The sequence below is a fragment of the Marmota flaviventris genome, chromosome 7 (genome assembly GCF_047511675.1).
Source record: "Marmota flaviventris isolate mMarFla1 chromosome 7, mMarFla1.hap1, whole genome shotgun sequence".
NCBI classification, from domain to species: Eukaryota; Metazoa; Chordata; class Mammalia; order Rodentia; family Sciuridae; genus Marmota; species Marmota flaviventris.
Genome location: NC_092504.1, coordinates 31,691,390 through 31,904,926, shown reverse-complemented (window position 1 = coordinate 31,904,926; position 213,537 = coordinate 31,691,390). Strand labels below are relative to the sequence as shown.

Below are 213,537 nucleotides of genomic sequence, written 5' to 3'. Positions count from 1 at the left end.
TTGCCTGGTTGGGGATGTAGCTCAGTGATAAGAGCAATTGCCTAGCATTTGCAAGGTCCTGGGTTTGAACTTAGCACTGCAAAAAATAAGTAAATAAATCATATTTTCCTAAAATCAATCAGAAATTTTATATGATAAAACTTTCAAAGCAGGAAACCATCTTTCATGGCTGCCACAGTCTGGCTGGGCACAAATGCCGCAGTCTGGCTGGGCACAAAATCACGAGCCACCACACAGCTTGTAGATTCAAACAGCAACTCTTTATTCCCGAACTCACACCAGCCGTCTACAATCACGTTCTGGGGAAATCCACGTTCTCTGCCCAAATCCACATCCACTGGGCTTCTGTCTCCCAAAATATACTGTCTGAATCCCGTGAGAACTCAAGGGGAACTCAGGCAGCAGGATACGCCCTATTCCCAGCAGGAATAATCTTAAACCTTAAACCTGGAACCTAAACCGGGAACGCCCTAATCCGCCTTGGTCCTTGAACAAGGTCACCTACATTCAATGTCACTGCAACATGGGGTACACTGGCAAGGAAATTGTCATACCTACTTGGCTAATGGCTCCCAGCACATGGCAATGAACTTCTTGCATCCAAACTGCATCTTCTATTTTCTTTAAATCAAAAATAATTCAGCATGTTTGTATGCCATCTAGGTTATATATTCATTTTGGTTCAAGAAGTTAGAAATTTATATATTTAGCTGGGGGAGGGGGTGGCAAATGTTCATAAACCCAGCTACTCAGGAGGCTGAGTCATAAGGATCACAAAGTTCAAGGCCAGCCTAGAAACTTAGTGAGACTCTAACTCAGAATAAAAAATAAATTAAAAGGGCTGGTAATTAGTACAGTGGTAGAGCACCCCTGGGTTCAATTTCCTGTACACCCCTCCTGCCCACACACAGAAATTTATATACTTGAGTACTTGTCTAGCATGTGTGGGACCTTAGATTCAACCAATAGTACTGCCAAAATCAATAAGAAAATCGTATCTTCAGTGCTTTTTAAATTACAGTTGCATTGTGTCTCTAACTTGTCCAAGCCAAAGATACATAGGCTTCATCCATGATAGCTCTTTCTTTAATACAAACCTTGTATTCCTTATCAGTAGGCAATCAATTTTCAAGTCCCAAAATTCTAGCTCCTACTCAACCCTGTTTCTCTCTGTAACAGTGCTACTGCTTTATTCTAGGCCATCATTATCTTTTTTGGATCACCACAACTGCCTACTAACTGGTTTCTCTTCTTCAGTCTTACTAACCCACACATAATTATCTATAGTATAAACAAAATATTCTCTCTAAAATGTTAATCTTCCTAGTTCATTTTCCATTAAACTCTTCCTTTGATGCCTCAAAGGACACTAACAAAAAAGCAAAAAGACAATCCACAGCATAGGAGAAAATTTTGCAAATCATATAACTAAAAGGGACTTACTTCTATAAGAGTTATTGCAACTCGGTAATAAAAATGCAAATAGCTGGTCATGGTGGTGCATGACTGTAATTCCAGCTATTCAGGAGATTAAGGCTGGAGGATCACTAGTTTGAGGCCAGCTTGGGTAACCTAGCAAAACCTCTCAAAATAAAAAATGAAAGGGCTGGGGATGTAGTTCTACAAACACTTTAGCATGCAAGACTCTGGGTTCAATCTCCAGTAAAACAAAAACAAAAATCAATCAAACAAACAAAAAAGAATCCCACAAATAACCCAATTTAAAAATGGGCAAAGGATCTAAAAAGGCACTGCTAAAAAGAAAATATATAAACAAACCATAAGCACATGAAAAGGTGTTCAACATCATTAATCACCAGGGTAACTAATATTAGCTATGTGCTTCTGATGCTTTAATATTTGGGGGACTTGCTTATTCTGGAGTGACTGCCCTTCCCAAGATTAGCCAATTCCCAAAGATAGCAAAGGATTTGCCTCTGAGCATAACTTTTATATGCAAATCAACCCATTGATAAACTACACAAGTCCATTAGAGTGCTCTTACACTTCAGGCCACATTTCCCTTCCCTAATCACCCTCAGGGAAGGGTACCAAAAAATAGGGGAAGTCCCTAAACCTCAGATTCCACTGAAATTCCTCAAACTAGCCTATTCTATGCCAGATGAGGTGGCGCTCACCTATAATCCTAGCAACTCAGGAGGCTTAGGCAGTAGGATCACAAGTTCAAAGCAAGCCTGGGCAAAATAAAAAGAGCTGGGATATAGCTCAGTGGTAGAGTTCCCATTGGTTCAATCCCACACACACACACACACACAAAAAAAAAAAAATAATAATAATAATAATAATAATCTGCAACATGAATGAGCCTTGAAAAATATTATGCTAAGTGAAAGAAGCCATTGGAATACTTGAATCTATAAAAACAAAGTAGAATGATAATTGGTAAGAGATGGGAGTTGGGTGACAAGGGGTAACAAATAAGGGGTACAGGTTTTGAGGGGGATGAGGAAAATATTCTAAAATTGATTGTGGTCATAAATGCATGATTCTACAAATAGACTAAAAGCCATTGAATTGAACGCGCTTTTTTGTGGCACTGGGAATATTATTCAGCTTCTCAAATGCTAGTTAAGTCCTCTACCACCGAGCTATACTTCCAGCCCAAATTGAATACTTCAAATGGCTGATTTGTATGGTTTAATATATTTCTCTTACTCCTTTTTTTTTTTTTTTTTTTTGGTACCAGGATTGAACCTAGGGGTGCTCTATGACTGAGCTATATATCCCCAGCCCTTTTTATTCTTAATTTTGAGACAGGGTCTCAAAATGTTGTTGAGGCTGGCCTCAAACTTGCGAGCCTCCTGAGTTACTGGGATTACAGACATGCGCCACCATGCCCAAATGAAGAACGTTTTTTAAAAGACTTTTATTGAGTTATAATTCACAACCCAGCTGGGTATGGTGGTGCATACCTCTAATCCAAGCAACTTGGGAGTCTAAGAAGGGAGGATGGCAAGTTTTAGGACAGCCTGGGCAATTTAGCAAGGTCCTAACCAATTTAGCAAGAATCTGTCTCAAAATAAAAATTAAGGCCGGTTGCAGAGGCACACGGCTGAGGCAGGAGGATTGCCAGTTCAAAGCCAGCCTCAGCAACTTAGCAAAGCCCTAAGCAACTCAGCAAGACCCTGTCTCTAAACATATAACGTATACATGGGCTGGGAATGTGGCTCAGTGGTTAAGCACCCCTGGGTTCAATCCCCAGTATGTATGTATAAATTAATTAATTCTTTAATGGCTCCCCCTTGCCCTTAAATAGAAACTAAAGAATAAGATGAGTAGGGCAATAAGTAATCTGGCCCCTGCTAATTTTCCCAGCACTATCACTTACCAGTCTTCTCTTCAGTCATCAGCCTCTTTCCTCCACTCGAATTCTAGCCACGCTGATCTTTTCTGCCATTTCCCTGTACGTGTGTGTTGGCTTTAAAATAAGTTTACAAACTTGAATTGAAAAAATTGAAAATTGAAGCCTAATTGAAAAAATTGAAGCCTAATTCTCCTCCACTTCAGTATGGAGTAGCTTTAATGAATAACCACTAAGAAATAGAATGTGGTAGAAAGCATAAGGTGTGACTTGTAAGACTGGGTCATAAAAGACATTGTGGCCTCTTTGCTCTCTCGGATCACTTGCTCTTGAGGAAGCTTCTTTGGAGAGACCTTTGAGGTGAAGAGCTGAGATCTCCTGCCATCAGCCATGTGAATGAGCCGCCCTGGAAGCAAATCCCCCATGTGAAGCTTTTTCAAGTTTCTAGGTGACTTCAGCCCTAGCCAATAACTTAATGGCAATCACACAAGAGACCCTGAAGAATAATCACCTAATTAGGCCACTTCCACATCCCTGGGCCACAGAAACTGTGATATATTGAATGTTTGTTCTTAAGCCACTAAATTTGAGGGCTTAAAGATATATAACTAATATAATATGCCAAGCTATCCATCATCACATGTCAAAACATCACAGGCTGTTTAGCTCACCTCACTAATCCATAATTATACTTATCTATTTCAAAATCATATTTCAGGCTCTCTTAGCCACTGATTATTTCCAGGTGCTAATGGTTACCACAGCGTATATCCATTTAATTGAACTCTGTACACACACCTTGCCAGAATACAAGCTCAGTGAAGTCCCAGATGTGACTATGTCCTTTTGACGCTGTATTCCTAGCACTAGCCAAGGTGCCTAATACATGATAATCTATTTTTTTTTAATGGAGGAATGAATAGTTTGATGAATTAATGAATGACTGAACAGTTGGCAGGGATAAAGAAACCTTGAGATAAAGAACCCATATGTGCAGAGGCTGCTATAAAAGCACAGACGAATGACATTTAATTCAATCTGTGACATTCCCTGTGTTAGTCAGATTTTTGTCACTGACAAAATACCTGAGAAAAACTTAAAGGAGGAAAGACTTCTTTTGTCTCATAGTTTCTTTTTCTGGACCTGTGGTGAGACAGTACATCATGGTGGAAGAGCTTGGGTGGTCACTTCATAGTGGCCAGGAAGCAGAGAGAGGAGAGTGGCTGGGGATAAAAGCATGCCCCCAAGGACCTGCTCCCTTCAACTAGGTCCCACCTCTTTCAGTTTCCACCACCTTCCAATATTTTTTTCAGCTATGAATTCATTAGTGGATTAATCCATTGATGAGGTGAGAGCCTTTGTGATCTAATCACTTCCCCAAAGTCCCACCTCTGAACACTGCTGCATTGGGGACCAAGCCTTCTACACATGACCCTTTGGAGGACACTCCAGATCCAAACTGTAACAGCACTTATTATTTGACTTTTGGCAAGCTACATATTTTATGGTCCCATTTGTATGAAAAACCAAGAATAGGCAATTATATAGAGAAGAAACTAGATTAGTGTTGTTTAACACTGGGGAAGGTGGAATAGGGAGTGACTGCCAAAGAATAATGGGTTTCCTTTTTGGAGGAATGAAAATATTCTAAACTCAGATTGTCATGATGGTTGTAAAATTTTGTGACTATATTAAAACCATTTAAATGAGTGAATTTTATAATATATGAATCATATCTTTAAAAAGATGTTTTGTGGGGATTGAGAGTGGTAGAGAACTTGATTAGCATGGGCAAGACCCTGGATTCAATACCAGCCACACACAAAAACAAAAACAAAAAAAAAAAAAAAGAAAGAAAAAGAAAAAACTAAGATGTTTGGTTCTGTGTAAGCCAATATTCTTTCTAATACACTACTGTGTAGCATTATTATTATTATTATTTATTGTTATTATTATTATTTCTATTAATATGTTTGTCTTAAAATATATGATTTAGTGGAACATGATTATGCATGCCTGTAATTCCCACTTAGGAGGATGAGGCAAGAGGATCATAAGTTCAAGGCTAGCTAGGGCAACTTAGTAAAACACTGTCATAAAGTAAAAATAATAAAAAGTAATAGAAACATTGTTCAATGGTAGCCTACCCTGAGTTCAATCTCTAGTCTCTGCCAAAAAAAATTAATTGAGCATGTGTACCATAAAAGATATAAAAGATTTATGCTTTTGTTTGTCTCAGTGCTAGGAATTGACCCAGGGCCTTGTACATGTTAGGCAAGCACACTACCACTGAGCTACATCCTCAATCCCAGGCCAGATTACACAATTTTATTTACAGTATTGCTTTGTGTAGCATTAATTTTCATTTATTTATTAGTCAGTTTTCTGTTACTTAACAAAATGCCTAAAGTTTGGTAATTTGTATAGAAAAGAGATTTATTTAACTCACAGTATTGGAGGCTGAAAGTCCAAACAGCATGGTACCAGTATTTGCAAAGTTCCCCCGATTACATCACATATAGCAGGTGGCATCATGAAGAGAGCACATGTGAAAGGCAGCAGTTACATAATGACACAAGAAGCCAGAGTGGGGAAAGCAGCTGTTTTTAACAACTCACACTGGCAAGAATTAACTCAGGGTCCCACAAAAACTATCTTAATCTCTCCTATAAGGACAGCACCTCCAATGGACTAAGGATCTCTTACTAGGCCCTACCCCTTCTATTATTTTTTAAAATGTTTTCTAGGCCCCACCTCTTAAAGGTCCTCCTACCACTTGACATTGTCACACTGAGGACCAAGCTTCCAACACATGAACTTTTAAGGAACAAGCCACATCCAAACCATAAGAACTTCTTTATCTACTGTGAAGTTTCCAAAATGGAAAATGGTTTTAAAAGTTCGTCCTCTATGTAGGGTGCAGTGGTATTTGCTTGTAATCTCAGCCACTTAGGAATCTGAGACAAAAGGATCACTTGAGCCCATGAGTTCTAGGTCAGCATGAGCAATATAATAAGACCCTATCTAAAAAAAAAAAAAAAAAAAAAAAAAAGCTGAAGCACATTTGTAATCCTAGTGACTCAGGAGGCCAAGACAGGAGGATGACAAGTTCAAGGCTGGCATGGGCAACTTAGTGGACTCTGTCTCAAAAAAAAAAAAAAAAGGACTGGGGATGTAGTTCAATGGTAAAGCACCCCTGGGTTCAATCCACAGTACCCCCTCTCCCCCCAAAAAAGTTCCCAATCTATTCAGATCATTCATTTTAGAATTATTTCCATCATATTGAAATAATATTTCCCAGGGCACATTGCAACGATAATATATGAAATACTGGAGATGGATTTCTCTCATATATTTGGTACTTTATTTTTTATTTTTTATTTTTTGTTCATTTTGGGGTTTTCAGTGATGGGAATCCAACCCAGGACATTGCACATGCTAACGCCTGGACTCTACCACTAAGCTACCCTCCCAGCCCATATATCACATTTTCTTTATTCATCTAATCATGAAGGGACCTTTGGGGTGCTTTCACTTTTGCTAATACAGCTGCTGTGAACATGGTTGTTCAGGAATCTCTTTGAATGTCTGTTCTCAGTTTTTTAGAATGTATACCCCAGAAGTAGGAAAGCTAAATCATAGGGGCTGGGGATGTGGCTCAAGCGGTAGCGCGCTCTCCTGGCATGCGTGCGGCCTGGGTTCGGTCCTCAGCACCACATACAAACAAAGATGTGTGTCTGCCCAAAACTAAAAAGTAAATATTAAGAATTCTCTCTTTCTCTCTCTTTAAAAAAAAAGAAAGAAAAGAAAGCTAAACCATAGTATAGGGTTTTTTCTTTGTTTTGTGATGCTGGAGATGGAACCCAGGGTTTTTTCTTGTTTGTTTTTTTGTTGGTTGGTTGGTTGGTTAACATCAGGGATTAAACCCAAGGGTACTAAGTCACATTCCCAGCCCCCCCACCCCCCACTTTTTAAAAAATTTTTTTAAATTTTGAGTTAGGGTCTCACTAAGTCCTTAGGGCCTCTCTAAGTTGCTAAGGTTGGCTTTGAACTTGTGATTCCCGTGCCTCAGCCTCCAGAGCTGCTAGGATGACAGGCATGCACCACTGTGCCTGGCAATTTTTATTTATTTTTTAATGGGGTTTTACTATGTTGCCCAGGCTGGTCTCAAATTCCTGGTCTCATAGGATACTCCTGTCTCAGCCTCCCAAGTAGCTAGAACTATAGGCATATTCCACCATACTCAGCTGATATTTTTTATTATTATTTTAGAATTATAGAAGTATAGGAGGGTTTTGTTGTTGTTGTTGTTGTTTTTGTTGTTGTTTTGGGTACAAGATATAATCCAGGGGTGCTTAACCACTGAGCAACATTCCTCAGCACTTTTCATTCTTTTTTTTTTTTTTTTAGACCATCTGTGGTCTTTTCTTTTTTGGTATCAGGGATTGAACCCAGGGGTGCTTAACCACTCAGCCACATTCCCAGTGCTTTTAAAATATTTAATTTAGAGATAGAGTCTCACTGAGTTGTTTAGGACCTCACTAAATTCCTGAAGCTGACTCAAACCTGCAATCCTCCTGCCTCAGCCTCCGGAGTTGCTGGACTTATGGGTTTGCACCACCAGGCCCAGGTCCCAATTCTCTATTTCTTTCTTTTTCCTTTTTAATATTTTTAGTTGTAAATAGACACAATATACATTTATTTTATTTAGTTAGTTTTTTTACATGGTGCTGGGGATCGAACCCAGTGCCTCATGCATGCTAGGCAAGCCCTTTACCACTAAGCCACAACCCCACCCCTATTTCTTTCTTTTTTTAAAAAAAAATTTTAGTTATTGATTGACCTTTATTTTATTTATTTATATGTAGTGCTGAAAATCAAACCCAATGCCTCACACATGCTAGGCAAGCGCTCTGCCACTGAGCCATAATCCCAACCCCCAATCCTTTATTTCTTATGAGAGATCAACTATGTCTACCATGAACAGAGAAGATTCAGGTATAGTTATGTAGGAGGTCTTAGGAAGATAAACTGAGCTGGGTACAATAGCTCATGCTTGTAATCTCAGCAATTTGGAAGGCTGAAGAAGGAAGACCACAAATTCAAGGCCAGCCTCAGCAACTTAATGAGACCCTATCTCAAAGTAAAAAGGGCTGGGGATGTAACACAGTGATAAAGTATCCCTTTGTTCAATAACCAGTACCAAAAATAAAAAATAAAAAGGAAGACAAACTGATCAGAAGGTTGATAATGGGATTTGTCTTGAAACTGAAAGTTTGCATAGCAGGCAAGCTGCTTACTTGGATGGCATGTTTATGTGTAGCAGCTTGTGAGATGGGCAAGCTTAACTGATGAAGAAAATGATACCTTCCAGGGCCAGGATTAGGTGAAGTCACTCAACTGGGTTAAAGTATAAGGTGTGCCAAAAGACTCAGTAATGAAGATAAATTAGAGTTTAATACAATAATTTTAAAAAATCATAATTGGTATATAAAATTGGTATAAAAATCATATATGGGGTAATAAAAATATTACCATAATAAAATATCAAAAATTTTAAAATCTGATCAGTATTACTAATTTTTTCTTTGGCCTCAGACTGCAGTATGCCTGGGCACTGCACTGCTTGGCACCACCACCTAGTAGAGGGTAGGCTGACAGAACTGCTTTCTGGACACACTTGTGTTTTTGTGTTTTTTTAAGAAATTTGGATGGTGATGATCAAGACAAATGCTAGGATGTCACCCTCAGAATTTTCAGGAGTGAATGGATGAGCTTGACCTTCCAGGCTTTTCTTTTAAAAATCTCCCCAAAATACATCAAAACAAGAAATGGAAACACACACCTATCTTCCATAAAACTAGGAAACATAGATACCCCAAAACTTATAACAGATGAAGCAATAGTATCTAAATTAGCAGAGCAAAGCCTACCTCTGTTGGAGAATACCCACAAGAAGGAAGACTGTGAATCCCCCAAAGTCTCAGCAATCGAAGCCTGATACCCAGGAAGACAGTGATAAGAAATGGGCACTGAAAATAGTGGGAGGTGTCTGAACTGAAGAAGTCATTAGCTCTACAACACCCTCCCCAGGCAGGCAACCACTCCTACCCATCCCCATAGCCATTATCTGGGGAGCTTCAGGAGCACCAGGCAGGAAGAGGGCAGGGTATGGATTCAGCCCAAGTCTACATACTGCACTGTGAGTTTCCTTCATCCTTCCCTTGCTCTAGGCTACAAGGTCAGAACCAGGTTTATACTCCCCAAGCAAGAGATTAGAGAGTTTCTCCTGAAAAAAAAAAAAAATTGCCACATAGAAAATACCTACACATACTGACATTTGGGGACCACACACTCACCCACACACAAAAGCTGCCTAAGGACCTCATCGATCTAAATATAAACCCACAAACTGACAAGACCTGCCCACTCACACAGAGCTTTGAATCAGATTTGCAGCGATTCAGTTAAAAATCTGAACAAACACCCAAGGATCATCAGGCCTTTGAGGAAAGCTTCCAACAGTGAAGACAGAGACCAAAACAAATAAACTGGAGGAAGGAAAAGAATTCAGGGAAGACAGAGGTAATAGAGGCAGTAGAAGAAAAATTCAAAAAGTAAATTAATAAACTCAGGGAGATATGATTTCACATCATAAAATAAGACTTTAGTCCTCTAAGAAACAAATGGAGGGAGGTTAAAAAAAGAAGAAAGAAGGAGAACAGGAAGGAGAAAAGAAAGAATGGAGGGAGGTGGGGCAGAGGAAGTTAGAAGTTTAGACAGCAAGAAGTGCTTTTGGAAATTAAAAATGGGGATGAAGTAAGAAGGACAGGAAAATTAAAGCACCATTCTAGCAGATTGAATATCTAACAAAAGATTCCCAAACTAGGTGTGGTGGTGCACATTTATAGTTCTAGTACCTGGGGAGACTGAGGCAGGAGGATTGTTTGAGGCCAGCCTCAACAATTTAGCAAAAACCTATCTCAAAATAGAAAGTAAAATGGACTAGGGATGTAGCTCAGTGTAAATTGTCTCTGAGTTCAATTCCCAGTACCTGTCCCCTGTGTTGCCAAATGCTCAGTCCTTGTCCCCGATGCCAATCCAATAATAAGAACACAGTTTTGAGAAAAAGGAAAAAGATTTATTGCTTTGCTAGCAAAAGAGAAACACAGGGGACTCATGTCCCAAAGATGGTGATTCTGCTCATCAGCAGAAATAGGATTTTTTAAAGAGGTGATTCACAGAAAATGAGATTAGAGAGGAGGGTTCAGGAAGGAGAAGATCAGAGAAAAGATTTGCAAGGAGAAGTTTAGGGATAAGAAGATCAGGGAGGAGAAGACCAGGAAGGAGAAGGTTAGAGAAAAATAAAAAAAAAAAAAAAAAACATATAAATTGCAAAGCCACAAGGGATAAGGTCAAGTATCAAATGAACCCGTTACACCCACTGAAAAAAGTGGGGGTGATGCTGAGGATATAGCTCAGAGGTAAAGAGCCCTGGGTTCAATCCTTAGTACCACAAGAAAAAAAAAAATTGCCAAAAAAGAGAACAATAGGAGGGCTGGGGTTGTGGCTCAGCAGTAGAGCGCTCCCCTAGCACTTTCGAGGACCTGGGTTCAATCTCAGCACCACATAAAAACAAATAAACAAAATAAAGGTATTGTGTACAACTAAAAAAATAAATAAAGAGAACAATATTATCAAAAATTAACACAAGCCAGGCTTGGTGGCATACACCTATAATCCCAGTGGCAGAGGCAGGAGGATCATGAATTCAAAGCAGCCTCAGCAACTTAACAAGATTTATTGTCTCTAAATAAAAATATAAAAATGAGCTGTGGGTGTGGCTCAGTGGTTGTGTGCCCCTGGGTTTAATTCCTGGTACAACTGCTGCACCCCCCACCCTCCCCCCAAAAAAAGAAAGAAAAGGAATTAGCAAGACACTATTTTCAGGAAATGAAGACCAAGTCTCCAGTTTTGTTTTTGTTTGTTTGTTTTTGCAGTACTGAAGTTGAACTCAGGACCTCAAATATGCTAGGCAAACACTCTACCACTGAGCTACACCTCAAGACTCCCAAGTCTTTTTTCTTTTAGATATTTTTAATTGTAGATGGACACAATACGTTTGTCTTATTTATTTATTTTGATGTGCTGAGGATCAAACCCAGTGCCTCACATGTACTAAGCAAGCACTCCTGCTGAGCTACCACCCCCAGCCCCCAAATTCCAAGTCTTTTCTTTAAAAGAACATATTTCGTACCCAATATAATACATGAGAAAAACATCAACACCAAGACATTATCTTGAAGTTTCTGAACCACTAGAAAAAAGTACAATTCAAAAAGTGCTTAAAGAAAGGGGGGGAAAGATCATGTACAGAGGATTGGGAATTAGAATAGGATTGACTTTCTCAACAAAATTGGATGCTTGAAGACAAAGATCATTGTGCATAAAACTCAGAATTAAAAAACGATTTTTTTTAACTTAGACACATTTAGACATGACATGCATAGTATCAGAAAGTTTAACTTCTTTGCACCCTTTCTCAGAATAATGCTAAAGGATGCACTCCAGCAAAACAAGTGGGCACACGAAGAAAGGGTAAGTCATGAGGTACAGGAAGTAGTATAGTCCAGGAATAACAGTTGTACAGCCAGTCTAGAAAGAAATCAGTACTGATGTGAGTAGAAGGAGAGGAGACCTCCAGGAGGGAGGACTACAGGAGAGAAAAATAGAAGTGATAATGTGAAAATGGAATTCACAGAGCCAGGCATGTTGAAATACACCTGTAAGTCCAGTGACTTCAGAGTCTAAGGCAGGAGGATCATTCAAGACCATGCAAAAGGATGGGGATGTAGCTCAGTAGTAGAGAGGCCCTGGGTTCAATACCTAGCACCACACACAATAATAACAATAATTAAAAATAAATAAATGATATATATTAAACAATTATTTAAGACTTTGTGCAAGAAAATAAAAGAAAAATTATGATGAAACATAATTTTGAAATGAGAAAACTCTGAAAGAGTTTTTCAAAATAGAGTTTCAAGGCCATTAGGCAGGGTTTATAGGCATTTCATGCTGCTGCCTGAAATGTAAACTCTGATCACTTAGCCCTCAACTGCAGGCTGTCTCAAAATAAAAAATAAAGGGCTGGGGACATAGTTTAGTGGTAAAGTGCCCCTGGGTGTAGGCATCCCAGTGATGTATATCAAGAGGTTATCAGACATTTTCATTCTGTTTATACATTCTTTTCTTTATCTTTTGTCACCAGCTCGGCTCTCTCTCAACATTTCAACAGAAGTTTCCTACAAAGGAATGTTTACTGCTTTGTAATAAATAGCAATGCTTGCCTGCATAAGCTCCCACTCAGCTTCATTGGAACACTGATTCAGAGTTATCTGAAACTGTCTCCTGAATCGCCATTGCTGGAACCCCAAATAAAGTTCTCTTACTTTTGCAGTTTCTGAGTTTGAATTGACCATGTGCTGGGGAATGTTGTGGTGAACTGGAAAGAAGTAGTTTCTATGAACTCTCCACTCAGAAGACAAATTAAATAAAAAATTACAAATTTAATTTATGTTAGTTAAAGGGCAGTGTAGGGTACTGTGGCAATATATAGAAAGGAAATTCAACCTTTTCTAGGAAGCCAGATAAGATCACTTTGAAGAAGGTAAAATGTAATGTTGATATTTAAGGGAGACATAAGAAGAGTTCAAGAAGAAAGATTTAAGTTCTATGCTGTTTCTACCAAAATCCTATCACAGATTTTCATGAAACTTGACAATCAGAATCTAAAATAGATACGGGGGGGGGGGGGAAATTAAGGTTAAGAGGAGCCAGATCAATTTAAAGAAAAACAAGATGGGATAACTTTTCTGAACAAGATCTGTTATAAAAATATAGTAACTAACTAGAACACAGTATTTTGGGTGGGAGTTGTTTTATTTTGTTTCTTTTCTTTTTTTTTTTTTAGTACCTTGGATTGAACCCAGGGCCTCAGGCATGCTAAGCACCTACTCTACCTTTGAGCCCTAGACAGTATGCTTTTTTTCCGCTCTGTTTTGTTTTTAGAAAGAGGATTTATTGCTTTGCTAGCAAAGAAGAAACACAGGGGACTCCTGTTGCAGAAGCTGTGATTCAGCAGGAAGAGAGGGCTTTTAAAGAAGTGATTCAAAGGCTATATTCCACGTATTCTGTTGGGGTTGTTAATTTGGGAGACAGTCATTTCTGAGCTCTTCTGGTATCATCCCCAAAGTCTGGATTACTTTTTTTCTATGGTGGATGTGTACTCAAGAACATAAATTTTCTTCTTGGGCTTTTTTTTTTTTTTTTTTTTTTTTTTGTAGCATTGACGTAGGCAATTCCTTTTTGATTGTGACAACTTTCACAGGAAGAAAAGTAATCCTATTGCCCCTGAGAAGGTATACTCTTACACATGCATTCCCTTCCCTTCTCCCTTTTTTTCTTTAGCAGTACTGAGGATTGAACCCAAGCCCTTGTGCATGCTAGACAAGTGCTACATTCCCAGATTATTATTTTTTTGGTGGGGGGGCAGTACCAGAGATTGAACTCAGGGGCACTCAACCACTGAGCCACATCCCCAACCCTGTTTTGTATTTTATTTAGAGAAAGGGTCTCACTGAGTTACTTAGCACCTGGCTTTTGCTGAGGCTGGATTTGAACTCACAATCCTCCTGCCTCAGACTTCCTAGTCCCTGTGCCCATCTCATCCTTAGCTTTTTTTTTTTTTTTTTTTTTTGAGACAAGGTCTCGCTTAATCGCCCAGCCTAACCTAAAACTTTTGATCCTCCTGCCTCAGCCTGCAGAGTAGCTGGACCATAGGTATTCTTCACTGCAGCCACTCTTTCCCTGGCTGTTGTCATATTATACCCTGCACTGCCTCAGGATTCTGCCAGCAAGAAGGTCATCATCTGATGTAGGCCCTGGACATTGCACTCCAGAACCAGGAGCCAAAATAAATCTTTTCTTTATAACTAAACAAATAAAAAAACAAAAGTCAATATGGTCTCCTTACATAAATAAAATTAGAACAATGGAACACTCTCTTTGCTCACACATTCTTACTTATCCCTCAGGGCACAACATGAATATCACTGCCTCCAGGAAATCTCTGCCTGCCTCCTCCCTCAAATTCTTGATTAAGTTCCTTCCTGTGGTGCTTTCATAGCACTCTTTCTTTCCCTATAGAGAACTGTCAACCAAAATGTAAAAAATGAGAGATTCTCCCAAGAATAATGGTATTTACTTGGGAAATGCATGGCATTGGAATAGCAGAGCATCACAGTGGGAAATGCATGCCATCTAGACTATTGGTGCATGCAAGGATATTGAGGCAAGGGGAAGTTTTTAAAGGCAAAAGCCAGGAAACTTACAGCAGGTATTTTGAAACAATAATCCTTGGTCTCGGTGATTCATAACAAGAGTGGCGTCAGACCAAGCTTGAACAGACAGTTGCTGGGCACATGTCCTTGGAGAAACACTTTTTGTGTAAGGTTGCAGTAGTCTCTAAGCAAACGTGTGTTTCTGGCAGTCTTTTGTGTTAGGCAATCTGTGTTAAGAACCCTTCCTTTATAATAACCTTCTGGCTTTTTTTTTTTTTTCTTGGGCTTTTTTTTTTTTGTAGCATTGACGTAGGCAATTCCTTTTTGATTGTGACAACTTTCACAGAATGCTACACATTTGTTCTTACATCTGCCTCCCCCGTAACAATTAGGACAGAGACCATTACTCTTTATCACTCTCCATCCTCAGCCTGTGGTGTTCCTTTTTACTTATTTATTTATTTTTTGCAATACTGGGTATGGAACCCAGGGTACTCTACCACTGAGTTACACCTCAATCCTCTTTTTTTTTTAATATTAAGACAAGGTCTTGTTAAATTTGCTGAGACTAGCCTCTAACTTGTAATTCTCCTGCCTCAGGTTCCTGAGCCACTGTGATTCCAGGCTCATGCCACTACACCAGGTTTATGGTATTCATTTATGGGAAGACATTTCATTTTCCCCTGCAGCACTAGGGATTGAACATGGGGGCAGGGCATTCTACCTCTGAGTTACATCCTGGCCCTTTTTATTTTTTATTTTGAGGCAGGGTCTCACTAAATTGTCAGTGATCTTCCTGCTTCAGCCTCCTGAGTCACTGGGATTACAGGCTCATGCCACTGTGCCTGGCTTTATGTGCCCAGATTTATGGGAAGACTTAAAGTAGTATCTTAGAAGAATAGAAGAAAGTCAGTACTAACCTTCCCCTACCACTGCCATTCATTGCTGCTATTCCTGCCCCTTTTCCTCATTTGTTAAAGAATTTAGCCCTTTTGTTCAGTTGTCTTCCATAAATCCAGCCAAATTTCTGGATTTCCACATATGTAAAGACAGTCCATCCAAAACTTGTCCTCTGGGGTTCTTTTTTTTTTTTTTTTTTTTTTAAGTGCAGGAACTTTTTTTTTTTTTTTTTAGAGAGAGAGAGAATTTTAATATTTATTTTTTAGTTATCGGCGGACACAACATCTTTGTTTGTATGTGGTGCTGAGGATCGAACCCGGGCCACACGCATGCCAGGCGAGCGCGCTACCGCTTGAGCCACATCCCCAGCCCATGTCCTCTGGGGTTCTTGACTTTTTCATTTTCAAACAGATTTCATCACTTCACCTCAGCATCTTCTCAGAAAGTCATGCCTAGGTGATATGGTTTGGATCTGAAATGTCCCCCAAAGGCTCCTGTATTGAAGGCTTGGTCCCCAGTGCAGCAATGTTCAGAAGTGGGGCTTTGGGGCACTGATTGGATCATGAGGGCTTTGACCACACCAGTGGATTAATAATTTGATAGCATACTGGGAGATGATAAATACCATAGGAGGTGAGACCAAGTTGAAGGAAGCCGGCCCTTGTGGGGGGAGTTCCCTGGGGAACTACATCCTGCTCTGGATCTCTCTCTCTCTCTCTCTCTCTCTCTCTCTCTCTCTCTCTCTCTCCCCCTTAAATGCCACAGGGTCAATAGCTTTCCTCTGCCACACTCTTTTGCCATGATATTTTGCCTCACCTCAGTACCAAAGCAGTGGATCTACTCACCATGGACTAAAACCTCTTAGACTATGAGCCAAAATAAACCTTCGCTCCTCTAAGTTGTTTTTCTCAGTAATGGAAAGCTCACATACTTTATCTTCAAAAGCATGAATCTAGCCGTCTACTCTGGAAATAAATGAAGCTATTTACTTGGAACGACACAGGCTATTACACAGAGCTTGTTCTAGCAAGGGAGTCAGTCACCATCACTTGCCATTGGCAGAAACTCAAAGGCAAGCAGAAAGCAGTGTAGAGGAAAAGATTAAAAAAAAAAAAAAAAACCCAGCCAGGTGTGGTGGCGCACACCTGTAATCCCAGCTGCTCAGGAGACTAAGACAAGAGGATCACAAGTTTGAGGCCAGCCTGGACAATTTAGCCATACTGTGTCTCAAAATAAAAAGGGCTAGGAATGTGGCTCAGTGGTAGAGTGCTTACCTAACATATGAGAGCCTGTGAGTTCAATCCTAGTACTTGCCAAAAGAAAAAGAAAAGAAAGATAAAACAACAACCAAACAAAACAAAAACAAAAAACCTTTGAAGGAATTTTTTCAGGTAGGGTCTGATTGGAATTCAGATTTGGGGTATGAAAAAGCTGGACACAGGCTAGCTAGAAGTGGGACATCTCATCATATTGACTTAGAGAACATATTTGGCTTTCTCTTGTCCTAAATTGGAATGAAGGGACAAAACAAAAGGTGGAGGGACTGGTAGTTATTGACCAAGCCCTGTTTGTTCTGGGCCCATTGCTTCAAATTGTGTGTCAGAGTTCCATTGTCATGCATGGTTTGGCCAATGTCCATTTGTATATTCAGTCTTTCACTATTCATTAACCATAATCACCAATCTTTTCAGTTTGCCTATTCCTGCTCTATGATTGGTTACCTTACATTTGGACTAGTTCCCATGTTTCATGGATTTTCAATTTCTCTTTAATGGATCTTTTCCTCATTTTTCAAATAGGATATAGTCTTTCCCAACATTAAAAGCAAATGCAGCTGGGTGTGGCAGTGCATGCCTATAATCCCAGCTGCTTGGGAGACTGAGGTAAGAGGACTGCATTTAATGCCAGCTTTAGAAACTTAGAGAGACCCTTTCACAAAATAAAAATAATTTAAAGAGTTGGGAGTTGGGGGATGTAGCTCAGTGGTACGGTACCACTGGTTTTCAATCCCCGGTAAGGAAATAAAAAAGCGAAAATCCCAACTCCATTTCCTATCTGCCAACTTTGATCTCTACTATCCTGTGCAAACAAACTTCTCAATTTTTCTATATATGTTTTCTGTGATGGGTCTACCAGAAGTCTAATTACCATCTTTTCTCCCTTTCCTGAGATAGTTCACTCTCCTAAAATTGATGTATATCATTATGAGCCTTGCTGTTTTTGAACCTTATCATTAGACTACACAAAGTCTTAATGATTTGATTATTTTAAACTATATGAAAATTTCATTTGGTTCACTCTAAAGTAAATTTTGTAACCCTAACAATATATACTATGGTTTTTTAAAAAAACTTTTTTTAGTTGTAGATGGATACAATGCCTTCATTTTATTTATTCATAACTTTATTTTATTTATTTATTTTTAGGTGGTGCTGATGATCAAACCCAGTGCCTCACACATGCTAGGCGAGCAGTGTACCACTGAGCCACAAACCCAACCCCTACTATGGGTTTTTGTTTTAAAATTTTACATAGGGCTGGAGTTAGGTTCAGTGGTATAGCACTTCCCTGGCATGCATCTGGCCCTGGGTTTGAACCCCAGCACCACAATTAATGAATAAATAAGTAAATAAATTTAAAAAGTCATTATATAAATATATGCTTATATGTATGTGTGTGTGTCTGTGTGTGTATGCAACTTGCTTCTTATGAGTCAGTATAAACTTTTTTTTTTTTTTTTTTTTGAGTTGGGGTCTTGCTATGTTGTCCAGGTTGGCCTTGAACCCCTGGACTCAAGTGATGATCCTCTCACCTTAGCCTCCTGAGTAACTGGGGTCATAGGCATATGCCATCATACCCACCTGCTAGTTTTTAAAACTTTTTTATTTTTATTTTTAAATAATTATGGTGACACCATAATTGCAAAGATAGTACAGAGATCCTGTTGCACTCTTCTTCTAATTTCTTGCAACAATTACATTTTTCTGTAACCATAATATCAAAATCAGAAAACTGGCTTTTGTATAATATATGTTTAAAGTTCTAGAACTATGCCATTTTATCACATATATAAATTTGTTCAACCACCACTGCAATCAAGACAGAAAAATATTCCATTACACAAAGATCTCTTGTGCTACCCCCTTTATAATGACATGTATATTCCCTACAATCTCTGGCAAACACTAAGCTATTTTGTGTCTCTGTAATTTTGTCAAAATCATAAAAATGAAATCATGCAGCATGTACTCTTTTGAGGTTGGCTTTCTCGCTCAGCATAATACCCTTGAGATCCATTCAAGTTATTGCATGTAACAATCAATAGTTTCTTTTTAATACTGAGTAGTCCATGGTTTAGATATACTAGTTTATTTAATCATTCACCTATTAAGGGATGTTTTTGATTGTTTCAAGGTTAAGGCTACTTCAGATAAATCCACCATAAGCATTCATATACAGTTTATATGTGAACATCAATTTTTATTTCTCTGGGATAAATGTCTGGAAGTGCAAATGTTGGGTTGTATGTTGTATGACTAATGTATGTTTAGGTTCTTAAGAAACTGTCAGACTTTTTCTCGGAATGATTGTACCATTGTACATTCCCACAAGCAATGTATGAGCAACCCAGTTTCTCCATATTCTCACCAGCGTTACTGTTGGTTTTAGCTGTTCTAAGAGTGTAAAAAGTGAAATTTCTTCATGGGCTTCATTTGCATTTTGCTAATGGCTAGTGAAATTGAACATCTTTTCATATACTTATTAGCATATCTTTTGTGTATTCTCCTTGGTGAAAAATCTTTTTACCTTTTCTCCTCCTCCTCTTCCTTTGCCTTCTTCCTTCTTCTGTGGAAAATCCAGGGCATACAGACAATGCTGTACCACTGAGCTACATCCCCAGCATCTACTCATTTTCCTTTTTTTTTTTTTTTTGGTGCTGGGGATTGAACCCAGGGCTTTGTGTATGCAAGGCAAGCACTCTACCGTCTGAGCTATATCCCCAGCCCCCTCATTTTCCATTTTTTAAAATTTTTTTTAGTTTTGATGGACGTTTACTTTATTTATTTATATGCAGTGCTGAGAATCAAACCCAGTGCCTCACACATGCTAGGCAAGCACTCTACCATTTTTAAATTGGATTTGTTTTTAACTCTTGATTCCCTAATTACTCTTTTGAGACTTGTCTTATATTAAAAAAAAAAACACTAAATACAGGCAATATAAACTTACATTGAAGTCATATTTATAACAACAAAATGTAAAGATCATCCAAATATATCATAAAAAGGAAACATAAGGATATTAAAATGAGGTAATATTGTACTTTATTTTTTTGTTAAATGGATACAATACCTTTATTTTATTTATTTATTTTTATGTGGTGCTGAGGATCAAACCCTCACACGTGCCAGGCAAGTATTCTACCACTAAGCCCCAGCCCCTAATATTGTACTTTCTTTACCAAATATAGCCAATCATCAGAATCTCTTGAGAAACTTTAATAAAAATAGAGATTTCTGAGTCCTTGTTTTGCTGTTGTTGTGTGAGATCCTGAGTGTGTCTCATTCTTGACCTACTAAATTATGTTTTCTGTGGTGAGACAGAGAAAAAGGGATTCTTCTATAGCCAGGTTTTAGAATCATTGGGTTTGGTGGGAAGAACAGATTCTGAAGACATCTGATCTTTCTGCTTATCAGCTCTGTAACCTCAGGCAAGTAAGTTTTCAGACTTCCCTGAGGTCAATTTCCTCATCTGTAAAATACCAGTTCCTGGGAGTGCTAAGAAATGAATTAAATGGTGCTTATAAAGAACTGACCTGTGCTCTAAGTAATTGTCATTATTGTTACAGTAAATTGACACTATAGAATACTATACAGCAAACAAATATTTATGAAAAAAAATTCTTGTTCTCCTATTTATCAAAGTCCTAGAAGAAAGAACATCATGTAATTTTCAAAAAAGGGGGCCAGGCTGGGCATGATGGCACATGTCTGTAATCCCAGCTACTTGGGAGGTTGAGGTAGGACGATCAAAAATTCAAGGGGCCAGACTGGGCAACTTAAACATGACCCTGTCTCAAAATAAAAAAATAAAGGGTGGTAAGGTTGCTTTGTGGCAGAGTGCACCTGGGTTCAAACCCTGGTACCACAAAAACAAAATCAACAAAAAATTTATGCCAGCAACATGCACCTACCTGCAGCTCCAGGGTTAAGGCAGGAAGATTACTTGAACCCAGGAATTCAAGACCAGCTTAAGCAACATAGTGAGACCCTGTCTCAAAAACAAACAAAAATAAAATAACATTTCTGATTTTCATCTGGACACGAGGCCACCCAGAATAAAGATGACATTTTTCAGCTACCCTTCCAGTTGTAATTAAATGTGGTATGTTTAAATTCTGGACAGTGAGTTATAAGGAGAAGTAATGTGTACAATATTCAGAAAGCATCTTTTTGACAGAAGGACACTTTGTCCTTTCTGTAGGCTAGAATGGGAACATGATGTCTGGAGGTCAAGCAGCCATATTGGATTCATCAGATTAGAAAAAAAAACACATCATTTTTGGGGGGCATGGGGTGTCAGTATTAGATTAGGGATTGAACCCAGGGGTTTGTTACCACAACTCCTGTTTTTTTATTTTATATTTTTAGATGGCTCTCGCTAAATTGCTAAGGATCTTGTTAAATTGCTGAGACTGCCTAAACATGCAATTCTCCTGCCTCAGCCTCCCAACTCACTAGGATTACAGGTATGCAACACTGTGCCCTGCCAGGTTTCTTTTATGTAAGAGAAAAATAAATGTTGTTCTATAACCCGTTGTTTTGTTTGTTATTTCTGTTAGTCAAGCCAAAAGTAATCCAAACTAATGCCTCTTGCTTTTACTTTTCTTCCTTTAATCTTCTTTCTGCATATTTGTTTCCCTTCTTATGTCATTTCCCTTGTTATGTGCAGGGAACAATTACTTTCCTATTCTCTCCTTGTCACTTTATTTGCTTTTTTTGTGTTTGAGTAGTGCTGAGGTTCAAACCCAGGGCTTCCCACATGCTAATCAAGTGCTCTGCCACTGAGCTACACCCACAGCCTCTCTTTGCTTTCTTGTTCTCCCTCCAATAACATTTATTGGGCAATACCATATGCCAAATGTGGGCAATACAAACTGCCAATAATGCTACCTCTATCCTGAAGCATTCATATTCTAATTAGGCAATTTATAAACTGGTGCAATACAATATGATATGATAGAAAATATACTACATCACGTACAAAGGACATGAAGAGTTCTTTAAGACTCAGTTCATGTGTAGGTTTCCATGACATCAAATGACTTTTCTGTACTCTGTAGCAGTTACCACACTAAATGATCTGCAAGGATTTTTCTGGAACTTACAAGAATCTTCTTTTCCTTTCTTCTTTATACCAACTTTATTCTTAAACATTATTAGTGGTGACATAACAAGACTGGCGTGAAATGGGTATTCCATTAGAACTTTAGAGATGCTCTTTTCTCTTGGACCCAAAAACCTTAAAAAAGAGGTAAACTGATGTTTAAAGATATTAAGAGGCCTTAAAATATGGCAGGATGATGGAGAACCAGTGAAAACATGGATCAATTTATAAGTTTATGATTTTCACTTAAAAAAAAAAAAGTTTTATATCTGTTGTGTGCCATCATGTAACTTCAGGTGCTCAGAGGACAAAAAGATTAAATAAAACACTATCCATGTTCCTATTCAGTATATAAACTTAAATGTACTTAATGAATTACAACAGACCATAAGGTAAAGGCAAAATAGGGTCTAAAAGTGCTTTTTTGACAGGGGGAGTACCAGGGATTGAATGCAGGGGCACTAAACCACTGAGCCACATTCCCAGCCCTATTTTGTATTTTATTTACAAACAGGGTCTCACTGAGTTGCTTAATACCTCATTTTTGCGAAGGCTGGCTTTGAACTCCTCCTGTCTCAGCCTCCTGAGCTGCTGGGATTACAGGCGTGCACCACTGCACCTGGCAAAAGTGCTTGTTGGCCAGAAGATGGAGAAATTAATTTTGGTTTTTAAAATATGTTTAATATATACTTATTTAAAATTTTAATATCTTGGGCCAGGATTATGGCTCAGTGGTAGAGCACCTGCTTAATATGTGTGAGGTACTGGGTTTGATCCTTAGCACCACATAAAAATAAATAAATAAAATAAAGGTATTGTGTGCATCTACAACTAAAAAAAAAATGTTTAAAATTTTTTTTTTAGTATCTCTTGGGTGTCTATACATTATAAATTCAAGCACATAGAAATTACCTTGAATTTTTTCTTTTTTCAATATATTTAAGCACAAAAAAATGTGTACACAGCCTTATGTTGGAATTGGTGACTCTGAGGCCCACTGGGCTGCTCCTTCCATGCTGGCTTTGTGGTTCTTGGAGGAAAGATTGTGAGCAATCTCAGCACAGTTAGATTTGCACATTAGCACTTCCAGCTCCTTGATATTGTGGACCAGTAAATTCCAGAAGTCACTGGGGAGCATGTGCTTTGTTTTCTGGTTGCTCCCATATTCCATAACCAATGCTTGGCATCAAGATCTGTCCCTTGGATCTTCTCCACACCTCTGTGTTTCTGTCTGTTATGCTTTATTTTGATATATTGGTCTGACTGGTGCTTCATGAACTTCTCGGTCCTCTTTTTAATAGTTTTGGGCTTCACTAGAGGTCTGAGGGCAACCATATGTTTATTCATGCAGCTTTCTCTATTTTAAATACCATTTACTCCCTTGTCCGTCTGGCAAAGTCTATTTAAGATCTAGTTCAAGTATTTCTTCTTTGGGAATGTCTTCTCAGTTTTACCTCTTCCTTTTCCTCTCCTGACAAATAAGCATCATGTCTCAGCTTTAAGGGAGGACATTGAAGCTTTAGCCTCCAAGGCTGTTTGGTCAGGAACCCTCCAGGGGAAACCCAACAATCCATAAAGAACAAATGGAACAGGCTACCTGGTTTCTTAAAGGCAATGGTTCTCAGGCCTAAGTCAACCCCTGGATTTATTGAATCATCATGAGTAGAGAAAGTCTTGGGACAAAAAAAACATCCCTTAATAACAAATAGAATTTCCAGGGGGCTAGGGATGTGGCTCAAGTGGTAGCACGCTTGCCTAGCATGCATGAGGCACTGGGTTTGTTTCTCAGCACCACATAAAAATAAAATAAAGATGTTGTGTCCACCTAAAACTAAAAAATAAATATTTTTTTAAAAAGAATTTCCAGTTATATGATTTGAATACTTAAAAAAAAAAGTGACCTGTGTAATTGCACATTTTATTTCAGGTAGAGGGAACAGCATGCACAAAGTCAAGAGTTCACAAAAGAACACTAATTTAAAACTGATTACATTTACAAACTGCTACTTCCACTACCACATCTCTTCTTGTATTATTTATCTTTATTAATGAGTGAAGTATTAAGTCTGGGGAGTGGTGACAAAAAAATTTTTTTCTTTTTGAGTTTAAAAAGTGTGATCATTTTGAGAGAGCATGCAAATTTGCTTCACTTTACAGTGTTTATCAGAGTACTTAATAAAATGTAAGGGTGGTGTTTATTTGAAGTTGTACAGTATGACTTACTTCACATCTGTTGGAATAGAAAATATATTCTGTTGAGTATTTAGGAGGCTTACATGTTTTCTTTTGTGTTTGGATTCTTTGTATTTTTTCATGTTCAGTACATCAAATAAACAAAGTTGAAGAGGGATTAAAAAAAAAAAAAAAAGAAGGATCATTTAAGGTCTTATAAGCCATGTAAAAATATCTTTGTTCACTGTCATCCATTGATTCTAGAAAATTCTTAGCCATTGTTTCTTTGAATATTCAACTTTACTGCATTCTTTACTTTTGAACCACTGTTAGAACTTTATTAGGACTGGGGTTGTGGGTCAGTGGCAGAGCATTTGCCTAGCATGTGTGAGGCACTGAGTTCAATTCTCAGAACCACATAAAAATAAATAAATAAAATAAACATCCTTGACAACTAAAAAATATATATATATATATTTTTAATGTGGGCTGAGGATAGAACCCAGTGCCTCACTCATGCTAGGCAAGCACTCTGCCACTAAGCTACAGCCCCAACCCTGAAAGAATATATTTTTTAAAAAAATTAGATTTTTCCTTATTCTAAAAATTTCTCCATGTCTTTTTACATTTTTCTTATCTTTAGTTTTGTATGTTCTATGTATTTTCCCTAAATTATTTATGCAATTCCTTAATACTCTCTTCAGCTATTTTCATCAACTGTTAAATCTGTTCATAGTTCTTAAAATTTCAATGACTACATTTTTCTTTTCTAGAAATTCTATTTGTGATTTTTTTTTTTTTTTTTCTTTTTGGGACTGGGGTTGAACTCAGGAGCACTCTATCACTGAGTACATCCCCACCTGTTTTATTTTGAGACAGAATATTACTAAGTTGCTAAGGCTAAACTTGAACTTGATATCTTCCTGCCTCAGCCTCCCAAATCACTGGGATTACAGGTGTGTGCCACCATGCCAGTTTGTAATTTTTTTTCTTTGCATGCATGCATGTATATATGTATTTAGGTGTTGTTTTCTAAGCTCTCTGTTTGTGTGTGTATGCATGTGTGCATGCTCACGTGTGTGTTTTGTCCATTTTTCTTCCCCAGCACTGGGGATTGAACCAAGGGCCTTGTGCATGCTGGGTAAGCATACTACCACGGGGTTGTACCCCCCAGCTCCTGGGTTTTTTAAATATATATATATATATATATATATATATATATATATATATTTTTTTTTTTTTTTTTTTTTTTTTAATTTATTGTAGTACTGTTGATTGAACACAAATGCACTCTTGAACTACATTCCCAGCTCTTTTTATTTAAGACAGGGTTACTGATGCTAACCTTGAATTTCTGATCTTTCTGCCTCAACCTCCTGAACAGCAGGGATTACATGTGTGCACTGCTGGGCCAGAATTAATTTCTCTCTGTTTAAAAAATTTTCTATGGAGATCTTATGTTCATCTGGGCTTTGTCTTTGGGAATTTTGTGAAGGCTGAGTTAAAGGTATATACCTCTAGAGAAGTTTTTGTGTTTGACAGGAGCATACTTAAAACAGGCCACTTTTCTTTTCACCAGTTTTACTGAGGTATAATTTACATACAAGAAGATTCACTAATTTAGGCAGGAGCTGTGGTGCATACCTGTAACTCCAGCTGCTCAAGAGGCTGAGGCAGGAGGTTCCTGAGTTCAAAACCAGCCTCAGCAACTTAGTGAGGCCCTAAGCAACTAGTGAGTCTCTAAATAAAATACAAAAAAGGCCGGGATCTGGCTCAGATTGGACCCCTGGGTCCAATTCCTGGTACAAAAAAAAAAAAAGATTCACTAATTTGAAGTGTACAATTCTATGAGTTTTCATCAACACAAGTAGTAATGTAACCATCATAATAATTAAGATATAGAGTATTTCCATCACAGGCCTGAGCCACTTTCCTTGGATTGTTGTTGTACTGTTAATTTACTTTTTTTCTAATAACTAATAATAGTAGCATCTTTCAAAGTCTTTTTTGGCTATTCATATAGCTTCTTTTATGACCTGTCTGTTCAAGTCTTCTGTCTTTATTATAGTGTTGTCTTCCTTTTATTGTCATGAGTTATTTAAATATAAAAAAATATAAGTTCTTGGGCTGGAGATGTGGCTCAAGTGGTAGCACGCTCGCCTGGCATGCAGGGTGCTGGGTTCAATCCTCAAAACCACATAAAAATAAAGATGTGTCCACCGAAAACTAAAAAATAAATATTAAAATATTCTCTCTCTCTCTCTCTTAACAAAAAGATATAAGGTTTTTATCAGATATATGCTCTGCTAATGTTCTCTTTTTTTTCTTTTTCTTTTTTCAGTGCTGGGGTGGAATCCAGTAACTTAGGGAATTGAGGCAGAAAATCACAAGTTCTAGGCCAGCCTGGGCAACTTAGCAAGACTCTGTCTCCAAATAAAAAATAAAAAGGGCTGAGGATGTAGCTCAGTAAAAGAGTGCCCCTAAGTTCTATTCCCAGTACTGAAGAAATAAAAAATAAAGAGTATATGGAGAAGGGAGAGAAAACACAGAAGCTTTGGTTTTAGAACCCTTTTAGACCTCACGCTTTGAGTCTCTTCATTTAGCTGGTCCTGATAAGTGTACTTTATAACAAAACTGCTATTGTAAGTATAGCACTTTCCTGAGTTCTGTGAGACATGTTGATGAATTCCTAGACCTGAGAAGTATAATAGAACACCCACCCTCCCCAAATTTGTAGCGAGTTGATCAGAAGTGTAGATGTCTTGGGTACTCCACTTCTGGTTGGCATCTAAAGTGGAGTCAGTGTCATAGGAGACTGTGGTCTTTCACCTGTGGATTCTAACACTAACTAGAGATAATTAGCATCAGAATTAAACATACTACACCATAGCATGTCAGAAAGCAAGGGCAAGGTCTAGAAGGGTTCTAAAAAAAAGCAGGTTAAAGACAGAAAGGTGGGGGCTAGGGATGGGCTCAGTGGTAGAGTGCTTGCCTGGCATGCATAAGATCTTGGGTTCAATTCCCAGCATCAAAAGTAAATAAAGGATGAGGGGATAGTTTCCTTATCTTGAAAGTGCTAGATAGCATACAGACAGGAGCAGTAGGATCAGGAGGTTAAGGGGATAATTCTATAGACTGGTCCTACTATGCTGGCTCCCACTTGCTTTAAAAAGTAATTTACCTGAGGCCATTCTGGCCTGTTCTGTTTTAAATCAATAGGATATGCTACATTCCTTAGCAGATAGCCTGTTATCTGCAGGAAAAATACTGGTCCAAAAACTTCTCCCTGGCAATTACCCTGAAGCGGGGATTTTGTGACCTTTATACACACCAGATTCTAGGACTCAGGGAGACAGAATAATTAGAACACAAAGCCCCCAACCTCAAAATCTGTAAGAATAAGTTCCAAATAAAATCAGTTAGTCTGGGCCAAGGTGACCCAGAGTTGCCTTTAGTTCTTTTTTTTTTTTCTTTTCTTTTTAATTGTTTTCTAGTTGTATATGGATAGGATACAATGCCTTTATTTCATTTTTATGTGGTGCTGAGGATTGAATCCAGTGCCTTCCACATGCAAAGTGAGTACTCTGCCACTGATCTACAAGCTCAGCCCCTTGCCTTTAGTTCTTTAGCAAGTCATTATAATGATAAAATTTCCCCTCCATGGGATAAGACCATATGCAGTGGGGACTTAAATGTCTGATGAAAATCAGCTATCTGTCAAAAATCAAAAGGAGGACCTGGGAGAGATTCTCTGGACAATTTCCAGGGACCCCCGAATAAAACTGGAGGACAGGAGGGGCACACTGTTCCTATCTGGGAGGACCCACTCTCTCTTTCTCCCTTAAAAGTGTCCCCATTTCCCTTTTCAATCCCTTCTAAGGAACTACTGCCTGCTACTGTATGCAACTCACTTGAACTTCTTCAGGTAAGATTCCAGGTCTTGTTCTGAAATAAAATGATCAGTAGCAAAATTGCATTGCAAAGGGGTGTATATATTGTGTCAGGAGATATTTGTGATCATTAGGCAGTCTATTATGGGCTGGATTTGTGGCTCAGCAGTAGAGTGCTCACCTAGCATGTGAGAGGCCCTGGGTTCATTCTTAGCACCACATAAAAATAAATAAATAAATAAAATAAAGGTATTGTGTCCAACTAATATATATATATATATATATATATATATATATATATATATATATATATATATATATTAAAAACAGTCTATTATACCTCCTTTCTTGCTATTTTGGCTCTGCACTTATTTATTTATTTATTGTGGTGCTGGGGATGTACCCCTGGCCTTGTGCATGCTAGGCAAGCCCTCTACCCCTGAGCTACACTTCCACTCTGTAGGTGTTCTGTAGGGAGGCTTTTGTTTTGTTCTGTTTTGCTTTTTTCCAGTTATCGGTTCATTACATCACCAAAAAAAGGAGCCCTCACTACTTACTATAGTATGTAAGTGTGATATTTAGAGACCAAGAAGGAAAGGCTGAAAGGAAAAACCATGTCAGTAGCTTAGAAGGATCCATTTAAGAGAAATCTGGAGAACAGTTAGGGAAGAGGATGGGACAGGAAGCACTAGTTTGGTGTGTGAAGAGAATGAATTCTTTAGAGGGCTGGAAGGGGGAGTTGACTTTGAGCTAAAGGGGAAAAATGAAAAAATAAAGAAGAAATAGAGAAGAAACAAAAATAAAGTAAAATACGAAAAGGCCTCCCTGGAAAGAAAATTCCTATTACAAATTCCTCTTTTCAAAGGGGGTAAGAAAGGAAGTAAGATGGAAGGAAGGAAGGAAGGAAGGAAGGAAGGAAGGAAGGAAGGAAGGAAGGAAGGAAGGAGGCTTCAAAATAACTGTCTTTGCTAATATAGAGAAATATGAAAAATTCACTGAAGCCTAAAAAGAATGTAGTACTTCAAGTTAAAGTGACTCAAACTGGAGTCATCAGACAGAGATGCATCTGGGAGTTGCTGTTGACACTCCATAACAAGCTCCGCATAGGAGTTATAATGCTGGGACCTACTCAGCTTCTGTTGAATACACACATACACTAAAAGTGCCAAGGCTTATGTATTCAAGCTAGAGTTACAGATCTCTGCTTTCAGGTTAGTCCTTTTAGGGAAGTAGGAAAGAGAAAGTGGATCCTCCCAAGTAGAAGGGATAGAGAGTTCCTTTTGTAGTTACAGATTCCTGATTATACATGAGGTTAGATACAAGATTGGTTCCTCACCCTCAAGTATCAGCAAGGGCCCTCTCCTCCCTTGATATCCTCCACCTCAAAGTATGGTTCATATATCAGATGGAACTCAGGCCAACCAGGCTGCTGCTGTGTCTGTGTTGAATTACCTGGCCCAGCTCTTATCTGTAGTTACTAGAGCCCAAGTGCCTTCATGAGGTCAGCAAAAGGATCAGGAAGGTATCAAACTGTTTTTAGCACCTTTATTAAAGCTGCAGTGTGACAAAGAGCATATTCTTGGTTTTACACTTTGTGAGGTGGGAGAAACAGAGGACTAAAAATCTCACATCTTAAGCCAAGCATTGATGCTCACCTATAGTCCCAGCTACTTGGAAGCTATGGCAAGAGTATTGCTTGAGCCCAGGATTTTGTGCCCAGCCTTGGCAACACACCAATACCCACATCTCAAAAACAAACAAACAAAAAACTACCTTTAGGGCTCAGTGGTAGCACTCACTTAGCATGCTGGAGATGCTTGGTTCTATCCACAGAACCATACAAAAGAAAGAAAGAGGGAGAGAGAGAGAAAGGACAGATGGACAAAAGAAGGAAGGAAGGAAGGGTGAAAATCTCTCACATCTCTTGTACAAGAATACTCACAGCAGTGCTATTCACTATTCACAGTGATCAAAACCTGGAAATAAGCCAAATCAGTGGGTGACTGTTGACATGTGAATGAATACATAAATTGTGGTATATCCTTACAATGGAATAACATTCAGCAACAAACTGGCACCCATAAGTGCAGGAAATGGCAATGGATGAAATTTTAAAATGTTATACTGAATTAAAGAAGCCTACAAAAGTATGTGTTGTATACTCTAAATTTCATTGACATGAAGTTTCAGAACAGGCAAAACTACTCTGTTGGACCCCTTCACCACCTTTATGATATGCTAGCTACATCAGCTTTTTTTTGGGGGGGGAGGTTCTTTGAAGTTAACAAGTATCTTCCCACCTCAGAGCTTTGGCTCTACTTTTCCCCCTACTAGGTTATTCTTGTTTCCCTTTCAAGTTGAATTACTCCTCCAATGCAGACATTCTCCCCCTGTCCCACTCAATGGAAACCTAAAACTCAGACTTTGGCTAACTTTCAGAGAATCTTGCTCCTCACTTTTGTTACAATTATCTTAATTATAAATAAAAATAATTATTAGGGGGAAGTGTTGGGGAGTGATATTGGCCAAATATGATTTATAGTGTATGTATATATTATATGTAACAAATCCCATCATTATGTACAACTATAATGCTAAAATTAAAAATGTGGAAAATAAATAAATTATTATATTACTTGAAAGAGTCTGTCCTTATGTTATGAATACCTAGGTGTTAGGAACTACTTGTGTCCACTCACTATTCTATTCCTAGTCTTTTTTTTAATATTTAATTTTTAGTTTTTTAGGTGGACACAATGTCTTTATTCTATTTTTATGTGGTGCTGAGTATCGAACCCAGTGCCTCACACATGCCAGGCGAGTGCGCTACCACTTGAGCCACATTCCCAACCCCTCTATTCCTAGTCTTTAGCATCATTCTTAAAAATATAGGTCAGGCATGATGGCACATGCCTATAATCCTAGCTACTCAGGAGACTGAGGCAAGAGGATCACGAGTTTAAGGCCAGTCTGTGTAATTTAGCCAGACCCTGTCTCAAAATAAAATTTAGAAAGGGCTGGAAATGTAACTCAGTGGTACAGCACTTGCCTAGCATGTATGAAGCCCTGAGTACAAATCCCCTGTACCACAAAAAAAAAAAAAAAAGAAAGAAAGAAAAGAAAATATGGTATGCAATTAATAAATAAATACTTGTGGAATAAAGAAAGAGCCAAATGAACAAATCTCTCCATATTTCCATCATGTTTTCAAAAAAAAAAATTGAATTTTTTTTCTGTGATTCTCCACTAAACCTAAGATTGGTCTACCATTGAGCTATACCACATCTCTTTTTCTAGAGACAGGTTTCTTTATGTTCCCCAGGCTGCCCTCAAATTTGCAATCCTTCTACCTTCCAAGTCACTGGGATTACAGTGGTATGTTACTGCATCTAGCAATACTTGTTGATTACCTTTTCATTTGGTGATAGTCTTGTAATTCTTTTTCCAGTACTTGGAATCAAACCCAAGATCTTACACATGTTAGACAAGCACTCTACTACTGAGCTATATCCCTTGACATTTTAAAATTATTTTTTCTTTTATTTTCTTTCTTTTTTTTTTTTTTTTTTTTTTTTTTTTTTGAGGCAGGGGTCTTGGTAAGTTGCTTAGGGCCTCACTAAGTTGCTGAGGCTGGCCTTCAACTTGTGATTCTGCTGCTTCAGTCTCTGGAGTCACTGGGACTACAGATGTGCACCATGCTGCCTCCCAAAGGAATCTTTATGACTTGCTGCACATAGGAAAAGACAAGCCAAATGGCCATTTCTGAAATTCCAGTTCCTCACATGACTTCAGCTTGAAATAGTCAATACACCAATTTGGCATAATTTGAGATGGCACATCTTTAACTCCTTCTATGACATTGAAGTTTGACTCTGAAGGTCTAAGAACCAGGGGAGTCCAGAACTCGAAAGTTTTAATAACCAGGAGCTCAGATACCCAAGGACAAGAGGAGATGAGTGTCCCAGCTCAAGAAAAGAGAGGGAGAATTTGTCCTTCTTCCATCCACCCTTTTGTTTTCCTGGAGTCCTGGACGGATTAAATGATGCCTTCCTGCCTTGGTGCTGATTCATATGTTAATCTTTTCCAATTAACACCCTCACAGACACACCAAGAAATTACGAGTTACCATCTCTCTGAATATCTCTTAGCCCAGTCAAGTTGATACATAAAATTAACCATTATGAAGAAAAATCATTTTTAAGTAATATTGAACATAGTTAATTCTACTCCATTGTTAACTCTAATTCCGCCTATATCTCAAGTGGAGTCAGGGATAAAAGCATTAAGTCTAACATGACTGACTGTGGTCATCTCTTCTCCTGGGTACACCACTTGACTTATGTTCTAGTTCATTCTAACGGACACCTGATATATGCCTTGAATAAGACAGACAGGGTAGTACAGTCCTGTGTTAAATCCTATTGTTAGCCAATGGGTATGCACACATCTTCCAGAATTTTTTTTTTATTCAATTAAACAAGTATTTATTTTTGTGGCACTGGGAATTGAACCCAGAGGATATCTGCCATTGAGCTACATCCCTAGCCTCCCCCCCATCCCTGTTTTTGTTTTGTTTTGTTTTAAATCTTGAGACAGGGTCTTGCTAAGTTGTCCAGGCTGGTCTCAAACTAGGATCATCATGCCTCAACCTCCTGAGTCACTGAGATTACAGGAATGCATCATTGTGTCCAGCTGAACAAATATTCATTGAATGCCTATTGGTTGTCAGGCACTGTTCCAGACATTCAGGATATATCAGTGAACAAAATAAAGATCCTTGTCTTCACAGAGCTTGTGTTCTAGAAGAATATATACAATAGTCCACTGCTTCAAGTTAGTGTCGGATCTAATTCAGAGTCACCAGGAGTAAGGGTTTGGAAAGGATTCTTTTATTTTTTCTTATCGGTTTTCTCAATCCCTTAATGATGTAAGGGAGTTTCAGCTTGGCCCCTTGAGCTGCCCTACATGGCCACAAATAAAAACACTTTGCCTTCAGTCTGTCCCTGTCTTTCTTCCTCCATGAAAGACACCTGAACACTATCCTTGGAATCTTATCTCTACTTTTCCACCTCTGGCACAAGCTGTGAGCCATTCAGCTATCCTCCACTTTAGACAAGAGCAGGGTGTGTCAAATCCAGTGGAATACATACAATCAGACTTTTCATGTTCAAGAGGCCCTCCCTCGTGCATTATTCTAAAAGGGTCTCTGTTTCTTTCTCTGCATTTGCTCAGATTGCCAAATGCCCTTTCTGTTCCCCAAGGTACAGGTACATTCGTAGTAAGGGAACTTCAAACAGGGAGAGAAAAAGTCTATCCTGCAAATCTAAGAGTGAGAAGATCAGGAATGTAGATCATGGTCCAGAAATGGAGTTTCTTGTAAGTAATAGTTTTCTGCTTCATTTTATGAAAAAACGGTATTGATAAATTTTGATTTATTAATATATATTAAAGATTACTTACTAAAATGTGAATAATGAATTAGGATTTTAAGATTATAGAGGTGAAAACTCTGACAATTAAATTTAAATAATTAGGGCTGGGGATGTGGCTCAAGCGGTAGCGCGCTCGCCTGGCATGCGTGCAGCCCGGTTCGATCCTCAGCACCACATACAAAAAAACAAAGATGTTGTGTCCGCGGAAAACTAAAAAAATAAATATTAAAATTCTCTCTCTCTCTCTTTAAAAAAAAATAAATAAATATTAAATTTCTCTCTCCCTCTCACTCTCTCTTTAAAAAAAAAAAAGAAATTAAAAAAAAAACAACTTAAAAAAGTAAATTTAAATAATTAAATGTGATACTAAAGGAGAGGTGTTTTTTTTTTTTCCCCAAAAAAAGTTGGTGAATACATTAGAAACTTGGTGTGAATATATGTATATGGACTTTGTGTGTGTGTGTGTGTGTGTGTTTGTGGTGATGGGGACTGAATCTAAGACTTTGCAAGTGCTAGGCAAGGGTTCTACCTTAGAGCTACAAACCCAGCCCTTTTTATTTTTTTATTTTGAGACAGAGTCTAAGTTGCTGAGGCTGGCCTGGAGGCCTAGGATCCTCCTGCCTCAGCCTCCCAAGTTTTTGGAATTATAGGCATAAGCCACCTCACCCAGATCCAGTCCCTTCTTGTTGTTGTTAACCTGTGGCACCATGGGGATCAAACCCAGAGCCTTGTGCATGCTAAGCACATACCCTACTGCTGAGCTATATCCTAGCCCTTGTGTGTGTAAATATAAAGGATACTGCTTTGGTACCACTTTATTTTTTTTATTTTTAAAAAATATTTTATTATTATTTAATATTTATTTTTTAGTTTTCGGCAGACACAGCATCTTTGTTTGTATGTGGTGCCGAGGATCGAAACCGGGCCGCACGCATGCCAGGCGAGTGCGCTACCGCTTGAGCCACATCCCCAGCCCCTGGTACCACTTTAACAGAGATAAAACTTTGGGTCCATGGCCCAATGATGCTTCCCTTTCTCAGGAAATTGTATTAGTCTTCGATTCATTAATGATAGATCACCTAATGATTTAAGACATGATTCTGCCTACCTGTCCTTAGTTGATTAGACCAGGCAAAGACACCCGGGGAGCAAATCATATGTAATCACCATAGTGAAAAAGAAAAGCATTTAGAATTCTAGATGGTAAGGGATATGGGGAAAAGAAAAAAGAATTATATTTGCTGTCTTTGGAATTTGGACTGAGAGATCCTCATTTAGTCTGGACTGATCTAAGATGGAGATGTAAGCTCAGAAGATTCATTCTTTTCTGCATACCACTATGAACTGAAAAGCAAAGAAGGGGGTCTCTTTAAAGAGCACAGAATGTCTAGGTGAGGCAGCACATGCCTGAAATCCCAGAGACTTGTCTTAGTTTTTAAATTTAGTTATTTATTTATTTTTGGTGGTGCTGGATATTGAACCCAGGGCCTTATGCATACTAGGCAAATACTCTACCAACTGAGCTATATCCCCAAATCCCAGAGACTTTGGAAGGTGAAACAAGAGGATCTCAAGTTCAAGTCTAGACTCCACAACTTAGCAAGATCCTGTCTCCAAATAAAAAATAAAATGGACTGGAGATCTATCTCAGTGGTAGAGTGGCCCTGGGTTCAATATCAGAATCATAAAAAAGTTCTAAAAATTAAAAAAAAAAAAAAAAAAAGCAGATCTTCAGAGAAGCAGAAGTAGTATTTCTGATACATTTTTTTCAGTTCTTACTTGATTTCCTTCTTAAGGCCTGGCTGTAATTTTACTCCTGAGTTTTATGAGGCACCCCTGTTATCATGTCTATCTCTAGCTAACTATCTTGCTTGCTTAAGATAGTTTGAATTAGTTTCTTTTGTTTCTTGCAACCAAAGAGAAATAACAGCAAAGATGGTAATAGCATTAACAATAGTAGCCAACATTTATTAAGCGCATTCTATGTGCTGGTACTATGCCAAGATGTAGGTTTTGCCAAGTTTGTTTGCTTTTGTGGTACTAGGAATCAGACTCAAGGCCTCACACATGCTAGATAAGTGCTTTACCATTTATGAGCTATATTCTCCAGCCCATTGTCACATTTTTAAAATAAACTTACTTTCCAATTTTAAACCTTTTTTGAACCATTGCCTGAACAAACTTTTTAAGAATGTTTGAAAGGTGCATAAAGTCTGAAGAAAATAAAGAACTTTTCATAATTCTACTACCAAGAGACAACAGTTAATGTTATTACTTGTTGACACCTAAAAATTTCTTCACTCTGCTCTACCACCCCAATTCCATTCTGTCTTCATGTAGGCTCTGTTTCCCAAATTAATAAGCTTAGCTAGCACAAATGCATGACAATATAGTAATAACACAAGAAATGTCAAATTGCTTGTTGAACTCTGAACAAATAACTTGTCTACTTCTGTATCCTCAACATTTAGTAAAGAACCTATTAGATAGTAAGTGCTAAGTGGCTGACTTATCACTTAAGTAAAGTATCAAAACCCTATTTAATAAAGGTTCTTCACTTGCCTCTCTTTTTTATATTAAAAAATAAACTGGGGCAAAAGATAGAACTCAGCGGTAGAGTGCTTGCCTGACAGACAGATGCAAGGCCCTTGGTTCCATCCCCAGCACCAAAACAAACAAACCAAAACATAAAGATGAAACTAACTTCTATGGAAAGTTCTATCCTCTGCCCACATTTGTCTCAGTTTCTGATCCTATGCCTACAATTTTGAAAATTTAAAGTGGCTTTCAGATTGACAAACCTAAGGCACTGGGGTATATTCAAACACCAAATTCCCCTTCATGTTCACTATACCAGGCTTTCTAAAGATAGGAAAGACTAAAAAAGAACTTAATGTACTCTAGAAATATTTGCAACAGAGTGGAAAGAAAAGGAGTTTCCTGGTTAACTTGCAGTTTATTAAAAAAAAAAAAAAAAATTCAAGCCAGGCATAGTGACACATACTTATAATCCCAGTGAGTCAGGAGGCTGAGGTAGGAGAATCATAAGTTGGAAGCCAGCTTTAGCAACATAGAGATATCATCTCAAAATAACAATTAAAAAGGACTTGGAATGTAGCTCAGTGGAAAAGCATTCTGGATTCAATACTCAGTACCAAAAAATTTAAAATAAAAATTAAAAAATTCAAAGGGTTAGGGGTATAGCTCAGTGGTAGAGCATCCCTGGTTTCAATTCCTAGTAGTTGCCCCTGCAAAATTCAATTAATAAGAAACTTTCTATATCCTAAAAAATCATGATAAATCTCAGTTATGATTAGAAGGGGAAATAGACTTTCTTAAGTTTCCTACAGATTCTCTGCTTAATTTTTTCCAGTCTCTGGACAGGTCTGCATAATTGCACTCTGATGAGATTTTCCAAAACAGTATTTATTTAGGAAGCCCACATTCCAAGAACCAATTTCTGGAATTACTTGGAGAATTTAGAGAGAAAGTTGTGCAAAATTCTTGGTACATTCCTTGGACAGTCAGATAGGTTAGCTACCAGTTCTAAAACTGGTTACATTTCCAGTTAAATTTGAAGTTCAGGTATTTATTCTTACAATCTGCCTGCTGCTGCTGTTGTTGTTGTTATTATTATTATATTTATGTTTTAGTTGTAGTTGGACACAATACCTTCATTTTATTTCTTTATTTTTTTATGTGGTGCTGAGGATGGAACCCAAGGCCCCGCACGTGCTAGGCAAGTGCTCTACCGCTGAGCCACAACCCCAGCTCCCTGCCAGTTATTATTTCAGTGACATTTAACTAATTATAAGTGATAGAAAAATATTGCTTTTATAAAAATTCATAGTGAATGAAATGAATACAATCATTTAATTATTAAACAATCATTTGTAATACTTTAATGATTATAAATTATTAATTACCTGATTATTAAAATATTCCGTAACCTTATTCCTTTCAATTTTGCACAAGCTCAGTTAGTACACTATATATTTCCTATAAAAATTCTACTTTGGATTTTTGCACAACAGCTGACAAATAAATACTTTGAACCAAGGTTTGGGAAGCTGTCTGCTAACCAACAGTTCTATTTTTGTAGTTTCTTCATATTAGTTGTGTACCTATTTAAATATTTGCTTTCATATTGTCCTCATTTCATAAGAATGTATGAAAATAAACAAAAATGCAGATTGTAGAGATAAATTAATGCTCACAAACTTATATAATTGAAAAAATGTGGGGCTGGGGATGTGGCTCAAGCGGTAGCACGCTCGCCTGGCATGCGTGCGGCCCGGGTTCGATCCTCAGCACCACATACAAACAAAGATGTTGTGTCTGCCGAGAACTAAAATAAATAAATAAATAAATATTAAAAAAAGAAAAAATGTGGAAATCAGGTAAACTACTGTTCAGAGCTTTATAAATATTTTATGGGTCTTCAAAAGCTAAAGTTTAGGTCCCAAAACATGAGTGTAATGACATTTGTCTTGCAGAGGGTAAAATGCCTTTGCTTCTTTTTACCCACTTTGAGAGAATTTTTGCATATGGCTTGTGTATTCACTTAACAGGGCTATTGGAATAAAACAACACAAACATGGTGGCTTAAAACAACAGAAATTTATTCTCTTATGGTTATGGACACCAGAAACCTGAAATCAAGATGTCAGCAGGGTCATGTTCCCTCTGAAGACTCTAAGAATCCTTCCCTGTTTTTTCCCTAACTTCTGGTTCTTGTTGGTAATCCTTGATATTACCTGGCTTGCAATATTTCTTTGGAATCATTGCCTCCATTGTCACATGGCCTTCTTCTCTAACATGTTTTGTCTTTTTTATTTAAATTAATTAATTCATTAATTTATTCAGATTTGCTATACAAGATGGCATAATACAGTTGTTTCACATTACACATACAGAGCACAATTTTCAAGACACTGGTTGTACACAAAGTATTTTCACACCATTTATGTCTTATGCATGTTCTTAGGGTAATGATGTCTAACTCCTTCCACCATCATTCCTACCTCCTTGCCCCCTCCCATTCCCTCCTTCCCCTTTGCCCTATCTAAAGTTCCTCCATTCCTCCCATGCGTCTGCAGCCTCATATCATTTAGCCTTTGGTTTTCTGGGACTGGCTTGCTTCACTTAGCATCATGTTCTTTAACTTCATTCATTTACCTGCAAATGCCATGATTTTATTCTCTTTTAATGCTGAGAAATGTTCCATTGTGTATATATATATATATATATATATATATATATATACCAAAGTTTCCCTATCCATTCATCTACTGAAGGGCATCTAGATTGGTTCCATAATTTAGCTATTGTGAATCGTGCTGCTGTCTTCTTCTTTTTCTTCTTCTTTTTTTAAATTCATACTGGGGATTGAACCCAGGGCCTCAGACACACTGGGCAAATGTTCTACCACCAAGCTATACCCCCAGCCTTTCTACATGTCTTTTTATAAAAACACCAGTCATTGGATTCAGGGCCTATCCTAATCCAAAATAACTTCACTTTTTAATTTTTTAAAAATTAAATGTATATTGAACCTAGGGCCTTGCACACATGCTAATCCTTAACTAATTATATAATCAAAGATTCTACTTCCCTATAAGGTCATATTTTGAGGTTCCGATGAACATAAATTTAGGAAAAACACTATTCCACCAGTACAGTAGGATCATGATTAAGATTTCATCAACTCCAGGGTCTGGAGTGTAGCCCAATGGTAGTATATGTGCTTAGCATGCACGAGGCCCCAGGTTCAATCTCTAGCACCACCCCCCAGCATAAAGTCCAATGGTTCATTATAAAATTGGTCATATTTAGTGGTTAAAGATCAGAAATTTATTTAAATTAACTCAAGCCAGGATTCCTATATTCTGAATTCTTGGGAGATTGAGGCGGGAGGAGCACATGAGACCAGGAATTTGAGGCTAGCCTAGGCAATATAATGAGAACCTGTCTTTAGTAAATAAATTAATAAACACAAAAGGAGCTTTCACTAAGGGAACAATTCTTATGGATTCAAGAAAAACTGAAAAAAAAAAAATAGGACAAAAATGGAGGCACTCCATATTGCCTTAGCATAGATGTATGAAGAAAGCTAAGGAGACACTATTTTAGCATTGCATAATTCAGCTAAAAGTTTATTGTCCTAGTTTATAGCTTGTCTTGTTGATATTTTGTTTGCTCAGGTCAGTGTAGGTACTTATACTTAGTCCTCTTTCATATTTGAAAATAGTTTTAGCTTGATGTTCATTCTCATTAAATAATACTTAATTTTGATATAATGACATTAAGAAAGCATTTTCTTGAGTCAGTTGTCACTGAAGGTTCAATCATTGTGGGGTGCAAGCCACACAGCTGGGCTGTAGGGGGAAAGAAACAGAATTTGTAGGATTAAGATATGGGCAAGAGGTAATGGGTGGACAAGAGGTAATCATTATTCTCTCAGTACATTGGATAAATGAATGTATTCCACCCTGCTTGTAATTAAGAAGTATATGTCAATACACCTACTTTCTTAATTACTTTAAATCATATAAAACAATAGGAGACTGACATCCCAAACTTCATTACAAAAATACATTTGTAATGCGATTGTTGAAAGTTTAATTACCCAGAAAATGCTTTCAATCCTATAATAATTTATAGTCCTAATACTAGCAACTTGAGGAAGAACTACAAAGTGGCATTTGTGCAAAATATAACTCCAAATAATTCCTCATGGTACTACCATTATTAGAAAAAAAATTATCATAATGGTAGAATTTCTTTGACTTGTGGGATATAATTTCAAAAATTAAATTATATTAAAAGTTCTTCAGGACTGGGGCTATAATTGAATGGTTGAGCACTCACCTAACTTATGTGAGGCTCTGGGTTCAATCCCCAGTACCCTAAAAAAATAATTTTTTTGGAATTTGTTTTTGTTTTTATTTTTTCTCTTCTGTCTTTAGGACTTTGATTAGTTATAATCCTTGGGTTATGAACACATCCTTCATTCATTCACCCATTTATTTATTTAACATACAATGAACATATGATAAGCTACTACCCTGCCCAAGAATAAAGTTGTAGCAAGAATATATCCACCCATGTATTCATGTTCCTATCTTGTCTCACTGTGTTCCCTGTTTTCTCTGGGACCCCCAAGGTAAACATTGAAACTTGCTTCAGAACTTTCTAACAAGGTTATGATATGATGACACTGAGAGTTATCCACATTGCTTATACTTAGTCCTCTTTCATATTTGAAAATAGTTTTAGTTTGATGTTCATCCTCATTAAATAATACTTAATTTTGATATAATGACATTAATAAAGCTAATATAACTAATTTTATTAACTGCCATAAAAAATGCCAAAATGTTTTTAAAAATGGGGCTAGGGTTTCCACATATAAATTTTGGAAGAACATAATTCATATCATAGCACCAATGATATGGATGAATATATTACTTTTGTTACTTTTTTTTTTTTCATTTTGGCCATCCTGGGGATTGAACCTCGTGGTGCTTTACCACAGAGCTACCTAACCCTTTTAATTTTTTAATTTTGAGACAGGGTCTGGTACATTATCTGGGTTGGGCTTAACTTGAAATCCTCCTGCCTCAGCCTCCAGAGTAGTTGGATTACAGGAGTGCATCACCACACATAGCCCCAGAATGTCTCTTATAACAACTCCCTCTTAGAACAGCTAACTTGGGATTCTAGAAGAACTACCTTAGTTCCTTCCAAGGCAGCACCTACAATGATCTAATAACCTCCCACTAGGACCCAGGTCTTTATTGTCCTATTAATACATTGAGGACTAAGCCTATAACATGGGAGCACTGGGGAACAAGCCATATCCAGACCACAGCAGTCAGATTTTGCACTTCAAATTGAAAGGGGATGAATACAAAAACAAAGACATTAGAGTGAATTTGTGTTAGCTTTGCATTGTTGTGACTGAAACACATGATAATAAAAACTTAGAGGAAGGAGTTTATTTTGACTAACAGGTTCAGAGGTTTAGTCTATGGTAATCCAAGCCCATTGCTCTGGGCCCAAGATTAGGCAAAACATCATAGAGGAAAGAAATGGTAGAGAAAGAGGCTCCATTCATGGCAGCCAGAAAGCAGAGAAAGGGAAGGAAGAAGGGGCCCATAAGGAGAATGCACCCTTCCAGGACATACCCCTAAGGACCCACCTCCTTCAGCCACACCCCACCTGCCTAGAGTTACCATCCAGTCAGTCTATTCAAACTAGGATGGACTGATTAGGTCACAGCTCTCCTAATCTAATCATTTCACTTCTGAATATTCCTGCATTAACCTAGGAGCCTTGTGGGGACTCCTCATCTTCAAACCATAAGAAAATCTAAATACAATCCTCAAATTACTATGACAAATAAGTTAACTATTAAAACCTTGCTCATGTGAAGCCAAAAGAATTCAGACTTCCTATGTGTTGTATTTATCAGTCATCAGTGAAATGCCAAACTCATTTTGCTCACTCCACATATATATGCTACTATCCTATGCCTTCTGTGTCCCCAGGTTCTACATCCTCAATTCAACCAAATGTGGATTGAAAAATACTTAGGGAAAAAATTTTGTATGCACTAAATGTATACAGGCTTTTTTTTTTTTTTTGTCAATGTCTCCTAATACATAACAATAACTATTCACATAGCGGCTATATTATTTAGATATTATAAGCAATCTAGAGAGGATTTTAAGTATACAGGAAGGTATGTATAGGTTGTATGTGATTTCTATGTCATTTTATATAAGGACTTGAGCATCTGCAGGGTTGGGAATCTGCAGAGATCCTGGAAACAATCTCCTGTGAATACCAAGGAATGACTACTTTCAAGCTTTAGCAAATCTACGCCAACATTTTAGTGACACCTAAAAAGACACTATATAGCCTCCTTTTTATTTCATTTCATAGTGATTATGACATATTGTTAAAATTTCTTTATGACCAGAGATATGTGAGTGATTTATAATTCGTGAAATTATTTAGGATAATTTTAGTTACATTTCTAATTGAAAACAAATAACTAATTTTAGACAAACAGTAAACATATTTTTAAGACTGCTTTTTTTTTTTAGAGTGGAAAGTAGAAGCTTTATTAAGGACAGCAGAAAAGACTTCTCCCTGGAGGAAGAAAGGGACCCAAGAGGTGGAATCCCTTAAGACTGCTTTTGATAGCTTAAATATTTTTGTATTTTTATCCATTGGGTTACATTTTACTACTGTTCGTTTTCACTTGAACAGATGTAGTCTTCTATTATCCTGATCCATTCTTTTAAACTACCACCCTGTTTAAAATCTGTGGCGGGCTGGGGATGTGGCTCAAGTGCTAGCGGGCTCGCCTGGCATGCGTGCGGCCCAGGTTCGATCCTCAGCACCACATACAAAGATGCCGTGTCCACCGAGAACTAAAAAAAAGATATATATATAAAAATTCTCTCTCTCACTCTTTCTTTAAAAAAATAAAATAAAATCTGTGGCATTCAGTAGGAACACAGTTCTTTGTTAAAAGAAAAATTACAACAAATTTTGTTATAGATCTAACTGGCTTTTATTTGTGGCTTCTGAATTGCAGTGGCCTCCATTGTATGAAATCAAAAGAGAACTTCCACTGGGCAAGAGCACAACAATAGGGTTGTTTGGGGTTTTATTTTGCCTTTTGTTTTCAGAGTTAGGATCTCACTGTGTTGCCCAAACTGGCTTTGAACTCTTGGAATCAAGTGATCCTCCTGCCTCAGCCTCTCAGGCACTACCACAATGTTCAACAGAACAAAGTTTTTTTTTGTTTTGTTTTGTTTTGTTTTTTAAGTGGAAAACAAGGAAACAGAACAATAGGGCCTGTCTAAAACTTAATGTCTTAGCACTATTCTCAATTACTGTCATTCCAGGATTCTAGTCTCATCATTGATGGGTTATAGTACCTTCATTATCACACATTCCTTTGAGGTTTTTTGTTTTGTTGTTTTTATTTCAGCCTAAAAGAGACTATTTGACATTTGATAGATGGCTGCATGCAAATATTTAAAACTTTTAAGAGAATACAGCACCACAGAGAAACTACTACTATGACCATAAGGAAGATAATACCTAGAATTTGAAGTTTTTTCCTTAGCCAGGACCCTCATGAAGTTAATCAACTAAAACTGAATAGATCAAAGAATAAACCAAATGAGGAGACTACCTATTTGCTATGGTTTGAATTCCCCCACCAAAATTCATGTCAAAATTTAATCCCCATACTAAGAAGTGCTAATTTCTCTATGGTACTTAGAGGTGGGACTTTTGAAAGGTCATTAAGATTAAATGAGGCTATAAGGAAAGGGGGCTCATCCAATGAGACTGTGGCTTTAAAAGAAGAATAGAAGCTAAAATGCTCTGTCTCATCATATGATGCCCTGTATTGACTCTGCAGTTTCCACCAGCAAAAAGGACTTACTTAACCAGTAGCAGCCATCCAATCTAGAACTTCCTATCCTTAGAATCATGGGCCAAATAAACCCTTATCTTTATAATCCTATCTGTAGTATTAAATTATAGCAATAGAAAATGGATTAAAGGACTGTTTTAATCAAGGATAAACTTGTGTCAGGGATGTTGCAAAAGTTACCCCCTGGATGGACTAAAAGAGGATCCAACATTTCATCAAATTAACTGAAGAAGCTACTGGTTATAAAATTCTAACTACATACAGTATCATTCTGCCAAGCAAAATAGGTAGAGATGAACAAGGAAAAATTCAGAGGGTAAGAGTCTCATTCTGATAGGGAGTTTTACTCTATTTTCTTGGGGAAAACTGTCTGCCACTTGAAGTCACCAATTTCTTGTTCTGGTTTGCAATTTGAATATTTCTAGTTATGGCATTGGATATTCTGGTGAAATTCAGGAATAGAGAAGTTCTTGTTCTTAGTGGTTATAATGGGGAAAAAAATGGATTGGAGGAACTGGAAGAATTTATAACCCAGTCTAGACTACAGATAGATAATAAAAACTCAAAAACAGCAATCCCAGCTACTTGGGAGGCTGAGGCTAGAGGATCACAAGTTCTACAAGACCAGCCTTGGCAATATAGTGAGAAATTTAAAAACAAAAAAGGCACCAGGCATGGTGGTGCATGCCTGTAATCCCAGCAGCTCTGGAGGCTGAGACCGGAAGATCATGAGTTCAAAGCCAGTCTCAGCAATGGAGAGGCACTAATGCTAAGCAACTCACTGAGACCCTGTCTCTAAATAAAATAGAATTGGGGATTTGGCTCAGTGGGTGAGTGCCCCTGAGTTTAATCCCCAGTACAAAAAATAACAAAAAACAAAAAGGGCTGGGGATACAGCTGAGCATTAGCCAGTAAAACAAATCAAACCAAAATTTAAAATCCTCAGAAACAATGAATAGGATTATAATCTAATAATAAATATACTATAACTTTTCTTCAAAAACATCATGTTTACCTCTATAATCACCCCCATTTCTGCCAAAGATAATCAATGTAAGACTAATTTGTTTGAAAAATAAATTTAGCCTCATCAAATTTGGACTAATTATTTACAGAAGTACAGCAAGGCTCTTTTAAGAGTTTGCTTTGCTGAAGCTTTTGATAAGGAATCTCAGATTGAATCTTTAAAAGCTTCTCAAAGCCCAAACAATATGTCCAATTCTATCCTGTTATAAAGAGAGTGAACTCTTGGGGCTGGGGTTGTGGCTCAGTGGTAGAGCACTTGCATGCATGAGGCACTGAGTTCAATCCCCGGCACCACATAAAAATAAACAAATAAAACAAAAGTATTGTGTCCATCTACAACTAATAATAATAATAATAATAATAATAATAATGGATTCTTTTTTAAAATATACAAGTAACTATTATCATAAAAATAAGAATATTCATGAATAGTTTCAGAATTCTGGAAATATCAGATAGGAAGAAAAAGCAAATGTTTCAATTTTTATCAATGAAATATACATTACTAAATTATGTAAAGAGAAAAGAGTTTCCTTATTTCTGGAAAACAAAATATTTTTTTAAATTATCAATGTTACAAGTAAAAAAAAGTCATCAAAACCCCAAATTATTCTTTATAATTTCAGTCAGGTATGATGGATTTAATTCTTGCTCTGCTTGATCTTAGCAGTTTCATGAACCTATCAAGTTTTTCATTCAAGGTCTGGAAATTCTTACTGAGGCCAATGGCATCAACTTAATGTCATCAGAAACCTGTATTTGTCAGAATCCTTTCCATAAAATCTCATTGAAGACATAAAAATTTTATTTGCTTGCAAAAAGTTTTCAGAAAGCGTTAATCTCACTTTTATGTATATCCACAAGGCATTAAAAAAAACTATGAATAAATAGCAAAAAGATTAGTAGAGTAGAGGGAAGGGAATGGGGGAGGGAGGAGGAGAGGGAAAAAGCAAGTACTGAGGACTGAATTAGAGCAAATTGTATTCCATGTTTTTATAATAATGTCAAAATGAATCTTAATATTATGTATGAGAAAAAACTAATAAAAAGAAGAGCATAGAAATATTGTATATATGTATGAATATGTAACAAAGAGCTCCACCGTTATGTGTAATTACAATGCACGAATTAAAAAAAAATGGAAAAAAGAAAATCATAGGAACAGAGCAATTACCTGTGGACAAGACTTGAAATGGCTATGGTTAAAGAACTGGATGAAAGTTAATGATGCAACTCACCAATAACTAAATAATTTGATTATTTCTGTGGCATACAACATTTTAACATAATAGCCAGAATTGTGAATGATAATATATATGGTTTAGGAATCTAATTCAATTTTTGGAGGACTTGTATCAATAACATATCCATACATATAACGTGAAGAAGGTTTAGCATCATGTACTATTTGACAATATTTCCCATATATTTTAACATATCAAATAATATTAAATCACTTTATCCTTTTACAAGGTAAGAGACACATACTTTGAGGTTTTCCAGGGGCCCAATTGGAAAATCCCAAAGTTAAGTCAAGGTCAGAAAGATTTAATATAGAATTTGATTTTGGAAATTTTGTCAAAAAGTTTAAAAATATTTGATCAAAATAGGATCACAGGTTACTGTAAATAGTCACTCATTTAACCACAGCAATAAAGACATCAAAGGCAAATACAGATAGTGAAATAGTTATAAGGAAAATTTACTATTTAATAGAAAGGACTAGTTTTTAATTTTTTCTTTCTTTTTAAAATATTTTGTTTTTAGTTTTAAGTGGACACAATATCTTTATTTTGTTTTTACGTGGTGCTGAGAATCGAACCCAGTGCTCACACATGCTAGGCGAGCGCACTACCACGTCCCCAGCCCTTTATTTGTTTTTTTTTTTTTTTAGATACACAAGACAGTAGAGTGCATTTTGACATACATACATGGAATATAAATTATTATAACTAGGATTCCATTCTTGCAGTTGCTCATGATGTGGAGTTTCAGTGGTTGTATATTCATATATGAACATAGGAAAATTCATGCTACTCTTTCCTATTCCCAGCCACACTCCCTTCCATTCATTCCCCTTTGTCTAATCCAATGAACTTCTATTATTCCCCCCCACACACACCCTTATTATGTGTTAGCATCCACACATCAGAAAGAACATTCCCTCTGAAAAATCTCCCTTTTTTGGGGGGTGGGGAATTGACTTATTACACTTAGCATGATAGTCTCCAGTTCCATCCATTTACCTGCAAATGTCATTATTCACTCTTCTTTATGGCGATGTCATATTCCATTGTGTATAAATACCACATTTTCTTTATTCATTCATTTGTTGAAGGACACCTAGATTAGTTCCATAGCTTAGCTATTGTGAATTGAGCTGTGTCACTGTAGTATGCTGATTTTAAGTCCTTTGGAAATAAACCAAGGAGTGGGATAACTGGGTCAAATGGTTGTTCCATTCTAAGTTTTCTAAGGAATCTCCATACTGCTTTCCAGAATGGCTGTACCAATTTATAGTCCCACCAGCAATGTATGAGTAAACCTTTTCCCCCACATCCTTGCCAACATTTATTGTATTGTTACTTGTATTCTCCTCCTCCTCTTCTTCCTCCTCCTCCTACTTCTTCTTCTTCTCCTTCTCCTTCCCCTTCCCCTTCCCCTTCCCCTTCCCCCCCCCCCCCTCCTCCTCCTCCTCCTCCTCCTCCTCCTCCTCCTCTCTCTCTCTCTCTCTCTCTCTCTCTCTCTAGTGCTGGGGATTGAACCCAGGGCCTTGTGCATGGGAGGCAAGCTCTACCAACTGAGCTATATCCCCAGCCCTTATTACTTGTATTCTTGATAGTTGCAATTCTGACTGGAGTGAGATAGACTCTCAGTGTAGTTTTTTTAAAATATATATATTTTAGTTGCTGATGGATCTTTATTTTATTTATTTGTATGTGGTGCTGAGAATCGAACCCAGTGCGTCACTCATGCTAGGCAAGCGCACTACCACTCAGCCACAACCCCAGCCCCTCTCAGTGTAGTTTTTTTTTTAAATTTTTTAATATTTATTTTTTAGTTTTCGGCGGACACAACATCTTTGTTGGTATGTGGTGCTGAGGATCGAACCCGGGCCGCACGCATGCCAGACCGCTTGAGCCACATCCCCAGCCCCTCAGTGTAGTTTTAATTGGCATTTCTCTAATTGCTACAGATGTTGAACAGTTTTTCATCTATTTGTTGACCATTCGTATTTCTTCTTCTGTGAAGTGCCTATTGAGGTCCTTTGCCCATTTGTTAATTGGGTTATTTGTATTTTGGGTGTTAAGTTTTTTGAATTCTTTGTATATCCTGGAGATTAATGCTCTATCTGAGGTGTAGGTGGCAAGGATTTTCTCACATTCTGTAGGCTCTCTCCTCATGGTCTTGACTATTTCCTTTGCTGTGAAAAAGCTTTTTAGTTTGATACAATCCCATTGATTCATTACTGATTCTTTTTTTAAAATATTTTTTAAGCTGTAGATGGCCACAATACCTTTATTTCACTTATTTATTTTTATGTGGTGCTGAGGATGGAACCCAGTGCCTGCCTTGCATGTGCCAGGCAAGCACTCTACCACTGAACCACAATCCCAGCCCCACTTTTTTCATCCTTGATTGTACTTCTTGTGCTTTAGAATCCTGTTAAGGAAGTAGGTTCCTAAACTGACTCAATGAAGAGTTGGCCCTACTTATTCTTCTAGTAGGTGCAGGGTCTCTGGTCTAATACCTAGGTCCTTTATCCACTCTGAGTTGAGATTTTGCAGTGTGAGAAATAGAGATTCAATTTCATTGTACTACATATGGATTTCCCATAAAAAAGACTGTTTTCTTAAGCAATCAAAGACCTAAGAAGGACAATAGGAAGCACAGGAAATCATCCTGACAAACCACAAAAACTAATATAAGGCATGCACAGGCGTGGGAGCGCCTGTTTTCCTTTGTGGTGCCACAGAGATCCTGGTATGGCCATGGGCCACCGCCACACCCAGTGTTACTAGTACTATAAAAACAAGCTGTCCCCAAAGTCTCCTTTCTGCTGGCATGTCCCTGATGCCAAAATCTGCATCTTTGATCTTGGGCAGAAAAAAGGCAAAAAAAAAAAAAAGGCAAAAGTGGATGAGTTCCCATTCTGTGGCCACGTGGTGTCTGATGAATATGAGAAAATATCCTCTGAAGCCTTGGAGGCTGCTCGTATTTGTGTCAACAAGTACATGATAAAAAGTTGCGGCAAAGATGGCTTTCATAGCCGAGTGTGGCTCCACCCTTTCCATGTCATCCAAATGACATGTTGTCCTGTGCTGGGGCTGACAGGCTCCAAACAGGTATGTGGGGTACCTTTGAGAAACCCCAGGGCACAGTGGCCAGGGTTCACATTGGCCAAATCATCATGTCCATTCGCACCAAGCTGCAGAACAAGGAATATGTGACTGAGGCCCTACACAGGGCCAAGTTCAAGTTCCCTAGCCCCAGAAGATCCACATCTCAAAGAAGTGGGGCTTTAACAAATGTAATGCTGATGAGTTCGAAGACTTGGTGGCTGAGAAGCAGCTCATTCCTGATGGTGTGGGGTCAAATATATTCCCAATCATGGTCCCCTGGACAAGTGGCGGGCCCTGCATTCATGAGGGCTTCCACTGTGCTGTCCCCTTCTTAATCTCACACACACACCAATAAATCCTGTATTGTATTAAAAAAAAAAAATCTGTTTCCTAGGCCAATTACTTAAGAGGCTAAGGAACAAAAATACCTCTCAGTTTCCTATTAAGAACAGATCAGGCTGGAAGTGTAGGTCAGCGATACAGTACCTGCTTAGCATGTGCAAAGCTGTAAGTAGTCTCCACCAACATTATATATATTTGTTATGGTTTGAGTGGAGGTGTCCCCCAAAAGCTCATGAGTGAGAATAAATGCAAGGAGGTTTAGAGGAGAAATGATTGGGATATGAGAGCCTTAACTCAATCAATGAATTAATCCTCTGATGGGATTAATTGAGTGGTGACCAAAGGAAGGTAGGGTGTGGCTGGAGGAGTTGGGTCATTGGGCGTGTGCCTTTGGGGTACATATTTTGTGTCTGGCAAGTGGAGTCTCCTCTCTGCTCTCTGATCATCATGTGAGCTGCTTCCTTCCACCACAGTCTTCCACCATGATGTTCTGCCTCACCTCTAGCTCTGAGGAATGGAGCCAGCTGTTTATAGGTTGAGAGCTCTAAACAGTGAGCCCCCAAATAAACTTTTCCTCCTTAAAATTGTTGTCAGTCTTTTTAGTCACAGCAGTGAAAGAGCTGACTAAAACAATATTTATAAAGACAGATCATTAGCCACTGTGCTGACCCCTTCTTAATCTCACACACACACACCAATAAATCCTGAATTGTATTAAAAAAAAAAAAAAAGAACCCAACTGCTGAGAGCCACAGCTGAGTCGGAATGGCCCCTGGCATTTTGCCAATAGTATTGATTGACAGGCGAGGCCTTACTATCTCTCTTGGCCGCTACTTTGCAGTTCTCACGCTACTTTGAAGTTCTAGTGGGGATTCCCGGAGAGTTCCCATTGGTTGAGGAAGTGCAGGAGGAGGGATTTCCGGCCTGCTGGTTCCCCTACGAGCTTAGTAGCCTGCGGGAGGAGTTCCCGGGAGCGTGTGTGGAGTTCAGAAATAAAGTTTGTTCCTGCTTCAGTGGCTCGTGATTTGTGCCCAGCCAGACTGCGGCACCCAACCAAAATCTTTGTTTCCTAGGCCAATTATTTAAGAGGCTAAGAAAAAAAAACACAGATCATTAGCCAAAAGAACCTTGTTATTTTAGTATAGGGGACCAAATTCTAGGTTTGCATCAGTATACTTTTGATATTAATGCTCAATTTTTAGAATAACTTATAAATACTTGCCCTCTAATTGTAGCCAACTTTATCATATATAAAATTTCTTGGACTGGGGTTGTAGCTCAGCAGTAGAGCATTTGTGAGGAGCTGGGTTTGATCCTCAGCACTACATAAAAATAAATAAATAAAATAAAGGTACTGTGTCCAACTACAACTAAAAATATATTTTTTTAAAAAAATCTTTTATACAATTTATCTTGCACAAACCTACATCTCTCTAATCCATTTAATTTTATCTGATACTTTTCCTCTTTTTAATTTTGGTTCAATCATTCTACTTTTAACAAAAAAACCCCACATCTTTCATATCTCATAGCTTCATTTACCAAAGTCATATATTACATTCCTTATATACCAAGTTGTTTCCTGTTTTCTGTATTATTTCTATTTTTAATTATCTCATATGAATTAGATTTTTTTAAAAGAAGTATTAGGGACTGAACTCAGGGCCTCACACCTTTTTGGCAAGAGTTTTGCTGCTTAGCTACCCCCCCCCCCCACCCACTGGAAACACACACACTTTTGTTTTATTTTGAGATAAAGTCTCTAAATTTCCCCAGGCTGACTTGAATTTGTGATCCTCCTACCTCATCTCCTGAGTCCCTGGGATTACAGGCCTGTGACACCATACCAAGAATGAATTAAAAATTTTAACTCCTAGAAACCTTAACTTTTAGTGAAGACCTAGGCAGTAAGATATTTTGAATAGTTACATATCAATATTTTGTGAATATACATTTCATAATTTCTAGAAATGTGCTTTCTCATAGAACAAGTTTTCATGTTCACTAGCAGACTCAAATACATATAGCTTATCTATACCATATAAAAACAAGATACTGTGGTAAAGATATTGCCTAGCATGCTTAAGGTTCTGGGTTGGATTCTCATTGTTGAAAATAAAAAACAAGACACTGAGTTGGGCACTATTTCACTTACTTGGGAGGCTAAGGCAAGGGGAACACAAGTTTGAAATGAGCCTGGACAACTTAGAGAGATCTTTTCTCAAATTAAAAAATAGAAAGGACTGGGGATATAGCACAGTGATAGAGCACCCCTAGGTACAATCCCCCGTGCTGAATAAATATAGATAGTAATAATTCATATTATATACATATATTTTATATATCCCAGAAGCAAAGAAAGTTAAAATTTAATCATGGTTTTTTCATTTTCTTTTTTTTTTTATTAAACAAATGAAACACATCAAGCAATTCAGCAATTCCTTTTTACTGTGCTCTGCTCTAAGGTTGGATTTGTAATTTTATGATACTAAAACATCTAGCAGAGAAAACAAATCTGTCTAAACAGGAAATCCAGACCAAATGTTATTTTATTTCATGTTGACAATTATTAAGACATTATTTATTTTACCAATAATTTTTAAAAACTACAGTTATGTGCTGCATAACAACATTTCAATCAATGGCAGACTGCATATACAACTGCAGTGTCATAAGATTATGATGGAGCTGAAAATTTTCTATCACCTAGTAACATCATGACGATTCTACCATCATAACACAATGATTTACTCACATTTGTGGTGATGCTTGTAAACAAGCCTACTGCACTGCCTCTCATGTAAATGTACTAACCATATAATTATGTACAGACATAATACTTGGAAATGATAACAAAGAACTGTTACTGATTTATGCACTTACTATATAGTAAATTCTTTATCATTATTTTTTAGTGTACTCCTATTTATTAAAAATAGTTTACTGAAAAACAGCATGCACGCATATTACACTGGTAAGAGTGTCATACAGCTCACCTCTATCAAGGTTTGTTTGTTCATTTGTTTGTCTGCAGTGCTGGGGATTGAATCAAGGGCTTTATGCACACTAGGCAAATACTCTAAAACTGAGTGACATCCCCAGCCCTACCAAGTCTCTCCTTTTTTTTTTTTCCCTGCAGTGCTGGGGATGGAACCCAGTGCCCTGCACATGCCAGACAGGAACTCTACTACTGAGCTGCATCCCTAGACCACAAGTTTCTTGATGGCAGCAAGAGGTCATGTCAAGTGATTGAGGTGTACCATCTAGGTTTGCATAAGTATACTACATTTGAACAAATGCCTCACAATATATTTCTCAAAAGTATCCACATCATTAAGCAATATGTGACTATAGTTTATTTTTCAAAGGTTGACCCAAGTCACATGAATAGGTAATTTGTCAATTTTTATTTTTCTGAGCTAATGACATTATTGCTTTTTTTTTTTTAAATAAAAAATTAAGGCTGGGGTTGTGGCTCAGTGGTAGAGCACTCGCCTAGCATGTGCGAGGCCCTGGGTTCAATCCTCAGCACTATATAAGAATAAATGAATAAAATAAAGGTATCGTGTTGTCCAACTACAACTAAAAAAATAAATATTTAAAAAAATTTAAATGGAACAACTAAAGAGAGAGAGAGAGAGAGAGAGAGAGAGAGTGTGTGTGTGTGTGTGTAGTGTAGTACTAGGGCCTTCTACCACTGAGCTATGTCCCCAGCCCCCTTGTGAGACAGAGTCTCATGAAATTGTCTAGATTGGCTTTGAATTTGTAATCCTCCTGCCTCACCCTCCCAGTTGCTGGGATTTTACGCATGCACCACCACCCTTAGTAAGCTTTTTATAAATTTTGATGACATCATCTAAGGTAGAAATATATTAATATATACAAAACACATACAATACATCTATATAGGTACAAAAAATACAGACAGAAGCAAATCTTACAGCATTCGTTAAGATTTTTTATTTTCCAATTTTCAAATAGTTTCTCTCTCCAGACTATTTTCAGACTACCAGACTTTCAATTGTTCATTGCCCTGAGCAATTGTTAGCTAGGCAACTATAAATTTAATTCTCTAAAGGAATGACTCCTAAGTGGAAAATCTATATCTCAAAGGTACAGAGAATGAATGCAAGAGTTTTCTCCAAGGAATAATCTAGTACATATTGCCTATCATTAGAGGTCAATTTTATAGGGGCTGTATACTAAAATTTTAGATTTTAATGTCTCCAAGGCTCATGTGGATGGACAAAATATCTGTTTCTGTTCAAACAGGATTTGGTGAACATTCCTCTAATTTGCTTTTCTTTTTCTTTTCTGGAGAGTGAATATATGAACTCCAGTCTTGCCTTGAAGTTAATCCAAGGAAGCTAGTAGTAAGTTTACAGTGTGCCTTTCATGGGATACTTCTTTATCCTGGTGACCAACATGATAACTAAATGCCCAACCCACAACCAGTGTTTTCTCTCCCAGGAAACTTGTTTATCCTGGTCAATGCATTGTGGCTCTATGTCTAACTTATGTCCAATTAATTCCTAATAGGATAGCCATGAAAAACCTGCTTGATGGCAGGTATGTGCCACTGCACCTGGCTGACTGATTTTTCAAAACTGATTCTGCTAACCCTTTCACTCAGTTACTATCACATCCCAAAGGTGAAAAGAACACTACATAAATTACATAAAATCAGGCCAAGCAGGATTTTTAAAAAATATTTATTTTGTTGTAGATGGACACAATATCTTTATTTATTCATTTTTACATGGCACTGAGGATCAAACCCAGGGCCTCACATGTACAAGGTAGGTGCTCTACCACTGAGCTTCAGCCCCAGCCCTCAAGCAGGTTTTTCATAGCTTTCCAGGCATATAAAATGCTTTGTCTACCATATTTGTTAATGGGTTCTTCCATGAACTCAGTAATATAGTTAAGAAATAGAAGCCAAGTTGAAAAGCCACCTAACTAACTAAATTGGTCTCAAAATATGTCCTTCTGACATTCAGCTGGTTATTTTGAACAGGCTCCTGAGTTTTCTTCAAAGCTCATCTGTATACTTACTTGTAAAATCCTGTGTGACTTCCTATGATTTTCTGTTGCCTCAACATCCATTTTTGAAACCTCCTCTATACCTTGCCTGACTGACACCCAAACCAAACTCTCATCCAGCCAAGGCTCTCGTAGAGCATGGCTATCCTGATAGGCACATACCTGAAATCCCAGCAGCTTGGGAGCCTGATGCAGGAGGATTGCGAGTTCAAAGCCAGACTCAGCAGAAGCGAGGCACTAAGCAACTCAGTGAGACCCTGTCTCTTAATAAAATACAAAATAGGGCTGGGGATGTGGCTCAGTGGTTGAGTACCCCGGGTTCAATCCCTGGTACCAATCATTGGTCACATTTAATTCGCCTTTGCAAAGAGTTTTTGAAGGACACAATGATATAATTTTGTTGAGATCTTTTTAGAAGTTGAGTTTAATTGAGGAACCCTCATTTAAACATTTTTAAGGCATGATATTACTCATTTGGAAAATTCCACATAAAGGCCATACTTTGTTCTTTATATATTAAGGATCCCATTTTTACATCAAATCTTGGATCTACCAGAGCCAAGATAAAGCCTGGGAGAGCAATGCCACCAAGTTGTGTTGTATAATGCATTCATAATGTATCTCATTGAATAGACATTTTCTAGTGTCCAGCTTATCCTCTCACAGTAGCCTTACTTTTTGGTGGCAGCTCCCTCTCATAACTCTAAAATGTTTGAACTATGCCCACTAGTCAAGTTGTGGTTTTGGCCCTGAGATTCCCTTGACCAACCTGTCTAATGATTTCTCCCTAACTAAACATGCAAGGGAAAACACACAGAGAGGAATTTCTGAAAGCCTCAGTTCATATCCCCTGCAGTAATGGCCATTTATTGCCGGTTTCTGTTTGATTCTATTAATAGACACCTGATTCTTCTTATAGGACCTGGTTCTGTTTCTATCATGATTTCAACTCTTGCCAGTGATTCATCAGCCATTTTACAATCCCCCAAAAGCCACATGTTTTCTCACAGCATAAACCCTTGATACCTATTACAAAGAATAGCATAAACTCCTTGTAGTGGTACGCACTACAAGGGCATGCACTTTATCATAGCACAAACTCACCCTGAATTTGAAACTCAAAAAGATTGAGGGCTCAATGTGAAAAAGAGCAGATTCTGACCAAGAGAAGTTTACTTACAATCATTGGGCTCCATGAGGAATACAAAGGATTCAATACCTCAAAAAGGGTCAGTGGTACCTCTCAGGAGTCACCAGCAACATAATTCATATCCCTACATGATCACCAGAACTATCAAAAGACAAAATTACAACCATTCAGATCTCTGCATGATCACCAGAACTATTTTGTTTAGATTTTTTTTTTTTTTTTTTTTTTAATATGGTGCTAGGGATTGAACCTAGTGCCTCATGCGTGCTGGGCAAGCACTCTACCACTGAGCAACAATCCCAGCCCAATCCCCAGATCTATTAAAAGACAAAATGACAACAAATTTTGTTGTAGATCTAACTTGTTTTTTATGATTCATGAGTTGGGGCTGTGTTTTATTCTACAAAACAGAATGAATTGGGTATAATGGCTGCAGGCTTGTAATCACAGCCACTAGGAAAGCTGAAGCAGGATTGTAAGTTTGAGGTCTCCCTGGGTAACTTAGTCTAGAACCGAAAAAAAAGAAAGAAAAAGAAAAACAACAACAATATGATAGGGCTCCCATTGGGCAATAATAGAGACAGTTTGGTAAAATGGGACCAAGGACATAGAACAATAAGGGAAAAAACTCATTGGCTAACATCCAGTAAATTCAGGTTACTTTTTTTTTTTTTAAATAAGAATTAAAGCAGAGAAGATTTCCTTATCATGCTAACTCAGGTGAACTAAAGTCTTGTGTTTATAGGAAAAACTGGTCTGTTTGGAGATCTGTCTGCTTCCTTAAAGTTTCAGTTTGATTATGTGACCTTTATCATGAGTGACCCCATTTTGATTTGGTCTGTTGTGTCTAGTGCAGAGTACAGTTCAAACCCATGGCCTACTATAAATTATATCTAACATCTTCTACCCTCATCCTCAGTCAATTACTACTAAACACTATACTAGAATAGTAGTATTCAATACAGTGGGCACTAGCTACATATTGCTGTTTAAATTTAAAATCAGCTGGACATGGTAGCTCAATTGTAGAATATTCCTGAGTTCAATTCCCAATGCTGCAAAATAAAGGAAGAAATAAAAAGAAAAATTAAATAAAATTCTGTTGTCCCAGCTACTTGGGAGGCTAAACAGGAGGATGGCTTCTATCCAGAATTCAGGGCCAATATAGTGAGACCAATATAGTGAGACTTTACCTCTTTTTTTTTAATATTTATTTTTTAGTTTTCGGCGGACACAACAACTTTGTTTTGTATGTGGTGCTGAGGATCAAACCCGGGCCGCAAGCATGCCAGGCGAGCGCGCTACCACTTGAGCCACATCCCCAGCCGGAGACTCTACCTCTTAAGGAAAAATTTGGTTTTGCCTGGTAGTGCTGTATACCAGCGATTTGAGAGGCTGAGGCAGGAAGAATGCAAGTTTGGGGAGCAATTTAGCAAGATCCTGTATCAAAACAATAAAAGATAAAAACAGCTGGGGATGTAGCTCAGTGATAAAGTGCCCCCGGGCTAAATCCCCAGTACCATACACACACACACACACAAAAAAAAAAAAAAAAAAAAGAAAGAAAGAAGGAAGAAACTCCCCCCGCCATGCCAAGTACTGGGGATTGAACCCAGGGTGCTTTACCAGTGAGCTATATCCCCCAAGTTCTCTTTTTCTTATAGTACATGTTATCACTTCTACTACTATTGCTTGGTTCATGTTACCATCACTCCTTGAGAAGTAAGTTAACCAGTCATAAGACAACTGTTTTGCAGTTGTCTTATGACTGGTTAACTTACTTCTACACTTGTATCCCTATCATTATGTCCAACCTAAGCAGCTAAAACGATTTTTTAAATTAATTAATTATTATTGTTATTTAGTGTGTGTTTACTGAGAATTGAATCCAGGATGCTCTACCACTGAGCCAACTCCTCCATTCTTTTTATTTTTTATTTTAAGAAAGGGTCTCATTAAGTTGCCCAGGTTGCTCTCAAACTTTGGGGCCTCTGGGGCCTCCTGCCTGAACTTCCTGAGTAGCCAAGATAACAAGCATGTACCATGGTGCCCTGCAATGCTATTTTATGTAAAAATAACCATGTAAGGCTTAGTATGTGACAATTTTCTAGGAATTTTATAAATGTTGACTTAATTATTCTTTATAATGATTCTCTAAACACATACTATTGTTATCCCTGTTTACAGATGAGGATAATGAGGAACAGAAAGATTAATTTAACCAAGGTTGCCTAGATCATAGGACATAAATCATATTATGTTACTTCTTTGCTTATAACAGTCCAATGGTTACTCATCTTAGAGTACAAACCAAAGTGCCCCAGAGGCTTAATATGTCTATATAATAGTAATCTGCCCTTATTCTAAGATTCATTTCCATAGTCTCAGTTACCTGTGGTCAACCTTGATCTAAAACTGTTAAATGGAAAATTCCAGACATAAACAATTCATAAATTTCAAATTGTGCAGCATTAAGTAGCATGATGAACTATCATGCCTTCCCACTCCATGCTGAGACATAAATCATTCCTTTGTCCAGCATATCCATGCTGTATGTGCTACATGCCATTTTAGTTACTTAGTAGATATCTTGGTCATTAGATACACAGTAATGGTATGGCAGTACTTGTGTCCATATAACACTTATTTTATGTAATAATGATCCCAAAGTGCAAGAGTAGTGATGGAAATGAAACACCAGGGCATAAAACATAGAAGGACAGATCAACTCTGGTGCTATATAGCAAAACTGCAGTGTGCATAGAGGAAAACATAGTATATATAAGGTTTGGCACTATCTATGGCTTCAAACCTCCATTGTGAGGCCCTTGCAGATTGTGGCAGTCTACTAGATTTGTATCCCCCTCTTCCCAACTTTATTTGCATATGTATTTATTATTATTATTTTGGTCTATTTCTTCCCAAACAAATGGAAGTGCCATCCCCCTAGACTCTCCATCCCAGCTTTTTTTTTTTTTTTTTTTGGTACCAGGGATTGAACTCAGGGGCACTCAACCACTGAGCCACATCCCCAGCCCTATTTTGTATTTTATTTAGAGACAGGATCTCACTGATTTGCTAGTGCCTTGCTTTTGCTGAGGCTGGCGTTGAACTTGCAGATCCTCTTGACTTAGCATCCTGAGCACTGGGATTACAGGCGTGCACCACCACACCTGGCTCCATCTCAGGTTTTAATGTGCCCTCCATTTAATGGCTGAATGTGACAGGCAGAACCACTAGGGCCCTGTCCACCTTCTACCATGCTTTTTTTCCCTCAGTGCCAAAACAATGCCTCCCATTGGCAGAAAGACCTTTTTTAAAAATAATTGTTGCACAAATTTTGTATTTTTGTATCTTTTTGTATGTATCTTTTCTTATTTATTGTATGTGGAAACATGTTTAAGAAGAGAAATAGCTGGGCAGAGTGGCACATGCCTGTAGTCCCAGCTACTCAGGAGGCTGAGATGAAAGGATCACTTGAGCCTATGAGTTCAATGCCAGCCTGTGCAACATAGCTAGACCTTTGATTGATTAGTTGATAGAAAGGAAGGACAGGAATTCTGAAGAGTATTGTACAAACTTAATTTGTTTATGTGTTGCAGTTTTCAGGGCTTACCATCTTTTGAGGGTCTACACAAGGTTATACAAAGTAATACGTTGTATAAAGTTGAAATTTATGGGAGATACAAAACTCCCTTCAATAATGGAAAAGTTACTGCAGGTAAAAATTTAAAAAAAAAAATCATTGCTCTTTAATTATATAAATATAATAGGAAATCGTGCTGTATATGTGTAATAAGAATTGTAATGCATTCCATTGCCATTTATTTAAAAAAATCAATAAAAAATAAATATAACAGGAAAACAACAACAACAACAACAAAAAACCACACACTAGAAATGAGAAGGAAAAGCCTAAAAAGAGTAGCTTTTGGTGGACTTAGGTTTTTTGTTGTTGTTTTTGGTGGACTTAGTTTGGATGAGGCCAATCTTAGATTCTGCCTTCTACTCAGAATTCCAGCGAAGAGCAATTGTGGAATGTTAGATTCCAAGAAGATTGCTCCTTTGTGGAATACCTGAAAAGTAATTCAGTAAATTGAAGTGTCTTTACTATTTTTAAGATCAAGGTAAAAGATGTTGAAAAGAAAATACACCAGCCAGGCCTGGTGGCACATCTGTACCCAGTGACTCTGGAGGCTGAGGCAGGAGAATACCAAGTTCAAAGCCACTCTCAGCAACTTAGCGGAGCCCCACGCAATTCAACAAGACCCTGTCTCTAAAAAAAAAAAAAAAAGGCTGGGGATATAGCTTAGTGGTTAAGCACCCTTGGGTTTAAGTTAATCCCTGGTACTAACAAACAAACAAAAAGTCAAAGAATATTCATCAATAATAAATAATCAAATATTTTAAATGATGCTAGTAGTCAGTTTCAGGAGCTAAATGTTATTATTGTATTCTTTTTTCAACTTCGCTTTCTGAAATTATTTATGCACTCTCAGGTTTATTTGTTCAATATTTGCCTTAAATTGCTCAAATACTGTTTTTTGAACTTTCCTCGACAGTTGTTTTCCTTTGGATGAAAAGAAAAGTTAATCCTTGTCACATTTAAAACATAAAACAAAATAAACAAGCGAGGTTTTCCATATCTACAAGAACCATCTCGCTAAATTGTAAAAAAAATGTTGTAAAAATTTGTAAAAAGAAAAAAATAATTCTGGGTTCCACTCGGAGATTCTGATTAGTAGCCGAAGTCATAGGGAGGCCAGTAGTCCAAAGATCATACCTCAAGAACTTATCTCAGTGCTATTTTCATATTTTGCAGCTTTCAATATATTAATTTTAGAAGTTTCCGGTGGAGGAGGGTACGAACTCGGGTGACAGTCAGAAGATAAGAGACTAAGCAGCAGCCCATGTCGTTCCATGTTGCAAAACTTTCCTTCAGTTTGTAGATGTGTCCCTGGGGAGGAAATCAGTTCGTTTCACCGGCTAACTAACCGTTTTTCAACTACTTCTGTCCACGTCCCTCAGGGTGACACTCCAAAAGTCATGAACTCAAGTGGGCGGCGGAAGGTTAAAGAAAGCTCTGTTCGCCTTGCTTGTCCGCGCGGCCTTGCGAGGACGGGGTTCGCTTCCCGCCACTCGGGCTCCTCCTCCTCTGGGGTCCGGTCCTCCCGGAGGCGCCCCGCGCGGCAGGTCTTGGCGCCAACCGGGTGGCGGCGCTGTTGGCCCCGCGCGCGGCGGTCTCGGGCCCGAGGGAGGCGGAGGCACGGCCGGCGGAGGAAGGGGAGGGAGCGAGGCGCGCGCGCTGCTCTCGCGTGCTCTCGCGCCGCTCGCGTGACCGGCCGGTGTGTGTACGACGCGCCGGCTCCCGGGGGCTCGGACGGCCGGGCGCGCGCCGCGTCTAGGGGTGTCCAGGTCCCGGTCGGCACTAGGTGCGGGCGGGCGGGCCGCGGGGGTCCGGGGCGGACACACGCGCACACGCTCCCGGAGGAGCCTTCTCCGAGGCTGCTCTTCCTCGGCCAGACGGAGAGCGGCACTGTCTCCCCGCCCAGCGCATACTCGCCCCGCGTCTCCCCCCGCGGCGGCGGCTGCTCCTCCTCGGCACCGCCAGCCCCAGCGCCGCTCCGGGGCGGGCGGGCGGGCGGCGGCGGGACCCGCGGAGCCGCTTTGTGTGCAGCCCGACGAGGGGCGGCGGCGCAACCACCTGACAGAGGCCCGGGCGCTTGATGCACCTTCCGCCCGCATGAGTAGGAGGTAAAGGCGGCGGCGGCGGCTCGGCTCCCGCCCTCGGCTGGTGGAGGGAGGGGACGGAAGGGGAGAGCGGAGGGGGGGGGGGCGCGGGTCCGAGGCCCGGCGGGGTTGCCCGGAGGTGCCGCTGAGGCCTCGGAGGTGCCGGGTGGCGCCCAGTGGCCGGGGCCAAGAGAAGCCGCTGGGATCCCTCAGCCGAAGTTGAAGGAACAAAATGTGAAGTGCGGAGCCGCGTCAGCCGCTTCCTGGCGTGGGGTTGGGGGTGAGGGCGGCTTGTTTTCCCCTCCCGCGGGGGTGAGGAGCGGGACAGGGGAGGGGCGGGAGCGCAGCAGGGACTGCCCGGGCCCGGAATCTCAGCCGGGCTAGGGCGTTTTGTTCCCGGGAGCCGCCGCGGCGTGTGGGTCCGGTCGGGTCCCTAGTTTTGCGGCCTAAGCCGAGCCCTATAGGCCTCGCGTCTCCTTTCCCGGAGGGGAACGGCCGGGTGGGGACTCCGTGCTGCTCTCTGGCCGAGACCGGGCCTTGGGATCCTCTCCGGCCTCCCCCGGCTGACAAACTTAAGACCTTGGTGCTCGGGGGTACATTTCATTGTGAAAGGCGGAATGGGAAACTCTGGCCGCTGCTCGGCGCCTCCTGCGGCCGTGGTGGCTGGTGCCCGGGAGCCCCGCGGGCCCCGGGCTGGCGCGGGTGTGGGCGACGGGCCGTCGGTGGGGTCCGGGCCCCGGGACCGGGCAGATGAACAGTCTGCCTCCGGGTTCCCGGCCCCGGGGGAGAAAGAACCCGTTCCAGATTAGAGATTTTTGAAATGAAAAAAGAGGTTACAAAGTCGCCCCTTTCCCGCTGAACTTTGGTTTTCTGACCGATAGAGGCCGGTAGAGGACTGTGAAAGAAAAGTTGTCCCCCAGGATGGACTTCACCGCGCAGCCCAAGCCTGCCACTGCCCTGTGTGGCGTCGTGAGTGCGGACGGGAAGATCGCTTACCCTCCGGGAGTAAAGGAAATCACAGACAAGATCACCACCGACGAGATGATCAAACGACTGAAGGTAAGGTCTGAACAGACTATTCGCACTCAGAGATGTTTTTCAGACTCTGTCTCCTGTGGTATTACTGCACTACTCGGCCTGGCCTTACAGTTCAGCTACCAAGGTCCCCCCTGCACCCCTTCTTCTCATTTTATCTCTTCTAAAAGGTATTTGTTCTGTCTTGAATACATCTTTGAATAAGTTATGTAGGAAAATGACTTACGGGAAATTAAAAAGGAGTGTGATTTTAAAGAAAATATTACTGTTTTTCAAGCATAAGAATTCAGGTGTTTGTAAAGTACTCCCACCACACACACCCCGTGAATATTTCGTTTTATGAGACTACTGTTTAAGTAGCTGTCATTCTTAAGTGTAGGCAGTAATTTGCCTAGGAACATTTCTGTTTTCATCAGCAGCTGAGAAGTTTATAATCAGATGTGTGCTTAAACATTGACAGAAAGTACTGGTTTTTCAAAATTCAGACTTAAGGTGATGACTTAAGTTCCTGTGTTTATTTGAGCTTAAGAAAGAGTGTTGCTCTTTTTATGAGACCTCAACTTATTTAGTATAAGTATGGTGGTCATGTGAATTTCAACTTTAAGTTGATCAGTTCTTTGCTTTCCATTCCATGGACATAGATTGTGGTCACAGCCATTCTTGTGTGATCATCTTGAAGCAGTGGTTCTCAATTTGGGCAGCTTTGACCCCCAGGGAATATTAAAGGCAATGCCAGAGAATTTTGGTTGTCACAGTTTGGGTTAGATTAGGGAAAGACCTGAGGCAGATCAGCTAGGAAAATGTTCAACACAGTAGTCTAGGTAAAAGATGTTAAAATCTTGCAAATAGTGCTATGACAGTGGGGATAGAGATAAGGAATGTTCAAGGGAAGTTTCAAAGTTAAAATCAGACATAGTGGGAGGTGACGGAAGAAACAATCGTGGTGATTTTTCTTACTTGAACAACTTGGTGAATTTGTGGGAACTGATCTTGCCTCTTTTTTCTTAAGAGTTTAGTATAGTACCTGGTAAATGTATACAATGTTGTTCTAAAGTATTCCTATAGTTTCTAAAATCTAATTAGACTCTTCAGTTTGTTGCTTTTTTGGAAGGGATAAGACACAGTTTCACTAAAACAGCTTTTTTTTTTTTCCCCTCTCCAAATTTTTAGTGGTACTGGGGGTTGAACCCAGAGCCTCACATGCTAAAGCATGCATTCTACCATTGACTTATACTCTGCAGCCTAAAACAAATTTTGATACCAAAGATTAGACATGAATTGAGGTACTTAATTTTAGGAGCAGGGTACTAGGGATTGAACCCAAGGTATTCTATTACTCAGTTAGACTCCCCCCACCAACACACACACCTTTTTTTGTTATGGGAGTATTGAACCTAGGGATGTTTAACCTCTGAGTTACATCCCTAGCCCTTTTTATTTTTTGAGACAGGGTCTAGCTAAGTTACTGATGGTGGCCTTAAACTTTCAATCCTCTTGCCTCAGCCTCCCGAGTCACTGGGATTACAGTCATGCCACCACACCCAGCTCCCAGTTTTTTGTTTTGAAATAGGGATCTCACTAGGTTTCTGAGGCTGACCTCCAACTTGTCCTCCTGCCTCAGCCTCCCAACCTGCTGGAATGAGGTATTTAATTGATGCTTCTTAAAGTTATTCTAGGTGTTTTGAGTGAGAACCTGAAAAATTGTGAAATATAAAGCTAAATAAGAAGTTTATAGATGTTAAATTTTATTTTCCAATTAAGAATATTAACACCCTTAATTCTAGTGGTGAATAATTGATTGAAAGTGGAAAATTAGGGGCTGGGGATGTGGCTCAAGCGGTAACGTGCTCGCTTGGCATGCGTGGGGCGCTGGGTTCGATTCTTAGCACCACATAAAAATAAAGATGTTGTATCCACCGAAAACTGAAAGATAAATATTAAGAAATTCTCTCTTCTCTCTCTCTCTCTGTCTCTCTCTCTCTTTAAAAAAAAAAGTGGAAAATTATATCTTTATATTTTCCACTTGTAATAGGTTCAGTATCAGAAATACTGTTAACTATAAGTGGACATATAACCAAATCTAGGATGAGCATTGGGTTAGGCTATTTGTTATGAGTTCTTTTGGGAGTTATAATTGACATAACATTTTAGCCAATTTGAATGTCCAACTGCCAAAATTTTGTTATTCTTTTTATTGTGTATTCCTCCTGCTTTTCTTTTTGTATGTTTTTACAGAGTGCTTTTTAGGGATTCCTGTTGATATAAAGTATTATTGTCTCATTGGAACTGTAGGGCTTCATTGTTGTTGTTTTATGGTGTTGGTGATGAAACCCAGGTCTTTGTGCATGTTAAATACTCACTTTTTCTCTGAGCCACATTGCTCAGTCCAGAATTTTTTTTAATGTAGATTTTAAAAAAATATTTTTTAGTTGTTGATGGATCTTTATTGTATTTATTTGTATGTGGTGCTGAGAATCGAATCCAGTGCCTCACACATGTTAGGCAAGGATCATAATCCCAGCCCTTAATGTAGATTTTTAGCCATATTAACTATTTTAACATTTTGACAGCTTTTTTTTATTAGAACATTAGTTATGGGTAAATTTTATAAATCAGTAGTTTATTATTATAACATAGCAACAGTTTCTAATGCTGTATAAATATAGAGGGCTTAAAGGCAAGTAAAATCTTGGTCAAAGGAATCCAGAAATGTTTGATTTATTCTCTTCAGTTGTTAAGAAGGAACAAGCATATTTTCAGCAGAATCATAATTTTAAAGTTAGAGGATTTTAAAAGAAATTCTGGAACCATCCTTACTTTACAGATGACAAAAGTTAAGCCCAGAGTGGCTAAGGAACATTTATCACTAATCACTATCAATCATAGGGCAGGTTACTGGCAGACTCAGGGCAATAGCATTTTTATTTTGGTTCTTAAATAACTTGCTGCTTGCTTTTTTTTTAAATTAAATCCCAGGATTGAAACCCTGGATGCTTTACCACTAAGTTGCATCCACAGTCCTTTAGTTTTTGTTTTGAGACAGAATGTCTGCCTTGTTGCCCAGACTGGCCTCAAACTTGCAATCACAATCCTTCTGCCTCAGCCTCCCAAATTGTTGGGAATTATAGGCATGTGCCACTGTACCTCATACTTGTGATCTTCTGCCTCAGCCTCCTGAGTAACTGGGATTAAGATTTGTGCCATTGTCCCTGTCATTTTAATTATTTTTAAGTTTATATTTATGTGATGTTAAGGACGTTCATATTGTTATACAACCATTACTACCAAACCATCTCCAGAGAACTTTTTCATCTTTGCCAACTGATACTGTACCCTTAAGCACTAACTCCCATTATTCCCTCCCCCCAGTCCTTGGCAATCACTGTTTTACTTTTTGTCTCTATGAATTTAACTACTCTAAAATACATGAAATCTCATGTATGTAAAACCATGCAATATTTATCCTTTTGTGATGTCTTCAAGGTTTATCCATCTTGTAGCATGTGTCAGAATTTCTTTCCTTTTTAAGAATTCCTTTTCAACCAACAATAAAAAATTAAAAAAAAAAAAAAAAAGAATTCCTTTTTAAGTATTCCATTGAGTGTATGGATCACATTTTGTTTCTGCATCATTCCTCAATTGTCACTTTTGGCTCTTGTAAGCAGTTTTGATTACATCACAGTTTTGTGGAACATAAATTCAGACAGGGTTTGGCATGCATATACTTTTTTTGGATGCTAGGCACACTTGTTGATAATCTATTGGTAATTAGGCTGATCTATAGAATCCACAGTGGTTTCATTTAAACACTTTTTTTTTTTTCTTTGGTACTGGGGGTTAAACTCTGGGGCACTTTACCACTGAACAACATTCCTAACCTTTTTATTTTTTATTTTTATTTATTATTATTTGGTACTAGAGATTGAATTCAGGGGTGCTTAATCACTGCACCACATCCCTAGACCTTTTTATATTTTATTTATAGACAGGGTCTCACTAAGTTGCTTAGAGCTTCGCTAAGTTGCCAAGGCTGGCTTTGAACTCAACAATCCTTCTGCCTCAGTCTCCTGAGTCACTGGGATTACACGCACATGCCACTACACCCAGTTTTTATTTTTTATTTTGAGGCAGGATCTCCCTAAGTTGCTAAGGCTGGACTTGAACTTGTGATCCTTCTACCTCACCCTCGGAGTCACTGGGATTACAGGCATGAGCCACCATATATGACATTTCGCTTAAACGTTTGATGGTCTTAGTGACAATAGTTGAAAGTTTGTACTCAGCTGCTCCTTTTTCTATTTATGATGTAGTCTTAGGGTTTCTCCACCAGAGTAGCTGGACTTGTCTCCAAGACACCATAGTTGCCAGTACTTGATCTAGGATTGGTAGTATCACTTCTACCTTATTGTATTGATTAATCAGTCCAACTTACATTCAAGGGGAGAAAAAGTTGACTCTACCTTATTTTTTGTGGTGCTGGGGATTGAACACATAGATAAATGTACTACCTTTGAGCTAGGCGTCCATCTCTATTCACCTTTCAATGGAAGAAGTAGGAAAGAATTTGTAGCCATCTTTAATATGCCATAGGAGTTCTCATGACAAGTCAAAGTGTACTGATTGTTTACTTTGTAGTTACAAATTTGAAAAGCATTTTATTTCAAAAACAATAGTATATATTCATAGGCACCTAGCTTGATTTATAAAGTTAAAAAGCTGTAAGAAAAAGTTGTAGGATTTTTTTTTTTTTTAAGAAGGGGGAGGGTCTCATTTATGTTGCCTAGGCTGGCCTTGAACTTGAACTCCTGGGCTCGAACACCCAGGGCCTTGTGCATGATAGATAGGTGCTCCACCACTGAGCTATATCCCCAATCTGTTAGACTAGGTAGTCCTTCCACTTATTGGGAGAGGGAAGGCTTCCTTAACAAGACACTTTTGAAGCATTCATGTTATATATCTTATAGTAATTCCATAATTGGATTTATCTCATTTCCTCATGCCTAGACTTAGGTTAAACTTTTTTGGGGGGGCAAATACACTAAAGTAGTATTGTATATTTCCCTTTGTATCATATTGGGTCACATGTCATAGATTATTTTTTTAAATGAATTATATTAATGTCTTTATTTCTTTTCAGACTCAAATTGTCCCAAATATGTGTGCTGGCTCTGGTGTCCTTTTGAAACATCTAGTATCCTTTTGACATGTCTATGAGTCTTAAAGCACATTATTTTCTAGTATAAGGTATTCTTCATTTTGTTTTCCTTGCTCCAGATTTGTTTATTTTGCTACTAGGGATTGAACCCAGCTGAGCATTTTTTTTTTTTTTTAATTTTAAGCCCTTTTTTAAAATTTTAAGACAGGGTCTCACTAAGTTGCCCGGGCTGAAATTTGTAATCCTTCTGCTTTAGCCTCCTAAGTAGCTGAATTACAGGCATGCAATAACATACCTGGCTATTTTATGTTTGTTTGTTTTAACCATAATAAAAATGTTTGTCAGTGGAAATGAAAAAGGCCACCACCAATAAATAAACATAGATACGTACATGAAATACAACCATAAAGAAATTAACTGTATATTAAAATAATTCAAATTTGGGCTGGGGTTGTGGCTTAGCAGTAGAGCATGCACCTCGCACGTGTGAGACCCTGGGTTCGATCCTCAGCACAACATAAAAATAAATAAGCAGAATAAAGATATTGTGTCCATGTATAACTAAAAAAATATTTTAAAAAGTAAATTCAAGTAATTCACAAACATGGTACTTTATGTACCCTTTATGCGACAAAAAGAACAGTAAAGAAATCTTGGGGGCTGGATTGTGGCTCAGAGGTAGAGCGCTCGCCTAGCATGTGTGAGGCACTGGGTTTGATCCTCAGCACCACATAAATATAAAGATGAAAGGTATTGTGTCCACCTATAAGTAAAAAATAAATACTTTAAGAGAAAAAAAGAAAGAAATCTTGGGAGCTGGGTGCAGTGGCACACGCGTGTAATCCCGGTGACTTGGGAGGCTGAAGCAGGAAGATCACAAGTTTGAGCTCAGTTTCAGCAATATAGCGAGGCCCTAAGCAACTTAGTAAGACCCTATCTCAAAATAAAAAAATGAAAAGGGATGGGTTGTGGCTAAGTGCCCCTGGTTTTAATCCCTGGTAGATAGATAGGATTCAGGGTTTTAATCCCATTGATAGATAGAATTCAGGATATAGCTCAGTGGTAAAGTGCCCTTGGGTACAAACCCCAGTATCAAAAAAGAAATCTTGTGGGCTGGGGACATAGCTCAGTAGGAGAAAGTGTGTGCTTAGCATGCATGATATTCTGGGTTCTATTCTCAGCACTATTAAAAAAAAAAAAAAAAAGATGGGGCTGGGGTTGTGGCTCAGTGGTAGAGCGCTCGCCGTGCATATACGGGACCCTGGGTTCGATCCTCAGCACCACATAAAAATAAATAAGTGAAATAAAGGTATCGTGTCCAACTACAACTAAAAAATAAATATTAAAAAAATAAAAATAAAAAAGAAATGAAGTCTTCTAAAGGATACTGGTAAAAGAAGATCTGAATTTAGTGTATTCTCACAGTAAGATAGTACTGATAATAAGTTCATCCATGTTATGGGAAACCAGGGTTTTTGCTGTAGAAAAAAAGGAGATACAAATATGGAATGGAGAAAGGATTAGAACTCTGGTGCTGAATTGCAATTGGAAGTATCAGACTGAACACTTGATTGATTGATATATTGATTAAATAAACTATTTTCTAGTTCTGTATTAATCTAAAAAACCTGAAGAAATTATATCTTAATAGCAATGCAAACACAATGTCAAATCTTGATTTATAAACACCATTCTCTAGTAAAATTAGATATAGGGCTCCTTGGAAAAAAATGACCTATTTAAATCTGGGGAAGGACCATGTGTGATGGCACACTCCTGTAATCCTAGCAGCTTGGGAGGATTAGGCAGTAGGATTGCAAGTTCAAGGCCAGCCTGGGTAATTTAATAAAACCCTTTCTGAAAATAAATATAAAAAGAGCTGGGGATATAGATCAGTGGAAGGGTGCCCCCGAGTTCAGTCCCTAGTACTGGGGGAACAAAATGTATGTTTGTATATATGTGTGAGTACATATATTAATATATATTTGTACATGTGTATGTAATATTTTATATATGAATAAATACATATGTTAACCATTTTAGGTGTACAGTAGTGTTAATTATATGTATATTGTGTGCAACAGATATCTGGAACTTTTTTCCTTGCAAACTGAAACTTTACCTATTAAGTAACTTCTTTTCCCCTTATCCCAGCTCCTGGTATCCACTATTGTGCCTTCTCTTCTGTTTCCAAGTTTGACTATTTTAGATACTTAATAGGTAGACTTAAGCAGCATTTTTCCCCGCCTTTGGTAACTGGCTTATTTCACTTAGTATAATCCATGTTGTAACGTTACAATATATCCTTCTTTTATGGTTGAATAATCCATTTTCTTCACCTATCTTAAGTGTTTATACACACATACATACACACACACACACACACACACACATATTATGGAATACTGTTCAACCATGAAAAAGGTGAAAACCTTTTATTTGCAATAACAAGGATGAACCTAGAATACATTAAGTGAAATAAGTTAGGCACAGAAAGAAAGAAAAACACTGCATCATCTCATTCACATGTAGAATCTTTAAAAGTTGCTATCATAAAAGTTGAGAGTAATATATAATGGCTACCAGGGTGGAGCCGAGGGGAGGGATTGGTCAGCAGGTACAGTGCTAACAATATTAGGAAGAATAAGTTCTGATGTTTTATTGACTACAGTTAAAACAATAAAGTATTATGTATGTTGAAGTAGCTAGAAGAGGATTTGAGGCATCCTTGGCACAAAGAAGTGATAAATATTTAAAGTGATACATATGTTAACTACTCTGGTTTGATATACTAAATATCATATGGTAAAATGTGAACAATTATTATATGTTGATCAAAGGTGGGGCTGGGCTGTAGCTCAATAGCAGAGCACTTGCCTAGCAGTTGTGAGTCCCTGGGTTTGATCCTCAGCACATATAAAAATAAATAAAGGCATGCTGTCCATCTACAACTACAAAAAAAAAAAATTTTTTTTTTTTAAAGGGGCTGGAATTCAAACTATTTAGTTTGAAGAAATGAGGATAGGGATGGAATTTTAGTAATAGAGATAATGTTGAAACTTCAAGCCTTACTCAGATCTTAATTCATAACCTTGAATTAAATAGAAATTAGGTGTAGGTTTACTAAAAGTCATATGTAAAATAAGTAATATTGGTGTGTTTAAGGCCAATCCCATGATTTATATATCTATATCAGAAATCTCTATGGTGCTCACATTAGGGTAGGTTTAAGGACTTTAATGAATACTATTTCTGTTAGTTTCAGTTTTTGGAGTTAAAATGTTTAATTTAAACAGTTTGGCTAAGGTTGCTGGCACATGAAAATATGTCCCATTGAATGTCTTCATGAAAAAAGGATAAAAGAATGAGTGGTTTTTAAGCCATATGTAAAAGTCTAACAAGTTTGTTCAAGGCAATTCAAGAAACTTCTAAGCCAGGCACTGTGGTGTGCACCTGTAATACCACCTACTCAGAAGGCAGAGGCTGGAGTATCACTTGAACCCATGAATGTGGGGCCAGCCTGTCAACAACATAGTGAGACCCTGTCTCTTAAAAAAAAAACAAAAGTTTGAAAAACAACTCAGGCATTTGACCTGAGTTGTGCTAAATTGTGGTTTTATATGAATAATAAAGCAAAAGACTAGTCAGTTACAGTGAGCATCACCCTTTAATTGTGACCATTTTGTGGAGTCATTATTCTATGTCCTGACCAGATGACATCTTTTCTTTGAACTCTGTTAGTTGCTGAGATTAGTTGTCTAATACTAGATGTGAAGGCTGTAGGTGAATAAAATTTAAAAAGTGATTAGTAGAATTTTATGTACCTAGATTATTTAATGATAATATGAATTGGATTTTATAATTTATATATTCAATGTGTGCTTCCCCCACCCCCCCAAAAAAATCCTAACATTTCTGTAGTGAAAGTTCTCAGTAAACATTAGTAGTACATTGATGCAATTATTTCATTTTGTTAATATTTGAAAATTTTTAAGTTCAGTGGCTATGTATAAATGACCTATAATTTCAAGTGCTTGTTGAATTGAATATCCTTTGTCTAACTGTAATGAAATAGGTAGAAGTGAATTTCTTCAAAAAGAAAACCACTGAATAAAAGTATTTTTCTTAAGCTTTATGAAGATTGAGTTAATGTATATAAAGAGGCTATTTTGTTTCTGGTTGAAGTTATTTATAAAATATGTCTTCTTGAAGCGCATACCTAAATATCTTTGAAGAAGATTGTAAAAATTAGGCAGTAATAAAAGTGTGTGTGTGTGTGTGTGCGCGCGCGCGCACACACACATTGGCAATTAAACCCAGGTCATTGTGCATGCTAAGCAAGCCCTCTACCAATGGAGCTATATCCTCAGCCCCTGAAATTTTTTTTTTTATATCTCTTTGGAATAATGTTATGTAATTTTGTCTATTCACTTCTTTAACTGCTATTTTATCAGATTGGTGGCGGGGATGTAACTCACTGCCATTGTCTCACTTGTTCTATACATGTTTTTGTTGTTCATTTTTTAAAATAGACTTTTTTTTTTTTTTTTTTTTTACTGCAGTTTTAGGTTCACAGCAAAATTAAGTGGAAAGTACAGAGAGTCCCCAACCCTGTCCCCAATCTTGTACACTGGAGTGGTACATTTGTGAAGCAACCTTAACACATCATTATCACTTTTTTTCCTCCTGTATTTTTTAACATGGTAAATCCCAAATGCTTTATTTTATTTTTTAAATTTTAGATTTGTCATTGTCCATTAGGCCAAGGTGAGCTTGTCATTCACTCATCTTAAATGGATGCAGAGGATTCTAAATCTTGAAGATATCCAGCATGCTTTAATCTATATTGATGGCTTTCAGAGTAAAAATCTGAGAAAAAAATTCCTAAATATCACGTATAGTGTTTTTTTTTTTTTAATTTTATTTATTTTTTTTTTATTAGCTACACATGACATTACAATGATCTTGGCAATTCATACATTTGAATCATTGGGGTATAATTTCTCATTTTTCTAATTGTACAGATTGCAGAATCACACTGGTCATAGAGTTTTTTATATATATATATATATATATATATATATATATATATATATATATATATATCTCATAATGTCTATTCTGCTGCCCTTCCTATCCCCCCTACTCCTCCCCTCCCCTCCCATCATTTCTCTCTATCCAATCTAATATGACAAACTTTTTTTTTTCTTTTTCTCATCACAACATCATACATGTATTCTGTATAACAATGAGTTTCTCCTTCCATCTTCCATGCAACTCCCCTTCTCCCTCTTTTTCCCTCCCACCTCTCTTCCCTATTTAGTGGTAGTCTTCTTCTCATGTTCTTCCTCCCTATCCCATTTTGAGTCACCCCCTTTATATCAGAGAAGACATTCGGCATTTGTTTTTTAGGGATTGGCTAACTTCACTTAGCATAATCTGCTCTAATGCCATCCATTTCCCTGCAAATGCCATGATCTTGTTATTTTTTAGTGTTGAGTGATATTCCATAGTGTATAAATGCCACATTTTTTAAATCCATTCATCTATTGAAGGGCATCTAGGTTGGTTCCACTTTCTAGCTATTGTGAATTGTGCTGCTATAAACATTGATGTGGCTGTGTCCCTGTAGTATGCTCATATAGTGTTTTTATAAAGAATCAGATACCCAGTAACAGGTCCCACCTGATTGCCTCATGTAAATTTAAGTATAGGAGTAGCTTAGTTATCTGATTTTTTTTTTAACCTCTTGCTATATTTTAAATAAGCCCCTTACTTAAGACAGAAAAAAATACACCGAGAATCCCAGAAATACATTTGAGTTTCCTTATTGTTAAATGTCATTAGCTTTTCTCAAAAGTTTTGTCTACAAAGGATTTTTAAAATTAGATACAGATGTTTTACATTAAGTTCTGCGAGCACTGGGGAATGTGCTTCAGTGGTAGAGTAGTTGTCTAGCATGCACAAAGTCCTGGGTTCAATTCTCACCATTGCCAAAATTAAATAGATAAATTCTGCCCAGAAACAAACTTTGTTTCCCAATTATTTTAAAGTGAAATCTATCCGAAAAATAATTGAATTTATTTAAAAGGCAGGTAGCTATGTATACCAGAACGTCTTTTACCTCGTCTGGTGACAAATTATTTAGAATTCTGTATTAATCTACATTGATCCCTATGGAACTTCTGAATGAAAATGAACTCTTCATATGGCTTTATTACTTTTCACTTCACTTTAATTATTTGCAAAATGGGAGTGCTTGAAATATATGATGGTAGTTTAACAGAACATTTCAAATAAATAAATTGCTCTAGTAAGAGATTGCCTTATTTTCTGATTGTCTTAAAGATTTTCTTTCGTTTTTTTCATACTGGGGATTGAACCCAGGAACACTTAACCACTGAAACATATCCTCAGTCCCCCACCCCACTTTTTTTTGAGACAGAGTTTTGCTAAACTGCTTAGGTCCTTGCTAAGTTGCTGAGGCTGGTCTCACATGAACGTGGGATCCTCCTCAAACTGCCTCAGCCTCCAAGATCCTGGCATGTGCCACTGCACCTGGCAATATTTTATTGACCGAGTGGAAAAAAAAATTTTAGTTGTCGATGGACCTTTATTTATTTATTTATTTATATGTGGTGCTGAGAATCGAACCCAGTGCTTCAGACATGCTAGGCAAGTGCTCTACCTAGCCCCAGGATTTTATTTATTTTTTTTTACTACGTCTTCTTTGGGATTCTTAGAATTTATTGGATCCATAGTTTATCTTTTGTTATTTTTGAAAGACATTCAACTGTTATCTCTTTTTTTCTCCTAATTTTAAAATTTATTCTTTTTAGTTATACATGATAGTAGAGTGTATTTTGACATTTATACAGGCATGGAATACATTTTATTCTAATTAGGATTCCAGTCTTGTGGTTGTACACGATGTGGAGATTCACTATGGTGTATTCATATATGTACATGGGAAAGTTAAGTCGGATTCATTCCACTGTCTTTCCTATTCCTGTTACCCCACCCTTCCCTTCTTTCCCCTTTGTCTAATCTACTGAACTTCTGTTCTCCCCTGCCCACTTGTTGTATGTTAACATCCACATATCAGAGAGTACATTTGACCTTTGGTTTTTTGGGGATTGGCTTATTTTGTGTAGCATTATAGTCTCCAGATCCATTAATTTACCAGCAAAAGTAATAAAGTTGTTCTTTTTTGTGGCCAAGTAATATTCCATTGTGTATATATACCACATTTCCTTTATGCATTCATCTACTGAAGGGCACCTAGGTTGGTTCCATAGCTTAGCTATTGTGAATTGAGCTGCTATTAACTTGATGTGGTGTGACACTGTATTATCCTGATTTTAAGTCCTTTGGTTATATACCAAGAAGTGGGATAAATGGTGGTTTCGTTCCAAGTTTTCTGAGGAATTTCCATACTGCTTTCCATAGTGGTTGCACCAATTTGCTGCCCCACTAGCAATGTATGAGTGTACCTTTTCCCCCACATATTGCCAAGGTTTATCAAACATTATTTCTTAAAGGATTCATTCCTAATCTTTTCTTTCTTTCATTTTGACATTGTTTGTTAGTTTAGATGAGTATCCATTTCTCTGCCCAAATTCCCCTTGTTTATGAATGTTGTCCACCTTTTCCAGTATACCTTTTCCCCCCACTATACCTTTAAACATACTAATAATCATAAGTGTTTTTTTTTCTTTTTTGGTGCTGGGAATTGAATCCATTGCCTCATGCATATACACACTACCACTGGACTACACCTCCAGTTGTTATTTTAAAGCCCCTTCCTGATAGCTTTAACATTTGGGCCACCTCTGGCTCTAGTTTTATTGACTGACTTATCTCTTGACAGTAGGGTAACCATTACCCCTTGTTTTAGACTGAGTGCTGGACGTTATGTATAAAAGAATAGTAGACTCTGAGGAGGTGAATTATAATTTATGACAAGAAATAAACCTCTCTTTTGTTAGGCTTTTAGTTTGGGGAACTAATCAATTTTAGTCTGATTGAGCTGTGTTCTCTATATTTTGCCTTATCAATTTGTATGTGTCATTCATTAATCTCTCTTTTGTGTATATCTGGTGCTGAGGATTGAACGCAGATTGTGCATCCTAAGCAAACACTGTACAACTGAGTCGTATCCCCAGTCTCATCAATCAGTTTTTAAAATGTATTTCACTGTAAGTTGCAGTTATTAGTACATTTCACTCCTAAGCACTTCAGTATGATTATGATTAAGAGTTCACCTGGCTGGGTGTAGTGGTACACACCTGTAATCCCTCCCAGTGGCTCTGGGGGCTGAGGCAGAAGGATCATAAGTTGAAGGCCAGCCTCAGCAAAAGCAAGGTGCTAAGCAACTCAGACCCTGTCTCTAAATAAAATAAAAAATAGGGCTGGGGTTGTGGTTTAGTGGTGAAGTGCCCTTGGGTTCAATCCCCTTTGCCAAAAAAAAAAAAAAAGTTCACCTGGGCTTAGTGGTACAAACCTGTAATACCAGAACTATTTGGAAGGGTGAGGCAGGAAGAATGAAACAAGGTCAGCTTGAGCAATGTAGTGAGACTATCTTTAAAAAAAATTTTTTTTTTTTTTTTTAAAGAGCTGGGGGGATGCAGCTCAGTGGTAGAGTACTTGCCTGCACATGTGAGACACTGGGTTTGGTTCTCAGCACTGCACATAAATAAATAAATAATAAGGGCTCATTCACACACACACACACACACACAAAAAGAACTGAGGATGTAGCTCAGCATACAAGAGGCCCTGAATTGAGTCCCCAGTTCAGCAAAAAGAATTCAGTATCAGTTTACAGTTTTGGGGGGAAGAAGGGTAAAACAGTGCAAAGCAGATACATTAATTGTTACATCTGATGAGTTTATTTTTTTTAAGTACATTTATTTTATTTTTATGTGGTGCTGAGGATCAAACCCAGTGCCTCACATGTGCTAGGCAAGCGCTCTACCACTGAATCACAATCCACCCCCCTGATGAGTTTTTTTAACAGATGCATACTCTTGTGTACTCAAACTCTTAACAAGATCATGGAACTTCCCGGCATGGTGGTGCACACTTATGATCTCAGTGGCTTAGGAAGCTAAGGCAGGAGGATTGCAAGTTCAAAACCAACCTCAGCAAAAAGCAAGATGCTAAGCAACTTGGTGAGACCCTGTCTCTAAATAAAATACAAAATAGGGCTGGGGATGTGGCTCAGTGGCTGAGTGTCCTTGGGTTCAATCCCCAGTATAGGGGGTGAGGGGATAATAGAACATTACCATCACCACAAAAGTTCCCTCATGCCTCAGTCATTCCCTGCCCTTATATCACCCCTATGTAGACAACCATTTTTCTGATTTTTTTTTTTTTTTTTTTTAAGCTTAGTTTCTTTTGTAATGATATTGGGATACAACCCAGGGCCTCAACTACTGTGTTAAATCCCCAACCCTTTTATTTTTTTACCTCCCAAAATTGGAGATTGAACCTAAAAGTGCTCTCCCCCTGAAGTACATCCCCAGTCCTTTTTTAGATTTTGATGCAGTCTCGCTGGCTTCAGTCTTGCAGTCCTCCTACACTTGCAAGTCACTGAGATTAAAGGCCTGTGCCACCATGACCAGCTTTCAACCTTTTAAAAAAATTTTTGAGACCAGAATCTTGATGAGTTGCCCAGTTTGGCTAAAACTCCTTCCTCAACCTCACAAGTAGGTAGGATTTCTGGTGTGTAACACTTTACCCAGCTAGTATGTACTCTTGTGCAGGCCCTCTTTCACATCTTTCTGAAATTCAACAATGTTGTATATATTGTTAGTTTGTAACTTTTTATAGCTAATTATTATTCTATTGTATGACTATGCCAATTTGTTTTGCCATTCTCTTATTGATGTTTAGGATTGCTTGCAGTTTACACTTATGGATAAAGGTGTTGTGAACATTCCTGTACAAGTTTTCTGTTGAATATAGGCTTTATCTTGGGTAAATACTTAGGAGTGTAATCATAGGGTTATAAAATAGATTGTTTTTTTAAGCAGCTTCCACTCTTTCCTAAATTGGTTGTACTGTTTTACTTTCCTCCCAACAATGTATGTGATATATTTTCAAGGGGGGGGAGAGAGAGAGAGAGAGTGTGTGTGTGTGTGTGTATGTGTACTGGGAATTGAACCCAGGGGAACTTTGCCACTGAGCTACATTGTCAATTTTATTCATTCGTTCATTCATTCATTCATTCATTTATGGTGCTAGGGATTGAACCTTGCATGCGAGGCAAGTACTCTATGAACTGAGCTATATCCCCAGCCCTTATTTTTATTTTTTATTTTGAGACAGTGTCTTGCTAAGTTGCTGAGAGTCTCACCAAATTGCTGAGGCTGACCTCCAATTTGAAATCCTCCTGCCTCAGCCTCCTGAGTTGCTAGGATTACAGGTGTGTACTACCATGCCCAGCCTTTTTTTTTTTTTTTTTAATATTTATTTTTTTAATTGTAGTTGGACACAATACCTTTATTTATTTTATGTGATGCTGAGGATCGAATCCAGGGCCTCATACATGCTAGGCTCTTCCACTGAGCCACAACCCTAGCCCTATTATCTTTTTTTAATTTTTAATTTTTTAATTTGTTCTAATTAGTTATACATGACAATTGAATGCATTTTGACACATTGTACACAAATGGAGCACAGCTTTTCATTCCTCTGGCTGTACATGGTGTAGAGTCATACCAGTAGTGTAATCATACATGTATTAATAATGTTTGTCTCATTCTCCCCGTCCTCACAGCCCCACCTCTCCCCTCATTCTCCTCTGCACAGTACAAAGTTCTTTCATTTTTCCCTATACCCCCCACCATGGATCAGCCCCCTGCTTATCAGAGAAAACATTCGGCTTTTGGATTTGGGGGATTGGCTTATTTTATTTAGCATAATATTCTCTATAGTTCCATCCATTTACCTGCAGATGCCATAATTTAATTCTTCTTTAAGGCTGAGTTATATTTCATTGTTTATATGTACCATGTTTTCTTTATCCATTCATCTGTTGAAGGACATCTAGGTTGATTCCATGGTTTAGCTCTTGTGAACTGAGCTGCTATAATTCTTTGTTTACATTGCTTATATTGGGCTACCTTTTTTAAATCTGTTTAGAAGGGGCTTATCAACTCTTGTTCTTTCTAAAGACCTAACTTTTGGTTTTGTTAGTTTTCTATTTCATTAAGTTCTGTTCTTTATCATTTCTTTCCTTCTACTTAGTTTGGGTTTTCTAACTCAGGGTTTTTCAGTTTCAGTTTCAGTTGCTATTTTAGACTAGATAATTCTTTGGAGAGATGTCTCATGCCTATTAGATGAGAATACCAATCCTTTGCCGCAGGTCGCAGGTTCGTTCCCCGTACAGGCCACCATCTGCTGCAGTCTGGCTGCAGCAAAATAACTGGGGGGTGACGAGCAACTTGTGTAGATTGATACAGCAGGAGTGGGAGCCGTTTATTGTAGGACCAGAGGGGTATATATACATTCCACACAGCTTATCTTAATTAACATAAACTAGATACAGCAGTCAACCAATAAAGAATCTCCACACTCAATGGCTTGCTGGTGTTACTTCACAAACCACTCCCTCTGCAAAATGCCAGGCGCCATCTTGACTTGTTTACAGACTCTAACAATCCTTCAACTTCTAAATATTTGGAATATTTGTAATTATCTGATTGTTAATCACTTCTAATTGAATTCTGTGGATAAAAAATTTATTCTGTATTTTTAAAATCTATTAATAGTTTTTTTTTTAATATTTATTTTTTAGTTTTAGGTGGACACAATATCTTTATTTTACATTTATGTGGTACTGAGAATCGAACCCACTGCCTTGTGCATGCTAGGCAAGCACTCTACAATGAGCCACAACCCCAGCCCTATTAATAGGTTTTGAAATCTATTAAGATGTGTTTTTCTATATACCTCTGTATTGCAGCACTGTTCACAATAGCCAATCTGTGGAATCAGCCTGGGTGCCTGTCAGCTGATGAATGGATTAAGAAAGCATGCTATATAGGCACGATAGAATATTATTCAGAAATAAAGAAGAATGAAATCATGTTATTTTCAGGAAAATGGATTGAACTGTAGATCATTATGTTAAGTGATATAAGCCAGACACAGAAAGACAAGTATCACGTTTTCTCTCATATATAGACATGGAAAAATAAAGATGACCTGAAAGTAGAAGAGGAACTATTAGGGAAGAGAAAGGGGGCCAAAGGGGAAAGCAAGAGTAGGGAGGGTAGATATAATTGAAACATGAAATGTCTTTGTGAAACCCATTAATTTGTACAGTTAACAGGAGTTAATGTTTATAGTAAAAACAAATAAATACATTTAAAAGATTTGGGGTTTTTGCTCAGTGTATGACCTATCTTGTCAAACATATGGTAATTTATGTTTGTTACATCTTCCCAATAAATTGGCCCTTTTATTTAGCCTTCTGAAATGTTCCTGATATCTAAACTGCAGACATAAAACTTTTTATACTGTCTACCTGCTTTACAAATTTTTCTTTACATGGTATTTTCAAAATATATCAAGCATATGGTTGGGTCATGCTTTTCTTTCTGTTTGTAATTTTTCATCCACTTTGTCCATCTTTGCCTTAAAACTGGAGTGATAGTTCATTTACATTTAATATAATTTGGTTGGATTTATGCCTATCATTTTGAACTTTTTTAGAATTCTATTTTAATTTTCCATTGGCTTTGAAGGTATACTCCCTCTGCTGTGTATATGTGTGTGCACGTGTCTGTCTTTGTTTGCATTAAACATTGCAATACATATCTTTAACCTTTTTTTTTTTTTTTTGGTATTGGGGATACCAAAAACTCAGGGGAACTTGACCACTGAACCATATCCAGCCCTATTTTATTTAGAGACGGGGTCTCACTGAGTACCTCAGCATTGCTGAGGATGGCTTTGAACTACTATCCTCCTGCTTCAGACTCTGGAGCTTTGGGGATTACAGGTGTGTGCCACTGTGCCCGGCTCATATCTTTAACCTTTTATAGTCATAGATATTTTTTTACTACTTGTGTAAAATTTAAGATCCTTTCATTAATATGAGTTCATTTACCCCACCACTGACCGTTATGCTATAGTTTTCATATGAATAATAGCTACATAAATGACAAACCCCACATTATAAACATCAAAGTGACTTTTCATTAAAAAGTTTTGTATTTTTTATCCTTTTCCAAACATCAGATATTTCACCTGATGATAATATTCAGTTGAAGAACTCTTAGCATTTTTTAAAATAGTATATAAGATTCTTAATTGACAATTTCAGAGCTGTGATGACATTAGTCCACTGACTTTCCAGCAGTTTTTGATAAGAAGTCATCCATTGGTTATATGTAATTTTGTTCCCTTGTATGTAATGTGTCGTTTTTCTCTAGTTGCTTTCAATGTATTTCTTTTTCTTTTTCTTTTTTTCAGCAGTTTTACTCTGATGTGCCTAGGTATGGGTTTCTCCCATGTTTGTGGTGTTTGGCTTTATTGAGCTCCATGGATTTGGAAATTTGTCTTTTACCATTTTGGGGAACTTTTTTGGTGATTATATCCTCACCCCTACCACAACTTTCTCTTTTTTCTTTTTAGGATCTATTAACACATATCGTAGTTCTTTTAATTTTCTTTTCATTATCCCTCAGTTCACTGGACTCTTTTTGTCTTTCTGCAGTCTTTTCTTTCTCCATTCTTCATATTTGATATTTTCTTTTGATTTACTTTCAAGTTTTAAGACTTTTTCTTCTGTTATCTTCAGTGAGAGATAACAGCCTCATTTTCCATTGTAAAGTTGTATTTTTTCCCCAGGGACTTGAGAGAAATGTGGTGCTGAGTGTATTTTTTTTCCTGTTTTTATAAAAAAGACATAACTTACATATAGTAAAGAGCATACACTTTAAGTGCAATACTTTTTATACTCATAGCCCTATCCAGATTAAGATGTAGAATATTTCCGCACCTGGACAATTGCCTTGTGTCTCTTTCCTGGAGATAACAGGTATTCATCTGATCTTTATCAGTGTGTTTTGCCTTCGAACTTCATATAAATGGAGTGATGCAATATGTACTCTTTTATGTTAGACCTGTTTGCTGAATGTTGTCTGAGATTCATCCATATCAGTACAGATTGCAATAATTCTTTTTCATTGTGAGCATATTGAGATTTATCCACAATTCTGTTACTATGTGAGTTGTTAGTTTTTTTGCTTTATAAATAACACTGCCGTGAACAATGTATGCGTTTTTGAGTAGAGGTAAGGACTCATTTATCTTGGCTACATACCAGGGGTTGGCAGACATTTGTAAAAGGTCAAATAGTAAATATTATATGTTTTTTGGGTCAAGAGTGTACTATAACAAGACTGGAATTTTTCTAGTAATGAGAATGGAATTCTCTTGGGTTAGAAATAACATTTTGCTCAGTTGGGGTTCAAAGTTAGTGTTTTTTGCTGCTCCATAATGGGATTTTGTGTATTTCGTTTGAAAAAAATTTTTTTCACACAGATATTCCCAAATACTTTAATCCATCCATAAGTATATGGTTGTAATTGAGCATATTCATTGCTTGGAAGACATTTATAGAATTAGATTTTTTACCTGATTGCCTTTTAGCATGCCATTACAGAGCAGATTAATAGCTTCCTCTTGAAGGGTAAAATGGAAGCTCCTCAGTTGCACAGTGCACAGTGAACTTTGAAATATGGAAATTTCATGTGCTTTTGCATTGAGGTCCTAAAAAATATATCTGGGAATTGTAGTTTAAGACAGTGAATGAAAATCTCACTTCTTATACTTATTGACAGCATAGGAATGAGCTTGACAGTGTTTGTGATTGAAACAAGGTTAGTTATTGAAATTACTTGATAGTAGTATTTTAATTTTCTTGTGGCAGTGAGAATCCAACCGACAACTTTGAGCATGCTAGATAAGTACTCTATCCCTGAGCTACATTCTCAAGCCCAGGACTTGAATATTGTATAGGCTTCACATTTAAAGTGGTTTTATACCTTAAAGTTACACCTTGAGAAACATTAACAAGTCTGTAAAAAAAAATTACTTTCCAAAACCATATGTTTTTTTTTTTAAATACTAACATATAGTAGTAATTAGAGGGTATTGAATGCTGATGAAGCTGGACACCTAGAGTGATGTGGGCAGGAATAGCAAGAAAACAAGATGGAAGTCTCTCTTCCCTTTTTCTGCCTTCTAATTTCTCTGCTTCCTATTGAAAAATGTGATATGAGCTGGCTCTCAACGAAGTCTTGGAGGAGCTGGGGATATGGCTCAAGTGGTAGTGCACTTGTCTTAGCATGCGTGAGACACTGGGTTCTATTCTCAGCACCACATAAAAAAGAAAAAACAAAGATATTTAAAAAAAAAAAACAAGTCTGGGAAATGCCTTAATCCTAATCAGAATTGCTTTATATTTAACTTAGCTAGGTAGTCCTGAAACTTTATTCCCAAAGAATCCTGACTTTATTTGGACCCTGTAGTTTCCTGTGAGCTTTTAATATTGCATACTTTCCTTTAGCTATTGACGAGTGTTGTGTCAGTTCACAATAGGATAAATGAAGAAATTGAGAGCAAACAAAAATGTTTATAAGCATTTTATCATTGCTACAGCGTTCTTAAGTGCATTTTTGGTATTTTACAAATGTGTTGAAATTTTTTTTTAAACCTCAGCTGGTTCTTGACAACTGATGGTTTGAGAAAAACAGTGCCTAGACCACTTGCTGAGTTCTACACATATTCTTTCTGCCCTTATTTCATAAAACCCTCCTTCAACTCTTGCATTAGTGGCAATGATCAGGTGCAATCTCAATTTAAGTTTGTGGAACCATTGTTATGACCAGTGGAAGAAGCATTCCTCTTATGAAAACCAAAACCTGAATAACAGCTGACCTACGTTTTAGGGATGGAAGCAACATTTACTTTGAGTAGGATATTAGGTATATTAGTGAAAAGGTAGACACTCTATTTTCTACTCTTCAATTTCAGACCCATGTTCAATGGGAGAAATATCACAATTTATTGGGGCATTCATTGAAAGTTTATGTTATACCTTATATAAAATAAAGCCTCTCCCTTTAGGGAATTATCTCTTAAGTGATACCATAATAGTAAGCCATTCCACTGTACTTTCAAGCTAGTTGTTAGTGATAGGATTGATAGATCAAAGAATTCCAAGGACATGGCCTTATCATCAAATAAGGTCATCAGTTAAATTCTGGGTGAGTTTAACACTTAGAAAATATTTATATTTGTTAATTTTTTTTATATTTGTGGAAAGAGCTCCTGTTGATAACCTATTTAAACAAAAACAATTTTATATTATTTAACATGTAAAGAAAAATAAAAATTATATAGATGGTTTGTTATTCCTTAAAATCAAGTTTGTGTAAGTGCAGCCAAAAACAGTTTCTTAGAGTTGCTTCTGTTTCATATGGTAAGACCACTAATTTTGAGATACATCCCAATTTCAGAGATGTGTGCTTTAGAATTTTGATAAAAGTGTGGGGGATAGCTCAGTGGTAAATTGGCCTAGCATGTGTGAGTCCCTAGGTTCACTTACCAGTAACATACAAAACTGACAAAGTATGATAATTTTTATTTATCAAAACCCAATTTGAGTCAGATAGTAAATCAGGCACAAACATGTTTGTAAATATCACAATCTTAAAATATTGTATTTCTGTCTTTTTTTTTTTTTTTTTTTTAACAGCCACAGTAACTTATTTAGGTCACCTATCCTGTAAGAAGCAGAATAGAATTCATACCCATGGTCTGAATAAATCCAGAATTTAGTTTGTGTGCTACTGTGTTGTGAGTATTATCACTACACAGTCCCTCACATTGTTGGCATGTTGGATTCAGCCAATAGAAACCACTCAAGTTTAGAGATTGAAAATCAATAATTATAGAGTTCTGGATGGTAGTATATATGGTATTGTTAGAGTATGAATAAAATGACTACATTTTAGCTATAGGTCAATAGATAAGTAAGGCAGGAGAGAACAATACAATATGATTGAAGATTTAGAATCTATTTTGAAGGCAAAATGTAGATTCAGTAGGGACAAAGAAATAGAAGAAAGTTGAAAGGCATTTTGTTACAAGAAGATGATTTTATGAATAAGAATGCTGGAAATAAAATAGTTTATAAGTCAGGCCTGGTAGTCTACCCCTTTAATCCTAGCTACTCCAGAGGCCAAGACAGGGCTTTGCTAGTTGCCCAAATGCAACAATGTAGTGAGACTCTATCTCAAAATAAAAAGGGCTGAGTATATAGCTCTGTGGTAGAGTCCCCCCTAGGTTTAATCCCCAGTAGTTGGGAGAGTAGAGGAAGAAAAAATTTTCTAAATGAGGAAGTTCCAGGTGTGACTCAAGTAGATTAACAACAACAACCAAGAAATTTGATGAAATATGCTTTTAATAATGATGTTGAGATTTGAAAACATAGGTATGAACTTAAGTCTATCTATAGCACATTTGAATATATGGTCATTCTATGAATGAGGAACTATAAAGCCAGGATGTTAATTGGATCTTTGATCTAGAGTGGATTGTAAATTTTAATGCTTAGTTTGAGAACTCTGAATTTAGAATCTGAAAATTTGTGTCTAAATCCTGGATCCTTTAGTTACTGAATATATGACCTGTAGATAATCTCTTTCTGACGTTCATATTTTTTTCTTTTCTCTTTCTCATTCCCCACCCTCTTTTTCTTTCTTCTTCCTCCTCCTCCATACTTACAATTAAGGACTATGTTCTACATATACTACAAGCTAATGTTTATTATTAATTCCTAGGCATTGATTTTGTGACTTATGATACTGATAATTCCCTGGGTCTTTATCATTTTATCAAATAAATGCACGCTGCTTTGCCAGAGGATTATCCTGTCTTTAAGCTTTTATAGTCTCCCTCAGTTTCTCTAGGTGATTATGTTTTTGCATCCCTGTTTTACCTACAATTTGTTAGAATGGGCTATATAGTTCAATGGTAGAGTAATTACCTACTATTCTCCGTCTTCCATCCCTAGCACTGAAAAGGGAGGGATTGTTGGGGTGAGTGATATATGCCGTAGATGTCAATCTGTAATGGTTACATAGAAAAAAACCATGGTTAGCGTGGTTATCTTATGTTTTACATATTAGAGACAGAGTCTTGGTAAGTTGCTTAAGGTCTCTCTAAGTTGCCAAGACTGGCTTTAACTCAGGATACTCCTGCCTCAGCCTCCCAAGCAGCTGGGATTACATGTATACATCATTGCACTTGGCAACAGAACTGTTTTCTTGATTTTCTTTTCAGATTATTCGTTCCGAGTATGTAAAAATACAAATGACATTTGTATTATATAATGATCTGGCATATTATAATTGCAAAAATAATTTATTCTAATAGTTTTTTATATTTTTTTAAAGAGAGAGAATTTTTAATTTTTATTTTTTTTTTAGTTTTCGGCGGACACAACATCTTTATTTGTATGTGGTGCTGAGGATCGAACCCGGGCTGCACACATGCCAGGCGAGCGTGCTACCGCTTGAGCCACATCCCCAGCCCTATTCTAATAGTTTTTAGTAGGTTCCTCAGGAGTTTGTGCAAGATCATGCTCTGTACCAATAAAGATAATTTTACTTTCTCCTTTCCAATCTATATTCCTTTTATTTATTTATCTTGCCTGTCCTTCAATACAGTACTAAATAAAATTTATTTGTATTGAGGATTGAACCTGCCTAGAGGTAGTACTTCACCAACCTACATCTCCAGTCTTTTTTATTTTTTGTTTTTATTTTGAGACAAGTTCTTGCTAAATTGCCAAGTCTGGTCTCAAACTTGTAATCTTCTGCCTCAGCCTCCTGAGTTGCTGGGATTATAGGTGTGTACCAGCACACCTGGTTATTTGTACTTTTTTAGCATTTTTTTCTTTTTCATTAAAGTGCATTGGATTTTGTGAAACACTTTTCCTGCATCTTTGCATGAGTTTTGATTTATATTTTATTACATTAATTGATTTTCAAATATTTAACAAACCTTGCATTCCTGGCATAATATGTTCCTAATTTAGTTTGCCAGTATTTTCTTGAAGATTTTTGCATCTATATTCATAAGAGATATTTATCTGTAGCTTTCTTGTGATTTTTGCCAAAACCAGGCAAAATGATTTGAATACGCCATAAAATGATTTTGAAGAGTTTGTTCTTTCTTTCTTTCTTTTCAAGAGTGAATTGGTATTAAATGTTCACAAAGTCAAGCAGTAAAGCCATCTGGGCCTGAGCTTCTCTTTGTGTATAGGTTTTCGATTGCTAAATGAATTTATTCCTCTGGTTTTAGGTAGATCTGTGCATATTTTCTATTAGTCTTGAGTCAGTTTTAGTAGTTTGTGTCTTTCTAGAAATTAATGTATTTCATCTAAATTATCTAATTTGATGAAATACAATTATTCATAGTATTCCTTTTAAGATTTTTTTGTTTCCTCCATGCAGTCAGTAATATCTCCTCTTTCATTTCTGAATCTGGTAATTTAGCTTTTTTTCTTTCTTGGTTAATGTAGCTAAAAGCTGTCAATTTTGTCAATCTTTTCAAAGAACCAGCGTTTAGTTTCCCTTCCCTAGCTGCCATCAAGATAGTATTTTTGGTAACTGATATAGGCAGCCTTTTGTCAATTCCACTTCTCTGCCACTGTATCTTGCTCTTAGGGAAATTCCCTGTATTTATTAGTGATTTTCCTCTGGCACTCACTGCTCATACCATAATTATGAGCAGTCTGTCTTTTTCCACATATTCAGACATTATTTGAACCTCACTTTTCCCTCTTCTATCCAACTTTTAATCCTCTTAACTTAAAAAAAAATCTTGTATTTAATTTCATTTTTGAGGAAAAAGACATTGAAGATCGATCCTTTCAATAAGTAGGGCAAATGAGCCATCATTATCTAGTAAAAGGTAAGCTAGAAGTTAAATTCATATATTAAGAAATCTAGGTCCCAGAATTTAGCTCAGTCGTAGAGCACTTGCCTAGCATGCGTAAGGCCCTGGGTTTATCCCCAGCACCACAGTAAATGAATGAATGAGTGCAAGAAAGAAAGAAAACATTAAACTGCAAGGTGCTTCCCTCTAAATTCTCTAGCTAGTCTTCACCTAACTAAATTGTAAGAAAAATTGGCTTTTTGAGTTGAATTGGGAACATAACCACTTAGTTATAAGCACTGTAACATAGTACAGTTTATATAGTATAAAATATTATATGTACTTTATTTTCCTTTAGTTATTTTTGGTACCTCCTTCATTATACTATATATAATATATAGATAAATGTGATAAAATATACATTCGATTCAAGTGGGTTATGAACTCCCATTTTTACCCCGTATACAGATTGCAGAATCACATCGGTTACACATCCACGTTTTTACATATTGCCATACTAGTGACTATTGTATTCTGCTATCTTTCCTATCCTCTACTATCCCCTCTACCCTCCCCTCCCCTCCCATCTTCTCTCTCTACCCCATCTACTGTAATTCATTTCTCTCCCTTGATGTTTTTTCCCTTTCCCCTCACATCCTCTTATATGTAATTTTGTATAACAATGAGGGTCTCCTTCCATTTCCATGCAATTTCACCTCTTTTGTCAGGTTGATTCCCAAGTATTTTATTTTATTTTTTTTTGAGGATATTGTGAATGGGGTGGTTTTCCTCATTTCCAGTTCAGAAGATTTGTCGCTGATATACAGGAATGCCTTTGATTTATGCGTGTTGATTTTATATCCTGCCACTTTGCTGAATTCATTTATTAGCTCTAGTAGTTTCTTTGTAGACCCTTTTGTGTCTTCTAGGTATAGGATCATATCATCCGCAAATAGCGATAATTTAAGTTCTTCTTTTCCTATCTTAATGCCTTTAATTTCTTTTGTCTGTCTAACTGCTCTGGCCAGTATTTCGAGAACTATATTAAATAGAAGTGGTGAGAGAGGGCATCCCTGTCTTGTTCCAGATTTTAGAGGGAATGCCTTCAGTTTTCTCCATTTAGAATGATGCTAGCCTGAGGCTTAACATATATAGCTTTTAGAATGTTGAGGTAAGTTCCTGTTATCCCTAGTTTTTCTAGTGTTTTGAACATAAAGGGATGCTGTACTTTGTCGAATGCTTTTTCTGCGTCTATCGAGATGATCATATGGTTCTTATCTTTAAGTCTATTGATGTGGTGAATAATGTTTATTGATTTTCGTATATTGACCCTGCTATTGCCCTTCTCGGACTATTCCCTGAAGACCTTAAAAGAGCGTACTATAGGGATACTGCTACATCGATGTTCATAGCAGCACAATTCACAATAGCTAGACTGTGGAACCAACCCAGATGCCCTTCAATAGATGAATGGATTTAAAAAATGTGGCATTCATACACAATGGAGTATTACTCAGCACTAAAAAATGACAAAATCATGGAATTTGCAGGGAAATGGATGGCGTTAGAGCCGATTATGCTAAGTGAAGCTAGCCAATCCCTAAAAAAACAAATGCCTAATGTCTTCTTTGATATAAGGAAAGCAACTAAAAACAGAGCAGGGAGGAAGAGCATGAGAAAAAGATTAACATTAAACAGGGACAAGAGGTGGGAGGGAAAGGGAGAGAGAATGGAAATTGCATGGAAATGGAAGGAGACCCTCATTGTTATACAAAATTACATATAAGAGGATGTGAGGGGAAAGGGAAAAAACATCAAGGGAGAGAAATGAATTACAGTAGATGGGGTAGAGAGAGAAGATGGGAGGGGAGGGGAGGGTAGGGGGGATAGTAGAGGATAGGAAAGATAGCAGAATACAATAGTCACTAGTATGGCAATATGTAAAAACGTGGATGTGTAACCGATGTGATTCTGCAATCTGTATACGGGGTAAAAATGGGAGTTCATAACCCACTTGAATCGAATGTATATTTTATCACATTTATCTATATATTATATATAGTATAATGAAGGAGGTACCAAAAATAACTAAAGGAAAATAAAGTACATATAATATTTTATACTATATAAACTGTACTATGTTACAGTGCTTATAACTAAGTGGTTATGTTCCCAATGAAAACTACAGAACCCTAAAGAGAGAAATAGAAGAAGATCTTAGAAGATGGAAAAATATACCCTGTTCATGGATAGGCAGAACTAACATCATCAAAATGGCGATATTACCAAAAGTTCTCTATAGGTTCAATGCAATGCCAACCAAAATCCCAACGGCATTTCTTGTAGAAATAGATAAAGCAATCATGAAATTCATATGGAAAAATAAAAGACCCAGAATAGCAAAAGCAGTTCTAAGCAGGAAGTGTGAATCAGGAGGTATAGCGATACCAGATTTCAAACTGTACTACAGAGCAATAGTAACAAAAACAGCATGGTACTGGTACCAAAACAGGCGTGTGGACCAATGGTACAGAATAGAGGACACAGAAACCAATCCACAAAATTACAACTATCTTATATTCGATAAAGGGGCTAAAAGCATGCAATGGAGGAAGGATAGCATCTTCAATAAATGGTGCTGGGAAAACTGGAAATCCATATGCAACAAAATGAAACTGAATCCCTTTCTCTCACCATGCACAAAAGTTAACTCAAAATTGATCAAGGAGCTTGATATCAAATCAGAGACTCTGAGTCTGATAGAAGAAAAAGTTGGCTCCGATCTACATATTGTGGGGTCGGGCTCCAAATTCCTTAATAGGACACCGATAGCACAAGAGTTAAAAATAAGAATCAACAAATGGGACTTACTCAAACTAAAAAGTTTTTTCTCAGCAAGAGAAACAATAAGAGAAGTAAATAGGGAGCCTATATCCCGGGAACAAATCTTTACTCCTCACACTTCAGATAGAGCCCTAATATCCAGAGTATACAAATAACTCAAAAAATTAAACAATAAGAAAACAAATAACCCAATCAACAAATGGGCCAAGGACCTGAACAGACACTTCTCAGAGGAGGATATACAATCAATCAACAAGTATATGAAAAAATGCTCACCATCTCTAGCAGTCAGAGAAATGCAAATCAAAACCACCCTAAGATACCATCTCACTCCAGTAAGATTGGCAGCCATTATGAAGTCAAACAACAACAAGTGCTGGCGAGGATGTGGGGAAAAGGGTACATTTGTACATTGCTGGTGGGACTGCAATTTCCAAATTGGTGCGGCCAATTTGGAAAGCAGTATGGAGATTCCTCGGAAAGCTGGGAATGGAACCACCATTTGACCCAGCTATTGCCCTTCTCGGGGCCAAGGCTTTTAATACACAAACTTTTGCAGGGATGGCTATTCAATATCCAAACTATAGTATTATGCACCAGGCCCACAAATGAAGTTTTCTTAAAAAGAATTTTACAGTCTAAATACAATGAAAAGACATGATAAAATGTGATAAATTTGATCAGTGAGTCACTTTGAGCTTTAGACCCCCCAAATTGCTCTAATATGCTGAATTCCAAAATTAAGATGTCAGAGGTATATAAGATAATTATTGGTTGTTTTAATAGCTTTATGCATTTATTTGTGCTCCTGACTTACTTGTCTTAGTTTTCACCCAAATTGTATTAGATGAAAGGATTTTTGTTACAAATTGCTGTGGTTAGAATATCACCCCCAAGGGCTCATATATTGAAATTTAATCCCCATTGTTAGGTATTAAGGAGAGGACACAATCCAGCTATGGTGTTTGGAGGTACAGCCTTTGAAAAGTGTATAGGATTGCATGGGATCATCCAGGTGGAGCCTCCATGATTGAAAGAGATGGCTTAATAAGAGATATAAAGAATAAAGACATACATGCAAGCTCCCTGCATCTTACTGTTTGATAACTAGTACAACCTCAGCTCTCTGTCAGCAAGAAGGCTATCAGATATTGCCTCTTGACCTTGAACTTCTAGAACCAAGAGTCAACATAAACCTCTTTTTGTTAAAACAAATCCAGTCTAAGGTATTGTGATATTGCCAATGAACAACAGACTAATATACAAAATAATGATACGGAATGGGAATGGAAACTGGAAGAGTATGTACTGGCAAATAACTGTTTTCATTCATATTGGCTGTCTACTTATATATTTAGAGTGAACTAACATGTTAATATATAGAAGACTTAACTTCAGAACTCATGTTTTTATATCTGAAAGATAGGTGAAGATATCCCCCCCACTGTTGAAAGATTAATATATATGTAAAATTCTCTGAGCTAGTAGCTTCATTAATAATTCAACAAACACTTTGCACTTACTTTGTATCAGGCACTGTTTCATATACTCTGGAATTACACAAATGAATACTTTTTTTTTTTTTGACGGTGCCAGGATTGAAACCCAAGGCCTCACATACTCTAGGCCAAGCACTGTTCTACCAAGCTACATCACTCCTAGCCCATAAATATATTTTGAAGATTACTGCCTTCATAGAACTTAACAGCTATAGTACAGGAAAGAAAGAATAAGCACGTGAAACATGAGGAAAAATGAAGAAAAGTATAGCCAACAAGAAAAATAGGAGTGTTCTCCCAGCCTGTTTGAAGTTAAGGCAGTGTATTAGATAAGTAATCTAGTACACTGGTTTTTAGTTTTTTGTGTTAGACCTATCATTAGCTCATTATATTTCTTCAGTTAATATCTCTGGTCTGAGTTTCTCCCTCTCTCCCTGTATTTGTCCCCCTTGTTTTAATATCAAAGACTTGACATTTGTACAGTCTTTATCTAAAAGGTGATTAGATTTGCTGCTTTAAAGGGAATCTAAGATTCTTCTCTTACATAAAATATTTTATTTAAAAAATTTTCCCACTTTGTGTCATGTGACAAAAGTGGAAAAAATAATGAGCTAAAACAGATCCTTGTTTTCATTATTTCAGAATATATTTCTAAAGCAGGATATTTTTATTTTTTAAAAAAATCACGCCATGAGCTGGATATAGAGCTTCATAACTTTAGTCCCAGCTATTCCGAAGGTTTAAATAGGAGTATCACTTGAGCTCACAAATTTGAGACCAAGGGCTGGGGTTATAGCTCAGTGGTAGAGCACTTGCCTAGTATGTAAGGCATTGGGTTTGATCCTCAGCACCTCATAAAAATAAATAAATAAAATAAACCTGCCCATCTACAGCTAAAAATATTTACAGAATAAAAACAAAGAAACAAATTTGAGACCAGCTAGGGCAACATAGCAAGACCCCCATCATACGTTTAAAAATTAAGCATCGTAATTAAAGATAGTGAACTATTTTACTATATATATATTTATATTTATAATTATATTATGGGCCCCTTTTTTATTTGTATGTGGAATGAAATAAAAAGTACATAAGGGGCTGGGGTTGTAGTTTAGTGGCACTTGACTAGCACATGTAAGGTACTGGGTTCAGTCCTTAGCACTGCGTAAAATAAATAAAGGTAAAGTGAACATATGAATAAAGAAATGGAATATGATAAATAGCCCCAGAAGTCCCGTGTGTCCCTTTGTCCCTTAATCATAAGCTTCTTCCTCCTCCATAACTACTGTATGAATGTAATCTGCCTGGCTTCCTTATATAGTCATGCATACCTTAACTATTGGACATATTCTAAAAAAGTCCATCATTAGGCAGTTTCATTGTCATGGGAACATTATAGTATATTAAACAAACCTAGATGCAGTGACCTGGATGCAGTGGTTTCATGCCTGTGATCCCAAGTAGACTTGGGATCTGAGGCAGAAGCATCAGATTTCAAGGTCAGTCTGGGCAACTTTGAGACCCTATCTCAAAATAATAAAAATGGCTGGGATGTAACTTACTGGCAAAGAGCCTATGGGTTCAGTCCCCAGAGTCACTCTAAAACAAAAGCCATGCATTGGTGGCAAATGCTTGTAATCTAAGTAATTTGGGTGACTGAAGCAGGAGGATCACAGGTTTGAGTCCAGCCCCAGCAACTTAGTGGACCCTATTTCAAAATAAAAAGCACAGAGGGCTGGGATATAGCTTAGAGGTAAAGAGGCCCTCGGTTCAATCCTCAGTACCAAATAAAACGAAATAAAACCTAGATGGTTTAGCCTACTATATGCCTAGGTTATGACAACATGATCTATTATTCTTATGCTATAATCCTATATAGCATTTTATTCTTCTGAACACTGTAGTTAATTGAAATACAATGGTATTTGTGTATTTAAACACGTCTGAACACAGAAAAAGCACTGTAAAAATACAATGCGTTAGGAATTTTCAGCTCCATTGTAATCTGATGGGACCACTGTCAAATATGTGACCCATCATTAATTAAAATGTCTTTCAGAGTTCATGATTATAGTTGCACCATCTTAGATATGCATCTCTAAAAATAATAGGTTTAATTTTTCTAATTTTGAATTTTCTAATAGAATTATACTGTTTCGTATATTACATGTCTCTTTCAATACTTAAGCTTTAACTATGAGCTCTTATATTTGTTTTTTTTAAGCTTTTTATTTTTTTATTTTTTTCTCTTTTTTCTTTTTTTATTGGTTGTTCAAAACATTACAAAGCTCTTGACATATCATATTTATATTTGTTTTTAAATTCTTTTTATTGACTTATTACTCCATTGTAAAGTTTATTCAATTTTTTCTTCACTTTTTATTTTTATATTTTTATAATATGAAAGTGGGGTTTTATTGACTTCAAATTTCTTGATATCTTTCACTTTTAGATTCTGGCTTTTACAACCAACACTTCTGTGATCATCATTGTATACATATTTTGTTATATATGTAGAAGCCGTTTTAGGGCACAGGCAGGTAGAATTGTTGGGTTATTGGGTATGTGTATCTTATACTTGACTGAAAGCACCAACTTAAGTGTACCAAGTTACATTCCAATTAATAGCAAATGAGAGTTCTCATTTTCTATGTTGGACCTATAAAGAAATTACCAGTGAAGGAGATTCATAAAATTCTTTTACTTTGATTTTTTTTTTGTATGCTACAACACAGTGACTATAAAAATAAAAGTTTTATTAAGGTATAATGAAATACAACAAATGGAACATATTTAAAGAAAACAGTGTATAATAATTGTATGGTCTTGGTCCTGACTTCTGATACAGAGCTTCAGAAACCCTTGGAATTTCCCAAGTAATAGTGTCTTTGCAATGCCCATGAGGCACTTCTTGTCAGGCACCCTAGATAGCTTCATGGGAACTGGTCACCATAAAGGCCAAGGACACAATTAAAGGGGTGAAAGTTTTGACCTTCTGACCTCCCAGGAGAGGGAGGAGGGCTAGAGGTCAAGCTCAATCATGTCTGTGGAATAAAACCCCAGTATAATCTGTGGATCCCAAGATTAAGAGAAGCTACCTAAACCAGGTGTGATAACACTCCTCTAATCCCAGCAACTCTGGGCCAAGGCAGGCAGGAAGATTGCAAGTTAAAGACAATTTCAGCAACTTAGTGAGATCCTGTCTCAAAATAAAAAAATAAAAAGTGCTGGTGATGTAAAGTGCTCCTGGGTTCAGTCCCCAGTGGGGGAGGAGGAGTAACTTCCTAATTGGTGAAAACACTGATCTACTAGGAGGGCAGGGTGCTAAGATTCTCCAAGAAGAGGATATGTAAGCTCTGTTTTCCCATCTCTCACTCCTCACCAAGAACTTTACTTAGAATGTCTCTTAAGTTTGACTGTTTCTGAGTTGCATTCTTTGTAATAAAACCATATTCATAAGGATAGTTCTTTCAATGACTTCTGTGAGTTATTCTAGCAAGTTTTGAATCTGAAGGAGTTGTAGGAAGCATTATATTTACAGCTGGTCTGTAAGAAGTACAGGGGGGTCTTCAAGACCTGTGGCTAGCATGTAGCACACTCCAATTGTCAGAATTGCTGTTAGGACATGACAACAAGTTTTGATATTTGTGTACAGTCTTTTGACATGATCACCACTATCAAGATGGTGAACATATTTTTTACCCCTGTAACTTCCCTTCTTTCCCTTTTAGTTCTCTGTTTCCTATTTGTATCTGAATTCTTTTTTTTTATTTTTTTAGAGAGAGAGAAGGGAGAGAGAGAGAATTTTTTAATATTTATTTTTCAGTTTTTGGTGGACACAACATCGTTATTTTTATGTGGTGCTGAGGATCGAACCCAGCGCCCCGCGCATGCCAGGCGAGCGCGTTACTGCTTGAGCCACGTCCTCAGCCCCTGTATCTGAATTCTTTATCTCAGTATATTTTGTATGTAGTTGCCTCTATCATTCTTTTAATTGCTAATTATTTAATTGCTAATTAGTATTGTGATATGAGCATATCACAATGGATGGGTTTATCCATTTACTTTTTGATGGACAGTGGTTATTTCCAATTTGGGGATATTCTGAATATAAGTGATATGAAAATTTGTGAGTTTTTATGTGACATAAGTTTTCAATAAATATTTGAGAGTAGGCTGGGTATGGTGGTATGTGAGTGTAGTCCCAGATATTCAGGAAGCTTAGGCATTATCTTTTTTTTTTTTATTGGTTGTTCAAAACATTACAAAGCTCTTGACATATCATATTTCATACATTTGATTCAGGTGGGTTTTGAACTCCCAATTTTACCCCAAATACAGATTGCAGAATCACGTCGGTTACACATCTACATTTTTACATAATGCCCTATTAGTAACTGTTGTATTCTGCTACCTTTCCTATCCTCTACTATCTCCCCTCCCCTCCCCTCCCATCTTCTCTCTCTACCCCATCTACTGTAATTCATTTCTCTCCTTGTTTATTTTCCCATTCCCCTCACAACCTCTTATATGTAATTTTGTATAACAATGAGGATCTCCCTCCATTACCATGCAATTTCCCTTTTCTCTCCCTTTCCCTCCCACCTCATGTATCTGTTTAATGTTAATCTTTTCTTCCTGCTCTTCCTCCCTGCTTTGTTCTTAGTTGCTCTCATTATATCAAAGAAGACATTTGGTATTTGTTTTTTAGGGATTGGCTAGCTTCACTAAGCATAATCTGCTCTAGTGCCATCCATTTCCCTGCAAATTCCATGATTTTGTCATTTTTTAGTGCTGTATAATACTCCATTGTGTATAAATGCCACATTTTTTTTATCCATTCATCTATTGAAGGGCATCTGGGTTGGTTCCACAGTCTAGCAATTGTGAATTGTGCTGCTATGAACATCGATGTAGCAGTATCCCTGTAGTACGCTCTTTTAAGGTCTTCAGGGAATAGTCCGAGAAGGGCAATAGCTGGGTCAAATGGTGGTTCCATTCCCAGCTTTCCCAGGAATCTCCATACTGCTTTCCAAATTGGCCGCACCAGTTTGCAGTCCCACCAGCAATGTACAAATGTACCCTTTTCCCCACATCCTCTCCAGCACTTGTTGTTTGACTTCATAATGGCTGCCAATCTTACTGGAGTGAGATGGTATCTTAGGGTGGTTTTGATTTGCATTTCTCTGACTGCTAGTGATGGTGAGCATTTTTTCATATACTTGTTGATTGATTGTATGTCCTCCTCTGAGAAGTGTCTGTTCAGGTCCTTGGCCCATTTGTTGATTGGGTTATTTGTTTTCTTATTGTTTAATTTTTTGAGTTATTTGTATACTCTGGATATTAGGGCTCTATCTGAAGTGTGAGGAGTAAAAATTTGTTCCCATGATGTAGGCTCCCTGTTTACCTCTCTTATTGTTTCTCTTGCTGAGAAAAAACTTTTCAGTTTAAGTAGGTCCCATTTGTTGATTCTTGTTATTAACTTTTGTGCTATGGGTGTCCTATTAAGGAATTTGGAGCCCGACCCCACAATATGTAGATCGGAGCCAACTTTTTCTTCTATCAGACGTAGAGTCTCTGATTTGATATCTAGCTCCTTGATCCACTTTGAGTTAACTTTTGTGCATGGCGAGAGGAGGGGATTCAGTTTCATTTTGTTGCATATGGATTTCCAGTTTTCCCAACACCATTTGTTGAAGATGCTATCCTTCCTCCATTGCATGCTTTTAGCTCCTTTATCAAATATAAGATAGCTGTAGCTTTGTGGATTAGTCTCTGTGTCCTCTATTCTGTACCATTGGTCCACCCGCCTGTTTTGGTACCAGTACCATGCTGTTTTTGTTACTATTGCTCCCAGAAGTACAGGGACTGCCTCTGCAACTATGAAGACTACCTGTCTTTAAAAATTGGGGGGAGGGGAGAGTAGACTTTTTGGCTTAAATGTTAAATATATCTTTAACTTTATGAATGTTTCCAAAATAGTTGTAATATTTTATATTGTTACTACCAGAGCATGTTCTTTTTGCAAAGTGCTCAAATCTTTTCCCCGTTTTTGTACTGGGGAATTCATACCTGATTTGAAAACTTAACTGTAAAACAACAGTAATCAAAGCTATGTGGTAGCTTTGATTAGAATATGAGTCTAACTAAAAAGAACCAATTAAAAAAAAATAATCCCACATATTAACAGTTTTTTCCCAACAAAAAAATGTCAAGACATATCAATGGAAAAGTCTTTTCTAGAAATGGTGCTGGAACACTTGTACACAAAGTTTGAAATTATCTCTATGAATTGCAGACATAAACATAGAACTATAGAACTTTGAGAAAACGTAGGAGAAAGTCTTTGAGACCTTTGATTAGGCAAAGATTTCTTAGGATGCAAAGCATAAACCATTAAAAAAAAATGACTCATTGGACTTCATTACTTCATTAACTAAATCCTTCATCAATTAAATTGTACTATTAGATTTAAAAGATACACTACAGACTGGGAGAAAATATTTGTTAAAATATATCTCTGATAAAGGATTGGTATCTAGAACATGTGAAAGCTGATCATTTTCTTTTGTATAAGATACTCACACACCATTAGATATAAAACATATATATATATTTTTTTAAGAGAGAGAATTTTAAAAAATATTTATTTATTTATTTATTTATTTTTTTAGTTCTTGGCGGACACAACATCTTTGTTTGTATGTGGTTCTGAGGATCGAACCTGGGCTGCACGCATGCCAGGCGAGCGCGCTACTGCTTGAGCCACATCCCCAGCCCAAACATATATTTTTCAATGTGTTGATTTTTTTAATGAAAAGTCCTTACAATTTTGAAAAGAAAGAAATGCCTAACAAGAAGGAGTAAATATTTCCATGCTGAAAAATGTTGGAATCAATGAATGCTTAATGCTGAATTCAGAAAGGAAAGAGAACAGAAGAGTTACTTTGGTTCACATCACTTGACAAAATGCTATAGCTGACCATAGTTTAAACCTCAAAGACTGTGTTGTTTGAGGACCTCATTTATTGCCTCATTTCCACAGTGAAGGAGCTCATCTCTTGCTTGACTATTAATTGAAAAATCTTAATTCTATGTAAATATTATAATGACAAAAGTTATAGTGCATTTGTTATTCTTTGTTCTAAGTGCTTTATGAATATGAATCCATGTAATATCCAAAAAAATTAATGGGTTTGGTAAAATTAGCTTCTTTTACAAATAAGAATACTGGGTTCAAAAAGATTAAGAGGCTTATTAACTAAAGAGTGGCATAACCCATATATAAATGTATATTTTTAAATATTTACTTAAGTACTGTGGATCTTTCAAAACAAATACACTATTAATGTCTGTTGTGGTGAAATGTCTCCTTTAAAAGATATTCTTGAAGTCCTCACTTAAGGGTCTTTGCAGATATAATTAAGTTGAGAATTTATACTCAATTAGGGTGTGCTGTAATCTAAGAAGCTTTGAAAACAGTCATACAGAGGGAAGAAGTTATGTGAAGATCAAGGCAGAGATTAGAGTGATGCATCTGTAAACCAAGGAAAGTAAGAATTATAAGAAGCTAGGAAGAGCAAGGAAAAGTTCTTCCCTAGAAACTTCAGAGGAATCAAAGGCCTTTTTTTTTTTTTTAGAGAGAGAATTTTTTTAATATTTATTTTTTAGTTTTCGGTGAACACAACATCTTTGTTTATATGTGGTGCTGAGGATGGAACCCGGGTCGCACATATGCCAGGCGAGCGCGCTACCGCTTGAGTCACATCCCCAGCCCTCAAAGGCCTTTTAAATTCAATTTCTTGCCTTGAAAACTGAGGGAATAAATTTCCATTGTTTCAAAACAAAAACAAAAGTAACCCAAAAAGTCTCAAAATTCTTTGAAAACAGGCAAAGGACGTACTTCACCAAGAAAATGTATAGATGGTAAGTAAAAACATGAAAAGAAGCTCAATAATGTGTTATTTCATTAGCAATTGGGAAATGAAAAGTAGTTAAGAACAAACAAGTGACAAAACAAAAGTAACACACACTAAGCATATATCTTACCAATTATCATATTAGTTTTTTTACATAGAGATATAAAAACATGTTCATTAGAGCTGGGGTTGTAGCCCAGTGGTACATCGATTGCCTAACCTGTGTGAGAGGCCCTGGGTTCGATCCTCAGCACTACATAAAAATAAACAAATAAAGGTATTGTGTTTATCTATAATTTTTTAAAATGTTTAAAAAAAATGTTCATTAAAAAGATGATGCACTGGAATGGAGTTGTGGCTCAGTGGTAGAGCACTTGCCTAGCACACATGAGGCACGGAGTTCAATCCTCAGCACCAAATAAAAATAAATAAATAAAATAAAGGCATTGTGTCCATTTACAACTAAAGAAATATTTAAAAAAAGATAGTGCACAAATATTTATGGTGGCTTCATTCATAATTGTCAGAAATAGAAACAGTTCAACTTCCAGGTTAGCAAATTTTAAAATATTTAAAATGATTAAAATCATACAAAGTACATTCTTTTTTGTTATTGTTGTTCTAATTAGCTATACATGACAGTAGATTGCATTTTGACACATCATACATAAATGGAGTATAACCTCTCATTCTTATGATTGTATATGATGTAGAATCACACCGGTCATGTAGTCATATATGCACATAGGGTAATAATGTCCAATTCATTCTACTGTCCTTCCTAACCCTCATACCCTCTCCCCTCTCTTTATTCCCCTCTGCCTAATCCAAAGTAACTATTCTTCTGTAGCTCCCCTTATTGTGAATTAGCATCTGCATATCAGAGAAAACATTCAGCCTTTTGAGTTTTGGGGATTGGCTCATTTCGCTTAGCGTGATATTCTCCAGCTCCATCCATTTACCAGAAAATGCCATCATTTCATTCTTCTTTAAGACTGAGTAATATTCCATTGTGTGTATATACCACTTTTTCTTTATCCAGTCAAATGTTGAAGGACACCTAGGTTGGTTCCATAGTTTAGCTATTGTGAGTTGATCTGCTATGTAAACATTGATGTGGCTGTGTCACTGTAGTGTGCTGATTTTAAGTCTTTTGGGTATAAACCAAGGAGTGGGATAGCTGGGTCAAATGGTGGTTCCATTCCAAGTTTTCTGAGGAATTTCCATACTGTTTTCCACAGTGGTTGTACTATTTTGCAGTCCCACCAACAATGTATAAGTGAACCTTTCCCTCATGTCGTCACCAACATATATTGTTGCTTGTATTCTTGATAATTACCATTCTGACTAGAGTGAGATGAAATCTTAGAATAGTTTTTTTTAAACTTTTATTTTTTTTATATGTTTATTTTATTTATTTATTTTTATGTGGTGTTGAGGATCGAACCCAGGGCCTCACACATGCTAGGCAAGTGCTCTACCGCAGAGCCACAACCCCAGCCCTCTTAGAGTAGTTTTAATTTTCATTTCTCTAAATCCTAGAGATGTTGAACATTTTTTTCACATATTTGTTGATTAATTGTATTTCTTCTGTGAAGTGTCTTATCAGTTCCTTTGCTCATTATTGATTGGGTTATTTGTATTTCTGGTATTAAGTTTTTTGAGTTCTTTATATATCCTGGAGATTAATGCGATATCTGAGGAAAAGATTTTCTCCCATTCTGTAGGCTTTCTCTTCACATTATTGATCGTTTCCTTTGCTGAGAAGCTTTTTAGTTTGAATCTATCCCATTTATTGATTCTTGATTTTACCTGTTGTACTTTAGGAGTCTTGTTGAGGAAATCAGATCCTAAGCCTAAGTGTTGAAGATTTGGGCCTACTGTTTCTTCTATTAGGCACAGGGTGTGTCTGTTCTAGTGCCTAATGCTTTGATCCATGTCTCACTGAGTTGCTGATTTTTGTGCAGAGTGAGAGATAGAGGTTTCATTTCATTTTGCTACATATGGATTTCCAATTTTCCCAGCACCATTTTTTGAATAGGCTATCTTTTCTCCAGTGAATGTTTTTGGTGTCTTTAAGAGATAACTTTACTTATGTGGGTTTGTCTCTGTATCTTCTATTCTGTACCGTTGGTCTATGTGTCTGTTTCAGTGCCAATACCATGCTGTTTTTGTTACTATGGCTCTGTAGTATAATTTAAAGTCTGGTATTGTGATGCCTCCTGCTTCACTCTTTTTGCTACGGATTGCTTTGGCTATTCTGGGTCTCTTATTTTTCCAAATTAATTTAATGATTGCTTTTTCTATTTCTATGAACAATGTCATTGGGATTTTAATAGGAGTTGCTTTTGGTAGTATGGCCATTTTTTTTTTTTTTTTTAAGAGAGAGAGAATTTTTTAATATTTATTATTTTAGTTTTCGGCAGACACAACATCTTTGTTTGTATGTGGTGCTGAGGATTGAACCCGGGCTGCACGCATGCCAGGCGAGCACGCTACCACTTGAGCCACATCCCCAGCCCAAGTATGGCCATTTTAACAATAATAATTTTGCCTATCAAGGAGCATCTTCGAAGGTCTTCAGTTTCTTTCTTTAGTGTTCTGTAGTTTTCATTGTAGAGGTCTTTCACCTCTTTTGTTAAATTGATTCACAGGTTTTTTTTTTTTTTTTTTTTCACTATTGGGAATGGGGTAATTTTCCTAATTTCTTTTTCAGTAGATTCATCACTGATGTATAGGAATTCATTTGATTTATGGGTGTTAATTTTATATTCTGCTATTTTACTGAATTAATTTATTCTAGAAGTTTTCTGGTGGATTTTTTAAAATTTTCTAAATATAGAATCATGTCATCAGCAAATAGTGATAGTTTTTTCCTATTCGTACTCTTCAGGGTTTTTCTCCTAATTGCTCTGATGAGGGTTTCAGGGATGATGTCAAAAGTGGTAAAAGGAGGGCATCCTTGTCTTGTTCCAGTTTTTAGAGAGAATGCTTTCAATTTTTCTCCATTTAGAATGATGTTGGCCTTCGGTTTAGCATAGATAGCTTTTACAATATTGAGGTATGCTCCTACTATCCCTAGTTTTTTTTTAGTGTTGTAAACATGAAGGAGTGCTGTATTTTGTCAAATGATTTTTCTGCATCTACTGAGATGATCATATGATTCTTGTTTTTAAGTCTGTTGATGTGTTATGTTTATGGATTTCCAAATGTTGAACCAACCTTGCATCCCTGAGATGAACCCCAGTTGATGCAAAGTTCATTCTTTTAATATAACAATTAAACTATTTCCAGTGTGCCACTGCTCTGCAATTCAAAGAAAAAATTACTGATACATGAAACAAAAAGAATGGACCTCGGGAGCATTACTCTAAGTTAATAGAGATAGAGAGCATAGATCAATCAAGGGTTGCCATGTTAAGGAAGAAATTGAGAATTGACTTCAAAGTGGGGTACAAAGGAACTTTTAGAGCAGATGACAGAATTTTTCTTTTGGGGTTAGTACCCAGGATTGAATTCAAGGGCACTCGACCACTGAGCCACATCCTATTTTGGATTTTATTTAGAGACCATGTCTCACTGAGTTGCTTAGCACTTCTCCATTGCTGAGGCTGGCTTTGAACTTAGGATCCTTCTGTCTCACCTTCCTGAACTACTGGGTTTACAGGCATGTGCCACCATGCCCGGCTGAGTTTTCTTTTTCTTACTGAATTCTAGGAACATGTTACCTATATATTAGACTGGTTCTTTGTTGTTTGTATTTGTCATAAACATGTCCATTCTGTGGCATGCCTTTCCAAAAATTTTCTAGAGATCTTTTTTTTCCCTTCCATTGGTCAAAATTTTATTTTGCAGACGTTAATTCCTTGCATTTTTGCATTCCACTTCGCAAGCACAGAGGGAAGTTCTACAGTGGCAGCTACAGAAAAATCCCAAGGTAGGAGGGCAGTGTACATGTAGCTATCTGAGGCAAGAAACTATCAAGTGATGCCTTTGTGAAATTGGTCAGAGCCTACTGCTATAGTTTTTTTTTTTTTTAATATGTTTATTTTATTTATTTATATGTGGTGCTAAGGATCGAACCCAGGGCCTCACATGTGCTAGGGGAGTGCTCTGCCACTGAGCCAGAACCCCAGCCCTAGTTTTTTTTTTTTAATTTCTTTTTAGTTGTACATGACAGTAGAATGTATTTTGACACATCGTACATACATGGAGTATAATTTCCCATTGTTTGTTGTACATGATGTGGAGTTATACTGGTCATATTTATTTGTTTGTTTGTTTGTTTTTAATATTTATTTATTTATTTATTTTAGTTTGTTTTTTTTTAAGGTGGACACAATATCTTTATTTTATTTTTATGTGCCGGACGAGTGCGCTACCACTGAGCCACAACCTCAGCCCCTATTTAATGATATCTTCTGTGGTATGATTGAAGGAGGAGTATTATAAAATCTTCATTACCGTTTTGAACTCTCTAGAATTTAATGATTAATGCAACAAGGTATTTTCATTATTATTATTACCATTACTATTATTCTATTTTTTCTTTATTAAAATATTTTTTAATAGTAGATGAACACAATACTTTTTTTTTTTTAAGTTGTTGATGGACCTTTATTTTATTTATTTGTATGTGGTGCTGAGAATAGAACCCAGTGCCTCCCGCATGCTAAGCAAGCACATTACCACTGAGCCACAACTCCAGTCCCCCTTTATTTTATTTTTATTGGTGCTGATTCGAACCCAGTGCCTCACATGTGCTAGGCAAGTACTCTACCAACTGAGCTACAACCCCAGCCCTACTTAAAATTTCTATTTATAATAAAAGAAGTAGGAAAATAGGAATAATGTGTTTTGTTATGATGAGTTTTTTGCTTAAAATATTTCCAACAATTTACTAATTATTGATTTGAGTTACATCCTTATAATATTGCAAGATACATCCATGTTTCATATATGTATATATATATATACACACACATATATTTTTACTTTTTGTTGCTGAGTAGTGGTGTATTGGAAATAGTTGAGTATGTAGATATTGTCCTTGTCCCTAATAATCAAGGGACAAGGAGTTGAGTGAAATTCTAAAATCAAATGATTTCACACAAAATTTTGTGATGCCCCAAACAACTGGATAATTTTACTAATTAGACCTACATTGCCACCTGAAACCAGGTAGTTGATGCCTGCTGTATCCTCTTTGGATAGGTAATGTACTCTTCATTTCTCCCCAATCTTGATGCCCATGTCCCTTCCCTTTGAGCTGCAACCCCTGCTATACACCCTTACTCACTAGGAATATATATATATATTTTAAATTTTTAAACAATTTTCTAGTGGTATATAGATACTAATTGATTAACTAGACCTGAGTAAGTTTTATTCCAGAATTGTAGGATAGTTATTGAACATGATATTAATTTTTTTAATACACAATTACCAGACTAGATGTTAAAAGGGTATTTCTTTAATCTTTAAGACAGATTAATCTTCTTTAATCTTTAAGACAGAGGAAAGATTGTGTAGTCACCATTTTAACCACTGGGGATGCAGCTATTAATAAAACAAAAGTTCTTTTCCTGACAAAACTTAAGTAAAAGTTAAGTGTATGCATTTCTGACTTAATTATAAAAGTAGTTTAAAATTATAATTAATGGACTGGGATGTGGCTCAGTGGTAGAGTGCTCACCTAGCATGCATGAGGCACTGGGTTTGATCCTCAGCACCACATAAATGTAAAATAAAGATATTATGTTCACCTAAAACTTAAGGATAAATATTTAAAAATAATAATAAAATTATAATTAACATACTTCAGCCAGGAATGGTAATGCATCTTAGTAATCCAAAAGAATAATAATGATACTTTCTCCCATTCCTTTATTGCTTAACATTCAACCAACTTTTGAAAAATAGACAAGTTTTATTTTGTGAAATTTTCATTTCAATTTCTAATATATATGTGCTTTTTCTTGAATCGTGGTAAATGTGTTCTGTTCAAATTTAAACCTTTTATTTTTATATTATTATATACTTTGCATACTGGGAATTGAACCCCAGGTAGCTCAAACATTGAGCCACATCCCCAGCCCTTTTTAATGTTTTATTTTGAGACTGGGTCTCGCTAAGTTGCTGAGACTAGCTTTTTAACTTGTGATCCTCCTAAATGAGCCTCCTGAGTCACTGGGATTACAGGCATGCACCACCATGCCCAGAGTACAGGCTTCAAGAAGCATTACAAGAATAGTACAAAGAGGTCTTGCTTTCTCCGGATTTTAACTTTTCCTCCATTTACTTTTTTTCTCCCTTCCTCTCCCATGCTCTGTATGAGCACAAAGCCATTTATAATAAAAACACCATATCCTGTTTTCTGAGTTGCCAATTCTGGTGTTTATATTTAGGTTCATGGGTGACAATATTTAGTCATCCTCACCTGTATCATTTCTTTCATACTTGTCTATCTTTTGTGGCTATTTACATACATATTCCTTTTTTGAAAGTTTTGAAAACTTCTTTTAGTGAATTCTCTTAGAACAAGTGGTTTTTTGCTTGCTTGTTTTTTGGGTTGTTTTTTTTTTTGTATTATTTTTCTTTTTTATGCTATTTCACAATCTCCTGCCGCCCTAATTTAGGATCAAGCCTAGAGGCACTTTACTAAGGCTATTCCTCTAACCCTCTTTACTTTAAGACAGGTTGTCACTAAATTGCAGTGATGGATCTTCAAGTTGCAGATCCTCCTGAGTAATTGGAGAGGTGTGCTGCCACTCCCAGTTATAATCTTTATTTCTTTCAACACAGGTTTTACTGTATTTGTTTCACTTGGTTGTACCATTAACAGTAACTAAGACAAATGTTTCCCTAGTGTTTTAGTCAGCTTTTTCATTGCTGTGACCAAAAGACCTGACAAGAACAATTGTAGAGGAGAAAAAGTTTATTTGGACCTCACAGTTCCAGAGATTTCAGTCCATAGACTGAATTCAGGTATCCCCCAAAGGCCAATTCCATTGCTCTGGGACTGGGGTGTTGTAGAACATCATGGTGGAAGAGTGTGGTGGAGGAAAGCAGGTCAGGACATCATACCAGGAAGCAGAGAGGATAGAGAGAGACCTCCCCAACCATGGACAAAATATGAACCCAAAAGGCATCTCCCCAATGTGTACCTCCTCCAGCAGCACCCTTCATGCCTACAGTCACCACCCACTAAATCCCTATTATGTCAAGACTCATAACCCAAATATTTTACCTCTAAACTTTCCTGTGCTTTGGGGGGACACCTAATATTGAAACCATACACTATAGAAGTCGTTAGTACTAATTCTTTAAATTGTGGTAAAATATACATAACAAAATTTATCGTGTAAAGGCTAGGATGTGATTCAGTGAATAGCACTTGTCTATTAAGCATGAGGCACAGGATTCATTCTTCAGTATCACAAAAATACAATCAAATGAACAACAAAAAAACCCCCACTGTTTTTACTAGTGTTAAGTGTATTGGTCTGTGGCATTATGTACATTCGTATTGTTATACAGCCATTCTTACCATCTGTCTCCAGAATTTTTTCATCTGCCCAAACAGAAATTCTGTAACCATTAAAGTTTTTACATTTCTCTCTCCCTATTAGTCTTTGGAAATTACTTCTATTCTTTTTCTAATGATAAAATATATATTTAAACGAAAATAACAATATAAAATAGCATTCATAGTACAATTCTCCCTTGTCCATAGAGGACATATTTTAAAACCTATAGTTTTGATGTAGATCCTGAAACTGCAGATAGTACTAAACCTGATGTATCCTATGCTTTTACTATAGATACATATGTATAATAAAGTTTAATATATAAATTAAGCACAGTAAGAGATTAGCAATAAAAACTAAAAATAAAATAAAGCAATTATTAAAATGTGCCCTTTCTTTCTTTATTAAATTGCAAACTTTCAGGTTTTCACTTAAAAGAAGTACTTCATGGCCTCTTTGGGGGATACCTGAATTGCCAGTATCACTGGTCTTACACTTTTAGTCCATTATTAAGAAAATAAGGCTTACTCGAACATACGCACTGATAGCTCAGTCAACCTGATAATTAGCCAACTACTGAGCAACTCCTGGGCAGGTAACATATAGTGCATGCATATGCTGGACAAAGGATGATTCATGTCCCAGGCAGGATAGAGTAGAACAGCATGAGATATCATCATACTACTCAGAACAGTGCATAATTTAAAACTTAGGAATCGTTTATTTCTGGAATTTTCCATCTAATATTTTCAGACCACCATTGACCAGTGGTACTGAACCCTTGAAATGCAAAACCATGAATAAGAAAGGACTACTGTATAATATGTTGGGTCAAATTAGATTTAGGATATGACAATCTTTTTTGTTTGTGTTTGTGGTAGGATTTTTTTAAATTTTTAAATTCTAATTTGTTATATATGACAGCAGAATGCATTACAATTCATATTATACATAGAGCACATTTTTCATATTTCTGGTTGTATACAAAGTATATTCACACCATTCAAAGTCACTTCTATTTTCTGTCTGTATGCATTTGACTACTCTTTGGTATGAGGTAACTTATTGGTGAAATCATCGCATTCTAAAAAAGGTATAGATATCATCTGGGAGGAACTAATATGTAGTTACAGCCTTTAAAAGTTTTTTTTGTTGTTGTTGTTTGTTTTATTTTGCCACAGCTGTGTTAAGAAATACACTTAGAGTCAGGCACATGCCTATAGTTCCAACTATTCAGGAGACAGAGGCAGGCAGGTGGGCCAGCCTGGGCAACAGAGTGAGACTGTGTCTCTTAACAAAGAATAAGAAAGAAAAAAGTTTAATAAATGAGTATAGAAATATACAAACAAAACTTAGAAAAGAAAGAAATACACTTTGTGTGACTCAAGTCAAACATCCATGTATTGATATTTACCTGAATTAAAATTTCAACTAAATATCTGTACCCTATGTGATATCATTGTGATATTTTATTTTCATCTCTCCCTTCTGTGTTGATATTGATCCTGTTGTGTTCTGTGATCAAATTATCTACAAGATAGGCTGGAGTTGTGGCTCAGTGGTAGAGCACTTGCCTAGCATATGTGAGGGCACTGGGTTCAATTCTCAGCACCGCATATAAATAAATGAACAAAATAAAGGTCTGTGAACATCTAAAAAACATTTTTTAAAAATTATCTACAAGTATACAGCTTTATTTATCTATAAACTTAGATGATAATAATACCTCCTGGAAATATTGTCATGAGTAAATGAATTAATGCATATACAGTGCTAGAATGTGATAAATACTCAACAAATATTAATCTTTATTAATAGTATTATTGTTAGTGTTTCTCTTCTTTATCAATGTCACATGCATCCAGCTATGAACAACAAAAAATAATTTTGCTTTCTCCCTTACCCATTTTTCCAAAGAAAAAGAAGGGGTGGGGGGGAAAGCTAAGGCAAATAGATAAATGCCCCCAAAGCATTAAAGAACAATTCACAAGAAGAAACATAACAAGAAATTTTTCTGCTGTCTTAAGTTTGTGATATATTAGATTAGGTAAGAAGAGATGCATCTACAAAGAGGCAATAGAATTTTTAAATGCCTTAATGATTAGAATAGGGACTCGGATGTGTTTAAAAGTCTTAAGACCAGACCAGAGTGGTAGGGCATGTTTGTAACACCAGTCCAGATTCAGTTGAAAGCAATGATACTATGTTATTTTATGTTAACCAGGGATTTAATACTGGAAATGTGTGATTGCAGAGTAATTTGGAAGGGCTGAAAGAGCAGCCTTAATCCAGGTTTATAGGACTAGATCCTTCCCCAGAATGGCCCACTAACAGAGCTCTGTGCTCTAATCAGAAAGGTGGAGAACTTGGAAATCCACTGTGGAGCCCTTCTTAACTAGGGACATTCTGTGTAAGCTGTAATCCAGTAATTAGGAATGACACTTGCCTCAATTTGCCTCAGAGCCTCATACATTTAATAGTACCAGTTCAAGATGGATGCCTTCCTCCTTTTCTGTCTTAACAAAACTAGTAACTAGTTGATGGAAAGCTACTGTGTGTAGGTATACGTGGGCTCATGCCCTTGCACGAAGCCTCCATTCCATACTTGCCCACTGAAAACAGAAGCAGCTGCGAGACAATGTTGTCTGCACTTCCACCCTCCAAGTCTCAAATAAATGTTTCTGATTGGCTAAACCTTAATTACAACTTCCACCTCATAGTAAGGGAACCTCAGAAAGTTGGTTCTTAGCTTTCCTGTATTAGTTGTGTGAAAAATAGAAAGTCTGGTGGTTCATTTTTCAGAATCTAGTATTCAGTCTTAATTGGATCCAATTGTAGCCCTTCCCTTTTACCTGCCCTAATTTGAAAATTAGCCAATCACATAGCTTGTAACTCTGAACTCCTCTAATCAGAGTGAAGGGCCGGGCTGCTTTAGATTAAAGCAGGCAAACTACTTGCCCACGCACAGTTGCTAGGCAGATTATTATAGCCTGCCCTCCTGTGTTTGATTTCTTGCGGCACCTTGTTATTTCTTTTTCTTTTTTAAAAAATTTGTGTAGACGTTGAGGGGCCTTTATTTTCTTCATTTATTTATATGTGTGCGGAGAATCGAACCCAGTGCCTCACGCATGCTAGGCAAGCACTCTACCACTGGGCCACAACCCTAGCTCCCACCTTGTTATTTCTAACAGTAGCACAAAAAGGAGTATAAAAAAGAATGAACATGGTTTCAGTTAGACATTGGTGTGTAATAAAGCAAAACGTAGTGGCTTAAAAACATTATTTCTCTTAATTTTCTGAAATGACTGTGTGATCTTGTTCCAGAGTCACTCTTGGAGCTAAATTTAGTTGAAATCTCATGAGGGTCCGCCATTGTCCTGTACCTGGATTAAGTGATGTCTCATTTTCAAGGGTTCTACACATGGCATTTTTTTTCCTGGATAGTCTAAGCTTCCTAACAGTATAGTAGTCAAATTCCCAAATAAGAGCTGTAGCTTCAATATGTTAATATTTATCAGGTCTCTCCTTACATCAAGCTTGCTGATGTCTTTGGTCAAAATATATCATATAGCTAAACCCAGAGTCATTGCTGGGAAGATTACAAAAAGTATAAATATTAGGAAGGATTGTATAGTCGTTAGCCTCCAAGGTGGCCCTGAATGATCCTCATTTCTTTATATCCACTCCTTTGTGTCGTCGTCTTCACTTTTTTTTTAATATTTATTTTTCAATTGCAGTTGGACACAATACCTTTATTTTACTTATTTATTTTTATGTGATGCTGAGGATCAAACTCAGGGCCTCACACATGCTAGGCGAGCGCTCTACTGCTGAGCCACAACCTCAGCCCTTCTTCAACACTTAATACGGTTGACCTGAGTAATTTAGTAGACTTGGAAATGATAGTGTATATTTCTTGAGGTTAGGCCATAAAAGTTTTTTCAGTAACTCCCATTTCTATAACAGAAGCTAAACCTCCTTAATTATGGAACTTAGGTGTACAGCTTGCCCTTTTTACTTTATCTCTCAACCCCCACTAACCTAACTGCCTCAGAATTCTTGGTAAGATTAATGTCTCTAATGACTTGAATGTCCTACTGATTTAGGTTTGATGGATCTGACTATGTATTAATCAAAGAGGTATTTTCATGAAATTCAAATCTGATTATATTATGTTATTACTTAAAACAGTTCAGTGGCTTTTCTTGCCTTGGAGATAGGATTTCCATGTTCTCTCCTTGAAATTTATGGTAACTTATGAGGATTTAAACTCTGATCCTTAGTTTACTCATCTATAAATGAGTTTTATTTTGTTGGTTGAAGTTAAATAAATGCTGTCTATAGAAAGGATTTTTATAAGACAATTTCAGGTGACTATTAGTATGCTTGTTAGGATAATATTTGATCTCTAGGATTATTTTTGATCTCCACACATCTCCTTTTTAAAATTTATTCTACATTATTCTTTCTTCTAATCAGATAATGATCTGTACTGAAATATTAGTGGATAAGTAAGATGTAAGACTCTTCGTATACTTTAAAAGTGGATTCTTATTAACTAGTAACTGCATTTCTAAACCCAAATAAGAAGCTGTAACAGAAAAATGGCAGAGAGGGGCTTGATAATGATAAACAGAGTAGTTTATATACTTATCTGTACATGGTTGTCTAGCTTTAGACTTTTACCAGTAAAGCCATCTGGCATTGGAGATTTCACTGTGGAAAGATTTGTTGTTGTTTTTGTTTTTAATTTCAGATTCCCTTTCTTTTCATAGAACAGGAATATTCAGCTGTATTTCATGTGAAAGGGTTTTCTTTTGATTTATTCTTGCTAGAGGTCTGTCAGTTTTCTTAGTTTTGGGCAACAGTTTTGGGCATTCTTGGTTTTTTTTCCTTTTGTACAGTAGTTTTCTAATTCATCTGATGTTGGCTTTTCCCTTGATTTCCTCTCCCCTTCCTCCTTTTTTTCTTTTAATTTAATATGCTATTTTTTATCACTTCTTGATATGAAACTATAGGTTATTAACTTTATTCTTTCTTTTATAGTAATATATTTAAGCTTATCAGTTTCCCTTAAGTCTAGCTTTACTGCATCCCATGAGTTTTGACAATTTATATTTTCTTTATCATTCAGTTAAAAATATTTTCTAATTTCCAATATGATCCCTCTTTTGATCAATTGAACTTCCCTAAATATTTAAGGAACCAGTCTTACTACTAAAATTTTTATATCATAGGAAAAATTTGTTTCAACCCAGTAGAAACTTAATACTAAAACCTGGCAAGGTTGTCTTAAGAAGCTATAAACCAAAAATTTAAAAAATTTGTGCTTCTCCACACACACACACACAAAAAAAAAAAAAAAAAAAAGCAGCAGCAGCAGCACCTACAACCAGCTTGAGTCATAGAGCTCTTACCTAGCACATGTGAAACACTGAGTTTGGTCCTCAGCACCACATAAAAATAAATAAATAAAACTTTTTTTTTTTTAAAGCTACAAATCAATTTCACATACCACTTGAAAAAAATTGAAACAGTGTAATAGCAAATCAAAAAACAATATATAAAACTGTAATGACCACATTGACTTTATTTTAGGAATTCAAACTTGGGCTGGACTTAGACTTTACAAATATAAGCTAGGATTAAAATTAGAAAATCAGCAGGATTTAGTATATTAACAGAATTTGAGGAGAAAATATCATTTCAATAGATGCTCCATATTTGTGACAAAATTCAACACGTATTCATGATTAAAAGTCTTGACAATATAGAAATATTGCAGCATTAATATTTGACAGTGATAACAGTTTAGGTAAAATATGGCTAATAGTGCTTCTTTTCTAAGGTTGAGAAATTAGGGATTTTTCTTTATTTCTTTTCAATTATATTTGCATTTTATAGTGATTCTCAAATGTGCATTTGTGGGGCTGGGAATATAGCTCAGTGGCATAGTGCTTGCTTAGTATACACAAGGCCCTAGGTTTGATCTCCACCTAGTACCTCAAAAAATTCTAAATACAAAAATTAAATAAAATGTGCATTTGTTAATTTTATAGGCACGAATAGCAACAGTGGTTATTTATAATTAAAACTACTAATCAGAAGTACAACTATATGAGAACATTTAAACATGGATTTTTGTTAAGTACAAAACCTATTAAAGCGTCAAATGAAAGAGCAGTTGTAAGGAACCTATATACAAGGCAGCTTTGATTCTAAAACACAGAAGAGCTATGGGGTGGTGCACACCTGTAATCCCAGCATCTGAGGAGGCTGCGGCAAGAGGATCCTGAGTTCAAAGCCAGCCTCAGCAAAAAGCAAGACGCTAAGCAACTCAGTGAGACCCTGTCTTTAAATAAAATATAAAATAGGGCTGGGGATGTGGCTCAGTGGTTTAGTGCCCATGAGTTCAATCCCCAGTACACCAAAAATAAAATAAATAAAATACAAAAGAAATATATCTGTTGCCAAATATGAAACCAGTTTACTTGTGAATATAGGGCCAAGAACCTTTCACCTGTTTTTGATATAAAATGAATAAGGAACTGGGCACAGTGTACATACCTTTAATCCCAACAACTCAGGAGGCTGAAGCAGGAGGATCTCAAGTTCAAGATCAGCCTCTGCAATCCAATGAGACCCTGTCTCAGTTAAAAAAAGGACTGCGGACGTAGATCAGTGATAAAGCACCCTGGTTTCAATCCCTAGTACTGATCAAATAAACAAAAAAAGAATAAGGAAAACTATATACTTGGGAGGCTGAGAGAGGGAGGATCCCTTCAGCTCAGGAGTTCAGGGCCAACTTGGACAACATAAAGAGACCCTGTCTCAGCACCACATAAAAATAAATAAATAAATAGATAGATAGATAGATAGATCTTTTTTTTTTTTTTTTAAACTACAAATCGGGTGGGGTTGTGGCTCAGTGGTAGAGTGCTCATCTGGCACGTGTGAGGTCCTGGGCTCAATCCTCAGCACCACATAAAAATAAAGGTATCGTGTCCAACTACAACTAAAAAAAAAAATTACAAATCAATTTCTTTCACTTATACCACTTTAAAAAAATTGAAACAATGTAATAGCAAATCAAAAAACAATATATAACCAGGTTGAAAATTGACTTTATTTTATGAATCCAAACTTGGGCTGAACTTAGACTTTATGAATGTGAAAACAAATAATCAGTTTTAAGTTTTTCAATCTGGTGCTGATATCAATACTACCTATGAGTAATCCAAATGTTGAAACTTTTTAGTCTCTTTGCAACTAGCCATTTTTTATTTATCATCTTTCCCAAAAATTCTTTAGGTTTAAAAATTTATTTTGAACCTTCTTGTGATAATTGACAGCTAGTTTGTCTTGTGTTATAATGACTTTTTAAAAATAAGCATCTCCAATATAATGCTAAGTGATGTTAGCCAATCCCAATAAACCAAATGCCGAATGTTTTCTCTGATATAAGGAGGCTAATTAATAGTGGGGTTGTAGGGAGGGGGGGCATGAGAAGATTACAAGAACTCTAGATAGGGTAAAGGGTTGGGCACGGGGGTAGAAATGAGGGTGGAATGAGATGGACATCATTAACCTAAGAACATGTATGAAGACATGAATAGTGTGAATATACTTTGTATATAGCCAGAGATATGAAAAATAGTAATTTATATGTGTAATATGAATTGTAATGCATTCTGTTGTCATAAATAACAAATTAGAATAAAAATTAAAAAAAAATGCATCTCCTACTGGTTATTACATACCATCAATTGATTACTTTTCTTTTGTGTATTTTTATAGATGGTAGTCAAGACCTTTATGGATATGGATCAGGACTCAGAAGATGAAAAACAGCAGTATCTCCCACTAGCCTTGCATCTTGCATCTGAATTCTTCCTCAGGAACCCTAATAAAGATGTGCGTCTCCTTGTAGCATGTTGTTTGGCAGACATATTTCGAATCTATGCCCCAGAAGCTCCATATACTTCCCACGATAAACTTAAGGTAAATACAATTTTTGCAAAATAATTTCACTTTTATTTTTATTTTTATTGTAGTTTACTCTTATCAACAAGTTTCACATTATTTTTGTCATTGAAAAATTATATCATAAGTTATAAAACCAATTAGTTGTTCAATTAATATACATTGAGTATCTACAAAAATGACTGTTATTTTTATGAAGCATTGAAACATAAAACCTGTACTTGTGAATTCATATTTAGCCTTCAGGCTAATCTGCCACAAATCCCAGAGGGCTATGTTTATGGAATAAATAGCAGATCAATGATAGTTTTAAAAACAATAGTATACCAGAACTTACACATTCAAATAACTTCTTGCTTACAGTTATTCAGCATGCACAACTGTATGCTTGTTGTCAGGTGTGGTTGTACACTCTTATAATCTCAGTGGCTCAGGAGTTTGAGGCAGGAGGACTACTAGTTTGAGGCCAGTCTGGGCAACTTAATAAGAGCCTGTTTCAAAGTTAAAAATATAAAGGTATGGGGATGTAGGTCAGTGGTAAAGCACCCCTTTGTTCAAGTACTGGAGGGGGACTATATGATCATCTTGATGGTTCTACCTTCATTGAAAATGTTTTAGAAAGTCTTCTTAAATTGATTTCCTGTGCTGATTTATATCATTCAGATAATTTTATTCTTGGCAAATTTTAATTCTCTGGACTGCTTTGTTCTAAATGCCTCCCTCCCCATCCATGGTTTCTCTTTCCACAGTTTTTAAGCTATGGTCAACCATGATCCAAAAATATTAAATGGAATGTGGCTCAGTGAGAACATTTGCCTAGTATGCATGAAGCTGTGGGCTCAATCTCTGGTACATAAAATAAAATAAATGGAAAATTCCAGAAATAAACAATTCACAAGTTTCATAGTTCACACCATTTTGAGTGGCATAATGAAATATTGCACTATCCTGATTCATCCCTCCTGAGACATGAATCGTGCCTTTCCCAGAGTATTCACACTATATATGTTCAGATCAACTGTGGCAGGTATCTTAGTGCTTGTATTCAAGTAACCCTTATTTTACTTAATAATGGCTTCAAAGTACAAACTTTTATGTTGTTTTGACTGTTTCATTATTAGTTTTTGTTATTCTCTTACTGTGCCTAATTTATAAATTAAACTTTATCATTGGTATGTATATGTAGGAAAAAAAATAGTTCCATATTATCTGTAGTGTCAGGCATCCACTGGTGATCTTGGAATATATCCCCTCTGGATAAGGGGTGATTACAACAGTACAAAAATCATTTTGTGCCATATTGATACTAAAATTTTAAGTTAAACTGTATAAAGAAAGTTTATTAAGAAATGGAACACTATCACTGGGTGTGGTGGCACACATCTGTATTTCCAGCACCTTGAGAGACTGACACAGGAAGATCACAGGTTCAGAGCCAGCACTAGCAACTTAGCAAGGCTCTAAGCAGCTTATCAAGACCCTGCCTAAAAACAAAAAAGAAAACAGGCTGGGGATGTGACTTAGTAGATAAGCTCCCTTGGATTTGATTCCTGGTACAAAAAAGGAACATTATCATCAACCTTTAGACCAATAATCTATGGCCTCTATTTCTTAAAACTTTGTAGTTGAACATCATATTCAGAACTGATGAAAATTCCTGTTTACATCTAGGAAAGAATAATGGAAAAACTAATTCAGTTCCTTAAAAATGATGATAGTTTTCCATGTTGCAAGGTGAGGATAGTTAATGGAGCAGAAGTGCTATAGTAGAAGGCAATAAAATATAGAATGTATGTTCTCAGAATAAGAAAAGTATTATTTTGTTTGACTTCCTCTTTTCCAATCATTTTAAATAATGGACTAGGTCAATCCCAAGATATTTGGCCAGAGAATTCTTTTATTGTAGTTTGTAACAGTTAATATATATACAGACTTTGTATGTTGTCAAAGAATGATAAGAATTTGTGTCTAATATATTTTATTATTTTTTTAACAGGACATATTTTTGTTTATTACCAGACAATTAAAAGGTTTGGAGGATACAAAGAGTCCGCAGTTTAATAGATACTTTTATTTATTGGAGGTAAAATATAACACTTTATTTAATATATATGAAATTATTTCATGTAGTTGAAAATTCTTTCTGGTAACTTTATAATGTAAATCAAGAATTTTTTGTTTTATACAAAGCCCAGTTAATAAAATGCCTTCTACATTTCATAAGGAAAATCTAATCTTTTTATTATTCCTTATAACCTGAAAAGATAATATACTGGAAAAAGGTATTAGATGCTTTGAAACACTACCTCTTGTTTTCACTTTTTTGGTTTTATTCTTTTCTAATCTAAAAATGGATTTTCACTGCTCCTTAAATTTTATTTGTTTATATGTGTCTGCCAACCCCTAAATATTCACTGTTTTTCAATTTGAGAAAGTTGATGCCATTAGGTATATGTCTTTTTAAAGATCAGAGTGAATGACTAATAACTTACAAGTTTATGTTGAATCTTATAGGCTTTAATATAGATTAATATTTCAAAAAAATTAAATTTTACTAATGAGTTTTTGTGTAATCATTCTGTATATATGTAATAAATTTATTTATTTATTTATTTATTTAAGAATTTAGCTTGGGTTAAATCATATAACATCTGCTTTGAATTGGAAGATTGCAATGAAATTTTTATCCAGCTTTTTAGGACTCTCTTCTCTGTGATAAAGTAAGTTTTTTGAAAAACATATCTACTTATCTTTTCCTTGCTGTTTATTGAAGTGTCATGTACTCTATCTATGTGGATAAGAATTTTTTAGAATTATAAGGAATTGTTTTCTTTAGAAAATTTAATATGAATCATAAAATAAACAAATTGGTTGCCTGAAAACTGTCTTTGCCATTATAGTGCATTTTAAATTTATGGTGTGAATTTATTGGTTGACTCTTCTGTGCCTCATTCACTCTGTGCTGGGACAGTAGAGAAATATAAAGCAGAGTGTTTGATTTAAAGAATCTTATTTTCAATGGAGGCAACAGCCTATAGTTGTAAAGCAAATGGTATGAGACCTTAAACAATACAGTACTATATTATAAGATTGTATAAATATATGTACCATTAGTGCCGGGAGGCATAATAATTCAGTTCTTAAGCACACCAACTTTGGTGTCTTATTTTGGGTCTGGGGATATAGCTCTGTTGGTAGAGTGCTTGCCTCATGTGCAGAAGGCCCTGGATTCAATCCCCAGCACTGCTACACACACACACACACACACACACACACACACACACACACACACACACATACACACACACACACACACACAAGTGTGTCTTATTTTAGAGCTAGGAAAAAAAAAATCTTAAACATTGCCTAAATCAGCTCTTTTTTTATAGAAATAGGGGAACAACTAATTTAGAGGTAATGTGATAACTTGCCCTTGTACAGATTTTTGGACACAAGAGCCCAAACTCTGATTGCAATCCAGTTTTTATTGTTCGTTTGTTTTTTAAATAGTAAACCAAGCATCATTATAAGATGTGTTCTAAAGCATTACATTGCATGTAAACATAACATATCTCACATAAGTTATAAATTTTCTAGAGTCCACATTAAGAAAGGTAGAAAGAAGCAGGTGAGATTCATTTTAATAACACATTTTATTTATCACATTGTATCCAAAAGGATTATCCTTTCAATATGTGGTTCTATTCATACTTCAGATATCCAATAGCTACATGTGGCTAATGGCTTGCATACTGGTAACATTTTATTCTGGAGTTTTCTGTAAACTTCTATGACTAGTAAATCACTTTTTCCCTTTACTTTGATAGAATATATAATTAGATAACATCTATAATAAACAGGAGAGGACCAAATCAGCTTGGTCTAGAGATAGAAACTTACTTGGTCTGGAAATGGAAAATTAAGAAAGATTGCATGAGAAAAGACTTCATGGTATTTGACTACCTGCAGACCATTAGAGTAAACAATAGACTTTATCAACTTTACTTTTGAATTAGTTAACTTTTGCTGCATAATAAAACAAAATATAATTCGAGAGTGTAATTTAGCCCATGATTCAGCTTGATAGTGTTTTGTCTGGTCTGATTCTCTACTGTGTTACAGTCCTTTGGCAGATCTTCTGGCAGCTGGCTAAAGTAATAGAATGAATGAGTCACATGTCTTTTATCATCCAGCAGACTAGTCTAGTCTATTCCTCTATTGACTAGGTTTCAGAGGTATCAAGAAAGGGCAAATTTCACTGCAAAAGCACTTTTAAACTTTTGGTAGCTTCTATTGCATTGGCCCAGCAAGACTAATCCAGATTCAAGGTTTGGTTAGATAGACTCCCTATCTTGTAGTGGGAGTAGCACCATTGTAAAGGGACATATTTGTAGGAGTGGGGACAGTTTATGGCCATTGTTTAGTTTACATTGTATCAGTTTTTTGCAAGCATTTCTTTTGAAATTGAAATTAAAATTAATCACCACAACCAATTTGTGAAGTTACCTGCCCCTTTTATAACCTTAACTATCTATTTCAGTCTTTCTTTCCACTCTGCAGTTATTCCCTCTCAAAATTACTTTACATACACACACTTTTCTTTGACCCTATTAATGTTTTTATTCCCTGAATTTGATGACTTCGTTGTTTATCAAATTAATTGAAATAATTCACAATTAGGTATGAGTAAACAAAAGACTTTTAAAAGAGGAACTTATTTACTAAATCTTGTATTCATCATTCCTTTGCATAAGTCCAGATTCATACCTATTATAATTTTCTTTAGTCTGAAGGACTTTTCTGTAGTTCAGGTCTGATGGTGATGGAATTTGTTCATCTTTTGTATGTCTGAAAAATATCTATTTCACATGCATTTTAGAACATTGTAGAGTTCTAGATTGGTACTCTCCTCTCGCCACTCTTTTAGTCACCCTCTAGAGCTCAGAATAAAATCCAGAGCCTCATGCATGCTAGGCAGCCACTGTACTCTGAGCTACCTCCCCAGCCCTCTTTTGGTACTTTTTTTGGTGTGTGGGGGGGTACCAGGTATTAAACTCAGGGGCACTTGACCACTGAGCCACATCCCCAGCCCTAGTTTGTATTTTATTTAGAGACAGGGTCTCACTGAGTTGGCCATTGCTAAGGCTGGCTTTGCACCTGCAATCTTGCTGTCTCAGCCTCCCAAGCCGCTAGGATTATAGGCTTGTGCTACCACACCCAGCTTCTTTTAGTACTTTTAAAGATGATATTCGTTCTTTTTTTTTTTTTTTTTTGGCTTGCATTGTTTTTAATAAGATATTTGTTATTTTTAACCTTTTTTCTTCTGAAATATGATGTATTTTTTTCTCTAGTTGCATTTAAGATGTTCTCTTTCATTTATTTCAGTTGATTTAATTATGGTGTATCATGAAGTTTTCTTCCTGTTTCTTGAACTTTGGGGGCTCATTGAGCTTCTAGAACCTGTGGGTTTATACTCTTCTGATTCCTCTTCCAAACTCCATTGTTAGTTCTGGGGATTATTTCCTCTGCTCTATTAGGTAGGATATTTCCCCAGAGTCAGGGAATTTTCTCATATGTATGTGCTGATCTTTAACCATCAAAAGACTCTTTGAGCTCCCCTCTGGTACTCTGCTCCTCTGCAATCTGTAGCCTACCTAGACTCTGGGAAACCATTAGAATCTGCCAGGACCTCCCTTCTTGCACTACATCCTAAAAATATATCAACAGAAGTTTGGAAAATTGTGGGTCCACTTTATTGGTCTTATCCCTCAGCAATAGTTGCATTATGTCCAATATCTGAAAACTGCTCTTTCATATACTTTATCTAGTTTTTGGTTGTTACAGATAACAAGGTTAAATCCTGTCCCTTTTATTTCATAGAATATATTTTTTTAAAGTCTCTCCATCTCTTTTCCCTTTACTCCTTTCCTACCTTCAAGTATATATGCATCTGGGAGCCAAGTGCTCAGATTGTTTAGTATTGTTTTGTATCAAGCTCTTCAGTACCCCAGCTCCAGACACTATAGAGATAACTACATAATTTATTCTTTAAAATCTTGGTGTTTTATAAATTAAGTAAGGTATTTAAATGTAGGCATGCAAAAGGGTATCTTTCTCAAAGTTGAGGAAACTTGTATCTAATAATATGGCAGTTTTCCTACCAACTTTTTAAAAGTTTTTCTTTATTTTTCTTAAAATCCTAGTTCTCAATGGGTCTTTTTCTCTCTCCCTCTGTGTGTGTGTGTGTTATAAAGAGAGGGAGAAAAAGAAACAAAACTGCATACCATGCACTTCATTAGAAAGTAAAGTAGTCTTTGTTTTTTAAAAATACTTTAGAACAATACATTACAGACACTGTAATAATCAACAGAGGGAGAAAATAAATACAACAGTCAAGATTTCTTTGCTATTATTGACATGGTTTCCTCAAATGAAAATCTTTTTACATCTGAGATGATTGTTCTAAACTGGGAAGTTTGCCTTTTTGTATGCTTCATTTTCTTCTTCTTCTTCTTCTTTTGTTTTTTTTTTTTTAGCAATAGCCACAATAAGAAGGTACAAATGCATATGCTAGACTTGATGAGTTCTATCATCATGGAAGGTGATGGAGTTACTCAAGAATTATTGGACTCCATTCTTATTAACCTCATACCTGCACATAAGGTCTGTATAGTATGAAGATATTGAATATTAATATTTAAAGGTAGTGCTACATATATGAGTAAATGATTGGTTTTTGACCATTTGCAATCTGTGTAATTGTTGTCACTGTCACTCTCTAGCCCTAAATAAAAGAATATTAGTCTTATAGCTATTTTGTTAAAATATATATTGATTAATATATTGTGTAAGATTTTCATTCAGTTAAATGATACTTGTTTTCTGGAGACTAGAAATGTTTTGTTTTCACCACTCATAATCAGTCTGGGAATTATAAGAGTTGGGGTATTGTCTTTTTAGTTAGTTTTGTTTGATAAAGAAATGTATTTCCTCCTTTGTAACATGGAACATGGGGGTGCAGATTTCTTTTCAGAACCTATATTGTACCTTTTCTTAGGTACTTTCTGAAAGATTTGGGCAGAAGTAGGAGCTATATGGTTAATGTTATGGGGAAAAGGATGATTCAGAGCTGTGTCATTCCTCCCCGTTTCCTTTTTCTATTTCTCTCCATCAGGTCCTCCTAAGAAACTGAAGGACTTGGCTTCCCACAAGCTCCACCACTGGGCTCTACTCAAGCCTACCCCAATGTTGATATTTGCCCTCCTGCTCTTTTCCTCTAATGGTTCTGTAACCTATTATCAGATATTAGATTAACAATGTATCTAATCATACTTATTCACAAAAAGATGTGGTTACTTTTTAAATTATTTTCTTGACTCTCTAAATATTATTTGCATTTTATTAATTTAAATGAATCTATAGTTGGTAAAAATTTTGAGAGTATGGCAAAAACAAGCACATATCAGGTAGAACAAGAGAAAAATTTTTAAGAGGAGATAGCGTATTTGGTGTGTATATTCTTGATAAAGAGTATTGTTATGATTGAGATTTAAACCCTTTTGAGAAATGGAAACATTAACTTAGTTTAAAACTAATTTATCCTTTTGGCAATGTATAAAAGCCTAGAGCAGAGGTCAGGAAGCTATGGCTTATAGATCAAATCTGAACTATTAATTATTACTTATTTACGTAAGTACAGTAGTCCCTCTTATCCATGGTTTTGCTTTCCACATTTTGTTTACCACTCATTAACCATGGTCCAAAACATTAAATGGAAAACTCCAGAAATAAGCAATTCATAAGTTCCAAATTGCATGCTATTCTGACTACTGTGAGGAAATCTTGCACCATCCTGCTCTGTCCTGCCCAACACTAATTATTTCTTTGTCCAGCATATCACATCCAATGTAAGTTATCCCATTGTTCAGTGTATCCACACTGTATATGCAACCTGCCTGTTAGTTACTTGTAGCCAATTTGGTTATCAGCTGCATGGATAGCAAATGCTTGTGTTTAACCCTTATTTTATTTCAGAATGACCCCAGAACACAAGAGCAGTGATGCCAGCAGTTTAGATTAAAATTTGTTAAAAAGCCATAAAATGCTTCCTTTAAGTTAAAAATGGTAAAAATCTTGTTATAATAAGGAAAGCAGGAAAAATTATGTGCTGATGTTACTAAAATGTATTCTAAGAAGAATAGGAAAAAACATAGGTTCAGGATAATCCAAAATCTAAAATGCTGCAAAATCTGAAATGTTTTCAGTGCTAATTTGTTGCCACAGGTAAAAATTCCACCACTGACCTCATGTGATGATTTGCAGTAAAAACACAGTTGATTATAAAAATATTGTATAAAATTATCTTCAGGCTATGTGTATAAGTTTTATACGAAACACAAGTGAATTTCATGTTTAACTTGGGTCCTATCCCCAAGATGTCTCATTTTGTATATTCAAATGTTCCAAACCATAAACACTTCTGATCCCAAGTGTATTCAACCTGTTTATATAGGATTCACTACTATAAATGGTTTCAGACATTGACTGTGGTCTTGGAGCTTATCCCCCAAGGATAGGCGAACTATTGGAACACAGCCATGCTTATGTGTTTTTATTTTTGTTCATGACTATTTTTACACTATCGCAGCAGAGTTAAATAGTTACTGTAGTGACTGGATGACCCAGAAAACCTAAAATATTTACTGTAGGGTTCTTTACATAAAATATTTGCTGATCAGTGGGAGTGTAGACTTTCCTACTCTCTTTTTGAAAAGTGCAAGTTGATGGTAAATGAATCTCACCTTGATTCAAATCTTTGTAGTATAAAGATGTTAACAGGTATTATTCAAAAAAGAATTCCTTTTTCAATACATTTTCTTTTTTAAAAAATTAAATGCATCATTACTATAGTCTTTCTCAGACTCTTTAATTTGTCATAGTATATTGGACTGGAAGAAGGAGCATACTATTCACCATTTCAAAAATATAGTTGATTAAGAACCTTTTTTCTATGGAACACTTTCCAGGTCTACTTTTCTTGAGAACACACATTAAGCAATATTGAATTAAGAAATATTGAGCATGGTAGGTTGGTTAGTTGTGTGTGTGTGTGTGTGTGTGTGTGTGTGTGTGTTTGTTTCAGGGTACATGGGTATAGTTGTTAAGTCATATCGATTAACAGATAAACAAAATCAAAATGTCTTAGGCCCATTTTCAGTTTAGTGAAACAATATAGGGTTACAGTTTGGGCTGTCTAATGCTTGTTAGTTTTGATTTGTTGTTCAATTTGTAACTTCTGCATTTAAGAGCACTTAACAGAGGAAATGGTTTTACCATATGGAATTGTTTACCCAAAGGAATTGTTAATTTTTTTTTTTGTTTCAAATTTTAGTAGACTTGACAAGTACACTGTTCTAATAATGATAATATTTTATTAATTCACCAATTCAATTGTAACTCTGCATGTTTTTATTTTTTTTAGAATTTAAACAAACAGTCCTTCGACCTTGCAAAAGTCCTATTGAAAAGGACAGTCCAGACTATTGAGGCATGCATAGCCAATGTATGTATTTCTGTCTATATTTATTATATAATTGTGTAATTTTTAATCCATTATACTAATTTATTAGAACCATTGACATACAGATTTATTTATAATATAAATTATTTAGTCTACTTAAGAGTAAGTGTGAAGGTATTACTTATATTTCAAAATGTGATCAGTGGAAGAAATGCAGCATATCTTCGTAAACTTTATTGTCATTGATTTAAAATGGTACAAGATGGCCAGGTGCAGTGATGCACACCTGTAATCCCAGTGACTTGGGAGACTGAGGCAGGAGGATTGCAAGTTTCTAGACAGCCTCAGCAGTTTAGCAAAACCTTGTCTCAAAAAAAAAAATAAAAGAGGCTGGGGACATAACTCAGTATTGAAATGCCCTGGGTTTATTCCCTAGCCAAGGGGAAAAAAAAGGTACCAGATGGTTGAAATTATTTTCTGAAAACTCCTACCCTCTCTTCTGCATTTGTATTTGTATTTCTATTTGTCTTATTTCCCAGATATGCTAATCTCTTTCACCTTCTCCCTGCATGTTTATCTGAGTCTGTCTTTATCTATACATTTTCCTCTTTGTGTCTTCTAGATCATTCTTCTGAACCCCCTGTTTCTTCCTCTTGAATGGTTGTTAAATAAATGTTTTTAAAAACTTGAATCAAAGTTTGTTCTTTTTTTTTTTTCAATTAAACTAAAAAAAAAAACTTGGGAAAAGAACTATTTGTAATTCTACTACCTTAATAAAGGAATTAATTCTCTTGCAAATTTGTTCATATTCATATCTATTTTAATTTATTTCTCTGTTTTGACTTTTTATTTATAATATGAGTAACTGTAAATGTTCCTTTAACTTAATATATACCCATTTCTCTATTGCCTTGTACTAAGGTTTCTTCAGTGTTTTCCTTTACAAATCATTGTGAATCTAACATTCATCTGTTGTTGAATATTTATTTTCCTCATATAAAAGACAAATGAGGGTGTAGCATTAGTATTATTTCAATTAGTAAATTAATATTTAATGGATTAAAATATTTTCAGATAGCATGAGTGTAAGTGAAAAGTATCTTTCAACCTCAAATCCTCTGTCCTCAATTTTCAGAAATAACTGTCACTTATAGGTTTCATATAAACTTCCAGAGGAAGCATTCTGTGCTCATTTATGTCTGGATTTTATAAAAACTACCTTTCTCATTCTTTCCACAGTTCACATAGTAAATACAAATATCTTTTAACTCTTAATTTATGTTGCTCTTTGAAAGATATTTGGGGATTTGATGATCAAACCTAGGGCCTTGAACACACCAGTCAAGTGCTCTACCACTGAGCTACACTCCCAGCCCAAGAAGCATGTCATTTTATGATGCAGATATACATATTTATGTTATATGTATACAACTCCCTTTTTCGAATTTTAAAATACAGTGCTTTCTGCTAAGTGTGCTTGGAGAGGGTGCAATCTTTTAATTTGTGTTCCTGATGTTATATATACTTTATTTTCTCTAATACTCTTAAATTATCAACTTATTTCTGCATCATCAACTTTTCTTTCTCTCTATCCTCTGAGTTGAAATGTATTTGATTTTCTCTGGGTATTAACAACATAAATTCATCCCCCATTTTAAATATTTTTTTAATTACAAAAAAACTTGGGAAAATTAGATCAATTTCTTCAAAATAATTTTTAAATAAAAATCAGAGATTGAGATTTTAATTTTTTCTGTTACAATGAAATAACCATAAAATTTTCTATAATGAACTACACAAACTGCTTAAATTGTTTTATTTTGGTGAAAATTAAGATTCTCAGAAATGTCATCCTTATTTGAAGCACAGCCAAATTTTTCTAACATTCATGATTTAATATTATCTGGAAGTTTATTTCTTTTGCTATTTAGATGACTGTTCTATTACTATTATGTATTAGTGATTCAAATGCCTGTCCTGTATCATCCCCTTCTATTGTATATGTGATAACTGATGCTGTTGTTTTTTTAAAAAAAAAAAAAACACATGTTCATAGAAAACATTGAATTTTTAAAATAAAATACATATTTTTGTTTTTAATATTTCCTATAGTTTTTCAATCAAGTCCTGGTGCTGGGAAGATCGTCAGTAAGTGATTTGTCAGAACATGTATTTGATCTGATTCAGGAACTTTTTGCTATAGATCCTCATTTATTATTATCTGTCATGCCGCAGCTTGAATTCAAATTGAAGGTAGGATTGACCAATTTTCAAGCCCTTTAAGCTTTTAAGAAAAAAAATGTTAATCGGAGAATTTTTCCCTTAACTGTAAAAGAATAAAATGTGAGTTCAATTTATATCCTTTCCTCTAAAGTACACAGCTTTAATCATTTAAATAAACTAGTATCTCTCTTCTGGGTAAAAGAAGATTTGATGCTACAAAATTGTAATATACATGTTTGTTAAATACATACTGATAAACATAGTCACACAAATAATAAATAGATTTGAAAAATGTTGTTATCTTTGAAATTTGTAATATACAGTATGTTGTTGTTAAATGGTATTCATTGATTAGTTATATTTTAAAACAGTGAGATTTTAAGCTGAATGCTCAAAGGGCCTCAATTATAACTTTGTAACCCTCATGTGGTATAGGTCAAAGACAGAAATTTTATTAAATGGATTGGGAGTATATCTGTTTTTTTATTGTTAACTTAACAAGGAATTTCTGACTTCTCAAAATAAAAACTTGACACTTAATCCACCATCTTAATTGAACTATAGAAGATAACACTTTAGCTGGGTGCAGTATCACACACCTGTAATCCCAGCGGCTTGGGAGGCGGAGGCAGGAAGACTGCAAGTTCAAAACCAGCCTCAGCAATTTAGCAAGGTGCTAAGCAACTCAGTGAGACCCTGTCTCTAAATAAAATACAAAATAGGACTGGAGATGTGGCTCAGTGGTCAAGTGTCCCTGAGTTCAATCCCCGGGAACCCCCCCCCTCCCCCGCCCAAAAAAATTCTTTTTTAATTTGATCTTTAATTCAAACTATAATTAGAACCAACATTACATTTCTTTCTTTCGAGATGAGAAATTTAAGATTAAATGTTTTGCAGACTGTTAAAGCAAATAGTTTTTTTTTTTAAATGAGAAACTCTTGTTAGGAGAATGTTATCTAGAATAATAATAAATGTTATTTAGAATAAATAAGGTGTGTTTTGGTCGTCACAATCATCATCATGATCATCATCATCATTTTGGCAATGTGGGTTGAATCCAGAGTTAGTCTTTCACGGAACTACATCCCCAGCCCTTTTTATTTTTTCTTTTGAGATAAGGTCTTGCCAAGTTGCTGAAGGTCTTGCTAAATTGCCTGACTGGCTTCAAACTTGCAATCCTCTTGCCTCAACCTCCTTAGTCATTGAGATTATAGGCATATGCCACTATGCCTGGCTTGGATTTTATTTTAACAACATAAACACTTAGTTTCCATACTAAATTTATTTCTGAGTTGTAAGGTATTAAAATATGTTCTCCATCCCATCACATACACACATACCTATTTGTAGTGTCTGAAGATGTGAAGTCAGGCCTCTAAGCCTAAAATAAAAAACTGCTGTGATATGGTGGGAAAGGAGGGAAGCTATTTTTTCTTAGATTTCCCTTTGTGTGCTTAATGTAAACTGGAAGATTCTAAGCTGTAGTGGCTATTCATGCCCCACTTTCTAGGTTCATGTATCTAAAGCAGAGGTGCTAATAAGCTGAAGTCAGCCTGAAAATATTTTTTTGATACACATTATTTTAAAATCTCTGATTGAGATGGATATATTTTTTAGTTTCTAACAAAGAGTGAATTTAAAAAACCAGGAGATTTTGTTTAAAAGTCCATATGCATTTTCTTTTTTAAAAAATTCAGATTTGGCTGGCACAGTTGCCAATGTCTCTAATCCCAGCTAATCAAGAACCTGAGGCAGGGGGCTGGGGATGTGGCTCAAGCGGTAGCGCGCTCGCCTGGCATGCGTGCGGCCCCGGGTTCGATCCTCAGCACCACCACATACAAACAAAGATGTTGTGTCTGCCGAAAATTAAAAATATATATATATATATATATATATATATATATATATATATATATATATATATATATATATATATATATAAAAGAACCTGAGGCAGAAGAATGGCAAATTCCAGGCTAGCCTTAGTAATTTAGCATGACCTTGTGTAAAAAATTAAAAATATATAGTTTAGTGGTACAGTGTCCCTGGATTCAACCCTCATTACCTTCCCACCATACCCCACCCTGCCCACACATATACAGAAAGTCAAGTCTGGTTCCACTAAGACTTTATCTTTTATATCACAATAGAATGGCTAGCACTAAGTAGTAGTATCTTAAACTATTTGTAAGCTTTTTAGTTTATCATGGTTCTAATTATTCCTTTAGTTTATATACCACCTCTTCTTCATTGGTACAATTTGACTTCATACCTGTTTACTCTAAAGGTAATGAATATGAAGTTTTTCATATTTTTTTTATTCTGGTTTACTAACCCCATAGTAAGGGGTTAGTAGTAAGTAGTTTATCTAACACAAAGTCATTGATCTTTATATTTTTCTATATTAGGTTATTCATGCTTTTTAAAAGTTTAATACTGCATCTAAATAGTAGTAATAGAATATTTTGTTTATTGTCCTAGAACAACAAACAGATATTATTACCCATGTTCTTATTTGTTCCCTTCTGAAATCCTAGCCTGTACTTTTATTAACTTTCTCATCTGCAATGAAGAAACTGAGATTTAGATTAGCCTGTGTATTAAGTATTATTATGGTACCTCTTTTTTAGTCAACAGTATGTGCCAAGCAGATTACCTAGGAAATTTTTATGGCTGTGGTGATGCAGTTTTATCTCTGAATCTATAGACTCCTTTGGTAGTTCGCAGCTCTTGGTTACAGTCCTCTGAGAACAATAAAAATATTTGAGAAAATGCTTCAAAATAAGATTCTTTGGTTTTACTCTGTATTGTGCTCTATGTATGGTCTATTTTATAGGTCCCCACAGTTCGGTTCTCATATTTGTAAAGGATACCCTGGAGTTATGCTACTTAGCAACATTGGCTATAATTCACAGGAAATTTGTCACATTTTACATTTACATTTAAGATTTTTGTTTATGGCAGGGATTGGGAAAGGGAGATTTACATTTATTCACCAGATTTTAAAACATTTTAATATAGTCATATTTAAAGTAAAAATCAGGTATTCACAAAAATAATGTTTTGAATCAATTGCATTGTAATTAGAAACAGTAGTAAAATTTGTTACCTTTTCAGACTAGGACTAGACAGAATAAAAACTACAGTGGCTTTATTTCTCTTTTTGAAAAGTAATTGGTAAATTGTTAATGTAGAATTTCTCATTTTGTCTCACTTATTAAAATATGTAGCTGTATTTGTAATTCAGTGCATATGTCCTATCTTCATAAGATAATAACTTTGGTTAGGTTAATAATACATCAGCTGTACATCAGAAACACAAAATGGTTTTTGCACCAAAAATATGTACTATTGTAATCATTCCAACTTTACTAGAGGAATATATTTTAAATTTTACAAACACAGGAGGAGCTAGTTTTCACTTAGTTATGTAATTTCAATCATTTTATAAATGTTAAATGTCACATTATTTGAAATAATTACTGATTTACTCACAAATAGAATAAAACTTACACTTATTCTAGTATTTGAAATTTAAGAGATAGGTTTAATTTTTCATTAAAAATCAAATTAATTTTAAAAAATCAAATTTTGGCAGGTGTGATGACGCACTCCTAAATCCCAGTGGCTTAGGAGGCTGAGGCAGGAGGATCACAAATTCAAAGCCAGTCTCAGCAAAAGCAAGGTTCTAATCAACTCAATGAGACCTTGTCTCTAAATGAAATACAAATGGGGCTGAGGATGTGGCTCAGTGGTCAAGTGCCCCTGAGTTCAATCCCCAGTACAAAATAATAATAATAATAATAATAATTATGCCAGTTAGTAAATTTGGCAGTACCACTTAGCATTGTTGTCACAATTAAAAGAAAATCTTTGTCAGAGAAGATCATTTTGTCATTCATTATGGCAAAGCTAGATTTAATTTTCATTTTTACATCTGTTTGATATAAATGTGTCTGCTTCACCTAGAAAACTTTTATTTCTAAGAGTTAAAATATTCTTAAGGACTAGATTATATTTTCTACTTGAACTTCTATCTTTTCCCACAGAGATTTGTTTGTTCAATATCTGGTATTGCTTTACACAAACATTGTATTTGAACTCCTAAAAAAATTAGTAGTTTTTTTTTTTTTTTTTTTTAGGGATTACATTTACTTTCCTAATGAATATGTGAGTTTTAAAAAGAAATTTCACACACCATATGATTTCAAAATAATTTACACTAAAATGTGATGTCAGTAATGAAACTAGAACAGATTTTTTAATTCCCTTTTTAGTACTTGGGATTGAACCTACAGTCCTCTATATCCCTAGACCTTTTTAATTTTTGAGACAGTGCTTTATTAAATTGCCAAAGCTGGCCTCGAACTTTTGATTCTCCTCTGTCAGCCTCCTAAGTCATTGGGATTACAGGCATGTACCACTAGTCCCAATTTGGAACAGAATTTCATAGCTTATATTGGTTCATTATAAGAAAATAGGAGACTCTTACCAAAAAATTACTAAATTTGGGGGTTTTTTTGTAAAGTGCAAGTCACTTGACCTTTTAAATCCTCTTAAGATTGTTGCTCTTATTAAAATGAGTTTTCCTGAATTGTGATATTATTCAGCATCCTGTTCTCCAGTCAGTAGTAGATACTTGGTTAAAATATTGCAAATTAAGATCTTGGGGCTGGGATTGTGGCTCAGTCCCCTGGCATGGGCAGGACCCGGGTTCGATCCTCAGCACCACATTAAAAAAAATAAAAGCATTGTGTTGTGTCCATCTACACCTAAAAAATAAATATTAAAAAAAAGATCTTAATCTATATTGATGTTGAACCTTAAATTGAAGGACAGAATTCTTATAAAGAAAGTTTATTAGGGCTGGAATTATGTGCAGCTTGGTCCTTTACAAATTTTTTTTTCCCTAGAGCCTTAGTATCAGAAATGGATGAAGTATCTTTACATTTTTACAATGTGTATACCAATGTAAGATTATAAATAAGCAGTGAAGGGCTGGGGCTATAGCTCAGTGGCAAAAGCGCTTTCCTAGCATGATTGAGGCACTGGGTTCAATCCTCAGCACCACATAAAAATTAACAAAATAAAGGCATTCTGTCCATCTATAACTACAAAACAAAAAATTTTAAAAAATAAGCTAAATTTGCAAATGGGAAAACATCAGATAAGATCAAAGTACCAGATGATCTCACTTGGAATAAATTTTGCATAGTAAATAAGAGCATATGATATTTTAAAATATTCAAAATTATAAGCAGAAATCTGAAGTTGTGGGCTTCAGCTGTAGCTCAGTGGTAGAGCACTTGTCTAGCATGTGTGAGTCACTGGGTTTGATCCTCAGCACCACATTTTTTTTAAAAAAAGGCATTCTGTCCATACACAACTACAAAAAAAATTTTTTTTTTTTTTTAATGAAGTTGTATGTTTGGGGGAATATTTCATTTTTTTGTAGTTGGAATAGTAAAACTCAAGCTTCATTTATTTTCTCTTTTCCCTTTGTAGAGCAATGATGGAGAAGAACGATTAGCTGTTGTTCGACTTCTAGCTAAATTATTTGGATCTAAAGATTCTGATTTGGCCACACAGAATCGACCTCTTTGGCAATGTTTTCTTGGACGGTAAGAGAACATGAAATTCAGATTTATGTATTTTGGGGCCTATTCAGTAGGGTCCACTTGATTATAACTACACATACCAAAACTTTAATTAATGTTTGTTGGTTTCATTAGCATTATACTAAAAAGTGTCTTGGAATAGTTAGACATCATCTCAGGATGTGCTAAAAATTTGAGATTTTGAAATAAACTTTTCAGGTGAAACCACTAGTCCTGTGTGAAGAATCTGGTATTTATCTAATTGTATGATGAATTTTCAAATAATTTGGTATAATTGTATGGCTATGAGATGAAAAATATTATTGCTCTTAAATTCTTTTTAAAGTTTCTCAAGAACATAGAATGATTAAATTTTACTTGATAAGGTTGAAAAATCTATGAAATTTATTAAATTCTTCCTCACATTTCATTTACATGATACTTTTGTTTCAAAGCTTGATTTAAAAGTAGATATTTAGTATTAGTATTTTGGGGAACATTTGAGATTCATTATTAATTCAACTGATTTTTTGAAGATGTACTCATTTAGAATAAATTTACTATAATAATCCTATGTTCTGTGAAATCTCTGACAATGACATAATGATATCTCAGCAGTTACTTGCTCAGAACAAACCATCTTTAAGGTCTTAAAAGAAGACCTGAATATTTGAATAATTAATCTTGATTCCAGACAAGGCAACTGACTTAGAAGGTTCCAGAGGAGGTATTCCCTATCCTAGTGATTGACATCAGTATTTATTGCAAATCGTTCAAGCAAAAATGCAAGAATATATTTTTCACTTGAGGTTCTTGTAAGATCAAAATCAGCATATGGGTTTTTAAACACATCATTTTGTATTCACTGGTGTATCTCTCTGGTGATGTGTCAGTGATTTATAGAAACAAAGAGGTTATATTTTATCTGTTCTGTATGTTATTTAATTGTAATGTTAAGTGTTTTTATACTTTGCTTGATCAAAAATTTTTTTCTCTGACAGTTGAAAAATTATAAATCCTAAATGTAAGATTATATTAAAATACAAAGATTAGCTCTGCATAAGAAAGTTGGAGGCTATAGACATTAGGACATTTATTAAATGAGTTTACTTGAATATTTTATGAACTCATTTCAAAAATTTAAAAATTACCTTTTATTTAACATCACATTATTATCCCCACCCAAACCCCCCTGTGCTGTGGATTGAACCCAGGGCCTTGCATCTGCTAAGCATGTATACTACCAATGAGCAATACCCCCATCCCAAAATCACATTATTTATCAGTAATAAATATATTTTTAAAAGTTGCCCAGTCTATTTTAAATTTGAATTTCAAAGCTTATTCTTATTATATATTATGTTGTATTTCATATTAACTGAATTCATATACTGCTGGGCATGGTGGTTGTGGTGGTGATGGGGATGGTGGTGGTGATGGTGCACATCTATAATCCCACTGCGGGTGGTCAGGCAGGAGGATCGAAAATTCAAGGCTAGCCTTAGAATTCTAGTAAGGCCCTAAGCAACTTTGCGAGACTGTGTCTCCAAATAAAAAACAAAAAGGGCTGGGGATGTAGCTCAGTGGTAAAGTGCCTCTGTGTTCAATCCCCTGTACCGAAAAAGAAAACAAAACAAAACAAAAAAAAGCATTTTACCACAAGTGAGTCCCAGGCGGATAAGGAAAGATGACTCATTTTTATCCACTCTTATTTCAGCCTCTGGATTTTAGTCTTATGTATGGTCTGCTTTCTACGCCAAATTCCCCAATAGTTTCCTCTTATAAATTTTTTTTCCAAGCAAAGTTTATGTGTTCTGAATATTTATTTTTTATTTATTACGTGGCAAAATAATAATCTCTCAGAGTTTTAGATCTGTAAAATGAATAGTTTTATTAGTCAGACATATGTTTATATTTTTTTGTCATTTTGTTTTAGCATGATAAAACCAATTGTTTCAAAAACGTTTCTTTAAAATTATGTCTTTTGTCTTATATACTTTATATTCTCCCATCAGAACATATTAGCTATCATTATAATCAATGTATTTTCTAATCAGTAAATATTGTTGTTTATAAGCACTTGTGTGTTAGATATACCTTATTTGAAAATATTATTGTGCCTTAGAATTAATATTTAGCAATCTCTTTCTATATAGATTTAATGACATTCATGTTCCTGTGAGATTAGAAAGTGTGAAATTTGCCAGTCATTGTTTAATGAATCACCCAGATTTAGCAAAAGATCTCACAGGTAAGCTATCTGGTTTATTGCAAATGAAGTAATTACAGAAATAAAGTTTACATGCAGGCAAAGATCTAACTTCAGTTTCTGAATAGATTTTTAATTCTAGCATGATTTCAGGTCGCTATTTCTCATGCCCTAGGAAATGATTATATGCTTTATAAAATAAAATTACATTCAAAATCTTTGTTGTTTTGATCCTTTTGAATTTTTTAGGAAAAAAGAAATGTTTTAAGGAAATAGATTTGGGCACAAATCATTATATTTATATAATTAAGTATAGTAACATACAATAATAAGTAGTAAAGTGGTTGTTTTCTGAATTTAACTAAAATTTGTTTCTTCACTTGAACATAGAGCTTTTAAAACTACACATTTGATTGTAGCAAATAGGTGGCGTCTATCAAAGTTCTGTTGTTTATAAAAACCAGAAGAAATGACACTTTTTACCTTGATTTACTTTGTATTATAAGTTGTTCAGGATTTGTTTGTTTGTTTATACCAGGGAGTCATTTAACAACTAAGCCACATCCCCAGCCCTTTAAAAAAAATTTTTTTTTTACTTGTTGATGGATCTTTATCTTATTTATTTATATGCGGTGCTAAGGATTGAACCCAGTGCCTCACTCATGCTAGGCAAGTGCTCTACTACTGAGCCACAACCCCAGCCTCCCCCAGCCCTTTTAAATATTTTATTTAGAGACAGGTTCTCACTAAGTTGCTTGCGGCCTCACCAAGTTGCTGAGGCTGGCTTTGAACTCACAGTCTTTCTGCCTCAGCCTTCCAAGCCACTGGGATTACAGGCATGGACCACTATGCCCAGCCTATTCAGGAATTTTTTAAAAAAGATTACAAAATATTCTGGATTTTAAAGGTGTAGGTATATACCTATCAGCTAACTTGTTATAAGCATTTTTACTATTCTTCAAGTCTTTTAATTTGTAACTGCAAATCTAAACTGTATAAATCACATACTGTGTTGTAATTCAAATTTTCCACTAAAATAACCTTATTTATTAAGATGTGCTATGCAGATTTGTGATTATTACAGAGTACTGGTGTCTTAAAAATTATTTTGATTCATGCCACATTTTACAGACATTGTCTTAGTATGAACAAATGCTAAAAGCATTAGTCTTTTCTGTCATTCTGAATCATGACAAATTACATAGCTCACATGGAGCTTAAGTTTTTTTTCTTATTACAGAATATTTGAAGGTTAGATCACATGATCCAGAAGAAGCTATTCGTCATGATGTCATTGTTACTATAATAACAGCAGCCAAAAGAGACCTTGCCTTAGTAAATGATCAGCTGCTTGGATTTGTAAGGGAAAGAACACTGGATAAACGGGTAAAATCTGAGGAATTTTATTCTTCCTTATTTTACTGTGTTTTATTTGTTAAATACAATTGGTATTATTTTCTATAGTAAGAATTATTATCCATAATAACAATTAAAGCTTTTCTGCTTGAAAATCAGATTAATGACAATGCTAAATAGATTTTTATTTCTTGTACATATTAATTACCTTTGAGTACATTGGATTCTAGAGTTTTTCACATCTTAGTTATGGTTTCTATTTTAGCATTTTCCTTTATAAAAGAACAGATAAATTAGGGCTGGGGTTGTGGCTCAGAGATAGAATATTTGCCTAGTATGCGTGAGGTACTGCGTTTGATCCTCAGCACCACATAAAAATAAAATAAAGGTATTTCGTCCACCTACAACTAAAAAAAAAAAGTTTTTTTTGATAAAAGATAAATTAAAAGTTTTATTCTATTTTTTCTCACATATGATAAGTTTATAAATAGTAACTTATCAATCTGCTTCTCATTTATTACAACCTGATATAACTTAGCTGGGTCTGTCATTGTTTGAATAAAAATACCATCATACTTACTAAGAAAGTGATATTTCCACCTGGGTTTGGTGCTGCACACTTGTAATCCCAGGAATTCAGGAGGCTGAGGAAGGAGAATGCCAAGTTCAAGGCCAGCCTCAGCAGCAACTTAGCAAGATCCTGTATCAAAAACATCTGAGATATTTTTTCCATTTGGTCTCGTTAGAAATATGAATTGATGAGGAAAAGTAATACTAAAAACAGAAATAGCAGTTGCTAAGAAATAGCACTGTCCCCCATAAGTAAGAGACTGTTATGCAAAGCAGGCTAATTAACATCTTTAACAACAATTACCTTGCAGTTTGCTATTTTATTTTATATAATTGATAATCAAATTTCCTGTGGAAAAGTATAGTTTAGCTATAATTTCAGGGTAGAGAAGTTGGTTTTTAGAAGTCTTTATGCTTTTCTTTTTTAAATAATTATAAGAGGCTGGGCAGGGGGCTGGGGTTCTGGCTCAGTGGTAGAGCACTTGTCTGCCATGTGTGAAGCACTGGGTTCAAGTCTCAGCACCACATATAAATAAATAAGTAATAAAGGTCCATCAACAACTAAAAAAAAACCCATATAATCTTTAAAAAAAAAAAAAAAAGGCTGGGCAGGATGGCACCTGGCTATAATTGGGAGGCTGGAGAGGGAGGATTGCAAATTCGAGGCCAACCTCAGCAACTTAGTAAGACCCTATCTCAAAACAAAAATTAAGAACTGAGGATGTATCTGTGGTACTACACCCCAGGTTCAATTCTCAGTAGAAGGAAAAAAATTAAAAATAAAAGTCATAAGAGGCAGATGTTTTAATGGACATTGGCCAGGCGCCACGGCACTTGCCGGTCATCCCATTGATTTGGGAGATCAAGGCAAGAGGATCACAAATTCAAGGCCAATCTGTGTAAATAAGCAAGATGCAGTATCAAAATTAAAAAACAAAAAGTGTGGGTTGGGGATGTACCTCACTGGTAGAGTGCCTCTGGGTTCAATACCCATTACCAAAAAAACAAAAAACCCCCACTGTTTAGCTTGTTTAACTGTGTTAGTAATTCTAACTTTGAAGATTTCTTTTTGTCTTTAATTTAAATGACTGTACCTTGTTGTTAATTGGCATTGCCCTCTTTTCTTCCCATATGTTATTGCCACTCATGTAATATCTTCCTTCTAGAAAGATTTCACTCCTATTAATGTTTCATAGTTTCAAAAGGAGTTGAATAAATGACTCTTCTTAACTGAAACTACATTATGTGGTCATAATAATACCTATTAGACATTTAAGACCTGAATTTTGGACTAATAAGTTACATAGTAGCCATTTTAACAATTGTTTTCTCCTATATAAAAGGGAGCCAGGAATTAATCTTATATTTCATGGTACACAGTTTTTGGTTTAAGTGATATCAGAAGGCATCCATGTGAGGCATGTTGGTGCATGACTGTAATTTTAGTGACTTGGAGGCTGAGACAGGAGACTAGCCTAGGCAACATAGTGAGACCCTATCAAAATTTTTAAAAATAAACAAGGCATCTGTTAACCTGTTGTATAGGAACGAAGTATTATTCCATCCACTAAGTTGGCAAAAAATGAAAAAAATAACAAAAATTTTATAAGGAAGTACTGACTTAAAAAGTATTTAAATATCCCCTCACCATTTTTTTAAAAGAGAAATACATTTTTGGTTATTGTTTTTTCTTAGATCTTGGCATAGTCTTCATGTTAGGTTTTTTGGTGCTGAGATCAAACCCAGGGCCTCACACATACTAGGCAAATGCTGTACCACTGAGCTCCACTACCAGCACTCATGTTAAGTTTTTAACCGTCTCTCTTCTTTCTTCTTTTTCCTGTCCGCCTTCCTCTTAACACCATCCTTTCCTTCTCCAGTAACCCTTTCATACCAGCCTCTAGAAATCCCCGGAGTCTTTTCACTAACTAGGACATGCTATGTATGTAAATCATTTGTCTACAAAGTAAGACAAGATGATGATAAAGAATAAGATGATCACTGAAGTTCTTTCCGTTGTAGTCTCAGTATCCTTTTATTAAAATATATATTTTTAGTTGTAGATGGACACGATACCTTTTATTTATTTTTATGTGATGCTGAGGATCAAACCCATTGCCTCACACATGTGACGCAAGTGCTCCACCACTGAGTTACAGCCCCAACCCTAGACTCAGTATTCTTGATACTGAATGAACTTTGTTCTTCTTATTCTGGGTTAACATCAGAAAGCATATAATTAAGAACTAAAATATTTTAAGTTTTTATTTGTAGAATGAAATATTTCCTTTGTCTTTTACATTTAAAATTGGACATATATATTTTTTTCTTTAATTTAGAGAATCAAATGATGTATTTAGTAGGATTTACTGTTGCTTTGCTCTGTATGGAAATAAAAAATTGGTAGATCATTCAGTGGTATCTCCACTAAAGTAGTTTTGTTTCTAAATAGGAGCACATTCAAAATGCTTAGTAAAGCCTGTTGTAAAAGAAATATTATGTTCACACACACACACACACACACACACACACTCACTCTCTCTTAAGCTGACTGCAACCTAGTAAAGCCATAGCAGTTTTTGCAGGTTAATATAAAATTTTGTTATTTTCCTCATCTAATAAATGTTATACTTTCTAGTGGCGAGTAAGAAAAGAAGCTATGATGGGTCTGGCTCAGCTTTATAAGAAATACTGTCTTCATGGTGAAGCAGGAAAGGAAGCGGCAGAGAAAGTCAGCTGGATAAAGGACAAACTTTTACATATTTATTATCAGAACAGCATTGATGACAAGTGAGTCTACTATGTTGATCGAATGATTGAATGTAAAACTGCTTTTCATTTTTAAATGTCTTTATCTAACTTTAAATACTTTATTTCTAAATTTAGAAATAACTTTCTATGAATTCTTACATACTATGTTTAAATAAGTTTGTAAGGTAGCATAGTAATAGTAAACTAGGCAAAGATTTTGTAGTCAACCAGACCAGAGACAGCTGTTTGCTGTGGCCCTTATGATTTTACTTCTGTGCATATCAGTTTAACATAAAAAGGAGAAATTTTCTTAATGCACTTTTTACAGGATTGTCATGTGGATTAAATAAAATAATAAATGTAAAGCACAATGGTCCTTTCTTTGCCTGCAGTGTTGTTTGATAATTCATAATTATTAGTTTTCCTTTTTGCAACACTGTCATTACCAATAGAGGCATTATTACATTCTTTTGATTTTTCTCAATGCTACTTCAAATTTTATAATGGATTGGGTTAATGATACTCGGTTTTTGTAAAATACTTTGCAGTGTTTTATTGAATTAGAGTGATTACTTGGGTATCACAGGTAATGTATTTAATTGGTCAATGAAGAGCTCTTTGTTTTCTTATTCCAGTAGTACTGAATAATAGATATATAAGTTTTGCAAGAAAGATATTCCAGTATTGATAAAGAATTTAGAATATGGAGAGAAGAAAAATAAATATGCATATTTTCAGGAAGTATTAGAAAGGAGATCCTCTTGTTTTCTCTCTGTGACAACATGGGAAAGGAACTGAACTATAATCAGAGGAAATTAATGAGTTTCTTGACAATTAGAATCATAGCTTTATATGTAGTGTTAACTAATTTGTTATAGTTTTGGACTGTTGAAGAATAGGTGATACAGCCTGCCCAGTGTTTAGGAATAACATTTTACTATCCTAGAATAAATGTTTCATAAGGACACATTATAACTTGAAGCCACAAGCAGTAACTGCCTCTAAATTTAAAAATAACTGTAGAACATCTTCCATTGGAAAAACCGATTATATCCTGATGTTTCCCATCGTATGTGAATACACTATTGGTTTGGTATCTTTCTTCAAAATGGTAAAAATGACTATTATCACTTTAAAAATAAAATAATTGTGCGTTTTGGGTCTTGTTTCACAGACTATTGGTAGAGAAAATTTTTGCTCAGTATCTTGTGCCCCACAATCTGGAAACAGAAGAGAGAATGAAATGCTTATATTATTTATATGCTAGTTTGGATCCAAATGCTGTAAAGTAAGTTATTTTTCAAATGACTAAATTATTTTTGAAAATTTTGTAAAATTACTTCATCTTATCTAATTATTGTTGTTGTCATCTTATCTAATTGTTATAATTCAAGAAACTCAGACAAATATTTATAGAGAAAAATATTATTTAAATTCAGATCAGTCAACAGCAAAGCTATTCCTATATTCATAGTGGTTTTTTGTTGTTGTTGTTGTCGTTGTTTTTTACTTATCAATGGACCTTTACTTAACTAATTTATGTATATATAGTGCTGAGAATTGAACCCAGTGCCTTACACATGCTAGGCGAGTGCTCTACCACTGAGCCATGACCCCAGCCCCCTCACAGTGTATTTGACAACTGGGTCATAATATGTTCTCAGACATTCAACAAAGTCCCCATGTCAGAATACCTGATGGGTATCTAAATTATACTATTCTCCTTTATCCTTTCATACTAAGTACTAAATTAATAAATGAGTAGGGTTTTTTTGGTTTTGTTTTTGTTTTTTTTAGAGCATATCTTCATCACCTCTACATAAGATGTGCATTTAATTATCTAATGAATATTTTAAGACAGAAAGGAAGCACTATTAATAATTTTGCTTGGAGCCGGGTGTGGTGGTAGTGCACACCTATAGTCCCAGTGACTTAGGAGACTGAGGCAGGAGGATCGCCAGCTCAAAGCCAGCCTGGGCAACTTGGGCCCTGTCTCAAATAAAAAATAAAAAGGATGAACTGAGGATGTAGTTCAGTACCCCTGGGTTCAATACCAATACCACCAAAAAAAAAAAAAAAAAGTCAATTAAAATGCACACAAAATAATTGAGTCCTGTATTAAGAATTTTGAGACTTTTGATTTAGGATTTCAGCTGTATTTTATATATATATATATATATATATATATATATATATATATATGTATATGTATTTGTGTGTGTAAATAAGCTGTATATAATTGTATAATTACATATATAGGTATAAACTTTAATTTGCATACAGAATGTTGTAACATCCCTTTACTCAGAACCATCATTTTTAACCATATACACGTTTTCTATCTCTATATATACATTTTACACGTTTTCTATCTCTATGTATACATTTTCTTCCCAAACATTTGAGAATAATTTGCAGATGTGGATCCCTTTAGATATAAATACTTTAGTGTTGACTCATTATAAACAAAAATATTTTCTTATAGAACCTTAACAGTGTCTAATCCACTATATGTGTTCGAATTTTCCTCAGTTGTTCATATAATGTGCAGGTTTGTCTCATCTGGGATTAAATATTACATATGGAATTATTACTCAATCTCTTTTTATGACTGTTTTTTGGAAGAGTTATCATAGACCAATTATTTTGTATAACATAGTCTCCATTTGGATTATTTTGATGTTTTCTCACTATTAGATTATAATCATCCATTTTTAGCAAAAATTCCTTGAAGGTAATATATATCACATCAGGAGGCATTAGCCATAATTCTTTGACAGCATTATTAATGCCACTCCTGATAGTAAAATGCTTGCCTAAGGGTTTAAATGTGTGTGTTTTGTGGTACTGGGGATTATACCCAAGGGTGCTCTACCACACTGAGCTACGTCCATAGCCCTTTTATTTTTATTTTAAGACAGGGTATTACTAATTTGCCAAGACTGGCATCTCGAGATTGAAGTCTCCTGCAATAATCTCCCAAGTAGCTAGGATTACACGTAACTTGGCCTAAGGTTTGATATCCCTTTGTATTTCTAAATATCTGGCCAGGGCACTCAGAAGGATTTCTTAGAGGTACTCTGGACACCTGGAAGTATAGAGGGCATTTGTAAGAGAGGAAAGTCTGTAATCATGGAGAGAAATGAGTATCGGGGCTGTATATAATTGTATGATTACATATATAGGTATAAACTTTAATTTATATAGCTCATGTGAGGCACTGGGCTTATCCTCGGTACCACATAAAAATAAATAATAAATAAAGCTTTTGTGTCCACCTACAACTAAAAACAATATTTTTAATAAATAAACAAACAAATAAATGGTTGGTATCCCTTCATATAGATTCCTTAGCCTGGCATTCAAAAGACCTTTTTCATCTGCTTCCTATCTATGGTTCGCTACAGCTATTTATGCTCCCCACTACACTCTGTAGTCCAAGCACATAAATGTTCTTCAGTTTTCTTTTTCTTATTTATTTATTTATTTATTGGTTGTTCAAAACATTACAAAGCTCTTGACATATCATATTTCATACATTTGGTTCAAGTGGGTTATGAACTCCCATTTTTACCCCGTATACAGATTGCAGAATCACATCGGTTACACATCCACGTTTTTACATATTGCCATACTAGTGACTGTTGTATTCTGCTACCTTTCCTATCCTCTACTATCCCCCCTCCCTTCCCCATAAATGTTCTTCAGTTTTCTATGTGTGCCATACACCTAGACACTTTATCACTCCTTCAGCCAGAATACTCTGGCTATCTCTGAGCCTCTTTATTTAACTGCAAAATTCTTCTTTTCTCAGATATTTCTTAGTGGTAGAGAGTTTGCCTAGTATGGATAAAGCCTTAGGTTCCATCCCCAGGACCATAAAAAATAAAATCAAAATAATAAATTCCTCTTATGAGGAGCTTTCTAGTTACCATTTATATTATATAGTCATAAATCCTAGTAAATAAATATTTGCTTAAAATTTTGTGTAGATGTAGAAAAATAGTGTATATATTCCATGTAACAGAAAATTAAGTTGAATAATTTGTAGTAATGTTAAGTAATATTTTTTTTTATATTTATAACTTTATTTACAGAGCTCTCAATGAAATGTGGAAATGTCAGAACATGCTTCGGAGTCATGTACGCGAACTATTGGATTTGCACAAGCAGCCTACAGTAAGTTCATGATTTGTTTAAATTTATAGGCTATTGTCATGATTAAATGTTATATAGTACTATTCAAAAGTCATATATTTTCTTGTTCCTTCAATGTAAAATCAATATTAAGTATCAATCCTATAATACCAGTGTCAAAATAACAAATTCTACTCAAAGTTTTTTGGAAGGCAGGTAGAAAAGACTTGAATGTTCTTGATGGACTTTTAACTATGTTTTGCTAGAATAATACATTTTATTCTTTTTTAAATATTTGTTTTTGGTTGTAGTTGGACACAATACCTTTATTTTATCTATTTTTATGTGGTACTGAGGATCGAACCCAGAGCCTCATGATGAGCACTCTACTGCTGAGCTACAACCTCAACCCCAACCCCTAGAACAGTATTCTTAACCCTGGGAACTGTAGACAGATTTCTCAAGGATCCAGGGATGTTAGAGGAGGGGCTTGTCAAAACTTTTTTGTAAATGACTAGAAGTAAAAACTTAATTCAACTCTTCCTTGGTGTAGGACAAAAGCAGTTATAGGCACTCATAAATTAATGGACATGGCTATATCAAGAGTTCCAACAAATGTCACTCTTGGGGATCAACTTGGGGGATACCAACTTCTTTTCCAAATTATTCCAAATTAATATAAATTATTAATTAATTCCTTGTGTTGTAATTGTGAAGGAAATACTTTTTGAAGGGGAGGTTATTCTAAGTTTTTAAGAGATGGTGGTTTTGGCTGGACATAGTCGCACACACCTATAATCTCAGTGATTTGGGAGGCTGAGTCAAGAGACGATTGTAAATTTGAAGCCATCTGGGCAACTTAGCAAGACCCTATTTCAAAATAAACAATAAAAGGAACTGAGGATGTAGCTCCATGATAGAGTGATTGCGTAGTATGTGTGAGAATCTGGGTCCAATAGCCTAGCACTGCCAAACAATAGAGCCCAGACTGGCCCCAAACACCCGGGCTCAGATGATCCTCCTTCTTGAGTAGCTGGGAATCCATGTGTATACTATCATGGTTATATATCATGGTTACTTTTTAGATATTTTTGAATAACTTCCTACTAACATCTTCTTTCCTTCTATTTGTCTTAACAGTTTGTTGCCTCTTAATAGTTATTTGCTGTTAACCTAGTGTGTAGATTGGTAAACCATTTTCAGTGGGTAGATAATGATGAAGTTTTTTAAAACTATGAAGCATGTACAATAATGATTATTATATTTTCTTACAAAAATTAGCATGTGTGACTGGTTGTTCTTTCTTTTCTATTTTAAATTTCAGTCAGAGGCTAACTGTTCTGCCATGTTTGGAAAACTGATGACCATAGCAAGTGAGTATGTTTATTCACCCAGTAAATATATACTATATATCAAAACAGACAATTAGTTCACCCCATAAACTATCAACTTAGTGCTAAGAAAAATAGTTCTTAATTTAATTATTTCTAAGAACCAGTTTGTCCAGTATTCCTTTGATGACTCACCAATATTTTTATGACAGTTGCTTTTAGTTTAGTAGTTTTTCTTTCCTAATATTAGTTCCCTCTTAATTTTATAGAGAATTTGCCTGATCCTGGGAAAGCACAAGATTTTGTGAAGAAATTTAACCAGGTTCTTGGTGATGATGAGAAACTACGGTCTCAATTGGAGTTATTAATCAGCCCAACCTGTTCATGCAAACAAGCAGACGTTTGTGTGGTTAGTAAATTATACTTTTACATTTGTTCTCCCAGCTTACTTGTAGAAGTCTGTATTTCATTAAAGCCTTTTGACGTTTAATGTTTTGTGTGAATTTAACAGTAGTGTGAGCCCTGAATTATTGAGAAGTATTTCTGTGGTCAACTTAGTTCTCGTTATTTACCACTCATTTTCTAGCTACATTCCAGGAAAAAATTAGTGATCTAAGCCAGAGAGGTTTGTCCTAGGAATTGAGTAAGATAAAGTATTTTGTATTTAGTAGATATTCATTGAATAAATGATAAGAATGATCTAAATGCTTTGTGTGCATGCATTTTCTTCTCCTGTGTGTTAGCATGGAAATAACCCCTGTAATAAATCAGCAATATCAATGTTGTCATATATGTGATTTCATTTATAGATAAGATAAATTCCTATGTAGACTTTTGTCCTCATTCTATTCTTGGACTCCTTATTTTATAGAAAACCAGCATCATTGAAAATATCAGGAAAGAAACCTTCATCCGTTCATTTACTCAGCATTTTATGAGACAGAGTCCTAGTTTGAATTTCAGCTATACCATTTACTACCAATATGACCTTTAGTAAGTTATTCAATATTTTTGAGCCTCATTTTCCTCATCTATCTATATATATACATATATAGGGTCCTGGATTTAAATAAGTGGTAGTTCTTATGATATTACACATATATGACAAACACTATGCTTGTGACCAGACTTAAAAAGATGAATAAGACAAAGGTAATTATTTAGTTATTTATGTCTGTGTTCTAAAAAGGATTAGATTTGATATAATTATTTAAATATGTGATAAAGGATAAGGATTATAATAGATACATATACAAAGTGGTCTGGGAGCATAGAACAGAATATTTTATAATAAAATATCTTTTATTCAGTCAGAGATTTAAACAGATCAGTGTTTAGGAGGACATTGAAGGAGCCAGTTTAGGGAAATGTGCTCTTCTGTTGTGCCTAGTAATGTGGATGTCCAAGTGTCCAGACTACTTAAACCTTTGCACTTCTGAGATAGATGATTTGGAAACAACTATTAGAGGTTTCATTTACCCCTTTGGCATCTTGAATTCCAGTTTCAGAGCATTGTGTTCTGGGGAGGAGGCGGGAATCTGAGTAATTGAATCATTGAGCAAAAACAGCTTGAAGATACCTCAGAGATATTTGGTTTGATCACTCGATTTTTCAAAGAAAAACATTGAATTTAAAGAAAAGGAAATTTGGCTGGGTGTGGTGGTGCACGCTTATAATCCCAAAGGCTCGGGATGCTGAGGCAGGAGATCAAGAGTTCAAAGCCAGCCTCAGCAAAAAGCAAGGCATGAAGTAACTAAGTGAGACCCTGTCTCTAAATAAAATACAAAAAAGGACTGGGGATGTGGCTCAGTGGTCAAGTGTCCCTGAGTTAAATCCCTGGTACCAAAAAAAAAGGAAATTTAAGACCACAAGCACCAAGAGTTTCCAAATTAAAAACTGTATGCAGGGCTGGGGATGTGGCTCAAGCGGTAGCGCACTCGCCTGGCATGCGTGCAGCCCGGGTTCGATCCTCAGCACCACATACAAACAAAGATATTGTGTCTGCCGAGAACTAAAATATAAATAAATATTAAAAAATTAAAAAAAAAACTGTATGCAAAGCATACATAAACCACAATACCTGAGGATGAATGTAAACAATGAGTAACTGTACAGTGCAGCCAATAAGTGCTCCTGATTTTAGGAATTAGGAAGATGAAGATGGAGATGAAGATAAAGTATAGTAATGATTCCTTCTTTTCTAGGTATTATATTAGCATTGTGTAACTTGAGTGTATTCGTTAATTTATCTATTTGCTTTCATTTGAAAAGAACACCTTTTAAAAACTCAAGAAAACAACCATTGTTAGAAAAAGTTCTTGCCATTTTCCAGAATATCTTATCATTTTGTCCTTTCTCTCATGGGGTACTGTGTATTAGTTACATATTTTCTCTGACGTCCTTGAATCATTTCATTCTGACATAGAAGAATGGAATAAAGGAAAAAATTAAGTATAAAATTTGTTTTCTGTCATTCTGTATAGCTTTGTTTCCATCTTTTAAGAGTTTTTCCAAAAAATAATCATGTTTTATGTCACAGAGATGAATAATACTCAGTAACAGTAGGAATAGATATCTAATAATTTCCTCCCCTTTGTCTTAGTAACATACTTGAAAAAGTTTTAGAGAATACTTTGTAAGGACTATCAGCAGAGACATACTATGGATTAAAACTTATGTGCATGTATGTGGAGAGTATAAGAGGGTATACAATGAATGGCATTACATTTCTTTTGGGTTTTGTGTTTCCACACTTTGGTTTTACAGAAGGATAACATATTTGCTACCACTTCAACTGTGCTTGCTATTTGATACTTCATGGCCTTACTATAATGGCAGATCCCAAATTTTAAGATTTTTTAGGAAGCTTATTTAACATATAATGAGACAGTCCTAAATCTGAATTTCACCTATAGCACTTACTACTAGTGTGAACATTAATAAGTCACTCAGCCGGGGCTGGGATTGCGGCTTAATGGTAGAGCACTCGCCTAGCATGTGTGAGGCCCTTGGTTCGATCCTTAGCACCACAAAAAGATAAATAAAGATATTGTGTCCATCTACAACCAAAAAATATTTTTTAAAAAAAGTCATTCAGAGGCTGGGGATGTGGCTCAAGTGGTAGCGCACTCGCCTAGCATGCGTGAGGCACTGGGTTCGATTCTCAGCACCACATAAAAATAAAATAAAGATATTGTGTCCACCTAACACTAAAAAATAATCTTTTTTTTTTTTTGAAAAGTCAGCATTTCAGAGCCTCATTTTCTTCATCTATAAATATTACCAACTTCTTGGGATTTTAAAAAGAATAATGTAAAAATGAAATTTTATATATGGCCTAATACAAGGCCCCCTTCACTGCCTATAGATTTAAAGTTCTTATGGTATTACACATAGATGACAAGCAGTAGGGACCCATAAAACAGGTATGAAATGGGATCATGAATCTATCTTTTAACAAAGTCTCAATGTCATTCTGTTGTGTGGTTTTTGAACCACATTTAAGAAACCCCTTCCCTACAGAGTTATCTAGATATACATTATATCTTCAGAAATCCAAATATTCTTTGTCCCTTTCTCCCTGGATCAAGCTTACATTTTGTTTATGATTTGTTTGTTTATCAGACCCAGGGCCTTGCACCTGCTATCTAAGCACTTTACCATTGCACCACACCCCCAGACCCAAGCTTACACTGTAATCACTGCATGGTTTAGTAATTTGTATCATACATGACCTATCATCCAGCTTATACTTTAGGTAACAGACACAGATGAGTTGATTTCAATAGCAAATACAATATGGTAAGTGTTCTGATAGAATCATGTGCTTTGATAACACGAAAGAGCATCACTCATCTCAGGAATGTGTGGAATTAGGGAATGGCTTGTTCTATAAGTGACTCCTGAATTGATTTTTAAAGGATAAGTTGGAGTTAGACCACTGTGTCAGCATTTCTGGCTTGGGTGACTGGCTATCAAAGCAGATGCTATAGGAATAGAAGATAACCATGTGTGATATTTGAGCAGTTGTGCTTACAAGTCCGAGATTCAGGCCAGGTCAATATTTATTAGCACAGTTATATCTCCTGGAGGAGGTAGGAAAAAATATGAAGGAAAGGGGAGAGAGATGCTGACTTATATTTTAGTAACACTCATAGGATGCTTTAATTTTTTATTTAATGACAATGATGCAGATCCACTTTTACATGGAAGTTAAAGCTTTGGAAATTGTTTCTTATGATAAATTATTATATTCTTACCTAACTTACTGATTCTAACTGCAAAAAATACTTGATACTTGATAATATTAAATCTTTTTAGGAATTATTTTGATTGGCTATGAAAACACAAAAGGGATATAGGAGGGATTACTGTGCATAAGAAAGAATACTTCTAAGAAGCTAATACTTTTTTATTGTCAAAATAAGAAAAAAATGTACAAAAAGGAAAGGTAGATGGATACATCATTTTAATAACTCTTATTTTTATAATAATAGGGTTTATAAATTATAACCTTATTGATTATAGGTTATTTCTTCAATATTCCTTAAGAATATTAAGCACCTTTTGTAAATAATAAGCATTAGTAGTATTAATGTGCACTGGCAGTGTAATAGCCTCTTTGAAATTAAAAGCTCCAATTGCTTTTACTTGTGAATTTCCTCATGCTGAGAATGGAAACTGAGAAACAACTGGCCCTGGTAGGCACCAAGGTAACAGAAACTGTGACATATTGCTGAATAGCACAGCCTAGCTAAATCCACATGTGTATATTTTCTATCTTTTGTCCCATATTCCCTCTCCTCTCATAAAACCATCCTTGAGCCCCTCAGAGATGGAGATTTGAGACAGAAAGGTCTCAATCTTCCTCAGTCCCAGCTTTGGGTAAACCTGTTTTCTATCACCAGCCTTTGTATCCTGAGCTTTAGTAAAGTGACAAAGCAGTAGGACTTTTGTTCCTGGTAAACTGTAGCACAGATGTGATAAAAAATTTCTTAAAAAATTGTCAGAGATTCAGAAAAAAACAATTGTTTTTTAAAAACTCATTCTGCCAACAGATTCCTAACAGGATTGCATATGGTTACTTTTGGTTAAAGCTTTCTCAACTACTATTCAATTAGAAAAATTTCTTGTTGGTCTTATGTGTTTTTGTTTATTAGAGGTATATATAGGCTTCTAAATTTTTTTCTTAAAAGTGTAAGGAAAAAAGATAAACTTTATTGCTGCCACAAACTAACTTGATTTGTTGTTTAACCCCAATATCACATAGATTATCACATTTATATTCTAAAACAACTGCTGTGTTTATTTACCTAAGTATTACCTACATAAATTATTGTTATGACCAGTCACCTAAATGTAAAACCATTAAAAAGGAATATAAAAATGTAAGTGTTATCTCTTTGTGATCTGTGTGGAATGGCATGTCTATAACCTTAGCCACCCATGCAAGCTGAGTCAGGAAAATTGTGAATTCGCACCAAACCAGGCAACATAACCAAACCCTGAAATGGGAAAAAGGAAAAAAAAAAAAAAACTGAAACTGTCTAGTATTATTGCTTATATACATTGGTTTATTTTATGTAGCTCTATTACTGTATTCAAATGTGTGACCCTTTTCTCCTTGACACTTATTTCTTTGTTCTGTGCATAGTAACTATTATGACTAATTAGTTATTAGTCATAACTAAACTATATGTTTTATTTTTCCATTTTTTTAGTAAGCTATTTCAAAGCATTGATAGTATAGTCTGCCTAGCAATTTTCCACTAGTCACATTTGTTGTTAGGCAGTCTCTGAAATATTAAAGCAACTAAATTTTACACTAGAAGGATTTGGGGATACCTCACCAAATAACACTAATTTTAAAAGATTATAAAGTATTAAATCTCAGATTTTAAATGGGACTTAGCACAATGTAACAACTAAGCATGAATAAAATATTTTATTTTCTCAAATGCTCACATTTTGCCTGGTTAATTACAGCATGCTAAAATAAATTGGGCAAATTCTAATGATTTTTAGTGATTTTCTTCAGAATCTTAATTCTTGGGACTTACACTCAAATAACTGATCTGGCTGGTGTTCAAATTAATGTAATTTGTATAAATATGTCAATTTATGTCATTAAAATTAAAGTCTACAATAGAAATTTTTTCTTAATCTTGTCCTCCAATATAAAGATATCACTAAAAATATCATTTTTATGCAAAAAGTTTATAAATAGAGCAATTACTATTTATTACTGCTTTATAGTTCTAAAAACACCTGAATGTACAGTATTTAGCTCAGCTTGTTTGTGTGTGCCTATAATCCTAGCCACTGGGGAGACTGAGGCAGGAGGATTGAGTTCAAGTTCAAGGCCATCATTGACAACATAGCAAAAACCCATCTCAAAAAAAAAAAAAAGGTGTTATCCTGTCAGCTAAAATACATATTTACTTATCAGAATTATTTGATTAGGGGCTGGGGTTGTAACTCAGTGGTAGAGCACTTGCCTATCACATGTAAGGCACTAAGTTTGATCCATAAAAAATAAATAAAAGGTATCATCCATTTACAACTAAAATTTAAACAAAAATAAATTTTAAAGAATTATTTGATCAGAAGCCTTGTTGTTAACATTCATTTATTTCTCCAGTGCCCAGTACATTATAAATTTTGTCTTGTCTTTGAGAGAGTCAGTCTCTATAATTAAGTCCATCTTCTTTAGAAACTTCCAACAAGAATATCTTTCTTTGTAGTCACTATTTGATGTAATGCCACCATCTTTAAGCTTAAATTGAGTTAATTTTATACTTGGTTACATCACATAGCTTGCAGTAATTCTGTGTTCCAGTTATAACAAATTAAAATTGTAGAGCTGGGGTTATAGCTCAGTGGTAGAGCACTTGCCTAGTACGTTTGAGTCACTGGGTTCAATTCTCAGCACTACATATAAATAAATAAAGTCCACTGACAATTAAAAAATATTTTTTAAAAAATTGTAGAGGAGTGCATTATTCTCATTCCTCAACTGTGTACTTCCTAATCTAAATAACTTTACAAAATATTTATTCACTTGTGAACATACTCCCAATCATACCTTTCTTACCATGTTTTTTTTTTTTTTTTTTTAACTAGATCTCCCTATGTTGTCCAGGTGGGCCTCAAATGATTCAGCTCAAGGAATGCTCCTGCCTCAGACTCCCAAGTAACTGGGACTATAGGCATGTACCACTGTGAGCAGTTGAATATCCCCCTTTTTAAAAGGAAGAAATTAACTTAAAGAAAACAAAGTATTCCATCAAATTATGAAATAATAAAAACCAATTAAACATACCAATGAAGATCTCAAAATTCAAGAGGCTAATGCAGGAAGATCTCAAGTTTGAGGCCAGTCTCAGCAACTTAGTGAGATCCTGACTAAAAATATCAAGGGCTGGGAATGTTAGCTCAGTGCTAGAACCCCCTTGGTTCAGTCCCCAGTAACCCCCACCAAAAAAAAAAAAAAAAAAAAAGTTGTATACTAAATTTCTTAGTCTAAAACAAAAAAATTTTTCACTCCTACTAGTTTTGGATTAAAAAAAAAATTTTTATACTTAGTCATTTTTATTTTCAAACACATCAAAGTGAGTCATACTTATGTTAAAACTCTTTCCTTTCTTTAGAGAGAAATAGCTCGGAAACTTGCAAATCCTAAGCAGCCAACAAATCCTTTTCTAGAGATGGTCAAATTTCTTTTGGAAAGAATTGCACCTGTGCACATTGATTCAGAAGCCATAAGGTAAGCTAGAAAACATGCAATAAAAATAGATTATAATCCTAAACTACAGTGTTCTAAGTTTAAATTCTGGGCCCCTACAGAGACTTAAAAAAAATGTTCCTTTTTTACTTTGTTTTAATGGTAGGGGCATAAAACGTTTAGGTTGTAGAAAGGCCTACTCATTTAATTATCTTTGACTTTATTTATAAGAATTCTTGGGACTGGGGTTGTGGCTCTGGTAGAGTACTCGCCTAGCATGTGTGAGGCACTGGGTTCGATCCTCAGCACCACATAAAAATAAAATAAAGATATTGTATGTCCACCTACAACTAAAAAATATATTAAAAAAGAATTCTTGTGTTTATTTTTAGTCTATGTACTCATATGTACTCATTAAAGAAAACCAAGAACACAAGAAAATTTTTGATTTGTATGGCTATCAACCAATTTCTGAGTTTTCTTAAACATTTTATTGGCGACACAATGCTCTATGTAGTGTATAATTTATTATTGTTCATTTGATATGTGAGAACAATATGGCATATTAAAAGAGGACAGAGTTGACATTAAACACATTTGGTTTCAAAATACAAGTCCAAGGCCAGAAATGTAGCTCAGTGGTAGTGTGCTTGCCTAGTTTGTATGATGTCCTGGGTTCTATCCCTGGCACTGTAAAAATACAAAAACATAAGTGAACTTTGTGACTCTGGGAAAAGTCCTCTAATTAGCAGAGTTTTCACTAATAATATGCATATAAAATCTTGTTGGATGATTATAAGAAATAAAGATAAAAGAAAACAGCCTGTATTCTTTGATGATTGCCATTCTGACAGGAGTGAAATGAAAACTTAGAGTAGTTTTGATTTGCATTTGTTGAACAATTTTTTATATATTAGTTGATCAGTTGTATTTCTTCTGTGAATTGTCTGTTCTATTCGTTAACCCAATCTGTAGGTTCTCTCCTCAGGTTATTAATTGTTTCCTTTGCTGAGAAGAAGCTTTTAAATTTGAGTCCATCCCATTTATTGATTCTTGATTTTACTTCTTGCACTTTAGGAGTCTTGTTAAGGAAGTCAGATCCTAGGCCGACATGGTAAAGATTTGAGCCTATTTTTTTTTCCATTAGGCACAGGGTCTCTGTTCTAGTGCCTAAGTCTTTGATCCACTTTGAATTGATTTTTGTGCAGGGTGAGAAATAGAGGTTTAATTTCATTTTGTTACATATGGATTTCCAATTTTCCCAGCACCATTTTTTGAATAGGCTATCTTTTCTCCAGTGAATGTTTTTGGTGTCTTTGTCTAGTAAGAGATAACTTTATTTTTGTGGGTTTGTCTCTGTTTTCTATTCTGTACCATTGGTCTGTGTGTCTGTTTCAGTGCCAATACCATGCTGTTTTTGTTACTATGGCTCTGTAGTATAATTTAAAGTCTGGTATTGTGATGCTTCCTGCTTCACTCATTTTGCTAAGGATTGCTTTGGCTATTCTGGATCTCTTATTTTTCCAAATGAATTTAATGATTGCTTTTTATTTTTCTATGAAGAATGACATTGAGATTTTAATAGGAATTGTGTTAAATCTGTATAATGCTTTTGGTAATATGGACATTTTGGCAATACCAATTCTGCCTATCCAGGAGTGTGGAAGATCTTTCATTTTCTGAGATTTTCTTCCATTTATTTCTATAGGTTCTGTACTTTTCATTGTAGTAGTCTTTACCTCTTTTGTTAGATTGATTCCCAGGTTTTTGTTTGTTGTTTGTTGTTTTTGAGGCTATTGTGAATGAAATCGTTTTCCTAATTTCTCTTTTGTCTAATTGTTCTGGCTAGAGTTTCAAGGAAGATGTTGAATAGAAGTGGTAAAAGAGGATGTCCTTGTCTTGACCAGTTTTTAGTGGGAATGCTTTCAATTTTTCTCTATTTAGAATGATGCTAACCTTAGGGTTAGCATAGATAGTTTTTACAATGTTGAGGTATGTTCCTACTATCCCTAGTTTTTCCAGTGTTTTGAACATGAAGGTGTACTGTATTTTGTCATGCTTTTTCTGCATTTATTGAGATGATCATATGATTCTGTTTTTAAGTCTATTATTATGATGAATTACGCTTATTGATGTCCATATGTTGAACCAACCCTGCATCCCTGGGATGAATCCCACTTGATTGTGGTGTACTATCTTTTTAATATGTTTTTGTATGCAATTTGCCAGAATTTTACTGAGAATTTTTGCATCTATTGTTCATCAGGGATATTGTTCTGAAGTTTTCTTTCCTTCATGTGTCTGTCTGGTTTTGGTATTAGGGTGATATTAGCCTTATAGAATGAGTTTGGATGGATTCCTTCCTTTTCTATTTCATGGAATACTTTGAGAAATATTGGTATTAATTCTTCTTTGAAAGTCTTGTAGAACTTTGCTGAGAATTCATCTGGTTTTTTTCTTGGTTGGTAGGCTTTTGAAGTGGTGGGAGGGGCTGAGGGAGGGGATATGGGGATAGGAAAGATAGTACAATGAAACAGACATTATTACAGTATGTATATATGTGACTACATGACCAATATGATTCTGCAGTATGTGCATTCAGAAAAATGAGAAATTATATCCCATCTATGTAAGGTATGTCAAAGTGCATAAATGCATTCTACTGTCAGATATGACTAATTAAAACAAGTAAAAAATTTTAAAAAAAAAAGAGAACAGTCTGGTATCATAACACTGACAGCTATTTTTTCTTTATTAAGTATTCCCATCATTTTGACGTTTTAGTTTATTCTGATAATTCTTTTTGGAAATGTCTATGTGAATGCCTCTTTATTTTATTTTATTTTTTTCCACTAATCATTTTTTCCAATAGATAAGATATGTGTCTCCTTTCGATATTGGGGTACTATGTAGCACTTGTTGGTTCTTTTTCCATACTTTCAGAATTTGGATACCTCATTCTAGTGCCTGAGCAATTAGTTATTTCATCTATGTGAATCCCTGCTGTGGTTGTATTGAAATGCTGGTTATCTTAGTTTGCTAGTACTGTCATAACAAAATACCACAGACTTGATAGGGTAAACAATAAAAATTTATTTTATCACAATTCTGGAGGCTAGAAGTCAAGATACCAGCAAGATTGATTGCCTCTTAAACCTTTCTCCTTGGTTTGCAGATGGACACCATCTTACTGTGTCCTCACATGGTCTTTTCTCTCTACACCTATCTCATCTTGTCCGAATCTTCTTATTTTATGAAAATAATGGTTGTATCAGATTATGGGCCATCTCTGTGACTTCACTTTTCCACAAGTAACTCTTGAAAGTCTTATCTCCAAATATAGTCACATTATAAGATCCTGGGGGTTGGAATCCACATTGAATTTGGGGATACACAATTCAGCCCATAACAGTGATGTTTGCATACTTCTTTTTTAAGATTTCCTTAGCCTCTAATTTCCTCCTTTGCAAAAAAGAAAACTAAGAAATTAAAATTTTGAAAGAGTAAGTGCTTTGTCCACAGCTCCTTTTATCAAAAACCATAACTTAAACCTAGGCATATTATTTTCCATGTTAGTGTTCTTTACTCTGTAGAATTTGGGTATTTTGTATATATGTATTGGGGATTGAACCCAGGGCCTCACAGATACTAAGTGTGCATTCTACCACTAAGCTACACCCCCAGCCCTGTACTATTTGATTTTAAGGGGATAGATCAAAGAGATGGTAGAGGAAAAATAACACTCTTCCCTACCTGTATTAATTTTGGAATAGAAGTGTAATGGCATCGGAAAACCAAGACCTCCACTAGCCTCATAGGGTTTCATTACTTCATTAAATTATAATAAGCTATTGTTTGATATCAACTGTCAAAAGATCAAAAACTCACTTTTTTTTCCCCCATTAGCATCATGAGTTGTCTGATCTCAGAAAGCAATTTATAGTTAGGTTTTTATACAGATTAATCTATAAGAATGCCAATGTATTAATTTTAGTGGGAAATATATATCATTTATTCCTTCCATGTAGCCAGATCTTCATGGGATATTAAATTACAGAGGGTTTATTTATTCACTTACTATACACTTGTTGCAACAATTTGTAAAGTGCATTGGGTAACTGGGGAAGAATAATTTCATAACGTATATTGTGTGGGGTTGGTTTGTTGTTAGAGAAGGCTCCAGAAGTAGCATATTTGATGAGTGGTAAAAGAAATTAGGAACTACTAATGAAGATTGCAGGGAAAATATAGTCCCAATCACTAACCTTGTGTTGAAGGCTAGGTTATTTAAGGCACTGTGAACTTCAATTCAGGACTGAATCCTGAGGAGTAATAAGAAGGGGCTTGCCAATGATAAGAAATTCATTAAATTTTAAAAAAATTAATTTTGAGGAGGCTTGCTCATCACAAGAGTGATATCATCGGGTTGGAGCTGTAGCTCAGCGGCAGAGCACTTGCCAAGCATGTGTGAGACATAAAAACAAACAGTAGTAGTTTAGTCCATCTACTACTACAAAAAAAAAAAAAAAGTGATATCATTGAAGCCAAAAAGAGACTAAAAAGTAGTGGGGTCAGAGGGTACTGAACCCAGAAGTAAAATAAGTTAAATACTGAAAAGTATCCATCAGATTAGGAAAAGAAAAAAAGTCACAATGACCAAAATAGTTTCTGTGGGGTAGCAAAGGCAAATTCAGAGCACCTTGGATATGAAAGGTGCAGGATATGCTTCCCAACATCTATATCACAGTACATAGAACAGATATAATATTTGAAAAGAGAACATTGCTCAAACCTACTATTAACTGATCTTGCTCAACAGGAGCCCCTTGGCTGCCTCAAGGTTTGAGAAAATCAAAGAGCTAAATTCTACAATTCTAAACTGATTTAGGAGTAATGTAGATAGCTATTAAAAGTAAAGGAGGGCCGGGGTTGTAGCTCAGTGGGGTAGAGCACTTGCCTACCAAGCGTGAGGCCCTGGGTTCAATCCCCAGCACCACATAGAAATAAACAAGTAAAATAAAGGTATTGTGTCCATCTACAACTAAAAACAAAATTAAAAAAAAAAAAAGTAAAGAAGACCCAGGCACATTGGCGCTCTCTTATAATCCCAAGAAGCCTGGGGGGCTGAGGCAGGAGGATCAGGAGATCAAAGCCAATCTTAGCAACTTAGCAAGGTACTAAGCAACTCAGTGAGAACACTGTCTCTAAATAAAATACAAAATACAGCCGGGGATGTGGCTCAGTTTGTATGGAGATTATCTTCGAAGATGGAGAAAGTAGTCCTAAGGCAAGGAATACAAATAGACCCATTCCCTAAATAAAATACAAAAAAGAACTAAGGAACTGGCTCAATGATTAAGTGCCCCTGAGTTCAATCCCTGTATTTAAAAAAAAAGAAAAAAAGTAAAGGAGAAAGGTAATGACAAGGGAGTAAACTTGAAGAAGAGTCTTTTGCTGTGCTTGATAATGAAAGAATTTTGAATATTTAAATTCATTTGAAAAATGCTAACAGAAGAGAGGTTGAAGAGGGGGAAGGGAGAACATAATTATGATGGAGTAGCATTCCCTAAGTAACATCCTCTATGACATGAGAAAATCACAGACTCAAACTAGAGGAATGTTTTAGTCAGCTTTTTCATCACTGTGACCAAAAGACCTGACAAGAAAATTTTAGAGGAGGAAAAGTTTTATGTTTTCAGAGGTCTCAATCACTTACATCAGGCTCTGGGCCTGATGTAAGGCAGAATGTCATGACAAAGGGTCTGAGAGGAAAACAGCTTAGGACATGACAATTAGGAAGCAGAGAGAGTTCCACTCATCAGGGACAAAATATAAATTAAAGGCATGCCCCTATCTTCTCCAGTCACACCTTACCTACTGATATTTGCTGCATAGTTAATTTGTATCAATGGATCAATCCATTGATTTAGGTTATAGCTCTTAAAAAGTAGTATTCAAACATTACTGTTATGGGCTGAATTGTGTATCCCCAAATTCATGTGGATTCCAACCTCCAGGATCTTATAATGTGACTATATTTGGAGATAAGATTTTCAAGAGTTACTTGTGGAAAAGTGAAGTCATAGAGATGGCCCATAATCTGATACAACCATTATTTTCATAAAATAAGAAGATTCGGACAAGATGAGATAGGTGTAGAGAGAAAAGACCATGTGAGGACACAGTAAGATGGTGTCCATCTGCAAACCAAGGAGAAAGGTTTAAGAGGCAATCAATCTTGCTGGTATCTTGACTTCTAGCATCCAGAATTGTGATAAAATAATCACATCATTCACCTCTGGGTATTCTTGCATTTTTTCACACATGAGCTCTTGGGAGACACCAAATATCCATGGTATATCCATACCATAGCAGAGAAGTTAGAAGATAAGATATGGAAAATTTGAAGAAAGCCTCCATTATTTTCCATTCTGTAAAAAGTAAGTTATTTGCTCAATAGAAGGATTTAGACCTGAGTTAGAACAGTAAAGGTTTGTTAACAGTTCTTGGAGAGCATAGGAGACTTCTCAATTTTGAAGAAGCAGTTGGATTGGCGATAGTTTTCTGCTTTATGATATCCCTATGAAGTACACTGCATGTGTATTTACCTAACTTATAAAGGAGAAAAAAATGCTTTCATAAAAGGAAGGACTACAATCCTCATTTCAAGAATCGAACCTTTACATTTTACCTCCTTGACTCATAGTAGAAGTAGAAGTGGTTGATGCCTGTCTTGTTTGCACTGTTACTTCCAAAAGAGACCATAGAGTTGGCATATGATAGGTACTCAGTAAATTCTTATTAAATAAATATATGCATGAATCCCATCTCCTGTAGTCATATACATGTATAAAATTTTACAATCATACTTTTAATCTTAAATACATGCATGGTTCAATGGGGTTTTCTTCTGAAGTTTGGGGGGCTGGTGTTAGTTCAGATATTTCTGAGATTTCTTTTTTTAAGTTGTTGATAGAGCATTATTTATTTATATGTGGTGCTGAGAATCAAACCAAAGTGACTCACATATGCCAGGCAAGTTCACTACCACTGAGCCATAGCCCTAGCCCTATTTCTGGGTTTTTGCTTAGTGTTTTTTAAGGTTTTTTATTATTGTTGTTTCTTTTTTTTTTTTTTTTTTTTTAATTTTTCTTCAGTATTGGGGTTTGAGCCCAGAGGCACTTTAACACAGAGCTATATCCCTAGTCCTTTTTCATTTTTATTTTGAGACAGGGTCTCACTAATTTGCCAAGGCTAATCTCAAACTTGTGATACTCCTGCCTCAGCCTTCCAGGTTGAAGGGAATCTAGGCATGTACCACCACATGTGGCCCAGAATATTTTTCTCATGTTAGAAAAGTCAGGACATAAACTGAGAGAAAATATTTGTAAGGTATGTATTTGATAAAGGATTATTACTCAGAATGTGTGGGTATAATGTTTACAATACAGACATACATACCTATCCAATTTGCTTTCTTCAAAAACTGTTTCAGCTGAAGATGTTGATGAATTTTTAAATTATTCTTCTAACTAAAGAGGAAGTTATAGTGCTAAAATTAGTTTAAATTTCAACATCTGCATCCTATATGTATTTTGTACTTGAAAAAGAAAATTATTATTACCTTTTTTTTAAATGCATTTTCCATTTTGTGGCTATTATGAATTTCCTATATCATGAGGATTGCTTTAAGTCCAGAAGTTCAAAGCCAACCTAGGCAAAATAGGAAGACCCCTTCCCACATTTTATTTATTTATTTATTTATTTATTTATTTTTGGTACCAGGGATTGAACTTAGGGTTACTCAACCATTGAGCCACATTACCAATCCTATTTTGTATTTTAGTTAGAGACAGGGTCTCTAAATTACTTAGTGCCTTCTGTTGCTGAGGCTGGCTTTAACCCATCTTTTTTTGTGGTTGAACCCAGAGCCTCGTACATGCTAAGTTAGTATTCTACTACTGAGCTATGTCCACAGCCCAAAGGGTTCTTTTGTGTGGGGGGAGGGGTGCAAGGTTTGCTGGGGATTGAACCCAGAGCTTCATATGTTCTAGGCAAGCACTGTACCACTGAGCCACACCCCCAGCCCAAGACTTTATCTTAAAACAAACAAAAAATTAATAATTTGAAATGTCTATAACAAAGGAATATAATTTAACCCAGATATTTTCATATTTGCTGTAAGAATTTAATGATTTAATAATAAAATAATACTTTCTTCAGATTACTGATGAGAAAATAGTCTCAAAATCAAAAATCAAATTTGTTTTTTTGTTGTTGTTGTTTGTTTGTTTGTTTTGGTTTTGGTTTTGGTTTTTGTGGTCCTGGGGATCAAACCCATGTTCCTCACAGGCCAGGCAAGCATTCTACCACTGCACTATACCCCTGGTCCCACTTTTTTAAACTTAAAATGGTAACATATTGTTACATTGTCTGATTTTTATCCTATTTGTGGTGGTAGGTATGTTTGAAAAACAAAAAAAATTCTATAGTTTTGACAATTAAATAGATGCTAATTAATGAATTTATTTATGAATATAGCATGATGCATTTTTTAGCATGTCATGTCATTGATTTTAGTTTTTATTTTTCAGTAAACTCATCTGTCAAGTAGAAAATAAAGTTTAATGTTTTATCCTCCAAAGAAACTTCTTTGAATCTGATCATTTTAGGCTGTATGTTTCTGACCCAGAACAATTATGATAGTTAGTAAGCTAGTATTGTTGCTAATTTATATCTTCTTCTTTTAATAGTGCACTGGTAAAATTGATGAATAAATCAATAGAGGGAACAGCCGATGATGAAGAGGAGGGTGTAAGTCCAGATACAGCTATTCGTTCAGGACTTGAACTTCTTAAGGTATTTTATATTCATTTGTTTCTATAGAGTATTTTATATTTATTTGAGGACTTGAACTTCTTAAAGTATTTTATATTCATTTGCGTCTATAACTTGCATTCTCTTTAGGATATGCAAGATTCAGGTTTGTTTCATTGGAAATTATTCAAAATATTAAAAATTTGTAATAGAAATCAGATGTTATAAAAATAACTTTTACATCATAATAATTACATTAAAAGGTATTTGTTTATTTTGCTCTTTCATTCATCATTTGCATGCCTGCTATACTCATGACGGTATATGTTTTATAATCTCATCTTTCCAGAGAACCTGCATTTGAGACATTTGGCTGCCCATAGGAACTGTTACATGATAGCATCTGATTAAGGAATTTTTAATAATTTATAATCATGATAGATGGCAAGGAATTTCATAAATTGAGTAGTTAATAAGAACCAGGCAACAAGATTTTGTAGTCACGATATGACAAAAGAAAAGGGTTATTTGGGGAAGTAATGGGAAGCAAGTTTTGGTTTCAGATTATGGAATGCCACTGGCATGAAAGGAAAGGTACTGGAAGGGGCTTTCAACCTGTCCTTGAATCTGGCAAGCAGTTGATAAAGCTATGATTGGATTCAGTAAAGAGGGAAAGAAATTGAAACCATTGCAGTATAAACCAAGGGAAAAAAGACCAACTAGTGCAATGGGCCTTAGAAAAGTGAGTGATAAGATCATACTGAGATGCTCATAAATATTTCATTTGAAAGAATTAGTACATTGTTTCATGAATAAGATTTTAATAATTGGGTTATACTTTTTTTACTGAGTTCAAATTTAATTCCCCATGTTTCAATAAATAAGTAAAACTGCATTAGTAAATAATACCACTTCAAACTGCTATGAGACAATTTTTATACTTCATGACACGTTTGATAATTTTTTTTTTAATATTTATTTTTTAGGGGCTGGGGTTGTGGCTCAGCAGTAGAGTGCTTGCCTAGCACGTGTGAGGCCCTGGGTTTGATCCTCAGCACCACATAAAAAATAAATAAATAAAATAAAGATATTTTTAAAATATTTATTTTTTAAGTGTAGATGGACACAACACAGTGCTTTTATTTTTTTTATGTGATGCTGAGGATCGAACCCGGGTCCCACCTGTGCTAGGCGAGCACTCTACTGCTGAGCCACAATCCCAGGCCCTTGATAAATTCTTCTTTTTTTTTTTTTTTTATTGGTTGTTCAAAACATTACAAAGCTCCTTGATAAATTCTTGTTGAATAAGTTAATGAAGACTACCTGCTCAATTCCCTCCTCTCCACTTTTAGTCCTTATTCTTGATATTATTCTGAATTATTTCCACTTCATGGAAGATAAACTTTGTAGACATGTCACATATAAGATGCTATAAGGCCCATAATGATAGACTATTGGTTATGTCATAAAAATAAGGGAATAGTCAAGCACAGTGGCATATGCCTATAATCCCAGCAGCTCGGGAGGCTGAGACAGGAGGATTGTGAGTTCAAAGCCAGCCTCAACAACAGCCAGGCGCTAAGCAACTCTGAGACCCTGTCTCTAAATAAAATGCAAAATAGGGATGGGGGTGTGGCTTAGTGGTTGAGTGCCCCTTAGTTCAATCCCCATTACAAAAAAAAAAGGAATAATTATATGTTTACAATTATAATTCACAGTTTGCAATGATGTCTTCTTTGTTGATAGTTATGAGAAATGAACTTTTTGATAGATTTTATTTAACATTTTCTTATAGTTTATCTTTGTTCTGTGTAGCTAGCATGTGTACAGAATTTCACATTTTATTTATTATGGAAAATAATTTTCCCTTTTTAATATATTAGAACCATTGTCTACTTCTAAATCTATATATCTGTTCCTCTAGGTTCTGTCTTTCACACATCCTACCTCGTTCCACTCTGCAGAGACATATGAGTCCTTGTTACAGTGCCTAAGAATGGAGGATGATAAGGTAGCAGAAGCTGCAATACAAATTTTTAGAAACACAGGCCACAAAATAGAAACAGACCTTCCCCAGATACGATCGTGAGTATATTTTTTTGCATTGTAAACACAAAAGTTTCTAAGTGTGAAAGCCCATAAAATCATTGTTTTCTTTTCAGGAAGAAGAGAGAGGAATTACTCATTTGGTAGCTATTTTTTTGTATCCTTTTTTTTTTTTTTTTTTTTGTATGTCAGCTGGCTCATCCTACCACCGTTAAATGTAGACAGAGAAACAAACATAAACTATTTACGAAAAAAATGATTTAAAATATTAAAAGTGGGCTGCAGTTGAGGCTTAGTGGTAGAGCATTTGCCTGGCATGTGTGAGGCCCTGGGTTCCATCCTCAGCACAACATATAAATAAATAAAAGATCCATTGACAACTAAAAATATTTAACAAATAAAATAAAATAAAAATATTAAAAGTCAGAAGTTAACACAAGACAATCGCAGTGGCACATACTTGTAATTCCAGCTACTTAGGAGGCTAAGGATTGCAAGTTCAAATCCAGCCGGGCGAACTTAGTGCTCCTGTCTCAAAATTTAAAAATAATTAAAAGGACTTAGGATGTAGGTCAGTGGTAGATTACAATATATCTTTCTAATCTGTGTATGTTTATTTTTCTCAATAAAATTGTTCTTGTTCTCACCAAGAATGAGGCAAATGGTGTGCTTCATAAAGTATTTATAAGTTGCTTGGTTATTGGCAGTGGTGCTTTTATTACTTTGATCTCTCCCTCTAGATGAGCTCTCCCTCTCCTCATAAAAATGAAGTACATTTTGGTTTCACTTTGCATCTTAAAGAGGTTATCCTCAGAATCAAATTTGTGCTGAGAGTTTATATTTAGATTTAAAATATGTGGGAGACATCTTTTAGAGGAAGAATACACATTGCTCATATTTATTGAGTCAGATTCTCCTAGGATATCCAGGTAGTTCATGATATATCCGAATACTAAAAAGTTTTTCCTCATAGAATAATAGTAGGACAAATGGACTCCTGAGGGTTTTCTTAAATTTGTAAGCTAATGATTTGTGAAATAATTCAGTATTTAATGTAGATTCTTTTAATTCTCAGCACTGTAATGACTAACACAAAAGAATTGTCTAGTCTGTCCCTGCCCTTAAGGAGTTTATAATCTAAAGATGATAATCTTTATATGTGTATATTATCAAAAAGATCATTGACATGGTAGGGTAGTTTCTGGTGAGTTTTTCTGAATAGAAAAGTCTATGCTTTTGCTAGGCACAGTGGCACATGACTATGATCCCAGTGGCTTGGGAGTCTGAGGCAGAAGGATCGCAAGTTCAAAGCCAGCCTCAGCAATGGCAAGGTACTAAGCAACTCAGTGAGGCACTTTCTCTAAATAAAATACGAAATAGGGCTAGGGATGTGACTCAGTGGCCAAGTGCCCTGAGTTCAATTCCTGGTACCAAAAAAGAAAAGAAAAGAAAAATCTATGCTTTTCTTTTTTGTAAGGCAAAAATCTGTTCTTTAAAAAATTATATCCCCCCCCCCCCCAAAAAAAAAAAAAAAAACAGTTGGGTAAAAGTGGAAGAGTTAACTTTGGACACAAGGACACATGTTCTTAAGCATAGTAATGGGTAAAAAAAGGATATAATTACTGAGAAGCAGAAAATCACAACACCGAAGATTTCAATAACAACCCAGTGGCACCATTGTATTTTAGCACTCTAGAAAAAAACAAAGAGAAAGATTAAAGTTTATTTGTGTTTCATTTCAGTTTTCCTAAGAGGAATTAATAATACATTTAAAAACAGTTTATTCAAAACTATCCCTTTCTTATTCACTGGTGTTATTATATAAACAGTGTTACATTCTTAAATGAGTTTTTAGGTGGGGGGGAAAAAAGACTAAATAGGTTGCAGTTGTGGAAGTCTATTTGGGCATTGAAATCCAAATCCCATAATTCTAAATTCTTTGTGGAGAAAAACTTGAGGTGTATTCATATGTATGAAGTCAGATTTATAGTGACTAGCATTTGTTCCAATTTTTTTGGTTGAGATGCATGGTCTGAACCCTTGGATACTGCTATTAAGATCTGCCTTTTTATTTTTAAGTTTTCTTCTGATTATTAAATACTTATTTGTTTATTTTAAAAAGCTAAAATTAGGATGTTTGTACTTTTCGTATCATTTTATCAATATTATGTATGCATTTGTGCATCCTATTATTTTGGCTATTTAATAAAACTTTGGCCTTTTGCTACTGTTTTTCCATGGCTACTTTGAAATAATTAAAGGGAATTACAAAAAGGTACTAAAAATTTAGGAATTATCTACTCCTCGGAAGGTAAATGTAAAAATATATCATGGAGCATGCTCTAGATTATAAATGAAAGATGGTTATTATTTCTCCATATTTGTGAGGTAGGTTTAAATGAAAATGTCTCTTCATAATAGCCTTTGAAGCATGTATTTCTTGGTATGCACTTGGGAACAGACAGGGTGCTTTAAATCATTCTGTAAATCAGATAATTATTAACAGAGGCTTCTCTGCATACATCCAAATAGGGGAATGGGAGTCAACCAAAAGAGTACTTGTGGTTTTATGGCCTTTAAAAAGGGAACAAAAAAAAACAACTATGATTATTTTTTGCAGGACCTTAATTCCCATTTTACATCAAAAAGCAAAGAGGGGTACTCCACACCAAGCAAAACAGGCTGTGCACTGTATACATGCCATTTTCACAAATAAAGAAGTCCAGCTTGCACAGATTTTTGAGGTATATATATATATATATATAATGCATAGGATCTATTTATTTTGGTTTTGGTCTTTATTTTATAAGTTCTGTGGTTTGATAAAGTGGAAGTTAGATTTTGAAAAAAAAAGTTATTTGTATGTAATCCTACCCTAAAATATAAATTTCCTGTGGAGGAGGGGTTTTATCTGTTTTATTCAGCACTGTAGTTCAGTACTTAGTTCAGGTCATGTGTTCAAAAAATTTATATTGAAGGATGTGTATTGTATGTGACAACATTTTACTTAATTTAAAAGCTTCTTTGTCTCAGTGGTCCATTTATCCTTACAAAGTGTTAATAGATAACTTTGAACAATCCTTTTTAAGTACATAACAACCCTACATGAAAATCAATCCTGTTTCCCTTTCTTTGTATATAATTTTTAGCTTCATTCTGCTACTAGAAAAGTAGTCCTATTATCATGAATTGCAAAGAATATGAACAAAACTCCATGAACTCTTAACTTTTTATTATTCTAGGTCACTAAAATGTCCCCACAGGATAAGAAATTCACCAGCATGGCAAACCTTATGTAGAAGGGCTAGGAATAAAGCAGATTTGATGAAGCAGAAATGTTCTCATTTTTACTTCTTTTACTTGGGCTTAATTTTTTCCTTTATCTTTTTTTCTTCAATTTTTCAATTTTGTTAAATTTCAGTAGGTGAATTAAGAAACAAATCTCTAATGTGGTTAAAATTATCATATCATTAAAATAGGCTGATTTGGGCATGATAAATTTGGAAGACTCAGGGAAATCTGTTTCCATAGAATCTTTACATATTTATGAAACAAACTAGTAATTTTTCTGTTTTATTTTTATAGCCACTCAGTAGAAGTCTGAATGCTGATGTACCAGAACAACTTATAACTCCATTAGTTTCACTGGGCCACATTTCTATGTTAGCACCAGATCAGTTTGCTTCCCCAATGAAATCTGTAGTAGCGAATTTTATTGTGAAAGATCTACTAATGAATGACAGGGTAAGTTTCTCGTTTAATTAAATTTAGAGTCATGATATTGACTTTTACATCATTATCACAAAAACATCATCATTTCTGTTTCTCTTTCTTAAACTGTGGATTGAACCCAGGACCTCATGCATGCTAAGTTATATCTCCAACCCCTCTCTTTTCCTGTAAAATTTTTCTACATTGTCCCTTCTTGTTTACTTACTAATTTTCCATTTAACTGCCTGACTTTGAGATCACTGTTACTAGAAGTTAACTGCCGCAGTCTGGCTGGGCACAGATAACCAAGCCCCCAAAAAGCCTTGTAGGTTCAAACAGCAACTCTTTATTCCCGAACTCTCACAGGCACTCTACCCACACTTCCCGGGAACACACACTCTCCATGGGCTCAGCGCCCCAATTCTCCTGGAACCCGGGAGAACTCAAAGGGAACTCCAAAGTAGCGGGGTGCCCGAAGCAGCAGGATCCGCCCTAATCCTGGAGCCACCCTATTCCCAGAGCAGGGTCACCTTTCAACCATTCCCTCTAGCAAAATGCCAGGCGTCATTCCAACTAAACTGTGGCTCTCAACAGTTAACATTTAAGAAAGAAAAAAAAATAAAGCTGGGTATTGTGGAACACATTTATAATCCCACAGATTTATGAGGGTGAGGGAGGAGTATGACAAGTTTGAGGCAAGCCTCAGCAACTTAATAAGACCCTGTCTCATAATAAACAGGGACAAGGTTATAGTTCAGTAGTAGAATATATGCTTAGCATGCGTGGAGGAACTGGGTTCAATCCCTAGCACCAAGAAAAGAAAAAATGAGAACATGAGATGTATGAATCATTAAGTAAAATATATGTCAAATGCTATTATCCAGACTTGTAAATGATCATTTACAGTTTTCTGGATTGATAGAATTTTGTGTTATCAAACACTGTTAAAAACATAAGTGGATTAGCTGAGGCATGGTGGTACATGCTTATAATCCTAGCTGCTGCTTGGGAGGCTGAAGCAGGAGAATTGCAAATTAAACACCAGCCTTAGCAATGCAGCAAGATTCTGTCTTAAAAGAAAATTTTAAAAAGAAAAGAAAACTGGGGATGAGCACCTGCCTAGCATGTGTAAAGCCCTTAGTTCTATCCCTGGTACTACAATTGTTTGGGGGTGGGGAGAATCACTAGTTTACCAAATGGATCTAAATTATAAAAAAGAGTTATTGAATATAAACACAGACCATTCTTACATAATGGATTAGTGTGGTGACTTTCAATTCAGTGTTATCACAAATCCAAATTATCTAAAATTTCTCTAACCTTTCCACATAGTCAAATAGTTTTAAACCCTCACTACTAAGAACTTGCCAGCACCTGTAATCTCAGCAGCTCAGGTGGCTGAGGCAGAAGGATCCTGAGTTCAAAGCCAAACTTAGCAACTTATCAAAGCACTGAGCAACTCAGCAAGAGCCTGTCTCTAAGTAAAATATTTTTAAAAGGGCTGGGGATGTGCCTCAGTGGTTAAATATCCCTGGGTTTAATCCCTGGTACCAAAAAAAAAAAATTTTTTTTAATTGACATAGTTATTACTAAGGAGGTACAGTGACTTTTTAATATGCGTTTAATGAGTAATGATCAGATAAGGTAATTAGTATATCTATCATCTCAGGCATATAAATTTTTTTTTGTGTTGAACATCCAAAATCTTTTGTGCTAGCTATTTTGAATATTCAATTAATTGTTGTCCACCACAGCTCTCCTACTGTGCTATAGACCATTAGAAATCATTCTATCTAGCCTGGTGAAGGAGAGCACACCTGTAATCCCAGCAACTTAGAAGCCTGAGGCAGCAGAATCAAGTTCAAGACAAGCCTCAGCAATTTAGCAAGACCCTGTCTCAAAATTAAAAATTAAGAGTGCTGGGGGCATCTCCTGGGTTCAATCCCTAATATCTCCTCGCCAAAAAAAGGAATCTCCTATCTTAACTTCTCTTCAGGTATACACATTAGCGGTTCTCTCTGATAGATCCTATTTTAACATGGTCATTATTGGCTTATTTTTCTAATTGTGATAATATATATATAAAATTTCTTATTTTATGTGTACAATTCACTGACATTGTCTAGATCCTCCTCGTTATCTAATCACCATCACCATTCATCTCCAGATCTCTTTAATTATCCCAAATAGAAATTCTGTACCCATTAAGCAATAACTCATATCTTATCCCCTTAGAACCTCTATTTTACTTTAATTTGCCTATTGTAGTTTATCTCTTTTGTGTCTGGTTTATTTCATTTAGCATGTTTTTTTTTTAATTTTTATTTTTTATTTATTTTTGGTACTGGGATTTGAACCCAGGGGCACTCAATCACTTAGCCACATCCAAAGCCCCTTTAGAGATAAGGGTTTGCTGAATTACCTAGGGCCTCAACTGAGTTGCTGAGGCTGGCTTTGAACTCGCATCCTCCTGCCTCAGCCTCCCAAGCCATTGGGGTTACACACATGTGCCACTGCACCTGGCTTCATTTAGCATATTTTAAAGGTTCATCTATCTTGTAGTATGTCAGAACTTTATTACTTTTGTTTCCGCTGTTGACCGATGACGAATCCTTGTTTCCCCAATGTTGAAGTACAACACCAGAGAAACACAGGTCAGAGTGGAAAGTAGAAGTTTATTAAAGGACAGCAGAAAAGACTTCTCCCGGAGGAAGAAGGGGACCCAAGAGATGGAATCCATTGAAAGGCGAATGTGTTCCCCCTTTTATAGTTCTTTCAGTGATGGAATGTAGGTGGGAAGACCTGAAGGGTAGGGCACAGGTGGGCCAAAGAAGTAATCTGAGCAGGAAGGACTTTTGAGTCAGCATCTTCCAGTTTGCTGGGAGCTGTTTCATTAACACTTCTTTGGGATGGGCTCTGGGCCTTGGGGACATTAACAGTCCAAGAGTTGTTCTGCTTTTCCCGGAATTCATTCTCAACATGGCCTCCATTTTGGATCTTACTCGATATTAGACCCGATTTACCTAACTACACTGACTACCTAACTTTAAATCTGGCTTCACTTTCATAACTGAATAATATTTCTTTGTATGTATATCCCACATTTTATCTGTTGGACACTTGGGTTGTTTCTATCTCTTGGCCACTGTAAAATGTTAATATGAACATTTAGATCCCTGTTTCTAATCTTTTGGCTATGTACTTTAGAATAAAATTGCTGGGACACATGATCATTCTCTGTTGAATTTTTTTTAAGAACTGCTGTACTATTCTCCACAGTGGCTGTATAATTTTATATTCTTGCCAGCAATGTGTGAGAATTCAAGTTTCTCCATGTCTTTGCTAACTCTCACCGTTTTCCTTTTCAAAAATTGCCATGCTAGTCGGAGTAGAATGGTATTTCATGGTTTTGTTTAGCATTTCCTTGATAAATAATGATGTCAATGATTTTTTTTTCATATGCTTATTGCCAGTCCATTTATCTTCTTGAGAGCTGTCATTCAAGTTCAGTTGTCTGTGATTGTTGTTGAGTTTAAAACTATACATTCTGAATATTTAATCCTTTCAAAGTATTTGTCCAGTCCAAGATCATGGGACTTTCTTCCCCTATGTTGTCTTCTAAGAGTTTTATATTTTTAGCTCTTAAAGATTTTTTTATTTGTTTAAAGGTAATGCTTACATATAGTATAATAATCCAGCTTCATTCTTTTGCTTACGGATATACAATTTTTCTAGTGCCATTTGTTGAAGAGACTGTTATTTCCCCAGGGATTATTCTTGGCCCCCCTTTTCAAAAATAAATCACACAAATTGGCCACAGTGGTGATACCTCAGGTTATCAGTGATGAGTCCTGCCTCCCCACATGTTGAAGTTTGAACATTAGAGAAGCACGCTGATGCAAGCATATGAAGCAGGGTTTATTTAAAAAAGGGTAACAGACTTCTCCCCGGAGGGAGAAGGAGGCCATAGCTGGTATCCTAGTATCCAGAGAAACAAGGTTTTCTGCCCTTTTTATATACCCTAGGCTTCCTTTATTCTCCTGCCTTTCTTCCTTATCTTTCTCCTTCCTGCATACAGTGACTAGGCCCAGGAATGCTCTGTAGGAGAGCCCAAAGGTGGGAAACCTGTAGGCTGAAGGGGGCGGGGCTGGATGGAGTAGCAAAGGACACATTAACAACCTTATAGCTCCCTGTAGGGAGAGGAAATTCCTGGGACTGGTTATCTTGCTACTGGTTGGAGCAGGGGCTGGTTCTTGATAGGGGTGGTGGAAGAGCTCTAAAGGAATTAACATTTCAATCCCTCAGGGGACAGTCTCCAACTTCCTGAATTCACTCAAAATTGGCCTCCTTGATCCGACCTGATTTACACACACTGACTGTCTATCTAATTCTGGCTTCAGAGCATACACCTCTAATCCAGCAGCTCAGGAGTATCACAAATTCAAGTTCAAGACCAGCCTCAGCAACTTAGCAAAGCACTAAGCACCTCAATGAAACCCTGGCTCAAAAAGGCTGGGGATATAGCTCAGTGGCGGTGTATTATATTATATTTTATTTTTTATATATATATATATATATATATATATATAATTTATTATATTTTATAATATAAAAGGAATTATACAAGGGTTGTCTGGGTTCCCTATTCTGTTCCATTGCTCTATTTATCTATATTTGTCTAGGTTATGTAGGTTTATGGTTAAGTTTTGAACTTGGAGAATATGACTCTTCCAACTTTGTTCTTCTTTTCCAAACTCTGCTGAGACTTTTTAAACCTTTCCCAGAACTTGGCATTGCTCAGCATCAAAAACTTAATGAGCAAAAACTTAAATTTTTCTTTCTAAAAGCTAAATTTTTTCATTTGTCCATAGTCAACAGGTGAGAAGAATGGAAAATTGTGGTCTCCAGATGAAGAGGTGTCCCCTGAAGTACTAGCAAAGGTAAATTTGTGTAGGTCTTCATTACCTTTACTTGAAAGAAGGAATGTCCATAGGTAACTTTTTTTAACCTAACAATTAGCATTTTTCAGCAAGGTGCTTTATTTTAAAATCCATAGCAAAAAAAACCGCTTCTCATATTGTAGTTCTCATTGTTCCTTGTATATGTAAGTGTCTTTAGTCTGAATCAATTGTGGTAAGGCTGGTATACACAGGGATAGTTTGTGGAATGTTGGTGCTCAGAGGCGTCTTATAGATAGACTCACCAAAATCTACAAATGTATCATATTCACTTAGCAAAGACAGAGGTTGTTGTTTTAGTCAGATTTTTTGTTCCTGTGACTAAAAGGAATTTACCAGAGCAATTTTAGAGGAGGAAAAGGTTTATTAAGGGGCTCATGGTTTCAGAGGTCTTAGACTATGGACAGCTGACTCCATTCCTTGAGGATCTAGGTGAGGCAGGACATCATGGTGGAAGAGTATGGCTGTGAAAAGCAGTTTATGTGGGTGGTAATCAGGAAACAGTGACTCTACTTACCAGATACAAATATATACCCCAAAGCCACACCCCCAATGAACTACTCCCCACCCCCCCAGCCACACCCCACCTGCCTTTAGCAACAAACTCAGTTAATCACATCAGAGAGCTATTAACTGGTTAGGTTAAGGCTATGACACAATTGTTTCTTCAGACCTTCTTGCATTGTTTCACCTGTGACCTTTTGGAGGACACCTCACATCCAAACCATAACAGTTATTACAAAATTGGTGACTTTTGATAGATATAAATTGAATGTTATTAGAGCTAATTTTTTAAAGGGCTGGACTTGGAATTTAATATATGAGATTATTTCATTTTTTATAATCTGTTTTACTTCATAATCATGTATTCTATAAATTTAGTTTTCCTGATTATCAGTAAGTATACTGATACTAAGATCAAATAAATCTGGCTACAAATAATTATGGAAACCCCAATTTTTTTGGTGAGAATGTTAAGTAAGACTAAAGTACATTTCATGATTTATTCAGTTTTTCAATTGTATAAAAACAAAAGAGTAAAATATGAAATCCTGTCTAAATAGTTGCTTTTAATAAGAATAGTTTCAAATTTATTTTTAAATAGATTTTTTTATTTTTATTTGACACATAGTATTGTATATATTTACAGGGTAGGATGTGATTAATCAGTACATATATAATTTATAATCAAGTCAAGATAATTAGTTTAGACATTTATTATTTCTCTGGGCCGGGAACATCTTTCAACTAGCCATTTTGAAATACTAATTGTCAACTGGAGCTATCCTACTATGCTATAGAACATTATAAGTTATTCCTCCTATCCACCTGCATTCCTATAGCTGTTAGCCATCCTGTCTCCATCACCCTTCCTCAAACTTTCCCAGGGCCTAGTAGCCACTGTTCTAAATAGCTATTTTTAAATCATGTATTTTCAAATAATTTAAAAATCTTGGGCAACTGTTCTAGTGTCAAAAATCAGAGTTCAGGAGCTAGATGTTGCAAAATTTATTTATTCCAGTAATGTGTCTCAGTTGCCTTATCTGCTGAAAATAAGGAGCTCTGGGGAAAGTGCCTGGTACTGTAAATAGTGAATAAATACTAGTTTTTATTGTGACTGTTACTTATCACTTAAAGTTGTATAATAAAATTTGCAGATATATAACCTCAGTAAGCTCATTAATCTAATTATTAGAAATTATCTTCCCTTTAATTGGAATTGTAAGTTGCTTTCTTTTTTTAGCATGTTAATATTTTATAGGTACAGGCAATTAAACTTCTGGTAAGGTGGCTGTTGGGTATGAAAAACAACCAATCTAAATCTGCCAATTCAACTCTTCGGTTATTATCGGCGATGTTGGTTAGTGAGGGTGACCTGACAGAGCAAAAGAGGATCAGGTGAGATTTTTCTTCCTTTCCAATTTTTTTAGCTCAGAATATTTGGTAAGAGTTTGCATTGGAATTATTTACCTAATTAATATAGAATGTTGTAATTGCACTAGGTTCTCTGGAATTAAATCTTTAGTAGCCACTTGGGGTTTATATCTCTTAGAATACATTTATTTCAGTAATGTTTCTGTGTTTTTCTATGAACATAAAAGAACTAACTATAATCACTGTAGTCCAGTGTTACAGTTAACATCAAACCTTTGGTTCAAACAAAATTTGTTGAATTTCTACTCTGCAAAATCCCATGAAAAGCACTGCAGGGGGGGAAAAAAAAAACTAGATCTGTTATTGCAGGGCTTGAGTTGTGGCTCTGTAGTAGAGCACTTGCCTGGCATGTGAGACCCTGAGTTTGATCCTCAGCACAAGAAAGAGAAAGAAAGGAAAGAAAGAAAAGTCCATTGACAACTAAAAAATTATTTTAAAAAAGATCAGGTGTTGTCTTCAAGAAATTTGTCTTGTAGTAAAAAGTGAGAGAACAAGTTGTAGTGTCTTAAATATGAAGAAAATAATAATATCGATGGTACTTCAAAGAAGGAAGAGTTAAAGCCACCTAGTAGTTGAGGAAGAGACTGTATTCTACAGATACAAAGAAACAAAACAAATTGCTTTCTATTTCTACTCTTCAAGTCTTTTTAATTCCCATCTCTTTTGTGTTCTTTTTAAGATGGAAATAACACCCATTTTTTTCAATTGCTTTTTTTTTTCTTTCAAATTCTTGGTTTATCCCAGGCATGGTGACACACACCTGTAATCCCAGCTACTTGGGAAGCTGAGTTGGGAGGAACCCAAGTTCCAGCCAGGCCTGGGCAAATTAGTAAGATGCTGTTTCAAAATTAAAATAAAAGTGGCTGGGGATATAGATCAGTGGTAGAGTGCCCCTGGGTTTGATCCCCAGTATCCCATACCCCAGAAAAAAATCTTGGTTTACTTAGGGAGCAGGTGTACCAGTAGATATAAGTAAAGATTTCTGCTTATGAAGCATTCCTTCTTTAAAAAATTGTTTTAGAGGACAGAGATTTAATCATTTCTTTATGCATTTTGTATTTGCTGAGCACTATTAGATACCAGGTACTGCTGTGTGGGGTTGTATGTGTGTGAGTGTGTGTGTGTGTGTGTGTGTGCGTGTGTGTGTGTGTGTGTGAGAGAGAGAGGGAGGGAGGGTGTGTGGGTGGTTTTTTAATGCTGTATGTGTGTGTGTGTGTGTGTGTGTGTGTGTGGTTTTTTAATGCTGGGGTTAAACCCGGGGGCACTTTACACTGGACTACATCTCCAGCCATTTTTATTTTTTATTTTGAGACAAGATCTTGCTAAATTGCTGAGGCTGGCCTTGAACCTGGGATCTTCCTACCTTAATCCACCCCACCCCCCAAGTCACTAGGATTATAGACATGCTACAACAAGCCTTCCACCTGCTGTGTTATTTAAAGATATAAAAGTCCTTCCCTCCAAGGAATATGTAGTCTAGTTAGAGGAGATAAAATGAGCAATTACAATAGATGGTGCTAAATGCTTAAATAAAGTAAGCCAAGGGTTAGCCTTTTATGAATAGAGTGATGATGATTAGAGCTGGGTTAGGGATGTGAGAAGATTAAATGTAGGATTACTGTATAGTATATAGTAATGAGCTCATACAAATCAATCACACATATGCAGAATCCCCACTAAAGATGAAGACTAAATATAATCACTTGACCTGAAAAAAAAAAAAAGTTTAACATCACTACATGCAGTTAAAACAATTTAAATTTAAGTGATCATCCGTTTGCCTACCAAATCAAGAAGAAAAAATATTTTTAAAGCAATTTTTGTTTAGTAGAATCAGGCAAATGGCTTCTGTCATTACTCCTGTGAGTGGTATCTAGATCCTTAGAAATGTTCTTATCCAGCTAGGCACAGTGGTGTGTATTTATAATCCCAACTACTCAGGAGGCTCAAGTGGCAGGATGGCAACTTGGATGAGCCTCGGTAATATAGTAAGACCCTTTCTCAAAATTAAAATTAAAAAGGCTGAGGCTGAGCGCAGCGCAGGCCTGCATACCTGTAATCCCAGCAGCTCGGGAGGCTGAGTCAAGAGGATAGTGAGTTCAAAGTCAGCCTCAGCACAGGCAAGGCACTAAGCAACTCAGTAAGACCCTGTCTCTAAATAAAATACAAAAGGGCTGGGGATGTGGCTCAGTGGTCCAATGCCCCTGAGTTCAATCCCTAGTAGCATGCCTCCTCCATTCCACCTTACCCCACCCCACCCACACTGCCAAATAGTTCTTATCCTTTAACCCAGTATTTTCACATTTGTGAAATAATAAAAATATACACACAAATGTAGCAAACCAAGTTTTTCCAGCACTATTTATGAGAAAAAATAAGGGAATGAATAACCATGGACAAATATCATGGACTTTTAAATTTTTCTTGTAACATGGTGTTAGCTTGGACTCTAGAATTAGAAACAACTCAGTATTCCATTTATTATCTCTGTGAACTTGTGTAAAGTACTTGATTTTTCTAAGCCCCAATGACTCATCTTATAGAAAATTATTCTGGGACAAAATAAGCATTAAAATAATACCTCTTATTTTCATTCATTCATGATTTATCTGCTAGAGAAGCTATTTGAGTGGTCTCAATGTTACCAGTGCTCTTTGTTTGTTTGTTTGTTTGTTTTGGTACTGGGGATTTAACCAGGGTGGTGTATCACTGGTCTATGCTGTAATCCCAGCATCCAGTAACCCCCTTTTGTTTTTTTATTTATTTTTTTACTTAGTGAGACAAGGTCTCACTATGTTGTGAAATTCTCAAGCTTCAGCTTCCTTAGTCATTGGGATTACAGGCATGTGCAATCAATCAGTACTCAAGTCTAATAATCCAATTATCTTAGTATGCCATATTTCTTCCTCTTATATGCTAAGCAAAAGTCCCAGTAGATTCAAACCAACTTTTCTTCCCATTTCCTAAAGTCTTCAAAATAAAAAGTCAGGCATGGTGGTGCGTACCTGTAATGCTAGCTACACAGGAGACTGAGGCAGGAATATCACAATTTCCAGGCCAGTGTTGGCAATTTAGTGAGACCCTGTCTCAAAATAAAAAAGAGAAAGGATATTGATCCTTTGTTTTGCATACATATTTATGTATATTTTTTATTCTCTTTTCACACACAAAAAAAAGCTTAGTGGTAGAGTGCCCCTGGGTTCTGTCCTGAGTACTATAAAACAAAAAGAAAGAAAGAAAAAAAATTGAAATAGGAAGATTATCGTTCATCCCATTCATTGTCACATATTATCATTTACATTACATAAGTTTATGGAGTGAAGGTGAGAGTGCCAAGCCCTCATAGATTCCCTTTAAAAACTTCATTTTCTGGAAGGAGGTTGGCCCCAGGTACTAGTACTAAGGTAGACACTGGCTCTTAATCTCTGTATCTATTCCTTTGAGTTATTTGTGTGATACTACTTCCCTCCTAACTGCTTCCCTGACATTTCATCAGACATTGTAAGATTAAGCTAGATATCCATTATGTGTATATGTATGTATATGCATAGACAATGTAGGAAATAGGTTTATTTCTTTATATACCTTTATTTTTATTTATTATTTTATGTAGTGGTGAGGCTCTAACCCATGCCTCCCTCACACCTGCTATGTGAGCCCTCCACCACTGAGCCACAACCCCAGCCCAAGAAAATAGATTTAAAATTGATACTGGATGTTTTTTAATTCTTTAGTTGTTTTCATTTTTTAAATCACATTTTCTATAATGATTATATATTCTTGATATCCTGATGTAAATTGCTCTTTCTAATATTATAAATAGTTTGATTGTAAGAGTAAGCAAAATTAGGGCTAGGTATGTGGCTCAGTGGTAGACTGCTTGCCTAACATGCATGAGGCCTTGGGTTCAGCCCTAGCACCACCACCCCCCCACCCCCCCCCCACACACACACACACAAAGTAAAGTTGTTTAGCTGTGTGGATTAAGCTAGAGCATGATGAGAAAGGAAGGTAGATAAATTTGTTAACACAAAGTCATAGTGATTTTAGCCTTTTTCCCTTTACGTGAAGTTCATGGACTCAAAGTAGCTTTCCTGTATCTGTACAGTATATTATTTTAAGCATAAATTTTACCCTGTGTATCATACACTCAAAAAGGGATCAAAGCACTTTTATGAATGATAATGGTTATAGGAAATGTTTATTTCTTTTTTGTTTGTTTATAGTAAATCTGATATGTCTCGCTTGCGATTAGCTGCTGGTAGTGCCATAATGAAGCTTGCTCAGGAACCTTGTTACCATGAAATTATTACTCCAGAACAATTTCAACTCTGTGCACTTGTTATTAATGTAAGTAACAATTTTTTTTTGCCATGTATATCTCTTCAAAATTAAATTCATTTACTTTAATATAACTGCAAGTCCATTTAATATATTGATATATGCACTAAAGAGATTGCTATTTTATTCCCCTAACATAATTATCATTTTACAAAACAAAACAGAAATGCTGAAATTGCTCCCCTTTTTGGTAAATGTTTGCCAATTTTTAAGTGTTTTTGTTTCTATGCTGCTATAGGATGAGTGTTACCAAGTAAGGCAGATATTTGCTCAGAAGCTGCATAAGGCACTTGTAAAGTTACTGCTCCCATTGGAGTACATGGCGATCTTTGCCTTGTGTGCCAAAGATCCTGTGAAGGAGAGAAGAGCACATGCACGACAGTGTTTACTAAAAAACATCAGTATACGCAGAGAATACATTAAACAGAATCCTATGGCTACTGGTAAGTACTTGACAGTTCCCAGTGTGACAGATCTTGACAATGGAATAATTTTTGAGAGAGGCAGTCTTATATTCCTATTGTAATTTATAATAGCACTGGGAGTTTTATAAAATGTTATCATTGTACTTAAGATGAGCTTAAAAACTGATAACCCTGGGTTTTGAGTCCTGATTATTTATACTGCACACTGTTTTGGGTAATTGTATATATAGTTTGATTTGAACACATTTCTCAGATATCAGGGTAAATAATTTTTTCCTATATTTCAAATATCTTTAAGCTTGAATATCTTTCGAAATTAAAGTATAAGTATTTTAGTGTCTTCTAAATATCATGTTGCTTCTAATTTACAAATAACTGAGGGGAAAAGTGGAAACTGAATCACCAAAGTGGTTAGAACTCATAAGAAGGAATTTATATAAAATCACTGTTATTAATAATGATATTTTATACTTTAGAGAAATTATTATCACTGTTGCCTGAATATGTAGTTCCATACATGATTCACCTGCTAGCCCATGATCCAGATTTTACAAGATCACAAGATGTTGATCAGCTTCGTGATATCAAAGAGTAAGTCTTTTTTTGATTTTTTGTTTCCTAATTCTTTGCAGTTACTTAATTGTCTATGTATTTGAAATAAGTTATTTTAGTTTTTATAATATGGGATTTTTACTGTTTATATTACGATAACCTTCAATTTAATAATTTACAAAGGGACTGGGGATGTGGCTCAAGCGGTAGCGCGCTCGCCTGGCATGCGTGCGGCCCAGGTTCGATCCTCAGCACCATATACAAACGAAGATGTTGTGTCCGCCAAAAACTAAAAAATAAATATTAAAATTTAAAAAAAATAATAATAATTTACAAAGTTACAAAGCCATGAGATAATTTTTTTTCCCCATGGACTGGGGAATGTAGCTCAGTGGAAGAGCATTTCCCTAGCATGTGCAAAACTCTGGGTTCTATCCCTGTCACTTCTGCGAGAAAAAAAATTATCATCTTAAAACTAACATTTATGTGCGACCTCAAAAGATAATACCTTCAAAATATGTACCCATACACAGAATAGTCTGTGGTAGATCTATAAACAAGTAAAAACACTGAATCAAAATGTGCTGTTTATGTAAAATAGAGCTTCGTATATGATGCAGCGTGACAGTAAAAGGGGGCTGAGGATTATCTACAAATGGCCTCTAAGAAACTTTAAATCACTATTTTTTTAAATTTAGTTGTAGGTGGACACAATACCTCTTATTTTATTTATTTATATTTTGTAGTGCTGAAGATTAAACCCAGTTATTCACACATGAAAGGCAAGCACTCTACCACTGAGCCACAACAGCAGCCCTAAATCACTATTTTCTTTCTTTCCCCATTGCCGCATTTTTCTTTTGCACTCTTGAAATGGTACTTCATCTTATATTTAAAGTATCAGTTTGATTGTGTGGGACATTAAGTCTAATCCTAAACTTAAGAACTCAGCATTTTTTTAAGAACTCAACATTTTATGTCTATTTCCTACAACTTTGGTCACTAAAATGGTCTTAAAATCTTTACAATTAGAAGAGATGTTGGTTGGATGCCATGGTACCTGTGCAAGTTCAAGGCCAGCCTGGGTAATTTAGCGAGACCCCATCTCAAAATAAAAACAAAAGAGTTAGGGGTATAGCTCAGTAATAGAGTGGTCCTAGGTTTAATCCCCAGGGCCAGGGCGGAAAAAAAAGTAATTCATTTGGTCACTTCTGTAATTCCAGAAACACAAGAGGCTGAGGCAGGAGGATCACCAGTTCAAGGTCAGGCTCACCAGTTTAGTTTAGCAACTTAGTAAAACCCTGTCTCAAAATTAAAAATAAATAAAAAGGGCTGGGGATGTAGCTCAATGGCAAAGTACCCCTGAGTTCAATTCCCAAAGCAGGACAGTTATAAAAGAATTAAACTTAAAAGTAAGCCAGGCATGGTACTGAGCCTGTAGTTCCAGTACTAAGGAAGATAAGACAGGAGGATCACTTGAGCCCAGCAGTTAGAGTCTAGCCTGAGCAAAATAGCCAAACTACATCTTTTGTTTAAAAAAAAAGCATTGATATGGGAAAAGTAATTAAGTTTGTGGAGTAATTGGAATTATAGTTAAAATCAGTGGTGTATATTTTTGGTTCTATCTAGCATGTAACACTGTTGAGTGTCCTGTATTACCATGTAATTTCTTATCCAGATATATGATTTAACTTTTTGATAGTATCCTATAATAAATAAAAGTTTTTAATTTTAATGAAGGTTAGTTATTTTTCTTTTGTTTGCCTATATTTTGTTTTCATATAAGAATCCAAATTCATAAAGATTTTCTACTGTGTTTTCTTCTAAGATTTTTTAATAATGTTAGCTCTTAAAATAAAATCTTTAATTCATTTTGAATTGGTTTTTGTATATGGCACTTTTTTTTTTTTTTGATGGTTGGGTATTAGAACCCAGGGCTTGTGCATCCGAGGCAAACACTCTACCAACTGTGCTATATCCCCAGCACCAGACACATTCTTTTGCTTATGAATATCATTTTTCCCAGCACCATTTGTTAAAGAGATTTTTTTTTTTCCCTAAAAGTTGGTTTGGCACCCTTATCATAAATCATTTGGTCAGCTGGAAAGATAGCCCCATACTAGAGTGCAAAGCCCTGGGTTCAGTCCCCAAAGTTTCAAATTGAGAAATGTGAGTCCTTCTAGTTTTCTTCTTTTTCAAGATTGTTATGGCTTTAAAGTTTCACATGAATTTTAGGATGCTATTAGCATAGGATTTCTTTCTTTTCACTTAGGTCTTTTAAGTTTTTTGTTCAGCAGTGTTTTGTAGTTTTCAAAAGTTTGTACATGTTTCACCCCTCTAATATTTCATTTTTATTTATGCTATATTAATGAAACTGTTCTCTTAATATACATTTTGGCTCATTCATTATTAATGTAGAGAAATCATTTTGTTATGCACATTTGCTCAATTCATTTATTGACTCTTTGACAATTATGTTTTGTTTTTTGCTTTTTTGATGGTTTGGGAGTTTTTATTATTGTTGTTGTTATTGTTGTTTTGGTTTTGGTGCTAGGTATTTAATGCAGGGCACTCATCCCCAGCCCTTTTTTTATTTTGAGATAGGGTCTCTCTAAATTGCTGAGGCTGGCTGTGAACATGCAGTCTCTTGCCTCAGCCTCCTGAGCCGCTGGGATTACAGGGCATGTACACTGCGCCCAGGTTTTCTATGGATTCTTTAGGGTTCTCTATACATACACAATCGTATCTGCAAATACAATTTAGATACCTGTTATTTCTTTCTCTTGCCCAAATTGCTTTGACTAGCGATTCTGGTATGAAGTGATAAAAGCCAGCATCCTCAACTTGCTTTTAATTTCAGGGAGAAAATTCAGTCTTTCACCACTGAATGTGTTGTTAACAATGAGGTTTTTTGTTTGTTGGTTTGTTGGTTTGTTTTTTCGTTTTGTTTTAATGCAAGTCACTTTTATTTAGTTCTAACTTTTTCTGTAAATAGAAACAAACAGTATTGCAAATGTCACATTGGGAAAATTACTGTGCATGTGTCATGAATTCATTTGAGTTCACTAGGTCATTTTTTTCAGTAATAGATACATATTCACTCTCATATAAACCAGATATTACCAATGAGATGACTTTTTATAATATCCCATTGAGTTACAATGGCCACATAATAGAACACACAGACTTGGCTTTTTTGCTGAAGGGGTCATTCAGAGTTTTCTACTGCAGTTAGATATTGGTTTTTCCCAACATAGACATCATCCCATTGCTATGGCTAACTGCATTTTTCTTCCTAGCCTTTGACAATTCACCAATATACCAGGGCCAGGTCTTCTATCGAAAATCAGACAAACAATCCAAACTCTTCTGAAGTGTACCCAGTAGCACTGCCCTCATTCTCCGACAGACACACAATCCCCTCACTTTTCTTCACTCCTTTTCTGTTCATTTAATCTACCATGCATGAAAAAAAAATGATTATTTATAAGCTGTAGTAAACCACACATGCTTTGTTTACATGATAAGTCATCTTAATTATGAAGTTAGATAAAATTTCCTTTACAAAATTTTAAGATAGTTTATTCCAGGTGAACTTCAAAATGGATCCATTTTCAAGAATGACCACTTGTTGGGGGAGAGGTTGGTTTTTTTATTTAACCCCTTCTTAAACTCTGACAATGAGACCAATTATTTTGTCTTCTTCACTGCATCAGAATCATTCAGAATACTGGTTAAAAATGTCACCTCCCAGACTTCATACTATAGACCCGCACTGCACATCCAGTAGAAGTAGAACATGAGTCCCATATGTAATTTTAATGTCCTAGTAGTCATTCACTGACTGTGACTGAGCTATAGAGGGAAGGAGCCAAGCAGCTTCCCTGTTCCTGTTCCTCTGTTCTCTTGGCCCTGTTCCTAGTCCAAGGCCACCTAAGAGGCTAGGGGTTGCTCTCTGTGCTAGGCAGTACCTGAAACTCTGACCTGGCAGGGAGTAGGGTTGGGGTGGGGGAATCCTTCTATGGATCTACAGCAGTACAGCCAGAAAGATACCAGCTGTGGGGGTTTTTGTTTTTCTTTTGGGGGTACAGTGAATTGAGCCCAGGGGTGCCGATCTGTATCTCCAGGCCTTTTTATTTTTTATTTTGAGACAGTGTCTTGCTAAGTTGCTGAGAACTTGAACCTGCATTCCTCCTTCCTTAGGCTCCTGAGTCCTTGGAATTACAAGTGTGTACCCCTGTTCCAGCTTAGCTGTGGGGTTTTTATATGTTGCCTTTCTCATGTTGAGGAAATTATCTTCTAATCCTAATTTATTAAGTGCTTTTATCATAAGCAGTCCCCACTTTCTTCCTCATATACCTCTCTGGCTTCAGTGTCTAATAGGGACTCAGCATTCTAAACAGTTGATTCTGATTTTTTTTTTTTTTCTTAGTATAATAGTTATTTTATCTTTGTGGCAGACACCTGAAGCTTCCTACTCTGCCGTTTTTTTTTTTTTTCTTACATCAGTAGCAATATATTTATGGAAAAAAAAAATCATACTTAAGTTAGCCTTTAGTGTTTAATAATATTTGTTCCTTATCATAGTGATATTCAATATGAAAATATGTTAAAAAGAAGAAAATATTTATAATTATATATCCCCAAAACCCATTGCTGCTATTAACACTTTGTTCTGTATCTTTCTATACTTCTAATATTCTTAGTTGTATATGGACACAATAACTTTATTTTTTATATAGTGCTGAGGATTGAACCCAGTGCCTCACACGTGCTAGGCAAGCACTCCACCACTGAGCCACAACCCCAATCCTCTTTCTACGCTTTTTAATCCTTCTTTCTTTCTTCCTTTCTTCCTTCCTTCCTTCCTTCCTTCCTACCTACCTACCAGAGAACCCAGGGGCACTTAACCACTGAGAAACATCTGTAGCCCTTTTTATATTTTGAGATAAGGTCTCACTAAGTTGCCTAGGGCCAAGCTAAATTGGTGAGACTGGCATCCAGCTTATGATCTTCCTGCCTTAGCTGCAGCATCTCTGGGATTACAGGTGTATGCCACCATGCTTGGTTTAAGAGAGAATTTTATTTATTTTTTGGTACCAGGGATTGAACAGGGACACTCAATCACTGAGCCACATCCTCAGCCTTATTTTGTATTTTATTAGAGACATAGTCTCACTGAGTTGCTTAGTTTGCTGAGGCTGGCTTTGAACTCATGATCCCCCTGTCTCAGCCTCCTGAGCTGCTGGGATTACAGGCCTGTGCCCCTGCACCCAGCATGAGAGAATTTTTTAGTTTTAGGTGGATACAATATCTTTATTTTATTTTATTTTTATGTGGTGCTGAGGATCAAAGCCAGTGCCTCACGCATGCCAGGCGAGCGTGCTACCACTTGAGCCACATCCTCAGCCCCAGAGAGACTTTTTTATAAAGACCTATAGAATGAAGGTATAGATTAGTGGTAGGTACTTGCTTAGCATGCCCAAGGCCCTGTGTTTGATCCTCTGCAGTGAAGTAATTCGGGTAAAAGCCATACTGCCAAATGATGAGAACTAGAAATAAGGTAGGCAAATCTTTGAAGATTCAAATTAGCTGTGAATAGGGAGGGAAGAAACCAACAAAAGTCTTCTAGAAAGAAGACAGAGAAGGTGGGATATGATTTGCAGGTAAAGAAAATAATGGTGGTAATATATTGAGGTGGGGTCTCCAAAAGGAAGAATGGATTCGATCCTAAGGATATATAAAGGTGAAGGAAGAAGAATAAAAATAATTTCCAAGGGCTGGGGATATAGCTCAGTTAGTAGAGTGCTTGCCTTGCAAGGGTTCAATCCCTATCACATAATAATAATAATTTTCTGGGGCTGGGGGTGTGGCTCAGGCGATAGCGCGCTCGCCTGGCATGCATGCGGCCCGGGTTCGATCCTCAGCACCACATACAAACAGATGTTGTGTCCGCCGAAAACTAAAAAATAAATATTAAAATTCTCTCTCTACCGCTCTATCTCTCTCACTCTCTCTTTAAAAAAATAATAATAATAATAATTTTCAAAATTAGTGTTAAAAAATTGAGAAAGTTTCATCTAATGGATTTTATTTCTGTATATCAAAGGAACAGGATATTTGCTGGTAGGTGAAGGTGAAAGAATCATAAATATGAGTAGAAGATAAAAAATAGCTACTGAAGGGTCTGGGGTTGTGGCTCAGTAGTAGAGTGCTTGCCTCGCATGTGTGAGGCACTAAAGTTTGATCCTCAGCACCACATAAAAATAAATAAACAAAATAAAGGTTAAAAAAAAAGAAAATAGCTACTGTAGACGGATACAATGGTACACACCTGTAATCTCAGTGACCTGGGAGGCTGAGGCAGGAGAGTCACCAAGTTTAAGGCAAACCTTGGCAATTTAGTAAAACACTGTCTGAAAATCTTAAATTTATAGTTAAACTTCTCAGGTGCATAATTTTTCTCTAGTAGTTAAACATTCTGGATGTAGGTGCCAATAAGCCAAACACTTGGATTGTTTCAGGTTTTGAATTTTAAGGCAAGTATACCAACAGGAAAATTGTAAGGGAGTTGAGACTGTTTTGGAGAGTGATTAAAATGTTGACTCAAGTAATATAAACGAGAAAGGGAATAATGAAGAGAAGATGCAGGAGTAGAAAGCCAAGAAGGTTAGAGTTGAGGAATTAGCAAGGCCAGGGGCTGGGAGGGTCTCATGAGGTCAAAGACCATGGATTTAATAGTAGAATTATTTGGAGGACAACTGAAAAGGAGGTCTGGAGAAAGTGGAATGTTGGGATTAAGAAATCACAGGGAGGTTGATAGATGACATTGATAAGGAGAGGATAGGAGACATAGCCAGATGGTGTAAGCTTCCTAGGAAAATTGTAACACAAACAGAAAAACTGGAATCAGCAGTAAGGAAGATAGAAGCTGAACCTATTCTCCCACTCTAAGCATGAACATCTAGTAGAATAAGTGGGTATAACTTAAGGGAATTGCAGAGCAAGTATTTTGGGGAGCAGCTGAGGAGCTTGGTTTCAGTTGTGATAAAACGCTGAAGTGAACATTCACTAAAATTTGTTTTCTATGGAAAGTACATTTCAGAAAGCTCAGTGAAAAGACTTGGAAAGGAAATGGATAAGGAAAGAAGCACAGCTTTACAGGAGTCCAGAGGATGGGTTAAAATTAGCAATTACATTTAATAATTTTTTTATCCTGAATTAACATACTTCTTTCCAGTTGATTCAGTAAGTAAAGTCTATGTTTCATTGGTACATATTATAGCCTTTACATATATATTCATATTTAAAATCTTACTGTGTGGTTTTTAATGTAATAGTTCTGTCTAAAAGGATCAAAGACTCGTCAAATTAATAGAAACTCAGAATTCTGAACCCAAAGAATTAATGATTTCAGCGTTCACATAAACAAAGAATTCCTCAGACTTGTAGAATGCATGAGTCCTGTGTTGTTCATCTTAGTCCAGCACATAATTGCTCAGATAACTTAGGTTAGTTATGTTGCATTTTTGTTAAAAGTATAAAATCAGACTTGGTTTTAGTCTTTTTTTGTTGTTGTTGTTGTTTTCTTTTAATTTCTGTGACCTCTTAGGGAAGTTTACACCTTTTGAGAAGTTCTATTAGCTGGTTGTTGTTGTTCTCATATTTATTGTCTTTCCTATTCTCCTTTATTTGATTTTCTAGAATTGAAACAACCATCTAGATCTAACTAGAGTTAACTATTTGACAAAGTTAATAAGTATTACAGAAGCTACCAATATTCATTTAAATGATTAAGCTAGTCTCTTAAAATATTTACATGAAATATATGCAGAGTTCATACAGAATATCATTAATTCTCTCCCATTAATGGAGAAACACAGTAGCCCTACATATAAATCATCCTGGCAATTAAAAAAAAAAAATTGAAGGGGATTGAAGCCAGGAGCACTCTACTTATATACCCAGTCCTTTTTATTTTTTTATTTTGAGACAGGCTCTCCCTAAATTACCAAAGCTGGCCTCAAATTTGCAGTCCTGCCTCAGGTTTCCAAGTTGCAGGGATTACACATGTGTAGCTCTTCCTGGTAATTTATTAGAAACAAGTTCTGGCCAGGCACCATGGTCCACACCTGTTATCCCTCTGAAGGCTGAGGCAGGAGGATCGAAAATTCAGAGCCAGCCTCAGCAACTTAGCAAGGCCCTTAGAAACTCAGTAACACCCTTTTTGTCTCTAAATAAAACACAGAAAAGGCTGGGGATATTGCTCAGTGGTTAAGTACCCCTGGGTTTAATCCCCCATACCAAAAAATAAAAATAAAAAAGAAAGAAACAAGCTCTGCCCCCAGATTTGTCAAATATAAGTTCCCCAAGTGATTCTAATGTTCAGCCTGATTTAGGGTTTACTTTTACTGTGTTGCATTCATATGCTTTATGTATTGATGAGTGTATAGTAACAAGTACAAAACAGCAAAATTGATTTAAGATATAATTATTTAGCTAAGTGGCTTGTTATCGCGCACACCAGCCTCCTACTACATGCAATTCAGATTTGGATCTCAGCAGAATTCAATACCAATTATAAACCTCCATATCTCAGTCAGTATGTCAAAACTCTGGCTGGTTCTGTTTTGCTCATCATGTTCAGTGTTAGACATGTCAGACAATCTAAATGTTTACCAGATAACTATAGTGTGAGTTTTTATATGCTTCATGCAGATGTCAGAATTTCTCATGTTATGTTTTCATTTTTTTTTTCTTTAATTGTGGATGGAGACAATACCTTTGTTTTATTTGTTTGTTTGTTTATTTATTTTGAGGTGGTGCTGAGGATGGAACCCAGCGCCTCATACTTGTAAACAAGGGCTCTGCCACTGAGCCACAATCCCAGCCCTATGTTTTCATTTTTTAATATATTATTTTCCACTTGAATGTAATAGACTAATATACTTCTTACTTACTAAGAGTAGAGTTTCTTTATTTTTTTATTTGATTACATTCTGACAACAGACCTTTCCAATAGGATATTTATTTCATTAAGCAAAAGCACTTACATTTTTGTCTCCTTAATATTTTTACAATTTAGGTGCCTGTGGTTCATGCTTGAAGTTTTAATGACAAAGAATGAAAATAATAGCCATGCCTTTATGAAGAAGATGGCAGAGAACATCAAGCTAACCAGAGATGCCCAGTCTCCAGATGAAACCAAGACAAATGAAGTAAGATGAGTATTAGGCCAGAGGATATTAAGATGTCATAGAAAAATAAATCAACTCCTTTTTTCTGATCATTACATAATTTTAATCGCAGAATATTTATTTATTTATTTTGATGTCTTCACTTTTATTTATTTATTTTGATGTGGTGCTGAGGATCAAACCCAAGGCCTCACGCATGCAAGGCAAGCACTCTACCGCTGAGCCAAAACCCCAGCCCTTGCAGAATATTTATTAAAATATACTCAGGGTCAGGTTTTTTTCTTTTGTTTGTTTTTTGTTTTTTAAATTTTTTTTCTTTTTTTGGTAGTAGATGGACAAAATTCTTTTATTTTTATGTGGTCCTGATGATCAAACCTAGTGCTTCACATGTGTTAGGCAAGCATTCTACCACTGAGCTACAGCCCCAGCCCCTTATTGCTTTTTATCACAAAAAAAAAAAAATTTGTTATTTAGGGGCTTGGGGGAGGGGTTCTGTTTGGTTGGTTGGCTTCTTTTGTTTTTGGCTTTTGGTTTTTTGCAGTGCTGGTGATTGAACCCAGTGCCTTTTGCATGCCAAGCAAATGCTCTACCACTGAGCGACATCCCCATCCCTATTTTGGGATATTTAGTACTCTTTAATAAAAAAGGCTGGGGTTGTAGCTCAGTGTTAGAGCACTTGCCTACATGTGTTAGGCACTGGGTTCGATTTTCACCACCAGATTTTTAAAAAATAATTAATTAAATATAGGTATTGTGTCCATCTGCAACTGAAAAAAAAAAAAAACAATTTAAAAAAGGCATCAAAGTATCTGCAAAGCAAGAGGATACAAACTAATAGTATTTGGACTGAGAATATAGCTCAATGATAGAGCCTTTGCCTCTCATACTCCAAGCTCTAGGTTGTATCCTCAGCACCACTACAGGTGGGAGGGATCCAAAATTTATAACTGTGCTGTCTTATGTATTTCTCCCAAGAGTTACAGAAAAATGAATATGTTTGTTGCATGCTTTCTTTGTTTTGACTTGTCTTCTCTACTTCATACTTGGCATTCATGTTAAATTAAGGTAGGGGTTGTTTGTTTGTCATCCCACCCACCCCCCTTTATCAGGAGGAAGCTATGCAGAACAGAAAAAGGAAATGTTCAAGGAATAAATAACCACATAGTCTGTTTATAATTTTTATGTATTTGGTGGAAGTGGTTCTTTTGATTATTTTGTAATCATGAAAATTATGTAAAAATCTTTATTTTCTTTCCTAGAAACTTTATACAGTATGTGATGTGGCTCTGTGTGTTATAAATAGTAAAAGTGCTTTGTGCAATGCAGATTCACCAAAGGACCCAGTCCTTCCAATGAAATTTTTTACACAACCTGAAAAGGTAATTTTTTATATACCTCATTTTTCTACCATACTAAAATGATTTAAATATAAATTACATCAACAAATATTAGATAATCTTGAGTACAGAGTTTAAAAAAAAAAAACTCTAGGTTTATTGAAGAATGGGGAAATTTTCTTTAGACCCCTGCATAATATCGTTCTCTCCTAAGTAGGAATACACATAAAGTTTTTTAGTTCTTATGTTCCTTCTGGTGTTTCTAGTAGGAAAAACGGTTTTTTCAGATTTTTTTTAAATTATTTTGACCTCATTTTATTTAAATGCTGTTAATATGTTTATAGACAATAAAATAACTGGTATAGTATATAAATATATCTACATATGAAATCAAATATTAGAGTTCATGGAATTGGTCTTGGCAGTTGATTGACCTGGATTCTCATCAGTCATTTCTGACTTGAGGACTAAGTTTTAACTCCTCTGAGGTTTAATTCCTTCATCTCTGTAATGTAGGTATAAAAATTATATATGAATAGTTAATAATTAATAGTATCTAGGTTTAGTTGAAGAGTTTATTACACAGTGAGCATTGAATAAATGGAACTCTTAAATTGATTACACGTAATACATTTTTTCTGCTACTACCAAATTGATTTTCTTTTTTTTTTTTAATGTACTTTATTTTATAGTTACAGTGAGAGATAAGGCTTTTATTCTTGTGTTTTCTGTGGCTGGAGGACCTGTGTGCACCAAATGTCAGTAAATATTCTAGATAACCCAGGCTCTTTGAAGTGTTCCCAAGTATTTTGAAATTTAAAACTTTTTTTTTAAATGTCTTACTTATTTCCTGATTTTATGTGATATTTTGAAGTTTCTTTAATTGTTCTAAGAAACAAAATATATTTACTTAAGTGACAGGTTTTTCCCTTTAATGAGGATAATATAATTTCCTTGATCCAGTGAGAGGAGTTCCTTACTGAAATATGCGTAGTACCATATAAGCTACTTTGAGAGCCCAAGAAAAGAAGATTTTATAATACAATAGAGGAGGTGAAAATTGTTTAAGACATAAACTGGAGACTCCACTAAGCCATATGAAAAATTAGGATTTTGCTTCATTTGAAATTTAGAAAATTTACCTCTCAAACTAGAAAAATGTCTAGGTCATGAATTGAGATAGATAAGCATAAATATGATTATTATTACAGGGTACAATGCCTGAAAAGTTTTGTTTGTATGATAAAAAGACACATGTACAATTTAATAGGCTTTTGTTTTTCTTTTTTTAAATAGGACTTCTGTAATGACAAGAGTTATATTTCAGAAGAGACAAGAGTGCTTCTATTAACAGGAAAGGTATTAAGTATATATATATATATGTGTGTGTGTGTATATATATATATATCTTCTGCTGCATGTCCTCTGTATTTTATAGTACCTTAGGTATCATATTATGGGTTTGTAGCATCTGATGGTCAGAATTTTTTCTGCCATGAATTACTCTTCTGAATTGCCACCATGTGTTCTGCTCCATAATGAAAAGCTTCAAATTAATTTATATACAATATAAAATGCAGATTTTACTGAGAAATAGGGTAATAAACTTACATGTATAAGATAAATAAGATAGTCAGGCATGGTGGCTCACACCTGTAGTCCCAGCAACATGGGAGGCCAAGGTCGGAGGATCATAAGTTTCAACAACTTAGTGAGATCATGCCTCAAAATAAAAAATTTTTAAAAAGGGCTGGGGGGCTAGGACTGTAGCTCAGTGGCAGAGCACTTGCCTAGCATGCGTGAGGCACTGGGTTTGATCCTCAGCACCACATGAAAGTAAAAAAATAAAATAAAGGCATTCTATTCATCTACAACTATAAAAAAAAATTTTAAAAAAAGGAGTGCTAATGAATTAGTCAATTTGAAAATATCTTTTTTTAAAAAAGGAGGGGAGGCTGGGGACATATCTCAGTTGGTAGAGTGCTTACCTAGCATGCACAAATCCCTGGGTTCAATCCCCAGCGCCACAGGAAAAAAAAAAGAAAGAAAGAAAAATTTTTTTTGTTGTTCTTCTTGTTGTTACACATTTATTTTTATTTTGTTGGTAAAAAGAAAAATTAAAAAAAAAAAAAAGTTCAGTGGTAAATTGCCCTAGGTTCAATCCCTAGTACTTAAAAAAATAATTTTGAATTCTAATGAGTTAAATAATTAATATTTCATAAAACTAATGTGATGAGTACTAAAAATGTTTATAAATTTAATTCTTTGTATCTATACATATATATATATATATATATATATATTTTTTTTTTAGTTGTAGATGAACATACAATACCTTTATTGTGCTTATTTAGTTGTTTTTTTGTTGTTGTTGTTGTTTTTTTTGGTTTTTTTAGTGGTCAATTTACCTTTATTTATTTATTTATATGCGGTGCTGAGAATCAAACCCAGTGCTTCACACATGCTAGGCAAGTGCTCTACCCACTGAGCTATGACCCCAGCCCCTATTTAGTTTTTTTTAATGTGGTTGGTGCTGGGTTCAAACCCAGTGCTTCACACATGCTAGCCAAGTGCTCTACCACTGAGCCACAACCCTAGCCCTAGAAATTTAATTCTTGTTAAATTTTTAATTGCTAAAAATATTATATATATTCAGTAGTTTGTTTACAAGACATTTTATTATGTATTTCAATGTTTTACGTACCTATTTTGATTAAGCAATAAGAGCCAGGTGTGGGGGTACATGCCAGTAGTCCTCGCTACATGGAAGACTGAGTTGTAAGGATCACTTGATCCCACTAGTTCAAAAATTGGCAATATGGAATGATCTCATCATATTAAAAAATAAAAATAAACAAAAAACCACACAGGCCTCAGCATATAGCTCAGTGGTAGAGCACTTGCCTCGTTGTGAATCCTGAGTTCCATTTTAAGCACCCTGATGGAAGCGGGGGGCATTGTAAAGCTGTAAGGAATAACAAATATTGCCTCATTTTTAAGTAGAATTACTTATAATTTTTTTTAAGACAGCCAAACATGTATTTACAGCATTATCATTTCTAATAAATTTAGGGCTTAATCTTCCAAGGTAACAACTCTTGGCTTAAGCTAAAGAATATCTTTACCTGCTTCTGAATTATATGTATCCCTTTCACTACAGTATAAAATAATTTGTGTCTGTGTGTGATTTTTCAGCCAAAGCCTACTGGAGTACTAGGTGCAGTAAACAAACCTTTATCAGCAACAGGAAGGAAACCCTATGTTAGAACCACTGGCACTGAGACCGGAAGCAATATTAATGTAAATTCAGAGCTGAATCCCTCAACCGGAAATCGATCAAGGCAATTTTTTTCTCTGTTTTTTTTTTTTTTCTCTCACACACTACTTGGTTTATCTTTTAATTTATTCCTAAAGCACTCTATCATAAAGTAGACTTCTACTTTTAGAAATGTTTTGGTACAAAATAATTCTGATGACTTGTACATGTTTTGTTGGTTAGGGGGTGGTTTGTGGTGCTGGGGATCAAACCCTAGGCCTTGTGCATTCAAAGCAAGCGACACCCCCAGCCCGTGTTTTTTTAAAGAGGAGAATCAAGAATAGACTGAACATTTTGAAATAATATAGTATTCTAAGTACATAGAAAAGTTAACAAAAAAGGCTGGGAATTCAGTATTAGAGTACTTGACTAGCATGTGCAAGGCCCTGGATTCAATCCCCAGTACCACCACAAGATTAAAAAAAATAATAAAAGAAAATAGAAAACACAAATATTGGTTATATAACTAATTTACATAGAAATGTTTATTCAGTATACATAAGAAAATTCAACACTTTGAAAACCATAAAAAATAACTATTACATAATTGGGAATACTTTTTAAAATTTTATATCTAATTAGTGTAATGTGATTAAGGTAATGTTGATATAGCATTTTCCATATAATTAATGTGTCATATTTGCTTTTTAATCACTGAATAAAGAATTTCTACCTGACCCTGCTGTTACAACTCTAAACATTGGGTTTTTTAAGCATTTTATTTGTATCCATGAAAGGTTAAGGGTAAACTCAACTAGTAATGTTTAAACCATTTTTAGCAATAAAATTCCAAAATATAAAATGAATTAATATGGAACAGCTGTGGTTTACAGAGAAGATGGGGCTTCAAACACTCCTAAGTGGCCTTTTCTCCTTACAGCCCCTCTCTTGCAGAACACTAAGAATACTGGAAATTACTGTACTATACTATGACTTATAGTTTTATTTTTGTTTTAGGGTTTCTTACCCCCCAACAGATAAGATTTAGAATAATTACATTATTTTGTTTCTTGATAATTAATCTTTGTCAGGTGGTTTTAGGCAGTGATTTCTTCCTTACATTATTAAATGGAAATCAGTCATATGATACAATAAAGCAGTACTCTGCTTTATTGTATCATATGACTGATTTCCATTACTCTATAATTATAGAAGATCTACATCTTGCAATCATTTCATCACTTGTTTAGATTTCTAAACCAGGCAAAGCTGTTTCTTATTGGAAGAGTGAAAGGGGGAGTTTTCTGTGTATGTGGTAAAATAAAGAAGCCTTGGTTCTTTTTTTTTTTTTTTTTTTTTTCTTTCCCACTAGGGAACAGAGTTCAGAGGCTACAGAAACTGGAATTAGTGAAAACGAAGAGAACCCAGTGAGAATTATTTCTGTTACACCTGTAAAAAATATTGACCCAGTAAAGAATAAGGTAAAAAATTTTTAATCTATCTTCTTTTAATTGTAGGTGGATACAATACCTTTATTTTATTTGTTCATTTTATGTGGAGCCAAGGATTGAACCCAGTGTCTCATGCGTGTTAGGCGACCACTCTACCACTAAGCCACAACCCCAGCCCCTCTATCCATCTATCTTGAGGAGCTGGGAATTGAACCTAGGACCTCACACATGGTAGGCAAGCACTCTGCCACTGAACTATACCCCTATGTCCTGTTAATATTTAACAGGTGGATTTTTCCTGTGAAGGTTCTTATTATGATTTGTGGTAGGGGTAAGAATTTCAACAGCCAAATGCTAAATGTATTGGGTCTGTACACCACATTTTATACAAGTGTGGTTTTCACTCTCTTCGATACTTACTATACTTCTGCTCTGCAGAAATGATTCTGCCTGCATCTACCCATTTCATTTTATAAGAGTTTATGTGGTCACCCATGATAGTATGCTTCTGCCTCATATTCCTACTACACCTTGAAAGAATAGAAGTGAGAGTTTTTGAGATCTTACTTTTAGAATTTCATTGATTCATGCCCACACTGTTTTGTATATATTGTACTCCTCAAAGTTAAGTTTTTATGGTTTAACATTTATAAGTACGCCTGAGTTTTTACTTAACAGCCACATTATTTTTCTTTTTTCTTTATTTCTTTTTTTTTTTAGTGAGAGAGAATTTTTTTATATTTATTTTTTAGTTTTCGGCGGACACAACATCTTTGTTTGTATGTGGTGCTGAGGATCGAACCCAGGCCACACGCATGCCAGGCAAGCGCGCTACCACTTGAGCCAACTCCCCAGCCCTGATAACCTTTTTTTAGTACAAGTGGCTTAAAGATACTATTAAGAAATTTTTTTTTTTTTTTTTTTTTTTTTTTTTTTTTTGGTACCAGGGATTGAACTCAGGGAGCACACTCAACCACTGAGCCACATCCCTAAACCCGTTTTGTATTTTATTTAGAGTCAGAGTTTCACTGAGTGCCCCACCATTGATGAGGCTGGCTTTGAACTCACAATTCCCCTGTTTCAGCCTCCTAAGCTACTAGGATTATAGGCATGTTCCACTGCACCCAGCACTATTAAGTATTTCTTTTCCAACAGAATTATATTTTTGACATACTTACCTTTTAATCAAATGTTTTAGTATTACTTTCAGGTATATAAAATACAATTATTCCAAAATAACTTTTTCTATCTAATCACTCATTATGTGAACACAAACTGAATCAATAAGGATGCATTTTAGATTAATTTATCATTATCCAAATTTTTGCTACCTGCTCTCTGAAACACAGCATATTAATGGATTCAGGTAACAACAGGGTACCATCTCTCACTGTCAAAATTCTTAGAATCCAAGAACCAATACTTTTGAATATTATCAGGTCCTCATAAAGAATTAACTAGGTTTGATATTAATAGATACAAAAATGCACAATGTCACAGTCATTGAATTACATATACTTAGAGTGCATATTAAGAAGTGGTACAAGCTGGGCGTGGTGGCACATGCCTGTAATCCCAACGCCTTGGGAGGCTGAGGCAGAAGGATCCAGAGTCTAAAGCCAGCCTCAGCAAAAGCGAGGCACTAAGCAACTCAGTGAGACCCTGTCTCTAAATAAAATGCAGAATAGGGCTGAGGATGTGGCTCAGTGGTTGAGTGCCCCTGAGTTTAATCTCCAGTACCAAAAAAAAAAAGGAGGAGGAGGAGAAGCAGGGTACAAGCCAGGAGCTGTGGCACATGTCTGTAATTGCAGATATTGAGAGGCCGAGGCAGGAAGATCACAAGTTTGAGGCCAGCCAGGAAAACTTAGACCCTGTCACAAAATAAAATTTAAAAAGGGGAAATGAATACTGGGAATGGTGGAGCTGGCATGTATGAGAACATGAGTTTGATCCCAAGTTCTACAAAAGTTAAAATTAAGGACTAAAATTTATTGCTAACCAATCTCTTGGAGATTAATGTATAAACCAGTGTGTTAGCATCTGTGTGGAAATTATTCAGCAAATAGGATGTGTATATTTAGAAATATACACATATTTACAAAGTACATTCTTTCCTGTTATTCACCCTATGAGGGAAATTGAAATACGAAGGATAAATAAGGGAAGTAATGAAAAGAAGAACCAAGACACATCCCAGGATTCAGGCAGGTGATATTGGCAATGTTATTTTTTTCAGTACCCAAGACAACTGCTTGCCTCTTCATTTGGCTTACTTGAGCCCTTTTTACATATGCATATACACTAATTATCATAAATGTGTAATTGTCATCAGTACATGATTTTAATGTTTTCTTTTAAGCATTTTCATCTGTATTGTTTTTCTCCTTTCTTTTGCCACTACAAAAAACTGTTTCAGTGATTTTTGTTTTGTTTTGTTTTTAATAGTGTCAGGATTTTGGTAAGTTGCTGAGGCTAGTTTCAAACTTGTGATTCTCTCATCTTGGCCTCCCAAATTTCTGGGATTATAGGCACATGACATCATGCCAGCTCAATGAATATTCTTTATACACTCACACAACAAATTCTCTCTGGTGCTTTTATACCATGGATCAAAGGATAACTATATTATAGATTTAAGATATTTCCATATTCATTCTGTGAAGGAATGAAACACATTTTTGTCAACAGGGGGAGAGAGTACTTCTTCCCTCTATAATCCCACCAACAATTTTAAAGTTCTTTTTACTTTCTTCACTCTTACCTATTGAAACTAATGCCCCACTATTAATTTAATTTGCATTTCTTTGACTGCCAATGTGTTTGCTGAATATTTGAATGTTCCCTTATGTAAATTGCTTGTTGATATTTTGCCCATTTTTAAATTGGACTCAACTTCTAATGCTGTAGTAGTTTTACCTTCTAGTTAACATTTTTTCTTCCATCCAATCCAATAGCCATACAGTAGCCAATGCGCTTTTATTAAAATGCAGTTTGGGTTATGTTCATCCTCTGGTTATGAATTACTTTCTTTAGCACTAGAAAAAAATTCACATTTTGGTGGGGCTGAGGTTGTCACTCAGTGGTAGAGTGCTCCCCTGGCATGCATGAGGCACTGGCTTCGATCCTCAGCACCACATAAAAATAAAATAAATGGACTGGGGCTGTGGCTCAGTGGTAGAGTGCTCGCCTAGCACACCTGAGGCACTGGGTTCAAGCCTCAGCACCACATAAAAATGAAATAAAGATATTGTGTCCACCTAAAATAAAATAAAATAAAGAATATAGTGTCCACCTAAAACTAAAAAATAAATTCATATTTTGACATGTTCTCTGAAGCATTCATGAAGCAGTCCATGGCCTGCTTCTCCTACCTTATCTGAAGCTACACTGCCATCATTCCTTATGGTCAGAGTTCCTTAAATCTACAAAGCTCTGTATCTTCAGGTATTATTATTTTCTCCATTTAAATAATTGTCTCCTGAAAAGGACTGGTTAGAAATTGATATGTCATATTTAAAATAAAAATTACTCACCTGCCACACTTGTACGTGAGGATGGGAATCACATCTGTTTTGTTCCCCAATCTATGTCCAGCAACCACCACCCATAGAAGTCAGTTAAATGAATAGTTCCTACTTCGAGTTTAATAGTAATAGTGCTTTGTTGAGCTGGGCCAGTGGCTCAGTTGTAGAGCCCTTGCCTATCATGTGCAAGGTCCTGGGTTCTATCCCTAGCAGTGCAAAAATTTAAAAAAAAAAAAAAAAAAAAAAAAGAGTGGTCATGGTGGTTGTTTTGCCTAGAAATCGTCTTTCCTTTTTCAAGATTACTTTGCATATCTGTTCTCTGATGCACTGTGTAATTTTTTACTCCCGGTGGTGCTGGGGATCGAACCCAGGGTCTCACATATGCTAGGCAAGGGCTCTACCACTGAGCTACAACCCAGCCCCTTGTAAGTTTTCTTTTAACATAAAGATTTATAATATTTTTCCCATCACTTCTTGGCAATTTGGCTAAGACGAAGTGTAATATTTTCCTCCATTCTGGAATGATTTTCTGAGGAAAATGAATATTTTAATTTTTTTTTTTTTGGATGATTAGTGTTCCCTTTAATCAATTAGAATTATATCAATCAAATTATAACTGATGGGGGCCTGGGGTTGTGGCTCAGGGGTAGAGCACTTGCCTTGCATGCGTGAGGCACTGGATTCAATCTTTAGCACCACATAAATTAATAAAATAAAGATATTGTGTCCATCTACAACTAAAAATTTTTTTTAAATACTTTAGTTTTTAAGTGGACACAATATCTTTATTTCATTTTTATGTGGTTCTGAGGATTGAACCCAGTGCCTCACGCATGCTAGGCGAGCGCTCTACCACTGAGCCACAGCCCCAGTCCAACTAAAAAATTTTTTTAAAAATTATAACTGACAGACTAGGACTGTATCTCAGTGGTGGAGCACTTGCCTATTGTGTGAGGCACCGGGTTCAATCCTTAGCACTGCATAAAAAAATAAACAAACAAAATAAAGGCATGCTGTATATCTACAACTACAAAAAAATTTTAAAAAGAAAAAATATAACTAACTGATTCCTAAATGTCATTTGTGTATGTATTGAGTCACTTGCATTCTGAAAACTGTTGTTTATCCTTTTTGTTTTGTTTTGTTTTTATTTTGTTTTTATCCAACCCAGGGCCTCATGCACTCCAGGCAAGTACATTGCCACTGAGCCATATCTTCAGCCCAAACCATTATTTATCCTAAATCCATTATATATGTTATGGTAAAATGAGATTCTATTACTTTGAACAATTTTAGATGACTTAATGCTAAACTAAAATCCCACGAAAAAAAGAAAGAAAGAAAATACATACTGAATTATGAAAATATCCTTTTGAAAAGTGATAAATTTAGAGCATGCCATCAATGACGAGGAGTGTGTATTATAGTAAAATCAAAGATTTTCTTTCTCTCTTGTGTACTGCCTATGATTTTTTTGGGAGGGGGGGTTGGGTGGGGTATTGGGGATTGAACTTAGGGGCAATTGACTACTGAGCCACATCCCCAAGCCCTATTTTATTTAGAGACAGAGTCTCACTCAGTTGCTTAGCGCCTCACTATTGCTGAGGCTGGCTTTGAACTCGGGATCCTCCTGCCTCAGCCTCCCCAGCCACTGGGATTACAGCTATGTGCCACCACACCTGGCCTGCTTATGCATTTTAGTAAATGTTTACTAAGTACATAATGTGTGACAAGCACCAAAGTATGCACCAGGCACCGTTGTCGTCGTCCTCAAAGAGCTGACTTTTCAAATGAGATGTAAACAGTTCACTAGAAGCCCTGGAATCCCAACTCCTTTCAACTTCTTTTCAACTACCAATCATTGATATTTAAGGAATTTGTGTTTACAGGATTGTTTTGTGGTCTTTTAGGAAATAAATTCTGATCAGGCTACCCAGGGCAATATCAGCAGTGACCGAGGAAAGAAAAGAACAGTAACAGCTGCTGGTGCAGAGAATATCCAACAAAAAACAGATGAGAAAGTAGATGACTCAGGGCCACCTGCCCCTTCCAAACCCAGGAGAGGACGTCGACCCAAGTCTGAATCTCAGGGCAACGCAACCAAAAATGATGATATAAATAAACCCAATAGTAAGGGGAGGAAGAGAGCTGCAGTCAGTCAAGAAAGCCCTGGGGGTCTGGAAGCAGGTAATGCCAAAGCACCCAAACTGCAAGATGTAGCCAAAAAGGCGGGACCAGCAGAGAGACAGATTGATTTACAAAGGTAATGCACACCATTCTTCCCTAACTTAGAATAAATTCTAGTGTCAGTCACCCCAAACAACTGAGTTTTTGGAAGTGAAAACTGCATTTGGTTTTCCTGCAAAAATTATAATGGCATTTATTTTCACTTCATAATCTCTGCTTCTCTTTCCTTTTTTTTTTTTTTTTTTTAAAGAGAGAAAGAATTTTAATATTTATTTTTAGTTGTAGTTGGACACAATACCTTTTATTTATTTTTATGTGGTGCTGAGGATTGAACCCAGGGCTTCGCACGTACTAGGCCAATGCTCTACCGCTGAGCCACAACCCCAGCCCATAATCTCTGCTTTTAAAGCACTAATTTGAAGAAAGATCTCCTCCCCACCTCCACCCCCCCACTTTAATTTTTACTTAACCAGGAATCAGAATCACATTCCCTGTAGAAAAGTGGGATTCCATCTAACCTGTTAATAGAACTAACATACATTTTCCTCCTGGTTTTTGTTTGTTTGTTTTTAGTATACCAAAATATATTTGTTTACCCATCCCAGAAGACAAATCTTATTTTGCTGTTCATAACTTCGTTTTGTCATAGTGTCCAATGACTTTTCTTTAATATCATTTTTGAAAGTATAGATTTAAAAATTATGATTTCAATTAAATAGGTCTTATCATTATAAGCAAATAGGACTGGTAGCAGCATTTAACAGTAGAAAGCAAAAGTTTTTCCATTGGTGTTTTTGCTAACAACTGTAGAAATGAAATCATTTGGTTTGGTTTTATCCTGTCTACATCTTTTCTAACTCTGTATTCTTCTACTCCTGTCCCCAAGGTAAAAAGGAGACTCTTTTGTAAGGGAAAAAATGAAGGCCAAACAGAAGCAGGCTCCAGCTTCTGCAAAAACTTGGATTCAGACTGTCCCTGCACAGAAAACGAAGTTCACTTCAGAACACACACTTTCTGCCTTGAAAACCGAAAGAAACTCTGACTTCCTTTTCACATGACCACAGTCCTATGATGGAAATGTACAGAAGAAACTCGAGAGAGGCTAAAAGCAACTCTATTCTCCCTCCCCCCAGACTTTTCCTGTGAAAAGTCAATAATTAAGCAAATTGCTTAACATTTGGTTCCAGTTCCTGCATATCTGGAGTTTAAACACATAATACACCATTAATTCCCATGCTGCAGTTTTTATTTTAAAGAAAGTAACAAGATGTCCTTACACTGACACTGAAAATTCATCCATTCTAGAGCCATGAATCCCCATGTTACACAAGAAACAGAAGTCTACTGAAATTTTTTTTTTTTTTTTTTTTTTTTTTAAGAAGAAAAGAGATCAAATATTTCTTTGTTTTTCCTTTTGGAAACTTTTATGTATAATTCTTTCTGCCTGTCTACTTTTCTGCAAAAATGAGATGTACAGATTTCAGTTCCCTGCTATGAAAAGTGATGTGGTGGCAATTTTATAAATGTTGCTTTCTGATTTTTATCAGAGTGAGAAAATAATTAAAATAATTATTGATTTGCAAGTAGTAAACTTCATATTTTGATTTCCCCTTCATTTTAGTTTAATATAATTTGCAATAAATGTACATATTGTTTGTTTCATAAAGCATATCACTTTAAAATGGTCTTTACTCCTATGATTATGTTGGAATATTTGGAATTTTAAAGGAGTAAAGACTATCCAGCATTTGGTTTTATAATGTTTGTCACCAGATTTTTATTATTAATGTAAAAAAAAAGTCAATTTTTTAAAATAGTTGGACTTTGGCAGCTTTGTAAGGAAAATTGGAGGTGTTAGGATTACTATCAGTTTTCAGCATTGTGCTATTGGGAAATAAGTGTTTTTGTCTGCTGTTCTGGGCTCAGTTTTTATCTTTATTTTAGGGATAAATGTTGCATCAATATATTATGTTTCTTGGCATTGTTCAGCATAGGGAATGTGTGCACTTTTTGTGTACACATAATCATATTTAAGTTTTTTTGCATAAAATAAATGCTTCTAGATGTCATATGGCAGTCTTTTTTAATCTTTTTATATTATGCTTTATTGTGAATTTTTTATGCAAAAGGGCTAAAGTCATAAACCAAGAACGTGATTAGAGTCAACTCTCCATTATCTATAAAATAGTGACTGGGCTTAGTTTGTGGTAATCATAAACTTACAAATAAAATAATGAAGGCACACTGATTTAGGAGGACTTTGAAATTTGTCCTTTCTGTGCTCGTATTTATATTCTGCCCCCTCTGTACACTTAGACTCATCCCCAAAGCCCTAGAAAAATGTGCTTTTTCCTTACACATACCTAGTGTGGGCTGGCAGAAATAAGCAACATTTGCATTATATCTGGTCTTAAACTATAGTCTACATAAAATGTAAAACAAACAATAATACTGTCAAAAGAAAATATTAAGAATGAAATCTGCTGGTAGTAAATGTCACTAATGTTCTCATAGATAATGAAGAGTTGGCTATCACTGAGTGAAAGATGGATAGTTCTTTTCAGTATGCATCAACATACACACATTTAGGTATTAGAAGATGGTTAGGGAACAATGGATTCCAATGATACAAAGTGCATCAAAGTCTCCTAAAAGTGCAGAAAAGTCCTATTCTTTCTTCCTTTTGTCTCTTCATAACCCTTTAGAAAGTATAAAATATTGCCTCCAACATGCTGAAAAAGAATATCTATGCATAAGTATCAGTAAAGTCCCTCAAGCAATCAGCGGGTGTGTTTGAAGTTCTCTTAGTATCAGACAACTTAATTCTTTTTGGTTTTGTTTTGAGGTGCTGAAGATCCAAGCAAGAGACTCACACATTTTAGGCAAGTGCTCTAACACTGAGCTACATCCCCAGCCCTGACACCTTGATTCTTAGGAGCTCCAGTTTGGCAGATGTGGTAGCACATACCTCTGATCTCAGCAACTGAGGAGACTGAGGCCTGAGGATTACATGTTCAAAGCCAGCCTCAGCAATTCAGCAAGACCCTATCTCGAAATGAAAAAGAAAAAGGGCTGGGAGATGTGGCTAAGTGGTTAAGCACTTCTGGGTTCAATCCCTAGGAAAGAGCTCCAATTTGTCACCAACAGGAAGTACATTGATGGTAATCTAGTAAACTGGATGCAGTGCAATTAGTCAAACGCAGTTAAAGAAGGTTCCTAAGTGTCATATTACACAAAATGTAGCCCAGCCATTTGCATCTATTTATGGCTCTTTAGGCTTCTACAAGAGAACAATTAACTATAGGTGCAGTTGTTCATAGGTATGTAAATTGGCCACCCAGGGTTTTGTTAAATGACACAAGTGTCTGGCACTAAGGGAAAGGAGAGTTAAAAAGCTAGGGACTTTAAGGGAATTTGTCAGTTTTCCTTTGAAAAGGAAAATGTAAAATCTCTTAGGAATTTGGTATTCACATCTCAGAGAAATACAACACAAAAGTGCAGACTTATATTTGAAAATTGATGTTAACCCTTTGTGTCTAGTTTGAAGCTTCTTGTATTTGTCTAAAACTACAAGCCAGAATTTTGTATCTCCTTTGATAAAAAGTGTATAATATAAAGTAGTTTTGCATATTATTGTGCTGCACATGGGCTGAATTTTTAGAATTTTTTAAAGACTTGAAGCAGAATCTTGTAATTTGTGTAAATGACAAGTGTAAAATCTTACCATAAAATGCTAAAAATATGCACTATTTCAAATAAAACAAAGAAATGCAGCATTATATAGTAGTGTGGAGCCCTGAATATTCATGTCCACCCAGGTATGCCAAAAGTTGATGAAATGTCTTTGCATTATTTTCCATTTAGGTTCTAGAGTCTGCATAATCTGATAAATCAGATGCCACCTTCATACTTTCTGGCTAGGTACTCCCATCTGGTTTCCAGGAACTGAAGAAGAACATAATGGATGATAAATTGACATTTGGAGAAATTAGAACTTGTTCTTTAACCCACGAAAAGTAACTTTCAGTCATACTATCCTATTGCATATCTAGTTAGCACAAATCTTGGATGTGTATATATTGGTTTAATAGCTAGTTCATGGACAGAACAGATTGCATACAATTATCTGGAATGATAGGTTTACAAAATGAGTTAAGAGGAGCCATCATCCCTAGTTTTGTATTTTACCTTTAATGGGTTTATCTTTCACACCCTAATGCTTGGCCCCTTTATGATCCCCCAACCATGAATTCAGCCAACTGCTGGTGGAATATATTGGCGGGGGGTGGGGGGGGTGGGGGGGCTGCACCCACACTGAACATATACAAACTTTTTCCTTATTCCTAAAACAATACAACATAACAACTTTTCACATAGCATTTACATTGTATTACACATTATGCGGATATGAAGTATAGGGAGGATGGGTGTGGGTCACACACAACTGCTACTTCATTCTATAGAAGAGACTTGAACTTGAACATCTGCAGATTTGGGTGTTCCTGGGAGATCCAGAATATATTAGCCCCCCAAAGATACCCAGGGATGATCACATTGTCAAGATTCCTTTGTTGGGCTGGGATTGTGGCTCAGAGGTAGAGCGCCTAGCATGCCTAGCACCAGTGGGACCTCGATTCTCAGTACCACATAAAAATAAAGGCATTGTGTTGTGTCCATCTACACTAAAAAATATATATGTATTAAAGATTCCTCTGTTTTCACTTTTCCCACCTCTGTTTGTTTGTTTGTTTTTTTGGTACTGAGGATTGAGCCCAGAGGCTCTTTACCACTGAGCTACATCCTTAATCCTCTTTATTTTTTATTTTGAGACAGGGTCTCACTAAGTTGCTGATGGTCTTGCTAAACTGCTGAGGCCAGCCTCGAATTTGTAATCCTCCTGCCTCAACTTTCTGAGTTGCTGGGATTGCAGGCGTGCATCATTGTGCCCAGCTTGTCTTCACTATTCTCATAGACTGTCAGATAAACCATTCTACAAGCAGCCTGGCATTTCAGAAAGCAGAGTTTGCAGGCCACCTAGGTGGTAATAGTGGCATCGTTGCTTAGAAGTTTTATAAGCCAGAAACAGTCAAATAATGAGAATGCGTGCAGAATCAAACACCTTTCCTGCCTGTAAACCATATCTCCAAACTTTCATTACCACAAGACTAATAACCTTCACTCACTTTATTTTGTCTTATTGCAAAATCTAACAGGAACATGTACAAGATCTCATTTCTAAGATATTTGGGCCAGGCTGATAATCATGAATTCAGTTTTGGGGTATTTCTCAGATCATATTCCCTTATCAATACTTCTGGCTTAACTTAAGGAAGGTACCTTTCCCCACATCAATCTCTAGCTACTCTTGTTCTCTACCAAAGACTGTGTCATTCCAAATCTTTTTCATATAAACAGCATTATATCCATAAGGCCAATATCTGTGGAATCCAGTAATACAAAGAGGTAATAAAATGGCCATTTTATTTATTTCAGGTGTTTCTGTAATCTGAACAGACTAGGCACAATGCAGGGAAGACTTTAAAAACTAGTGCCTTGAAGGACTAGCATTACACTACAAATACCAGGACACTGGTAGCCAAGACGCTCAAGGCCATACATCCCATACTTTATGTGTGGACTTCAAAGCCCTGATCAATGCTATAGAAATAGAAGAATCCTCACTTTTTCTATATAGAGAAATACAATTCTGATTACTGTTATAAACTAGAAAGTTATAAACTAGAAATGATAAGGCTGAGCAATCTGCCTGCCTGGGAATGAGGAGCCAGGCCTGATGCAGGAGGCAACTCTCCAGGCTGAGGTCCTGGAGGAGGAGATCACAGGATGGGGAAGAACAAAAAGACAAGCACATGTACAAACTGGTCATCCATGCGTTGAGCACTGCCCTGTTGGACCCCTGGCCCTAGCCCCCAAACTTATCCCCCACCTGACATCCCTTCCCTATGCACAAATTCAGGTGTGTCAATAACTCTGGCTTTCAACAAAACTACAATGTTAGGTGGGGACCCAGCAGCATCTCCAGGTATCACCCATTTTAGTCTGTTCTGAAGCATTTTTGCAGTATTGAGGATCTCACCAAGTTGCCGAGGCTGGCCTTAAACTTGGGGCCCTCCTGCCTCAGTCCCCTGAATAGCTGGGATTACAGGTGTGCCTCGTTTATCTTGGGCCTTTTTTATTTTTATTTTTTTAAGAGAGAGAGAATTTTTTTAATATTTAATTTTTTTTAGTTATTGGCAGACACAACATCTTTATTTGTATGTGGTACTGAGGATCGAACCTGGGCCACACACATGCCAGGCAAGCACGCTACCGCTTGAGCCACATCCCCAGCCCTTGGGCCTTTTTTTAAAAATAATGTTGTTGTATTTTTTAGACCTTTATTTTATTTATTTATATTTATGTGGTGCTGAGGATCAAACCCAGTGCCTCATGCATGCAAGTTAAGTGTTCTACCACTGTGCTACAGCCCCAGCCCTTATCTTGAGACTTTTTGAAAACCTATGTCTGTCTCCCAAGGAAAGTCCTAAAACCCTACTTTCTCAGAAGGGATTGGTAACTGCCATTTGGTTACACGTGGCCTGTGATGAAATGTACCCTTTAAGAAAACAGTCAGGGGCTGGGGATGTGGCTCAAGCGGTAGCATGCTCGCCTGGCATGTGTGCGGCCCGGGTTCTATCCTCAGCACCACATACAAACAAAGATGTTGTGTCTGCTGAAAACTAAATAAATAAATATTAAAAAAAAAAAGAAAACAGCTTCAGGGATAAGAAGAGCCGGTCCTTTGCAATTTACCCTTGGTCTAAGAGCTGAGAGGCAAGACTGGAACCCTAAAACTACTCATGACCATTTTATGGAGGCTCTTTTTAATGTAACATTTAGAATATGCCCAGGGGCTGGGATCTCTGCATTATATTGCCCATTTATCCAGTGAGCCTGCCCATAGAAGATTATAATTATGAGCAGCATAGTTTGTCTTTTTTAGAAGTCATGGCTCATAAGGATATATGAGACAGATTCCCTTTTTCCTCTCTTCACACAAACACAACTAAGAAGTTTATTGATCACAAGGCATCTACCACACCATGGTAGTCAATCGTGCACCAGCTCCCAAAACTGAGTGGAAAACTTTCAAAAACTTTTTTATAAACTCAAGCCACGTGTGGTGGAAGATACCTATAATCCCAGCAATTGGATGGCTCAGAAAGGAAGATTCTTAGTTCAAGTCCAACCTGGGCAGTTTAGCAAGACTGTAAGCAACTTAGCAATATCCATCTCAAAAAAATAAAAAGGGCCGGTCTGGTGGCCCACGCCTGTAACCCCAGCAGCTCAGGAGGCTAAGGCAGCAGAATGGTGAGTTCAAAGCCAATCTCAGGAACTTAGTGAGACCCTGTCTCTAAATTAAATATTTGAACAGGGCTGGGGATGTTGCCTAGTGATTAGGCATCCTTGGATTCAATCCCCAATACCAATAAAATAAAATAAAAAGGACTGGAGATAATGTAACTAACTCAGTGATACAGTCCCCCTGGACTTAATCCCCAGTACCGTAATGGGGGGGGGGATTATAAACTCGAATATCACATTATTTCCAGTCTCCTAATCCAACCCTTTCATCATAGTGGCAGGGAAGTGTTTGTTGCCCAAGGACCTGGCCTTCATTGATATATGATTTCTATCTTACTAATAATTCATCGTTGTTTTTTACAGGGATAGAGGTATTCAAATTTTACAGTTACTATGGAAAGATGAGGAAATTACAAATATTCCACAACAGGTGAAAATAAGAGGAAATTTACTGTGCAAACATGGCCTTCACTGCTGTTTGGCTATGGGAAGGATTCTGAAAGGAGGATCAGATTAGAAAAGTTTCTGCCTGAGGTCATTTGCATTTTAATATCTCTGCTTATGATTAAATTTCTCCAACAATGGTACCTGAGCAGAGAGGCCCAGAAAGGGCTGGCATCACAACTAAACTCCTTTGGAAAGCTGAGTTGTGAAAGCACACATTGCTCAAATGCAAGAGAACCGTTTGCTCTGTGAATTGAAGTAGGAACCTCATACGGCAGGTTGAATGCCTGTGCCCACCAAGTGGCAGCAGCCAGGTGCCCACAGGATCCAGAAGGCTACTACTGGCTGTGGTGGAGAAGGGCACATAGGAGACCTCACCCCTGTTCTGTGAACTCAGAAGGGAAATCAAGGGAAGCCCAACTGGGGAGCTCTAGATAAGCGCCCCACAAGAGAGGATGCAAACCTGGCACCAAGTCTTCCTCAGTGTTGAAACTGGTTGTGAAAAGCCAAAATATGTTTCTCTTTGGGATTTTCTTTTCCTGCAATACTGGTACCCAGGGACGTACTACCACTGATCTACACCCCAAGCCCTTTCCATTTTGAGACAGGGTATCCCTACGTTGCCCAGAGTGAGCTCAAACTTGGAATCCTGCCTCAGCCTCCGTCACCGGGATTAGACATGAGCCTCCACTCCTAGGAATTTAAATTTAGTGCCTGGCATGGCAACAGACCCCTGTAGTTAGTCCCAGCAATTTGGGAGCTGAAATGAAGGGTAATTTAAACCCAAGAGTATGAAGCCTGCCTGAGCAACATAACATAGTGAGACAACCTCCCAAGAAAAGGAGAAAAAGCAAATCTCCCAATTGTGATTTGTAATTAGTTGGGTTTCTTGGTTTTGTTTGTAGTTTTAGGATCAACCTAGGACTTCACCCATGAAAGCGAGTAGTCTACCACTAAGCCACACCCAAGCCCTTTTTAAATTTTATGACAGTGTCTTAGAAGTTGCCCAGGCTACCCTTGAACTTGGGATCCTCCTGCCTCAGCCTCCTGAGTCACTAGGATTCCAGGCACACTCCATTGGCCCACCTCAGTTCCCTCTGTAACAACCAAACTGCTCCTAGTTTTAGCTCCGCACCCTCTACCTTTTACAGAAGCTGTAAATCCTGCCATTTGATCAATCCTGCTTAGAGATTAGAAGAGAACAAACTAACAAAGAGCTGCAACTATTGCCCACAGAAAGTAACTAGCTCCAACCTGCTCCATCTTTCTGATACCTTTAATGACACTGATGCTACTCCTCCTTAATCCCATTTCCTCTGCTCCTCTTATTTATTTCTCCAACACAGATCTAATTCAATTCACTTGACATTGAGTGCCTATTATATGCCATGAAAGTAATAACACTGTTTATTAAATTTACAATAAGCTGAGGTAGAGAACTAACAAAAACCAAAGGTAGAATATACAGAAGTACCAGAACACCTCAGTCCTGTGGGAGATTTGGGAAAGTTCGCGGACGCAGTAGCATCTGGAAGTGGATTTGAAGGATAAGATTTCAGTGTATAAGGGCTGGGGCTGTAGCTCAGTGGTCAAGCACTTGCCTAGCATGCCCAAGGTCCTGTGTTCCAGGTCACCACCACAAAAACAAACAAAAAAACACAAAAAGAGGGGGCTGGGAATGTGGCTCAGCTGTAGAGCACTCGCCTAGCACAGGGAGGCCCCTGGGTTAGGCACTGGGTTTGATCCTCAGCACCACATAAAAACAAATAAGTAAAATAAAAAATAAAGGTATTGTATACAACAACAACTAAAAAAAAACAACACACAAAAAGAAACAAGATTTCAACTTATAAAATGAAAGATAATCATATTCCAAAAGGAGAAACAATTTTAAATGCATAGAGGCAGGACACACAATGCATAGAGAAGCACTGCAATACAGAGAAAATGGAAGAGCCTTTGGTATAAACTTTTCTAAAAGGAATGAACAGTGGGCTGGGGCTGGGGCTGGGGCTCAGTGGTAAAGCGCTTGCCTTGCTCATGTGAGGCCCTGAGTTCGATCCCCAGCCCACATAAAAATAAATAAGTAAATAAAATAAAGATATTGTGTCCATCTACAATAAAAAAAATAGCAGTTAAATAAACAAAAGCTTGTGATGAAAGTCTTTAGCCAATGTTTTCCTGTCCTTGTATGTACTTGAGAAATGAGCTTTCTTAACTGTTTCTTCAGATAGTTGCCATATGAATAAATAAATGTGTACAAATTTGTAAATTAAGAAATAGTATTCAAAAATATACACACACACAGACTACATCTACAATCTGCTTTGAGCAATGAAAATTTAGCATTTTCAAAGCCAGCCTTAGCAATTTAGTGAGGCACTAAGCAACTAGCCAGACCCTATCTCTAAATAAAATACAAAATAGGGCTGGAGATGTGGCTCAGTGGTTGAGTGCCCCTGAGTTCAATCCCCAGTACAAAAAAAAAAAAAACCCTAACCCCTTCATCTTCCAATACAGATTTATTGTTACATTTGGTTAAATCTATTATCAGTATTTGCTGCCTTGCAATGGTTGTTTGTGAAGATACTGTTCTGGTTTTTTGTTGGTTGGATTGTGTTTTATTTCCAGTGCCAGTCCTCACACATGCTAGGCAACCTCTCTACCAGTGGGGTACACCCCTGCCCACAAGTCTTCACTTGAGAGGCCCTATAAAATACTAAAGAAGCCAGGCATGGTGGCACACCAGGGCCTTGGGATGTGGAGGCAGAAAGATTCCAAGTTCAAAGCCAGCCTCAGGAATTCAGCAAGACCCTAAGTAACATGGCAAGACCCTGTTTCAAATAAAGAATAAAAAAGTCTGGAGATGTGGCTCAGTGGTTAGGTGACCCCCACGTTCAATCCTGGTACAACAAAAAATAAATATGTATTTTTTAAAAAGCTGTTCTTTTTTGTACTATCATTCTCTCTCTTATATTGCTCTCCTTAGATTTACTGTTTGACTTATTCTTTTGTGTGTGGAAGGAGCAGGATACTGGGCCTTGAACCCAGGGACTGGTACATAGTACACAAGCACTCTATTACTTAGCCTCATCCCCCTTTTTATTTTGAGATAGGGTCTCACTAAATTGCCACAGCTGGCCTCGAACTTCTGACCCTTCTGCTTCAGCTTCCTAAGCATCTGGGGTTAACAGGCATGTGCCACTGTGCCTGGCTCTGCACAGCACATTGACACACATACCCTCATTTCATTCTTCAAAGGCACTTTCAAAACAACCAGCTTGTATTGCTCTTTGTATTCATTGATTTAAAACATGCCTAGTGGGGCTGGGGCTGGGGCTCAGTGGCAGAGCGCTTGCCTAGGACTTGTGAGGCACCGGGTTCAATACTCAGTACCACATACAAATAAATAAAGGTTAAAAAAATCTGTAGCTGGGGCTGGGGATGTGGCTCAAGCGGTAGCGCGCTCGCCTGGCATGGGTGCGGCCCGGGTTCGATCCTCAGCACCACAGACAAAGATGTTGTGTCCGCCGAAAACTAAAGAATGGATATTGAAATTTTCTCTCTTTCTTTAAAAAAAAAAAATGTGTAGTTTCTTAAGGTACTTAAGTACTTAGCTTTCTTATGTAGTCTACTCCCACTTTCCTACTTTATGTCTTAATATTTGGTAAGTATTTGGTTAAGTATCATAAAAATAGTTTATAACTATACAGTTACTGGTTACCAAAAAGCATACTTCAATTTTTTCGACATATTTTTTTTCCTAGAGTGAATAATTACATCTCTATTTGATTAACTTTCTATAGTTCTACTGTTGCAATTGTCTCCTTGCATCCATTAATCCCAACATAATTTCATCCATGATAAATAGACCTGATGATCTGTTGCTTCCTTGGTTCAGTTGCTCTTATCCTCGTGCTCCTCTCTGGAGGCTCCCTACTGCAAAGCTGGAATTCGGAATTCTCTTCACTTATCCAAGAAATGACCAGCTCTTGTATGTTTCCCATATTTCTTTCTTTCTTTTTGGTATGGTAATTGAACCCAGGAGGAGGTCTTCACCCCTGAGCTACATTCCAAGTCCTTTTATTTATTTATTTGTTTGTTTTTGAGGCAGAGTCTGGAACTTGTGGTCCTCCAGCCTCAGCCTCCCAAGTCGCTGGGAGAACAAGCATGTGCCACAATGCCCAGCTCCAAGTTTCTACTACATGCTTGCCTCCTTCACTTTGGTGGTCTATGTGGAGGTGTTTCCTGAGAGAATGTTAATGGAATATAAAATTTAAGACCTTGAACATCTGAAAATATCTTTATTCACCACTGATACCCTTAACTGGGGGTGGAATTCCTGGTTAGAAATGTTTTTCAGTAAAAGTAGAAGTCATCACTTGATTATCACATAGCTTCCCAATAGGACTTTACCAATTCATTTAGTTTCCCCAACTCCAAGCAGCTAATAGTTCTTCTTTTTTTTTTTTTTTTAGAGAGAGAAAGAGAGAGAGAGAGAGAGAGAGAGAGAGATATTGAGATTTTTTAATATTTTTTTTTTTTTAAGTTTTTGGCGGACACAACATCTTTATTTGTACGTGGTGCTGAGGATCAAACCCAGGGCCCTGCGCATGCCAGGCGAACACGCTACTGCTTGAGCCACATCCCCAGCCCATAGTTCTTCTAATTTGTACTAAGTGTTGTAGAACAAAACAGCCCTCACAGGCGAAGGGTACAGCTGTGTGTTGGAGTGCTTGCCTAGCATGTGTGAGGCCCTCTGTTCAATTCCTAGAACCACCAAAGCAGGGAAAAATCCCTTACTATGGATCCTTTATATTTTTTCAGAGCTAGGGATTGAACCCATGGACATATCCATGCTGGGTACATGCTCTAAACCTGAGTCACATGGCCAGCCAACTATGGATCGTTTTACATGCATCGTACTTGCCACATGAAAGGGTCTCTAAAAGTAAAGAGTGTCTTTCAGTTCTTTTGCTTCATTCTGTTTCCTTCAAGAAATCTCATCAGTCAAGCCAGGCATGTTGGTGCACACCTGCAGCCCTAGCGACTCGTGAGGGTGAAATGGAGGATCAAAAGTTTGAGACAGGCCTGGGAAACCTAA

General features: G+C 36.0%; 1 protein-coding gene and 1 pseudogene across 5 annotated transcripts; both read left to right on the top strand.

Annotated features, from left to right (window-relative positions):
- The first annotated feature begins 48,925 nt into the window (after window positions 1–48,925).
- Window positions 48,926–49,648, top strand: LOC114094665 (large ribosomal subunit protein uL16-like; annotated as a pseudogene).
- Window positions 49,649–61,180: 11,532 nt separating this feature from the next.
- Pds5a (PDS5 cohesin associated factor A) lies at window positions 61,181–204,403 on the top strand. Of its 5 annotated transcripts, none has more exons than XM_027938542.2 (33): window positions 61,197–61,565; window positions 62,423–62,600; window positions 115,285–115,488; window positions 117,467–117,553; window positions 118,093–118,190; window positions 122,007–122,133; window positions 124,952–125,032; window positions 127,103–127,243; window positions 132,719–132,834; window positions 134,967–135,061; window positions 136,260–136,405; window positions 139,584–139,735; window positions 140,871–140,984; window positions 143,794–143,875; window positions 145,158–145,206; window positions 145,434–145,573; window positions 152,814–152,929; window positions 161,641–161,746; window positions 163,629–163,789; window positions 166,371–166,494; window positions 167,336–167,494; window positions 172,333–172,401; window positions 174,182–174,318; window positions 178,581–178,704; window positions 178,934–179,138; window positions 179,597–179,711; window positions 188,758–188,890; window positions 190,129–190,248; window positions 191,503–191,565; window positions 193,402–193,547; window positions 194,835–194,943; window positions 200,348–200,700; window positions 201,511–204,403. In XM_027938542.2, exons 2-33 carry the CDS (start codon window positions 62,463–62,465, stop codon window positions 201,512–201,514), a joined length of 4,014 nt encoding a protein of 1,337 aa, XP_027794343.1. In that variant the 5' UTR covers window positions 61,197–61,565; window positions 62,423–62,462; the 3' UTR covers window positions 201,515–204,403. The 5 variants fall into 5 exon arrangements, with proteins under 5 accessions (XP_071470329.1, XP_071470328.1, XP_027794343.1 ...); XM_071614226.1 differs by lacking the exon at window positions 61,197–61,565 and adding an exon at window positions 61,663–61,780; XM_071614225.1 differs by lacking the exon at window positions 61,197–61,565 and adding an exon at window positions 61,663–61,821.
- Window positions 204,404–213,537: the final 9,134 nt, after the last annotated feature.

Excerpts from the sequence above, each read along its gene's own strand:
- Pds5a (XM_027938542.2), top strand. The coding sequence starts at position 62,463 with ATGGACTTCACCGCGCAGCCCAAGCCTGCCACTGCCCTGTGTGGCGTC. Across the intron at positions 117,554-118,092 it reads GATACTTTTATTTATTGGAG|AATTTAGCTTGGGTTAAATC; the intron begins GTAAAATATAAC and ends TATTTATTTAAG. Across the intron at positions 166,495-167,335 it reads AGCTTGCACAGATTTTTGAG|CCACTCAGTAGAAGTCTGAA; the intron begins GTATATATATAT and ends TTATTTTTATAG.